General features: G+C 40.6%; 7 protein-coding genes and 3 long non-coding RNA genes across 16 annotated transcripts; 3 read left to right on the top strand and 7 right to left on the bottom strand.

Annotated features, from left to right (window-relative positions):
• Positions 1–32,505: 32,505 nt before the first annotated feature.
• On the bottom strand, positions 32,506–34,603 carry LOC136366074 (collagen alpha-6(VI) chain-like). Its single transcript, XM_066326951.1, has 3 exons — positions 33,957–34,603; positions 33,031–33,124; positions 32,506–32,823 (listed from the first exon to the last, which is right to left on the bottom strand). Exons 1-3 carry the CDS (start codon positions 34,573–34,575, stop codon positions 32,523–32,525), a joined length of 1,014 nt encoding a protein of 337 aa, XP_066183048.1. The 5' UTR covers positions 34,576–34,603; the 3' UTR covers positions 32,506–32,522.
• A 2,540-nt stretch (positions 34,604–37,143) lies between these two features.
• LOC136364890 (collagen alpha-4(VI) chain-like) lies at positions 37,144–56,128 on the bottom strand. The gene is made up of 13 exons (XM_066325452.1): positions 56,027–56,128; positions 54,878–54,931; positions 53,867–53,902; positions 49,533–49,595; positions 46,316–46,378; positions 45,825–45,875; positions 44,220–44,255; positions 44,053–44,115; positions 43,674–43,736; positions 41,310–41,370; positions 39,785–39,796; positions 39,185–39,672; positions 37,144–37,298 (listed from the first exon to the last, which is right to left on the bottom strand). Exons 1-13 carry the CDS (start codon positions 56,126–56,128, stop codon positions 37,194–37,196), a joined length of 1,197 nt encoding a protein of 398 aa, XP_066181549.1. The 3' UTR covers positions 37,144–37,193.
• Positions 56,129–57,527: 1,399 nt separating this feature from the next.
• On the bottom strand, positions 57,528–60,331 carry LOC136366029 (uncharacterized). The gene is made up of 3 exons (XR_010744459.1): positions 60,303–60,331; positions 57,814–57,858; positions 57,528–57,582 (listed from the first exon to the last, which is right to left on the bottom strand). It is a non-coding gene; the product is annotated as an uncharacterized lncRNA (long non-coding RNA).
• Positions 60,332–60,824: 493 nt separating this feature from the next.
• Positions 60,825–62,837, bottom strand: LOC136365977 (uncharacterized). The gene is made up of 3 exons (XR_010744450.1): positions 62,753–62,837; positions 61,350–61,403; positions 60,825–60,868 (listed from the first exon to the last, which is right to left on the bottom strand). It is a non-coding gene; the product is annotated as an uncharacterized lncRNA (long non-coding RNA).
• A 32,904-nt stretch (positions 62,838–95,741) lies between these two features.
• Positions 95,742–127,962, top strand: CAPN7 (calpain 7). 5 transcript variants are annotated; one of them, XM_066320629.1, is made up of 21 exons: positions 95,743–95,919; positions 99,918–100,026; positions 100,698–100,855; positions 103,065–103,132; positions 104,227–104,427; positions 104,842–104,928; positions 105,615–105,741; positions 106,067–106,152; positions 107,805–107,898; positions 109,464–109,610; positions 111,399–111,505; positions 113,013–113,133; positions 113,425–113,569; positions 115,085–115,184; positions 116,804–116,939; positions 117,374–117,449; positions 119,652–119,797; positions 120,499–120,561; positions 122,877–123,007; positions 124,136–124,228; positions 124,305–127,962. In XM_066320629.1, the coding sequence occupies exons 1-21, from the start codon at positions 95,818–95,820 to the stop codon at positions 124,447–124,449; spliced, it is 2,442 nt and encodes an 813-aa protein (XP_066176726.1). In that variant the 5' UTR covers positions 95,743–95,817; the 3' UTR covers positions 124,450–127,962. The 5 variants fall into 5 exon arrangements, with proteins under 5 accessions (XP_066176757.1, XP_066176726.1, XP_066176743.1 ...); XM_066320646.1 differs by lacking the exon at positions 95,743–95,919 and adding an exon at positions 95,934–96,300; XM_066320638.1 differs by lacking the exon at positions 95,743–95,919 and adding an exon at positions 97,801–97,936.
• Positions 127,963–129,044: 1,082 nt separating this feature from the next.
• SH3BP5 (SH3 domain binding protein 5) lies at positions 129,045–180,632 on the bottom strand. Its single transcript, XM_066320672.1, has 9 exons — positions 180,501–180,632; positions 178,251–178,313; positions 168,042–168,170; positions 148,957–149,121; positions 140,738–140,868; positions 136,743–136,785; positions 134,649–134,868; positions 131,200–131,460; positions 129,045–130,509 (listed from the first exon to the last, which is right to left on the bottom strand). Exons 1-9 carry the CDS (start codon positions 180,576–180,578, stop codon positions 130,328–130,330), a joined length of 1,272 nt encoding a protein of 423 aa, XP_066176769.1. The 5' UTR covers positions 180,579–180,632; the 3' UTR covers positions 129,045–130,327.
• A 307-nt stretch (positions 180,633–180,939) lies between these two features.
• LOC136362250 (uncharacterized) lies at positions 180,940–210,020 on the bottom strand. The gene is made up of 5 exons (XR_010743759.1): positions 209,783–210,020; positions 202,655–202,774; positions 200,485–200,685; positions 181,820–181,951; positions 180,940–180,998 (listed from the first exon to the last, which is right to left on the bottom strand). It is a non-coding gene; the product is annotated as an uncharacterized lncRNA (long non-coding RNA).
• A 436-nt stretch (positions 210,021–210,456) lies between these two features.
• Positions 210,457–218,418, bottom strand: METTL6 (methyltransferase 6, tRNA N3-cytidine). Its single transcript, XM_066320581.1, has 5 exons — positions 217,688–218,418; positions 216,867–217,001; positions 215,497–215,667; positions 213,603–213,744; positions 210,457–210,905 (listed from the first exon to the last, which is right to left on the bottom strand). The coding sequence occupies exons 1-5, from the start codon at positions 217,967–217,969 to the stop codon at positions 210,757–210,759; spliced, it is 879 nt and encodes a 292-aa protein (XP_066176678.1). The 5' UTR covers positions 217,970–218,418; the 3' UTR covers positions 210,457–210,756.
• Positions 218,419–219,608: 1,190 nt separating this feature from the next.
• On the top strand, positions 219,609–239,012 carry EAF1 (ELL associated factor 1). Its single transcript, XM_066320565.1, has 6 exons — positions 219,609–219,986; positions 222,893–222,987; positions 226,311–226,447; positions 228,969–229,135; positions 235,202–235,432; positions 237,371–239,012. Exons 1-6 carry the CDS (start codon positions 219,884–219,886, stop codon positions 237,415–237,417), a joined length of 780 nt encoding a protein of 259 aa, XP_066176662.1. The 5' UTR covers positions 219,609–219,883; the 3' UTR covers positions 237,418–239,012.
• A 12,038-nt stretch (positions 239,013–251,050) lies between these two features.
• On the top strand, positions 251,051–271,073 carry MTURN (maturin, neural progenitor differentiation regulator homolog). Of its 3 annotated transcripts, none has more exons than XM_066320601.1 (4): positions 251,051–251,254; positions 257,018–257,140; positions 263,372–263,526; positions 270,783–271,073. In XM_066320601.1, the coding sequence occupies exons 1-3, from the start codon at positions 251,093–251,095 to the stop codon at positions 263,480–263,482; spliced, it is 396 nt and encodes a 131-aa protein (XP_066176698.1). In that variant the 5' UTR covers positions 251,051–251,092; the 3' UTR covers positions 263,483–263,526; positions 270,783–271,073. The 3 variants fall into 3 exon arrangements, with proteins under 3 accessions (XP_066176698.1, XP_066176706.1, XP_066176690.1); XM_066320609.1 differs by lacking the exon at positions 270,783–271,073 and adding an exon at positions 267,651–267,922; XM_066320593.1 differs by lacking the exon at positions 270,783–271,073 and having other exon boundaries at positions 263,372–267,922.
• Positions 271,074–278,317: the final 7,244 nt, after the last annotated feature.

The following is a 278,317-nucleotide window of genomic DNA, read 5'->3' as shown; positions in this document are numbered from 1 at the left end:
TCTGATCCAGTTTTTCATATTTCCAAATCCTTTTCAGGCTTAAGCTTTACTAACATTCCGTACCTGCAGTTCCAGGTACTACTTTTCCCCCTAAAACAGGTGATTGATCCCCTCTGCATGGATGGACTCAGTCACTGACAACAAACAGCACTAATTTGACATGTGTTTTTGAGTGTAGCTGGAAAAAAAAAAATGGAAGCCTATAGAGTATGTGATAGAAGCAGGGAATGTTCTTACCTTGTGAACTGGGTTCTTTGAAGAGACAACACTTGAAATAATGGCTTGTTTAAGAAGTCTCAGAATTTAATGGAAAAACACTTCCTTCTTTTCCCTTGTGAGTGCCTTACTTGGATAATTTAGTGTAGTAGAATGAGCTTGTAAGTAACAAAATAAGAAGTGAGTTCAAGAACAGTGTGACATTTCTTTGCAGATCTTATCATTGCTGCTCCCTGTTACGCTGAATAAGTTTTTTCTTTGCTTTGTATGGAGGAGCTAGTGCTGTCTCTTTGTTGTATGAATTCAGATATAAGGAAGGTTTTCTCAGTCCGCTTGTATTGCAGAGCAGCAAGGGTGGTAAGTCAAGCTTGTTCTGCTGCTGTATCCATTTGGTGCTCAGTTTCAAACAGGTCCTTATACACCTGGTGGAGGGAATCACCTCTTTGGCTGCCATTGCTTGGTTAATGGTTCTGCCCACTGAAAAATAATTTGATGAAAGAAGCAGATCAGGTTTTATTTTCAGGTGTTATAATCCACTGACACCATATGAAACTTACAAGACATTTTAAGTAGTATGAAACACATATGACACTTGAATGGTAGGTATAGTACTAAAAATAATTTGCAATATAATTTTATCTCCAGAATGTCAAAATAATTTCTAATCATCATTAAAAAGTCATAAACCAGGGTAAGCAATGAACCATCATAACCAGTAAACTATATCTGAGTAAGGCTTTTGCCCATATATAGTAATGTTGTGGAGGAAAAAATAATAATGTCAAATTTTATGAGAAATCTCTTCAGTGGGACCACTTGTAGGGAAATGAACTTTGGCCCAGCCTTGAGTACTGCCAACATCAGTACTGCCAAGCAGCACAACAGTTACAGTTTCAGTAGTTCCTCTCTCTGTAATGTTATATTGCTTAAGAGATTGCAGTCTGTTAACAATATCTAGATAAAAATATCTAGATCTAGGTTGAAAGAGAAACAAATGTAGCAAAAGTCAGAAATACACTCACCTGGTGAGAAGCCATGAATCCCTACAGGACTCAGCTAAGCCAGCAATTCAAGCAATTCAATCCAAATTATGACCTTAGCTGAGTCCTGTAGACAGAGAACACAGGAATTGATAACCCTCTAAGAAATAGCAGGATAATGTTAAAAGCATGACTTGCAAAAAAACCTTATAAATTTCCAGTTTTCTGTACTTCAGGACTGCAGTATTTAATATTATATTTGTGGTGGGCCCTGGCTGAAATACACAGCTCTTTCTTCTGCATCATTCACTCAAAAAAGTTCCTGTTGGCATCCTCACCACATTGCCAGTATTATGTCCACTTGATCTCTGGTAGTTAAGGTTTTTATGATCTCTGGGGTGTTTATCACTGTTGCAGGACTCTGAGAAGCAGACCAGGCTGTGGAAAGCCAAGGTGTAGAAGACAACAATGACTGGCTCCTACATTGTAGTCATTGTATCTGATTTTGGTGACATTGGCTATTACAATTATAATCTCTTTCATTATTTTAAATGTTTGAGGTGTAGCTTCTGAGTGAAAGTCAAAGGCAAACACCATATCAGTGGGAAGAACATAGTATGCCTGTATACCAAACCAAAAGCAGAGAGTTACAATCCAAAATGATTAATAAAACTAGGCATTTTTCTCTCATGTTTAATACCATTTTGACCCACAGACCCACAATAAACTGCACTGAGACTGATCTCATGGAAAAGTGTTGCTGGATCACAGTCCAGGAAGAGAGTGAGGGCTTCTCTGTTGTTGGCTGTTGTCCCAAACTTTTAAAATCAGAGCTGGATTATTTAAGTTTAGGAGCATCTTTTAGATCAGGGTAAGGAAGAGACAACCATGCTGCACTGCTGCATTGTGGACATGGAAAAGGGGGAAAAGAAAACAAAATTTTCTTCAATAATACTTATCAAAACTCTTACATCTTATAGAATACTAATATTAGTAGCATGGATTTTTTGACTTGTTCCCTGTAAAAAGGAAGGCTTCTGGCTAAGTGGAAGTGCTGATTTACAATTTAGGACATCTTTATTTTTATATTTCTCAGAGTAGCAATATTGGTTCAGTCCCTGTTCTCCCTCCCAAACCTAGAGAAACTGCAGATAAGACTTAGCAATTTCATCAGTATTTGATCAAAAGAATTTTAGAACTCAGGAGCTTGGTGTTTCACCCACATTTCAAAAACACATTTCAAGCAGCTGCCTAACCAGTCTCAAAGTCTGAAGTGCAAAACTGTCTTAGGAATTTTGCACAAAGATACAGGACATTGTGTACAGAGGCAGAACTGAGATTCAGTGAGTACAAGGGAATCATTTGTAGCTCCTTCAGGAAAGATAGTCTTAAAGTAAAATTATACCACATTGCCAACAGTTACAATTAGACAAGTTTTGGTGTAATATTTAAGGGAAAGACAAGGGAGCGGAGAACAGATGTGAAAAGGCATGATATTTGCAGTGACGTTTCCTCTGGGTTCATGTCAATAGAAGCTTTGTAGTCTCAGATTGGGCCTGGAGCAGAGCTTGGCAAAAGTTTAAAGGGGGGCTGAAGCTGCAGAATCCCATCAAAAGAAGGCATGGATTTTCTTACCAGAAAGGCAATTCCATCTGTGCTAAAGGAAATTACAGAGGCTGCAAAGGTGAAGAGCACAATCATGAAAGACTCCATTTAACTGCCATAATGATGATGACATCCTACTGCTGTGTGACATTTAAGCAAAGATAATGTTTTCAGTTAACACATTCACAGTAGCATGTTGAAGACTAGTATGAGGTAAAGGAAATCTTTCAAAATTCGTGACACTAAAATGGAAAACAGAAAAATAAACTTTGAAAACCATATGGAAAATACAATATAGAAAGGCAAAATATATTCTCAGGAAAACATTCTGCAAGACATAAAAACAAATAATAAACTCTTTTCCAAATATATAGGAATGAGAACCTGACAGTTTTGTTTGGTCAATAATTGAGAAAGGTGTAAAAGAAGATTTCAAACAAAACAACCCATGGCAGATAAATAGGGTACTTTGCCTCTGTGTTCACCATGGAGGAATTCAGGGAGGTTCCTGTGCTAGAATCCTGTCCCTTTTCTGCACATGTATGTGATGTGCCACAGAATCCTTCTGCCTGAAACATCTGCCAGGTTGTTAGGAGAGGATCCAATCAGCAGTAAATTGCCATGAGCAGAAAATTCTTATCTAAAAGAAGGTATATTTCAAAGGGCATCAGGAATGAAACAGCCAAACTGCTAACTATGGTTTGGAGCCTCTTGCTTAACACTACTCTAGTATTAACAAGGTTCAAACTGGCAGAATTCACACGAGATCTTTTAGAAGAATCCTGGGGAGTTTTGAGATCAGTCTAATGCATACAGTAGGCAAACCATTATGAATTATAAAAAAAAAAGCATAGTTGGAAAAGACATCAATAAATGTGCTCTATCAAGGAGGAGTTAACATGTAAGGTGGAGTCTTTTATCATAAGCTTATCTTTACAAGAATTTCTAGCCATGTGAACAATACATGTCTGGCTGATCCTTTTGCTTCTCCAGAAGGCTTTGGACAAATGCCCCAATGAAAGCCTTCCAAAAATAATTAATGTTGTCATCTAATACAAAATATTCCCACAGATTAACACTGTTAAAAACGGCTGTTAAATTAAATATTATTTAATACTAGTTAAGACACAATATGTGATACCACGAATAGATCAGTTTTCACAGTGGAGTAAAGCTATCAGTAGAGATAAATGACCTCTGTTTGCATAATGTTTATCAATGACTGAGAAAAGAGAAAGGAACACCAATATGCCCAAAGTGGCTGAAGATAGTAAGTTACTTGGGGCAGTAGGAACAAAAAAGTGGCAGCAAAAATTTTGCATAAGGATTTCATTATGGTGGATGGCTGAACAATCCCATGTAAAATTAAATTATTTGCTGGTAAAAATGGTATACATGATAAATGCAGCCTACCTTTAACTTTGTGTTTATAATGAAGAGTTCTGAATAAGTACTGAATACATAGTTCTAATCAGGGAAAAAAATTGTTGGAATTATAACAGACGGTCCTATAAAAATATTAACTCAGTAGTTGGTATTGATCCAGAAGTTAAAACAAATGTTAGACATTACAAGGGAAAGAATTGGATAATGCACCAGTGAACGAATCCATGGTGCCCTCTTACTGTGAATAATGTGTGTAGCACTTCCCCTTAATAATAAAAACATATATAATACAACTGTGGGAGGAACAGAGAGGCCTATTGTGGGTAAAGAAGTGTTTTCACATAAAGAACCATTAACCAGACTCAGGGTCAACATCTGGAAAACAGAAGCCTGAAGAAAGAGATAACAGATCTGTAAATAAGCAATGGCAGGAAGCACTGAATAGGCAATAACTGTTTGCTCATGCATTTAATGCAAGAGCTACAGAGTATCACAAAAAAGACGAGATAAACATATACAAAAGAAGGTTCTATTTCATAAAGCATGTTATTAAGTGATGAAACTCATTGTTTTGGGCTGTTGTGAACACCAATGTTTGCCTATGTTCAAATCATACTTTAGTATATTTAGAGCAAAAAAGAATCCATTAAGGGCTACTGATAACAAAACTGTTATATACAAAAATGCCACACCGAAAATTAAAGTTGTGATTTTGCAATAACTCCGGCATTAATTTTCTGACATGAATGGGCTGTGAAAAAATAATAAAATTTTATTTGTGGGCACACAGGTTTCTGTAAAATGGGAGAGAATATTGTATTTTTATTAAAATAACTTCCTGAAGGGAATTCAGTTTCCATGAAAACAGAAATGGCTTGATGTTAGCAAGACTGTTATGAATTGCCTGATTATTCTGACATTTTAGAAATCCAGCCATCACACAAATCCCTTTCCCTTCCAACTTTAAACACTCATGGGGTAGTATATCCTGACTGCAGAAAAAGCAAAGACTTAGCTCTGCTCAGATAATTTACTTCTTGTCAAAATTAGACCAGCTGGCATAAGGCACAAAGGTTCCATGGATTCTGGGAGGCAGAAAACCATTAGCACTACCAGTAAAGTAAAGCTGGCAACAGATCTGAAAGTAGAAGGAAAAGTTCTATTTTTTACCTGTGAAGATAACAGTCCAGATTTTCTTCCCCAACCAGGAGAGGGAAAAGCAAAGTGTTAAAAATCACTGTTTTCCATCCTGCACTGTAATGAGTTTGTGCTGTGCTGGTTGGAGCCTCCAAGAGTCTCTTCTATTCCAGCTGACACCACTTTGGCAGCCATCCTCTAGAATACAGTGTAGGGATAATGACTGAAATGAAGCCCGTTTTCTCACCTTATTATTTCCATAGCTCATTGATTTCTTCAAAGTGTCAGCTTCAAAGGAGATAATTATGCATTAAATCATCATCTACATGGGTTTTGTATCATCATCTAAAAACTGGGTTTTGAACAAGTAAATCAGAGACTAGAAGAAGCTGAAATAGAATATTATTACAATATATTACATTGGTATTACATAGAAGTGTTTGGTAAGAGATACCAAGTACAGTCTCTTGGGAAGAGACTATATCACAAGAGACCTTGCTAGCATAATTAAGGAGAAAGAAGTTAATATTCTTAGATACACAGAAAAGAAAGGCACTGCTAAAGAAAGTGGTCTCTCAAGGATTTACGGAAAGCGAGGGCAAGAAGAGTATGTCTAAAAATCACAGGGAGACAAAGACCTGAGAATTATGCAAGCAAGCTGAGTAATAGAAACAACTTGCTCTCAAATCCCGAATCAAGAATGGTTGATGTTGCTGTTACAGATGTTCAGAAGGAGAATATTACATCTTTGAAGGTAACTGGGTCAGATGGGCTAATCTGCAAACGAAATTGACTTCACCCCTGCACACACTGTATGAAAAGGTGACATTGCAAGAAGAAAACACCTTTTTGTTATTTATCTCATTAGAATAATCACCACTGAATCTGAAATGAATTAATAAATACATGAATCAACAGTAAATATTCAGGAATGGTGACAGCAAGGACAAAATAATCTTCTATTGTTTTCAGAATGTCAAAACTTTCATTAAAAAATAGGGGCTTGGGCTTCCCACTAATCTCTTCAAGATGAGATTTACCTTGGCAGTTCCATGTAAATATCACATCTGCCTGTGAGATTCAGGTTCTGGCACAGTTTACATGATCCCGATGGAATCTGTGCTTGAACTGAAGAAGGCAGAATGCTTAGCAAAAGGCTGGGAATGAAAGTTGAGCCATAACCATCTGCCAGCAGCAGCCACCAGAATGCAGTTTATTCTTCTTTGCTTCATCCCCTGAGTATATTAGTAACCAGGCTAGACATTTCCATTTTTATTACTACTTGCAATTTTGGGGTGTGTAAGTAAAGGCATCTATTTCAAATAACATTTTTAAATCCTTCTTTTTGATATCTCACTTGTGCATGGTTTTAGAAGAATGACTTCTCAAATAAAAATTGCAAGAGTGCCTTAGCATCTGAAAAGGAAAAAAAAAATCAAGAAAAAAAGAGTAGCAAAAGTGAAAACAGAAATAAAGATAACATGTAAAGTCAGAAAACTCTCCTGGATGCAAAGCAAATTTTGGAAAAAATCTGTTTCTATATGCCAGCGGAGTTAACTATGCAGGGCAGAATGAAAAAGATCTTCCCAAAGGAGACCAAACACTTGACTTTTAAAATGCATAAATCCTCATCTTGCAATAAGAATGTAGCATGCATAAATGTATAGCTTTGTATTAACTAGCACAACCCAAAATTTTAATCTCAGACTGAGGCAGGAAAAGGCCATTATGTTCTAGGCCATAAAAAGGCTCAGTGAAAGAAAAAGCCCCTGGCATTCAATGACACTTTTCCATCATACACAAGCCCAGTTCACTCCTCATACAGAAAAGTAACATGTGCTTTGGAAGTCCATGCCTGTCAGTGTATCATACTACAAGACAGGCTGGAGCACCTATTGGTTTTTCTGTTTTGCTTGGAGAAATTGATCACATTATGCTGTGATTATCTTCTCAAAAGAGGGAAAAAAGAATCAAAAAGCCAGAGTGAGTAAGTCAGTACAAACCAGCCACAGGGAATGATACAGTCACAAGGAGTACTGTGGTTATCTTCACAGCAAGCACAAAGGACGCAGGAACCAGAACCACAGGTTTAATCATGTATGGCATAAATTATGAAATAAATTTTGTGACAGCTTTTATTTGACAGTTTCGTCAGAGAAGATAAGCTGGAAATTCATTCCTTGTTTCATTATCAGTTTAAAAATATGGCATCCTGTAAAATCCTTCACAATCTTATAACCTGGGATAGTTTTAAGAAGAAATTTTATAAAACCAAGTTTTTCATATGTACAATGAAAATCTGGCCATTTTGAGAAGGAAGGGTGGAGTGTACCGGTCCTGTTTTTCTACTGTTCCTTTTTACCTTTCTTTCCAGTGAAAATGAGGTTGATATTTTTACAGTGTCTGTCTTTACTGTTTATTCTTGCCACAGTAGAATTGTGAATACTGTTGGCCAATTTCAACTAAATGTGACAGAAAGGTAGACATCCTAAAGTTTTGAAGTTCCTGCAGAATTTAGAGAGACGACCACAGTACAGAGGTTAGGGACAAATCTAATGAGAGGAAAAGCAGGGTATGAGCTCAGATACAACCTGTGCTGTCTGGATGACACATCACATACATGCAGCCATGACAATGCATTCATGTCATTTTAGAGCTTCCTTATATTTTGTAGTGCAGTCATTACCAAGAAAGTTCAAGTACTTCTGTGCTAGACACGCTAAGACATGAGAAGTAAGAATCAAAGGCAAACTTCACAAAGGGGCAGAGGGATCAAACAACTTCAGCTGTGTCACAGAATTAAGATGTCTCCAAGCAGTTTGATGATTTTTTGTTTGTTTTGGGGTTTTGTGAAATGGTTAAAATAGATGTACATTTCTTTCTCTAAATTATATTTTTTAAAAAATATTTTGGCTGGAAAAGAAAAGAGGTTTCCAAGAACAAGAACTGGTAAACTGGGTATATTTCAATGTTTAACTGGGTTGTGAAAGAGCAAGGAATGAGAAGAGGAAAGGATGCTGAGAATACAATTATAAGCATAATCAGGAGAGTTGGGGTGATGGCAGAGGGGAAGATCCCCAATTTCAATCCTTTTCCTCTTTACTTGCCCAGCCTGGCCAAGGACACAACTATTCCAATAAGAGTATTACCTTTTTTCCCCCCCGTTTGAATGAACAAATAACAAACGCTTTAGAAAAGACTTCTTGAAGTGTAGAATGGACAATGTTCAGTTTCCTTATTCCCCCATACTCACCTTAGAGCTTAATAAAGGAAACAGTAGCCAGTCTTTTATGAATATCCAGATGCAATTCTTCTTTTACAGTAATTATATGAAAATGAATCTCTTCTATAAAGTTAATATTAGTCTCCTTCTGTAAAATAGGTTCAGTAGCTTATATTTAAGAGAAGTTTAGACCAGCAAGAAACCCAGTATATATGACATATCTAAATTATTTTTACTGGCAGTTCTGATAGTTATAATTTTTTTGTTTGTATTACAGTTCTTCCATGTCATATTTGGTACAGCAAAATTCCACATTAAAGCGTTTGTTATGTAAAGTGGTTGGTAATTTTTATGATATCAGAATTGACTCATCTATAAAAAGAAGCTGATATTCTCTGTCAAATGTGTTATAATCAATAGGTTCTAAAAAGTTATGTCACATGCTCATTTCTTGCTGTTAATTTATTAAAATAATTATCTGAACCTTCATAAAATGTGCAACCTTTGAGCAGTCAGCATGTGTTCCAGTTTATGATGACTTGAAATTCTATAACTCAAAGGAAACTACAGTGGTATCACCCAACACATCTCTTCTGTTTTTTCTGTCTCAGAACTCTGTTATGGCCCAGCTCTTCACAAGGTTTCTTGGAGTATAAAGAAAACTATTTTTTCCTTGCACTCTATGCTTACATTTCCTAGATTCCTATACCTGTGGGGGACAATTCCATATTGTGAGGCTGTAAATCGCAAAGGGGATACACACATGCTATCTCACAAATACGCCAAATTTAATTTTTACTTCACAATTCTCTTTCATCTGAAAGATATTGTCCTATGACGATTTTTGTGCAGAAGATTTTAATAAGGAAGGATATACATGTTATAGGAGAGCCATCAGGATAAATGGAAATTCTGCAATATAGTTTATTAACGATCACAAAACAAAAAGTAAAAAGCAAACTTCATGGCACCTTGCAAATCAATTAACACCAGTAAAGAACCCAGATGGACAAATACTGTGGTAGGATTCAGCTTCTCAATAGTCTCACCTCTGCAGTACAGAGGCTACATATTAACATCAGAGCTCAAGTATATTCTCAGGTTTCTGAAAGCAATGGAGATTTTATTTCTCTGAGGCATGAGGAACAGGTACTGTTATTTAAAAGCTGTAATATATTTAAAGTATCTTTCCAGTGACCTTGGTCTCTGTAACTCTTGGAAACATTGAAGAGAAACAGAGATCTCTCTGGAATGCAGTGTACTTTCAGAGAAAAGTCATGAATGGCTTCTGCCTGTCTTCAGGTCACTGTATGCCTTTTAAGCACGTTCCTTCTCCCTTTTCAAGACATCTGACAAAACAAACACAAACATCTGCTTATGAGGAGAGAAATTTATTTCTTTGGTTATTTCTTCCCGTCTTCTGCATCCTCTTTGCTTTCAAGATACCAAATATTTTGTTGAGGGAATCTCTTCCCAATTCATGTGCTTAAATGGGCTTGTAGATTTAAAGAGTGCTCCTGTAGTGCCTGTGATGGACACAGATGAGAACAAAATATCTCTTATCACTGTGAGCACTGTATCACCCCCTTTCTCCTCTAAATGTTGCATGAGAAAAGAAAACTTTAAAAGCTAAAGATATGAAGATATGGAAACTTGGAGAATCGATGTACTCCATTTGGAATTAATTTGATACACTCTAGCTCTCTGTCTGAAGGACCTGAAATCTTTGCCTTCTGGTCTCCTTTTCCATGGAGAGCTGCTGAAAATGACTTCTCATCTTCAAGTTTTTAAAAGAGCCACCATCAGATCCTGATTCCAGCAAGCATTGCTGATGCATTGTGAAGGGACAACAAATAGCAGAGAATTGCAAGGAAAAGACATTTCATCTCTTGATGGTGCTGGCAATTTTCTTCTTATAATATAGTATCTGTGTTTGGAATTCACACATTGGGAAAGGCATGAAAGCTAGAAAGAATTCAGAATAAAAGTTGCAAAGCATGTTTTAACATTTGATTGCAAACTCCAAACCAATTCTCAGGAAATGCAATTCAAGAAAAAGCTAAGAATGATTTGCAGGACTTTTTCTTGAAGAATATCCATTCCTTTTAGCTAAGCAGCTATTGACTATTCTGACATCTACTCTGCATTTCAGTTTTTATTCACATAAATCTTGGAAACAGCATGGAGCTGATAGAAACCAAAATACAACCTTGTACTTTAAAAGGTTAGCTCTCAGCAGGTGAGTGAAAAAGCATCAAGCTTTTCGTCCCTGTTAGAGAGGATTCACTCAGCAAATGGATGGAGGCTTATGTGAATCATTCATTCTCAAATAGAGAAGGAGAAAAGGAATGAAAAGAACAGCTTGAAGCAGGGGCAAAACCAAAGTTTACTGTTACAAGTCAATAATAGTACTATTAATAGCCATGATCCCTTGTAATGTGAACTGCTGCTGGAGAAAACTCAAAACAGGGTAACTACAAGAACTCTCAACCAGCTGTTCTAGCTATTTTTCTCCAAGAGTAGGCTTTCAAAATCTTTAGTTTTGCTCATTATTATTACAGTTTTTTCTAATGCAAGAATTCAAATTCTTCTCCACGTTCATGCTAAAGCTGCCTTAACAAGAGCTGTAAAAGACAACGTGCCTGCCTACATAAGTGAGATCCTTCTATATAGTAGTAATGGGAACAGGGAAATATTAGGAACTTTCACACACTCCTGCTTCTGGGAAATAACCCCAAAGACAATTGCTTGAAAACATCATGTTTCATAAAGCCTTCATCTTTTTTTTGCTGATCAGAATTCTGACTCTGCAGTCCTTTTGCAGCACTTTCCAGTGTGTGTCCTAGTGGGCAGTTCTCTAGTGAACCTCTGCATTGAAAGTGAGCCCTTTGCACTTGGATTCAGTTTCAGAATCAACCAATCAACCAATGCCTTTGGCAGGAGAAATCACAAAGCTGGCTGCCACTAGTGAGTGTTTTCCTCAGTTTTGGCTTCTCTTTTTTCCTTGTGTTTATGCCTTAGTGTAACAACAACAACAATAACAACAACAACAAAGTAGCATTTTAATATTAAAATGTTTCAGCACTTGGAAATTTTCAGAAGGGCACAGTCACTAGTCTCATGTGACTGTAAACGTGTATCTAAAACACAGAAATAACACAATGGGTGTCATTATTTATGCACAATAATTTTAGACTTTTCAGATATGGTATGATGTCAATATCTAATGTGTTTTTTATAGTCCAGTTCCATGCTTTTGCTTTGCAAATAATACAAAAAACTTGTTGAAAATATCCACGAAGGACAGTGCTCTGAAAGCAAATCTTATCCACTATTAACCCCTAATGTCTGAATAATTATTTAATGGACTTACACAGATCTTTTATTCTGAAAGTGGAGTCTATTGCGCTTTTTCTTGGGCTCTTCTGGTGTGTAGTTGTCCTCTCCTGTTCAGAAAAGAGTAATAAAATTCATTAGTTTTATGGGATTTAAAAGATTTTGGCAAAGTTTTGCCTTTTATCCAAGAATAGCTGCAAATTAAGTGATTGCATTGATTTTATACACTTATAACAAACACTATTTATATAAATGTTATAGTTGTCTGTTTCTGCACTTATCAATGGGAAAATTTGAATGAAAAAAATGAAGGACCTTAAATTTCAATGAATGGATTATATTTATACCTTACTTATTTATTTCCTACTAAGGTATTCTGACTTTTCATTCGGTCTTTTTATATGGTCTATATCCACAATTTAACACACTTTGTAAAGGATACAATCACTAGACTTCTCACTCTCATTTGACAGGCAGTTTATATTTTTAAGTAGTAAGAAAATTAGGTGTTAGAATGAATTCTGAACTCAATTTCATTTGTATTCTCTGTATTTAAACAACCATGATGATGGCTGAATTTCCTCTCTATCTGTGTGATGAATCCACAATATACGACGCCCAGTATCTGGCAAAACAACTTTCAGGAGTTACTCCAACAACTCTTCCGAATAAATAAAGGCAGTATTTTTGAGTTCACTATCATATATACAGGGAATGTAATGACCAGAATATCACTTGTCTGGGACAGAACTCCTTTGAGGTTTCCAGATCACTTGATGGCAGCTTTTTTGATCACTTATATTCTTGCTTATGAACTTTGTCTCCAGACAACCGTTTATCCTTATGGAAAGATCTGAAACAGCAAAACTAGTTCTGCACTGCCCTGTGTCTGTCCTCACACCACCGACTCTGTTCTAACAGATGCAGCTTGAAATTAAATTCCTCACATTTTTACAAGAAAAAGAAAGAGAATAAACTCCCTATCTGCCCAGGATGTGACACAGAGGAAGCAGCAGCAGTGATCACTGTCAACTTGTGGTGATATCGCAAGGTGAACAAATTTTAGAATTGTGCTGGATGCATGAATACACAAACTTTTCCAAATTACACAATCTTATTGTGGCATTTTAAAGCGCCTTTTTATTATTATTTTTTTTTAATTCATTGGTTTTAGAATAAAGTCACACCTTTTTCGATGAAGACAAAAAGTGCTTTAGGAAATAAGTTAAATCCAGTGAACATGAAAGAAGTGGCAAGTCAGATCCTGCTGGACTCGCTCTCATGAGGAGGCCTGAGGCATATGAACAAGAACAGAGATTTTCCAGAAGCTTCAGTCTCTCATCTCTTAACCTCTAAGCTGAACATGACACATGAGGAAAAGGAAGAGGTTTCCATTTCAAATAAATCCTCTGCAATAGAAACCACCAGGATGCGACTAAATAATTCAGTCTTAATGAGAAACACAGTTCCCCTTTGGGGTTTTTCACACAAGTTACACTGTACTTAATATAATCTTTTCACAGACTATGTGTGACATGGAAGTCTTTTTCCCAGACAACATTATTTAATTATGACAGAAAGAAAACCTAATAGCTTAAAATAATCTTGGACATTGCTCCATGAGTTTCAACTGCATGCTAGAGAAACAGCACCTAATAAATTTTTAAAAGAGAGGGTGTTTTTATAATATAGGGCAAAAAGGAAGAATGCATTCTTTGAATTCACAAAATCCTTCCTATATAGCAGTATTATTACAATTTCTGCGACATCACAGAGTATTTTTGGTGAACATTAAAATAAACTAAATCAATAACTCAATTTTCTTCATGTAAAAATCATCCATGTCCTTCTTACAATTAGTTTTTTATATATCCTTTCAGTCATTCTGAATCAGAATAATAATTTACACTTGACACCAAATTTATAGTTATTGTACATTCTATTTTACATTTTTTCATAGAAATACACCCTCATTCCACATCATGTTCTTTAATGCCAAGTACATGTTATTATATTTGGTCTTTTTAATCTAAAATGAAATTACATTATTTACCAGGACATTTATAATAGACAGATCACATTTCCCTGTAGGGCCACTTGGCAGTATTAAAGGAACCACTACAGTTATGAATTCCTTTCTAATATTTTTTTACAGCATGTGACAAGAGTATAAAGTCCTTTCAGAAACTAAGCAGCAAAATAATAAAAAATAATCCATACTTTAGTGAACCTACAGCACGCAGCAATTTATTTTAGAAGTAGAGTGTACCTATAGTAATTCTACAAAATGCCCTATTAAGAGCAACGTGACAGCTAATAATTTTAAGCTTTATTAGTTAAAATATAAGAAAAAAGCAGAAAACACCTCAAAAGAAGTTTTGTGTTTTCATTAGCTGCACTATGGGCACTATTAATTTCACCTCAAACTTCAGAAGAGAGCCAGCTGGTTGGCTTGAGGATTTTGAAGAAATCAGTGATAAAGAACATCTACCTTAACAATGTCACTAATGGACTTTTTGAACAATGGGTAGGAGAGATTTGCAACGTGGGTGACAACATCCAAATAAGTAGCCAGGCTACTCAGCCGGTCCATGCCTTCCAGGTCCAAACACTTGCTATGCTCATGCTCTCTCACAGTTTCTCTTTTGTGAGTGTATGAATTGTGCCAGTTTCACTGCCTCACAGGATGCCTTTTCCCAGTGTCCCTTCCCTGAACTCTGCTCCTAAAGTAAAATGGAAAAGCCCAGTTATCAGCCTTTCACCCATTTTCTTTAAAATAGTCGACAGAGAACAAGAAATAAGATCACAAGAGGAAAGCACATCAGGTGGCAGAATGTGACTCATTTCTGAGAACTCATTTTGTAAAGTGAATCCGCATTTGCTCATAGGTAAAAGTAGGTCAGACACATCTACACATGAGATGTCTCTGCACCAGAACAGACAAGTAGAGGCATTTTGCAGTTTTTCCCATGAAGCAGAATTTCCACACCCATTTGTTCTTTATGCAGTCCCTCAAAACAAGAAACTTCATAGTAACTACCGGAATAGTTCTTACTGCATTCATCTCCTTAACAGCTCTCCATAAGAGCTGGTTTAACAGAAGAAGCTGCTCCATGGCTGTAAATCACAGCTCTTTTTCCACTTTAGCACCTTATACATCTGAAAACATTTATGGCAACGAATCTCATCACATATCCAGTGTCCTGTTCACTGGAGGATCTCTGGTGAGAAATATTTTTTAGTGCTTTGAGTAGTGTATTCTTGTTATGAAACTCTGAGAAGTAGATGAGGTGGTCGTAACAGAGTTGCAGGAAACAAAATCACCCCCAAATTATTTTGTTCTTTTGCATTTCAGACACAGAGAGTAATACACATAAAACCTGTGTAAGACAATGATAAACTACAACCCACACTTGATAGAAGCACAAAGAAAAATGGGGAGCTAGACAAAAATCTGCCAAATGTATACAGAAGAGTACAAATTGTTTGTTTTTGTGAAAAGGATTCACAAAGATATTTGAAAAATAGTGCTAAATTCTAGCATATTTACAGAGGCATAAGCTGCAGCAGAGAAAAGAAGTTGCTTTTCCAGCACCACATAAACACAGGACAACACAGGAATAGAAATGATCTTGGGTATTGTCCAAGTTCTGGCAGGCCCACATCCACCTGCACTCTGAACCTCTGGTAATGCATACCTGCTGCAGCCTGAGCCCCCTTGCTGAATGTGCCTGCAGAGGAAGGACCTGCACTACTGACCTCAGAGTGAGCCTGCCACAGTCTGCATTAGGGTGTACAGCTGTACCAAATTTCAGGACACAATATTCCCTTTTAAAGCTCCTCTGTGGCACACTGTGGGCCTACACTAATTCAGGTACTTCTGTGTGGCTCAGATACTGCTTTGATGCTATTATTACTAAGAGAACTGTTCAGGTTTTATAATGAATGTGATATTTCTGTAGTAAAACACATTTCATCTTGTAATTACTCCAGCCATTATATTACATCTAAAAGCAGAAATTGTGCTGAAGAAAATCATCTGCTGCATCATGAAGAAAAATGCAATTTTAAAAAATCACAGGCTACAGCAGTCAGCATAACTACAGTAACAATAGGATCATTTATCTAGCACTCTTGAAGGGAAGAGATTACTGAATCACCATTCCAGCCAAATTCAGTATAGGACAGGGGTTCCATCATCATTTCCTGTGTGGAACCAGTATCAGGCATATTTGGGCGTGGAACACACCAAGTACTGAGTACAGTTAGGGGAAAAAAAAAACTGCACGAAGCAAAACAAAGGAGAGAAGTATTGAAATCAGAACAAACAAAGAGGAGAAAGTTCTAAATAATGGGTGTGATAAAATTATTTGTCAGTTCAGTGTGAAGCAGTGGTGGAACTGGTGGGAGTGAAGTTAAACCGGAAAGAAGGTCAGAGAAGGGACAAGGAAGGCAATCTGCAGTGCTGAAGCTGCAAGACAATTAGAATTATGAAAGGTCAGAGAAGGATAATGCAAGCTGTATGTCTCAGGGAAAAGTAGAAAGGAATAATAAAAAATAATAGGCACAGGAACATAGAGAATAGAGGGAAATGACAAAGGAGGAACCCAGACTCCTTCATTCTTGCCTTAGATTAGTAATAACCTCACTAATAGGGTTAAATAAAATATCACTGAAACAAAAGGATACAAGCCTCTAAGAAGACCCATGACCTTTATTGTAAATAGAAATTTGTGAAATATAAAAGATTTGAAGAAGCTACATCTAGTCTTAAATGTTGTTTTTAAGTTCATTTTCTCTCACCCAAAAATGGATGAGCCAAGCTGGATCTGCAGATCAGTAAACAGCTGACTCCATGAAGGGTCTAACCCCTGTGAAGGAAACACACAGCTCAGAATGTTTGGTTGAGTGGAGCCTACCATTACATAGGCAAAGTAATTCACAGCTTATCAGATCTCTGCTAGGTCAAATTAACAAATAAATAGTTCCATTAGTATCAGAAACATGGGAGTAAGATGTACTAACCATCCCAGAAAGTAAAAGAAACAGGAAAAAAGTTTAATAGAAAAACATTGTATCTAAAGAGTTTTTGAAACAAAAGCTGAAATCATTGTTGGAATACACACTGAATTTATTTTCCATAGTTCTACAGATTTTAAGTCTTTCAGTGACTTAAGGTCATTAATGTCTTCAACTGCTATGTATGCTTGCTGAACTCCTTTTGGTTTTATTGGAGAATGGAGTAAAAGGACAAGCAGGACTGAGGCTTCTCCACACCAAACATTTTCATTAAGAGGTTTCTCTCAGAGTTTACAGTTATAAGTGTGCTTCTTGTTGTAGAAACTCAGACTGTTTGGCACAGTCACTCTCCTAAGTAAATAGGATAGATAGACCAGGAAAAATAATCCAAACTTACCTCCTGGTAACTGGAACCACTGAATATCAAGACACTTAACATTTCTAATAAATTATGCTACAGTAACTTCAGTAAAATACAGTAAGCAAGCAAAAAAATACTTTTGCATTCTCAGCCCTAACGTAATTTTTCAAGCAACCTGCCTGCTAAAACCATAAATTTGCAGGAGTGTTGAACACAGAACCAACGTGACATTAATTATCAGGGAAGAAAGAAAGTGATTAGTCAGCTTTACAAAATCAAAACACAATTGAATGCTTATAGCCATCTTTGTAGTTGTAGGTAATGAATTCACATGGCTGTGGATAAGAACAAAAACCCATACATGAGCAGATGAGTACTTAGTGAGCTGGTGCATTTTGTGTGTGTTTGTAACACAGACTTTGAGATACGTACAGAAAATCAGGCTTGTCTGTTCCATCATTAACTCCTCTAAAAAAAAAAAAAGAAAAAGAAAAAAATTTCAAGTTGTATTCTCTTCATCTCACTAAATTGCTCAGATATTTTACTAATCATGGGGGGAAATCAACTAAAGCCAAGGGTTATTTGCATTACAGATTTTTATATGTTTTATTTAATGTCTACTATGACTTGGGGATATTGAAATTCCACAGTAGAACTGAAGGTTTTACTACCTGTTATCTGTTATTTTAATTACATATTTACATATATAAGTATTTATTCTTACACACATATATGTGTATATACATATATATGTATATATATATAATCTTTATTCCATTTAGGTTGAGAAAACATATGTTTTATTGCAAGGACTGACCTCTAGCACTTACAGGAATTTTTGAGCATGACTGTTGTAATTAACTTCACCTTTAATCCTATCTTGCAGCTGTAAGAATTTCACAGTATATTATCTGTACAGAGATGTACAGGGAAAATACCACCTAAGCAAGAGCTGCAGACTTCTTAGCAATGGTAACAATTAATGAGAGGAAAATGAACCAAATCTGTCTATTATACCGTGTTGAACTTGCAAAGCTCAAAGTCAAGGAGGAAATAAATATTTCTAAAGTGAGCCTCTTACATTTGAGACTAAAGATATATATTGTTGAATTCCCACAACGGCCCTCACTTCTAAAGAGTTTGTTAGAATCACATAATTGCAAAATTTACAGTGCTCCTGACAACCAAGAATTTCAGTAATCATTCTCTTTTGCATTAGTTAAAACGAGAGGCTCAAAGTATGAGTCAGGTATGCTTTTCAAAAATACACAAATATTGTATTTAGATGGTGATTTCTGAAAGCTCCATTTATAGGTATACAATTAGTTACTTGCATTCAGAAGTACTTGGTTTGTATTTACATACAGATGTATGTATGTATTCCTGTCTTCTTTATTGAATAAAATATTGAAGTTCATAGTCATGCAATTTACAATGTATGGGCAACATATCATTGAAGTCATCAGAACACTGCACAAGTAACTCCTCCAGACCACCACAACAGGAAGAAAATGTTCTGTTTAATTCCTTATTTCCCTTAATGAAAAAGAACAAACATAGTTTCCAGTAATGGCAAAATATTTGGAGTCTAGGTCTTGCCCTGCATCCTGGAGATCCCCTGTCCCTTCAACTGTCTTCCAGACCAGCAGGTCCGGGAATAGTTCTATGAACAGTAGCATGTTACATATGTGATATTCAAACAGTAGACAGAAGCAACATAAAATTTTTATTTTCTACTGGAAATGAACAGATTTCTTTTCTCCTTCTCTTATTTGCTACATGCTTAAGTTCCACTGAATTAATGGTAAATGAGAAATAAGAAAGAAGTACATCAGGTCTGACCATTTTCACTTATAAGAGATGAACAGCCTGGATGAATAACATCAAAGCACCAATTTTCTTCTAGTAGTTCAGCTCCCTTTTGTTAACTGAGTTATTCATCCAATATGTTCAAAGTCCATTTAAAAATACAGTCCTTAAAATAAAATTAGTACATGCTTCATCAGGGAGCAGCCAGCCTTTGTCAGTCCCTGTCATAGCAGAGAACATCTGAAGTTACTATTCAGCCGTGGAAAAGCTTGTGAAGAAAAGGGAGAAAGAAACATATAAGAAGGCAGAAAAAAAATGGGACAAAGAAGTTGCTGGGGAATAACACTGATCATCTCACTGCTCTTAAACCAGCTTATTTCTTGTACAGCAGTTTTTTACCTAAAAGGCAAAAAAGGAAGATTAATTGGAACACATACAGTAGGATATTCAGAGATGGTCATTGCTTCTGTTTAGTATACCTACACAGGGGCAGAGTAGTAACAGCTTTTGCAAATGAGAGACATAACATCTGAAAATCAATACAAGTGTAAAATCAGCACATGCAAAGGAGGAACCTATTAAAAAAATCCATTAAAGAGCATCAATGATTATGTAATTGTTGTTCTGTCTCTGTATATTTTTAGTCCATGTGCCCCTGCAAAGTCCCTTGTCCCCAGCTTTACTCTAGTTAGTTGGAAAAAATGCAATTAAAATCTGACAAGAAGTTCTTCTGATAAAAATGCAAGCTTCTCAAGGAATTATGACAGTACTTTCCCCCTGAAACACAAGGATATGGAATAAAAAATATTATTCATAGATTCGTGTAAAAAACTCATACCAAATTTGTACAATGACTAGTCAATTTTTTACTGGAGAAAAGGAAAATGAGATGCAGCAATTACTTTACTGCAGAATCATAAGATAACAAAAGACTTGAAACATCTTGTTTCACAGAGCTGAAAGTACTCCTCCTTTTAATCTGCCACAACTATCCTGTTGACTGGTGTGTTTTCTCCAAGTAATACTGTCTGTGGCAGAAGTGGGCTGCTTCCAAAGTGTGATTTATCTACTTGTTTACTGAAGCACACACTGATTTCCCCTGAGAACAGTGAAGAGCTGTCAGTTCAGTTTATTTAACAAAACTTCTAATTGCTCCCTAATTGCTGTGTAAGCACAAATATTGGAGAAAATATTACCAGGCAATTTCTGTGCACAGAACATTTAAATGTCCAGTGATATCAACAAGAACAAGCCTCTGGCAGATTTTCTGCATCTATGGGGGAATGTATATCAGTCAGCAAACTGTGGGAACATGAAGCATTTCTTACTCTTCTTTACTCTTACTCTTCTTTACTCTTTACTTAGGGTCAGAGATCTCTGCCCACAGTGTCACCAAACCACCGTGTTCAGTAGAGCGAGCCTGCTTTTTCTGTGGTGATAGCTCTGCATCTACAGAGAGTATAGATGTGAAGCAGCCTTATTGTTTGAAGCCTCAAGTGTACACAAATTTCACAGATCAGTTCTATTTATGCAATTTTCATTGTTTTGAGAATTGATTGGGGTTTCATACTTCACATTCAGCCTGAAAGAAAATTTCAGTCTTTTGGCTGGCTAAATTATTCCATCAGATTGTGAAAATCAGTTTATTTGCTCTGTTTTTTAATTAAGTACTCAACCACAATTATACAGAATATTTGAGAATGCCATGAAGGTTGTAGGAAATGTGAGCATGAGCAGGAAGAATGTAAATATACACCTACAAAACTCCAACTGCTCTTGAAAACAAATCCTTACAAAAGCCCCTGTGTCACAGCACTTGGAACAAGAGACACAAATAGAAAGGAGACCAAGGAGCAAAGGCAGAAAACCTTTCCAGGAAGGGAATTCAACAATGGAATAACTAGAATTCCTAGGAACTAAAATTATGATAATTATTAGAATAATAGCATCAATTCATACTTGATAGTTTTTGCATGACCCAATCTGTGACCTTTGTCTTGTTTTCTCTCTTAGCTGACTGAAATAAAATGGTCAAGGCCTCTGTTAGTAGCTTGTTATAGATAACTACAGCAATTTATTAGGTATAATTGCAGAATTTATCACAGCTTGAGAAAAGTACTGGTGCAGGAGAAGTATAGCCTTACACTATTCCTTTTTTCTACATTATTTCTAAGAAGTTGGCATTAATATAAATCTGATATTTTATTGGTAATAATGAATTTTTATTATTTTTTTAAATTGCTTTTGTCTCTTAACAATATGTATTTCTGGTTAAAACTGTGTACTTACAAGAATTTTGAAAAATTAATATTATGAAAAGCATTCAGACTTCAATACTCAGCTGGTTACACATCCAATACCTTCTAATTGAAGAACATAGCATGCTTTCAGTACATTTATTACTGGAAGACTCTGCCTTCCTGGTTTTTCTGTCCTTTTTGATCCTAAAAATCAAAGTGTACAAAAAAGTTCAGTTAGCACGCACAAATCATTAGTGTTGGGGCTTTTTACCCTTCTGAATATTAAAAATGTTTTGCTGAGGTCTTTTGTATCCCTGTTTTCATTGCAAGCCATTGTAACCAGGCTGTTCCAAACAGATTTTTTTCTAAATGACAACAAATCTTGGTCTTGTAAAGGCTTTTCTTGTGACCTAACAGACAGTAAAATGTAGGGATTCATTGTATCAAAATGTTTAACTTTTTCTTAATATCTTCCTCCTATGTGTAACATATTTCCTTGCATTTACAGATGTCATTGAAGATTCCAGAGGATCTGTCTATTCAGCCTAATTTCAGCATTGAACACTGCAGACACAGAAGGAACTAGCAATCCACACAGCAAAAACAATTCAAAAATAGTACTCCTGAAACGATGTAGTGGTACTGTTCTTGAAATATGTCTTGTGTATGGACACTAAATACACAATGTCTTGTGTATGGACACTAAAAAAATAATTTAATACTGTAGTCACCAGGAAAGACTTGCTGAGCACTAGGCCGGATGGTGGAAGCTGACACAAATAAATGAAAAAAGGAATTTTATATATCTAACAATACTTAAATGCAAGCTATAAATACCTAAAACTTGCCTAAAAATATTTGGAACACATATAGCTTTAGATGTGCAATATTTGGAACACGTATAGCTCTGTGTATCCTTCAGCACCTCTCTAAGGACAGAAAAGGTAAGAAAGTTTTGTCTGGATTGAGGTACCAAGTAGTTATTTTAGAGCATTGCACATGTATTAAAAAAATCACCTTCTGATAAAGACTACTACAACAATCTTGTCTTTTTTTTCCCCTATTGTATACTGGCCTCTTCTACTCAATACATACCCTATTTTCAAAACTATCCACTGGCTATTCATCAGTAATTTTCTCTTTTTCAGAAGAGCGAAAGGTATTTTATATCCTATTATATCTCTTCTGATAGAAACTCAAACAAAAAGAAGTGCAAATAACTTTTTGGTACAAAGTTGTGCCTTATGCTTGAGAGTTTATTAAAGACATTTCTCACAGGGACAGTTTTATGCAATAGCCGTACTATTGTCCGTAAATCCAAACCCTGACCAATAAAAGATGACTAAGTGCTACTGATATCCAAAGTCACCCTTTTCTCCTTTCTTTCCAAGAACCCCAAGAGATCTCTTAGAGACAAAATATGGTATATTATTTCATTTTTACCACTCAGTAACTTTGAGGTCAAGAGGGCAAAAGAAAGGAAATAATGTATCTCTTCCCCTCTAATTCCATCACTCCTATCTTCCTCATTCCTGAAATAATAAAAATGTGCATGAATTTTTCACATTAAGAACTAACCAACCAAACAGGAAAAAAAAAAAAAAAAAAAAAAAAAAGGAGAAATAACTCGAAGCACACAAATTATTGCTTGCAGTTAGATTTCCCGTGTGTTTCCTAGGCAAAACCACGAACTGGGCACTGCAGCAGATATCTGCACACAGCTTAAAAAAGGTAACATTGACTCAATACTCACTGACATCTCTGCAAAACTCTCAAAATCTTTAATTATTGCAAGAGAGAACCTGAGAGAATACTGCATTCACACATTCAGATTGTCTAGAGTAATATGTTTCCCTTTTCCCAACAAATCCTTATATCTATGAAAAGAAAAATGATGGCAAAAGTTGTAAACATGTAATAAAAACACTGAAGAATTATCCTAAATCACAATTAAACAGGATTTTCAGAATTTTTGTTTAATCTTTAGACCTCTTTTACCCATGGAATGTCACCTGAGGAGGAGGAGGTATCCCATGTTACCTTGTCTTCCTTTTGGTCCTGGTGATTCTGTCTGAGCATCCCCTCTGAGGGGGCTGAAAAGAATGGCCACAGTCAGGAAGCTGAAGAAGCTATTTTTTAACCATGCACATGTACCAGGAAGAGCCAGCTCTACCGAAGTCCAGATGCATCCTGATTTTTTTCTAATTTGAAGGAAAGTGGAAAACACTTAACTAGCCACATATTAATCAAATGGTAACTATTTTAAAAATGTGTTTTGAACAGTTATTAGCCCTTAATAAATGTGCATGTTTGTGATTTCAGGAAGTATCTTATATTGTTATACCACTATTTTCCAAAAAAGGTTTTCATCTTGTTTTTAAAGTAATATGTGATGAAAATCTTTTTACAGAATACTGAGTGGTGATTTTAGTTCCACTAATTTTAGTGGGAGCAAGTCTTTGGGCTGATATTTGATTTTTGTGATCTTAGTTTAGTTGAGAAGAATCCATTCCTATGAGTTAACTGATGACAGAATACTTGTTGCAAGAAAGCATTTATTTTGCAGGATTGTAAATATATTATTTACTAAAGATATGTGTATAAAAACACATGCATATGTATTCAAGTCATTAGGAAACAATTGTCAGTGCAAACTACTGCAATGCAATATTTCTGCACATAAAGCTGGTAGCTCTTTTAAAACCTCAGCAAGGCTACAGCCAAGCACCTAACTTCCTCATGAGCTCAGGCTCTGCTGATCTAAGGACTCTGGAAGTCTCCTGTACTCCATTACAGACACTGGGGGTAATCTAGGCACAGCTGAGACAGGGAGGCAGGACAAGAACAGGGATAAGACAATTGCAACATGGTCATCTGACACTGTTGTACATTACAACGACACAGACTCTGACTTCAGAAGGCTGAAAATGACTTTTTTATTTTTGGGATGTGTCTCCCTTTTATATATACTACTTTACACAGAGCAGTTCGATTGCTGGAACAAAGACAAACCTTTTCAATTACATTGGTAAGACCAGAGGGACATCAAGAAGAAGTTCCTCCTAGGAAAAAAAATGTAAACATAAGTACAATTACAAAAGCACTTCTTATGTTTACAAAAAATTCCCTGTTTACAAAAAAATTCCAAAAAACCAAAACATCTCAGGCACGAACCAAGACTACAGTCATCAACTACAAGAACATCTTCTTTTCTGCCAGTGCTGGTAGTTCTGACTTTCAACTTCAACGTTAGTAATTATTAGGTTGGCTCTTGATGGCCCTTCAGACATGCCCTTTCTTGAGGCTGTGGCTGCTAGCACTGCCTTGCCTAGGAAATTCTGTGGCAACTCAGAGATTTCTTGTCAAAGAAAGCATAAAGATAAGAGAATCTCAGAACTTAAAGCTGTGGATTAAATTAGATGAGAAAACTAATTAAAGAAGAGGAATTATATGGTATTTCACCCTTAGATCCTGCTAGAGAACACTGTACTTCACATCTGTGTTACAGTAAACCCTTGACCTCCCTTGCTGTAGATTGCAGTTAATTGGTATTTTTTGTGTTCTCAGCTTAGCAATAAATATCTGTAAAGGTGTAATACACAGCTTCCTTCTAAAAAGTCTTTTAATTTGGGCATCAAGCAGGCCCTGATTTTCACAATTAAGTACCATATTTCTCAGATGAAACTGATATGGTCATCCATTAGACACACTTAAGAGATAAGGTTTTTATTTTTCTTATTCATTTATTTACTTCTTAAAGCAGGAATGGGATTTGGAAGTAAAAAAAGTTTCCCTAAGATCTTAAAAACTGCTGACAGACATCCCTGGAACACGAAACATGCACTCACCCAGAAAGAAAGCAATCTGGGCAGAAAAGGGTCATATAAAATGCTTCACTACACTACTTGACTTAGGAAACGGTGGATGTACACGGCAAAAATGTCTGTTGTCCAGAAGGTGCATTCAGGTTTGATATGAGTTGGATAATGCCAGCTGCCTCTGAAGTCACTGGGATTTTTTTTTTTTTTTTTTTTTTTTTGCTTCCTGTGAGAGACACAGTGATGTGCACCTGCTCACAGGCTGTTCTATAGAATTGTTGGAGAACAGCGCTGCTATGAGGCTGCCAAAAAACTTCTCCCACGGGTTTAGAGATTGTTTGGACACTTTCTTTCTTCTTTCATCTCCTGAGAAAGGTGAGGTCCCAAGAGCATAAGACATACCATGCAGGAAAGAGCACAAAGTGCATTCTGTGAAGGTAAAACAGTCAGTGAACATTGACCTTGACAAAGCAAAGGTGATATCAATGAGCAGAAGATATCACCTAGATTAATATCACCTAGTTATCTGCAGAGAAGCCTCTTTTAACCAAGGACCCCAGAGGGGTGTTACTCTCAAGAGTAACTCACAAGAGAGTTTCTCAGCTCTTGAAAACTCTTGGATTTGTCATTGATGGACAGCATGATACAACATTAAAAACACTTTCAGGCGCTTGGACAGTTCCTTCACCTGACAGGCCTGACAGAGATCTGGACTGACTATCCAGGCATGAAATGATCAGCCTTTACAAAACTCTGTCAAAGACTGCTACCAGATTGCCACAATAACTCAAGATTTGCTCAGATATTTGTCCTAGTTGAGGGGAAGAGGCAAGACAGGCAAGAATGGCTGGTGACAACTATAACATAATCCATCTACAGAAGTGCAGTTTTATGTAGGGCTGTCAAAAGGGCACATAGAATCTATTTGGTCTAGAAATAGACCAAAAATTTGAACATCTACAAAGTGATCCCTTGGAGCAAAGAATTCATGTTGGAGCAGATTTGATGGCAGGACTGGTGACTCTGTAGGGGTCTCATGCTGGAGCAGCCTTTTCTCAAAGGACTGCACTCTGTGGGAGGGACCTCACAGCAGAGCAAGGGAAGAGTACAAAGAGCGGCTTTGTGGTCACCTGTTATCCAGACATGGTGAACCTTGTCACCTGTAGGGGTGTGTGGAGGTGGGCGGAGCCCCGGCTGCTCTGCCCTGGAGGGAGCTAAGCTGAGGAGTCAAGGAAGAATTTCGCAACTTCAGCCAGAGCACCTAAGACAAAGGCAAACCTCCTAGCTACCGTGACCTGTCTGGAGACCCACAAGCCCCCTCGGGATTTTATGTAGATCTGTTACAATTGATTGGTTCTGTACCCTTTTCCTCCCACCCTGGTGTCCCATAAAAACCCCTGAGTTTCCTCTGGCCAGCAGAGGTTCCTCGTCCCTGGATCCCTTTCGCTGGTACTCTCTCAATAAAGTACCACCTGCGGAAATTCCATACGAGACCTCTCTCTCTCTCACCACGACCGGCTAAAAGAGGGGCTAACTCACAAGGGCATGAGCTAAGAGCACTGAGCTGAAATCACTGAAAGCTGAAATCACTGAGCTGAAAAATCACTGCTCTGCCCGATGCTGAGAAGCCCCTCTGCCACCTGAGGGGCGCCCTGACCCCCCAAGGAGCTAGCGAAACATCCTTTGGGGTGGCTGTGGCTCTCTGGGTCCCAAGCGGCAGACCCCATCCACCAGCTGACATAGGGGTGGAGAATGTTCTGGTGTTTGTTGGCTGGAGTAAAGCTGATTTTCTTCACAATAGCTGGTATGGAGGTCTGTTTTGTGTTTGTGATGAAAACAGTGTTGTTAATTCAGGGATGCTTTGGTTATTGCAGAACAGTGCTTGCACAGAGTCAAGGCCTCACCCCACTGTGCCACCAAGAAACCTGGAGAGGCACAATGAGTTGGGAGGGGACACAGCTGGGACAGCCAACTCCCATGGATCCAAGGGATATTCTATACCACATGGCAAAATGCTCAGCATCTAAAGCTGGGGAAGAACAAAATGGGAAGTGTTCAGAATGATGCCATTTATCTTCCCAAGTAACCATTACACATGAGGTAGCTCTGCCTTCTGGACTACCTGCCTGTGTGAAGTTGAAGTAGTGAAAGAATTCCTTGTTTTGCTTTCTTTTCATGCATGGCTTTTGCTTTACCTAATAAACTGCCTTTGTCTCAACCCTTGAGTTTTCTCCCTTTTATATTCCCAATTCCCTGGCTGCATGGGGCTTGGTTGCTGGCTGCAGTTAAGCCATGGAAATCCTTTCTAGCTGCTGGGACTAGAGTAGAATGGGTTTGTCTTTGCCTGAGGTAGGAATAACCCTGACAGCTTTCCTCAGCACATTTTTTATTTGCACTTACAGGAATTCTATCCCTTTCTACAATACATAAATTTTTCCCTGGTCAATGCCAGTCTCATTGGCAGATTCCCTAGTGTTCACTAACCAGGTGGCCTTCACTGTGTGCTAAATGCCAGCATTTGAAGATCTCACCACCCATTGCTCTCAGTGTAGTCTTTAACAGTCCATTAAACTGTTTGCTTTTTCCAGAGGCTGGTGCATGATAGGGATTGTTATACACCCACTGAAATGCCATGTTCCTTGGCCCAAGTGTCTACAAGATTGTTTAGGAAATGAGTTGCAATGATTAATTTCTTTCTGGAATACTCTGTCCCATAAGACTTGCTTTTTAAGGCCCAGGGTGGGCAGTGGCATGGGGCACAGGGTATGTTTCCAACCATCTGGTGGTTGCTGCCACCATTTTAAGCATATGACTCTTGCTGTCACAGGTTTGCAGGAGTGTGATATAGTCAATCCGCCACACGTCCTCATACTTACATTTCAGTGATTGTCCTCTGTACCAAAGAGGCTTTAACAGCCTGGCCTGCTTTGTTGCACTGCACTTTTCACATCCATCTGTGTTTGTAATATCTATGGTTAATTCCACTCCTCAGCCATCAGCACACCTATATGCTGCATCTCTCCCTTGATGCCCCAAGGTGTCATGGACCCACTGAGATAGTAATAATTCACATTTATATTGCCAATCCACCTGAGCCACTTCAGTCTTGGCAGCTGCTGCTTATTCTTATGTACTTCAGCAGCCTGACTCTTGGGTACATGAGTGTCTACATGATGTACCTGCACAACCAGGTTCTCCACACATGCAGCAATATTTTACCACAGTGTGGCAGCCCAGGTGGGCTTAGCCTTATGGTGCCAGTTATTCTGTTTCCATTGCTGCAGCCAGGCCCACAGGCCCTGCAGTTGCTAGCATCCAGAAATCAGTGTAAAATGTTGACCACTTTTCCTAGTCAACAGCATCCAGAGCCAGTTGGATGACTTTGACCTCTGCAAATTAACTCAATTTATCTTCTCCTTTAGTAGTTTCTGTGGCTTGTAGCAGGGGACTCCATACAGTGTCTTTCCGTATCTGATGCCTTCCCGGGGGATGGCAGGATCTAGCAGTAAACCAGGCATATTCCTTCTCACATTCTTCTGATTTATTATATAGTGGGGCATTATCAGCATGTGCTACCTCCTCCTCCTCAGGTGACATTCCAAAATCTTTGCCTTCTGACCAGCCCATAATCACTTCTAAGATTCCTGAATGACTGGGGTTTCTTATTTGAACTCATTATGTGATCAGTGTGACCCACTTACTCCATGTAGCATTGGTTGCATGATGTGCAGAGGAAAGCCTCCCTTAGAACATCCAATCCAACATAGGTAAACAGGATGCTAGGAGAAGCACCTAAAAATCTGGAACTCCTGTGGTGGGCTCTTCACTCTGTTTTACAGCAAAACTGGCTTTCAAAAAGATTTGGACTACTTTCTTCTCTTTCTCAAAAACTATTTTTGCTGTATTGCCCTACAATAACAGTATCATCAATGTACTGTAGGTGTTCTGGAGCTTTACTGTGTTCCAGTGCAGTCTGGATCAGTCCATGGAAGTAGGGCTTTTTTTCCACCCCTGGGGCAGTTGATTTCAGGTGTACAATCATCCCTCCAAGTGGAAGCAACGCTGCACTCTACCACCAAAGGGACTGAGCAAAAGGCATTGACAGTGCCAATTGTGACACAGATACTTTCAGCCTTTGACTGCAGTTCATGTGGAAGTTCAGCATGCCTGGCCCAGTGGCACTGAGCACCGGAATGACTTAATTCATAAAATTCCCAGCTAATTTCTTCTACAAGTCGACAAGAACTTCTTTCCATGGATTCAGTAACCAGCCCTTCCATTCTCCTAGGAAGCGCTCACTGTTGTGCTCTGTTGTGCACTGTTGTGATTCCTCTGAATCAGAGTAAAGCCTATCTTTTCAAAGGGAAATTTTAAATTTTATTTAAGGAAAGCTGGCACATATTGTTTTATATCGAGTGGCACCCATCTTCATGTATGGAATATATGTCATTATTTTACTTTATTTCTTCAGTAAGAAACACTTTCTCCATGACTTTTACACTTTTACAGCTTTTCTTCCAGTTTAATCTTTTTTTTTTTTTTTTTTTTTTTTTTTTTTTTTTTTTTTTTTTTTTTTTTTTTTTCCCCCAAGGGAGCATTCAGAAAGATGCCTCTACATCTATTCTTCTGTCTTGTAAGTGAATCCAGAGAAGAACAAAATGCCAGGTAAGTACAGCCACCTCTGCAGAATGGCCTATGGTGACAGTTAAATGCACAGCCATAAAATGGGCAACAGCAGAATTTGGGTAAGTCATGTGAGTATGAAAGTTCAGCTAAGTCCTACCCTTCTGCAGGCCATTGAATTTATTCTATTCAATCAGATGTCCTCAGGATTTTTTCTTTCACTCAAGAGCAACCATGAAAATCTAATGTTCTAAAATAAAAGCACCTGTCTAACATCTAGTAACAAGGACAGGGGACTAATGCTTATTTATCAATGGGAAGCCACACCATGAGAATATGCTTACACCTCTTTCAAAAACTAACAGCAGAACTAAAACAATTGAGAATGATTGATTTTATTCACATGTTAGATTATTCAGAAGAAAAAAAAAAAAGAGCCAAGAATGATGCTACGGTAATAAATCTTTTAAATCCTTTAAGGGAATTAAGTTCTAGGAATTCTGTCATTTGAGATCTAAATGCTTTCTGGTATTTCTATATGCAGGATAAATGTAAGCAAGCAAAACATTTTTTTCTCAGTGTCTTACATCTGATGTTATTTCATGTAAGTATCTGAGGCACTGCTTTGTTTTGTGCAGTACATTCAGAAAGTGCACATTTTGGTATTTATGGAAGAAAGTCAAGTTTCATTACTTTCATGACTTTTAAACAATGCACCATTGGCTAACAAGAGTTTCTCAATACTCAGCATATTATGTCAATGGAGAAATAGCCTAAATTTTATTTTCACAATTACATTACCAGATAATAACTTTATAATCAAGCATTTTTTTCAACTGAAATATGGTAGTTGAGTGGGTATGTAAAGCTTCCTCTTTGAATGCCTTTTCTACATCAACCTGATAGTCTAACTGAAGAGTTAAAGCAATTTAAGTGTCTTTGCACTAGGAGGATTCTATACACAAGAATCCACATTCTTCTTGTGTTTCAAATCTATTTTTATTGCCTCCACAGCCCCCATACCAGAACTGACCACATCTTTTCTGCTCTTTGTCGTATTACCACTTCAAAATGTAATTCTGGCATTCTCCACTATCTTGAACAAGGTCACATGCATCTGGAAAAGGGAAATAAGAGACAGATTAATTGAAAGAAAAATTCACCCTTCTCAGCATTATAAATGCAAGGGAAAATAAAATTTTCATTGCAAACTGTCAGACAAAAGGAGTAGCCAGTGTTCAAGATCTTACACACTTACACAGATTCACTAAGTATTCATCTATAACCCCACAGTGCCACCGTGAAGACCCTCTTTTCATGATTGCTTTACTCAGAAAGAATGTCTGAAACAATTAGATTTTCATTGCCATAAACAGAAGGACTGCTAAATGGTGTTTAGTTTGCTAGCATAATTTATTAAAATGATTGTTAAATAACCATACCTGGTTCATGGGGACTAGGAGAATAAACTTTTTAATAACTCCCCTCTTCATTATTCCAACATCTTATACTGATATCCATCAATAAAATTCCATAAATTAGTATACATAGGTTGTTAAATCATCCATGGTAGTCTCTTAGCCAAATCCAAGTGTATTACAGATTTAAATTGCATAAATTAGCAAAGTAGGTAAGAGAAGCACACTTAGTAGCAATCTAGTATTTGGTAGGAATAGATCTAATCATCTTTCACCAATGTAAATTCAGAGTTACTCAAAAGACAGAAAGGCAGCTCTAGACTTTGGTGTCAGTACAACATTAAAGAGGAAGAACTGAGAAATAAAGAAATATAACAATACAGCTTGAAAATTTTAAATTACATAACCTTCTCCTAATCAACTGAAGAGCAAAAATCTCAAGCAAGAGATAAGCACAAAGAATATATCTCAAAAGGCAAGTTCTGGAATTGGGCAGCATGTTTTTGGAAGTAAACTGTTGGGTCACTAATTACACAGGATCGGGGAAGGCAGTTCATACATCTCTCATAAGTGACTTAGATAATTTCTCACTTAAGTGACCATGACTAATTCCTCAAGGGAAATATTTTATTTCATTTGTAAAGCATAAACAGTAACGTATCTTCCTTTACTCATACTCTCTCATCCTGAATGAGGCTACCAGACACTTCCAGAGCCATTCTTGAGTGGAGAGGGATGAAAAACAAAGGGATAACAGCAGTAGAAATGAGCTACCACACCCAAACTATGCAGACACCTTTTAATTTATTTTTTCATAAATTCTTTCTAATTGTAGTTAAAACAATAAAACCACTCAACAGTGTTACAAGAACGTTGGTGACAAATAATCTCATAATCAGCTTCCCACACCTATACCTAATGGCAAATCTGCAATGAAAAATGTATCATTAGGAAGCACAGTTAAAAACATGAAGAATATATATTTTGATACTTCTGCTGATGGATCCTGTTCTTCCTACAGGAACAGACTGTAGCAGAGATATATTTAGTTCCTCCATGTTGAGCTAAATTAGCAGCAGGAGTAACTCACAAATTACAGTGCAACTTGAGGATTTTAAAATGATCAACTGTTTTAATAAGGGGGATTAGAACTTTGTATGATATTATTACAAAAGTTATAAAGCAAAACTGAAGTTATAATGACACCTGTAGTTCAGCCTTTAACTACTATATAGATTTGGACTGAATACTAACATATGGTGACTAAAAGCTTTGGGAAAATGTAACTGGAAATTCTTCACCTTGTAAAAACATTCAATTCAGTACTTCACAGTATAGTCTTTTTATTGAATTAAAAAATATTTTCATATTCTAGAATCATACCATAATCCTTACAGGCACCTCTAGTTTCTACTGTTGTCTCTATGTTTTTCTTGTCCTTCTGAGCTTTTCCACATTCTTGAGGCTTTTCTCTTTTAGCATTTTCCTCTGTGAAATATTCATTCTCCTCATAATCATCTCTCATTTCTGGCATTGTATGTACAGGTTCTTTGGTGTTCTCTTTCATACTCTTCATGACTCTACTTTGATTTTTTTCCATGTCTTCTAAAACTTGATGGGAACCACTTTCAGCCATTGCAGGAAAAGGTATCCTTCCAAGGAGAGGGGGAAAAAATATTTAAACACTAATATGACCTTAGAAAATGCATCTGGCTCACTCCTTCTGAAAAACATGAAAAAAACCTTTTGATCCCAATCTCTTTTCTGTTATAACTACATTGAATGTAACAACTAACCCGAACGGATAAATCTTACATTCAGAAGTATGCACTCAGAAAGTTAAATATGCCATTTCCAACCTTTCAGTCGTGGATGCTTCCTGTTCTATGTCTCCTCGATCTAAGTTTTCACACTCTTCTTGAAGTTCAGGTGAAGGATAACTGTTCATTTCTTCTGTGAGAAAGCACAGGTAGCAAGGGTGAGTTTTAAAGTCCTCAAAACCCCAGTATGGTTAATAAAAACCACTACATGGCTGTTTTTGTGAACTGGAGTTTGCATCTTTCAATAAGTAACACACTGTATCCAGAGTGACTGACACTGTGCCCAGAAAAATGAAAATTATTATAGAGATCAGATAGATGAGAATGACTCCTTAAACAATCTTTCATACTTTTGTCTTGCTCTTTAATACATTATTTATCCTTCTATTGAAACTTTGACATCTCCAAACATAATATCCTGATGAGGATATTAAATAAGTGGCATTTTCCTTTTTGATATTCCCTTGTTTCCATGTCAAAGCATCTAAGACCTGCTAATCTGCATGAATGTGTCTTGAAATGTAAGTCCTCTCTCTGCTCTCTAGAGGTTAAGGTCAAATGTGCAAAATATTTATCCTGTACCTGTCCCAAAGCCTAATTAGGCATAAACAGCTCAGTAGATCTGGATTTGCCAATGGTCTGAGGAGAAATGTGGGCCTAAATCAGGAATATGATGGTGTTCTCTTAACTGAAGAATGGGCTGTCTTAGTGGAAGTGGAGTACACAAAGCTACACATTAAAAACTTAAGGGAAAAAGACTACTTAAGACTAGAATAGAATGCTGTTCTGTCATTATTGACACTTTTTATTAATGTACAGCATTTGAGGTAAACTAATAATGAAAGATTAGCAGCAAAGTTATGACCAGGAACTGAACGATAGCACATATATTCTGACTACCTTTTTCTACACAGCATTTGTCTTTCTTTCCATAACTGAAGCAAATGCCACTGTGCGATACTTACGTTGTAGAAGATTTAGGAATGCCCGGCTAAACCTCTGAGCATACACCATCTCTGGTGTGGAAACCTTGCCCAACATCAGTGAGTGCTGCTCTGTGGGGGAGCTTGAGAGCTCCATCAGCTGACTGTCACTCACATCGCTGCCAAGTGCAAGAGTGAACAAGGTGAATCCTTGGCACTTGGCTCCGAGTGAAATCTCCCTCAGCCTTTCTCTGTCCCATGTGCTTGTTTTGCTTCCGACTATTGTAAATATGACCCTGTGTTTTCTTTGTCTGGGGGCTTTAAAAAACACGTTTTCAACTGTCCACTGTAGAGCAGAAGCAATGGCTGATGGCCCTTCCAGCTGGTGAACAGACTCTTGGATGTGTTTCTTCATCAAATCTTTATTGCTGTACGTGACTAGGTCAAACTCCAAGGCCACAGGTGTCTCATTTCTGTCAGGCAGGAAGCCCCTGGGAGCCTGCTGCACCAGTGCCACTCTGATGCCTCCATATGTTTCATTTGGCTGTGAGGAAACAACAAACTGATCCAACATGTTGCTCACAAAGTCTTTGACTCTCTGAAACTCTTCACTGCTAATGCTGTGAGAGCTCTCCACGATGTAAGTTATATCCATATCCATCTGAACCAGGGGATTAAAAGGCACCTCACAGTTGGTTCTTGGATTGCATTTATCTAGACAGGAAAAGCCAATAGGCAGCGAACAATTTAACAATTACAACAACTGCAAAAATTTTTAAAAATTTCATGCAGTCCTGTAGATCTGTATTAGGTTTGTATGGCCAGGTTTTGGTAGTGAGGGGCACTACAGGGATGGAATCTGTAAAAAGCTGATGGAAGCTTCCTCCATGTCCAGCAGAGCCAATGTCAGCTAGCTACAAGAAAGATACGCCACTGGCCAAGCCAATTAGAAATTATGGACATGCCCCTGTGATAACATATTTAAGAAGAAGAAAATATTGTGCAGATTTAATTGTGGCCAGAGAAAAGCAGAGAAAAATAAGCGAGAGAAACAACTATGCAGACACTAAGGTTAGTGACAAGGAGGGGAATGCTGAAGCAGAGATTCCCCTGCAGACTGTAGTAAAGACCCTGGTGAGGTAGCTGTGCCCCTGCAGCCCATGGAGATCCAGGTAACCCCCATTACCCATCTCTATGTGCCACTGGTAGGGAGACTGTAGACCTGAGAAGGACGGAGGGGTGGGAGGAAGGTAGTTTTAAGGTCTAATTTTACTTTTTGTTATCCTGCTCTGATTTTATTAGTAATATATTCAATTAATAATTCAAGTTTGTTTTGCCTGTGGCACTATTTGATGAGTGATCTCTCTCTGTCCTTATCTCAACTCATCAACTTTTCACTGTATTTTCTATCACCTGCCCAGCTGTAGAGGGGAGTGATAGAGAGGCTTTGATGGATGTCTGCCATCCCACAGGGTCAACTCACTACAAAATCTTTTTTTTGTTCCTAAACTTTGATTTAAAAAAAACCAAACAAAACAATAAAAGCAACAACAACAACAACAGCAAACCCACCAAAAACAAACAAACAAACCCCCAAAAACCAAAACTCAAACAAACAACACCCCCCCCCCCCCGAAAACTAATCAATTTGGGAGCTGTGGCTCTGTCTACGTCCCCACCCTCCTCTCTACCACAGACAATTGGTACATAAAGAGATAACCTGGGGGATGAAAGGCCCAGAAAAGGGTTATCTCTGGCACCAAACAGGCTCAGGCCTCAGCTAAGAATCAACATCTTAGTCTGGAGACCAGATGTGGGAAGAGATAAAGGAAATATTCTTGACTGAGATACACTGTTTTACAAACTATAAAAGACACACAAGTTATCACAGAGGCAAAATCCTTCCACACACATGCCCTGAAAGTGTGAGAGACTCTCCTCAGGTTCCATGGTTACTTCCCTGGGGATTGAGGGAAATGATCTTGATGTGTGTGTGCCTCACCAACAATTGGATGGTAAGATACAATGAATCCTAAGTTGTATTATTTCTTCATTAGCTGTAACACTAATAGGTACATACTTTTAACCTCATGCTGTATATATCCACTAGTAGTTTCTCTTTCTGTCCTTATTCCTGTGAAGTATTAGTTTGTTTTAAGTCTTATGCATGTTAGTTTTATGTCTATTAAATAAATGACTAATTCTACAACAGACCAAATCAGCCATAATTAAAGAACTTGTGAAAGAGAGTGGGTTTTGGGGTGCTGGCCACCTCAATAAAGCTATTACCTGCTACCAGAGGACTGGCCAAAAGACAAGGACTTACATAAACTCCTACTTCCTCTTGTAACAGGAGCTTGAAATCTTTTTGTTCTAATAAGGAACAACAGACAAGTCTTGCTAAAAAAGGGTTTGAGATATCATGGGAAATTATTCATGCATGACAGCAGAAAAACATTCATAGGGTAAAATTTCATAGATAACAGTTCCCTGGAGAAATTTTCTTCAGTTGAAATCTAAACATTTTAAAGGATACAGAATCAAACTGTATTTTTTCATCTCAGATCACTGTTCAATGTTTTGACATATCATTTAGTAGCTTCATCCCTTCTCATACCATAGAATTTACAGCTAATGAGCCTGGTTTCCCAAAATCATATTGCTATTTTAAGTGCTTTTCTGTTAAAAAGGAAATGCTAAACACAGTAATTCATTTCACATGGCTGAGACAGAAATTACTTAAACAGCTTTTGTGATTCTGAGATTTTAATTCTTATTATCCACCGAAGAGGAAATAAAAATTGTAACTGCTCAGCAGTGGTATTCTGTAATCACAAAATGATCTGTCACAGAGGGCAAGAAGGCCCAGTTGCAGAAGGGTTCAACTAACTGGAATGTCAGAGACAGAAGAAGGAGTAAAATTTCCACTGTAGAGGAGTGAGGTTTCTCTTGGAGATGATAAGAAACAGCCACAGCACTGTCTTGTAGCCGTCCTGGAATAGGAACACTCAGACACCCCTATGGGCCACAGAACTGGGCTGAGTTTCCCCATGCAACCAACCATACAGTTCTTCTTAAAACACCTCTGCAAACTCCTTGTAGAACATTTGTGGCAGTAGGATTCTGACTGGTGCATTGTTCAATAGTATTTTTTTTTTATATTTAAGCACAGACCTGTTTAAGGTGTACCTTAAAAATTCCCCCCCACCACATTGCAATAAAAAAGTAATAGAATTTGTAATTGAAATGGCAAATAGACCAATACAACCGATGCAATTTCTAAAATGTCTTACCAAAGCAAAGTGTACAATATGTGATGCCCTCCAAATTTTCATCTTGTTGACTTTTCCAAACAAATAATTGAAATCTTCTCATGTCATCAATCTGTGTTTTAAAGCAGACACAAAAGCAACATTAAGAAGACAGGCAAAATATATGAAGACCTTCTCTATTTTTTTTTTTTCTGCCAGGGAAGGATAATCACTTTTTTCTCTTCTTGATAGGGTGCTATTTTTTCTACAGAGAAAAGGGTAGGATCTCTCAGCTTTTTCTGGGACAAAGAGTGAAGACAATTTCTTGGGAGAGACAATCCTAACATTAGAAAGTTTTATCATGAGAGTAATCTATGTGTTTCCTGAGATCATCTGAAGAAGGACAATCTTTCACAGTGGAAGATTTGACTACAGAAATGCTTGAGGAACTCTGAAGATGCTCCAACATTCTATAACTTCACTGTCCACCAGCCAACCATCCAGATGTGATCCAATGGAAAAGCATTTCCTTGAGACTAAGATAAATAACAATGTCTCTAAAATATCACAGTATTACAGGAAATGAACATATGTGAATAAGCTATAATGGTAAGCAAAGAAATAATTACTTCTTTGCATTAAACTTCAGCTTTGTGTGTTACACATCACACAATTAATTTCTGACTAACATCTGTAAAGAATGTTACAGATAGAGCTCTTCAAAGTAATTAGAATTGGCAATGACTGTGTGTGGTCCCTAAACTGAAGCTCTTAAAGTGAAGTAAAGCCATTGAGTATCTGTGGCTACAGACTTGTAGGATCATAAAGATTACACTATCTCTCAACTGCAAGGGCAAAAGTCCATCTGAAAGGAAAAGGGAAGTTGAATTTACGTGGGGGTGGTGGTGAGGTTGGTTGCCTTGCCACCACTGTAAACTTAAAGGAGTGCTGGGCAGTGAATTTTTTGCCTTTCCCCTTGCTAAGCAGCTCTTCTAAACTCTTCTACTCTGAAGACTGATTTATATGAAGTCATTAGATGCCATCACATGCATTTAGAGTTGTATTCTGCTCATGCTAAGTAAAAAAAATACTCATTCTTCTTCCTGTTTATCTTTTGGAACAACCCAGGCAATAAACCATATGTTTCCTTCTACTACGTCAGCAGAGATTTTTTCATTGTGCTAAATTATCATTTAGCCAGAAAAATACATTAATCAACTAATAAATATGAGACTGCATGAGAATATGGTATAAATCATAAAGGACTGACTTAGATGTTGCTAGATCAGAACTAAGACTCCAAATTTTGCACTTTTTATGATCTACAAGTGAACGTATTTCCTTTTATAAAGACAATTTTGAGGAAACAGCAGCTGGAAAGAATTCTATTTTGAAAAAGGTAAAACCATGCACAGATGATATTAAAACAAATTGAAAAGACAGAGAACATGCAATCTATATTATGAAACCCTAAATAAATATAGATTTGCTTTCCTTTTGTACCTTGTAAAATGGACTGTTTACTATCTTTTAGATGAAGTCATATAATAAAACAAAATGTCATCATTTTCTCCTGTACAAACAGCAATAAAGATATCAAAAGGGGCATTGATAATTTAATTTTCTTTTGAAAAAACTAGCATGCTTGAGGCCTACTACTCATTTTTCTAGAAACTAGGGCCAGAGTTTGTTAGTTAAATAGTTACTATGTCACAACTTCAGAAGTACAATGGCATAGGTAAATAAGTGAAATTAAGACAACATTATGAAAATTCTCTGATGTGCCCTGAAAGCACAAGTGATTAATAATTCATGTTCAGAAAAAGGTCAGATGGTGATCACTATGGTCAAGTGAATCACTGTTTCTTTGTTAAAACAGTAACCTTTAATGTACCCCTTTCTAATAAGGGGCTGGACAGTTCCTGTAGAACTTAGACTTGAGAACAGGATTCACTCAAATCCTAGCAGATACTCAGCAAGGGGGTGACTGACTCAGTTTTCAATAGGCTGTCTACTTACAGAGAAGGCACGTCTGACATTTGGCACTTCACTGAAGGCAATTACCACTGGAGTGATATCCAAGGCACTCAACTCAAGTACAGCTGTGCTGATGGCAACATCATCCTGTGATGGACCATTGGCAAAAAATAGAGCAACTTTTCTTGTGAGGATGCCCTGACGAACACGTTTGAAGACATTTCTTGCAACAAATCTCATGGCTGCCCCAATATTTCGTTTTCCACTGGATCTCTCTAGTGGGATTCTCTGGACTGCTTGTAGCAGCAAGTTGGTTTTTTGGAATTCAGAGAATCGGATGAGGTAGTGCATGTTGGTATTGAAAGAAACAACAGAGACTCGAGCGCCTGTTGGGCAGTTGCTTTCACTGATCTTAATGGTCTTCAGCAATAACATAACAATGTTCCTCATTCTTTCAAATGCAGCTGGTGTAACATCGTCAGACATATCCAAGGCAAAAACCACTTCGGTTGGATAAGCTGGGCATGTGTCTGTGTATTGAAGCAGAAAAGTTGTGTGAGAACTTCTCCACAACTCAAACATGGTCAGGTTTTTTCTTCAAGTCTATCAAAGAATGGATGTGAAGAGATCAGATGGGCTTACCTGATGAGCATGCTGGAAGGAAGAGAGGGAGAGCCATTAAATTATTTTGGACTCATATGCATTAAAATAGTGACATATTCACTTGCTTTCAATGAAGAGCCTGGCTCAAAATTCAGGCAACTGACAGAGTCTATCAGTGTAAGACCACATTCCTCTTTTACAATCAAATACTCGAAATCATGCAATTTTACTGGATAAGTATTTTAAAACTTGTCCTGAGTTCTGCTGAGCACACATCTGAGAATGAACACACCTAATCTGGTGGACAGCTGATATACAAATACTGTCTTTTCTCACAGAATTCCTCAGTATGTTGGCACAATGCCAAAGATTAGTTTAATCTTTAATAAGGAATAGATATTTGCTATAATATTTTGCAATAAACAGGAAAAATGAGCAAAAAGCTTGTCTGCTTCATACACCTCCTGAAACCCCCTCACAATTAACAACTACCAGTCAGAATGAACCCAGATACACGCTACCAGTTTATAGGTTTCCAATGAAGGCTGTTCCACTTAGGAAGAGTGACTAGGTAAAAGCAGAGGTAAAAGAAGGTGTTCCCTACTTACGGCAGTTTTTTCGGGTAAAATTCACAAGTTCACAAGGCTGCAGGTTCAAAATAAAAATAAAAATTAAAAAAAAAAAAAAAAAAAAAAAAAAAAAAAAAAAAAAAAAAAAAAGGAGTTAATGGCAAATCCCAGACCACCTCAGACTGGGAATCTTACTGTTGGTTTGAGCTGAAGGCTGTATCCCAGCTCCTAAAATAACTTTCATTACAGTAAATCCAGAATCACACAGTCCAGTTCCTTTTTATAACAGATAGTACAGGGACCCTCTTTCCTTGCTGCAGAAAGTAGTCACATTGTTTTAGACACACTCTGTTGACACTTAATAATGTTCTGAAGCACTAAAAATATCATTCCATTCTTTATAAATGAGTGTCATCCATTATTTATTTGGTGTAATAAATTGATCTAAAATGTCACCAGTCAATGGCACTTCCATAAACAATGGGCAATCCAACAGTGACTCACATAGGAAAGAAGAGATTTATGAAGGAGGACAGGATGCCCTTTGGACACAGAACACACCTGCAGTAGCACTGCCTGCAGGTAGTTATTCATGCAAGGACTAATGAAGTGTTTACTCAAAAGTATTGCTTTTACATGGGATTAGGATTCTGAAGAAATCCTGCACTTCTATTCCCAGTGAAAATAACTTGCTGAAGAAATGCCTTCTTTTACAAGAGGGAAAAAAGTAATCCTGACATGAGCTGATGTGTAAATTGATATGAGTGAAGAAACAGATAAATTAATATTAATTGTCCAAGAGTTTGCAGAAGTTTGTACATGGTATTAATCCAAATGCATAAATGTTTCTCATTCCTTGGTTGCTTGCAGAATAGAAGAACCCACTGCACACTCTGACAAGCACATGGAAAAGATAATATTTTACAACAGCTAATTGTACTCATTGCTGTCAGTGATTATCAACGGAAACTAAACCAGATAATTCTGTGCAGTACAGTTAGGTGTAAGGCGATTACTTACTTCCATTAAAATGGTGCCCACTGGTCCCTTGGCACCCTGAAACAAATTAAACACAGGTCCAAAAAAATCAGAAAAATCAGATCCTGATAATGTATTTCTGTGTATTACTCTGTAGCCCAAAGAAAATGCAGGCAAATAGTGTTTCCCAGCAATCACTTATGAATTTGCCAGGAGACAGCAGTTCCCAGCACAGATTTCTGTGGACCTGGTCAGAGTTGCAGGCTACTTGTCAGATTTATTTCTCAGCTCATTTTCCTTAATGGTTTTTAAATGTCCAATATCTCTTGCCCTTGAGGAACAATATAATTCAGAACTAGGTTCCTTTATAAACAGCAGTTTCTGCGCTCTGGTTCTGTAATTTGCACTTCATGTACTTTTCAACATCTGGTGTGTGACAAGCTTTCCCTCTCCTCTTCCACAGTACAATCCCCACAGTTCTACCTTGAAAGATCCTGCAGACCACACACACATCACAGCACCTTTGCTTACTCTGCAAATCTCTCCTCGGGAAATGTGGAAAAGTGACAGCACTCCAAGCATCTTTTTGTCAAAATAAAAATATTGTTCAGTCTTCATAACAGAAATGAAATACAGGGAAAATAACTAATTTTCAAGGGAGCTTGAGTATTGTGTGCATCATGTGTGCATTTCAGATGCCTAAGAAAACTACTGAGAATTTTCCCTTACTCCCAGGGAGCTGCAGTGAGATACAGCAGAAAAAATTGAACTCCACATCCTACTTCTTTTCCTCACCCTCTCTCTATGATAACACTACAGTTTACCAAAATTATATACTTTCTTACATTTCCAAATTACAGCCCTGTCTCCATATTTGTTCTTTCCCCTTCTAATTAACCTTCCATTCCTCCACCTGCCTGAGCTACCTTCCTCACCTCCTCTGCTGTCTTGCTGCTAGAACCATCAGTGCCATTCCATGCTTTTTTCTTCTTATGTTTCCCAGCAGGTCCATGTTCTTCTTTGATATTGTTCAGTAAAAGTTAATTGTGAATTGCCCAGGTCCTAAAGAATTCTACTTACAGCAGCTCAGTGGTGGTGACGGTGCTGTACAGACTTGACATATACGGATAATCAAATCACCAAGGATGGGTAAAATAAGCCTGTTTTGCCTGGCCCTGCCTACTACCTGCATTTCTACCTGCATTACCTGTACCTCTTCCTGCATTTCTATCCGTTCCAGTTCTTACAGGGCTCCCACTTTCTCATTTTACTGATGCACTGCTACAGTAATAATCTCACCGAGCCCATATATCCCAAGCTCTATTCTCATTTGAAGAGAAAATCTTGAACTTAAAATACTCCTGAAGACTTCTTGGACCACAGACTGGCAAGGCCTACAGCCATGGCTCATCAACTTACAAGATCCATCTGTAAATTTTGTGAGTGGCCAAGCAGCAGAGAGGGCAATGTACTCCAGCTGGCACTCTTAACCACTCTTGTGCCCAGCATCATAGAGTAAATTGGGACAGGTACATTCATTAACCAACACAGTGTATTGAGAAGAGAAAAAAATGTTTTCTAAGTTGCTCACATCCTGTGGTCCATTTTATACTGGTAATGTTACCAATAATGTTCCACATTTAAACTGAAAGAGTAAGCTTAAGAAAGTTTACTCTTTCTTAATATAAAAATCATTAACAGTAGGGATTGTTTCTTGTTACTATGGAGCTGATTTTCAGAATTGCCACAGGATAAAGATAGACACATAGAGGGATTTTCCTAACTACCTAAAGAGTTAGTGTAAAATCTTGTTGAAATCCACAATCCTTTCACCTGCTTAGATAGAGAATAAAACATTTTGTGGTATAAAATGCAGAACATAGACACTGGAAAAGTACATCAAGAAATCTACTTGTATCATGGATTAACAGGCTATAATCAATTAAACTTTAAAAAAGTGCCTGTAACTGCAAGTTTGATTTTAATAATAAATGCAAGTTTGATTTTTAATAATAAATAAATTTCTAAATTAATTAATTAAATATTTTAAAATGCATTGGCTTTCAGCAGATCTATTCAGTTCTATACTTCAGTATTCTCTGTTCTTTTAATTAGATATGCATGCAGCTTAAAGACAATACCAAATACTGTGGAAGAAACTCTGGCCAGCATTGTATTGTTGCGGTTCCATTTCCAGCAGCAGGTGCTTCTGTGCACACACATCCACAGGCAAGACATAACTCTGTGCAACTGTCAGGCTGATTAAGCATAGTTTACTATGTGAAACACTATTAGATATTCCATTAATCTAATAGTAATTTAAAGAGCAATCTAAGGGTGATTTTTTAAAAATAAAAATTTTATTAGAAAAAAACTATTACCAAAGGTCCTGGTGGCCCTCGGTCACCTGGATCTCCCAGGGAACCTGGTGTGCCAGAATTACCCTAAAAATAGAAATACAAGTTTTATTCTTTATAATTGCATGCACTGGTACCAAATTTCATCAGGGAAAAAAACTCTGTAATGACACTTTGAGCTGGACCCTGCATTTTCCTAAAGATAGTCTACCACTCCTAAGAATTATTAGCAACTAACACTTCTGAAAATTTAGACCTGTACTTTCTGAAGACTTCTTGTCCAGATTATGGCTATAATAGATCAGACTGGCAAACAATTTTAAAACTTTTGATAAGAAACACTTTGGGGGTAAGGGTTTTACTTTTAGAACTCTCACAGAGTTAGCAGATTTATCATTCTTACCCTTCTACCCCTAATTCCCTTGGGTCCTTCATCCCCCGGAAGGCCTTGATCTCCTTCTTCTCCCTGAAAATAAATGAAATTCAGACAGGAACAAAGGTAAGCTCTTCCAAATAAGAAGAATGTAAAACAAGACAAAAAAGAAAGCAAACATGCCCATTTAGTCATACCTCTGGACCAGGATATCCTATGAATCCAGATTCTCCCTATGAAAATAAAGGACAAAGACTTCATAAGAACTTAGAACTTCATGATCTGCTTATAGTTTGATGTCTTTAAACCAAAAACAATTTCAAAATTATTCTCAGCTTTACAACTCATCAGCACAATAGTGGCTGCTACTCTGGTCTCAAATGACACCATTTTAGATTAATACCTTGCTCATCTAAAGGAAGAGCATTTTAAGAATTTCCATCAGTTTCTAAATTTTCAAGAATATTCCATTTCTCAAATAAATGTTTTATCAAAATTTATTCATGCCCACTAATAACATGCAGAGGAATTCCTATGTAGCATGTGAATTCAGATTCATTACTCAGTGTTTGAATGTAGTTTCAAAATTTTTTACCACCCAGAGTAAACAATGATACCAAAATATTTTCTTGGCTTACTAGAAGTCAAGTCATCAACTGTTTTCTGTTACTTCCGTTTCTAGTGTGTTCTTTGTTCACCCATGAGAAATACAGAAACTCTCACCAAAAAAAATACAGGAACTCTCACAAAAACCAATCAGAAGTGAATTTTATCTTTCCTAAACATCAGAATTCACACTATTTATATGTGTCCTTGTCCTCTTGCATATAACATATGTGCAACCTCTGAAACCTGCCATCAAAGAAAATCGTTAGAGCTAAGAAGGCAAGAGAAGAGATCGGAAAATAAGAAGCATCAAGAGCTATTTTACCAAAAAGTCATTTAAGAAAAAGAAGTTTATCTATTGGAAAGACTCCTAGAAAGCCTTTCATATCTTTTCTGCAGCTTTCTGCAGCACTCTGGTTCTCCCACAGAAAGGGAAAGTGAAACAGATAGGCCTACAGTGAGATTCACTGACCTTTCCTGTTTCACAAGCAACAAGAAAGAACTGGTGTTGTATTACTGCACAAACTCTTTGAAAGGAGAACTGCAGCTCTTTCCAACATCCTGACCACTTTGGTCATGGACTGATCCACTGGTGCCATGGCTTTGACCTCATACTTTCTGTATACTTTTTATTTTAGCTGAATTCTTGTACAATTTTAGAGAACAAGACATTTCATTACTTTCCTTTTTCAGCACTGTGAAGGGAATGATAAGAATTTCTTAGCAATCCAGAGGTTAATCTTCAGATCCTACTGCTGACCATAGGAGCACAAGGAAAAATATTTCACACGAAAACAGTGAGGATCTTTGGAGAGTATCACCCCCACCTTGGTAGTTAGGGAATCCCTCCTCTGAAACAAGAAAAAATTATAACAGCCCATGGTGGCTGGTCCACCAATACTTGACAATAATGATGTTTAGTCAGGCAGCCTGAAGAGGGAAGAAAGCACTGTGTACTGCAAGCACAATCCTCCACATATATATACACAAATCAGGGAAAGAGTAAGAGTGAGTGGTCCTCAAAAGAATATCCTATACAAGAATGCTTCACATGGATTGTGGCAAGCCTGAGCCTCTCACTGAACCTTAGAAATGCACTTTGCATTCTTACATTTCTTTTTAATCAAATGTGAATGGTCATGTTTGATAACACAGTAGAATGGAGACTTAGAGACTCTCTGACTTGAAGCACATACCTTTGCTCCTTTGCTTCCTTCAGGACCATAGGCATCTCTGCCATCCATGCCCTGTGAGGGTTAAATATACTGTGAGTTAACTTTTAATAGAGGACTAGGTTTATATCCAATTTATTTTGGAACAAAAATGTCCAATTACAATGATGTGGCCAAGCTGTTAAAACTGATGAAGTAGGACAAGCTATCAAAACACAATCTAAAACCACTAGCAAACAATGGCAAAAAACTGTAGAGGGAAAACAAGGATAGAGGTCATAGTTCCTTTCCACTGTGTGCCCTATCTTTATTATACTTTCTCTCTTCTAGAGGATTTGAGGGGAAAGCTATTCCCTCTAGTCCACAAGAAATCTGGTGTCCATAAAGACACTGAGAACCAAATGTAAAATAATTTTAATTGTATCAAATGAAGAAAATAGAAGGGAATGAACATTACTGATTCAGATGGATAAGTACAAAATACAGGCATCCTGAATCAGGGCAGAAATACTCACAGGAATGCCCCTCTGTCCTGGTGGTCCAGCTAAGCCCTTCTCTCCAGGGTTACCAGGTTCACCCTGTTATAATTCAAACACAAAAGCCATTAGTTTGCCTCATTCAGAAGAATTCTTTCTGAAATGCAAACCTGTCTGTTAAACTTAAGTGTGCCTATACATTTTATAGACTACTTGATGCTGGGCAAAAGCATTCCATTACAGACCATGGAATGTTCCTGGTGGTAGAACAGGAAAGGACTTAGCAAATCAGAATATGCTGAGCATCCATACAGCTAAACCCCAAAGGTGTTTTTCAATAAAACTCCTATTATGATAAAGAATTACAAGGGGGGGGGGGGGAAGTGGAGTTTGGAAAAAATTATATTAATGGTAGAAGGACATATTCTTGAAATCCAGCAGCCTGAAGCACCTGTTGATAGCAAATGATATTTCTGAGTCAGGCAGGCTGTCTACACTGCGCTCTTAGCCCTTTTGCAGGATTTCTTTTCTTCAGTTCCATTTTTGTTTTCACTTTCTAACTGAGCATTCTTCTAACAAAGACCCTAATATTAAACAGCACAAAACCAGACTGACAAAATGGAATGTATGATGGAAATTCCCATACATCTTCCCAATTTTTGTTACTGTTTTCACACAGTTTTCATACAGTTTTTCATATATGTTTTCACACAGTGATTCTTTTCATGCCAGAATTTGACCTTCTGATACCTCTCTGTCACTAAAAGTTACCACCCTTCAAAGAGATGAAAGGGCTTATCTGGCTGGTATTATTTGTGCTTTTTAGATTCAAAGATACAACAGAACCTAAACTGAGTTATTTTTATTAAATTAAATCTCACATATCAACATACATAAATGAAAGGCAAGTAAGGATAACATTATTGGAAGTGAACTCTAATGTGAACAACCTGTTAGTATTAGCCTTTCTGTCTGACTTCATGTTTATTCAGTTCTTCTCAACATGTGCATTTGTCCAAAATAGATATCATAACAGTCAAGGATCCTTGGACAGGTTTGGAATCCTTAGAAAAACAAGGTTAAAATAAGCCACTATGCTTCTTTGAATTGAGAAGGTCAGATTGGATGTTAGGAAAAAGTTATTCACGTAAGGGGGAAGTCACTGATCCAGTGTTGGTCACTGGAACAGGCTCTGCAGAAAAGTGGTCCTGGCACAAAGCCTGTCAGACTTCAAGCAGCATCTGAATGATGCTCTTTAAGGTTTGGTTTTGTGTAGTCCTGTAAGAAGCAGGGAGTTGGACTTGATCCCAGTGGATCCCTTCCAAAATGATATTCTATAATTCACTGGTGAATATTTTCAACTGATTGGACAGACTTTGGGAATCATAAAACAATCTCAAGGGTCAGTGCTGTCTTATTTCTGCTCCATTTTGCTTCCGTTACTCCAGAAGCCAGGTCCCATTCAGAACCATCACCACAAAAGCAATTACAACAGTGGTCATGGCAACACTAAAAACTTCTCAGTATAGTTCTAATATATGCAAGATTACTCTAAACACATCACTTGACTTGTGATGCATGCTAAAAATATCTTAAAAATTAACATTCTGCACATGTTTCACTGCATGGAACTAATTCTGTTAGTCTATGCTTCTTTGGTCAGTCTTGAATGAATGACACTGTTAGATTGCTGTAATTAGATACATTGAAAATCTTTACCTTTGCTCCTCTTGCACCTAACTTTCCAACAGAGCCAGGTGAACCAGGCATCCCCAGACTACCCTGTGATAAGTAGTATCAGTTAAAAGGTGCACAATGAAAAAATCAAAGGCTCACTGCATTCAAGGATTCATTGCCACTTGAAATTACTGCAGAATCAGTATATTGGGTTGTTGAGGACTACAAGTAAGAGTTACTGGTCAAGCTATCAGTCTACTTATTTCCTGTCATCTGTACAACTGCCATAAAATTCTCAAAATGTTATCAATATGACATAAATGTTACTTTCTATCTACATAGATACCTAGTGAATACATGCATATGTGCACAAAAATATTAATGTACAGATATAATTGGTTATGTCAGCGTATGAAACATATGACCAAGGCTGACAGCAAAGGATATTTCAGTCCTGAATTACAGTGGTGTAATTCCAGAACAAGAATCCCCAAAATCAACAGCATCACAAAAGTGAGAAGTTCAGCAGACAGTTCAGCAACTCAACAGTTACAACATCATCACACCCTAGCACTTGCTATTCACTCACCTAAATTTATTTTCAAGGCTGTTATCACACAAGACTGCAAATCAGTTTTCTGAAGTATTACACCAAAAAGCCCTCTTACTACTTTTTAAAGCTTTTTTTATAAGAACATCAACACTGAGAATGAAAAGCCCCAATGGGTTCAGCTGTAATATATTATTTGAAGCTAACCAGAGGGCCTGGCATGCCTTGTGGTCCGGGAGGTCCTCTGATTCCTTGTGGTCCTCTGGGACCCTGATGTAGAGAAATCATTGAAACAAAAAGTCAGTTCAATGTTAACAGCCTTTCAATGACAATCATGTTTCTGCAATGACCAGAATCCCAGCACCAGTTTCACAAGCCTTATTTTACAGGTGAAACTTTTGGCTGTTTTGTTATAAGGATTTGCCTGTGTGAGGCACCTGAGATGGTCACTGCCTGCCAGCCTGATTTAGAGACCCACTGAGGTGTCTAAGATACCAAGGGAGCCATATGCAGCCTAGTATAAACTAGGCATGTTGTGTGCATCCTAAAATGTAAAGTTGAAAGTATCTTCAGAGTATCTAAGAGCATCTTTAAACTAGAAGCTACTGTAAGAAGTCTACCACAATATACTTTTCAAAATTATTCCACCTAGCAACTTTTTTAAACACAGTTTTTCTCGTTGGTTTTGTCAATTCAATAGATTTTATGTATTTATTGCTAGCAAATTCTAAATAATTCATTTTATGGATATCTGCTTGATAATATAATGTAAATTGGAGGCATGTTGGCTAAATTACTTATTTTTGCTACTCATGTTCCTCTTTTAATTTCACTAGAAGTTGCATCCATGTAACTTATCACATTTAATTCCTCAGAGTTACAGAAAAGATTTGCTAAGGAGGAGTCTTACTCATAATATTCATTAGCTGAAGTTAACAAAGCTTCCCAAAATACAAACAAAACATCAAGGCAGAAAATTTATTTTCTCTCTAACTAACATAAAAACAACTCAGAAGTTCTATTATTTACCTGTGGGCCTGGAAGACCAATTTCTCCTGAGTAACCTGTTTCTCCCAGATCTCCTTGCTCACCCTGCCAGAACAAAACCCAAGAAAACAACAATGAACACAGGCAAATCAGTATCTCTCATTTGTACATAAAAAAATAATAATTTTATATCTATACAGATTATCAGTTCATAGAATGCTTTTTAATGCACTCAAGTTTTTAATCAGCTTCAAATTGCTGTTGAAGAAAACTCAAATAAAAAGCAGAAGAGTAGCTTTTCTTTAGTTTTTTGGGAGGTGTGATGAACATAAAAGCTGCAGCAGAAGAGGTCAGCTTTATTTTGATGAATACATTTTTCACCATGTCTCAGCAATATTTGTGCATTACACTTGTCCACTGTGAAAACCAGAATCATAAAGCCAGGCCACAAGGGCAGATCCTCTTCCCCCTTATCTATAGGTAATAGCTCTGAAGAGGAATCATGACTCCACAATCACACTAGAATTAGATGCCTTTTAAGGCCCCATCTTTTACTCTGGTTATTCAGTGAGGCAAATCAAATCTTCCTTGATAATGGAAAAAAAATTTCCAGCTCCCATCTCCATAAAGCTGCCATCTGAAGATGAGTCAGTTTAGCTAGTGTCCATAAGAAATACCCACTGGCTTCTCGATTGAGTAAAATGGCAACAATTAGCATCAAGATACTACAGGCCTTGCAGACCCCCTTTCACTGGAGAAATCATGAACATATGTCTGAAGAATCTTGGGAGACAGATGGTTCTGGATAGAATCTTTTGAGGAAAAATGAATTTAAAAGGGTGAACTTTCATTCTGCACCATATGAATGAAACAAAAGATAACAACAGAAAAAAAAAGCCAAAGCAAAAAAGAATTAATTTATAGCCAGAGTAAGAACACTGTAAAATCAGCAAGTATATGATATTTTCAGGGGTAAAAAAATCAAATAGAAATAAATTTCCACAAAAAAAATTTTGAGTATATTAAAAATGTGTACATTTCTTAGGCACACTCTACTAAAATCTAAAACCAATATAAAGTTTTCAGCTACTTAAATTTACTTTGAATCAAAACCCAGAAAAGTGGTTGTCCTTTTTTCTCCCGTGCCTTTTCCTCTCTCTCTTGCCTTTTCTTCTCTAAGTTAATCTCCTTTCCCTCTTCACTATTTTGTTTTATTTCCAGCACACAGATTGCAATGTTGTTCCTGTCTGTGACAAACACCTCTCTGATACCACTCTGATATTCTTTCTGCCTGCAGGCTACTTCTGATTGTTAAGAATGGCTAGCTGTGCTTCTTTATGTTGTTTTAAGTATTTGAAAAAATTAGTCTCCTTTTATCACAGTAAGGCACAGACCATTGGAACTGCAAGTCCTTGGAGGAGTCCTTTTTATTATATAGTGAACAGCAGTGTTTTCATGCTGACTGCTAGGGAATTTAATGACTTTGATGATGAGGGTGTTATTTCAGTGCCTTTTATTAACAGCTAAACTAAAACAAGTCTTCATGTGTTACGTGGGTGAATTCTGGCTCACTGTCTCTAATTTGATTATTCATCTCTGAGCACATCACCACCAATAATGCCTTTTATCTACCTGAATGAGGGATTCTTCTCTATCCCATTTCAGCACAAACCCTTCCTCCTCCAGAAGGACTGGCCATATCCTATTTCCTTACAAAGCAGGACACCATGGTCCACAGAAGGGCCCTTGAAGACTCCACAAACATCCAGACTAACTAGATCTGGTTCCTGGCCCAGCTTCACACTGAAGCTCTCATAACTTCTGCTGATAGACCTGTGCCCTGTGGCAGCTTTGTAACATCTTGCCGTGCAAGAGATCTCAGTGGAAGGACACAACAACCACAGTCTCACCCAAGGATAAGTGCCACTGTCCTGTTGTAGGGTTTATTGTTCCATCTTGCTTCTCTAGTGGATGTGGAAGACAGAAGTGTGCAATTCTCTTTCTCATTCACTTTTTACATGTTTTCAGTGAAGGATATCTACATCATCTGATCACCTATCTTTCAATGCTTACTGACCCAGAGATATGTTGTTTTAATATGTTTTAGAAGTCAAAGCTGATCATCAGGTACTTGAATAAAAATAGTTTGAAAGTTCTCTGTTGCTGTGAGTTTCAGCCATTTCTCTTCCCTGCCATTTTACAAAAGGGTGGCCTCATCACTGGCAGAGGGGGCTTCCATGGAGATGAAGAGGGTTGTCTCAACTAAGGTTCAATTAGCTGCAAAGGTTCAACTAACTCTGTACTCTGTGAATTTATTAAACAAGTTGAACATTCTTATTTTCTAGCTACATAAGAGTTCCTGTGCCCATTAGTACAACTGCCGACCTATTTCCACTGACTTCAGTTATGATCCTGTAAGCATCATAGCTTATCTGGATTAGATTTTTTTGTTAGGACCTGACAGAATAATGTAAACATTCATGAGATATCAGCTGCAATCCAACAGGGAAAAGGAAAAAAAAAAAAAGGCACAAAGTTTAATAATTACCTAAGAAATGGATTTCTGAGTGATCAAGCAAGGATTGGAATAATTAAAAGGCAGACTTGATGAATATTCTTCAATATTTTAATCTAAAATGTCTTCATAAACCCTACAAAGAATTCCTGAGATAGAAATACCAAACAACTGCAAAATGCTCATATTCTTTCAACTTATGCTGATCCTGGCTATAGCCAAAGCTTTGTGCTTTCTCTCTGCTGGCAGACAGTACCAAAATCTTCCAGTATATTCCTATCTGCAATGCCTCAACGAAAATTTTGGATTCTCAAAGTGAAATCCAAACTGGGGCTTTCAGAAACCAGGTGGTAACAGGGGTTTTGGCACATGGCATATACATGTGTATTGCAAAAACCTGGAAAGTGACCAGACTATAGTTTAGGGAACTTGCAAGACTCTCACTTCTGATTGACATTGCCCAGGAAAATATTAATTTGAATCATTCTAAATGTAAAAAATCTGTGTTACCTAGCTGCCACACAGAGGAAAAAAGTAATAAAGGTATAGCAAAACCTCTCAGCAGGAGAGGGACAGGAAGCCCAGAAATCAGAGACAAATCAAACACTGTGCTGCTAAATAAATATTACTGTCATAAAAGACAGTCTTTTTCCTTCATTGAAATCTATGTTCTATATTGCATCACTATGGTTCTTTTTGGCCTACTCAAAATGCTGGTTGGCACTTTTATTTAGAACTCTACCCATTCCCCAGACTCCAACACACAGCAGGATTTCAAGATATATTCTACCCGGTTGGTACTGACAGTGTTGTACACAAAAGTATAATGCTTCCTTGGGTTTATATGCACTAAGATAAAGGGTGAAATGTTGTATCATGGCATATACATCTTCCTTATCTGTGTTAGCAACTAGGCAGAGAGACTGGGTCAAATGTGAACCATTTGTGCTGAAGCAAGGTTTTCTAGAATGATCATGCAACCTATACTTCAGAATACCCAGAATTTAATTTTTATTTGCACTAACCCACCCTTGAATATAGCTGGTGTTAGATTTACTTTGATAACTGTATTTTGTAATTCATACCCTGGGACAAACGAGTTTTCCAAGATCGTAATCTGAATCATCATTTAAGGGAATTGCAGTGATGTCTTTACTAAGTACATCTCAGGAAAGTTTTCTTTCATTGTGACTCTATGGGATATAAGTCTAGCAAAACCAGGGCTACCACTTAACAATGAGAGAAATTTTGTCATCTCTCAGTAACATGAGAGATTTTTCTACCAGAGGATCATCCTGCAATGATCAGTGAGAATGCAATAGGTTTGACTTATTCTGTACATCCTATATTCTTTTAGATATTAACTTGGGAAATTATTTCCAAAATCTTGCTTATGTTATATGTTTGACCAATTGTTGGAGCTGCAGATAACACTGTTTCTTTTGAGCAAAGCATCATGTAGAACTTGTCCTAATTTTATCTGTGTTGCACATGTGGATCACGCATATCTGTGTGCACACAGCAGAGGAATAAACTGTCAGACTTTGCAGCCTGACTACTCATTCCTGTCATCTTTAGTGACAGTCTTTTCTCTAGCTCTGTTCCCGTATTTGCCCTAATAGTAAAAGTAACCATCCTTTTATTTCGGTGAAAACTCCCTTCCAATTCTAAATCCTTCAAGTCAGGAGGGTCTCTACTACATCCACTTGAGATTCAAAGGCTGCCTTGGCTTGAAGTAGACTTCTGATTGTTAAACACTTGTGTCTTGGCTCACAATGAAATTTTTCCCTTTAGAGGAGCAAACACTCAGGCTGGACATGTAGCTGCATATAAATAGGTAGCAGCAGTGTCAGCCACTCACCTTTATACCTGGAGGGCCTCTTCGACCTGCTGCACCCTAGGAAGGAGTGGCATGAGAGATTATATTCAGAATACTGAGCAATATGTGAAACATATTGCAGTTTATCATCAAACACATTAGACATACAATAAAACCAAATACAGCTTAAAGAAAGCAGAGATTATTCCCACAGAAAGATTTAAGGTTTAAAAAAAGAGAAAAAAGTGGATTTGGGACAGAAATTCTTACACAAATTAGTCTTTAAAAAAAAAAAAAAAAAAAAAGAGAGAGAGAGATATTTTAGATCCTTCAAGAGTGCAGAGAAGATATTTCAACAAAATTCTGGAAAATATCTTCCCAGTCAGCCCTTCGGCTAAAATAAAGAGGAAAAAAAGCCCTATTCTCTGCCTCTGAGCCCAGAGGCTTGCACCACTTCCTGTTGCACACTGCTGAGTAGCTCCAGTGAATGTTACTGCTAAACCTCACGTCACTGGAGGCCCTTAGGATGTTTTTGCAGCCTGACTGAGGAATGATCATGCCAGACTTTGGCATTAGGCACCATTCTGACAGACTAGAAGAAGGGCCTTCACAATTTCCAGTCTCCAGTGAACTCCAAAAGAGCAGCTCAGCTGCCAGTGAGCTTATTTATATGCTTGAACAGACACAGAAAACTTCTAGTCATGGAGAGAAAGAAGAGATAGGTTAATCTAGGGTGGAATTGTGAAGCAGTTAAGGCTCATTGAAAAAGAAATTAAGTCTTGTGACTTCATATGAATCAGACATGAAATTAAGAGGAATGCAAATTCCTGATTTTAAAGAAAAGAAAACATATTGCAATTTATATAAACTACTAAGCCAAATTTAAGCCAAATATGTTTCACTATGACAACTTTAGAAGATTTTTGTTCTTCCTCCTTGCAGGTACTTGAAGGGTGGGATAATGTAAAGAATAAAAAAATGGGTTTTCTCAGGAGGAACCCCACTGTATCTTTTTTTCAGTTATTTCTATCCCATATGGACTGCTATTCTTACATCTAGGCCAGCATCACCCTGCTCTCCTTGGAGTCCATGTGGGCCTGGGTCTCCCTGCAAAACAAAGTGATGACCAAGCTCTTTAAACACTCTTTCTTTTTCTTTGTACATGCATATTCTTCTTTATACATTCCTTCTTTGTTTCTTCTAAGTATTTTCATTGCAATCAGTTGTGTCATACTAATGTTTATTCTTGCTTTTTACAAATTATTTATATTCAAAAATTTTAAACCCAACAGATCATGTCAGCTTTGGATTTCCAATTACTAACAGCCACTACTAATTCAAGGCTTCTGTGAAAACATTTTTGTTGACTTCAGCCTTTCAGTTGGACTACTACAGATGAGATTTGCTTCCAAAGAGTCGCCAAAACCCAATCATTCTTCAAAAAGTAACCCTCAGAGCTTTTGTAGTGCTTTCAGCACACTCTACATAGACATACATGTATGCATACAATCCTACTTTTTCAGAGAGAAACAGACTTCTAAATCAGAGGATTTTTCTCACATGTTTGCCATCCTCTTAAGCTTTCATTCACCATCATTTTTATGCTACTGTTCAACTAGTTATCAGCTTTGCTAATTCTTTCCAAACAACCTGTAATGGTAATGAAGTCATGCTTTTCTGCTATGCTTCTTTCATTGCAGTTTTGCTAAAACACCTGTTAAAAACTCAAACATCACTATGCAAGTATATATTCCAGCTCTTATATTCGATTTCCAGATCAAAATGGAGTTTACCTACCCACGACCCTGAGGCAATAGCAGTTTCATAACAAAATTAGCATAGCCTGTTGATACCCTGTGCATTTTTCCCAGCATGGTTTTTAACAGTATCCTTTCAACCCATTACTAGAAGCCTCTCAGGTTGCTGATGCAAGTCGGTGGTAGAATAATGTATTTATACTAAATCCATATTTTCCCTTAGCTCGCTATTATGAAAATATTTCCATTGTGTTTGTAACCTTTTTTTTTTTTTTTTTTTTTTTTTTTTACTGTTTCAAGCACTTCCTAAAGCTTTCTGTGCTGTAGACACAGAAACAGTAAAGGCAAAATACAAGCAAACAAAAACCTCCTTGGTCACTGGACAGCCAACGGCAATTAGCAATTACGCAAATCCTCTCTCCACAAAATAGACCAACTTGCTTACCTGTGGTGCTAGGTTTCCCTTTTCACCCTTGGGACCAGTAACATTATTGTTAGCCCCAGGATCTCCCTGAAAAAGTTCAATGGAAAGCTCAGCATTTTCCATTACCATACCTTTATTACTTTGACTAGAGTGGTGGGATACAGAAATAGAATTAATTAGATTTGTAATTGCAGACAGCAAGAAATAAAAAGGCTATTTTAAATGAAGACACTTGTAAGAACATAATATAGGAAGTTCTGCAAAGTTCACAAAGTTCTTTTCCACAGAGATTAAAAGTAACATTACTAATGGACAACAAATTAAACTGAAAATGTGAAACTGTTCTGGCTGATTTGATATAGTTAATTGAGTTAAGATCATAACTCATGAGTTTCAGATGAGGGGTTACACTAGAATGGAGTTCCATTTTGCCACTTAATGCTAGATCAGGTGAAATCTTGATCTTTCAAAGCGGCAAATTACCAAGACACCTGAGCATTTTTTTTCAATATAAGCTTTAAAGACAGGAGTCAGCACAATATATGACTGTTTGGAACAAAGTCTTTGAAATACATGTGAAAAGAAAAAGTTGTGTCTTTTCAAGACAAGAATTGTGGTGTCTATGCTGGAATTTTAGTCTTCAGGGAGTGCATTTATGTAGGTCTCTGGACCATGCAAGGAAAAAATATGAACATAAAGAAGTAACTTGCCTTTGCATCATTATAAATTGATAACCAAGAGTCAGTGCACAGGGTTTTCAAGAGATCCAGAATTCCTCTGTGGGGTGGTAACCAACAGGGAAGACTCACCTAGTCCACCCAGTCTTTTTACCAGGCCATCTGGTCTAGTGTGAGGTGTCCCTGCGCAAGGCAGGACGTGTGGAGCTAACTAGTTGATCTTTAAGGTCCCTGTCAGCCCAAGGCATTCTCTGATTCTAGGATAAGTAGCTCTAAAAGGATTTGTGTTTCCTATGGCGAAAACAAACAAACAAACCAAGAATTCATAAACAAGGAGGAGACCTGAGGCTCAAACATCTGCTTCCAAGCAACACATCAAAACACATCAGTCCATCTACATCTAAAGAGTCAAGACTCCCAGAATATGCCATTCTTCTTGCAGAGTACTGCATTTTCTAGACTGTGGAAAAATCTTCAAATCACATATATTTCAGATGTCTCCATCACAAAATCGAGGCGCAGATCACTGAAATATAATAAAAATAAAGCACTGCACTTACATGATCTCCTCTTAGACCAGATTCTCCTCGTTCGCCTGGTTCTCCTCTGGGGCCTTTTCTGCCCTAAATTCATAAAAAGAGCACAAACAATTTAGGTGCAAGTATAGATAGTATCTGTGACAGCAGAGGGCCAGATGTGTTGAAGTCAGTGGAGCTACAGGGATTTAGAGCAGGAGTGACAGCATATTAGAGAACAGGGAGCTATTAAAAACAACTCACAGGCATTACAGACACTTTGGAAAGATGCTTCCATAAAATATAAACATTACTGTAAGAGGTACTTCACCCATTTTCCTCTGCTGCCTTTCTCTCCAGAAGGTCCAGGAGATCCACGTTCTCCCTAAATGCAGAAAGGGCAGAAAAAGAAGAAAAATAATGTTCGTTCTTTCTGCTAAATCAGATTCTTGAGCTTTTTCTGGCAGAATCCAGCTTCAGTCAGACATACAATTCTAAACACCCAACAATAGAACTTCTGCTCAGCATTAGAGCCCATTCAAGACAAAACATCTGTTATCTTTGAACCCTGATGTTGGCGTCTTTAATAGCACTGCACATTTAAAGTAATGTTTACCTGCTCTCCATCAGTGCCATCAAATCCACTCTCACCATGTTCACCCTGCAGCAATAAGGGAAAAAAAAGGCAATTAGCATTAGTTCACTTATCTGTTTGAGTAAAGAAAGAAGTGTTCATCCTACATTTGGAAACTTGAATGAGACCTGTGGTTTAATGATTAGCAAGAATAATTAAGAATAATAACTATAAATTGTAATTACTAATTCATCTTTTTATTAATTAACAATGTCTAAAACGACTAAATGTTAAGGAGACTTAAGAGGAAAAGCAGCTATTTAAATTATAGATTTCTATCAGGATTTAAATTCTGCTTTTCCTTCTTTTAGCTTTCAAATCTTCTCCCAGCTGAAGCACCTTCAAAATCCAAGAATATATTCTGGAATAAACTACTACTATTTTATATATCATGCTGATAACCTTGTAATTCTGATTTCAACCATCACATGTGTTTATACTCTGCTTTCTTTTCTTTTTTATATAGTTTAATAACATGAACAGTGGATTGAAAAACCAGAAAGAATAACCATGACTAAAAAATAATTACAGAAGACTGATCTTAGATTTTAGGATTTTTTTAAGAAGCTTCATAACTCTTTCAGCAAGAGTACATAAATACCAGTGCTACATAAATACCAGTCACCTCCCCTTTTATATTCACATTGTTTTTCTCTTCCCTTTGCCTGCAAAAGTGACACACCACATTGCAAACATTTATGGAAGTTATTTTTCCACAAAATACCCATCTCAGACTTAAGGAGTTTGCAATGTCAAATTTTGTGAGGCATCTAAATAAAGTTATAACTGTGAGACTCTTATTTTACGTATGTATGCTGCACAATACTTCAGACTCAGCCAAATAACACACTCAATTTTTACAGGATATTTTGAAACTTCTCCCAACTTTCTTTACTAGGATAAAAATTAAGGAATTAACTGTGGTGGTTTAATTTGTAGTAAGAATTAACTTAGCAGAGACAACTAACCAGAAAGCTGAAATGATATTTAACAAATACTGAAAGTGGCACAAGAACAAGTTAAAGCCATCAGCAGTCTCACTCTGATGGAGACCACAGATAGAATTGCTTTGTAGGTTTTGATGTTAAATTGCCTTTGCAAAACCACCTGTTTAAAATTCCTGGGGAAGAACTTCTTTCATTTAAAACAGTTCTGTATCTGCTACAAGAAAAAACAGCTGGCTGTACATTTTGATTAGATTTATACATCACAAACAAGAATTTCTTGAATAAGCATTCCAGATAAATTTTGAGCACTAAGTAATGACTTCTACTGAAGTTTTATTTTTTTCCATCAGTCATTTCCTCAGAAAACCTGAGCCAAATTTCACACTATTAAACATTCAGTATTTCCTTTTATTCAAATAGCTATAATAAAATGCCTTGCAGACTTCAATAAACTGCTTCAACCATACTAAGTTGGCATGATTGAATCACATTTTTTATGGCTGAAAGTTTCATTTTTTTATTTAAAATAAAATTTGTGGGTATCATGACACAACATAATGAAGATATTCACATATTCACTGGATTTCAATAGGGTTTGTGCAACTGGTGAGACCTACTGCACTATTTAACTTCAACAAATAGAAATCATTAGCAAGTACTCTCCCTCCTCTATAATTAGACATTTTGGATATTTGAAGGAGGACAAATGACTTCAGAGAACAGAGCAGAAAATGGAAAATAAAAGAGAAACACATAAGAAGATTTAAAAGTTAGTACAGAGCAGTACTTTAAATAGAGCTGAGGTTTCAGAAACACTCTCTGAACTTTCTCCCAGTTGCTCAGTTATGGAGGCAGACATCTTCTGAATCTTTGAGGCTCACAAGTCATTTTTAGAAGTGGTTTTGTATCAAAGTATTCAATACAAGTTGATTTCATTTTAATCACTGTGGCTTGGAAACTATTACCATTATAGATCATTGTCTTCCAGGCTTCACTTTTTATTATCAAACTACTAACTGTATCTCCTTCATGAACAGGTATGTTTGAAAGGTTAAAGAAGTAGATTTGAAGTATTACCAGATGAGATGACAAACACAGCTTGAAGAGAAGTTTGGATGTTGAAAATGTGTCAATAATGATCCAGTGAAAGTGCTGTCCAAACCCCCAATAAATATTAGTTACAACCTTTTTTTCCCCTCTGCTCCTCTTCACAATGAGAATGAGACTTAGCTGATCAGAATTACCACCTCAAGAGATTATCAAATTAGTCAGTAAATAAAACCTTTCCCCATCAGTTAGACTAAATCAACAACGACTGCAATCACATAAAAATACAATTATGAACTGCTGATTATGATTAATGTGGTAGGTATCTTAAATCCATCCATATAGAACCATAGAAAAAGTACTTTAAATGCTTTACACTATTTTCCTTCCTTGTTGATAATTTCATTTTACAGGGTAACATGAAAGGAAGCAGAACTCTGCTCTCAAAGAAAATTGACCACATATGAAAACACATACCTGACTTCCTCTATAGCCTCTGGCCCCCTGAAATTGAAAATAAATGCAGATGAAATTTGGTAAAAGTATTTGTATTGAGCTTGAAAAGCAGGGCACAATATCTTCCTGTACAGAGATATGCTGAGCTCAGTATTGGTAGTCCCTACTGTCAAACTTTCTACTGGGATTTTCTCGTTTCCCCTGGGAAGACAGTACAGGCTTAATTTTCATTCCCACTCCATAAAGCTTTTTAGCTTTAACTAAGGCCAGCCTGGAACTGGTGCTGAAGAAGTCATCATCAAGTTGCTTAGTCAGCAAAACCCTGAGCCATTCAACCAAGCTTGGATTACATAAAACACCTCTCAAAATGAGACAGCGAACACTGTCTGCCATTCTTACAGCTGGATCTTGACATTCATCCGTGCTTCAGGAAGACAGCACAGAGATTTGTTTCAATATAGAAAACAGGTTTGTGGGAAACAAAATAAAGAAATGTTTCAAGGTTATATACTTGCCTTACGGCCTCTGGCACCTGGACATCCCCTGTCTCCTTGAGTCCCACTGAAACCAGCTGGGCCTCTCTCCCCCTAAGAAACAACTGAAAATGTTCAATCTCATCCACACAATGATGATTACTGGTTAATTCATCACATAAGACTAAAGCAAGACAGAACTGTATCACCATTCACTGCACTAAGGACACAAATGCAAGTTACCTAGAAATTTTCATACAGGCCATAAGAGAACATCAATTACTAATTTGAGTCGCACTGGGTTCTTGGCTCTCACTATCATGTCATGTTTATAGTGCATTACCAATCTCCAACTGAAATGTCTGTACTTGAAGGGGGGTTGGTTTTTTAAACTGAATAACTAACCCACTTTTGATGAGTTGCTTTTTTAACTGAGTAACAATCTATGGTGAGGTGCATAGGCACAGAGAAACAGATCTGGGTATTTACCTGTAACACATTTTGGGTTAACAATGATAGGTGCTCAGTGAAAAAGTGCAGACAGGTTCAGGCACCAACTAACAACATCATAGCAGAAAGATAAATGTTTACTTACAATCCCACCTTCCTCACCAGGATGGCCAGGAGATCCTCTGTAACCCGTACTTCCCTGAAAAACGACAATTTAAAAGACAGGTAACACTGTTATCCAAGCACACTGGGTTCATCTTTATCAGATTATTCTGCACATAGAGATAGAAAACATTTCCTGAAAATTAGATCTGGTTATGCTGAGGACAGCAGGTTCCTTGCATTTACACAGACACACTGTACAGTCCCATGTGTTTGACATAGCTGTGAAAAAAACTCCAAGCACAACCCCAAGAAAATACCAAAGGTTATTATAAAACTTCAGGTTGTGATTTCAGGAAACTCTCTGATAAAAAAACTCATTGGGATACTTGGTCAAATCAAACACCTTTCAAGTGATTTGGAAAAGGAAGCATTACACAGTAATGAAATTCTAAGGTGAAATGAAAAATATAAGGACTTGGAGACTTGTTAGGATTAAGTTATTGTAATGCCTTGCAAACACACTGGAATGTTTCAACTTTGTATTGGAAGTCATGCAAATATCACACCCTTAGGGCAAAATCTTGAGCAGAGAGAAACTGGAACAAAGGGAATTTCTAGTTGCAAAACAACCATGTTTACATTCTGAACACTGTCTAAGCACCTCGATCTAGCCTTTTAGTATAACAGAAAGGTGTAAGAAAATCAACAAGAGTAATGGAAGAAATCAATAAATTGGTTTATGAAGAAATACTAGGAGACTACACTTTTGTTAAGAGATAACCAAAAGCTTTATTTAACTGCAACCACATAGCCAAAGACTGTGAACTGCAGATATCATTTATCTCACATGCTACTGGAATAAGTAGAAATAATGGAATGAATAATAGTCAAACGGAGACTACATATGTTAAAAACCTTAATAGTTAATTCTGCAAGTATGCCGTAGAAGTAGTGATAACTGTAATATTCAAAAAGGCTTAAAACAAACAATTTAAAATCTTAAAAGAAGTAATCCTTTTGGATCAATACAGGCTTATAGAAGAGGATATTTGGAATAACCAGTTACAAAAGGATAAGGCACATACATAGTGCAAAAAGGATTATTTTCTAGTCTCAGCTTGTCAGTGGGAAATTTTTCATTTCCAATAGATAATAAGCTTCTTGATTAATCAGACTTATTTTTTTAAATCCCTCTCCATTTTCTGCTGAATTGGTGCAGGAGAGTGCTTAATGATTTTTATATGTACAAATCATTTCAATTGTAAAGATACTTTTCCATAGGAGCATGAAGCAGAGAAAGGATCACATTCAATGTTTCTCCTTCATCTGTCCTAACACTAAATATTACAGGGACATACATGCATGCTCTGAAATACTACAAAAACCAGAAACACTTTGAAAAATAAAGCAGTTTTTATTTAATGTTTATCTTAGATCTCCTACCTTCCCACCAGGATTTCCCCGGACACCACGATCACCATTTTCTCCAAGACACTTACAAATAACCTTACAGCATTTTCTTTCTGCAACAGTACCCTGAAAAATTACAAGAACCGTTTCATTTACATATATGAATCATAAAATAAAGACTGATTTTCTGCCCCTTTTTTATTTATATCATAGAAGGACTTACAAGGTTTCTCTGCAAGATGTTTGCAATATCTGAAAACCCAACACTCAGAGGTTCGTTGTATCCAAACCCTCTGCCAAACTCTATTTCCCAAAATTCGGTCAAGTTCTGTGTATTGTCCAGGCCAACTAACAGAAGTGCATCAAGACCTTCAATGTAAACACAGACTTAAATTAGTGAATTTAACCACTATTAAAGAACATACTATTTAACCAACAATATAAACTTGAATAACAGCAATTCCCAGTAAGTCGGCAAGACTTACATTTCATGGCTTCAAAACAGAATGTTAAAAGAAATCAAGCTATTGAGAAAAATATGTAAGAGAAAAATCCAGACCAGTAATTTTCTAATTGACATCTCAGTGCCCAAACACAAGTTCAAACTTGCTTTCTCCTAGAGAAGTCAGAGTTGTATCTAACCTCTGGTGCTGTACCCGTCACTGAGAGGAGTCCATTCTGAATTGCTCCAGCTGCTGGAGCTGGACTCCAGGAACTAGAACCTCTGCACCCCTAGGCATGTCTCCGGCAACATCTGCCATGTAGTGACAAGTAATCATGTACACTGCTTCACATGGAGAAGTAAATACTCTCCCAGGGACTCCTGGGCAATGCCACATGAGCATGGAAAGCCAGTGTTACATGGAAAAGTTGCAGTATGGGAGCTGTACATCAGGCCTGTGGTAGTAGGAGGCTGGAGCATCAATGTGGTACTGTAATACCTTTAAAGCGAAGTGAGTCTGCTGCTTTCTTCAGGTCTTCCAGTGAATCATCCAGCCCATCTGAAAATACTAACAGAACCTGTCAGGAAAGGGAGTAATGACAAGTCAATTGCAAAGTAACTGAAAGCTCAGTCTTTGTAAGAATTACAGTTCACATTGAGAAATGGCTATGAGATGGTCAAATTGTACTACACTTCAGTAGATCTGAAATGTGTGCTGGAAAATTGTAGTGAGGAACAATGAGAACAGAACACAAAAGCCTCTCTTCCCTGATAGCACTTCCATTTGAGGGAATTTTCTTGCTGAATATAGCACGGCTATTATATTATATCTGTTGTCTTAGTGTGCGAGGTAAGAGACAAATCTTTTTTCACTTATCCACTGAAAAACTTTCTCTGATATCTGAAGAGTTCTCTTATATGTGAATGGGGAGAAGAATTTAGAGCAAATAAATTTTTCCATTTCTCCAAGAGCTCCATTGGTTGTCAACTGAGCCACACCAGGAAGCACATCCTCCCTGGGTCTAATCCTCCCCAAGTCTAACCCTCCCCTCATGCAGATATTTATGTCTTTTTGCCCTTTCCACACCAGCAATTCACCACCCTGCTCTGTTCTCTGTCCTATGTTTTCTTCTTAAGATATCAGGCTTAGCTCACCTCAGGATGCTGATAACTTGTATTGGCTATATTTCCATCTTTTCAGGCAAAGATAGCCAAGAGCTATAGTTAAGTCTCTTCCAGGATGGAGGAAAGCACAATTTCTTACAGTTCCCCCTCAAGCTACCAGTCTATTCCCATTTTTCTCCTCCAACTCCCTCTTCAAAACAACAGAAGATCAGGTTCCACTCAGTGAGTGGATTAGTTTGCCCAGAGAGAAGCTGCACAAGTAAATTGAATCCTATCCCCAATGGTAATGATTTGAAATCCTCCTAAACTCTCTGACCAACAAGTGGACAAGCACAGCTAGAGCTTCTTCCCTCCCACCCTTCGCATTTTACATTCCCTATGCAAGGCACAGCTTTGACTAATGCAAACCCCATTATTTCTGTTAAGGTAAAATTTTCTACAAGTGACAAAAGCAAATGAAGTGACTGCCACACCAATTTAAGCTAGAGACAAGTGGTATGTTACCAAACATACAACATGGAGGCACTGGTACAAATTCTGTTTGCTCGAGCACTGTGTGATACAGTAGAGAGTTGGACCATGGATGAGTAAACCCACCACAGATTGTTGAAGACAACACTGTAGGCCTGGGTTTGGTTGTTTATTCTGTGATATTTCCATTTTAAAAACATGGGGAACAGGGAATGTCAGGTATTACTGTGGGCATTATATGTAAAGATATGCTATTATGTTTACAAAGCATTTGTTTATATCAAGCTCTTGTTGGAACACATCCGTTGTTGAAAATGATGGAATTAGGTACAAGTTTTTTGCTCTTAAGCAATCAAATTAAGAAAAGAAGAAATTCAAGCAACAGAGAATCATGGGCCCTGATGAGTTTTATGACTAATAATCTTTACAAAACAAACATGTTATTGCTCAGGATCCTAGGAAGATTATATTGTGATTTCATGTGCATTCTAAAGTCTTGTACTTTCAATTTTTACATAAACAGTGTAAGAGAATAATATTAATCCACTGGTAAAGTGCTGAGATATGCAACATATTTATTTATAATAATAATGCCTAAGGATTAGGCATTATTATAAATATAATAATATTTATATATTAATGCCTTGCTTGACGCTGATCTCCAGAACTGGCAATTAGGAGGAAAAAAGCACTGCTTTGACTTTTATGTCAAACAAGTTCTTTCTCTGAGACTCAGAACAAGCAAAATCTTTTGTGGTTATGTTCCCTGTTCAGACATTTAAAGAAATCTTTGGAAAAAAACCATAAATACACACCAAATGACAACTTAAATTGGTAAGTCACACACACCTATGTAAATGGTGTAAAAAATAGAATGCCAACTTTATCTGAAAGCAGAGATATTTGTAATATGGTTTTCTCACTGGATGTCACATTAAAATTGGTGTTTCATCAAAGTGAAAATAAAGTTGGAAGAGAAAAATCCTTATGTATTTGGCAAGAACTAACCAGTCCTCCCTTAGCATACAGACCTCACTAAATGCTAATATTCAAACAGCTACTACAGGACATGCTCAGCACTTTAAGAGTCAGTGCCTTATCAAGAATAAATTGTCAAGGCACTGACCCTGAAACACTCCAGTGAGATCTGAATTTCTTGAACCCGAGTTGAAAGAATTCCCATGCATTTCAGAAGAGATTAGATGAAGGCTTATGCTTCTCCCTTCACCTCACTTCAAAATGGATGAATTAACTGCAGCATCTAGGCAGATTTTCCTGATCTTTAGTTATCTGTAAGTAGAACTCAGCTTTGTTATTTGAAATTATTTGACAAGTTAATGTCATGAATAAACTTCCATAAACAAATTTCTCAGATAACCTTTTTCTGTGACTTCTGCTTTGACCTGTCACTATTCTGGACAAAGATACAGACCCAGGAATAAGAAAGTAGTTTCTTTTTAGGAATAAGAATTCCTGAAAGAAAACCACTTTCCACTGCCCAAAGTACAATTATTCCATGGTAGACAGGAGAAGGTTGTCTGTATGAATACTTATTGTCACATGTATAAAGCCAAATGTTCTGGATACCATCTCACTACAAGAGTGCCTAGGGAATTGGAATTTATATATCGGGTTATAACAGGTCAATGAAAAAAACAGTAGATTCTGTATAAACTTAAGAAAGCATGAGGCTGACTGAGCACAGGTATAGTATGCCTGGAGATGTTGAATAGTCTCCATTCTTGGAGATACTCAAAAGCCATCAGGACATGGCCCTGGAGAGGTCTTAGTTGATCCTTCTTAAGCACAGGGCTTGAAGAAGGTGACTTCCTTCTAATCTCTACCATTCTGTGATTCTGCATAGTAGCATCATCTGTTCCCAAACTACATTTTTGTCTTCCTGGAGTACTCAGCATTAGAGTCTGTAAATAACAAAATGCCTAATTTTCCTAAGATGTATGTTCATACCATTAAGTTACCTTAACTTTAGCAGAGGTCACATTAAAGAAGTTCTCCTCAAGTGCCTGTAAAAATTCTGCATTCATGTAGGTGTCCACAGTGGTCTGTGCATCAAAGAAGTTCTGGATGATCTCTTCATTATAGTCTTCAAAACCAGAGTCAAAGATTAATTGTTTGTTCTGTGCCAATACTTGGAACTTGAACCCAATGTTCACTGGAGCATTACAGCTGGTATTTGGCAGTGATTTCATCTGGAGTAGAAGTCTGGGGAGGAATGCTTGCAGTCTCTGTTTCAGAAGCATTGTGGATGCTGGCTGCAAGCTCCTTGAAATATCAATTGCTATGGAAAGATCTATGTTGCATTCTGAAAAAAAAAATATAGGAAACAAGGAACTATAAACATACATTCTTTGTGACCTTGTTTTCTGTCAGAATTGTGGAACAAAATGCAACCTGGTAGATTTAAAGCCAGAAATAAGAATCAGTGAGACCGGTTTTCCATAAACATAAAACACCATCAGCCCGTAAGTTTCAGTGTGGCCATGTGAACTTGCAAATACTAAGAAGTAAATTACTCAACACCTGCACATAACTCAAACTGCAAAACATATCTGTCCCCCAGCTGCCCAGTTTCCTCAAAGGGCCTAATCTTGAAAATGTCTCCATGAGCTTTGCAACCAACTGAGAATATACAACACAAATTCCAATTGTGAAGGGAACCTTGATGACTGAGTATGCTTTGTCACTTCGTCACAAGACCAGGTGATACATGCAAATGTAGAACATCAGGCCAAAGAAACAAACATTAGAGAGAGAGAGGCAGCATTGCCTACATGAAATGTCATAACCATTGTGAAAAACAGCTGCTGTAAGGTGTTGGCTACCTCAGTTATGGAATTGCTCACATTACTCCTTATAATAACAGCAATGCTTATAATAAGTGTGACATGGTTAATTTTTCCCCCTGCCCCAATCATATTGCCTTCACTGAAACCTCAGCTAAACCACAGTTTTTTTTCTTCTCTACCTTGATTATTCATTTCTCATGTTGAATTTTATTCTGTGATCTTAGATGCATTATTATTCATTGTTGTACCTCTGCAAGGAAGTCAGAGGCATGCAATTTTTGCTGTAAAGCAGTACTCTACCTAATTTTATTCTCTTTTCACTCATTGACTATGAAACACAGCAAATCACAAGATTGCTTTCTGTGTTTGCTAGTTGGGGCTTGTTCCTATTATTCCATATTAGTTTTCTGAGTTTTCCTCTCTCATGAAAGAGAGAAATGTGTTCAGTTCTTTAACCAAATACTTCTAGAAATAATTTCATCTCAAAGGAACTATCATTATGTTTCAATATTATCACTTGTGGTACAAACTGCCCCCTAGAGGGTATGATCTGCCAGAAAGCAGTCTGAAAATCTTTGAATGTAAAAGGTCACATTGAACGAGATTTTAGGGCTAAAAAAATCTGACATTCAGACCTCAGAGCAACATCAAAAATCTATGCTTCTTATCTTTTTAGCTCACAACAAAACAGTTAAATATATCTATACGTGCAAGTATGTCTACACACACATGTGAATACAAAATCTAATGGTTATTTCTTCCAGTATGTGTTCTTGTACAGCACAAAGAGCGTCTGTTCACAATGAGGTTGTTTTAAGACCTGGATCTTTATAGTCACATAGTTTGGGGGCAGTGTGAAGGCTAAGCATGAAGTCAGCAATTTTGCCCTGACGATTGGTCATCCACACTACCCAGCCCTTAAAACGTCCTCTGTCAAATCCTCAGCGTACAAACATGGATAACAAAATAGCAGTAAATGGTTCACCTTTTTTGTGCTACTATGTTGTGCATGAGAATGTGTCAAAAAAATCTACTGGTAGGTATTCTATACCTTGTTGATAATCTCTATTTATTTGCAGGAGTAAACACCTCTGTGTTGCCAAACTCTCCTTCTCACCACCTGTTCTCCTACAAACATCCATATGGTTAAACTACCCTGCCTTACTGCTGCAAAGGTATCTTTTTTTCTCCTGTCAACATGCTGTTCCTGAAATGTAATTCTTTAAATTGAAAAAATCTGTCAGTTTAAGAGAAGGTGACTGGAGAAAAGGGAATTAATAGATTTATTACAGGGAAGAAGGTCAGTGAATATATTAAAATAGATGACAGGACAAGATAAAACACGCTTCACAGAAAGTTGATCTTCATTTTATGAGACAAATTTATGCAGATCTTAGCAATAAATATATGCATCACTGAGATTAAACCCAATATGCTTTCCTTAGCTTCTGTCTCTCTAAACAAGTGTGCCTGTACATATACAAAGTTTGCTGCTGTATCTCCCATTAAATCTCCCTGTTCCCTGCCATGAAACACCAGGAGGTGCTACTGCGTCAGCCACGGTCACGCTGTTCCATGACAGCGCATTCCACTTCCACAGCAGCCTTCTCTCTCTGCTTGCAGGAGCCAGGGAATGCTTTTTCATCTGGGATTCTGCTCAGCTCTTGATGGGAAAAAGACTAGGAGGGAGTGCAGAGCTCATACTGAATCAGGCCCAGCTGTTCTCTCTGCAAACCACCTAAGCAGATATAATTCACACGGAGTTGTTTCTGCCTTTAGGAAGAAAGGTTCAGCTCTTCATTTTGGCCTCCAGCACCCTGGCAAACAGCAGCCAGTTTTGAGGTGTTCAAGATCCCACTAGCCTAGGATGCATGAGAGACTCTGCTGTTGTTACAAAACGCCTTAGACAAGTAGTGTGTTCATTGTTCATCCCACTTTCTCAGTAAGTTTCTGATCACAAAAGGAATGAAACCTGGAGAACTGGAGATCAACTTTATGGCGTAACAAGGAGAACAAAGAGCATACATCCAACACATGTAAAATATCACCTGTTTTTGAGCACAACACATAGGAAGACAATAAGGAGCTTTAAACAACAGTCCCTATAAGGATGAGCAAAGAGAAAACTGTCTCTTTTTGCCATACCAAATCAATGCCAGGCACTTACACCACAGTCAGAAGAGATCAGTTTTTTATTTGTCATGCTCTCCGTTTTTGCAATTTAACAACACATCTACAGCATTATCAAACTACTTATATTAACACATGTAATGTTGAAGAGCAACTGTGTATGTTCTGTACTTCAGTCTTCCATGTGATAAGGTGACTAGTTATGCAGCACCAAGTCACAATAAACTCAGACTCAAAACCAGCATGTGACATTTGATAAAAATTGCTTGATAAAGTTGATAAATATTAACTAAAGGCATTACTGAACCTTTATTTTCTTTGGGGTTGGCAGCCTCTCAGGCTGTGTGGCATCCAAGCCACTGTTGCCATCAAAAAGATGTAGTAAGAGATACCACTTCGTCTTTCTTATCTAGGAAAAGCTTTTAGGTAGCACCTCAAAATTACCATGGATTTGCTGTTCACATCTTGCCAATACCTCCCACATATCCAAGGACGGATTTTCTCACACCCCCCTCTGCACAGTGCTTCTGTGAGATTTCAGTGTTGTTGACAGACAGTGGCTGCTGACAGTCCTGCTGAAGCAGTATGCTCAGCTGGAGATGGCAAAGCTACTTTTCTAGGAGGTTCTTTTTAAAGTATCACAGAATTTTCTGTTTCCCTCTTTTTACCTGCTGGGGGCATCTGCTCTGGCTCCTTTCTGAGAAACTATGAATATGAGGGCTCAATGTGAAGCACTGTCTTACTTCGGAAGCTATTTACCATAGCAAAGAGTCTAGTGGCTCTTGACTGAAGCAAAGTACAAGATGTGAGTTGCAGACACGGGCAGTATTCTTTGGTAAAACAATTGCACGGCCATGCAGCTAGCTCAGGTACATTTATCACTGCAGAAAGCCATGTGGATACTTGTCATTATACACTCAACACAGGGTTTATTCCTTACCCTGACCAGGAAGATGCTTGATCTGATTAACAGACCTGATTGACATTTTTTTGATGATTTTCAGTGTGTCAAGATTTCCCACTGTGAAATCTCCCTGCATCATCAGCTATTAAAAACCACTCTCAAGGGGGATTTTATCATCCTTATGTCAGCTTCAAAGACATAGATCCCATTGCTCCTCAAAGACATTTCTGTGTCATTTACCCTGTCAGCAGAGTACTCACTGAAAAAGGCTGTGGACAAGCCTCTTTTTGCCTACTTGCTCTTGCTATGAAGTGATTCTTTAGCACTGGAGGCTCTGCCCTGTTTTGGTGCCTCCTTCTTTGTAATGTAATTTTTGTATCTTCTATAAGGAATCATTCTTGTTATAAAAAGTGTTCAACGAGAATTCAGTGTATGTCACATCACTGTGCTGACTCACATCCATATCAGGAAAATTATGTCTGCCATGGAAGCTTTCTTGCAGACTGAAGAAATATGTTGTAACATCCCCTAAGGGTTGTGTAATTTAATAGAAAAGTAATTTTGAATCCCAATTGCTTTTCAGAATCCAAGGCCTGTTTGCCTTTTGCAGAAAAGCACTCCATCTATCCTGCTAAATTGCCGTCACCCACTAGTTCCTTCTTTTCCACTGTTTATCACACAGAGGGTCAGAAGATACATTCTTCTGCACCATCATTCATAGAAAAAGAAGAGATACTGAAATCCACAATACTATTTTTATTCAGTCTGCTCAGAATGTATCTGTAGTAAATGCTTATTAAACACTTCTGTATGTGAAACACAACCATTGCAATGTGTTGGCCTGCTCTCAAGAGAGCAAAGGAAGAGTTAGTCATGCACTTTGAGCTCCATTTTGCATGCATACATTAGTAATTAATATTTATTTTCTGATGGGAAAAAAATTGGTTCACACCAACTTAAAGAGTACTAAGCACATTTCCTTGTAGTAGGTATTGAACTCATGTGTTTCCACAAGTTCCAGAAGCATATAACACCAGCAGACCATAGTGGATGGAACAGTTATTATTTCCTCAAATCAACAGTCATGCAGAAAATATCCTGCAAGTGGGCAGAACACTTCTCAAGCAGATCTTCCAGAAGACCTGACTACCAAAATGGAACTGCTAAATACTGTGACTTATCTTGCTTTTGGCAGTCTTGTAACTGTAAGAGCTTTACATTGCTTTTGCAAATATGAAACCTCAGCATACACAAAAAACCTCAAAATTTATTGAGCTGTTGCATTAAATTTTGCTTTCTTTTTGAAAACTCTCTTACTGTAATGATAAGTTTCATAAAAAGATACCACAAAATCCCTAATTAGAATTCATAGTTAGAAAAAATTTTTCATCAATTCTTCATCTCACTCTGACATTGGGTATAAATGTAAAAAAGCTATTTTGCTATCAACTTGAATAGTCATTTCTTAAGTGTATTACCAGTCTCCTCTGACTCTGTAGAGAAGGTGAAAATGTAGAGAAGAATAAGTGGTTTCCAGGTATCCATTCTGAAAACCTTCCTATGGAAAAAAAAAATCAAAATCAGAGATATAACAAATACAGAGCATAATTCCCTAAAAGAGAGGCTTTTAATTATGGAGGAACTGGATTTTATTGATATCATGCAGGCTTTCTACCTGTATGCAATTTAAAGTAGCACTTAAAATTATTTTTTTCCCCTCAGTTTTTAGCATACAGGCTTTGAATGCAGAGCTGTAAGAGTTTGATGCTGATGTACAGCATATAACCAGCAGGAACTGTTCAATGCTTAGCTCTCACAATCATGATTTGTTCCGATTCACACAGCCATATTTACCATGATCTAAATTTCAACTAAAAGCAAGCTATTCACAGGGTAAGATTAATGGGAGTTATGCCTTTAAGATTTCCTTCTAGCCTTGAAATTTCCCACCCCCACATGAATTAAGGCAAAGCTTGGTGGTGTTATCTATATATGGTACACATAGATAAGAACAAGCATTCATTTACAAATGAAATTCACCAGTGAACCAGTAATAAAGACACTTGTCATAGAAAAATAGAAATACAGTATAAAAATTTCCCAAAAGCCAGAACTCAGTGCTGTGGATAATGGGAATGAAAATCTCTCAGAAAGTACAAAATTAAGGCATGTTGAGTTTAAGCACACTAAAAAAATGAGAACAAAACAGTTTTGAATAACTTTCTATTCTAGGACACAAGCACACTTGATTCTGCCTTTAACAACCCATTATAATGTTTATTCTGTATCTTGGATCTGCAAAGACAACTTTGCAGAAAGATTACAGCTGGTCTAACATTAGAGCACAGGGTTCAGTCCAGGTTCTTAGGGTAACAGCACGTAATATTATCTAGGTATTGTAAATAACAAAAGGCAATGAATAGAAATTATCTGATTGAATCTATATTCTAACCTCAGGCAAGAGCAAAACTTCATTTCCAAGTCACCCCAAGCTGCACTGAAGCTCTTGAAGAGTTCTTTGGAACCTTTGGGGGAAAAAGCACCACATTTCCTGTATTTCAAGACATTTATCAGATACAGCCACTTTTCACTTTTATTACAATGGCAGTAACACAGAAATTCCAGCTGCAATTGAGGTCCCTACGCAACCAAAGAGGTTCCAGGTATTGTGTAGTCCTCAACAAGAACAGAAAGCAATGGTGGGGTTGGTGCATTGAGGAAACCTCCTTCATGCCTCTGCACATCACAATTTTCTTTAATAAGCATTACTAACACAAAAAAAAACTGTTGGCAACCATTATGCATGCCATCTTCACAATTAAATTTTGTCTTGGATTTAATTAATTTTTCTGCATATGTTCCTAAGAGTAAATGAATCTCTTAAAAGTTCCCCTTGATCACTGTGACAGACATTTAATCCTGTTATCTATTTTCACTACTGCACCTAATTATATGAGCCTATTTTTTTAGATGTTAATAAGGTAAAACTTTATACTGACAGAAAATTAAATATTTTTATGGCAGCCCCAAAATATAATGATGATTAATAATTTTCCTTAATGTGTTACACAGTTCCTGCTTTGATAGCACAATTATTATGCCAGAGCAGCATTAGTAACTTCAACTCTCTTGTTTGAATAAATTGCACACAGATCTATAGACCCAGCTAGACATGTACATATACCAGAGCAGATAAGTAAAATGCTGCCAGTATTTCCAAAGCCTCCAATTAGTGTTTTGCTCTAGAAATTTCTATGACTATGAGTATGTGAAAAACTCAAGAGTGCCAAATGGCAGCAAGCTTCCAAGGTATATGTGGCTGCTCACACTCAGATGAGTAAAATACAGTTGGTATTTTAGCAAGCAGACAAATTTCATCAATTATATAAATATTCAGATTTCATACCAAAATCTAGTTCTTACTGTTATAATATAAAAAATAATCTTGACTGTTTAGCTATGCAACTATTTCCATGCCTTCTAACATCTGTGGTCTCTGTTTGCCTCCTTTAGGTTCTTTCAGCCCCGTGATCCAAGAATATTCCCTAAGAATGTTTCCTGTTCTTCAGGTCAGATACCCAAGACCTGAAAAATCTCTCCCTCTCTTCCTAAATAATGAGTGCAGATAGGAACCTATTTTCCACTTGCTTTGGTTTTCCCTTAATTAGTCCCTACTGACATCAGACAGCTTCTTTAAATACACAGAAACACTGCAATTTAGAAACATGTGCAGACTAATTTTCCTACTTGCACTATTTATTTTGCCTTATCTTCACATACAAAATTCCAACCACGCACCACAAGCTGCATAGATAGAGGTGCTTTAGGCCTTCTGTGTGTACTCTTCATTATTTACTTATACAAAATGAGAAGTAATTTAACGGAAAGTTCACATCAGAAAACTCATAGATACTATGTATCAAAGGCTAAATAAACTCTCTCAGAAACGTGCAGTGCTACAGAGCATTACACTAGCAATATCTTAATTCTAAAATTTATTTGAATGTAGGATAGTATACACAAGGTCTTAACATAGGGCACTTTTATATGCATATCTGTAGTTGTTTATATAAACATATATATATAGAAGCATAATCATGCAAGATGCTAAGGCTGCAATTCTCCAAAATCTAAGACATCTTTCCATTTTAATTCTATTTTAGGAGACAAGAGTTGAAAATTATTGAAAGTCCTTAGAAAACAGTATAAAGTAATACATATGTTAAAGCTCATTTTACTGCCAGTATTTTTACTTATTTGTTCCTAGAGATACACCAATATGTATATAAATCTCAAAGGAAGAAGAAGATTAACGGTATTCTGGAATCCTTTAAAGGCTTCGCAAAGATTACTTGCCAATATATTTTGGGTTGTTTTTGGTTTTTTAACCAACTAATGTCCCAATCTTATCTTCAGCTTCTTCAATGTTTTAGGCAGGTAGATTTTTGCTGCCAGAGCAAAACACACTCTCAAATAAATGAAAATATGCTTCTTAAGCACACTGTCAAAAGCATGGAGATCTTGAAGCAACATCTCTTTTTCACCTACGATTTATAAGCATCTTGCATACAGGAACTCCCTGCACACCTGACTGGGGACATTTTTCCTCTTGAGTTGGTATATACTAACAGAAGGAACACAATCTTTCTTGTCCCAACTTAAAATCTCATCTCTACCAGTGCAAATACATGTGATCATGAAGTTTTCTCCTACCTACTGAAGTACTCCAGTTAGCTTACTTCAACTTCTACATGCTGATTTCATTCCTTCTGAAGTCTTTGAAATAAGATCAAGTCCTGGAATACAACAGACAGAAAGCTTCAACTTACATGCCCCACTTAATTATTCCTTTCCTCCACCATCCTCTTTTCTCTCACTAAAGCAAATTTAAAGCCTGGTTTTCAACTGTGCAATTTCCTGGTTTCACCAAACAGTAAAACTGGAAACGTCCATCCCACCCTCCCACCTTACCACTCTCCTCATATATGCGTGTATTGAACTTTAAACACTGAGAAATCACAGTCCCAGAAGAAATATAAATGTTGCTGTAAAAAGAATGCAAAATACTTTCTAGGTGTCAGCTCTTTATGTAAAGGAAGAATTTTTTTTTTCCAGTTATCTCCTCTCTACAGGCACATATTTTTTCCTACAAGTACATTATCTTCTTGTTAGCACTGAAATGTCTCGAGAAGAAACACATGGCAGATTTCCAGGAGAAAAAGGAGTTTCCTAATGATTCCAGGTATAATCACAGGGCCAGGCACTGATTCAAGCAAGGAGACTCTGGGTGACTTACCTGACTTAAGAAGTCAGTGTGAACAACATGAGGTTCAGTTTGTTTCAAGGGGTGGTTTTGTTGAAAAGGGCATGCAGATACAGCTGGAAAGGACGTGGCCACCAGGACAGGAACACTCCCACAGACAGACGTAAGTACAGACAAGCACACAGCCAGCCCATGAGGAGTCTGCACTCAGTCTTACAAGGAAAAACTGACAATAAAAATCAGTTTCATTTACTGTTAAAATCAGTGTCTGCCTGTCTGTGAGCAAATGGGATGGATGCTTACTTGCTGACTTCATTTTAAAGAATGAAGAGACATACTAATTTTCCATTTCAGTATTTGGTGCACCTTTTGTAAGTCTATTGCCCATTTTTCCATTTCTGAGTAAAGTTTAGTAATTAGCACATTATGATCCTGTAAGCAAACATTCCTTATCATTTATACTTCTATCTTCCTGATGGTTTAAACAGAACAAATTGTAATAAGTACACATTAACAAAATTTTATTAATCAACCCCAGTATCCTGGGAGCCTCAAGCAGTTCTTAACCTACCATGAAATTAAAAATAAAATTACAGTTTCTTTCTTCAGTCCAGAAGATCCCTCAAAAACAAATCTTCTATCAGGAGCCAAACTATTTGTAACAACTCAACATCTGAAATAACCATACACTTTTAGTGTCCCTTGAAGACAAATGTGTTGAATGTATAAAGTATATATGTATATTCCCCTAGGATCAGGACAATTCCCTCCAAAGTCCTGAGCATCCTCTAAAAAGAGTTTCTCTTTTACACACCTTCCCTTAGCATGAGCAAACTGCAACCCCCATAATGCATGACAGCCAGACAAGCAGAGCTGTCCTTGCTGCCTGCCAGGTGTCAGAAGTAAAAATTCTGTAAGACTCAGATAACAAATTTTCTGACACTGCTGTGTTGCCTGCCTCAAGTCCCAATACTTTGCTTTAGGGAAATCTTCACTGAATAGTCTGGGTTTTTTCCTCATAAAGCTATTTTTTAACACAGAATAAAATAAAACAAATGGCTGAAAACCTCATTAGTTGAAAACTAAATCTAACCAGAATACTTACAACACCTACCTAAGACCACAGTTAGCTATTCCAAGAGCCTGATAAGATTTCATTTCTTCACTTTGCACACTCTGTAATTAGCTGTTTACTAATTACACCCTAATTTAAACTTCTATATTCAGTTGAAATTAAAGCTTGTCTCTAAGTGTATGAACTTAACTAGACTATCCCAAGTTGTCATTAAAATATGAACATAACTATGCACATTACTACAGCTTTAGACTTTACTCTTGTTTTATTTTCCTCAAGAAGAAGTCCAGCTGAAGGTTACATTTCACCTTTCATCCCAGATGGGGGAAAGAATTTTAAAACCAAACCAAATAAATGGAGCTGTGGAACCTAAGAGTCTCTAAACCTTGTTAAATGAGTTCTTACCTAGCAATGACTCATTTTGACCTAGGACTAGCTCACTTTCAAACTCCTAAACACTCTGCTCTTTGGCCTCAATAAAAGAAGAGCAGAAGGGGACTTCATACAACAGTTTGGGACTGTGACCAATAACTTGTATGTATGTATTTCACAGCAAGGTGAATGTATCTCCTACTAAGGGATTTATTAGAAGGGGCAAAGGAGGCCAAAAGAGCTCCTTTATATGGAGGAGCAGTTTTCCTACATCAGAAAATTCTTATGGAATTAGAGGTGCATTTGTTATTGTTCCTCTTGGTCTTTCCTATCTGTTCTGGTCTTAGACTTTGTTGTAGTATCATGTCAGTATCAAAGAAATACCATGGCAGTGCCACAGATCAAATTTGTTTACATACAGAAAAGAGTATAAAAGCAATCAATAAAAAGCATTTAAGCAGGAAACCAAAACCATCTTACAGACCTTGTAAAATGGGCCAGCTAAACCTGGAGGATGATACCAGTAATTTTTCATATCCTTACCAGTCCCTTCGACTGGAAAGTAGACAAATATCAACAGCACAAAGGCTAAACCTTACCCACATGTGCTTCACTGACTCATTTAGTAAAGGATATTAAGTGAACTAAACACAAACATTTCATTCATGAAAGCAGCTTCTCAAAGCCAAAAGTTCTTAAGAAAACCAGCAGATGTGACTCTCCTGCTTCCAGGAATATTGAGTGAGAAAGCATCCTATCCACAGGAGCAAGTACTCAAACTCATCTGGAACAAATTATTTTCATAAAAAGTCTTGCTTTAGAATAAAAATAGTGTAAGTCACCTCATGCTGAACAACCACAAAGCAGGGAAATTAAAATTGAGGACAGCAATTTGCATGCAGCATTACACAATTTTTAAACCATCAATTATTCACTAGCATATGCTAGATGTACCTTTGAGATAGGATTCTAAAAATATGAGCTTACTGGTTGTGGCAAGATGCAGATTTTTCTTATAAAAACTTAATGTTAAAAAGAAATCTTACCTTGCAATACTCAATAGAAATAAAACTTCTGCCAACATACTTTTTTTTTAAAAACCCACCTCATTATCCTCTCATTTCTAGTGCTGAAAATGATGTATTTTTACCAGAATCTATCACTTTTGATGGCAGGAAAAGATGAAGCTAGGAAGAATCAAGACTTTTGTTTGTGAATATCTTCACAAGACTACAATATCACCCATAATTAGTTCAAGACTCATGTTGTCTTGTCAAATGAAACATCTTTGTAAAATGAACAAAGCAAAGGGACGCATGCATTTCTGAAGCATCCTGGTATTATTACTAGGTGCATATTTTACTTTGAATCATTTGGAATAAATTTTGTTTATCCAAAGGCTTTTTTCTTATTCATTGACATGAAGGAGATTTGTTTGACTGAATGATATCGTATTTGGATTTGAATGTGTGGAAGAATTACGTAAATGATTGCATGCACACCAATTAGAGCTGAGCAACATTGTGGCAATCATCTTTACAACTGCAGCTGTTGTGAAACCAATGAAAATTAAACAGCATGTTTTATATATTGCCACAATGTAAGAAGAATCCATAATAAATTATGGAAAGTAAATGTGGAAATCTGACACTTTCTCAAAGGTCTGTGTGCCTATGCAGGTAACTTAGAAAATGTGTTTTGTGACACTCACCATGCACTAAAGCCACAATGCACCCGATAAAATGTAAGTTCATCCATACCCAAACATTCATTAATAATCCTCAGAAATGGTATCTCACTATAGCAGATCTTGAAAAGCAGTTTTGTGACGAGCTAAGAAACTTTAAAATGTAGCTTCTTGCAGAACCAAAATAAGCCAAAAATTCCAATTTTTCCCTGAAGGTAAATTAACTTGAATACAATTTGGCACCTCTCTAGTTCCATTTTCTCAAAAATCAGTGTTCTCTGATTTTTTTAAATGCTATAATACTAAGCTTTTAAATTCTGAAATTACCTACATCACACTTGCAAAATGAGGGTTTGTCATACATAATTACTCAGTACTACATAGGACTATCTTGGCAGATGAAAGAATATCACTTGAATCTGCAGACTGCTGAAGGTGTTGGGTTCTCTTCCTTCAAAGCCTTGTCCCTGATGTTCCAACCCAGGAAGAATTGTGCACATAAGTTCTTTCACTTCATTTTTATATAAACAACACCCACTGAAATTCACTTCATGCACACTGAATAACCTATGCAGAAAATGTAATTTGAGACAATATACAATTAATAATAGTCATTGAACCTGGCCTCTACAGCATCATCTACAAAAAGAACCCTCTGTTTCCCTAGGACCACACAAAAGAAAACAAGTATAGCATCAATGTTTTTCCCCTGAGCGCTATTAATGTTTCCTGGACAATGTTTCAATTCAAGACTACCATATGCCTCTAATTATTTACTGATTAGAATTCTTGCATGAGCCATTATGTTTCTACATTCTAATTTTGCTTTGGAAGGTTGTAGGTTCAGTTCAGATGTAAAAAGGCTTCTAAATAAATGCTTTTACTTTGTCTTGTGTCAGGAAGGCTAAAAAGAAATGGAATCTTGCACATTGTCCTGCACAACATAGTGACATACAGATAATTTAACTGCAGTTCAGTCCCTTTTTCAAAACATGTTAATTACTTCCAAACACTGCAACTAGAGCTCCTGGGATCCTCTGAAAATTGAGAACTGGGTCAAAATACCTCCCAGAGACACTTGCCTCAACAGACAGTAAAGTTCCCTTCAATGAAAGGGAGACAGCAACCACTATGTTAGTGAATTTATCTGGAGTCGTAGGTGAGAAAAAATGCTTCTTCATGCTACAGAAATGCTTGAGATGTCTCAAACTTAAATGGGGAAGGAAATCCTGAAAGCTCAATTGCCCACATCAGAGACATTGTGTTTTCTGTTCCCTTCAGAAGAGAGTCTCACCCATCTTTTTTTCTTTATGAAAGCAGTTTTGATGCAGGGAGTAGAGCAACTTTACACTCCCGCACAAGATGAATCATCACCTTTGTAATTGTCCACTTCCACTTGTAGAGCCTCACACCTATTGTGCAAGGGCATTTGGAAAGGGGGGGACAGAAGGCAAGGACACCTGGAAAAGATGGGATTTGTCCACACTGAGGTTCTTTAGCTGGTCTTAAGCCTGATCTTCTCTTAAGGGGCATTTAAGTGGGCATTTTCCCAGTCCCTACCTTTGGACTCTGAAATTGGGTGACACGACTGGAGCACTTGCTGATGAAGACCAAAGCAAAAGAACATTGTTGAGTATCTCATGTTGTACATGGCAGTCATAGACAGGGCCCATGTTTCCCAGTGATCAGGCATGGTGCAGTTTCTTTCTCTTCATTTTTTGTCCTAAGCACCTGAAGTAAACCTGTTTGTTTTTTTTCATTTCCCTAGCCAGGTTCAGTTCCAGATGTGTCTTGGCTTGCCTGATTTCCTCTGTGCACCCTGACTTTTTCTCTTCAGTATTTCATTTTATTTTCAAATTGCTTTAACCTACAGCTGAGTCATTCATTTTTTCTGTTGTTTCCCTAGGAAACATCTTCTATGTATCATACAGTCTCAAAACCCACATAATTTTTGTTCTGTTTTATAGCAATCAGGTGTCTCAGGAAAGACAGGCAGCAACTTCGCTTTTTTTTTCCAATTTGTTTCCTATTCAACATATCCCTTGGGATACAAATCAGCAAAGAACCATGGACTTCAATAGAACAGCTTACAGTAGATAAGGATCTGGTGTACAGATGGGACTTGCATTCCAACCTCTCCAATAATGTCTTTCCTTAGAAGAAAAAGGAAAAGCTCTTTCACTTAGACTGCCCAGCACAGGCAATGGTCAGCTATTGTAAGAGTGACTCTACAGGTCACACTGCTTCAAGGTATGAGAGACATTTTTTGCTTTATTTCCATCGAACGATTTAGTAGGAAAGTCCATCCCTTCTGAACACAGCAACTGAGAAAGGTGTAAAAGCTAAAAGAAGGATGAGCTAACAATGCCACAGTAAGCAAGGCTAATGCTGGAACAGGGATCACATGAGTAACGATTCCTGCAAATTTAACCCTCCTCCAATTACAAGGAGCTCTACACAGTATGGACGACATCATCCCAGCTAATGGGGCAATTGCACCATTGGGGGTGTTTTTAGGGATGTAGTGGCTTTAATTCTATTTTGTTGAACTTTTTACTGAAAAACTGATTTCAGCCATTAAATACTGTAATGTTTTGCTAATCTCTCCTGCATTTGGGGGTAGGGAGCCCACTGGTCAGAATATGAGACAGACACTGTTGAATGTTTGCCTGATCCAGTATTCAAACTAAAACTATTTGCAGAATACCTGAAAAAGTTTCTGGGTCATTCTGATTCTGTAGCACATTCACATGATGACAGTACACAGGCAGTGTACTTAATCCTGTACAGATAGGATTAATCCCTAGGAAAGTGAGAACACATTTTAAAATCTGACTTTTTAAACATCTTACAAATATCTCAGGCTCAGTTTATAACCCTGCAGTGACATCTCATGGCTCCACAATAGTTCCAGTGAATAGCAGTGAACACATGCTGTAAAAGAACACTGACAAAACTGAGGAAAACAAATAACCACATGTAGAAAACTGGGTAGCTGGCATTTCCATGGGCTGATCTAACCCCATTAGTTGGCAACACCAGACTCATTTATCCTCCCAAATAAAGCTAATACAAAATGCTGCCTGTTGCACAGTACTTATGTTTGTTTGTACACAGGCTTGCATCCCATGTCAAGGATGCCAGTTCTAAATAAAAGGATGGAATGAATGTGGAGATTAAAATTACAAGGAACTAGGCAAGGGTTAGTGAAGTTAAGGAGTGGGATCAGAGGAGCAGCAATAGCTGCTGCAAAAATTGATTCCTACCCTTCCTAATACAGACAAGCTACCATGCCAGGAGGTCGATGCCTTAGGTTTAAAGGAAAAAAAAAAATCCAGTCTCTTAGTTTAAGAAGCCTGGAGTCATCACATGAATATCATCACAGGAAGAATCATTTCATCATTGCAGAAGCCAGCAAGAGGTGAATGAATTCCATGTATTACTGAAGTTGAAATTTTCTTACAAAGAAAAGCTATTAAAATCCTCAGTCAAAACTGAGGAATAAACCCACTCCAGTCTAACCAATCACTGCATCTGTATACATTTTCAAAATTTAGTGCAAGATCAGTCTTTATTCCTTAATAAACTCCAAGCAGAAGATAATTTTCCAGGTCAAAAGAAAACTACAATATCATTTATTCTCTTATGATGAATAGCATAAAATTTAAAGCTTTTAACTAGGTCTCCTGGGAACCTGTTTTGGGTTTTTTTTTGCACTCCTGGGAACATTAAGGTACTTCATAAACGGAAGCAAACTGGGGAGATGGCGGGAAAGCAATAGGCAGGCTTCGCTCGTTGTAGCTGAGGGTAGTTTTTGAGCACAATACAGTTTTTGTGTGATTATTTTTAAAGGGATCAAACTCAGGCTTATGGTGAAACTACACTGTCACAGCATGCCACCCTTGCATCAATAATTTTTTTTACTCCAGTGGCTTAAATCTTCATCATGTCTTCAGGGTCTTGATCTGAATGTGTGTGCACTGTCTAGAAGAACACACAGTGAGCTCTAAACAGGCTCTACTTCCATTTGATTAATTCTGTCCCTCTACAGATATCGAAAAGTCTGAGTATTTCAAAACAGGAAATGCAAAAAGTAAAACCTCTAAAGCTTTAACACTCAAAAGAAAAAATATACATTTTAAGTCTACAGATTCTGCACGATCTCTACACTCATGGCTTTTGACAAGGGTCATTACTGAAGTAAAAACTTATTGTGGAAATTTTGGTATTAGTGAAAATTACTTGGATTTCAACTAGAGGACACATAAAGAAAATCCTTAAAGGCACACCCACCTTCTATGGAAATATGTTTTCCTCCTCTGGCAATCACCAGTTTTCATACAAAAGAAAGGAAATTAGAACATCTGGCAAAGTGAACTCTGCTATGTTCCTAAGAATGGATGGTTCATTGAGCTCTATTATAAACTGGAATACTTCCCACTTGGCTGGTACATAAAGATGAGATCAGGTGAATAAAATGCTCACAATTGCACACCTTTACTACTTCTCTTGATTTCCCTTTATTACTTCATAACACGAATCACTCTCACCTAAACATTTGTTTTGTTTGGCTTTTATGTCTGTTCTTGTGACATGCTGTTTGGTTTTGAAGATTCTGATCTATTGAAGAGCCTAACTTCATGGCAGAGTATCATATGATACACAGAAAGAAGCAGCAATGTTTGCATTTGACTGGACAACACAGACCCTTCAAGCCCACGTGCTCATTTTCTTACTTTTTTTTCCTCTCAGATGATCAAATACCCCTGTCTCCATTGAAGGAAAGTAACAGTGATTTCAGAGATCAGCAATAACTGCAGATTCATCCAAGCACAAAGCAGAGTTAAAGGATAAATGAAAAGTATGGAAAGACATCCAAGCATAAAGTGACTATTCAGACTACTGGAAAAAAATAGACGACCAAGTGAAGATACAGTGGGTGTTTATAAAGCCATGAGCAACTTGGAAACAGTGGCTTTTCAACAAAAGGATGGGATATCAACTGAAGATAGGTGCTGGTAGATTCACAGCAAGCAAAATGGAGGCGCAAGTATTGGGTGCTTAAGCTGTGAAATGCTTTGCAGCAGGGTGTTGTGATTGCTAAAATGTCAGATAACCACAAAGAGTCAATGAATTGAGAGGAAATAAAGCAGAGGGCATTAAAAATCCACCTTTTAGCTCTAGAAGTCTCTGATCCTAGAGCATTGCTACATTTCTGCTGGGTTCTTTTACTTTTCTCTCACACAGACTTTCAGGGAGGGTGGAAAAAATTATTTGAAAATTTTTTTATGAAACGAAGATTGGTTCAGATCCGATGAAAAAATTATCTATCATACAGAACACAAGGATTCCTCTTCAGACTCAAGTCAATTATCATGGACGAGAGCCTGAAATTAAGCTCTAACAACAGGATCCACTTTAAAAAAAGTGGATGCACACATCACTTGTAAAACACAGCAGAAAGACAATTTCCTGCAAGATACACGGGGGATTTTTGCCCAAAACAGTTATAACTTCCAGGCTGCTCTAATTCCAGTTCTAAACTGCTTCTTTGTTCCTAGGCAGCAAAACAGTCAAAGAAATGTTCATTCACCAGTACTGTTCGAGGTCCCAGTTCTGTTTTCCAGACCATGTTCACTGCCAACTTCCTTGCCTGCAGTACTTTAAAAATAAACAAAGCACAGGAATTGTCTTAGTTCTGAGGGACATTTTTGTATCATCGTGCTGTTCACTTGTCTGAAGCAGACACAATTTTATTGAAAACCAAATACCTTATTGCCTTTTAACTTTAACACCTTCAATGTATGAGTAAAAACATAATAAAAATGAGACAGTCACATGTAAAGCCACCACCATGTGGAAAGGTTATGGGATATGATGGCCAGATCAGAAGTGACATTTCCAGATCATGGTTTTCTGTCCTTAATTCCTTCTGATTGTACTCGGCCATTTTATTTTGATAGCTCAGAGGAGACATGCTGAAACAATGCAGATTATAAAACCCACTGCATACTAGACTTCATTCAGTGTTGTTTTATTACACAGGTAAATGCTGCATAATGGTCCCACAGGACTGAAGGGAGACTCTGGTTACTTGCAGAAGGAAAAAATAATAGTCGGGTTTTCGCGTGAAAAACAAACTAGTTTTTTTGGCATGCTATTTTTTTATTAATAGCTGGAGGCTTATGTTTGGGTTAAGGGATTCAGATGTAGTGTACCTATAATTTCTCTTGTTCCAGCTGTACAAACACTTATGCCCATGAACAATTTAATCCTAGTGAAATTTTCAAGGGTAAAGTAAAAGTTTAGGACATGCAATAACTGAATGAGGTCCACCATCACATGCATATTGGTGTCCTCAGGACTTCAATGTCATTTTTTTTTTCTGCTGCATTCCTATGCATTATAAATGGCATTATTTTAGCAGTCATCATGGAATCTGCCTGCTGCCTGCCTACTAAATAATTACAGCAATATGTCTGACCTCCTTCAAAAATACAAACTCAAACAAATCATGTAATTTGATGATTGACAAAACCATGTCATTTGACTTAAAAATGGAAAAAATTTGTAGTAAAAATCAGCTTGTCTGAGCACAAGTGTATTTATGCACACAGGGAAAGACTGGGGAGAGCTGAAGATGTGCACTTGGTGTCTATTCCAAATGCTATCAGATTGGTTCTCTGCATCAATTCATGGGGAAAAACCTTCTCAGAAAAGTGGCAATTACCAAGATGGGTCAAAACTATCTTGGAGCAATTGCATTCCATCCTCCCATTACAATTATTCTGAGCAGTTTTTCCCCATTCCTTCATATACATTTCCCCATTATTTCATACACATTTGCCCTTTTCACCTAGATTTTATAGCTTAAGGATATGAAAATGTTTTTACCACAAACCAGTCTCCAAAATTCAGTCAGATGTCATTAGTACAGTAATGAAGTTCATTTATGAAGGAAAAGGTTCTTCAAGCATCCAATATCTTGCTCACCCTGGAAGACAGTTATAAAGAGTATGCTACTTGATGAAATCCTGCAAGAATATACTTTTAATGGAGAAGCGTTATTTTAATTAAAGCAAAATTTTAGTTTTTAATTAAAGTAAGAGCATCAAGCAAAATAATCAGAATGTTTACAGACCAACTTAATTGCAGTATTGGCAGGAGGATAAATCACCCAGTCCTGTATCAAACCATCTCACTTACAGTCCACAGAAATGATTACTGTGGTCCCAAGGATTTTCAAAAAACAAAAATTGGCCTCCCCACAGTCCACTGAGCTGACCTTTTTAATCAAGTCCAACTGATGTGAATGTTCTTCAAACTTTCCCCATTGTTGGGCACTTCGATACTTAGAGGAAAGTTGAAATTTAATCCATTTTGATATAGCTATATTTATTAGAACTGTTAAACTTGCTAACAAATCAGAGAGAGCAATCAGAGTCTGAGTACAATGTGAGATTTGGGGGGGGTGGGGGAGGCATGAAGAACCTAGTCAAGATACACCAATCATGCACCTCAAAGACACAGTCTCAATTAAGAGTATGATATGCAAACAAAATTACTGTTTGGAAAGGTCAAGTGCAAACTCAATGAACAGTTGCCACATGTACCTCACCTTCTAAAAGACAACATGCACAAAGCAGTTTTACCTTCTCACTGACCTCACTATTTAGTATTGCTTTCAGACAGTACTTGGCACAGCACAGGTGATAACACATCAAGTTCAGAAACTTAATTTTGCTGGCAAAATGACAAAAATACCTTCTTACATGAATCTCCTTCCAACAGGAGGAGAGACAACACTCTTAATACCCAAACATTCACGAGAGCAGCAGCCACAGGAACATACAACTGGTACATGAAGGACAAGTCACAGGAGCCATCAGTGGTTTCTGACCTATGTCCCCCTGATCACCAGCAAGGATCTTTAACAAGGGTCTGTCCTGCCAGATTCAGCAATATCAGCTGAGGCAGCAAGGACTGTTTCCTTTTGCAGGTGTGAATTTAGTTTAGCTCATCAACTGCACTCCAGGGTACACCTCTGCAAATAAAAGAGCGTAACCCCACAAAGGGAACTTGAAATCCATGTATCCTCTATATGAGTCTTGTTACCCTCCAACAGCTTTTCAGTTGTGCCTTACATAGGTGATTTCAAGCAGTAACTAATCCAGTCCAACTGACTGCCTTAGTTTTACCGAGTTGCCTGTTAACAAACCTGAGGAAAAATCCTTATTTGTAATAACCTCTTATTTCTCTCCTAGGCTGGCCCCTTCATAAGCACACTGGGGTACAAAGAACTGGGTTTTGGTAGTGCTGGTGGGGTTGCAGAAGAGGCCTCAGTGAATAGAGATATGGGGCTGCCCTGAGTCAAACTTAGCTGACCCAGCCAAAGTTTGTCACACCTCTCCGAAAAATACTTTAAGGAAGGGCAGAAAAAGCCAAGACTGAGAGGACCAATGTATGGTACCAACAGAGCAACAGGGTGACAGTAGGAGGCACTCCATACGGGGAGCATGTACAACCCCAAAGGGACTGCAGCCCAGGCTGAGCAATACACTCCCCATAGGACTTCAGTCAATGGAGGGACCCTCACCAGAGCACAGCAAACGAGTAAACACAGAGAGCAGCAGCAGAACAGAGAAGCAAGGGGCAGCAAAGAGAAACTGCTACATACTGACATCTAACACCCGCATTATACTTCACCCTCTCTTAAACTTGCACCAGTAACAAGAGGGGAAGGGGAGGTATCTGGAGTAAAGTTAAGCCAGGAAAAGGGCGAGAAAAAGTGTTTTCACAAAGTGTTTAAATGTTTGTTATCTTTGTTTCCCAATGCCCAAATCACTAACTAAATGTTTATGTTAATGGCCAATAAATTACTTTAATCCCCAGCTGGAGTCTGTTTTGTCAACAGTAACTGGTGAATAGTTTCCTTGTCTTTAGACTCATGAGTTTTCTCACTCCCGTTCTTCTGTTTTCTCTGTTCCTCCCCCAGCCCTGTCCTGTTGAGGAGGTAGAAGTGAGAGAGCTTGGCTGCCAGCTGAAGCCAACCCATCACAATGAGCAATGTGTCTAGAGTTTTAAATTTTTAATTACCTGGGAGTACAAATTTGACAGCATAACAAGCTGTTTCAGTAAAGGACTTACTTGATTAAATTCAAGTTTCTTGCAAATAACATTATTCATGCTAATTAAAATGCCTTCATCGGAAATGAGAAAATAAATAGCAGCAAAGGAACACTTTTTTAAAAAGGCCCATCTCGCCCAATGTATAGAGTCTGAATTTTAATTTTTCTTCAAAAAGGAAATAAAGTATCAGCCAATACTAACCCATTAGGAGTTGCTTCTTGTAAAAATTTGATATCCTAAAAAGAATAGGGATTTTTACAGAAATGTTTTTCAACAGATGACAGAGACACATTTGAGCATCTATTTTATAACTTTTCTGTCCTTCAAATTGAGAAAATTAACTAGGGCTATGTTAAATATTTTGATATATTGTTATCAAGATATATTTCTCTCTTTTCTTTCCTCTTTCTATAGTAAGGATCACAGTCCCTGTCATCATGACTGTTCCAAAACAGATGCCACAAATTACAGCCCACAAAGCTGAGAACCGGTGTTTTAAAAGGGTAAAGAGGAACATTTTGCTTGTAGAAGGTTGTATTAATTTTTGCAATAAACGAAGAAATTTTGGAGGACAGCAATAATCTCTGCCAAAACTGTGTTACTTACTTAAAAAAAAAAAAAAAAAAAAAAAAAAAAAAAAAAGAATAATCTACACAATCTATAATAACGTGATTTTATATTTCATACTGTTATTTCTCTAGTGTTTAGGGGACAGGGAGATGCAAAATTTCTGATCAGTCTGAAAACTGGATGATTGACTGTAGAAACCAAATCTAATTCTCTAAGAGTGAGTCAAGAAAACTTCAAAATCAAAATTAACTCAAGCAACTTTAACCACACTCATAGGTAAATCAGAGCCAAACTAAACATGTATTTTTTCAATTTCTGTTCCTTTAACCCTGCAAAAAATTCTAGCTTCAATCTAATCATAGATGGACACCTAGTGGTTATAATATAATTGATTCCTTTATTCAAACAGATCCATAAATCCAAAGCCCTATGAATAGAAAGGATTTCTAGCATATTAAAAATCAAAATATCATATACAAACTTAAAGGCTTTATTTTCACCTATGTTTTTCCTGCCTTCTTACTTTCTTAAAAGTACCATTTGCAACAATCAGAGGTCTGGGTTCATATTCAGAAGCCTTCAATCAAGGAAAATCTAATTTTGTAGCAAAAAGACTTCAATATAATCAATAGATAGGAGTTCAGTCCTGAAAATACAATACTTAAATAGCCTATGTAACAATAAATTTGTGGTACTTTGCACGAAAATAAGCCAAGATCAGTTAGTCTGTTTAAGAAAACATTTTATGCACTGGAGAATATAAACAGATTTGCTCTGGAGCACCAAAGCAAACCAGGCCCATAAATATAGATATAAGGTGTTGCTCCTACATAGCTGAAAAATATGGGCAACATTTCCCTAAATTATTGCAGAATCTGTTTAACTCTTGTGTATACACATTCAACAAGTTATTGGTGAAACAGGTATTGATATTCCAAGATGTTCTGAACAAACAGCAGCCATTCTTTAGTGAGCTATTTCACCTTCCTTAGCTTCTTGTCATTTTGCCCTCATGACTCTAGGTCCTAGATCTCCCCAAGTTTTTAAAGTATTAACCATCACACATCTAAAATAAACTAACCTGACATTTACTGCATTGAATCAAACTGGGAAACACAAATCTACAATCTCTTAATGTAGGATGAAGAGATTATTCAACATACTCCAATGCCTAAAATAACACAAATTACATGAAGGGAGAGGGGGCCAATAGAGTGATTAGTTGTATTTATTTTACAGTAGTGACAATTACCATATTCTTGCTGTACTTGGAACTAAAAAAGGAAGAGATTACCTGTAGTCTGACTAGACATGAAACAGCACAGTCCACGGAAGTAATGAGAGAACACTGTCCTAGCTAAAGGAACAGTTTCAAAATATGAACAGCATCTCAGGTAGAAGGTTTGGAAAGCAACTTGTAAAAGGAGAGCACTTGGGAAATGATGTCTCTTATGTCACTCATAAGAGAGTAGAAATCCTGAAGGCAGTTCCATACAGAGACACTTAATGTGTCCCACACAGTGCTCTTCTTTAACAAGTAGAGGAAAAACTAACCATTGGTAAAACACATGAGACACTGACTCTTAAAACAGTGAAGGGGGAGGCCCCTATGGAACCTGAACACAGCATATCCAACTTCTGTTGCTGAACAAGGTGGTCACCTATTGCAAAAATTCACAAGTTACCTAAAAATGGCAAGAAATTATAAAGAGAACAGCCAGTGCTGCATTACAGTATGCAATCTGGGAGAAAATAAACCCCCTTGCATTTCAGGTAGTCCTCAGAGATCAGAGGGGCTGGGTGCAGCTAGGCTGAATTTCTGATTATAACCAATTTGACCCCGTAAGTCCAGTCACGTTCAATAAGAACTTTCACAATCACAAATTCATGACTGGTGCAGTTTACTGGAGCAAGAGAAATAGATTTGGAATAGCCATTGATAAATGCATTTATTGCATTAAATATTTCGAAGTTAGCTGGCAATTAATTAAGCTAAATTAACAGTTCAAGATAAAGCAACAAATTCAGCTTTTCACTAAGCTTAACTTCACTGTTAATTAGCTTGGTTTCACCCAAGTATGCCCTGACAGTCAAAATCACAAATCTTACCAAAAAAAAAGGCCTACCTGTTTTGGGGAGGAGAGAGGAGCAAGCCCAACAACTTGTCTGTGAACTGGGTCATCTTTTTATCCTCTGCATGGAGGATTCCAAATGTCAGTGTTATATTTTTGGGTAAATGGGCATGGGACTGTAGTCAAATACAACTGGTCAAATGTTGCTGCTGTCATAGGTGGGGGGGCAGCCCCTTTCCCATTTTCATATTGATGGGTGTATTTTTTCACATGCAAAGGCATGATAATGAGGGGCTTTTTGACCTTTGGTCAAACTGAGCTATAGGACTTACAGATGAATCAAGGGCAGAACAGAGAACCTTGACACTTCAGCATTGCTTCCTCTCCAAAAAAGTCCAAGTAGCAGTAAAGGCTGTCTGATCTCTGCCCAGTAGTGTGCTTCCATGAGCATGTTAAAACCATACACCATTGTCTCCTCAAAGGACCAGACTCACACTTCTAACAAGGCCTGTTACACCTGGGTGAGGGGGATTCACATCTCAGGGTCAACACCCCTGTACAGAGTGTCAGTGCTTCACTGAGCCAACACCGGCCTGAGAGGCCTCTGCTGTACCCCACACATTGAGTTGTTAAGCCTTGCTCTAGCGAGACAAGCACCTCAACTCACGTTGCTCGACCAGCCTCGACAATTCTCTGCAGCAAGACTGGCAACTTCCCACAACCAGTGATACAAATCGTCTGGTTTGTGAAAGCCTGCTAAGAAAGTTGTGCAAACTGTGTAAAGGATCTCTCCTGTGTATGTAGTAAACAGCCTGTGAAATTAAATGCTGCTAAATCACAAGGGGAAAAAACACCACATTAGGTACACAATGACAGATGCTAAATCCTTAATCCTTTCTCAGAAAAGGTGGGTCATTCTGGAGAGTGCTCAGAACTTCGGGCAATGCTAAGCAGTGGTTAAAAGTGCAAACAGAGTGTTGGGCATCATCATGAAACAGAAGAAATCAATGCACAAGGATACAAAATTAATAAGACAACTATAATACTGCACACCATTCTGGTCACTCCAGGTCAAAGGAAATACTGCGAGATTGAAAAGAGATATAATGTGGGACAAAAAAAAATGGCAGAAAGAGAGAGTAAAGAACAGAAATTTATGGGCAAAATAAAAGATGTGAGTGATAAGATCATAATTTTTTATAAGCAGGGGAGAAAGGGTGAAAAAATGCACTGAGAAACAGCATGGAAGTTGGCTTATTGTTTTAGGTTTTATTTGGGTTTTAAATGGAATGTTATACAACAAATCTAAACATTCCCACAAAGTATTTTGAATGCCAAAATCAATATGTGCTAAAGCAGTAATTAGACTAATTAATTGAAAATAAGCCCAGCAAGTAGTATCAGAGGCAATAACGTGAGTTCAACCCACAGCCTACGGGAAGCTGAGACAAAACACTACTTTGACTTTATCCTGTTCCTGTACTCTGTCAACAGGCATCAACTAGACTCCAGTCAGAGGAATAAAGGACCAGAGTACCTCCTGTTCTGACTCTGTATTGCCTCAACAGAGTGAAAGTGACTGTGGAGGAATTCACACATCAGACCATATAGAAGGTTTGTATCTTTGGGGTTTTCAATGCTGGGGGGGTGGGGTGGGGGGAAGCACTAAAAGCATTACATAGCATTAAAAAGCTTTGGCTGCAGTCAAATTAAAATAATTATGGCAATAAACAAAATTTAGGTAAGAAGCATCACCAACACACCAAACGTCTGTCTCTACAACACGTTTGAAAAAACGAGCAGAAGAAGAGGTAGAGAAGCAAGAAGCAAAATCAGGAGGCAGGAAGAGGAGCTGGGAGACAGCAAATTACAGCACTATGTGAGACAAAAGGAAAAGAGGGATGAAAGTATCTTTAGAGGAAGGACAAATGAGAATGAACTGATTCTGTCATGTTAGCAATGAAAAACTATGACACAGAAACAGAGACCTGAATTTTTTCATCAGATACTGCCTCTGCAAAAAGGCATGGGCCGGAGGGAATAATATTAAGATAACATACAGAGCTATGATCTTCCCAGAGAATATTGACTGCAAAAGGCAGGCAGGAAGGAAAGAAAGCAAGCATTAGATGAGATTAGGAAGGAAGGCACATCAGGTAAGTAAAAGGTGGGAGGTAAGGGATACACAGAACAAATATCACCAAAGGGAAGAAAAACTGAGGCAGGAGAGAACCTGGATGTAGAATTAGAATTTGTGGCAGTGAAAAAAGGGATTTAACCATCTTAGTTAGAGGAAGTGGTTTTCTTGGGAGGCAAGAGCTAACTGTACAAAAATTTAAATGCCCAGGATATATCAACATCAATTGAAAGAAATTATTCTTCTTCATCTAGAAAGAAAACAAGTCCATTTTAATATCTAGCTCAAAAAGTAAATATCTTGCTCCACCACTACAAGCAAAAGGCAAAAAATTGATATGTGTGAAGTCTTAGCTGCAGTCATGACCTTAATAACTTACTGTATTTTTTGTACTTTTAAAAGCCTTTTGTAGAATTTTACAGAGGATTAGCAAGAAACACAAACACACAAGCCATTTATTTTCTGAAAAGGGCCAATCACAGTGACCATCAAACAGTGAAAAAATAATTCTTCAAAGTGACATTTTTGAATCACGATTAGCTGGAAGAGGTCTTAGCTTATGTTACAGAATAAGTGGTTTTGGTATGTAGATTTAAGTAAGAAATGGCATTATCTTTGGTTCTACCCAGTTCAGCTTCCTTTTCACCATGCATGTCACTCTGAATACTTCAGAGTTGCATTTGATCCATAAATAGTTTAATCTGAAGCCATGATACACAAATTAATTTTAGGCTATGCAAGTCACACCACTATGTCTCAACATCAAACTGAAGCAGACCTTGACTGAAACTCCTTCATTTTCATGGTATCATTAGGGATATATGGAACAAATGGAGCTTTATTCAGAAAAACCTTTTAGTATCGTGTGAATCTTTCCTGTGCTCAGACAAAACCCACAAAACATACTTCGAAAGAAAACTCAAAACAACTAACTTTATAAGGAGCTCAGCCAAAAAGGAAAGCTATGAAGAATACAAGAACTTCCCCCTACATAGCAGATCACAAAACCAAAGATCCTTTTTGCACTAAACATTGCTGTATTTACATAAATGCAGTCAGTAAAGCACAAAAGGGATAAGGAAGGGAAGAAGATGGAATGGGAACACTTTACTGTGTACTTAAGAAAATTATAGGGAAAATAGTAGATTTCAGTATTTCAGTACCCAGTACTCCTGCATTTAGCTGCACCTCCAACTAAATCTATAATGAGAAAACAGGCTGAAAAGACACACATAAAAGAGAGCTGCAAAATAACTTGCCAGCCAGTATTTTTATATCTCATGAAAACAATACCTTGCAATAAGCTATATTTTCAGGCAGAAATAAAAGCCTGTAGTACCACAGAATTGTCCAGGTGAGAAGGAACCTCATCCAACCTTCTGTGGGAAGAGGAGTAAGATGAGACTAGTACTTTGTCTATATCCTCTTGAAAACCTCCAGCAATGCCCCCAGGGAGGCTGTTCCAATGAACAGTCAATGTTCTATAAAAATTTTCTTTCTTATGTCAAGACGAAATCTCTCCCAGTGCAACCTGTTCCCATCACCTCTTGCCACGTGGCTCCTTGTGGAGGGACCCTCAAGAATCCCACCCCTCGGATTTCCCCTAACTGCCTTTTATGGTAGAAAAAAGAGAAAATCCTGAACATCACAGCTAAGCAACCTAGATTACAAAGCTGCTAGCCTGATTTTTTGTTTGTTTGTTTTAGCAAGGATCAGTACAATAAACCCGGGTTTTTTGTTTGCTTTCCACTTTACACCTATATGACAAACAGGTGCACACTGAAAATGCTCTCCTTTAAAGGCCAGAAAACCCAGCCTCAAGGGGATTGACCATGTTCACCTCTATTAAAAACTGAGAAATGCAAAGAAAAGAACAACTACACTCTGCAACCCCTGGGCTGCACCTGCTTCCTTCACCCGTGCCTGACAGCCATGGGAGAGAAGGGATGGAACAGAATCCAGGGAAGTTATTCTTCACCCGTACTGCGCACTGGTGAGGCCACACCTCGAGTGCTGTGTCCAGTTCTGGGCCCCTCAGTTCAGGAAGGACATTGAGGTGCTGGAGTAAGTCCAGGCAGACAACGGAAAGATGGAGCTGATGAAGAGTGTGGAACACAAGTTCTGTGAGGAGCCGCTGAGGGAGCTGCGGGTGCTCAGCCTGGAGGGAAGGAGGGGACCCTCTCCTCTCTCCGGGGAGACCTTTCAGCTCTGTGGAGACCTTTCTCCGCAACTCCCCGAAAGGAGGCTATATCTAGGAGGGCTCTGTCAATGACAGGACAAGAGAACCCGTGCCAGGAGAGGTTCAGTTTGCACATTAGGAGGAATTTCTCCACCGCAGGAATGATTACGCATTGGAATGGGCTGCCAAGAGAGGTGGTGGAGCCACCGTCCCTGGAGGTGTTTAAGGCTGGAGGCGGGACTTAGTGTCACAGTCTGGTTGACGCGGTGGTGTTTTGGTCATGGGTTGGATTAAACGATCTCAGAGGTCTTTTCCAACTCAATTCAACTAATTCTGTAAATCTGTAATTCTGTAACCAGCGCCCTGCGCGCGCTCGCGCCTCAAGCGCCTCAGGCAGGCGCGCGCTGTTCCCGCCCACCGCCTCACGGCCCCCGCGCGCCCCCGCGCGCCCGAGCACGCGCAGTGCGGGCCCGGGCGGGGCGGCCTCTGCCGGGGCGCGCGGGCGTGGGCGTGCGGTGGGCGTGGCCAAACGAGGCGGAGCGGCCGCTCTCGGGGCCGGTGGGCGCGGCCAAACGCGCGGCGGGGCGGGCGCGGGGGCGGGCCCAGACATGGGGGCGCGGCCGACGGGCGCGGCGGGGTCAGGGAGGCGGGGGAAGCGGCCGGGCGGGCGCGGGGACAGGGTGGGCTTCGACGGGAGCTGTCACCGCTGCCGCGGGCACCGGGAGGGCGCCGGCCATGGACGCCACCACGCTGGAGTTGGACGCGGTAAAGTTCGCGCAGCTGGCGGTGCAGCGGGACCAGAGCGGGCGCTACCAGGAAGCGGTCTTCTACTACAAGGTACGGCGGCGACGCGCCGGTTCCCTCGGGGCGCCGGTGTCTCCTTCCCCTCGCCGCGGGCCGCGTGATGCTCCCGAGCTGTCCGAATGTTGGTGCTCCCCCTTTGGCACCCTGAGGGCCGGAGAGGAGTGTTCGGCACCCCCGCGGCCCGCCACGGCCCTGCAGGCGGAGAGAGACGCGCTGGGTCAGCGCGGCCGCCCCCGCCCTCCCCCGGCGGGTGTGCCTCGGCGACGAGCTGCTCGGCCCGGGGAAGACGAGGCGGTGCCCGCCGAGACGAGAGCGGAAGGCCGTGCGTGAGCGTCGAAAGTTTGTCAGTCTCCCGAGGGGCCGCGTCTTTCAGGGCGGGTTGCGAAACGCCTTTTCCCTGCGTCCTGTTTTTAGGTGGGAACGAGCGCTGCCCGTGCGCTGATGTGTACCGACAGGCTTAGGGATAGCACTGCAGGTTCTCTGCTGAAAAAACGGGAACGGGCGCTTCCTCCAGCTGCTGGAGACACAGCCCCTTTAGTGCTTCTGGGAGGATTCATCGTAACCTAAAAACGTCTCTGCCCCGCTGGTTCTACACTTTCATTCCCGGCCTCCCCCCAAGCCCTGCCAGGCCAGAAAGACTGATCAGTTTTATGCTAGCGGTGTAAGCGCGGGACATTTTGGACAACCACAGGTGGGCATACTGCCGCTCCTGGGTGTGGTGCAGCTGGGAGCACTCTATTGTAGTCATCAAGTAAATAGAGAGGTCTGTGGTGAAATACAAGGTGCTTAGGAGTAAGACAGCTTAAGATCATAAGGCATCAGTGACAGGCTCTTAACCTCTTGTGAATATTCTTTCCATTAGGGACCACATTTTATTGTTTCAGTAGTTTCAGGTTAGCGTGGCTAAGGATTCATTCAGTGTCTTGCTTGATATCTGTAGGCTTACTACTAGTATTTAGTAGTTTTTGTGCTACCATTAGGCATTTTTCACCTATGTAAATCATCTCATTTTATGCGGCATAAAGTTACATTAATGTTCTGTGTCCTCTTGACTTCTCACCTATGAGAAGGTTTGTCTTTGAAGGCTCTGTTTATCCTTATCACAGTAATCATTCCACGAATTCCATTATCCTGACAATAACCTGTTAAGAGATATGTAATTGGCCCTTTATTTCATGAGTACAAGGTGTCTGTGAAATGTTTAAAAAGCATAGTGTTTATATCATGGCAGCCTATGCATGTAATGTGAAGGAATAGGAAGAGGAGTCTTTTTTTCTTTTTTTTTTTTTTTTTTTTTTTTTTTTTTTTTTTTTTTTTTTTTTTTTTAAACCCACTTGTTAATTTTGTTGGGGCTAAATTTATGTATGGAAACATTGTATGTGCAAAAGTTATAGTTGCCCATGATAATACCAACCAGCTCTGTGTTGATCAGCAGCAGTGTGTGTGCCTGGTCTGATAACCATGTGCAGTACTGCTTTAGTACTGTGTATTTCTCCTTTTATCTGGAAGAAATTACTCAGTGCTATTCAGAATGAAAACATCTTTTTGTACAAATAGTCATGCTTGTGTGCTTTTGAGTATACATGTGTGTGGAAAGTCTTTTTCACATGCTGTATACAGGTAATGTTCTTGCTAAGTGGAAAAAATGTACCCCTGACAGTCTTGGTACACTTGAAGCTTCCTGAGACAAGAGCATTACCTAGATATGTTTGGCTCTTCAGACATTGCCTGAAGAATCACTGCCATGTTACATTATACAAAATAGTTACAAAATGTCATTTGTTACTTCAGCGATCATTTACTTACTTGTTTGTTTGTTTATTCCAGCACAGTGGAAGTATGCTCTGGTCTGTCACCAGCTTTCTTGTCAACTGCTCTAAGAAGTTCAGAGCCCACTGGTGCAATTACTAAGCATGTGGGAAAGCTTGAGTACTAAACTGGCTTCTGCAGGAACTTGACCTTAAGGATGAAATATGGAAAATGCTACAGTTGTTGCCATAGATAACAACTATGGCAACCAAAACAGACCTGTGTGGATGGAGTTCCTATGGTTAGCAAGTGTGCTTGGCTTCCTGCTACCATGTAACTTTGACAGATGCCTAGAGGAGTGCTGCATGTGGACTAGCTTTGGGCAGCTTGCTAATTAATGGGGCTCTGCAGAAATATCAGGATCATATTTGGACACTAATGACTTCAGCCAAAACTGCTGAAGGCTGTTGCTGTGTCTGGCTGTTGACCAGCTGTTAGCAGCTTGCAGACTGATGATCAGTAGTTAGCTTAGCGTGACTGTGGCACTCTGCTTGTGACAAACAGTAGTGACATTGGAGAGGTTGTAAATGCTAAGTCGGAATTGCACATCCATCTGGTCACTGGAAACAGCTGGCATGCTGGCTCCACAGGCACTCTCTCAACTGCTTCAGTCCTTTGCAGGTTTGGTTTAGAAAATACTTGTTTCCATTATGTTCGCTTAAAATCAGGCAAAAACAATCGTGCTTGAAATCACAGAAGCAGCATCGATAACACAGCAGTTTTGTAATACTGGTTTGGAAATCCACATTTGTTTTTTGCATCATATGTGGACCACATACCTTTGTGATACAGCACCTGTTTTGTCAGTCTGTACTTGCAGGATGACACACTGACAAATATACCCGTCCCTTGAGCACGTAGCTGTAGTGCACTTTTTTCCCCTACAAAAAATAATTGTGTGGTAGACCTTAATGGTAGTTAACTGCTACATACAAATGGTACTTCTGCTTACCCCTTCAGTTGCTGTGGATGTCTTATGTGATGTAATATGGAGATGGATGCTGGGAGTGAGCGTGCACTACTTGGTTCTGTGATGTTTCTCAGTGAATATTTATCCTGATAACAAATACAGGCTGTATCAGGATCAGTTTTAAGTTTGGGCAAACTAAACAGATGGATATGGGACCAAACTGCTAAGTTTGACCAAAATAATGGCCATAAAACACACAGGGGAGCCCTGGCCATGGATCTGTGCTTGCCCTATGCAGGGCAGCCTCTCTGAGCACCATCTCTGTGAAGCAGCTCTCCACTCTTCTGCTTTCTGCCTTCCAGCCTGCCTGCTACACGACCAGCTCCTCTCCTCTGCTGCTGGTGGGAAGGCGGGCACTGCCACAGAAGTGGGGGGTTTCCCATGTCAATAATGAGAACAAAACAAGGTTTCAGTCCTCATTTTTGTGAGGTGACAAATGTTGATTCTCCATATGGTTCAGAGACTCTGTCAGCTCTGGCTATTTATTGCAACCCTGCCAAAGCTTACGTGTTTTTCATAAATTCAGTGAAGGGATAGACAGCTTATGCAACTGAGGGCATTTTTTCTTAATAGATTTGTACAGTATGGAAAAAGCCTTAATGTGGGTAATGTACTCTGCTTCTGAGCGAGAGACCTATGCTCCTTCCTGACAGGAGACTTCCATCTGCTACTTTGTGTACATATAAACATTAAAGAAACCAAGTTTGAAAAGCTAGGAAGCCTCCCATCTCTAGGCTTTCCAGATTGGATAGCTTTATCTGAGTAATAAGAATTTAAGAAAATACTTTCTAAACAAAAATTCTTGGTGTTTGATTTTAAAAAGCTTTCATATTTGTTTACTTTCATTATTACCAGATTAAATACAAATAACTGGAATAGCTACTTTTTTTCCCTAACCTTAAATCCTCAGCTTTAAAATCAAACTGATTTCAGTGCATGCTTGAAGAGTTTTACTTAAAATCTCCTAATTTCATACATTACTATATAAACAGGCCTGATATCTGGTCTTACAGAACTTCTGAATATTTTTTATACTCTCATATGTTGTCCCAGATGTGAGAAATTAAACATGATCTGTCTTATAATTTGAAACTTTTTCTTTTGAGCAGAATTTCCCTGCAGCCACCGAGTCTTTTTGTGGATGTTAGTGCTTGCTTTTATGCAACTTGTGGCTGCTGCAGGCCCTCTGTTTATGGTAAGTGATTTTCTAGGTGGCAAACATTAACTTTGTCTCCAATTCTTCTCCCTGCAGGAAGCTGCACAAGCCTTGATTTATGCTGGGATGGCTGGGTCCAACTTGGAAAATATTCAAGAAAAAATAAATGAGTACTTGGAGAGAGTTCAAGCTCTCCATTCAGCAGGTGGGTAAGGAGCTTTCTAATTAAATCTCTGCTTAAATTAATTGAGTGGAAAGTTGTTTGCTGCTGTGAAATACATACCAATGGTGTTTGCTCTGTTTTTATTATTCTGATTTTCTTGTCCTTTGTGAAGAACCACAAATACAATGTGCACATCAGTGCTTTGAATTGTGATACATCGTAAATTAAGCAGAGACTGACTTTCTAAGGGCTTAGGTGTGGGTATTCCTTGCTTTTAAATATTCTGAGGAACCATATCTGCAGAGCAAATGTGAGAGAGGTCATTAATAAAGGTATTAAGTGACATGGACACCTAAGGAACTTGTATATTGTCATAGATTATGTATTTTCACAAATGATGCAATATTTTATGTAATTAAACATTCTTGTTCTCAGTGTAGTATGAAAGATTTTATTAACATTATTTCACATATGAAATATCCTGAGAGCTAACCTCTGCTTCAGGGAAGTGTTATGATGTTTCCTTGTCCTTGCATAGGTGTTTTTAGCAAAGTTTAGTAAGATTTTGTTTCCAGGCAAGAAACATTAGAAATTAAAAAAAAAAAAATAGGCATTACCCATCTGTTTAGAGCTGCTAGTGTTTTGGTGACATGTTCAGGATGTTTTTACATGTCTTCTGCTGTAGAAAGCTAAATACTTTTTTTTTCATTTAGTTCAGTCACAGAAGACAGACCCTCTGAAGTCAAAACAACAGTTGGACTTGGAGCGTGCTCACTTCCTCGTTACACAGGCTTTTGATGAAGATGATAAAGGCAATGCAGAAGAAGCCATAGAGTTGTACACAGAAGCAGTGGAACTCTGTTTGAAAACAGTATGTTAAGCTACAGGTTAGCTTGGTGGAATTATGTGATGGTAAGAAATTCTTCCACTCTCACAAATGACTGACCCTTAAAGGCTGGCTTGAAAATGGAGTACCTGTATTTGTAAAAACTACCTTTTATTTTTTTTGGTGTTTGTTTCACTGTTTTTTTTTTTTTTCTTAGTGTTTCTTCCAATCTTTGTTATGTTGCTATACAACACTGTAAATTTATGGGGACTTATCATTTATGGTTTTTTTCTAAACTGGATTATACTAAAAGCTAGAAATATTCTGGAATGTTTTTCATGTTGATTTTGCCCTGGAGCAAATACCACAAAAACGGAAAATAAAAAGTGTTAAAAATGAAGATGACTTGCTAATGTGTCAGCTGTATTAATTTCTGACTACATTAAAGGAAGTCATTTAAGGGAAATTTCTGTGTGTAACATTTTCTGAAGACGTAACAGTCTACTGATGCCAAAACTATTAAAAATACTACTTGATTACTCAAGTGTTCAACACTAAAGCTGTTGTGAGCGAATTCAATTCACTCTGAAATTAATATGGTTGAATTGGTCATTACATAAACAATGAATAATATAATTACAGGTACTGCTTTTCTCTGTTAAGTCCAGTTGCCTTAACTAACTCATTACAAGAAGAGCTCACCATCATAATGTAACTCCACCAAGTCTGTTTTTCTTTTTCTCTTCTTTTCAATGTTACAATGTAAAAATATTTGTGGGTTGCTGAGGGTGTTATATTACTGTTGCTACATGCTTGAGTAAATCCTTTTCTCTTAATTATGTTAACAGGTTTTACCTAGGCTAAAACCCCTGGTGATATAGTGTAACCAAGAGTTACTAGAGCTGCTCTAGTTTTTCCACTTGAGCTGCTGGAGCAGAACATTTTCAGTGTATTACGTAACATTTACTGCAGCAGCATCCTCCTTTTTCTCTGCTGTGTTCCTCCTTCTGTCATGTCAGTGCATGCAAATATTACTGAAATTAGTCTGAAAATATTTCATATTGACAACTGCATTTATTGGGTATTTCATTAGGTACAAGAGACTCCTGAAATTTCTTTAATGTTGACTAGCATATTCTTTTGTTGACACGATGATAAGGTTTGTTCCTTGGGATGACTCAAAAGTACCACGTTCTTCCCAGGATGAAAGGAGATTTAAGGAACTCTACTATCTTGAAACTTTACTCCTGTCTTTCTCCTCAGTATATTCAGGGGGAGAGATTTGTTTCTTCCTTACCCTTGAAGTACTCAGGGAGCAGCCATTACTCCTCTTCTGTGGCTGATTCCTAGATGAGTGTGCTGGTGTTCCATCTCCATTACTTACCTTCATAAATCTTTAAAAGTCTTTTCCAACCAGGAACCCCAGAGTGTTATTTATTTGCAAATGAAATTAGTTACTCACAGAGGGTGTTTCTTGGGGTGAAAGTAGCTTGCTTTTTGATCCTCAGTTGACTCCCTGACCTGGAATAATTGGTCAAGGCACAAAGCTAGAACCTGAAACTTGCTTGTGAGTGCCACAGGAGGAGCCATGCCTCATGTTGTGCCTCCTGCAGATTGTTTGGCTGCAGAAGCTGTGCTTCACTGTAAGGAAGACAAAAGTACAAACTGTAGTGGATGACCTCCCAAATGGGAGCAGAAGTTAACACTCTCCACATCTGTCACACTGTCCTAGGTTATTTTATGCTTTTGACTGCAAGTTAAAAATGTTGTTATTGCATCTCTATCTTGTTTGTTTGGAAATAAACTTATTTTATGTAAGAAAACATTTTTTTCCTAAGTTACCATGATCATTTTAGCACATGTGGGGAAAAGAGTCGGAACACATTCAAGCTCAGCAGTATATGCAACATTTTGTTTTGTCTTCTTTCTGCCAATAGTGTTTTAATACAATTAATTCTTCTGGCAATTCTTTTTTGTGTATGCACTGTTTTCCATGCTGAAGAATTTTAGACATAACTTCCATTCTATAAAAATTTCACTAGAACAGCAAAATGATATTGGCTTGCATAGTAATTTTTATGCTGAGTTTAAAAAGAGAAACAACAAACAAAGCCAAATATTTGCTCATTTCAAAAAGAGAATTGGAAGAAATAGCTAGTTACTCTTTGCTGTAATCTAGAAGTATGACAACTGAGCTTAAAAACATGTTGGTGGTTTTTGGATATGTAGATTTTTCTTTTATTTTACACTTTAGGCTACTGAAACCTCAGAAGCAGGTCTCCAGGCCAAACTGAAACAGCTGGCTCGACAAGCACTGGATAGGTGAGTACTGCTAATGTTAGTAAACATAGTTGCTGTCAGGTCTAAGTGCACCCTCTGAGTTGGATCCTCAGTCTTAACATTTCTATGTGGATTCTGTGCAGACTAAGCTCCTGCAAAGTTCACCTTGGAGCTAGTTGCCAGCTGCCTCACTGCTGAATGTAGCAGCTGTTGTGCCAACCCTTTGGGAGTCTTGGGACACGCAGAATTAGGAAAGGACTGTGTGCTTGTTAGAACAAATGCAGTACTTCAGAAAAATAATCCAGAGTACTATAATTAATGGCCTCTATAAAAGATGCTGAATTCAGGCTAGCATTAGGTCAAGGAATCAGGGTCCTTCCATGAGGAAGACAGCTTGGAAACGGGGAAACATTTTTTTTTACAATAGCAATCTAATTACATTGTATATGTACAGTGAAATCTCTGTCTGAAACAATTTACACAAGTATAAATTCAATGTGCCTCTTAAATTCAGTCAGCTCTGTGATGGTGAATCCCAGGCTGTGTTTGGCTACGTTTCAGTATAAGCTGGGTTTTAGCACTTCCCAGTATATATTCAGAAAAAAATCCCAATATTTTGCATGTGTGTGAGTATCCAGCAGCTTAATGCAGCAGTAACAAAATATGGCTCCTGCATACACAGTGTTCAAGCAGTTGAAAATCTGGGTTGTGAGAATGCCCATAGGTTTTACTACTATTGTACCTGCTAGACAAAATAAATCTGGAAGGTATGAGAGGATGCAGATCAGTTTTCTCTCTGTGTTCCAGTGATCTTGTTCTGAGAGTCAACATAATGAACACTTACACAGATTCTCCTATTAGCATAATTTAGAGGCAATAAAAATCTAATGAGTTCTGTCAAAACTAGCTTGTATGAGTTGGAAATGCTATATTTTAATTGATTCAAGAACAGAAGAATAAGGTAGTACCAGCATCAGAAATTGATTTGGTTTTTTAGAAAAAGTAGTGTTGGTCAACTTGGGCATTTGCTCATTCCATTTAACATATGTGGGAACATGAACCAAAAAAATCAGTAATAGAACTGTAATTATATTTTATCACTGTTGTAAAGAAGATGCATTCTTTATTTGCTTTAGAGCAGAAGCACTGAAGGTATCTATGTCGAAGTCATCTCAGAAAGAAAAGTCAACTGCAGCCAAACCAAATCAGCCAGTCAGAACGTTTTTTCCATTGGGACCTGATTTTTCTTTAAATGATAAACCACAGACAATCAGAGCAGTACAAGCAAGTGAATCTCAAGGTCAGAGATACACTGCAGAGGAGATTGAAGTACTGAGGTACGTCTAAGGTTTTCCAAAATGAGTTCATGAAAAGTCTGTCTCTGAGAAGCCGAAGCGCAAAATTGTTTTTATAGATGATACAGCTGCTAATATTATGCAACTTCTCTGGAAATTGAAGGAATGTAGTATTTTATATGACTCTGCCTTCTATTACATCCAGTTCCATTTACTTTGATTTTTTATTATAGGCGAAATAAGCTACAAATAATCCATAAAGCCATTACCTAGATTGTGACTTTTGAAAACTATTAAATATATAATGTTCAAGAGGTAACTGTCTTGTTTGCAGAAGCACTGTGTATTACTAGTTTTTAAAAATTATTTTATTGTTACCTTCTAGAAGTTAATCTTCAGAAGATGATTGATAGGTTTGTAACTCTTATTTTTTGTTGTTTTTCTTCTGACTTGCAGGAAGACTTCAAAGATTAATGGCATTGAATATGTACCTTTCATGAGTGTTGATCTGAGGGAACGTTTTGCCTTCCCTATGCCTTTTTCGTAAGTATGCTTCAGTTACTGAACTTCATTTTTGTTTTTCTTTTCTAAGTTTTCCATATTTGGTATTTCTGTCTTTCCTTTTTCAGGTTTTAAAATTGTTTATGTAGGCTTTTAAGCATAATTCAGGCAGAGATATTTAAATACTACCACTTCCTTCTTCCACTCTGAACTTAAAACTTTATTGTAAGCTGCTCTGTAGTACTTTTGCACTTGTGTCTTCAAGCCTGTAAGGATAATTTTATATTTGGATTTTTGGATTATTGGGCTGGGCTGGCAGCTTGAGTCTGTTTTCTGATGCTGCTCCACACAATGAGTTTAGCTCTGTTGCTTGTGAGGTGCCAGGTAATAGCTGCTTCCTCTGTAGAGGACTATTCCAAGGAATAGTGATATATAACAGCTAGACTTTCATTCATAAGCCAGAATAATAAGATTACACGGCCATAACAGACAAAGACATTTGGGATTGTTTAATTTTTTTAACATTTTTGCCTTTTCCCCCCTTAAAAATCACAAACTTAGATGCAGTGTTGAAATTGTTTTGAAATTGGTTTACTGCTTTGTAATTGTTCTGTGCATATTTTGCACCATCTATCAGATATATTTAAGACTGTACATACCATAAAAAGCTCCTCTAAACTGCTATTCATTTATTTCTTCTTTTTTTTTTTTTTTTCTCTTCAATGTAGTGATAAGTGTGGGAAGTTACCATTATCCCCCAAACAGAAAGCAATGTTTGCCAAGTGGGTGCGACCAGATGACATAACAAATAACCCTACGATGATCTATACTGTATCAAGTTTCAGCATAAAGCAGGTAAATTGTTCCCGAGGAAAAATGTGTTGCTAGTTGGTTTATCATGGGGGAACTTGGTTGTACAAAAAGAAATCCTCAAATATGAGAGTGCTTTCCTTGACTCTTATGAGGTTAAATAAATAGAAATAATTTTCCTCTGTAGCCTCATGTTGAGCAAGCATACATTTTCTGCCTCTTTAATAGTGGCTTGGCTTCTTGTGGTTTAAAGCCTTCCCTTTTGAAGGGAATTATTAACTGACTGTTTTCCTTCCCTCCACACACTGCATTCATCTCTCAGTATCTGAGTTATCAGAAAATGTCCTCACTGGTTTTCTTTTCCTTATAGACAATAGTGTCAGATTGTTCTTTCGTGGCATCACTAGCTATCAGTGCAGCATATGAGAGAAGATATAACAAAAAATTGATCACAAGGTAAGTAGCTGTTGCTTTGTAAGATCTTTTCAGACTTAATACTGCCAAGCTTTTGCAATGTGTTCTGTGACTGTTGTACACAGTAAAAAATAGCATTTGTTTCACCTTCATCTCCCTTGAACTCATGTGGTTTCAGCACTACTAAGCTGGAAGCCAACTTTATATTGAAACAAAGAGTTTTAAGTTTAACAGCAAAAAGCTGTTAGACAAACATTCCTAATGAAAATATTGAGTCAAAATTTAGAACAGATTGTGAATTTATTCACCATAGACATGTTCAAGGAAACAATTTTCAGACATTTATATACGTTCTAATACCCAAAATTTTTATAGACTCTCCCAAAAGCCTGGCCAATTTATTACATGATGGTATAGGTTCTGTTTCTTTTATTACTACCAGAAAATCTCATCTATCTTTGTTTAATGGATAACCCAAATTTTATCCAGCCAAGCAACACTTTATTATTAAATTTATTGTCCTGGCTAGACAACTACCATTGATTAAGTTTTCTGGGGTGTAACAAGCCTATGAAGTGGCTCCCTTACTGTACCTGTAGTGTATTAATCAGGTTTTCTGGGGTGTGTAGACCTTTGACTCCTTAATTTACTCAAGATAGCTTTCTTTTTCTGTGACATCTTATACATCTCTAGTTATATAGTAACCGTTAAATAATTCTTTGTTGAATTTTGTTCTTCAGCTGCTGATTTAAGTTCTCTAAGGGGTATGGGTTCATGGAGTTCCTTTCTGCAGGTGCTGTGAGATAATTTCTCAGGGTTTTCTACTGACACTCAGCCAACACAGATCTAAATCAAAGCCCCTAAAATCACAGTCAAACATTCCTCAACTAATTAAACGTAGTTTATTACAAATTTTTTTAAAAATCACAAAACTCCTGGCTAACTAGGATATTATTTGCTGTCAATGTATGTATGTACACAGACGCTGGAGTCTACTTCAGATGTGCTTTGAGGAGTAAGAAATTGTTGGGATTTTTAAAATGCTAACTTTATTTATAATGCTCTCTAGTTTCATTTTTCTACTTTGTTAGCTGCTGTTAGTGCAACAGGTGGTCCACTTTTGAAATCATTGTAGAATTAATGTTAACAACACTATCACAGCTCCACTCAATTGGCATCCTATGATAAATTTTTCATGGGTTTTCTGGATTTTGCTGCAAGGCTTTTGCCAACCCAGTGTGTGAATGGTTTTGGATTGTTTTGTTTTAACCTATTGTTTTTATAACTGAATTTGTATTCTTTTCAAGAGCAGCAAGTTTTGCACTGCCTTCTCCTTTAAAAGTTTGACTTGTCATTCAGCAAATACTGAGTTTATATTACAGATTTGTAAATACTGCTTGTTTAATCATAAGATAAATTTGTTTGCCTTGCTTCTGTTTGAGAAACAATAAGGTTACTTATGTTCTTTTTGCTACTATATTAAATAGAAAGCTACAGCAAGAGCAGGGCCTGAAAAAATAAAACCTATTTAAACAGGATTATTTATACTGAATTTGAGTTGCTCTTCATTAAACATTCCATATTTCTGTTCAGAGTAAATTCCATAAACAGACTGTGTTAATCCCACTTTTATCGTTTTAAGTGTAGGTACAGTGATTTATGTCATAATTTCCTCCTTTTTTTTCTGTTAACAGTATCATTTACCCTCAGAATAAGAAAGGAGAGCCAGAATATAATCCATGTGGTAAATACATGGTGAAGCTTCATATCAATGGTGTTCCTAGAAAGGTAAATCTTTTGGGGAAGTTTAGTACTTTTACTGCATAAGTCATGTGTTTTAAAAACCTGGATCAGCTTCACTAGGAAGTGCTTGCATAGCAAAAACTTAAGGCAGGTGTTTTAGGAAAGTTTTTAATTGTTAAACTTTTTGAGATTCATTTTTGGTTTGGAAGTATGAAACCACATATTGCTTGTGTCTGTACTTCTGTAGGTGTTCATAAAAATAGCCTTACATTAAATTAATGTAAAAATGCCTTATATTACTTAACAGAATTGTGAAAAACAAACAGGAACAAAGCTATGTATCCCCTGTTTATGAATTAGCTGTGCACTCCTCCACTCCATCTTAGACAGAATTAAAAAATGTAGAGGGGGATACCAGGAAGAGTATAGATATGAAATGACCATAGAGGAATAACTCGACTGATAACTCAAGCAAGGCCTTGCTCGACTACAGATTTTTACTAAGACGAGGAAATACATGAAGATAAAACTTTTAAAACTCACAAACAACTTCATTTTCTTTCCAGTGCAATCAATTAGAACATAAAATAATGTATTTCTCCATATAATATTTAACTAGCACAGATCATAGTGACTGATGAATGTTTATGAGAGTTCAGAAGTTGAGTGGTTGGTCATATTCATGGGGTGGGGAAGTAGGGGGAAACTTTCCAAAGGCTCTTAATTGTTAAGATATGACCTCTGGGTCAGGAAGTCCTTGAGCTTCAAAATTACAGAATCTGAATATTTCAGGAAAATATCACTTTTGTGTCTGCCTTGCTCTTAATATTCTTTCCAGAGTATCTCCTAATGGCTGCCTTTTGTCAGGAAGAATGACCATTTGTTCTCCTATGAAAAGGTCTATTCATTTCTGCACAGATAGGTTTTGATCAGAGAATGTGCTGTGTTGGTAGCCTGTATTTGTAATGGACCAGTGCCAGCAGGAAACTGAAACATCTATTCATGGAAACTGTTTCAGATGACTACAAATATGCAGTAAGAATCTGTAATGATGAATATACAGTACCTAATTTAAAGAAGTAATGTTGATACTGTCAGAGCTGCTGCTTTCAGGTGTTCTTCCTTTTCAGAGAGAAGAAATTAAATCTGGAACTAGAGGCTATGAAAGTGATATGGCACAATTTGCTTCCTTAAAGATAAATAAATACTTACTCCTCTGCTGGCTACCATCCATGCTCTAATTCCAAATTAGATGAGGAATATTGCTAGGCTTTTCTTTATGTTTTATGCTTGTAATTGCACAGAACCTTTCTGCAAGTGCCTTTTACAGTAACTGTTGCACACTTTATAAGAGTGTACTGTCACCATCAGTCAAGGCAGCCACTCACATATCACCCAGTTAGACCAGTGCAATCAAGAGCTGGCAGTAGAATTTCTTGTTCACTTGGACAAACCACTGCAGAATTGATAGAGGTGTCCATATGTGAGAACAATGGTCAGGTCTAGCTGTGTCTGAGAAGCTTTGTATTGATGAGGATTTTGTTTTATTTTCTGATTACTTTTGAAATACTTTATTAAATTCATGATGATCTTTCATTCATTTCACACAGGTAATCATAGATGACCAGTTACCTGTTGATCATAGTGGGGAACTTCTCTGCTCTTATTCCAATAATAAGAATGAATTATGGGTGTCGCTAATAGAAAAGGCTTACATGAAGGTCATGGGAGGATATGATTTTCCTGGATCAAATTCTGTAAGTATGAGGTTATTTCTAAGAGGAAAAAATTCCACTTAAATAATAATGGGTAAAATAATTTCCTTCTAATGAAATCAAAATGAACAACTTGGGGAGACAAGTATTTGGTTTGGCATTTTCTTAATTTTTTTTGTTTGTTTGTTTCTTTCACAAATATTTTTAGCTGTACTTAATGAAATTATTCCATCAAAATAGAATGAGCAAGACATCTCAATGGTTAATGTTAGTTCTCAGACTTGAGTATTATTGACGCTTGTGGGTAGGAAGTGTTTTATATAGAGTCTAAATGGAGGTGTTGGGTGAAGTCATAAATTCTCTTTGCCCATATAATACTGCTGATTTTGGTCCTTAACTCTTTCAATAAATAGGACAATTCATCGGGTAATGGAGTCAGCTAGAAAAGGAACAGTCTTGTCATTGAGAAGGTCTATATAGAGGGAGCAAGTACTTTGATCTGTGCAAGTTTGTTTATCAGATTGTTCATTCGTCTCCATAAATATGCACTGGGTTTCTATAATGTGGTTTCTAAAGAAACAGTCAGCATACATCATACAAGTGACATGCAAGTTATTCTTTAAAGAGAGATGGTTTGCTGAAACGAGTAGCCCACATAATTTGTTACTTAGGAAGCCTTTCTAAATTTATACTAATAAAATTTTAAAGATTTTTTTTATTATTTCATGATGCTAATTGGTGTCTTGACAATCACATTCTTGGTGGGTATACTTGGTATATCATCACCTCTTGAAAAATTGTTACGGAGACAAATGTAACTTCGTGTAAGGAGTAAATGTAGCACATATTTTTATGTGTCAGGCTGCTTTGTTTTGAAGGACAAAAGCTGGTGAGAATAACTGTGTTTTATTCCCATTGTCACCCTTAACTTGCTATCTAGAGAAACAGCTTAACTGGTGATATTTAATCTCCACCCTTCCTGCCCCCTCCACTTTCCACTGTATTCCAGCTTCCTTCTGTAATCAAGGTTACTTACAATCTGGCTGTCATGTACTTCTAATTCCTCAAGTTCCCACCCCCCAATAATCAGTGCTGGTTATTGACACTTCAAGCATTTACAGTCTCTGCTTTTGCTTTGAGGAGTACAAAGCAAAAGAATAGGAATTTAGCAATATTTCAAGGAGTTGGGAGATTAAAGCATTTTTTTATGAAAATACATGTCAGTGTCAGCTTTACCAGAAAGAATAAAAAAGCCAAATCCTGAGCTTTAGAAATAAAACATAAATTATTTAAAATGCATATATAATAACAAGGTACCGAGTAGTGCTTCTAAGATATGCTTTAAAAATCTGTAAATCAATTAAATAAATAGAAAACATCAAACAGTTGAGCATGACTGATGATTCTGATATGCATCCATTGCTTTTATTTCATCAGTTCACTTTCTAGCTTGGTTGTTTTTGGTTTTGTTTTGTTTGGGGGTTTTTTTGGGTTTGGTTTGTTTTGTGGGTTTTGGGGGGGTTTTTTTTGTTTGTTTGTTTGTTTTGGGGTTTTGTTTGTTTGTTTGTTTTTGGGTTTTTGTTTGTTTTTTTGTGTTTGTTTTTTTTTTTGTTTTTGTTTTTGTTTTTTGCTACTTGGAAATCTTGTCCTTGTCTAATCAAAGAAAATTTTTTGTTAGTCTTAATTTTGACCCTTTTATGCATAGAGCTGTATTGTAACTTTTGTGTACTTGATTTCTTTCAAGGCTTTTTTTTTTTATGTTGTGTACAGACATCATATGTTTATATCTGGATTATCTCTTCTGATTTCTTTTGAATACTTGCATTTCAGAATATTGATCTCCATGCACTGACAGGTTGGATACCTGAAAGAATTGCTATGCACTCTGACAATCAAGCCTTCAATAAGGATAGCACTTTCAGAATGCTTTATCAGAGGTAGACATTTGTTCTTTCCTAAGTAATTAAAATGCTTGCTGTGTATTAGCTGTGTTACCACTGTAAAAACAATACAGTCACCACAGATACTTCAACAGCATTTTGGTACTGCTACAATTGTGCTTTATAAAGCCTTCATGTGCTATTTGGAAGAAGAAAAATTGAGGTATTGGAGGCTTTGATAGAACAAAAGATTAAAGTACTGGGGAATTTTGTGTAATGGGATTCTTTGTCTTTTCCTTGATAAAGAAAAAAGAATATAGAGTCAGCGAAGAGTAGTTTGGAACCACAATGCAAGTTACATTATAACTGGTACCAGTTACAATATATACCGTTAAGTGTTTAAAAAGAAGAGTATGTGCTCTGTGTTTCCACACAATTGCCCAGAACTATATTATATGTGCTGTCCTTAGCAAGCAGTATTTCTAATTGTGTCACAAGATTATGCCCCCTCAGTAAATCTCCTGGAGGAGCAGCAAAAGTCTATCAAAACTGCAATACTGGTTTTCACACCTACCATAACAGTTGGATTTGATGGTCTTAAAGATCCAGAGTAAATGATTCTATTATTTTGCTTATGGTGAAAGACACAGCTGAAAATTATAATTGCCAGGTATACCAAGTACTTTGATTTCTTTCAAAATGGTTTTGGTGCAGCTGGTGTCTTATGTATTTCAATGCAATAGAAGGGGGTTATTTGTTGACTGAAACATCTGCATCCATGATAAAAGAATCTTTCTACAGTGTTTTTTTCAGTTACTTAGGAGCTTTCAGAGCTGTCAACAATTTTTCAGATGTTCTGTTGTTATAATTTGAAGGCATGACTGGAGTTAATATAGGATCTAGCTATTGGAATGTTGCTGTTGTTCACCTATGCTAGAGTGAAAATGTGTTGATCTATATAATACATATACATGTATAGTGGTCTTGTAATCTGTCTAGGGACACTGAGTGTGTACTTGGGTTTTTAGCATAGGCTGGAAACATGTCAGTGTGTTTTCACAATAGTAATTGTTCCAGAATTAACCATCGCTATTCAGAACACTAAACTTGAGTATAAACACCTGCAAAAGTATGGAAGTGTGAACTACTCATTCATTCTGTATGGGGTGTGACAGACTTGATAATTTGCTCTATGCAGTCATTGACTAAGTGATGATGAAACCACATTTCATCTGCTCTGCTGTGGATCTGTGAAGAGTATCTTAAAAGTGACACAGGCTGAGCTTCAGGTTGATAAATGCTGAATTTTGTTTATGAAAATACAAAATCATATTAAAATAATATTTTAAATTTTAAACTTTATACTCCATTCTGAAAGAAAAATGGATGCACTTTCTCAAATAGTTTTTTTTCAGGAGTGATTTCTGCTGACAAAACCCCCTGTATCTCAGTTTTTATAAAGCAGGGTCATGCTAATGGACAGTGTAGAAACATGCTATTGCAGTGTCTGGAAAATGTTAGATTGCAACTTAATTAAGCTATTTTTCCAACTCTTTTTGAACAGATTCCACAAGGGAGATGTCCTTATCACAACGGCAACAGGGGTGATGTCTGAAGAGGAAGGAGAAAAGTGGGGTTTAGTTCCAACCCATGCATATGCAGTCTTGGATATAAGAGAATATAAGGTATCAAGTGAAACTGAAGGTGTTTTCAGACTCCTGTTGGAAACCTACATGTGTTTCTAGGTTTACCCTAGATGGGTAGCTACTGATTTTTTTTTTGTTTTTGTTTTTTTGTTTTTTTGGTTTTTTGTTCTAATGGCTAATATATTTTATTTTGTCTTGGACTCTACTGTGGAATTTCAGAAAATTTAATGATTCTGTGTTTTTGTGATCCATATAAAAATGACTTTCAATATGTCAAAACCACCCATGACAAGATGAATTGACAATTTTACTTTGTGGGGTTTTTTTTAGGGACTTCGATTTCTTCAGCTAAAAAATCCCTGGAGCCACTTACGTTGGAAGGGACGATACAGTGAAAATGACACGAGAAACTGGACCCCAGATTTACAAAAATACTTGAACTTTGATCCCAGAACAGCTCAGAAAATAGATAATGGTAATAAGGTTTTAAAAGTCATTATCTGTTCAAATAGTATAGATTTTTGTGGTGTATCCCTGCGGGAAGGTGGAAAGGAATGCTTATGCACAACAGGAGTAAAACAAATACTAGAAAGTAAATAGTCCAAAAGTTTAGGAAGTATTTGTGTATTGAAATTTGTCATTTCAGGTTTGTCTGGGGTTTAAGTAATCTAGACTGTTAAATATATATCTCAAATTCAGTGACAAGAAAGTACCTCCTTCGGCAAGTGTGCTGACTCGGTATGTGGGAGTTCAGTGCAAAGAGAACATTCTGACAATAAGCTGTGTAATGCTGCTTTTTAATACATGAATGGACTATTTGTGGGTCTTTTTCCTCTCCAATGTTTTCAAATATGTATCAACATGCTTACTGTAATCAGTATTTAAATCAATCTTTCTGCTGCAGCAGCTGCATTTTACTTTCAGGAAGTTGTTTCTGCCTTTTACTGTGTCCTCATTGCTGTCCCAAATCTCTGAGGGAGCCCTTTTGTTCAGCGCCGTTGTTTTAACAACACTATGCCTCCAAATCCATTAGATTATAGCATTTATTGATAAGCCTCATGCAAATGCTTGATGAAAACTTTGGATTCAAACATAAAAATACGAGCCCTGGATTTGTGACAGTTATGAGATAATAGCTTGTTATTTATTTGCCAATTCATTTAGTAAGTAATTTGTAGCATCTAGTTGTTAAAATTTTATATGAAAATACATTGGTAATTCTAATGGAGTTATTCCTTCTAATTGGATTTACACTTCAATCTTCTTGACTTTGTGGAGTTCTTATGACTGGGTTTTACTGCTGCAAGATCTGCAATTGCCTGTTGTCAGAGACATGATTTATAAGGCTGCTAACATCTTAGAAGTTCATTCCACTAGGAATTTGTTGGTTTGCAGGCACTATTGTTAGCTAGAATTGCAATTAAGGGAGCTAATGGAGAATTAGAATAAATGTACGAGAATATTGCAAAAATAAAGCAAATTTGGGTTGCAAAATCAAGTTACATAGGTGTTGGATGAAGTATCTTAGAAATACAGTTTAACATACATGTTGATTTAATACTTGATTGTGCTGGATGACTGCTGAAGTAGGTTGTTGAATTGCAGGAACCTGTTTGACTGTGTATTTTATTTCTTTGTTTTTAGAAACCTAGAAAAAGGGAAATGAGGTCAGAATCACCTAATGATGTCTCTTTCAAGAAATAGCAAATTTTCTCATACCTTTCACTTAGTCCTTGAGAATGGAAAAGCATTCTGACAGCTTCAGAAAGTCCCTGATAACAAGAAGAGAATAACTTTGTTTTTTCTTGCTTTTACTTGGTTTGGGAGGCAAGTTTAAATATAGCAATCTAGGCAGTGCAAACATTACTACTACATTTTGCAGAAATGTTGGCTTATATAAGCTGTATCATTTGCTTAGAGAGAGACTTTTGAGAAACAAGTTAAAATCAAGGTATCTGGTAAGAAAATAATAACAGCATTTCCTTTTCAGGCATTTTCTGGATTTCCTGGGAGGACCTGTGCCAGTATTATGATGTTATTTATTTGAGTTGGAACCCAAGTCTTTTTAAAGAATCTACATGTATTCACAGGTTGGTCCAAAAGATAAAATTTTTGTTTCAAAATCTCAGTAAGTGTTCTGATGTATTGTTTCCTTTCTTCCAGGTTGTTACAGCTAGGGGCTTGAATTCCAGCCCTGTTCTTTTGAGCCTGACTTTACACTTTGTCAGCCCAGGCTTTGTTTTTGACTACTTCTGTAACATCAGTGGAGCTCAGTGACCCTTGTGATGCTGCTGTGGAGCTATGGTTGTGTAACCAGATTCTGACCTCAGTGCCACATCTCCCTACCAGAATAAAAATCTTGTACACTCCATCTCTAAGCAGTGCCCAGACAGTCCTTAAGTGACCTAGTTATTATTTGGAATTCATTTTTCTGGCCACTTGCAAGTGAGCTGTGTGGCGTGTTGCCTTTGTAGGGTGTGTTCACTGACATCAGGGAAGTTTAACCAGTTCTGGGTTTTAGCAGCTGTTGTTATCATAATCAATCTTCCTTGCCTGCTGATTTGTTTTCTGAATGTGATACCTGTCTCTTACCAAATATCCATTACATTCAGGAGTTTTGTCTCCCAGTTGAGGATAAGTGTGTGTATCTGTGTCTTGGTTTTGGAAAGCAAGGGTTTCTATACTTCTCCACTCCACTAGACTGCACTTTGCCACTGCTTCCATGCTGTCCCTGCATGTGTTAGCTCTGCACAAGCTTCTCCATCCACAGTGTGACTTCTGAGCTTATCTGTAAAGGCTCCTTCCATCTTTGGGCTACACTTATTTCTAAAATACACTGTGGTGATGTAGCAAGACAAGATAATGTGTGTGCTAGTGTCAGATCTCACCTACTGGTCTGTCTGTCCTTATGTGATCAGTAATTGTCTTCCCTCTGTGTAGGGAAAAGCCTTAGCACAGTGGCAGTTGCCATAAAATGCAGAGTAATGACGGTGATAATTTGAAGCTTGTTAATGAAACCTTCCACACATGCTGTTCAATTTTACCAGTGTGAGAGGGACAAGGAGACTTGGGAATAGTTGTATATGCTTCTGTTTCCAGTGTGCCACACTTTGTGTTCAGTCATCAGCGCTTTTTTTTTGTCTCACTGTATTTTTCTTGTCTAGACACTTCACAAGACATCAGGCAGATTCTGCAGTAGGGCACCTCGAAGATCTTTAACACTTCTTGCAGGGTACCCTTCTAAGCATGAAACTGGGAAATTTTTAAAATAAAAATTGCTTCAGAAAAAAAAAAAAAGGAGGAAAAAATTTGGCAGGCTTTTGAAGCCAACCATTGCAGATAGATAGATTTCTACAGTTACAAAAGTGTAGGTGTTTTTCATTTAATATTGGTATGTATAATCAGTGCATAAATGGTTCAGCTTTTTCTGTGCTTTGTGTGGTTGCAGTCACTAGCCAGGCTGTTTGTATTCAGCATTTTTTATTACCATACATGTATTGTGATGAACTTATTTATAAAACAGTTTCTGAGATAATGCTTCCGATGGGACTGTGTTATGTAACCACTGCCATAGATGCCAGTAGAAAACTAGACTTTGGTAACTTGTTACTGATAATATCACACTCTGCTTATGTGTAGGATTTGGGGTTGCTTTCAAAGCACAGATTAGTTTCTTACTGGTCTAATAACGTGTCTGTATCACTTTCAGTACGTGGGATGCAAAGCAGGGCCCGGTGAAGGATGCCTACAGCCTGGCCAACAACCCTCAGTACAAGCTGGAGGTGCAGTGTCCACAGGGTGGTGCTGCCGTCTGGGTCCTGCTCAGCAGGCACATCACTGACAAGGTGCTGGCTCTGCACTGCGAGCTCTGCCTCAGCTCCTGTAAATCTTTCTGTATGGCTCTCTCTTACTAGTTTATTACTGCCCATATTCAGGGGTGTATGCCTGGGTACATGTAGAATTTTTTGATTCAGCAGATACATGTACCTCCAATTGAAACGGAGTAAAATTTGAGCAAAGTGATTCTATTTCACTGTAAAGGTTCTGAGGTAACTTTGAATCTTGGGGCCTGAATAAGTTAAATTAGGGGATGTTTGTTTACTTCAAGCATTTGAAAAAGAATTCCATTTGGTATCCCAATAAATACAAATATCAGATCATATTGTGTGGTGATCAAAAGGGATGGTAGAAGGTGTACTTGATTTGATTAAGTATTAATGATGTTTCACAGAATTGCATAATTCTGATTTGTGGTTTTCTCTGGGTTTTGTTTTTATAGGATGACTTTGCACACAATCGGGAATTCATTACCATGGTTGTGTACAAGACTGATGGCAAAAAGGTTTACTATCCAGGTTAGTGTACCTTAATTGTCAAGATGCTGATGTTGTAACTAAATGAGGAAGCACAGAGAATTTTGTGGAGAGGAAAGGCACTTCTTGCTTTAAAATTAGATTCCTCATTAAGAGGTCAGTCTTCTGAAATCATTGTTTTGCTCTGTTGGATCCTACTTGAGGTCTACACTGAAGGAAAAGGCCATTCTACACATGCTATAAGAACTCTTAAGAGGTTTACATAATCCTGCTGACACTTACTTTGATGCAACATTCTCTTTATTTTTTTCTGTTTATTTTTCCTTACCAGTAGTTAATGCTTAGAGGGAACAGATGTTGTGCATTAGTTTCTCTGATAGCATAATTATTTCCTACATTTGTGAAATTATTTAAAGGTCTACAGCTTCCACAAAATGAAAATAATCAGAGTTAATTGTCCCATTAAGTTGGCTTACCTAAGCAAGCTTATGAAATATAGGTGAACACTTCAGCATATTTCCAAGTATCAGGTATGGAATGTTTAAAATGTTTAAATTTTATCAAAATCTCACTCTTGGTCATTATATGTCAGATTCTTGTCACCTTGAGGAGAAGAGGTGTGAAGTAGCCACGTGTGCTTTATTTCAAGAGAGAGAGCAGCTCTGAAACACAGGCTGACACACAGGGTGTAAAGGTTATGCCCAGGTTGAATGTTTAGACTGAAACTTTAAGGCACAGCTAATAAGATAATTGTTCTTTTATTCTTTCCCTTAAGTTAGAGATTGTAAAAATATTCCTTGGAATTCTTCAGTGAAGGTGTATCCTAAAACAAGTGGGTTTTGACCAGTTGCTTTTACAGATAGGAATCTCTTTAGAACCAGGTTTACATTCAGGTAGCTGCTCATGCAACAGCTCCCTTAGTAGATTTTAAAGCTTTTTTCACCGAAGAGTGGAATTTGTGGAACTTTTTCTATTTGAATGGCTAATAAGAATTACATTGTTCACATCTGATCTTGTTCACTCTGCTGACCAATTCCTCCAGAATCCAAGCTTCCCCTACAACCCAAGTCTTTATGTGGAAAGGTTGTTGACACCTGACCAAATCATCATCTGTTTTTGCAAGAGCTTCTCTGTGAGGAGAAGCAAATGCCCAGGTTGTTTCTGATGTTCCTGGCAGTTGTAGCAGTGCTTATTTTACATGTGTGTCTCACTGAAAACATTGTTAAATGAGCAACCCAAACACAGTTGTATAGTAAAGGGAATGGTTCTATTGTGCTTGAAAGAGACCAGTAGCAAAACCTGAATCATTCATATGTTTTGTCTTGCTACACAAACTCTTCTAAAAACTTCAGATCTCACGAGCTCAAACTTGTTTAAAAGCTTTTTCCATGGAAATAGATTGGTCAAGCTGCAGTATTATTTTTAACCATCTGTTAAAATGAGATGAGAACAAAGCAGCTTAATCTTTTGGCAGCAAGGCCGAGATTCCCATTCCTAAGCTTCTTATTGTTTTATATTAATCCTTTCCCCTCTCCCATGTTGCTTTGTGGAAGAAAATAAAAGGACCTGATCCTGGGCCTATTGAAGTAATTGGCTAGATTTGGTCCTGCTTCACTGAAATTAAAAGAAGTCTGGAAAGAACCAATTAGAGGCCAAATAACAAATTACACTGTCTAATTGTAAAAGCAAACATTTGGGATCTTTCTAAATACCACATGTGCATTGGTACTGGGATGCAACTACATCTGTATAGTGATCACAGGGATTTGAAGAGAGAGGGAGAGAAAGCTTGTGTGATTTAGTTAAAGGAATTAACATGTTTTGAAGTATTGTTTACATGGTGGCCAAAGATTTTGGCAGCTGGCATACTGGAACTGTCCAGCCAATAGAGAAAGAGCAGAAACTTCAGAGATTTTCAAAGAATGCTTAAACATTCGTTATCTGTCTCTTGAAACTTCAACATAATTACAGCAGGCTTCTTTGAGTAGTGATATTGGTGGGAGATGGATAAGCAGTCCTTGCAAGTCTTGGGATTTAAGCTGTACTTTCAAGCACAGAATTTGTGTCTTGTCATGTGTGATGTACCTCTCCTGAAAACCATAGTTGATGTTAAGGCTGTCCTTTTTATGGATAAATCTTGAGGCTCTCATCTGTTGAGTTGGATCTGTTCAGTCTAATCCTAGAAGTTTACCAAGCTGGGGGATTTTTTGGTCAGGAAAAAATGTTCATCCTTTTCTTTTTCAGCTGATCCTCCTCCTTATATTGATGGCATTCGGATCAACAGTCCTCATTACCTGACCAAGATAAAGCTGACCTCTCCAGGTTCCCATACATTTACCTTAGTGGTGTCCCAGTATGAGAAACAAAACACCATCCATTATACCATCAGGGTAGGTGCTGTTGCTTCATAATGAATGTAAGCAATTAAGCTGTAAAGTGTTCTTTGTTTTTAAATTTGATATAAGGGTGTTTCTGAATCAATATTGCTGTTTTGGGGAGGGAAGCTATGAATGACAGAGCAGAACCACTGGATAAAGTGTTTGATAATCTTCTCCATTCCTAGTTAAGATATTAGTGCAGTTTTAGTAACAAAATCAGCTGAAAAATACTCTTATTTCCTAGAATAAAAAACTATGTACAGGCAGATCATTTGCTCTCTATGTATCCAAACTAAACCTGGTTACAATTTAAAGATTTTTGACTTCTGTAGTCTTGACTTAGGATTTGGGGTTTTTTCTTAGCTGCTGAGTCACATAATGATCAATGGTAGATTTTTTTTTCCCACTGAAAACAGAGTAAAATGCAAACATTTTGCTTTTTTGTTGGTTGGGTTTTTTTGTTGGGTTTTGGTTGAGGGGTTTTTTTGGGGGGGTGGAGTTGTTTAGAAAAGTTAAGTAGAACTAAGTCTTAGTCCCAGCACCATTCTGAATTTTGAGTTTTACACAGGGGTCATCTGATGGGTAATACAGGCATGTAGTGAGCAAATATCTAAAAATGTTGTGTAGGCAATTCTGCTTTCTTTTAATTTGTCATGATTTCATTTGAAAAGTGCAAGATGTATTTGTGACCTGCTGCTTCTTTTACAACACAGGTGTATTCCCTGTGCAAGTTCACCTTTTCCAAGATTCCTACACCTTACACCATTTCCAAACGGGTAAAGAAACATTTTCTTTTATGGGTCACTGGTTTGGCTTTTCCATTATTTGAGATGTACAAGGTTTTTAAAAATTTTCTGATACTTCTGCCCCGCCTCCACCACAGAGTGTCTTGTCGCAGCTGTGCCATTGCAGACGTGCTGCAAAGCCTTTGTGGAACAGACTGGCCTTTGGAACAACAACCCATACCCTAATAAGTCATCACTCTGCAAAAATCAGGTTGTGCTAGTAACAGTGCAGACTGAAAGCCCTCCAGAAGTGTTGCTCATTTCCCCTTGAGAGAATTGCATGATTTTCTTGGAAAAACTCCTGGAACGATGGGACAAAATCAGCAATGCCAAACCAAAGGCATCAGTAGCAAGACCATAAGAAACAAATTGAGGATGGCAATATCACAACACATTACTGTTCCTGAATTTTACAAAGATAGAAATGCTCCCTGAGAGTATAGGAACAGGGGGGGAGAGTGAAAAACTTGACTGAAATTAAGTCAGAAGCTCGGGCAGTTTTGGGACCAGCTGCTGTTCATATTTCAGCTGTCAACATGAGCTGCAGTTACACCTTCAGCTGAAGTATAAATATAGCCAAGAGCTCGCAGGATAAAGTAACCTGCATGTATTTTTGTGTTTTAGCAGTTTTATCCTCAGGGAAGAATAAACCAGCAGCTGTTAACTTCAGCTCTGCACCTACCATGCCTATCCTGGGGGAATCCTATTATAGTCAGAAGTCTTCTGTCCAAACAGTAACTTGTTCAGGAAGAGAGAAACAAGGGAGTTTGAACCACAGTGGAACAGTCCATTTTCCAGGACACTCGTGCCTGAAGCCCAGGATTGCATTAGTTCATATGGTCAGGGGGATATGCTGGCTTGCAGCTTGGCTATCGAGCTCAGACAATGTTCCACACCAGCTGTTATTTCTGGAACAGTCCATTGAAGCCTGTTCTAGAGAATGGTGAGTGAACAGAGAGATTGCTGGGAACAGCAAGATGATTTGTTTTGTTCTTCCAGAAACCAGTGTCCTATATAGCTATCAAACCCTGGGCTTGCTTAGAGGAAGTGCTTTAAGAGGTGGAAAAACACATTCAAGGTGAAAAGCCTCTTTGAGGAGGAACATCCATTTTATGTTACAATATGTTTGAAAAGAGAATCAAGTGTGTAGAAAACTCCTGTTGGTTATTTGAACATGTCTGTCTAGTATTAAAAAAAAAAAAAAAGGTATGTTTTATCTATCCAAGACCAGTTCTGTCTTTAGGATTGAATACAAAAAGTTGGTTGCCTGTATTTACTACCTGTTTGGTGATTGTTTTGCAGTCATCACACTCAAAAGCAAGCAGAGAACTAATTCACAGTTTGGCAGTAAAACCAGGTTCTGTTAGATGTCCTATACTGGAGTCAAGTGGTCACCTCTGGAGCTCACCAAGCCCTGATGTGATTCCTGGAATTAAGTGTAACAGAAGTGAAAAAGGGCTAGAAAAGCTCCACAGTACATAGCAGTTCTAGGTTCCTAGGTAGCAGCATGGTAAGGGGAGAAATTCCCCTTCCTTCCAGACTTTCCATGTTTGAGGGGTGTGGGCATTGAGTGAAATTAAATCACAAGGGAAAATTCTGCCCCTTGCTGATTTGACAGACAGGAGAGAAGTAACAGGAGAGATGGATCTCAGCTATAAATCTGTGGGAATGCCTGGCATGTCTTATGAGTCTAACCTTTCAGTTTAATGACTAGCAAGAGGAACTTGGCAACAGATGGCCTGCTTCTCAAAGTCTGAGCAGCATTTCTCCTCGTGTGTGTCCTTATCCTTGCAGAATCTGTCCTTATGGTTCTCTTGTCACTGCAGTGCTGGCTCTCAGAGTGCATCGAGGTGATGGACAGGGCTGGAGGCAGAGATCTTTAAAAGCAAAGGTTACAACACTATTGGTGTTGTACTGCCTTGTATCGCTGCTCTTTCTTATCTAACCCAATGGAGCAGTGTCTGAGGACAAAAAAATAACCTATGTAGTCTAGTAATGGGATAGGTGGAAATGTGGCTATTAGGCTGCAGTTTGTCAGTCAGAAATAGTCACACAGTGCTTATTCAATATAAGCTGGAAAAATACAGTACGTGTCTCAGGGATGTAAGGCTTTGATCAAGGGGGATGGGGAACTTCACGAGACACTGTGAATACTTAACACCGTCTTTCACTTCACTTCAAAAATTAGGAGAGGTCACTAAAGTCAGTAACCTCTTAAGTGAGAGGACCCTCTAGTCTTGTTTGTGTGTATATATAAGCAATACAAATCCTCAGGATTTGTTGTCTGTACTTTTGACTTCTTTCAGGTTAATGGACAGTGGAAAGGTCACAGTGCTGGAGGATGTGGAAACTTCAGAGACACCTACAAAAATAACCCCATTTATCAATTCCAGCTAGACAAGAATGGACCATTGCTAATTGAACTACGGGGGCCGAGGTTTGTAGAAAATAATACAGTGCAATGCAGTGAAGACGCTATGCCAGAAAAAGCTTTGTCAGGATCCCCTTGGGGAGGCTGGGAAGCTCATGGAAAATCCAGAAGACAAGGTGTGGGAGTTGACTCAGATTTAGTACTATTTTTCTATCTTTACCATCAATAGTGTTTTAAATCTACACATTCACTACTGAGGGAAATCCTTGACCTGCAAGGAAAGCAGCACCCTTCCTTTCTCTTTAGTTCTAGCATCTGAGAAGAGCTAGGGGAGAAGGTATAAAGGATTTCTTAAAACTAATTATGCTCATTAGTACTTATGCTTTTTTTTTTGTAGTAGAGATAATGTGCAAGATACTAAACCCTTACAGCTCTCAAACACCTCTGAAAGTGCATATACTCTGGACTAACAGGCCAGGAGAAGTGCTGGATGTCAATGTCCTATAAAGATGACGTAGGCAGGCCAAATTCCTTTAGCACAATTAATGATTACCTCAAAATACCAGTATTGAACACTTCTGAACAGCAACATCTCCTGACCTGCAATCAAATGTTTATCCTTTGCAAAGCTGTACAGTGGGCCCCACAAATCTCCTCCCTTCTTTGACAAAACTCCTTTTCTCATGAAATGAAGATGAAGGAAGAGGTGTGACTGCACAGTTCCATGAATTGAGCGGTTCTTTTTATGCTTTTTTTTCCTGCACTTGCACATCGTATTTGGGTAGTTTGAAAGACAGGGGCAGTGGTGCCTGTCACATGCATTAACAGGAGCAGACAAAGTGTCCCAAGTTGAGATCACTGAGTCCTCTGATAGCAATTCAATCCCACCCCAGGATTTCTGCCATGTGGCACAGGAATGTGTCACAAGCTTAACGACTTGAATTCTGCTGGAGTGCACAGACAGCTTCTAGCAGGCATATTACCTACAGTCTAAACCTGAGACAGTACTGAGGTCTGTCTTCCTCCAGGTTCTATATTCCTATCATGGTAGATTTGACTTAATGTTTTTGTCACTAACGTGACAAGACTTTTAGATGTCTTTCAGTTATGATGTATGGCTTTTAATAAGTAGCCCTCTTCATGGTAATCCTGATGACCCAAATATCTAAAGCAAATCTGTCATGTCACTTGCAGGCAATACAGCGTTGGTTTTGAACTTGTCACTGTCTCAACAGTGGGAGATCCTGGTTCCTATGGCTTTCAGAAAAAAAGCAGTGGTGACTACAGGTAACAATTAAGTCTGTATAGAGGTTTTAAACATACTTTAGATCCCATTTCTAACAGGTAGTTTTCTTTATCATAGGTGTGGATTTTGCTACTTGGAGGTGGAGAACACATTTGCTGGAGTTTACAACATTATCCCCACCACATTCCTGCCTCAACAAGAGGGCCCTTTTTTCTTAGATTTTAACAGTACTACTCCTCTTAAGGTGTCACAGCTGCAGTGATGAGACAGAACTGTGCAATGCTGTTTAAGGACGTGGTTTTGATCTGTCCAACAGCCTGAGAACAGGTGAAGAACTCTTTACTACACACGCACAGAAGAAAATTACATCCTGAGTTATAGCCAAAAGCATGGAATTGCGGATTGCCAGTTAATTGTGGCAGGAAGTTAGCTGTGGGTTTGCTGCTATGGGCCAGGAGTGAGCACTGTTCAACAGGCTTGGGAGTAGGCTAAAATGCATATATTCAAATGAACCAGCAGAACTCAATTTACTGCAGTTTCTCCACACTTTGAATCAAAGTCTAGTGAGTCATGAGAAAAACTAACACTGAAATTCTCTCCTCCCAACATACAGGGTATATGGGCTAAAGATTCTATTCTTAAAAGTAAACATGTAAGAAAAAAAATTCTCGTGTATTCTGCTTATTCAGTCTCAGGACCAAATAGCTTTTATTACATGTTTGTGCTGCTGTCTCTAATGTTTTCAGCACTGAACTGATTCTCGCGTCTAAATGTAAATGTACTACTGCTGAGCCAATAGTATTCCATGTGTCATCTTATCTGGAATATGTATATACGAGTAAAGGAAAAGGAAGGTTCCAGCTTTAGCTATTTCTAAAAGCAGAGCAATTGCTTTGCTCATGTTATGTGTCCTTTGAGAGCTGTTACTTCCCATCTGTGTGACTTTAGTACATAAGGGAGCATGAGGTTCTATGGCTTCCTTCCTGCCATCTGCCAGACCTAGGCTGACCCCAATGAGTAGGAAGGACAGGAGGTTATCCAGCAGTAGAGTCCAGGCAGTGCAGCACAGCCTTCTTGAGCAGCTATGAAAGGTTTTCATCTGAAGATCCCCTGTAAGATTCACTGTATCTACTGAGGGTAGTCTTAGTTGCTGGTACAGGGAGATGGGGAACTGCCCACCATCAGCAACTCAGCAAATAAATGTTTTGTTTTCATCTCTTTTTTAAGTATGCGGCATGTAGGGAAGGATCATTCAAACCTCTCCCCCAATACACCACGGCTGCAAAGAATGCAATTCTGGATTCCATTATGTAAGGCATTTTTGAAAAGATACTTTTTTTCCTTGTAAGTTAAAGCCAGTGAAGTGTCATCAATAGAAGCAGGGTCCGAGTTCTTAATCAAATAGTGGAGGTGGGATTAATGCAGAACAAGTTGTTTTTTTTGGATGCCTCCCTCGCCTGTGTGCTCTTCCTCTAGATCTGTATGCATTGTATCTGAAGAGGACTCAAGATGAGAAGTTTTTATTTAATACCAACTGCCTCACAGATCCTGAAATGGATTAAATTTTGTCATTTTTACAAAATTTACAATATTGCACAGTTGGAGGGGGGGAATTTTGCTGCCGTTCACATTGGTTTGGCAGTTTTCCAAGCAATAAGGTAGCATTTAAATATTGCTTTGGATTACAGGTGTCACTTGGCCATTGGGAAACCTAACACACATTCTACAGTAGCACCAGAAATATCTGTGGGCTAAAATTATTCCCACAGAAATCTGCTATTAGTCCTCTCCAGAAAATAGAACCTTTTGTTTCATTTCCTTCATCAGACAGCTGCATAACAAGTGTCTGGCGCTGAAAGGGCAGCGATAGCTCCTGCCTTGGAAAACACATGCCTTGCTGACTGCAGTGCTGTGAGAGACCATCTGGGCTAGGGAATTCGTGACAAGTTTGTCAGTGTGACTTACCTTCTTTTGCAGGGAAGTTTCTGATGATTACTGCAATAAATCACCAGAGGGAACAGCAAGGGTGCAAGCTGAGAAAAAATAGATTAAGTTCCTTGCGGTTATGCTTGGCTTTTGGAGCATGTGCCAAGGACTGCTTCATCCCTAAAATATGAAAATTTCATTCAACTCCCATTTTCCCTACAGGTTTCTGTTAGGTTTGTCTTAGCTGAGGCTAAACCAGAGTAGCAGTGAAGTCCTCCAAGTACCTTATCACCTCTAAAGTCGGAGGTAGTGAGGAAGTCTCAGCTGAGTATCTTTTTGGCTGTACAAAAGGCAGAAGCCAGAAGTGCCAGCTTTCAGTACCAAGTTCTTGCACATTCTCTGCAGTTTGAGATCAAGCTGGTAGACTTGCCTACAGGAAAATCTGTTGTTCTTCAGTAGCTTGTTTCTACCCGGCAGGAAGGAATTTTTCTTTTCTCTTTCCCCCTGAGCACAAGTTAGTGCCAAAGCTTATGCTGCATGAAACAAGCATAAGGCTTAGCTTCTGTGCTGAACTTAAACTGAACTGAAGTAAAAACTCAGAAATGTACTCACTTTCCTAATGCCAGGCAAAGGCATTAAGGCCATAGGATCCTGTCCCCACCAGGATACGCTGATATTTCTTACACATTCAGAACAGTCAGTGGATTGGGCTCAACCCCATTAATACATAGGACAAGTTCATCTATATAAATCTTATCTATATAGATAGATTGACATATATCTATATATCTTTATATAGATATATTGACATATATCTATATATAGGTCAATCTTATCTATATAAAGCAAATTCTCTTCAAATACTGCACCTGCATAGGCTACTAGAATGCCATCACTGTGCATTTCCCTTCAGATATAGGACAGAACACTCAGGTGAAGTATTTAAGAGGTACTACAAAATATCCATATGAATTGTTGCCTAGGGATTCTGGTTATGGCAAATTAATCTTACAACAAAATTTTCTTGGCTTTTTTCTTAAGAAAAAACATTGATGTAAGTATTTGGGATTTGCTTTAGTATTTTCTGTCAAATACATACTTTCATATTTTCTCCACAAGTAAGTCTGGAAAAATCATTGCAAAGTGGACTGTTTCTTAGAGCTTAACATGACATCAGGCTACTAAGTTAAGCTTTTCTTTCCCCTGTACTGTTCAACATTTTTTGAGGCATATGACAGAGAACATAGTTTGTTCTGTTTTGTTAGGAAGACACCAGTTAACCCTTGACTGATCTGATCCCTCAGTTCTCAAAGATTCAGTGAGACGTAGTACCATGGATAAATGGAATCCACAGCTTCTATCCCCATTGCCCCTACACTGTGAGTCTTCAGTTCAGTTCTAGTCTCCAGCTGCAAGCTTCATGTAACTATCTTGTACAGTAATTATGCACTTACCCAGGCAATCTCTGCAGCCTTTGAACAGCCACCTATTTAGAACTAAGTTTATGTACATACAGTACAAGTTTTCATTGCTTCATCTAAATGGACACTGGAATTATTTCATAATACCAAAGAGAAGTAGACATTTGCTTTATACATTCTCACATCAGGGCAGCTGAAGCAATCATCTATACTTTGATACACCAGAGGCTTATTTTTATAACCATGAAGGCAGCTACCATCATGTTACACTTCAGAATCCATGAAGAGCTTAAGTAAAAAGTAACTGGGGACAGCTTGTTCATTTGCTTGTACTCCACAGCAATGTATGTTCATTTAAGTCTGTCATACTTATAATTATGGCTTTTATGAAGTTTAAAATAAAATGAGTTTTCCATTAATTTATTAGACACACGGTTCTGCCTGTTTGCTTGCACAGTTGATGGGTGATTTACCTGCCAAGTCCAGGGCTCACCAAAGGAGGAAGGCTGCACCATGATCCTTCAGCAGGGTGGTAGAAATGGAAGGGCAGAGTGGGTTCCACACCCTTTCAAACTTCAAGATCAATGATTTTACCCAGCTGGGAGCTGAACAGGACAAACGCAAGGCAGCGCACAAACAAAATTAATTCACTGCGCCCAAGTGTGGGAAGTTTGGGTTTCCAGTCAGAACTGGAAAGTTGAGAAGAAATTTGATAGCAAGAGAGGTAGGAAAAAAAAAAAAAAAAAAAGAAAAAGGAAAAAAAATCATGGCCAAAACAACCAGGAAAATGTAACAGGTGGTGACTGTGAGGTCTGCAAAAGTGAGATTCAACCACAAAGACTTCTGCTACTTTTTTTGACTGAATGCAGCACAGGCAGTAGTTCAATTATGAAAGTTTAGGTAAAAACACTTAATACAATGTGGCACTCCTGTACTGCTTTTCATATTTAACATTTTCTATCCCAGCTTTTTCCCAAGTAATGGTCACATCAGAAGCTGGAACCACAGATTTCTTTCCTAAGCATTTTCTGGGCTGGGAACTGCTGGCAGTGAAAGGTTTTAGCCTTAAGGTCTTCAGAAGATGTAAACATATAAAAGTCTAACACAGTTACAGTTTAACAGCTATAATGTGATGAATCTATTTTTTTATGAACACAGGATTCTTTACCTCCCATTCTGCCCAGCTTTACAGCAAATTTCAGCAGCATTAGTACAGAGGTATTATGTAACAGAATACCTCCCTCCTCCTGCACACTAAGGGGGTTTCGGAGAACCTGACTAAAGCTCTGGTCTTGTGGTACAGTTCAGAATAAAAAGTGAGCCCCGTATGCAGGGATTTGGGAAGCTGTAAAGAGGCACCAGTTGCCCACATACCACAATGAACTCTAATACCAGTGTGATCTCAGCCTGCAGTCTTCAGCTGGAAGTGGATATCTGGGGGCTAAACTTGCTGTGGGAGAAGATTTGGTTCCTAGCACTTGAGAGAAACTTCACTTGCACACACTCAAAATGTGGAAAACAAAAATGTTTACTGTAGTGTGAAGAATTTCACATTAACTTTGAAAATAGATACACAAGCTGTGGCAGGGATGAAATACAACAGGACTGCAAAAACATAGAATAGAAAATACTTTGGGCAATACTAAGATTCCCATCAAATTAACAATATAAACTGACATTTTAGATAAAATGGTGCTTTCAGAAATGCTTAGTCACCAAAACTGAAGAGTCCTAGGATTTTTTACTACCACTTGTTAACATAATTATCAGACACTACTACTGCCTAACAGCTGCTGGCAAAACATGCCCCGTGCCCTTTCTAGTTTTATTGAACATTTTGTCTAGGGCATACTAAAATCCCAAGTCCCTTTAACAGTTATAAATCCCCACACAGTACAATCTACAGAGATGCTTAAGAACACATTGTCAATCTACACTGGAAATTCCTTTTCTTCATGCATATTTCAAGGGCAAACCCCTTATCATAATCATCCTGAAAACATCTATGACTCCCATTTTGAGGGAAAAAACCAAAACAAAACAAAATACACTTAAAGTGCTGAAAATAATACTTCACTTCTCAGGGAAGCAGAAGGGCAAGGGGCCAATCAACTCTTTTTGGTCACTGGAATCACCTGCAGAGTCCAAGTCAGACTCAGGAAGGTGTCTAGAAAGGGCCTCCCACTGCTGGGCACTACCATTCCCATCCTGTCATCTGTCTGTTTGATAGGCTTTTAGAGGCATGACTGATTTTATCCTTTCTGTGAGCACCAAGGGAAGAGTGAAGGCTTTCAGACCCCACACATGCAACAGCTTTCCTGTATACAAAATATTTCTACAGTTTCAGCATAATACAGACCAATACAGATGTTTAAAGATTATGCCACTTGTACTCAAGAGATTGGTTGTATCTAAAGAGCATTTCAGTCTACAAAACCAAAGCCAAACTGCTCTCTGCAAAAGTCTGGCTTGAATTTCAGACCCCCGACTGGCATGAATTTACACGGGAACATTACTAGTTATTGCTTCAGCCAGGCTGCTACAAAACAATTTACAAAGTCTGTGAAATATGAGCACAGCTTAAACATTAGATAACTCGTCCAGCCTACAAAGGATTTACTGAATAAAAACTTCAGCCCTCCACATCAATTAAACTTCTTAGTGCATTTTTAAATTCTCAGAGTAAACGCTTAAGATTTGGCATATATTATTGGCACAACGTTCTTCAAACACTTAGAAGTTCATGTATAAATATTTAGACTCCCATTATTCAGGACGGGGCACGAGAAGGCCTCAGCCAATCTGGGCAGCTTTCCTGCCCGCACATATTCCCTCTTTGATTTTCATGCACTGAAGGGAGAGCTGCTTCATTCGGTTATCCAGAGCCAGCCCTTCAGTGGAGCTGCTCCTGGTGCTGCTCCTATTCTTGTTCACTCTGTCGCTCGTCTTGTTCTCAGCCCCTTCTGCCCTATCCCCTGCAAAGAAAGGATTAAACTGGATGTTAAACCCGGATTTCATTCTGCAAGTTAAGCTTCAAGCAGGTGCTGCTGCAGCTTCCTTTGCCAAAGCACACAGAAATTACAGGACTAGGAGCAAGATGCTTTAACAAAACCAAGTTGGCCTTCCAAGCCGTGCTCATCTTGTGCACTGCATCAGCAAATTAGTGAGAACAGCCTTAGGATGGAGCAGACAAGGGCAGTGGTAATCCTCTAGTCTGAATTAGTCAGCCAGGGCTGGCAGAGCCTGCAAGAAGCTCCTTCTGGCATGTTTTTTTTTTTTGGTGGGGATTTTGCTGGGGCTTTTTCCCCTGAAACACAAGATTTTCAAAAAGCAGGACAGTAATCTAAATAAACTAACTCAGATTTTCCTCCGAATAAATGTACCATGAGAATCTCACTGCTCACTTATTTAGTGAGAAATCTCAAACCCCTGCTCTACGACAGAACTGGGGAACTTTCCCAGCCAGCAGAACAGTAATTAATACATTACAGATATCGTTGTTAACTTTGAGACACAGGGCTTTCCTTCCACAATTGCCTTCCCCCAAAGAAGCAGCTAGCAGCTCAGAGCATTCCCTGGCATATGCCTTTGGGAACTGAGAAGGCTTTCCTGCTCCCTTTATGAAGCTAAAAACACGGGCCCAGGGCGTATCCAGCTGTGCATACCTCTTTCAGCTTCACACTCTGGGGAGGAGGCCCCACTGCATTCACTCCGGGGGCCCAGGACAGGGAAGATCATCCCAAACTCAGAAAGGGAGACAGGGCTGGGCAGATCCAGGCTTCCAGGTCGTGTCGCAGGAGGAAACTGAGTGGGCACCTCACAGGGACTCGTAGGACCAGAGCTGAAGCTGGACACTGACTGAGTTTCTGAATCTTCTTCAGACACAAAGCTGCTGCCATTATCATCCTCAAACACTTCTGAAGCCACTGCAACGTTCAAAGAATATTCCAGTTAGTAAGTCAGCCTCCCCTCCTGCACCTGCCCAGGGAAAGGCAGTTTTTCAGGTGTGCATCTTCCATAAATGGACACAGTGCTTACCCATGGGCTGCCCCCTCTGGTTTTCTGACCCCTGTGAAAAGCCTTAGCCTGGTTCTGCCCTGAGCAGCAGCACACCTGCCAGCCAGGCCATGCAAGGCCAGCTCTGCAATAGCTACTGCTCCTCATGCCAAGCTCTTGGATTTTTACTGGCCCTGTTGGCCTTGTACACTTTGTGCTCTTCAGTAGACAACTTAGGTTAGAGCCTAATTCCCTGCGTCTGCCTCCCCCAGCACTATCTTGATCCCAGCATAGCCTCCTGGTTATTTAAGGCACTAATTAGAAAGACACAGGTCCCAAGATTTCTTTTTGAATGAGGATCACCAAACAACACCAAATTAAAAAAACTCAAAACAGATATTCTTTTCCCTGCTTGCGTTTGCTCAGATCCGAATTCTAATTAAGCAAACCCACTCCAAACTGTCAGTCTAGATTAAACTGCAGGGTCCTTATGAACAACCAGAGGAGAAATCCAATAAAGGCAGCTCTGTTTTGTGCAACGCAAGGATGTAGATTTTGCTGAAATTCAACACATTTCAGAGGCTCATTGCAGGATGTGGGGACCAAAGACTACTGCACACAAGCAGTCCCACTGGGATCAGAAGGTTCTCTACACAAAACAAGTGTGTGCTGGAAGCTCACTGGCCTTACGAAGACCCAGACACAGCAAGACATCCACAGTGACCTGAGGTTATCTCCAATTCCTCCTCCTCGAGATTCCTGCCATTGTTAGCAAGGCTCAGAATCACCTTAGAAGAGCAGCAGGAGCAAAGCAGCAGTGTTAATAGAAATGGCTCAAAGGAGAAGCTTCAAAGAAGTTCCTCTGTCACCTTGGCAGCCTGGGGCTCGCAGGCACCACTTGGACACAAAGGTGCCAGCAGAAGCTCCTGCTGCTGTGGCTAAGGCAGAGATGTTCAACTTCTTTCTGCTGGACTTGCAGGTTGCAGAACTGCACGTACACATTGCAAAATTGACCCAAAAGGCTTCAAACATAAAATGGGTAACAACATTATCCACCTTCCTGAGTCCTCTCCAGGGCACTTCATACTTAAGAGACAGCTATTCTTGTGGTTTGGGTTTTGTTGTTTTGTTTTTAATGAAGTCAAATCTAAGGCTGCAGAGGAGCCTTTCTTCTCACTTGCTGTGTTTCATCTATATATGGTGAGCAGTACAGTAACTTTGTGGGAGGGCAAAAGCAATAAAAGGCTTGGCAAAATAGATGTTTCCAATTAGAGTCTTCTGCTTGGCAAGAAGCACTGACATCAGGCAGTCTACAAGCAGCATAACTTAAACTGTAGCTTCCTTTTTACCATCTAAATTCACCCTAACACACAGTAGCATCTGCAAGGGCCAAGAAACTCTTGCTGATGACAGGTGTTTTATCCAGCTCCAGCAGACAGAAATCAAGATACAAAAGGACCTTGGTGGAAAGCTCTCCCCACATTGCAATGAGAACTTAATCCAGGCTATTTTATTATTTAAATTATTATTTTTAAATTATTTTTATTTAAATTATTTTTTTTTATTATTTAATAAAGGCTGCTAGTCCTGCCCTGTCATAACCCAGTTCTGTGTTGGCACCAGACACAAGCTGAAGTCCTTCTACTCATGTCAGACTGTGCAATTCAAAGAGAGGGATGAGCCCACACTGCTGGTCCTTGTCTGCAGCCTCAGCAGCAGCCAGGGGAGCTGGCAACTAATATTAATTAACTTTCCTGGCTCTTCCTGCCCCTATATCCCAGGTCCCTGAACTCCTTCAGCACAAAATACCCTAAAACTCAGTTATACTTAAGGCTTTCAGAAGGCCTTCCGCATGAGGAGGGGAACTTGTGGGTATCCAAAGGAGGCAATTCTTGCCTCTGTGTTGGAAAAGGTCCACCTCAGGAATTAAGGGTAGCAAAAGATAAGCAGCCATACTGAAACATGGCTGTATCAGCTGTCCAGACGCAGCACGCATTGCTGCTGCAACTCAGGTCCCAGCTGCACAGTACTGAGTGAGAGAGCTCCAACACATCATGCAGAGACTCTTGCCATTGCAGAGGGTGGAGGCCAGCCCAGGGCCTCCCGGCTCCCACAGCTCACACAAGGCCCCAGTGCCAGGACACACTGGTGTCTATGGGGAAATTGCATCTTCTGTCTTTGGGCACCAGGACTGCGCAATCATGAACTCATGCAATCCTGACCTAGAGTTTTACCTGCTGAAACAAAGCTGAAATAGAATTAAACTGGAATTTGTGGGACTGGGCAGCAAGAAGAAGACTTTCTGCATAAAGAAGGGGAAGAAGTGTCCAGGAAGGAGGCAAAAGCAGGCCACATGTACCATCCATCTATCCACTTTTACCCAGAGCCAGGACAAATGCAAACTCACCACATAACAGACTTTGCAACACAAGGTCCCCATGTGCCACCAGAAAGCAGAGGTTACCTTGCTTGTTTGGAGCTTGCTTGGAGGTTGCTGCTGTCACCCATTTCTCCTACAGAGCCCCTCAGCACACTGCAGCAGCATATTGCTGCTTCTTCACTTCCCTTGTTCACAGCACACATGCTCTGCTGAAATCACACCTTGGCAAAAGACTCTGCAGCGCAAAGGAGCTTATCCTTACACACCACCACGTGAGCATCACGCCTCTCTGTACTACTGTAGCCACAACTTCAGCTCCCTCTGCCACAGGCCCAGCACTGGAAGACAAGCACTTCATCCAAAAAACTGGCTGGCTGATCTGTGACAGCCTTGCCACCACCCCAGGCGAGTCACTGCCAGCAGCACCACTGGGGTAAAATTAGACACACGCTTTGAAGTGCGTTGATTTTGCTCCTTTCATACAGCACTGTACAAAAAAAACCTACAGGCATGTTAAGGGAACGGCTGATGCACTTTAACTCATTACCCTTTCCCTTGAAAACTGGCTATTAAAGAATGTAATCAACTCCTGCAATAACAAGAAGCATCACAACATAGCCACAGTCCCACAGCAGCCAGCAAATTTCAAAACTGCAGAATCCAAAGAGCAACCCTGATGTCAGCATTTCTTACGATGCCCATGGGATATTCCCAAGCCCAGCAGTGCTCTGTACTCACTGGAGACGGTGTCTGACTCCAGTTTACTTGCTGACAGGTCTTCCACAGAGGTGTTGCTCCCCTCGGCACCCACGCCACATCCTCGGGGCCCCATGGCAGTGGACCTTCTCCTCTCATGAATCTCATCTGAGATCATCTCCAGATTTTTCAAGGCAGTCTTATACTCTCCCTTTGCCAGAGCCAGTTTGGCCTGCAGGTCATCCACTGTTTTCTTCAGTTGCTAACAAGGGAGACAAGTATTAGATGGACTTTCATGACAAACAAGGCACAGCACACAGTTCCCTGTTATGTGTCCAGGTGCCTTGGCTCTGCACAGGCAAGCACAGACCAGGGCTGGTATCTGTGGGATGGGAGAGTTCAGAATTCAGAAGCACTCTGGCACAAGCACTGGCACTTGAGAAAGAGACATGAGCAAGGCCAGCCACGGGAGCCAGGGGTTGGGACTGCCTCTGGAGTGCACATAGCAGAGGCCCTGTTAAGATGTGAACCTGCAGGATCTTTCCTTAACAGGAGTTCAGCTCTCAGCTACGTCACTGCTTATCCCAGAACCACCCCAAAGGTTTGCTGGCAGCCCCTGTCTGCAGGGTATAGCAGGGCTGGGGGTCTCCCCTGAGGGGGCTGAGCCTCACTCTCTGCTGAGCACCAAACCTGTCACTTCTGCTCACTAAACCTTCAGAGCAGAAAGCACCAACCCTCAAACCCTGACAGCTGTAACACAGCAGTTCCTGTGTCCCCAGGCACCACCCTACAGCAAAGGCGTAAGTGTTGTCCCAAAGGGGAAACACTGCTTGGGTGTCTGTAGCTCTCTCAGTGCTGGCTTTTATTGTGCATTCACGGCAATCTGTGCTGTCTTCTTTCATACAGTTTACACAATCACCTTGTTTCGGGAGGGCACTGAGCAGCTGCCATGGAGAAGCAACAGGCCCACAAACAGTGCGCCTTTGCCCATGGAAAAAAGGGAATTTCTCAAAAGATGCTTCCAGGCAAAAGGGATTATTGGCCTGGCACCCAGCCCAGGGCAGGCAAGGGTTCAGCTTGATGCAGCAGTAGCTGCAGGCAGGCAAGGCAGAGCAGGAGAGGGCACTCGAGCCTGGAAGAAAGGTGCACACCAGAGTCTCTGAGGCTCACAGAATGCTGTTCAATCTCAGGCAGCTCAGGGAAGGGCTCACAAAACCATTGTGGGATACGCCTTGCACCCCAGACAAGGAATGGGAATAGTTTTCTAGCTAGGGTCCTACTGACCCAGCACCCCACTGCTGCCTTCCTGCACCCAGGGCCAGCAGCCCAAGGCAACGTGCTCCACTTAAACCCTGTGCCCATCCCACACAACAGCAGCCCCGGCCACTACCCTCCAACTGTGAGGAGCCAGGCTCCCAGTTTTGGGAGCCACATGCAGCAAAAGTCATTCAAGTAGAAAGAGAGTGATTCTTGCATTTGAATTTGTAGGGCTACTCTGCCCTCTCATCCCTGGCAGCTCCAAGACTGGCTGTAATAGCAGGGACGACCATCCCACACAGAACTGCCAGCCTGCCCCAGGGCCACTGTGCCCTGCAAGGCATGTGCTATGCACAAGCACTGGCCAGTCATTGTTGCACCACACAATGCAGTGCAGAGATGCCAAAAAGCCCTGGAAGCCTATCCAGCCAAATCCCAAATCCCTCTGATGCCAAACCCCAAGTTCACATCTGCATGATATTTGAGCACTGCAAGCATGTTACTTATTCTGTTAATTAATCCAACCAGTGAACATAAAAGAGCACCCCAAGTACAGTTAAACAGTCTGAAGCATAAAACAGGGGGAAAAAATGAAACCCACAACAACAAATAAATCCCAGACACATTATACTACAAGAAGCAAAGACAGTCAAACTGTACTCTTTTGGTTCTGACAGAGTTCAAACACTCTTGTTTTACAAAAGGAAACAAAGACTCTCTTAGTCTTTTATCTTTAAAATGTGCTTAGCAAATTGCTCAAGAGGTTTTGAATTGATTTTGTATAGAAACACAACATAGTTGTCAGAGCACTTTAGATGTAATTTCAGTATTTACTGTAAGCAATAAAGAGTTTCAGATGGATCTGAATTACATACATACCTCTAGTTGGACATAGTACTTCGCCTTGAGTTCAAAATAAGGTCTGTGGAAAAACAAAGAAGAGTTGTTTACAATCACTGGGACTGAATGCAGTGTACTGGTGTGGGAGTTGCTCTCTTTGTAGCACTAACACAGCTATTTTGTGTAGCAGTGCAATCCCAAGAGAACACTATTCAGATGATGGAACACCTACACATGCTCTCCATGTCTCTCTCTTACTCCCCAATGCATCTATTTCTCATGGGTCTTTTGACCTAAATACAAATTGCAAAATTCCAGTTTTTGGAGTTGACAGCATAATTCCTCCAGGTCTAGATATTTTATATAGATATTTCTGCATGTTATTTAAACGTAACATCCAGCTTCAGGCACAGGCATTCTCTCTCTACCCAGCTAATTTCTGAGCTCACAGCACACAAATTCCTACAGAAGGTGAATCTGCTCCATGTGCAGTTGTGGGGGGTGGAGGGGCAGTTCTTGGGTTTTTCAGTGAAGGAGAGGGTGTGAAGAGAGGTCAGAGCACCACATATGAGGGCACACCACTTCCCAGCAGTGACCCACCAGGCACTTCCCTAAACTTGCTAACAAGGTTGCAAGGGGACAGGAGTATAAAAGGTGGAGTACAAAGCCTAGAAACCACTTCCCACCCTCCAAGTTTTGAAGCCCACAAGCCAATATTATTTGATACATATCATTTGATACAACACTGAGCAGGAAAGAAAGAAAGATGGAAAAAAAATAAAAAAGAAGCCCTATTATTTCAGCAGAGCTCACTACCCTCCTCCCCTCTCAGAAGCTCTCCTGGAAAGTAGAGGAGAGATAAACAATCAGACATGGCTTAACATGAAATAGAATGTGAAGTACCCTTGTTGTGTTTCTACCCTGACAGCAAGGCTCTTCTGAGCTGCAAGCCCAACACAGCAGCATTTTGGACTGTGCACTAGAATTCAGGAGTGTGAAGCTGTGGCTTTCTGATCCTATATTCTTCGAAGGGTTGAATTCACTACACAGTCATGCACAAAAATAACTGAGTTGTGTTTCCATCAGAGTAAGTTATTTCCAGCTCTGATATTTCTAAGCACCCTCCCAACACCACCAGGGGCACACAGCCAAGTCTTGATGCTCCCAGTGACACCAAAGCAGCCAAAACACACCTCTGCCTTCCCTTAGTGGGACATCACCCTGCCAAAGGCTACACAGATGCACCTGCCAGGCCAAATAAAACACTGCAGTGGAGAATTTGGATCCAACAGATAAAGGACTCCTACAGCCGTACCCCAAAGCACACAGACACTGACAGAATGGTCACAGGGAAAGCAGTGAAACCCACTCACCTCAAAGGACCTGATTCTCAACCTTCCTTACCCTTGTGCCAGCTGGGAGGGAACAACCAGGCCTGAACAACCAGCTAACCTCCCACTAGTTTTCACAAGCCTTGGGAAAAGTCCCCTCTGCATCAGTGAGAAGCACATGTGTGTTTGCACAGTGTGAAAAAACAGTACATACATGCATGTGTGTGTACACACAAACACATACACATGCATATACAAACAGGAATGATTACTTGCAACAGGTAGGAAAAGCACTACCTCAGCCACTGAAAGGAGACCAAGAATCCGACATGCAGGAGAGGAGCTCACACACAAACACTCCTGCTTGCTCATGGCTCACACACAGCCAGGCACCTGATGCCAGCAGGAACCAGGGCACTGGCAGGGGAGGCACTGCCATGTCCCAGGGTCACTTCACTCTCTGACATCCATGGCCCTGTGACCACTGAGGGCTGCTCTGTAACTCAGCAGGGCAGGAGAACCTCTCAGGGATGCAAGCACTGTCCTACATCACCGGCTGGCTGAGCCCAGGGCACTGCACAGACAAAGTGCTTCCCAAGTAGATGACAGGAAGAGTGAAAGACACTTTGCCCAAGTCATCACGGCAGAAAGTGACTTCCAAAAACCAGCAAATACGGGCAAGTTCATTACCCTACAGCTCAGAGGCACTGAGCCAGAAGATCTGGTAACTGTTAAGAACATGCAGCCCTATGCACATTCACAGATCACAAGCATGTAAGCACCCAAAAACTAAATTAAAAGCAAAACCAAACCAAAACTATCCAATAATCCTCTGCTCATCAACTTCACACGGCAAATCATCTAAATGACTTTCCTCCAGGATGCCCCAGTCTTGCTTTCAAAATAGTAATGCTTTAAGCATCTTAATCCCAACTGAAGCAAGGAACAAATTCAAAACATTGTCTGCCCGAAAGAGAGCAACTCATTCAGCGTGTTTATCCACAAGTTTAAAGAGAAGATGAACAAAAGACCAGAAAGGCCTAAGTGTTACAGCCAGTGCTCCCACACCACCCAGGGAGTGCAGGATGCTGGTGTTAAATCCTTCCTGAAAAGCAGCTAGAGGCCAGCTACACCCTACAATACAAACAGCTGCAAATTCAGCAGTCTCATTTCCCAGTTTCTACAGCCACTTGACAGCACTGATGTTTTCAGCTCAGTTACAATTTTCCTTTATGTGAAAATTGCGATGCTGGGACATGACTGACCTTTCCAACATCCCTATGTAGCATACCTTCAAAGACATCCACAACTATTTGTGCCACCAGGCATCTTTCACATGGTACTAGGTTAGAAGTGGCATTTCTGTACACCCTTTATTAAAGGATCTCCAAACCACCTTACCTAGATGGTTTGTGCTGCAGTTAGCCTCACTGTGAGACAAAATAATACACTGGGATCCTTTCCACAGAAGTGGAAACCAGCTTAGCCCAAGGAGAATGACACAAGACACCCCTCTGAGGGTAGTTCCAGCAAAGAAATGAAAACTCAGAGGCACATCACACAAGAGGCAGCTGGGACACCAGGCTCCACACCAGCACAAAAACATATGTAGGACTCCATTGACAACTTAATCATGGTCTTTATTTTAAATCTTATTGCAAGAAAGGAACTCCTGGCAGCCAAAACTGTTTTCAGATATTGCCCTTAACCAGAGGAATCTGTCATTTAGTGATCCGATGATGGTTTTCACAGCCCCTGTGCAGTGCTAGACAAACAGCACGCAGCTCATTCTAGGAAGTCACACCACTACACTGTTTCAGCAAACATGCTTGAATCTTGCTTGAGAAGTGCTAATCCTTTCTTGAATTGAGCAAACACCATCAAAATAGATTTTTAGTTGACCGATTTCACCAAAAAGTAATTTTTAGATGGAGAGGATTAAAAGCGAAATACAGCAAGCAGATTGTTTAGACAAGCCACAGTCTGGTAATATTAAAAAAAAAAAAAAAAAAAAAAAAAAGACTGTGAAATATAAAGAGGATTAAGAATTGGTTGTAAACAGGACCAAAATTTTAAACAGGTTCTGAGCAAAAAGCTGTTTCACTTCTCCACAACAGAGCCAAACGGCACAGCAAATGCAGGCACAATTATTAATGACATGAGCTGCTTAGCTAAGCCTTCTCAAGGGTGTTTCCTTCCCCCAGAACAGCTCTCACACAGCTTTGCCATGGCAGCAGCAGGAAGGAAACAAGCCTCGTATACAGCACCTTACACCCCTGCAGTCTCACACCTTTCAGCTTTCTGTCATTTGCTTTGTTGCTCTCTGAACTAAAAATAAAGACCTGTGAACAATCCTAGGCTGTTCCTACATCCACACAGAGCTCTGCAAACAGCACCTGGATCCCATGCACCTGTTCCTCAAATCACACCCCACCAAGGAGTTCAGTGCACTAGAACAAGACCAAGATGCTGCTAGGAAAAGGTTTCTTATCCCATGTAGTTCAACAGTCCATCAAGTAAGGTGTTTCAAAAGACACTTAAAAGGACAAGGACAAATACCAGTACTAGTTGTGCTGTGAGGCTGATACACACAGAGAGAAACCCAAAGAGCAATACACTTTCACAAGTTCAGAAACCCCACAGACTAGGTATTTCCCCCAAACAGTTTTCACCACTAAACTCCTCTCCAAACATAAAACATACTTTGATTTATTGATGGCTCTTTTCAGCTTCTTCTCCAGTTGTTTCATCCTTCCCATGGCAGCATTGTATTTGGCTGCAGTCTCCTTGTGAACCAACTCACTTCTCGTTTTGGTCTGTTCCGCCTCCATGACCTTCAAGAGGGGGAGAAAAACAGGTTGAGCAGCAAGATACAATGATCCACTTCTTATCTTTTCAATTAACAGCAACGTTATAATCTCTCCAATCAGCTCATGTCAGGAAAGTGAGGGTATAGAAAAAAATTACTTCAGTGAACCTACTTAAAAGTCTTTCCCGAAAAGAGCAGCAAGTCTCCAAACACTGTGTAAATTATGACAAAGGTGTTACAGCTTTTCATATAACCTCTCTTACAGGAAGTTCAGAAGATCCTCAGCTTTTGGGATCATCCCTTTTTTAACCCAGTTAGATATTCACAAGTGGAGCAACACTAACAGAAGTCACCCAGTTACATTCAATAGCAATGTTTCTGTTTCTTCCTGCTTCTCTCCCAGGAACTGGACTTTCCCAGCAGAGAGCTGCTAGTTGCTCAGCTCCCAGCTGCAGCTCCATCACTCTGGAAAAGGCTAAACACCAACAATAGCAGAGGGAAGACTCAAATACATTTTCACCTGAATAACCAATCACCAGAAAACTGTGTGTCCAAGATGGCTCTCCTCTTCAGACAGCTGACATGCCTGAAATCACAGTTTCAACACTGAAAATGCAAAGGTTCAAGCCCTGCGCTGCCATCCCCACGATGCAGACAAGGAACGTTCCATGAATGACCAGCCCCTCTCCTCATTTATCGAGATATCTAGAACACAAGTCTGATAAGGAGCAGCTGAGGGAGCTGGGGGTGTTCAGCCTGGAGAAAAGGAGGCTCAGGGGAGACCTTGGTGCTCTCTACAACCCCCTGAAAGGAGGGGGGTGTAGCCAAGTGGGAATTGGCCTCTTCCCCCCAGTAACAAGCTACAGGAAAGAGGAAAGGGCTTCCAGTTGCTCCAGGGGTGGTTTAGATTGGATATTAGGAAAAAATTTTCACAGAAAGTGTTGTCAAGCATTTGGAGAAGGAAAGTAGATGTCTCGCCATTAGCTGAACTTTTAGTATCACATAGCCACACGTAATTTTATCCAGGGTACTTTCATTGTCCAAATTTGAGATGTCAGAGGTGTAAGCCAACAAATTTGTGATGTCAGAGGTCTAAGTTAGCAAATGTGTTTTACTTAGAGCATTGGCAGTCATGATTCAGATTTTTTTAAAGTCAGAAAAGTGGTGACACCTCTCTGTTGGTCTGACAATGAGGGCAAAGCAGGTGATTTTTTAAGCTTCCTGTTTTGCAACTATGAAGGTATTCATACAAAAAATGGCAGGACTTGATTTTCTCCAATACTGGATTTTGGAATGCCTCAGCTGTGATACCAACTACTCTGCAACTTTACACGAATATGTTCCACCTGGCTCCTACCAGACTGTGCATCTGAGCTCTCACATGCAGAGAGAATATTCAAAATAGCTTGATTTTAAATAATCTCATCCACAAAGCTCTAATTTTTTGGAGAAGTGTGCTAGTCCCCCCAGCCCTCAGGCTGAACTGAACAAGGAAAAGTGATGGTCAACTCTGACTCACTTGGCTGGCTGCTCCTCTCAGGAAAACTGACATATTGTCCTTTCTGATGCCTAAATGAAAGGGTGAAACTGCCAAAGCCACCACCATCAACTCGGGGCTCTTGCTGCATCAACTGGAGGCTACTTTTTGCTCATCTCCACTCACCACTCATTATTAAAGAAAGGAATTGCTACAGACCTGCAAACTCCGAGAAAAAAAAAAAAGTTTTCAAAGGATCTTTTGATCAGATATAAAATAATATATTCAACTCCAACATCCTTCACATACATACATACATACATATATATATATATATATATATGGCATCCATTTTCAATGAAAGGGAAAAAAAAAATCTATCAGGCTCATAACATATTTTCTCCTGCACCCTGAAAAATAAACTGCAGCCTCTTACCTCAAGCAACTGTTTTAAAGCCAGCTGGTGTGACGACTTGCCTTAGTGAAACATGTCAGACAAGGCTGGTTTTAACATGGAAGTCTCTTAAATTAAACTGCAGTCTCCAAAGACTGCACAGAAGGTGGTTCATCATCTTTCTAGTGTGGCAAGGAAACTGCAATTTAAAAACGCCGTAAGCTACAAAATAATGGAGCAACTGGAATTTGCCCAATGCTCAGCTACATGTCAGTCCCTCACATACATTCTTAGGGCAAAATTAGCATAAACTTTGATATCTGGGATAAATCACATGATAAGTACAACCAACACCAGGGTTGTAAAGCGGGTCAGGTGTCCAGTATTGTGCTGATTTTTCAAATTTTTCATATCAAACACTACAGGAATGCTGAACCCTGCAGAACTGGCATTTGAGGATGACAGACTGCAAACACCTCCAAATATCTGACAAAACATGGAATTTCCTGCCAGCCATATATACTCGTGCACATTACCCTTCCCAGAAAGAAAGGGGAAAAGAGGCTATATACTTCATCCTTCTGAAAAATCAGTGATGTAAGAAAATCTCTCTCTCCCCCTACACCCTTGTTTTCCTGTGGGAATTCTGTCCTCATGCTCACATTATCCACACAAGTCTGCAGATACCACCTGTGCCCTTTCCAGGGATGGCAGCTCAAGGTGCATGCCTGAGGCTGAGGATAATACCTGGGGGATTATAAGATACCTCTGCAGAGATCCATCACCTGCCAAGATGCATCTAAGCACTTCATTCAAACAAGAAGAAACAAGAGAGATCTTCCACCCCTCCACAAAAGCCAAACAGTCTTTAAATGGAGAAGCTGTCCAACAGGGCTGGCAGAGAGAAACAAACTGCAAATGATGCTGCCACCTCTGCAGCTGGGAAGTTCCATGTAAGACCAGTTGGCAAACTCCTCATCTCCTTAAGTAGGCTTAGAAAAAGACAGGCCTGTGTAGGAAAGAAGAACTTTTTATTAGAGCTAATAATACATTTGGTAAAAAAATGGACTTGTCATATGGACTTGTAAACAAGCTCTCGGCCACAGCTCCAAAATAAGGCTGGTTTGTCTAGCCCAAGTGCTTCTACCACCCACCTTGTCTTGTAGATGCTCCTAAGCCATCACAGATGCAACAGCATCACTTAAAAAAGGCAGAAAAAAGTGAGGATGACACCTCTTCAAACAACGGCTGCTCAAGACACATCTCACCTCCCGACATTGTACCTGCCTTGAAGCTCACCCTTGGGGTGAGCAGGGGACATACTCTTGGACAAAACCACCTGGAGTGGATCAACTTCCAGGATACCCACACAACCACCAGACATTTCTGTAGCCCTTGACTGTCCCTAACTACTGGATCACCTAGTCCAGGCAGAGCTCATTGTCCCAGGTAGCACAGGCCATAAGATGCAAGTAATGGGAAACTAAGCAGGCAAAACCCCCTAACACAGGGACTGATCAATTCCTCTTCTCTCCTCCCCTACCCTTTATTTCCTACCCAGCTGTCTGGAAAAGGAAGGTCAGTGTAGAGTATATATTTACCAAAAGTAAGTCTGTACAGGTAGCTTTGTTCCACCCAAAATGTTTTCATCATCAGAAGTAAAAATGGACTCCGGGCAATATCTCAGTAATAATAACAACATATGCAGAAGAAGAGTTTTATCAGTGGAGTTGAGCAATGCTGACCATCTAGGCCAGAGAATTACTCTGGAGGACTGTTTCTTTCACAAAACATTAAACTGATTGTTCTTCTAGGGGAAGAATTAAAAATAAAAAAGGAAAGAAACAATGCAGTATCAGTAAACCAGGAGAAGAGAATCAACAATACAAGGGATTGCAAAAAATCACTGTGTTTCCAGGATAAAGTGACGGAAGGATCAGGACAAGGAAAGATGTGGCTTTTTTGTTGTTTCTTTCATACACTTGTCTTCTCTCCCTTTTTCCTCTAAGTATTTCTAGTTTTTCTAGCTGCAGGAAGTATCTCTTCTCTCTACATCACGAAAGCACCCACACATTTCATGCTGACAGATGGTACTTCACAGTGTAATATCAAAGGGAGCTTCACAAGCCAAATTAATCCAAGAGGGAGCATGCCTCCTCCCTCTTTACTCTCCCCTCATCCTCTACTTTTTAAAATGTCTCATGATCAAGAGCCAAAACATTTCTTCTCCCTGCCAGAATTTATGAACTCAACATATCTCAGGAAAGACTGTAAAAGCAGAACCTTTTTAAGATTGCAGATTCCATCAGCAATTAGAAATTAGAGATTTCTCTTGAAATTCATGAAGAGCCTTCCTTTCTACTCCAGCTTGTGTCAAACTAGAGGTAACACACCTGTCAGTACTTTCCTTTTGTACATCTTTATGAATTATTTTCAGTAAGAGAATAAATGTGCCATCCCTCCAAAATTCAATATCCTTTGGTCCTTTCACAGGACTCTCTGTCACAGCCCTGCTCTCTGCACCCCAAACTGCAGCATTACAATTCAAAGTACAAACAGGCTTGCAGGAACATCATCTTCAAATTGTAAAGAGACACTTGTACAGCCACCAAAATCCTGGTAAGCCAGTGGCTACGAATGAACAGTATTCTTCCTCCCCAGGCAGCTTAAGAGCTCATCAAGCCTGTCTCCATTTACATTATAATCAAGTCTTAAAATGAACTTGCCCCTCTGGCTACATGAATTGCTCTCCAGACACCACTTATTGATCAGCCAGCCTTTCATCATAATGGAACTTTTGGCAAGTAATTGTGATACACAGTCAAGACAAGACACTGATGAGCTGAATTCCAATCTAAGTGTCATTACACTTCTCAGATCTGTGGAAAAATGGAAATTTAGAATAAAAAACGCAGGACTTTACCCTGAAATACGCATCAAGGTAAGAAAAGGAGTGGGCAAAGCAGTTGCCTGACTTTCAGGATTGTACCATAGTCCAGTGCTTCTCTGTTGGGAACACTTAGCTCAAACACAGACATTTGCAGGGATTAGTGGCATCTTCACAGGCAGGTAGGCAGGAATCCAGCTCCTATTTATGCTCCCAGCCTCCTTTGGAAACACACTTCAAACTGCAAGGTGGTAAAAAATTTCTGAGTGACAGCCTATTATACTCCATGTACATGTTCATGCTGGTTTGGTCTGTTCCACGAATAGAAATACTTTCTGCATGTTGTGCTTCCAGCTCACCCAGGAAGAACAAAATTCCGGTAACTCTCCCGTTTCACACCAGTTGAATTGTATGATTTTCTAGATCAGTGACTACAAAAGCCTTGTTTACAGAGGCCCAATAGGTTGTGACATTAAAAACAGTGCTAATAGCTTTTCAGACTATCAAGACATAAAAAAGCAATTACAACATGCAACCCTTATCTCTCTTTCCTCCCAGTGAGGGTCTGGAAACAGCATTTCCTGTTTGATACCCTGGAACCCAAGTCTTTATCTATATCCATTAGGTCAAGTGTAAAAGTAACCTGGCAGCATTTCCACACATAGTTGTATAAGAAATCAGTTTCTCATTTGCTCTCTTGCCTACCCTTTTTCTTCATGCCTTCTGTTTACGGCGTTTGTCAGCCACCAAGCTGCTACAGGGCTCAGGTTTGGGTCCAAGTTTCAGATTAATTCAGTAAAGCCTGGTCCCTCTGCCTAAGAACAGCAAATAAAACCAGGCCATTTACTCTGGCCTGACATTTCTATCAGAAGAGAAACAAATGAATTAGTAGTCCACTTCTAACATTTAGCTCAGAGGTACTTTTCTGCCCTTGGGTCCTTGCTGTAAAAGAGCTGGTGCAAGATTATTCTCTGCACAGTAAAACTGCAATCCATAAATGCATGCAAAAAAAAAAAAAAAAAAAAAAAAAAAGCTCGAAAATTCAAATAACCAGAGTGCAAAAGCTTTCTCCAAGAGCAATTTTATATGTACAAGTAGATGATGTCTATTTCTTAATCCTCAGCCTTCACGCCAAGAAACAGTTTTTTTTCCATTAGTGATTTCTGATGCAATAAACAGTAATGATCTGAGTTGTCACCAACACTGCAGCAGTCAACGAGAAGTTTTGTTCTAAAAGATCTCATCCTCTAACCTCTTTCCATCCATAGCTTGGTAGGGAATGTCAGTGTTTTCTGCTCCCTGAGATACCAGTTTAGCCTCACTGAACACTAAGCACTTCATTAACTGCATGCACTGAAGCCAAGTGAAGTTTTCACTCCACTTCTAGAGAAGATATAAAACTCAGTCAAGCACTCCAAACCAACTAATGCTGGGTGTGTTCAGCTATGACTTCCAACAGCACTTTGACTCTCCTTGGCTCTGGCCTTACCCTTAAGACCTCCACCATGGCCAATGAAAATCACAGGACAAGCTTCCATGGAACACTCCCAAAACCTGCTGCTCCATGGAAAGGTGCAGATGGGTGCTGAGTTTACCCAGAATACTTTAAGCACTGGGAATTGTGGGACAAGGAGTTTTCCATTCATGGAGCCCTCAGCTGCCCTATACAGTCCAGTCAGTGTCTAGGAGATTTTACAGTCAGTATACCTGAGCTCCCCATTTACTGTTTAGCTGTAACAAATCAGAGACATTGTGCCTTGAATCAGCCCCACAACAAGCAGGTATCCTGCAATCAGTGATGGTATCTATCAACACCACCAGCAGGACTCCACCAAAGGCTGCCAGCAGCCATCTGCTGCTCTGAATCACTGAGTTTGCTCATCTCAGGTGCACACCTCTCACAGACAGTCAGGGAATGATCAAGGGTTGTAGAAGGACACAAGGATGCCTTTGAAACAGCCAAAGAAAAGAAGAATTCATTTGTACTCTCAAGTTGCCGTTGTTTCTTTTGTCACCTATGCCAACAGAAGTTATTGTTATGTCAGCTAGAAAGAGGTAGGTGGCAGATGTGACTGCTGTCACTGTCCACCAAAACTCAGCAGTTTAGGAGCCAGCAGCTCTTAAGCAACTCCTTAAATGCTTCTGGTTTTCTCATCTATCAACTCTGAAAATCAAAAACTATCTATTTCTAGACTTTGTGCATATTGAGCAGGGATTACAGCTAGGGAAAATGACAGCTGGCATACACACACTGCAAAGGTGGGGTTCCCCTTGTAAACACAAAGGTCACCAGATCTGCAAATCATAACCAAATTATAACAGGGCCAATAACACAAACAGTGTCCTGGAGCTCATTTTCTCATTAACATATACCAGGTTTTCTATCTCTCCCCATGACACAGCCAACATCCTTTCTGTTCCCTGTTTCTTCATCAGGCAGCTGGATTTTAAAATTCACTCTGAAATAGAGGCTTTCTTATAACTGAGAAGCTTCTGCAACAGAACAGAGCTCTTGCACTGAGGACTGCAAGACAATATGAGCATTGTATGGCATGATAGCATGTTTGGAATAGCAAGTTCAGCTTCACTGGCTTATTAAGGAAATGACAGAACAATGGTTTTTAACTTTGATTTTTTTGGTTCTTTTATGCTAAAATAAACCTTTCTGCCTTTTTTTTTTTTTTAGAGAGAGAAGATAAATGACAGGAAAATTCTTCCTGACATCTGCTAGAAAGAATACTGCCTATCTTTTTTAGTGCATCTCTTCTGTAGGTTTAACAAGACTTTACAAAACACATAGGACCTTGTCTAAATTCCAAAGATAATTCAGGGTAAAGCAGCATGCAAGGTTAAAATGCAACACATAATTTTGAGTAGTTCTGCATTCAAATACACGTTTCTGAAGCAAAGTGACTGGTTCAGTTTAGCCCATACTAAGAACAGGTTATACTAAAACTGGAACATTTCTCTATTTTTGCAGGGTAACCACTCCCATAACACATGTATTCAGGAATAGGCATCCCCATGCAATTATTCTGGCACAATTCCAAATGCAGATATGCCTTAAGACATTGTTCATCCCTGTAAAATAGTGGCAATAACTTTTATTTTCTGTAGAGAACTACTCCACTACTATGGCACCACCAGAAAGAGAACTGGGACAGAGTTGTCCCAGAAGCAGCCAAGGCCCTGATCATTTAACCTTAGGCTGCAATAATTTTCACAGCTTCATTCTCTTCATGTCATGTATCTGGACCAAAAGTAAAATTCGGTCTTTCATAAACTGGGCCTCATACACCACAGGAGAACACAAAGAATGGGAAAGGCAGATGCTGGGGCAAGTTTGTATTATTACCCTCTGAGTGGCGTGGTTGAGCATCTCCTGCCAGGCAGAGTCAAACTGACGCTTGTCATCTTCCAGCAGCCGCTGCTCAGCGAGCGAAATGGTCTCTTTGGCAGCACGCAGCACCTCCGTGGCCCTCTGAAAGTCCTGAGTCGCCCTCTGAGCCTCCAGCTGTGCCTAAGGGGGAAAAAAAATGGCTGGGATCAGAGACAAAGGAACCCTCACTGTCACATTGAGAAGATGTATGACACTAATCCCAAGACTTTTTAAAAGAGCCACATCAGCGTCGCTGTTTTGAAAACTTTTACTTGAAATGACACATTTTTCACTGGAGCAAGTTCGGCTAACACAGCTGTTCCCACCCAAAGAGGTCATCTGCCAAGAAGTGTCTCATGGTGTTTGTGATCAAAAAACTCACAGCTGATGGCCTACAAATAAGCACCTGGCTGAGAGATAATACCTAATGATGTAGGCTTAATCACTGATAACCACACCAAAAGAAAGTGAAATAGCAAACTAGTGGCATGTCAAGAATACACCGAGAATGACACTCCCTGAGTTTAGTCAGGGTGGATTTTTATCTGATACACCATTAATCATGCTGAGAAAATATTTTGGAATTATTACCTTGCTATAAAGAATAAACAAGTTCTCTGATGACTGCTTCATTCTTTGGGCATTTTTTATTTTGCTATTGCTGGAACAGAACTGGTGCAGCAAGTCCCCAGCACACAGACACAAGAACAATCAAGGGAATTTTTAATAAAACCTCTACCTGAATTTTTCTACATTACATATTTTGTAATTTTTTATTTAAAGGAGTATTTTTGGGCTGTTTTTCTCAGAAATACAACCCTTCAAATGTAAGCCTCGCATTCAATTAATTGAACATCCAGCACTGTGAAGACAGTTTTCAGTTACACTTCAAGGATTTTTCAAAAATAAACTGGAATTAGCCAGCCCATACCTATGAAAAATGTCTTTGACCAGACATGACTGACAGGACAAAATAATGAATAAAACTTTACATATCATGATGCACACAGAAGGAATCTGAGAATCAAACATGAGAAAGGACTCTGACATACAGAATACCACACTGAGGAAGATGAAAGTCTTATGGATATAGGAAGAGGTGAAGAAATGGTGGCCATTTGGGAAGTAGTTAAAAAATCCCTGATACAAAATAAGTGGAACAACGGTGAATTTCTTCAGCAAACAGCTGGCTGATCCCACAAAACACACACTCTCAACACCAGCTGCAAACATCTCCACACTTGAGACACCACAGTTATTTGTAAAGGTAATGGAAAAAATCCTCCCTCCCTGCCCCATGACAGGGGAGATGGACTCATAATTTAAACACAAGTCTCAAAAGGAAATAAAGCGCACCAAGTTTCCCTCACGATGTCCTGAAATAGCAGCAAGCTCTTTTTACTTCCTTTCCTCTCTCACATGGAGGTACCTCACCCCAAGGTAACCATGCAAAAATAGGAATTATATGTCAGAGGTCCTTTGGTTACTAGCTAGAAAGGGAAATCAAAGTCATCACAATCAGAGCAGGAATTTCCTTCCAGCCAAGGTCCCTGATGCATTTCCTTCTGAAATGGCTGGTGGTGTTTTCCACAGAGAAGTTCATCTAACCGTGCCCTTCACTGTTTTCAGGCAGGTTATACATTATCACCCTGCCTGGAGCCTTTGTGAAGAGGCAGGGCACTAAAGTGTTGATTTCCATGCAGAGCTGCACATTCCAGGGCAGCACAGATCTTTGGGCCCAGGTTAGTGGATGCACAGCATCCTGGTACAAGTTCAACGCCAACATGATCTCTTCTCCTCTGAAAAAAAACCCCAAATGTTACATCTCCTCATCACCCCAGTCACCAGTTGCCTATTTCAAATGTATTAATATATTTTATAAATTCAGAATAAACCTGACTATGGAATATTTTTTATTTAGCCACTAACTAACCTAAACCATGAAATGCAGCAAGCACAAGAAAGCCATCTGGGGAATTTTAAACAAGGCTCAACCTAGGCTTCCAACAAAGAATGCAGCAAAAAGCCTGAATTTTAGACCCTCTATCTACTAAATATCTACTAGATTTTTCCCTTCAGTAAGTTTGACCTATGCTAGCAAAGGAATCACATACAAATAAAGGCCAAAAGTATCCCATAAAAGTAGTTTGAGACAAGATTTTTTAAGACAGGAAATAAAATGCAAGACTCCAGCAAGAGCCTGCACCAAGTACTGTAGAACAATACTAAGGATGTTTGGAGAAAGATCAAGACCAAGTTTCATGGAAGACTCTACGAGAGGGAGCCAGGTCCCAGTAGCTTCCAGCAACAAGGCTGTGAAGGCAGCTTCAGCTCCTTGGCTGCCCTGCTGCATGAGCAGGCCTGCCCATGCAAGAAATGACCTACAAACACACAAAACCAGACTGGAGACCCATTCCTAGCACAGCCAGAACCTCCTCAGCAAGTAACTGCTTTCGAAACTCAGTACAAGTAGATCCCAGGGGCAGTGCAAGCACAGAAGTACGGTTTTCTCACCGTAACTGCATCAGCACTTGAAAGTTTCTGTTGGCACAGATACCTGGGTCAGGGAGCAAGACATCTAAGCCAGCAAAAAGCCTGCAGAGCATTAGGAGCTGAGATACTTAATCCCCATGGAAAACAACATTTAGTGGTAGCTTACAGTACTAGTAGCTCTTCCAGTGAAGGCCTTGATGGACAATTGACTCTAAAACAGGAAAACAGTCTTTATGACAAAAAAACAGAAGTAAAATTTACAGTTCGGTTGTATTTCCGCCTGCACCTGGACCTGTAGGACATTGACAGCTGGAGCTGTTAACAGGCAAGCCCACAATTCTAGGCCCATAACTCATTCAGCTTCATGCCCTTTAACTGCGTGGGTTAATGGAAAACTGAAAAAAACCTATACTTAAACACTCCCTTCCAGCTGTATTTGTTTAATATTGCTCTGCAGTGGCAATTTGGAAACACTGTTTTGTTTTTGAGCAACATAGTTAGTCCAAATAGCAATTTAGCTTCAACAGTTATCTGAAGTCAGCCTACAGTCTTTACTTTAAGCAGCTTACTGAAAATCTGAGAAAGAAAAAAAACAAATGCTACGGTAAAGAATGATACAATTGTCATTAGAAAAACATCAACAGGATGGTTTTGCCAATGTGAAAAAGAGTACTCAAACACTTTCTTTTGTGTCCTAGTACAGTACAATAATTAGCCTTCATTTAAAACTCCCTCCAGCATGCACAAGTTGCTCTGCACCATCACCAACAAGCTGCTCTCAGTCCTAAGCCTGCAGGTCACTCCATGTGATGTAAAAGAGAGTAGCCATGCTACTTTTAAAATCACAGAGAAACCAGCAGGAGCTCACATCTCCATCCAGCCTCCTTATACTGCACATAAACTTTACCACTTTAGACAGCGGCTGTTTCTCTCAAGATGAAAGTCCAAAATTCAAATGAATGGCTGAAAACTAGGTTGTCTTTCATCACAAACTTGTGTTTGAGTTGAGAGAGGTTTAGCCTTGGGGTAGAATGAGAGAAAATGTACTAGGGATGAGGACAAAAATTGCTGAGGGAGGTTGGAGGCAAGTAGGATGTCAACTTCCTGCCTGTGATCCATATTGCTGGTGCTTGATGGAGCCTACTCAATACAGAAGTGAGGATCTCTTTCATTATAGTCAGAAGAGCCAGTCCAGTGAAACCTCTTTTTGAAAATGAGCAAGTCCTGACACCTTGGGAACTGGGGGACCTGTGCCCCAGCTCCCACTGCCACAGTGACACTGCTCACTGTGTTTCCTGATCAGGGCTCTCTGCCAGGAAACTCAATTAAATGCCTTCACCACTGCAGACCCTTCTTATATCAGTGTAAAATATAAAGTGGGAGTCCTTAAGAAACACGATTAGGCAGCCACAGAGATTGAAGCTAAGGAGAATCCCACTGTCACAGCACATCTGTCACATGCCATTCCACATAGAGCAGCAACTATTCTGCCACTGTTTGTCCCTCCTCTGCAACTCAGTCTTCTACAAGCAGCCTCCAGACACATCTCCCATAACAGTAAATCCCTTCCCTACTACCAGCATCTCATGCGGAAGTCCTGCTCTGCCCACTGAGCCCCCCTCCTCATGGCCAAGAGCTCTCTTGACACTGCTGTCCACCCTGTGCTGCTCTGCACGTGTGACCTCCTCTCACCAGCTCATCTGCCTCCCTGACTTCCCTGGCTCTGACAGGCACAGCCCTGAACTTCCCAGGCAGCTCCCAAAGACTCAGAAGTGACATGCAGTAGCAGCACTCACAGAAGCAAATCGTGCACTGTCAAAAGCATGTCAGCTTAGAAAGCAAATTATGTAAAATTAAAGGGGCACTGACAGGGTTCATAACTGCAAGTTATTAATGTATTCTTGGAAGGAGCTCAGTCCTGACAAATCCCTTTTGGGGGATAAAAGCTGCACCCTCATGGGTAGTCCTCTGCTTAGCCTACACAGGGTCTTGCACAGAAGGGAACCATGCATAACAGCCAGATTATGCTGTCAGCTAGAAATTAAAAAAGCGCTAGGCCACGGCAAGCTAACAGAAAAAAACAAAACCAGGCACTTCTTAAATGTAGTCCTCCTCAAATAGGCAGCAGCATACAGACATCTGCTTGTCCACTTTCAGAGCAGAAAACTGTGCACTCTTTTATTACTAAATATGACTTTCTGGTTAGTTCACATAGCTTCTGTTGACCCAGGCCCTCTTTGTAATCAGAGCCCTCACCAAGCTGCTAAGAGAGGATTTTCCCCCACCTTCCCATATATATCTTGAACCTATGACATATCTCCATTTCATCTCATCTCTGATTTTTGTTTTTTGTTTCTGCACGGTGTCACTGAAACATGGTACAGCACAGCTACAACATTCCTCTGAGGTTAGCCAACATCTAATGTACCCTGGTAGGCACTGCTCAGCCTCTGGCACGTGAACACACCTGCACACAGCTAACAGCCCAGCCAGGCTGCCCTGAATAGATGCAGAGAGTTTATTTTGTGGAGACAAGCCTGTGCAGAATTTCTCCCCTTGGCAGCCTCACCACAGGACCAGACCTCAAGTATTGATATTTCATGAAAAGGGCACCACAACAAAACTAGAAATTTTCCCATTAGAAAAATCAGTCAGCAAAGATCAGATATTTTCAAAATTGGCTTCTCACTTACCCAGGTGAATCTATCTCATCCTGCACTGCCAAGGCCTTAACATCCACTTTATTTCAGCATCTCTGAGTTATTGCCAATGGAAGACATGAACAATCTCTGTTTATGAAATCACCATAAGCTGGAATGTGAAGGAAACACACAGCTGCTGCTCAGAACAAGGCACCAGCACACCACGTGCTGGCCCAAGGCCCTTGCTCTAGAAAGCATTTGTTTGTTACTGTGAAACCAATGTTTCTCCCACTCATTAATCTTTAAAACAATTGTTTAATTGCTACCAGCAAACGTGTACTGGCTTACTAGCAAGTAGATATTGATAACCTGTGCTCCAGTTCCACTCTTCAGAAGAAATCAAGTTTCAGATGTTTTCCTTCTGGGCCCCTTTCCTTCGTTTATCAACAGCCCACAATAATTTGCTGTGCAAAGTACAACAGGGAGCATGTTTTGAAACAGGAACTTTACTCCAGCAATCAACCACCAGAGCTGCCGCAGCACTGCCTGTCTTCAGGGATCCCTTCGATGGCAGGGACTGCACCAGGGCATTCTGAACAAGCTTCTGGCAGGGATGAGGACAGCAGGATCACCACTCACTGACCACAGCACCCCCGTCTTACCCACCACTGCAGCACATTCGGTGATTCAGAAGCCTACAGGCTAAAGGCGTTTGAGTGCTCGCAGCACCACTCACGGCAAGCAGCCACTGAGTGCTGCTATTTCAGCTTCAGTTTTCCTCAACCTGTTTTAATTTAGCTGGCAAGCAGGAACACGAGCAGCAGCCCAAATGTCAGCACAAGGGCTCATAGTGCTCAACATCCAAACAAATAACAACCTTGACACTGGCACAGCTCCATCCATGGCAAATCTGCGAATGGCACTAAGACAGAGGAGGTGTTGAAAAGTCAGAACCTCTGCCTACATGGACCTTGTGAAACTTGACAAGGCCAAGAGACACCTTACAACAAGGAGACCTGTGGAGTCCTGCTCTTGGGGTGGAATAATCCCACAGTCAGCCCTGCCAAAAAGGACCTGCACATTACAACAGGTGTCAGGCTGAGAAAGCTGAGAAGGTGCAGTCTCATAGAGAGTAATGCAAACCATGTCCTAGGCTAAACTAAGAGGGCCAGGGCTGGCCAATCCTGCAGACAGGTTATACAGAGGGGTTTCAAATCCCCACCTCTGGCAGCAAAGCCATGGCTGACGCAATCCAGCAATGTGACAGTTCTGCTTTGAGCAGAAAGTTGAGATCTGATGACCTTCAAAGGTCCTGTGCAACCAGTATTTCTCTCAAATACCATCATATTTTTCTTAGTTTCTCAAAACCTGAAGAACATTTTTGCAAAAACTTTGCAGTGATGCTGAATGTTCTCTTGGGTACTCACACGCATTTATTTTCCTGAATAAACAGACTACTGGTGCAACTAGGGGGGAAGGGGTTTGTTTGCTTTTCTTAAGGACCTTCCTTCTTATGACCTTCCTTTTCCTTCTCCCTACAGCATAAAAACTCTGATCCAAACCAGAACAGAAAAGTAGTAAACCACCCCAGAATCCCCTTCTAGCTATACTCTTATAAACAACTTCTAAAATCCAAGGCCTTGGGAGCAACCTCATTTTGACAGATCTATGAGGTCTGAGCTATGTAATCTACGATGACTGTTTGCATCAAAAAATACAGTCCCTCAAGAGTCTGAAATCTTGTGTCCTTTAAGCAGTTTATTATAAAGCAATACAGTTGAACACAGGTTAGAATTTGTTTTTTCAAAAGCAGATTGAAAGATTTTTAACTAGATGGAAAAAGCAAAGGGAAGGAAAAGGTGAAAACAAGACTTGCTAGAGTTTTGTAGAACACAATCCATTTCCTCCCAGTATAATAAATAATGAAAGGTCTATGGAACACTATAACCACATGGTGCTTTAGTCTCTGTTTTTGATTAGGTGCATTATTCTTGTGCTGAGCTCTCTGGCCCCTTACATGCATCCACCCTTTCTGTTCTAACAGCCAAACTGACCTGACTCCTGGTTCTGTGTTACATTCCTGTAGTCTATAAAAAGGTGCAGGAAATAAGAGCAGACCTACAAAGCATGTTTCAAGAGACATCTAGCTCTGTGCTAAAGTTAGGTGGTATGTGTAACTCCTTTAAGACAGGATCACGAGTGTGTTTGAGGACCCAGGAGGCTCACGGCACAACCAAGAGCTCATTCATTAGCTGCTTCTTTTACCAGTATGCAGACAGCTGGACGCCTCAAAGGCAGAATCCCACCTCCCTTCTTTTGGGAGCTGTGGAAGGAAATGAGAAAGAAAATATCTCAACACACAGTTTCTGAACAGGGTTTAAGTTCCTTTAAACACTGTTAAGACCAGTTCTGGACTGAATTGCATAATCAGTGGCCAGCCCTTTGCTGTTCTCTGGCAGCTCCCATCTAGGTTGTAACCAGGATCTTGTGAAATGAGAGCAAGGATATCCCCTCTGAGCTGATCACTGCAACTGTGCAGCCAGTCATCTGAAACTTGCTGCTCTCCTCACTGGTTTTAACTGATGTAGCCCCTTGCCTTACAGGCATAGGGAGGGGATGCTCACTTGTGTGCAGAGATTGCATGGGAGACATTACCCCAAGCCTTTTGCCTCTCCTTTGTTTTTCATGTGGTTGTTGAGAGATGCTGGTGCTCTTGGAGTTACTCACACTAATTAACCAGTCCAAGGCACCAGAACATGACAAATGGTTCAATCTAATACCATCCAGGCACAGCCTTCTTGGGCACTCACTGCCATCTGCTTGTTAGTTGTGCAATTGTTTGTGGCCAAAATTATTAGGCTGTCGCTTCCTGGAAGAGGGGATGATAGAATATATCCAGGCTTTGAACTCCTAAGTAAAAGATCTTAGTAAGAGAGAAAAGCACCAAGATAATCCTCCCTGCTCTGTGCACCTGCATTCTGAGAGCTTAGGCAGTGAGTCAGCGAGTCTAGAGCTTACAGCTGGTTTCTAGGTTTATAGAGGCTGTACATGCTCATCTGCACCTGGCAGCAGCCTGCTTTGCTGGAATTAAATATAGAAGCAAGGAACAACTCCCACAAATACACCCTGCAAGAGTACACAACCTGCTTTAGTGGCTTTTGCCAATTATCCAAGATAATCAACATTCAGCACATACAGATGCAACGGGTATGTTCAGAAGAAACACTGGATCATTGTCTCATGCAATTGCGACCAAAGCAGCAAATGTTTTTAAGTAGAAGTTTCCAGAGTAAACCGGCAAGAGATTGGCAGCCTGGTTCTGAAAGCACACCTTGTGCATGTATTTTGGCATAAGCAAAGACGAGGCATGCGGGTAGGAGTTTCACCTGGCTGATGGGCTGTTCTGAACATGTTCTCCCAGTTCCCAGAAAGCCTCACACCCACCAGCAACTGCCTGTCCTCAATACCAGGAATATGCCCTGGAAGAATGTTCTAGGCTGACCTCGTCCACCTTTGCACGCTCACAGATACTCTTGAGACAGTCCTTCTCCTAAGGGACATGTTGAAGACAACTACTGACCCTTCACCATTTTTCCTAGTTGAATTACACTACTCCATAGCACAGGTGAATAACAGGCTTGCTTCACTTAAACAAAAAAGTTGCAGGTGATGTCCTGGATAATGAAGGGCTAAGTCCGTTCCTGGAAGGAAAAAGTCTAGGTAGCAGCAGGACTAGGGAATATGTCAATTGCACTTCACAGCAATAAAATCCTCCTTTGAGAACAAGCCATTAGCACATTTCACCAAAGCAGAAGAAGACAAGACAAGACAAACCAAACAACAAAACAATAAACAATCACTGGAAGCAGCCACAGGTAAAAGATGTGGACACTTCTTCCACGTCCTGGCAGCAAAATTTCTTGTTTTATAGAACAACTTTTTATTTGCTGCAGCTGAGATGTACTTCTAACAGAAACTAAGTCAGTGCAGAACCATTCCCACATGCTAATTTCCTAATACAGAAATTAGACTCTTCAGATCATCTTTTTCAGCAAGAACAGACAAAAGCTCCAAAATTCATACTGTTTTACTAGAAGTCATAACAAAACACACCCAGAAGGCAGTAAGTGACATCCACACCACATCTGTTTTGGCAGCAGACCTAAGCATGGGCATTTATCACTCCAAAATAAACTCCCACCTATTGAGACCACTGTACACAATAAAGACTTGGTTGGCTGAAAAAGTTCCCTGAAATTGCAAGACTTGTGCTGCCTTCAGCAGTCATCCCTGAGCAAGTATCGCACAAAAAAAGGTATATAGGATATCACCCTGACCTCAAGCCACCCAGGCACAAATGTCAACTACTATTTTTAACAGATTATCCTGTGTGTGGTTTACAATCTCTTGAAATAGCCTTTTCTAGAGGCCAGGGGAAAAAAAATCAGGAGAGGAAATGGTGAGAGACAACAAAGCAAAGCAACCTTTTCTTTAAATTGTTTTTTCCTGTAGATTGGTCTTTTGGCAATAGCTGTGCAAGTGCTAGAGTCACACAAAGGAATGTACAACCTAATCTCTCAGGCTTTTCCAAACTGAAGAGGATGTAAAATGATGTTACTCAAATCTTCATAAAACAGCAGAGGAAAAAAAGATCCTGTTCCGTTTTCACATGCCAGCACCCTTTGAGAGCTGCTTACACCTTTCTGCCAGTCCCAGCATCTATTATTGTATTTGTGGCTAAGCATAATAGCCAGACCACCTGTATCACTTCTTCCTGCCTAAATCAGTTGAAATCTACAAAAAAAAAACCCTTTTTTTTCTGCACCAGCCATATCCTTGTTACTCCAAAGAACTGAGGGTATTTCCACACCAACTCAACCCAGTATTCCATTACTTCAGACCTACTTGCACAATACTTTAAGTATTTCACAACAGAAAAAAAAATTCTTGAAGGTAGAAAAAATAATTAGGTCATTTGATTCCCAACAATTAATGGAGAAGAGGTTGAACTGGCTTTGAACTACTGCCATCCATTATGGCTGAGAACTGATGGAGGCTTTGTGGGGTTGGAGAAAGTGGGAGAAAGATTCACCAAAAGAGAGAATAATTCTTTTATCTCTCCTAGATAAATCCTTCAAAACAGCTTAGAGTATTTTCTTCTACTTCTGCGAAGAAAAGCAGGAGAGGGAAGAACCTCTAATTTGCAGTGCATAGTCAAGATATTTACATGACGGAGCCCTCCAAGGCACATCAGCACATAACCATAAGAAACCCAATTACAGTTTTTGTATCAATAGCTTATACAGCCATCCGTCAACAAAACAGTGCTCACGCAAAATGAAAATTTAGGGTGTATGAATAGCAATCCAGAATAACTAGACCCATTCACTGAGGCACAGAGACTCAGAGATACAGGTGATCCAACTTTTAGAGGGGGACACGCATGCACACAGAACTTGCTGACCCAGGTATTTCAACAAGCAAGTGGTTAAAATTAGCTCCCACTACACAAACGTGCAAGGAACATTGTACTTGCAGATGATATTGTTACAGATGCCACCTCCTCTGCAGAAAATATAAGCAACAAGAGTACTAAGTCTCAATCACGTAAGGATTTTTTCTCCATTCATCTGAGAAGTAGCAGTTGTCAGTGTTCCCAAACACGGGACAGATTAAGAGGGTAAAAGCCTGCCAGCCACACTGACCTACTGTCCTGCATTAGCATGGCTGATGGGAAGACAAACACATTAAGGAGCTTTCCTTCACAGATCAGATCTTTGGCACAACTTTCCCAAACTGACCAGACAATCTGTGTCATCTTCTTTGGCATTTTAAGGATACCCAGTTAGATACACTCCAATATCACACTGCTCAACCAGGTGACAAAGCCAGAACACAAAAGTCACATTGAGTAAGGCTTTAAGTAAATAGATAATGTTAATAAATCAGCCAGGCAAAACCTAGCTTGTTGACCCAGGTAAGTGACCCTGAGTTCCCTGCTTCCTAGGCTTTGTTGCACTTTGGCCTGAAGGAAAATGCAACAGAACCATGATTCAAGACGTAAAATACAGTTTTCGAGTTCTAAGCATTCAGGTGGAAGAAACAGAGCACAGCAAGCACAAGCTCTGTGCAGCAGCAGTGGGACACTGAGCTCTGATGGCAGGGCAGTGACTCCCACATGCTGCTCACAGGGTTACAGATGCAACGGTGCAAACGTGACAGGAGAGCATGAGAGGCACTCCATCAAACTTTCAGCATGGCAAAACATTTGCTTGACTGAATCCAAAGTGCATTCTGCTTTAGAAAAAGCTTACAAAATTCAGTGGATTCCCTGGTGAAAGTCCTGGAAGTGACCCCTCACCCACAATAATAATGTTACAGATTCCCTTGCTTGGCCATTGCCCTCTTCAGCCATGCATCATGTGGGAAGGCAGATTAATATACTGAGAATGGCCTTTGGGATCACAGCAGCGGGAACTCCACATTTCACCAGAGGACTGACGTCACATCAACATGTTTTCCCCAAGATTTAATGATGTGTTTTGTAATAAAAAACCTAAAAACATTGGTGGGAAGAAGGGGTTCAGACCTAGAGCAGGTCCACAGGGAGCAAAAAGGAAAAAACGGCACACAGAACTTCGTAGGCAAGCAGGTACAACACAGTTTCAATGCTCCATCCTTTCAGGCACTTCTTGCACAGCTCACCTACGTTTCATTCCCTTACCATTTCTTCACAGCACTGAGCTTTCTAATTGTTCACACAGTCAACCTCCATGTCTCCTTTTCCGTTCAGAGCACACTAGTCATCTCTTCCCAGGCACGGCTTGTGCTGCTTGCCTGCCTCCCTCCCATGCCTGGCCTGCAGCAGTGCTAACCAAGACCATCACATCAGCCTCCATCCCACAGACAGGTTTCTCAACCACCAAGGAAAGTCCCAGCTCAGGGAGGGCGCTTCTCCTCTGCCTCACCAACCCATCAATCCAAGTAATCTAAAAATCACAGCCATTTCCATATGGTTGATTTACAGACCTGGAAAGTGAGTCACTTCTCACACCATTCACCCCACCTTCCTAATCCAGACATCATTCCCTGCCATCTCCCACTGCCAAGAGGCTCCCCAAGACCCACCAGGGCAGCTGCAAGACAGCACCCTCAGTTAAAAGGACAAACAGCACAGGCAGGGCACAAACAATACAAACCTACACTACCAGTCTAGACTGGTTATGGCAAAAGGCCAGAGCAGCAACACCCATCCAAAATACAAATAATACAAAATGCAAAAAGAACCCCACAAAAGTCCTAGTGATCAGACAAGGGGAAGTTTTAAACTAAAAGGGGAGAGATTTAGATTATATGTTAGGAAGAAATTATTTACTCAGAGAGTACTGAGGCACTGTAACAAGTTGCCCAGAGCAGCTGTGGATGCCCCATCCCTGGAAATGTTCAAGGACAGGATGCCTTTGGCATTGAACAACTTGGTGTAGTGGGTGGCACTTATGCCCATGGCAGGTGTGCTGGAACTTGGTGATATTTAAGGTCCCTTCTAACCCAAACCATTTCATGATTGTATGATTATTTAACAACAATAACACAGCCACAGAAAGCAGTCAAGTGCTCTGGGTGTTTGGTTTTTTCCCTAAACAGTTGGGAGAATTTGCAAAAGGTTTGTCAAAGTGTATTTTCAAGTTTCTGTATTCCTTCCTTTCAAAATTCGAATCCACATGATAGTTATTTGGTTTATGAACAGTTAACCAGAAACACTTCTTCAGCCAGGAAAGGTCAGCTGGTTGTTCCTCTGTAACTGTGCCAATAATTTTGCTTTTTACTAGCTCCATGGCACGTCTCCAAACAGGAATGCAAGTCTGTCACAGTTCTGCTGACATTTAATTTTTGCTTCTCAAGTTCCTTCTCCCTCCACCAAATTTATTTTTTTTTTCTGCCAAGATAAGCTTACCAGATTAGACAAATCAGTCCCTTGTTGTCCTAAACATGAGCATCAGGACTTCAGCTCATAAAAGTAGGATGGAGAAGGAGATTCCTTATGACATGGGAAGTCAATATACCAATGTATAACACATTTAGTGTCCAGGAACCAGAGGGAAAGACCTGGATATCTACCACTGTTGGAACTGCACCCAGGAGCTGCCATCCACACTCAATGCTGCCCTCCTTTTTCCAGCAGAGCCAGCTGGTGCTGTGATCCCATTGGCTCTCACTCACTGAGTGAATTTGGACAGAAAACTTGGGTGCTGCAGGAATCGACACTGGTGAGGCCACAGCTTCCTAATTAATCTTTAGGGATGTTCGGCAGTTTTCAACCTTCAAGTTACATGAATTTAAAAAAGCTTTTGTTTCCTGAGCTAAGGAAGTTGCCATCTGTAGCTTTCCATAGTTGCCATACTACTTTCAAACATCTCAAGCTGTACACTTAGAAGTTGAGATGCAATGGCCACTTCAGAAAGTTTTGTTCATTTACTGGCTTGATCTCTGCACAGAAGGGTATCAGTCTCATCTGCTGAGGAAGACTCTTCTAGTTAGGTGTGCTCTTATCTGCTTACAACACTCCCACCCTCACCACCAAGTGACTTGGTTCCTCCTCCATTCCTGTTCTGCAAGATTACAGCAGCTACTTTTCATCCTGATTCACTTTGAATAAAAAATTCATTGAATCACATCAAATCTCACATTTGAGAAGGGAAATAATTTCCCAGTGGTAAGCGGGCTCCCCTAAGTTTTGTGAACGCAAGCAGAATGAAGGGGCAGGATGTGAATATCTGAAAGCTCATCTCTAATAATTCTTTATTCTCTCAGCCGATTTCTTCACACAGATGTGGCAATCCAGTTATAAAATATTACATGAGTAAAAGATTATTAGTGAGGTGAGAGAAAGGAGCTCTACAACATAAAAAATTGCAGTGAACAGGATAGGACAGCTGTCCCTACTTGTCTATCCTCTGGGGTACACCTGGACATAGGTGGAGAAGAACCAGAGCAAATACTCGTTCCCGTGAGCTTTTCTAAACCTCTTCAGATTAAAAAGTGCTGCTTAGGTATGCCAACAACATGAAAAAAAAAAGAATTAGTTGTAAAAACCTAGGAAGACTGACCCAATAGGAAGCAGAACACACATATACTCCAACATACTGCTGTATGAACATATGGTACAGGTGAGTCCTTTAGGGAGAGGTACAGACAGGCATGACCTAGCATAGATCTTCCACCTATTGCCTGATGCAAGTTTTCTGATGCTTTTTTGTAAAAGCTAAATGAGGCAGGGGGGCAGAGGAGTGAAGGGAATATCACAAAGCAAAACCATGTCTCTACTGAACAGGCTCAGTACTAAAACTAAGCAAAGCATCCTCACCTACTCCCGGTATGAGCCAATAAAATGTAATCCCACATCCAAAACATGGTTTTGCCACAAAACCAAACCAAACCAGCCCACCACTAAACAAAAACCAAGCAACAAAAAAGAACCAAAACAAACTAAAAAAAAAAAGCTGAAACTCAATTAAAAGCAATACTCCTAGGGCTTAGGGTCACTAAAAATGCATGGATTGCTTTATTTGTGGGTGTGGAAACACACTTTTATCAGATTATTCTTCCAGCAGAAGCAAAGCAGAAAGGCACATCTCCTGTTCAATTTGTCTATGGGTTCACAAGTGATGATGTATGGATAGCAGGGTTTTAATGCCACCTTTCACCCAGTGACCCCAAAGTGCTTTTACTTCCCTTAATGAACTCAGCTTCACAGCAGCTTGACAGCTTCATTTTACATGGGAACTGAAAAAGATGAAATCACTCATCTGTGCCATGCAGCAGCACAAAATCAGCTCCTGCCAGCCCAGTGATTTATGCATTAGACCACACTTGCTCTTGCACAGCATCCTGTCCCAGAGCATGTGTCACCAGGGAGGTATAACACACTTCCCAGCTCTGTCACTCGCTCAGACACCACTGTGAACACAATTGCACAGGCACTTTCCAGCCCCAGTCCTGCAAAATGTTAACAGTGGCTTAAGACACTCCTTACCTCAGAGGCTCAGGACTTCTGCTTACATTATTAATGCTTCCTGGCAACCTCACCCTTCTTCCCCATTAGCTTTGGGCAAGAAAATTCTAATTCTTTGACTAGTCAACTAGGGAAGCAGCTACTAATGGGGGGGAAAAAACAAACAAACAAACAAACAAAAAACCCCGACCACCCAAACCAAACAGACACGAGAAGTTTGATTTTCTGAACATTTAGAACCTGGGCCACCTTCTGGATTACAGGAATTTAATACTGCTGCAGTGTGGGCATTGCTTGTGTCAATGCACACTCCTCTATGTGCCAAGGTTCTTCCACTGAACAAGGGCATTACTGCATAAGATAAAGAGCAACATGAAAAGACAATATGCCAAACAAAACGTGTTCTTGCAGCACAAGTACCTCAAAATTGGATTAAACAACAAATTGGAAACAAAATGCTCCAAAACAGTAAGGTGTGTCTGCAATCAACACAAAAAGCCCACTGCTGTATCAAATGAGAAATCACAACAGCTCTGTCTTGGCACAAGTTACATGAAATCTCCTTGAGCAGTAATATTAGATAGATCTCACTTGAATCTCAGCAAAAGCCAAATATTACTGCTTTGGTAGCAACAGACAGCACATCCTGACTCCCTGTGCAACCATTTCAGAGGGCAAAGTACTCAGACTGTAAGGGGCCAGTGCTCTGGTAAAGCAAAGTTTCACCCTGAGATAGGCCAAGCCGCTTTGCTCTCTTGGCAAACACTCCACAAACAAGATCCTACAGGACTTTTGCATAGAAAAGTTAATTTGTTTTTTGAGTTCCCTATCTTCTGCCAACACCAGATTGCACAAGACGGGGATAAGGGTGAGTAGACAGAAGGGCTCAAGGTCCTAAAGTTTCTCCAGTGTCTCACACTTCAGTTGGTGACCTGTCTTCTGATGACCCCACATCACTGCCCTCATACCTTTTTAATGGATTTTACCTTAATAGATGAAACACGTCTTTCCAAAAGAGACTGGTGCTGGTGCCAAGTGAAAGCAAGCTCTTCAGTGTGACTTAACACAGCTTGCATCACGTAACTTACCCTGCAGCTGAAATCTTAAATGCAAGCAACTCTGGACAACTCCTGCATTTCTGCCAAACTAAGAGTCATTAATTATGCAACTCTGTATTTCCAAAAGGCTTAAATTTTATAGGTCATATTTTTACTTCCCTTTAGTGAGAACAACAAACAGGAATTTACACTTCCCTTTTTCTTACCAGTAGAGTCACTCATTTTTCCCCTATTGTTTAATTAAAGCTGCTTCAGCCCCCAAGAACCTTGTGCCTATATTTTTGAAGGCAGCCTAATGGCTCTAAAATAACTGTAAAGACAAGAGGAGGAAGACAATTCTTCATAGGCCAGATGCTATTATTAATTTAAATGAAAGAAAATAACAAGCTCTTCCCACGATTCCTCTACAGCTTTGCAAATCCAAGTAAAAAGACAGATGCAAACTGGCACCTAACCATGTTAATACTCTGATACATTCCTCCAGTTTCATATTTCCCTACCCATTCACCCCTTCTCCATGCCTTATGATAGTGGATTTGCTCCCAGTTAAGTTGAACTGATCTAGATTAAATGAAAACTAGAAAAAATCTTTAGGCACATGCTTTACTGACAACTGGCACCAATCTTTCCAATCTCCCAGCTTCCAGATAAATTCACCATTGTTCAGTGCTTGCACTCCTCTTGGCCCTCACATTTTCCATTTTAAGATGCTATTAGACAAAGGGCAAAAGGGAAGCCAGAGATCAACTTTCATCTCTGTCTGCTGAGCAGATACAAAGCAGGAACTGTGTTCCATGACCAGATTCATCACACAAAACGAAAAAAAAAAATCAAAATTAATGGTTAGAAGGGCAACCCCTGCTTTAAAATAAAATGCTACCAAGGAATTAAAAGACATTCAAATGTGTAGCAAATAAGCAGATCTGGGATAAACAGCATTTAAACCTAGCTAGTGACAGAATGGATTGGGAGAAAAATATGGTTCCCACTAACACACCTACTGCTGGAGCAGCGATTCTACCAATTTAAGGACCTTCAGGAGCTTGGGTTTCTAAGTGGTCCTGCAAAGTACCTTTGATTCAGAATGACTGAAAGGATTTCAGGGGTAGCAAAGATGTAACAATACAAAATTCCATTTTCAGAACATAATCTGCTGCCAGCTGGAGGACAGAGAGCAAAGTTCACTGCCCTGAGCTTGTGATGTTACAAACCTCAAAGTCAATTGATCTTTTGATGGGGTTTTTTTTGGTACTGCAAAGTGTGGCTTCTACCATTAACTCTTCCAAGCGTAACTCTTAAAGTCTTATGCATGCTGTGCCTTACCCAGCTATTTATAGTAATAGAAGTATAAGATTATGCTCAAGGCAGGGTTGGAGGGATTGTTTTTCCAAATTGCACATACTAGCTTACACAATTACTAACTTCTGTAGCTCACCTCTGGTTTATACCTAGCACATACCACAGTCCCCTTGAGCAGGATTTCAGAGCAGTTACAGATGAGAGGTAGATACTTCAAAACACAGCAAGCAGGGTAGACTTTACCTATTTGCCACACTGCTTCTAGTCTGTGGGATTAAGCCTAACAGCCCCTACACCTCATCCCCATCACCTGAGACAATGCCTCCAAAACAATGCTATGCAATTTAAAGCATCAACATAGTCACATATTATCCTGTATGTCACATCCCATAATCCAGTTCCTGCTTAATCAACTTTCAAGGGAATTAAGCTTGTCCATTCCTCCCTTTCCCGTGTGCTGTTCTGAGGACGCATTCTCTTCCTCCCCTCCTCTGACCCCGAGAGTTTACCTTCTGCCTCCTGGCACACACCTACTCTACTTTTCTCATCCCTCTCCCTACTTTTATGAACAAAATCCTTCTGCAGTTTTCATGTATATCATACATGCCACCCCATCTCTCACTCTTCCCTTGAACACAGCCACATCCCAGCTGCAGATGCCACCCCACACATCCTTCCAGCCAAGCTCAGAAGTAGCAGCTCTAGGCAGTTCTTCCTGACTCTTCCTGCCTCAAGAGAAAACAGAAATAGCAGCCAGGAACATACTCCCCTTGAGGAAGAAGCAAAAAGCATCACACACCAGCAAGCCCCACTACAAACCCAGAAGCACTACCTAATCTACCACATGCCCAACCCTCAGCAGCTTTTTCTCTAAAATGAGATACTGCCTGACATGTCACAAGCTTTCTGGCTTTCTCTTCATCCAGCAGGTCACACTCTTCCTTCCACACCTCATCCCTCCCTCAGCTACACAGGGCTATCAACAATCAAGTAGTAATTTAGGCATGGGAAGTAAGGCCCTGATGACAGAGAGAGCTGAGCTCAGTTTGACCCCAAACCAAAACACTTCAGAGTGTGTTTAGCATTTAGCACATTTTTACCTCATCACAACCCAATCAGCACCAAACCCTGTGGGTTTCCCCAAGCCTGCCCCACTCCAGTCTTTCTCCCTGCAGCTTCCAGCTGCAGCCATTTAGCTGCTGAGTATTTTGCTTTAAGAAGAAAAAACAGATACACAAAGTCTACACTGTTTTTTAAAATAAGGACAACTACTGATAGGAAAGAGCATGGCTCTGAAAGGCCATTTATAATGAGAGAATAGAAGTAGCCTTTTTTATTGTGTCTGCTGTAGCTGCTCTGGGTTTGAAGAGCACGTGCAGCTGTGGCTATCAAGAAATCCATTTTGCCATCAATTCCCATGGCTGACATGCAACTGAAGACACAGACCAGTGTCAGCCAAGTGCATATGCTCAGGGTGGTATTAATAGCAGGAAAGCAACACCATCGGTGTGTACCCTCCAACTTCCACCACAAGCTTATAAGGCAGAAAGTTCTTACCTGCCTGGCCACCCTCCGAGCTTCCCAGTAAGGTTTAGAGTCTTCTACAGCTTTTCCAATCTTCTTTACCAGTTCATCCAGTTTTACCGTCGCCTCGACCAGCACAGAGCGGAACTTCTGGCGTGCATCCTTCAGAAAGTTGCAGGAAGGGAAGAAAGGACAAAGGCAGGTTAGAGCTTTAAAAATTATTTCTACCTGTTTGCTCTACCTTCAGGTTCCTCTTTAGATTCACACAAGAGCTGACACATTCAAAAGAGTTACTGGCATTTGAACTAAGACAGAATTTTTTTAGCAGAGGACCCCTGGAACCCAGAGTCAAATCCTAAAGTCGGCATCCTGGACACCAAATCTTTATCTTCCAGTGACAGCTTTTATATAAAGCCTTTTATATAAAGCTTTTATATAAAGGCTGTTCTAGGTGCTACCTCTGGCAGGGTTCCTCAGAGAGGAATTGTTAGTAAATTACTCACTCGGTGAGGAAGCAAACAGCAGTGTAACAAGTTGTGAGAGAGACTTCAATGGCAGACATCCCATACAGATAATGCTAGAATGGTGCTAGCAGGCAGGCCAAACCCCCACAGCAGACTGGCAAATCAGATGGAATTGGCACAGAAAACCCATCTTTTCAGCTATGGTTTCTGTTAATGGATAAGGGCACCTACATTCCACTTCACTGTTAGTGTTTTCTATATTTAAAAAAATCCAGCTACTTCCAAATGGGATGAGTTGCACTCCTTACATGATTAGCCAAAGCAATTAAAATATTTTCTCTCTTTCACTAAAATTTCCACACATGTAAGCAAAGTGATTCTGATTTCAATCTCAGAATCCACCACTGACACTAAATATATGAAATTACTGCAGATTGATGCAAATTCAGGCTGGGACCTGGCCCAGGATTTAAGGAGATGAAGAGGAAGGGCCATGTGAGCTCTCAACAAGGCTTGTAACTCTAATTAGAGTGCAGCATTTATGCAGACTGCTGGAGTGACATGTTGATAATCAGGAAGCAGCTGGCTTGAAGAAGTGCCCTAATTCAGGAGGGTTTTGTCATTATTGTTGAGGATTTCTAGAATGCAAAACTGCTTATTCACTGGAAGATTTAAAATACATTGCAAGCTGCCACCATGCTCTCAGAAGTGGAAAAAAAAATGCAACAATACATCAGTTTTTAAGGAAAAAGCAACATACTCCTGTAAGAACTTCTTGGCTTCCTTTTTAGTGTTATGTAGAACCTGAACCAGCATCAGGATTATTTTAGTCCAGGGCAAATAGCTTTGGATTCTTAAGGTACTCCAATTTATTCTAGGGAATTATTCAAATGGGTAACAAGGTCAAAAATGGAGAATTAAATGGACATTAACTTATTATTTCATTAACTCAAATCCAGTCAATAATCTCATTTCTCAGTGAAAGCCTGAAATGTATCATTTAAACAATATTTATTGAGTCAATGATTTTCTTGACTATTTGAATAGTCAAGAATTTGAATATTTCCAATTAAATTACCAGACCATACATGGTTCACTGCTCAAAATGAGTTTCATAAGTAACTGAAAAAACGCTCGAAGCACGAGGACTACATTGCAAGAAAAATAGTAAGTACTGAAGTATATCTAACAAAGAGAAAAATTCTTTGCAGGTGTAGGAACAGAATTAAAAGCTCATTTCTAAATGAATGAGCTGGAAGATTTCTTTTCAATCTCTTTGTGAAAGCTGTGTATATAGTTATGCAAAGCAAATAGTTTAAGTAAAAAAAGCCCTACGCAGTGATTCATCAAAAAGTTCAGTTTCCACATTTGTAAGATAAGTACTTGAAAAAATAAACCAGCACTACAAATCTGTGCTTGTAGACCTGCCCCAAATTTATTAATGCAACAATTATACACAGTCTTATCCAATAGGAAAAAGATTACTAGTCCCTACCTGGAGTTTAAAAAAACAAAATAAAACAAAACAAAAAACAAAAGACACTAAGAACAAAGCAGTCAAATTAAGAGCAACTTCTGTACCAACTCATCTCCCTTTAACTCTTGGAGCAGATACAAACTACTGAACTCCAAGTGCTCCTCTAACTGGTGCCTGAAGCACCGGTCTTACAAATAGTGAAATACACGTTTGCCCATGAACACAACTCCACAGAATAGAAAGCTTCAGCTGCAAAACACATTGGTGTGAAATTCCAGTCTATCATTTTCCTCCAAAGATGACTGGTTCTTCTTTTAAGGCTTAATTTAGGTCTGATCACACTCATTCTTGCAGTGAAGAACAATAATGAAAACCAAAACACCCTGGAACTTTATATCTGTATCATCCATCACAACTTATTTTAAGTGACACTTGTTCTCAGGCTCCTGACTGTCAGGAACACAAGCCTGCAGGCTCCAACACCTTCTGCATGACAGAACAAGCAGATGCTCAGCTCTCTGCTGGGATCAGAACCTACCGAAGGTTTCCAGCCATCCATCCCCTTCAGCCCCAGCAGCAGGGTGCCCAGGTCTCTGAAGTGAGATGCCAAACCCATGCCCTCTGCAGCCCCACACACCCCACTTCTACTCTCCACCAGCCCCAACTACATTGCAAAAGCAAAGGATCCCACACTGTGTATCTACAGTGTGTTTGCTCCTGTGGCAACGCAGTGCCTTCACACCCAAACTGGCCTCCTCAGCCCAAACTGACCCAGCTCTCCTGACCATGCCTCTGATCTGGGAGCTCTGGCAACACTTCCTGAGAGCAGCGTCCCAGCTCCCTCCTGCCAACACCCAGCCACGCTCCTCGGTTCAGTGTGTGGGACCTGCCACGTGCTGGCAGAGCATCTGCAAAGACATCCCCCTTGGGACAGCGCAAAACTCCCCGGCAGGTAATCCTGGGGGCAGCTGAGTAACAACTACAGGTGCAGCAGCTATTTTTACACATGTGAAAATGGGGTCAGAAGCACCAAGTAGGACTGAGCTCGGTGCACTTACTCCTTATATGACATGAGAAGTACATCTCTTGTTCATGGAAATAAATGGGCCTATGGTGAAGGCACTAACTGGGGAATTGATTTAATTCACTGCTTTATGTCTGACTTCCCATGTTACTGTCAGTGAGACACTTTGACCCACATGTGAAGAGGTTCAAATGGTGTTTTCTGTAAGGACCTACACAGCAAAAGTTTAGCGGCTCCGAACAGCACATCACTGCCGCTCATCCATGGTCCCCAGTACAGGGTAAGTTCCACATCCATGTTAGAAAGACAATCACAAAACTTTCAAGTTACTTATGGAATCCTCTGGTGTGACTTCCCCCTCCACAAAAATCTTACTATTTAACTGCCAAACTCTTGCTTCATTTAGACCTTTATCTAGTACACATGGATAACAGAGAAAGGAAAATATGTCAATTCCCACAACTTCTTGTTGTGAGCAAAACCCAGACAGTGCAGCATATGCCAGAGAAATCTTCTAGCTCAGTCCTCAATCTCTGGTTTCTGCATTTCAGTTTCTTGAAAGATAATTCATTCCAGCAGAAATGCTATTCATTGATAACAGCAGCCTTAGCTAATATGTGAGTCACACTCACCATTTCTGGGTGGGTTTTTATGTTTTGGGGTTTTTGGTTTTTTAAAGATACATTTTGTTTTTCTCATCACTGCACTGAATACATACACAGACTCTAACAGAAGCAATGCAACTGACACACGACATCCCAAACACCCTGACATTTTTAAAGCATGTTTTTTAAAGAACACTTTGATACTGATTTTAGAAACGGAAAGGTGACATTGAAGATGTTAGCCAGTCAGTCAGCTTTCAATGTTTTTTCCCTCCTATTTGCTCAAATGAGATGATGATAAACCTTTTCCAAGCTGGACAAAAGCCGATTAAGGTACTTTATCCTCAATGCGTGTAGTGGCAAGGTTAAAAAAACAAACAAACAAAAAAAGAAGTAGCAGGAGAAGCTTTTCACCTAAATTACAGCCCTAATAAGTAGAATCTCACTAGCTAGGTGTTTGTCATACACACACTCCAGCAGGCAGAGCACTTAAGTGTAGCACGTGGACAGCTGCAGTTTACATTTCAACATCTCGTTCTATGGCTGCAAGAGCTCCACACTCATCAACTTTCTTCCTGGAAATCCTTAGCACTTTTCTTTCAAAAGAGATTTCACTGTCTTAGGGAGCATGCCAGACCTCTACCCCATATATGGTTTTGCTGCAATAATTCATTATTAAAAGCAGACTGTTTGCAATGACTTGCTGCTGGGCAGCTTTTTGATACTGCACCAGAAAGAAGGACCACACTTAAGGACAGGTCATCCCTACAGCTGCATTTTGAAAATCCACTTTCAAACGTGGGGGAAAATCTAAAAAAACTCAAATACAATTTTCAACCTATACTGCACTTGTCAGAGAAAAATACATGCCTGTTTTGCTCACTCAGGAGTGATTGCGATGAACTGGTGTTAAATGCCAGATGACAAGCAAATAACTATTTCTGCCCATCAAATGAATCATGTATTTTCAAACAATTTTATTTTTAAAATGAGCTTTACATATCAACCACGTCTGAATCATCTTAGTACCAAGCACATCTAAATTTCATTTACAAAGGTTGTCCCATGACCGTTCTGCCAGGCTGGTGGGCAGAACCTCTGTCAAGCATGGGAAATAGAATTGCTGACTGAGAGACAGGCTTCATCTATTTCCAAGAGGCCGACAGTATCCATACCCACCTTCTCTGCTACAAAGACTTACCAGCTGCAAAAGCTCATGTCCAAGTTAAGCCAAGTTAAGCATCAGTATCATACATCCACATCAAACAGATGCACAAGGTGTGCTCAGAAATCTACCTTCAAACATCAAACCAGTTAAAGACACTTCTAACACCTTTTTGGAACCTGAGCAGTCCAAGTAAGCCAGACTGTCAATCAAACTTTAACAACGAAGTGCAAGGAAGGGAATAAGTAATATCTCAATTTTTAAGGGATAAGAAAAGTCTTTGGTTTATTTTTTTTTTAGGCAGCTACTAATTTTCCATCTAAGAACAATTTAAAAATCAGTACCTGAAAGTTGTTCTAACCTCCTGCTTGCAGACAGTTACAAATTGAGACTACCAATACTTTTTTACTACAAATGTTTTTAATTCTCTTACAAGAAGAGAGACGAAAGCAGGCACGGGAGGGTACTAGGTGCTCCTTATAAAGCAAAATTTCTCCACCTAACCTTTCCTCTCTCAGGCTGAAAACCCATCTCTACGTCAATAACATGAATCAAGTAAAGCCCTTTGACTCACTTGGTTGACAAAATCTTTCCAGAGCCAAAGCAGAGGAAGAAGCCTTCCCTTCCTTACTCATCCTTGGATGAAAGCAGAAGGCAAAACAACAAGCAATTCACATGCAGAAGGCATTTCCTATGGAAGCAAGTAGATCACAAAGAAATGTGGAAAGATATGTCCTGACAGTGCTGGACAAATCCATCACACATGTACATCCTCCTCCAAAAGCCAGCAGGAACACCAGCCAGTGAGCTGCTGTGCCCTTATCTCTGCATTCTTTGTGGACATTCTCTGGAAAATGCTGCACAGGGATACTGATAAGGTGGCAGATGTTTCCACAGATAGATGTTTCCTCAATCCAAGCAGGCATGCTCAGAATGAGATCCCAAACACAAAGTTCATTTTTATAAAACCTGAAAGATGGAGGTTTTTTTTTTAAAAAATCTACTTACATTTTTTATGCGTGACAGGGTCAACAGCTCAAGTTTTTTTTTCCTAAACCCAAGTATTTTAGTGAAGAAGTAAGAAGCAATTCTAAATAACTGGTGAATATCTGCCTGCCAGCGGGAAGCAGTGAATTAATTCCTTGTTTTGCTTTGCTTGTGAGTGCAGCTTTTGCTTTACTTAACTGTCTTTATCTCAACCCACGGGTTTTCTCACTTCTACTCTTCTGGTTCTCCCTCCCGTCCCACCGGCGGGGAAGGAGCAAGGAGCTGTGTCATGCTTAGCAGCAAGATGAGGTTACATCATGACAAAAAGTCCTTCCCCTTCTGAGAAGGGTTCAAATGCTCACAAGGCTCATAAGCGAAGGAGCACCACAGCTAATAAAGCCCTTTCCTCATATCCAACAACAACCCAGGGTGACCTTTATGATAAACCCAGGACTAGAAGTAACACAAAGTCTTGTAGATCAGGACCAGAGGATCTAGGCAAGCACACAAGAAGGATCCCAACCAGCCCCTCTAATGACGAGTATGGCTGAAAGCAGCACTGTTCAGCTCCAGTTTCCCTGTGCAGTAAAAAAAACATTGGCAAGCTCGTAGCTCCAGCAACACAAAAAAACTCTAACAAAAACCACATTTGGGATAGTTGGGATTCCAGTGGTAACTTTAATGGTATGTGCTGCATTTCCCCTCCCCGCAATGCTGCCAGAGGGTCCCCGGGTTAATTTGTTACATCTGAGTTGTACTTTCAGAGCCAGGCGTATGGGCTGGCTGGACAGGCAAATCCTGCACATTTGTTAAGCACATTCGCAGCTCCTGATGCGAGTTCAGATGGAGATGTATTTCCAATAAACAGGAAAAAACCTCTTGCATTTGGCCAAAACACACTTGTATCTCCCCTGCAAGACATTTCCCCCAGCTCTCCACAGACACTTCAAACATAAACAGGGACATTAGCGAAGCCAAGTGTTAAATCCCTCAGAGAATCCTTATCATCCTTCTGCTGTGTCAGTAATGTTCAGTGTTGCACTTAGGATGAGCAGCAGTATGGATTTTAAATCAAGTCTAATCAAAGATTCATTAACAGGCAATACATTAACGCAACATATAACTACCAGCCACTCAGTGCCCTTCAGCAGCTCTGCAACTCCTGAACAGGCTGCAAGCGTCAGCAGGTCAGAATATTTCTTCAGGGTTTAATAGGACAGGTCAAAAGAGCAAAAAATGAGTAATTCTTCCAAGTAAAAGAATAGATGTAGCCAACTTCAACGCATCCATTCAAGTCACGCCATGCATGTATATCCAGTGCTCTCACAGGCGGTATGGGTGCAGACCTTAACTTTAGAAGATTAAAAAACCCAGGCTGTTCAAAAACTCAAAAACAGTGCATATGGCAGATTCAGTGCAGAACTTAAAGAAATGGCAGTTGGTGATTAAAACAGAATTCCCCATTTTATTTATCACCTCTGTAAGTAGACACTTGTATTTTCTCCATTGCTCCAACACGGACATTCCTGTGGCTACACCAAGACAGTGTAGCCCCAAAATCCTAGAACTCTCTACTGAATTTAGCCCCATAACATTTTCCACTGTGTAATGCAGCATTATTACTTCCCCTCTGCTGATGCAGACCTTAGGCACAGCAGAACAGATGCATGGGTTTAGAAGGATTTAACAGCTTTGTTTTCCAGTTAATGGGAGCTGGAGACAGCCAGCAGTCCCACTTAGAGCAACTCACACAAAGAGATATACAGGAAGTCCAGAACAGTCTTGCAGAACTCAGATGCCACAAGGTTACCCTTCCTGCTTATCAGAGAGTACATCAAGTCACAAAAACATGGGTGTCTTTTTCTGAACTTCCTCCAAAGAAATATACCTTCTACTCAAACACTCCTATTGCTTTTCCAGATTATTCTGGGAAAAAACCAACAGTGGGAATGTATGGACCACAAAGCAATTCTACAGGAAGCTGGCAGTCAGCAACTTGTGCTCTAAATAATGCAATGATACATCGCTGTTCCCATTAAAGATACTGAAAAGATGATGAAAATGATACTAGCAAAACAGGATAAATATAACTCCATTGTCTGGTTAAAAAACACCCACACACATCTTTCTTCAAATGAAATATGGCAGGAATACTGCAGCCTAGGAAGGGGTAGCAAGAGGGACCCAAAGCAGCTAGTAAGAGCCAAAAGTGCAAATCTTCAAAGGGAAACTCAGCATGGCTCTCCCAGAAGCCCACATTTTTGACAGCATTCATGAATTTTGGAAGCCTTTGAAGCAGAATGATCTCAATTCCAAACTCCTCCTTCCAAACTCTGGATTTATCCTATAAGGCTGCTTGGCAAATCCTTCTTTTCTTGTCCAGAGTATGAACACAGAGATTTCCTGCTAACCATATGCAGGTTAGCAGGTTGGATGTAGTGGAAGTCTTCTTTCTTCCTTTCCTAGAAATGTGTTTTAAGTCTATTTAAAATGCATTTATCAACCTGTATATAAATTAAGCCTTGCTTACATCATCCAACTGCATTTTTCCTCAATATTTAAGCAGATCAAACGTAATGAAAATCTTTACAGATTAAAAATTATGCAGTTGCATGATATCACAAACTGGCATCATCCAGTAAGATTTCTGGATGAAAAGTAAAGAGGAAACATTCAAGAAAGCATACTCTTGGTGGCATTCCACCTTAACTCCATCAAACACTGCTTACAGTAAGTGCTACAGACAGATCTGCAGTAAACACTTAATGGCAAAGGGCAGAGAATGATTGTATCATTTCTACCTATCTAACACCTGGTATTTACTAGGCTGAGTAAGCAACACTGCAAGACCAAGCTAATGTGGAAATTCTGCTCTTTTAATTTACAGTTATATTTCCAGGAGCCTTTCAGCCTCTACAGCTCAGCACGTGTCACACACACAGTAGCTACAAATCTGCAGGCTCGACAAATACTTGATCACATGAATAATTTTAATCAAGCAGCAAAATCTTAAAGTCACTGGGATTTATTTCACGAGAATGCCTTTGCATTATTATTACTATTCCATCTGCTTCATAATATGTCCTCGGTGCAAGGTTATGACAAAATTAATGAAATCCAGGCAACTATCCATAACACCATCTTTCAATTTCAGTACCTCAGCATGAAATAAGGAGACTGAAAAGATGCATATAATGATCTTTTTTTCAATATATCTATATAAAGATTCCTGAAGTCCATTTAATTGCTACTGTTGCAGACTAGAATACTGATTTTTAAAGTTCACTCATAAAATTTCAATCATGCTAGTGACACTGAACAGTTTTCACAGCAAAAATACCGTATAGCAAATAGTTCCGCAATTAACTAAGTTTATTTACCAATAAATTTGTGATCTACATGCCACAAATGACAGAAAATGCAAACAAGTGGGGTGAAGAAAAAAGGCAAGGCTCTTTGTTTCCTAAGATCATAAGCCCATTTTCTTTACAGTGCTCTCAGTGGACGCTCCAGTATTTTAAAATTCTACCAAGAACCATCCCATGCTTGAGGTATACATCTCATGAAAAGACACACACAAGGAAAAAAATAAAAACTAATAAATTTTTAAAAGTTTAAAAACAAACGAACAAACCAGACTGAGATCTTAAAGGTACAGACTGAAATCTACAGATTTACTTTACCAGTAAAGTACACATTCCTCACAGCAATCTCAGCATGTTTTGATACAGTATTCAAAACTGTGTAATGATATCAAAATTATTTGGGATGTAAAGTCATACTTTATGCCAGTTTTTCTTCAGCACCATATTAATATTTTAATTCCACTGAGTTTATCTTCTTTGTTTTGCAAACAAAAGAAAATTTAGACACACAGATAGGACAGTTTGTTTTGCTTCACTATTAGATCAATAATGTTGAGCCTTCAAGAATAACTACCAATTAGATGAAGCTCAAATTTGGGGATTTAGAAACAATTTCTTCAGGACTTGCTATCAGAATTTCCAGCATCTATGAAAACCTCTCTGTATAACCAGGAAGTCTTTTATTCCAACTTTCCTTCATCACCTTCCTTGCCCAGGAAGTGATGACAAAAACCGGCGAAGATAACAAGCTAAAAAAACCCCAAACAGCCACCAAAGAGAAGATCCTGGCAGACAGCTGTATGGCAAAAAACCCTTAACCAAATAAACTTTCCCTGTCTATAATCAACAAACACAAAACAGTGACTTTTAAAAACAGAACTTGTCTAAGCTTAGTGTCAAAACCTAAAAATAAGTTCTGGCAGTGATTGTTGTGGGAGGTTCTCCACACAGGTTTTTTACACTATCAGCATACCTCTACCTTTTCCCTTTCTTTTCATGTGTTAGGTCAATTCATACCTTTAAAAAAAATCATCACCAGACTCAGCTGCAAAATTACCATTCAGGATGCACAAATTCAGCCTACTCAAAAACACTGTCCCCTTTGTTCACAAAATCCAAATGCACAAAAGGAAAATGCAAGGATAAATTCTATACCTCCAGCTCCGTCTCTCTGCGATTGATATCATCTGTAGATTGATTCAGTTTTTCTAGCTCCCCCTAGAAGGAAAGAAAGTCAGATGCATAGTAAGAAATCAGGGAAAACAACATGTCTGAGAAGGCTCATTCAGCATCCCCACTGAAAGCTCACAAGGGCTTTGGCTAATGAATTTAGTGAAAAGAGGAAACCTTGAGATGTTAAACTTAACTTTGCCACTGGTCTTTTACTTTGCTACTCAAAGAAAAAAAAAATCTGAGCAGCTCTATTGTTTTACGTTAAGGCAACACACTTCCAATTCTGGCTACTTCTTCTTCACTATTACAAATAAACACAAGGTCCACAGTAAGCTCTGTCTCATTAGCCAATATAGTCAATTTTAGCGAGGTACTGGGCACACAGACACACCCACCCTATTAGCATAAAGTTTGTGCTTTCACAGGAGAAACGCACTGAAAGGACACAACTGATAAGAAACACATCTTGCCGCAAGAGAGGCATTTTATTTTGGATTTTAGCAAACCATTTCATAACACAACCAGTCAATGGGACATAGAGTTATGTTTACACAATGTGCCTTCCTGCCAACATTTTGATCCCTTAACAGCAGAAACAAAGGTGTTAAATCCCTTGAATAAATATGTAGTAGAGGTGGTGCTGGCATGAATGGAGCTACTGTAAAAATAAAGCTCATTCTTACTGACTTTCTTACCAGAAAAAGCAAGCCTCAGGAGGAGATCTGATAGCTTTCTTTATCTGAGCAACATGTTCCTTCAAGTGAGATTGTAAGATTTTTGACAGGAGTGTTCTCCAATTTAAGCGTTAGTTAATTGTCAACCAGTGTAACACAATACACCTTGAAAATGTTTTGCTGTACAAACCGAACGTTGTAAATTGATTGTCACTTGAGCAGTTTCCCACTAGACTACAAGAATGACTCTGGTTACAACCAGAAAGGAATTAATTACAACAGTTTAGCTCTCTTATCCTCAGCGGTCAGATTTCATTTCCTACTCCTAGGATTTGGAAAATACCTTTTTCCTTATCCATGCTGTCTGAAACGAACACTCATCCAAAAATTACCTAATTGTCTCTTACTGTAAGGCTCAAAACCTGATGGCTCTCACGGAAGCAGACACAGTAGCCTGTTTTCCAAACCAAACAGAAAACTTAACAAAAACAATTGTTCTGCTAACAATTCACAAATCGTATACGTGGAAACGTGTTGCAAGCTGAAGAATCTAAAGCCAAAATTACATCAATAGACACCAACCAGGCTCAGCCTCTTAAAATCAGGGCAGTACCAGATTCTGGCTGAGGGCCTCACTCTGTGTAACCATGTTTTGAGAATTTTGCAATTGCTCTGCGCAGCCCTGGAAAACGAAATGCTCACGATGGGGAAAAGAATGACAATTACAGCGAGCAGGGACCTACGCCAAGGATCCTCTCAGCAATGTACACACATGTTATATTCATTCATGACAAACAGTCCCAGCAATGCTGGAGGCAAAAGCCATAAATCTGCAGAGACCTAAAAATACATCTCATTTCAGGGACCACAGCGTGCCCGAAGTTTGTACCAGGCTATTGGTCGAGACATGATTTTTGGGGAGAAAAGCTTTGTTTAGACACCATGCAAGAAAAAAAAGCGTTGCAGAAGGCATTCACAGAGAGGAAGCACCATATTCCGCTCAAGCTCCTTTTTAAAAGAAATAAAAAACAACGATAAAAATAACTAAATCCTTTTTTTTTTTTTAACCTACGTTTTCCCGCATTTATGAATTTCTGAGCAGCAGCCCCCGCTCCACGAGCAAGGTCACGCTGTCATGGTCAAAACTAAAAAGAGGAGGGGGGGATTTCAGCAGGAGGAGGAGAAGGAGGGATGCCGAACAGAGCCCGGCGCGGAGCGATGCCCGGGGTAACAAAGGGCTGGGGCGCCCCGGGGGCGCCGAGACACCCGGGGCTGCTCCGGGGAAGAAAAAAAAAAAAAGAAAAAAAAAAAAAAAAAAAAAAAAAAAAGGGGGGGGGGATAATATATATATATATATTTATTTAAAAATTTTTATATGTGTATATATGTACACACATATATATATGCGCGTGTGTGTATGTATGCGTCTGTGCACGTATATATATATATGTATGTATGCACATACGCAGCAAAAGCAATGAAATAAACGGCAACCATTCTCACATACAGCCATAACGCACCCATTAAAAGGAATTTAAAGAAGGCCGCCGCCCCTCACCTGGATGCGGGGGTCCACCTCCTCGTCCTCGGGGCGCGGCGGCTCCTCGGCGCGGCCCCGGCGGCCGGCCGGCTCCATGGCGGCTCCCGCTGCTGCTGCCGCCGGCGCCTCCCGCTCCGCCGCTCCCGGCCCCGCTCCCGGCCCCGCTCCGCCCGGCCCCGCCTCCGGGGAACCCTCCCTCCGCGCAGCGCCCCCGTCTCTTTGTGCCTTCGCGGCGAACGGAGGAAAACAGCGCGAAATTGCGGGGTTTCCTTTCTTTCCCCCCGCTTTTTTAATTTTTTTTTTAATTTTTTTTTTTTACCCTCCCTCACGCCCCGTTTTTTCTGGCGTGCTGATTCCTGGTCCCCGCCCCAACAGCACTGCGTGAGCACACAGGATGAGCACATCCAGGTGCAAGGAAACGCTGAGGACACCTTGCTGGCTTTTTTTAAATTTATTCCCCCCCACCCCTTCTTTTTTTCTTTCCTCTTTTTCAGGCTCTGCTGGAGCCTGACATTCCTATGGAGAAGAAAGAAACATAAAAGGGTAGGGAGAAAGGGAGAAGAGAAAAATACTAAAGGCACTTTCAACAACCTTGAAAATTCGAATGAAACCCAGATTTCTGGTGTGTGGCAGCTAAGTGGGCAGCTATTGTACCTACTGCATGCAGCAGAAAAAGACATACTGAAGACATCCTTTTGTTGTCAGTAAAAAAGAGCTTCGTACAAGAAGTATGTATGTGCACGGCCCATGTCTAGCCGAGCACTTCAGATTAGTGTCTCCCTCATCACAGGGGTGGATAACAAGTCATTTTGAACAGATGAGGAATATATTTCCACTTTTAAAGTAGCACTATTATTTTAACCCCATTTATTGTTAGAAAATTCCTCAAAAGGTAATAAAAATGGAAAGTTTAGATGTGGTGGAGAAGGAAGCTTCCTTTGTGGGACTGCAGGTGAAAAAAAAAATCTTATATCTCTTTATAAGATAAATATAAGAGGGAGAGAAAGTAAGAAGATAAAAATTAACATTGCTAAGGTAACTAAGGTAAAAAGGGAGGCAAAAGAAAGCATTCAAGCTCTTCCAAATGCTATAAAGCGACGGAGGGAAAAAACCCAAAATATGGAAAGAGAGTGACATAAACATTTCAAAATAGTATAAACAGGCAAAGTGACACCAACAAACTAAATTTATCGAGGAACAGAGGAGGTGTTGCAAAAACGCAGATGGGTTGTTTGCAACATCTTCAATGCTCACAGGAGAAGAAATCATGTAAAGGGGGGGAAAAAATAAAAACAAACCAAAACCCAAATCAGCCAAAGCCAAATGTTTACTCTTACTGCTGTCCATTAAGGGAATCCAATGTGTACACACAGCCAGAGGTTCCCAGGGCCTTGGCGTTTCTCTCTTCCCCAGTGTGCTGTGGCTCATGCCAAGACTGTAGTGGTCAAATATTCAACATTCCCATCATCCTAAAACAGCACAGAAAACACAAAGCTGCACATGGAAGACTTAATGTGGCCAGTCCTGATGTTATCACTCTGATTTCTAAAAAACAAGAGTATGTAAAAGATTTACTGCAGCTATGCCATGTTCCTCCAAAACCTACACAGGCTGACCCATGGCAATGTCACAAAAAGCACTGCCCACTGCTCAGGGTACAGAAGTGCTCCTGTGCACACATGCTCTCCCAGAGGGATTTGTCGTGTTTGCACAAAGGACCCTGTTCTTCCATTATTACTCTCACAATCCCTCTGTGATTGTTGCAGCTTGAAAACCTCCAGCCAAACTCCCCAATCTGCTGCCATCAAGGCAGAGCAAGCTGTCTCTCTCCTCAGTTGTACAGTGGATTTAGAAAGTTGGGAGAGCTGCCCACAGAGCTTAGTACTGTGCAAGAGATGGCGTGGATACACCTTTTCCCATTAATCTGAAATCTCTCATAGAGTCCTGAGGCCTGTGAGATCATTTTATATCAAATCGATATGTTGGGAAGATCTACATGTAATAAAATCAGTGAAGAACACACATCTGTCATTACTGCAGACATCACTAGAGCATTAACAGAAAAGTGGCCTGAAGGAAATGATTTGACAGAACAGGGAAAGGGAGACTATTCAGTACACATAAAGATCGATAAAAGACTCAAGGCTATTATTTACATGTTCATTTTCTTCTCTTCTCCATGGAATGGTTTTTGCTGAAACTGCTGTCCCATGCAAAGGGCAGTAGGACCCGAGAAATACCCGAGGAACAAACCTGCATTTCACATAGGCCTCACACATGAGCACACTCTCCACAGGTCTGTTGGTGACATGGAGCTGTGTGGTGTGATTGACAGGGTGGAGGAAAGGGACAGCACCTACAGGGACCTTGACAGGTGTGAGAGGTGAGTCTGGGCCAACGTCTTGAAGTTCAACAACGCCAAGTGCAAGCTGCCAAACCTGGGTTGGGGCATCCCAAGCACAAATGCAGGATGGGTGGAGAACATACTGAGAGCAGCCCTGAAGAGAAGGACTTGAGAGTGCTGGTTGACAGGAAGCTCAACATGGCTCAGGAATGTGTGTGCCTGCAGCCTGGAAAGCCAACCACATCCTGGGCTGCATTGAGAGAAGCACAAGCAGCAGGGCGAGGGAGGTGATTCTCCCGCTCTGATCCCCTCTGGTGAGACCCCACCTGGGATGGCATATCAGATGAAGTCCTTTACTGTGAGGGTGATGAGGCACTGGCACAGGTTGCTGAGAGAAGTTACGGATGCCCCATCCCTGGCAGTGTTCAAGGGCAAGTTGGATGGGGCTTTGTGCACCCTGGTCTAATGAAGACATTGTTGCCCATGGCAGGGGGATGGAGCTAGATGATCTTTCAGGTCCCTTCCAGCCCAAACCATTCTATGATTCTATGGATGGCATTTGGGTATTACTTTTGCCAAATCATGAGTGATCTCATCCCGGCAAATCCCTCCTACACAATCTGTGAGAGGCCAGGCTGCTGCCCAGCCCCACCCCACGCCCAGAAGGCCAGTCATGCTGACCTTCTCGCTTCCCCCACAGGCCCTGCGTGCGCCAGAGTGTCTGAGCAGAGCTTGCACCAGGCCTGACTGAGACAGTCTGTACTTTCTCCTGTATCAATATTTCAAAACCCCAGTCCCAAGTATTCAACATTTGAACAAAGCACTCTGAAGTCAAGGCAGGAAGAAACCGCTTGCTCTTTCACTAATGGGATTCCAGAGTGGCCACAGCAGAGAATTAGTCCAGACCTGTCAGGCTGGGCTGCAACTTAATATGAGCTATGCTGAAGAGGGTACAGCTCAACTAAAAAGCACAAGGAGAGGTTCTGGTGCAGGAAAAGCCACAATCCAAGTTGCTTCAGCAATCAATTGAAGTGTACCAGGCAACACCTCTGTCTTGTGGCATGACAGGCATTTAGGGTACAAGCCTCATCATTAACATCCTGCCCTGGAGCACAGAAATCCCTAGACAAGGGTGATGTTCTGGCTGAGAGGACTGCTACAGCTCTATTTTTTGGGGAAGCTGCTACATAACCGCATCATCTGGTCCCACAGAAATCATCAGTGTACAGGCAAGGGAAAGATTTGGCAAGGGAAAGATTGAAATGTCTGTACTTTGAGGAAGGAATGCAGAGAAGAATTCTCTTCCTCATTCTGGAAGATGATGGTCTGTAGATTCGGTATTACATTGCTGAATAGCCATTGGGGAACTAGGAGTTGCATTTTAAATAAAATAAGCTGGGAAGAAGTATGCATCAGTGAAGAATCGCCTGAGGAAAGATCCTAATGACTATAGTTAATTTAAGGATAAAATTCAAAGGCAATGGATAGCGTAATTTTGCATATATTTGATAATGGTAGATTCTGAATGGATTTTAAAGAAGAGTTGGGTTTCTTCCAAATCTCATCTTACATTCAAATTTCTGCTCATGCTTGCTTCTGCCCCAGCACTAGAGGCAAGAGCCTAAAATACAAATCAAAAGTTGCATTTCCTTTCTCATAAACGTGCATCTTCTCTTTTTGAACATTGATAGCAAACTAAGCAGAGTTCAGGACTAATGAATGCACATTTGATTACTGAAGACACATTTCAGCTCATGGAAATGTTCAAGAAGAAAACAGCCTAAGAGACAGATCCTTACTTACAGAATACTGCTTCTCTCCTCCAGGGGAATGGAGAAACAGTTCTGCTCTGAAAAATTCTTCTGCTTCCATTGATGATGGTGCTGGAGGCTAGCTTCCAATTGGCTTCAAATGTTGAAGTGCTGTTGCAATTTGGTTTTAAGTAATTTACCAACAAACGAACACAGAAGTATAAACAATCCAATTCTAAGGAGTAAGAAACACAGTCCCCAAAATACATTAATGAGCATGAAATCTACCAGGTAGCTTCTTAGCTGAATTAACCCTGAAGACCAGTTTACTACACTGACTTTTGCAATGTTACACCAAAAATTAGTTTAACTCAGGGAATGTCTCATTTAAACACAGAGCCACCATCTCTATCTTCCAAGCTGCAGTGAAGACATTGCTCTGTCAGTGTTCAAATCCTGGATACCTTCCTGGTTTTCAGAAACTGACTGCACATGTTGGAAACTTTTTTAAACATTAAGTGGGATCTCACCCACCATCATAGTACATTTGAAGATATGGGCCTCTATCACTTAATCTTTTATAGGAGGCTAAGCACAAAATTTCTATGGAAGATATGCAGAGAATTTACTGAAGATTTTAAATTTCTTGGAGGCATATGCAGGGTATTAAACACAAAGTGGTTGGAATCAAAACTTCCTCTGGCTTATTTCTCAAGAAAATTTTCACGCTTCCACACTCACAATGGCTGTGGCATGTTTGTGCTCTGCATTTTAGAAAGCACTAAAAATCAATTCTCTCTCCTACACCAGTTTGTAAGATGGTATCGCCTTATGAACTTGCACACAAAGACATATTAATGGAGCTTGAGCATCTGTGGTACAAAAAAACTTGTAGATTTCCCCACCTACAAGGAATGTATTTAAAGAAAAGGCTACATTCCAAAATACCCTTTGATTTCACTTCCCTTTAACAAGCACTATTTAAAATTCAAAATAACCTCCAGGCTTCACAGGGCTACAAAGAAAGGAGGCTCATTTTAAAGAGGTACAATCTATTTTCAAGCCACACTAATCTTAGTATCTTCCATAAAAAACTAAATACAAATATTATTAGCAAAATTATCTGTTGGGCCATTTTCCATTGCATATACATTTATCTCCCATCATATCATGAGCTAGTTTTCTTAGTATCTGAAATTGATGATGCCTCATATAGAGAGTGTGAGTGCAATATAGTTTCTTTTAGTTTTTATACACAGACATAAACACACTCACATGCACTATGCTATATATAAGTGTAAAAAATGCATGACTAACAGCTCGATGGATTTCCCTGCTCGTTGTTATTTCATTGGGAAAGAACCACCATCATCACAGGAAATTTTATCCTCCTCCCAGCTGTCTTTTGGCAAGGCTATTGGTAGTGGAATTTCCCACTGGAAAATCCATCCATGCAATGACACTACACTTGCAGCAGTCCTACTACTCCTCTGGCCAAAATGCAGAGTGTGCTGCTTTTGCAGATCTAAAAAATAACAGAGTAACATGAGCCTCTTCCTCAGATCAGCTGATGAATGATAAGGAAGATCCCTTTTACAGTGCTTCATACTTGAACAGGGAAAAAACCCCATCCTGCACCCTTTTAAGTTGAACATATCCACCTAGGTTCCCAGTCCTGCTATCTGCTTTCCCTGATAAGCAGCCTCACATCAGCTTCAATGGCAGCAGGATCAAATGCAAAGGTGTTTGACTGTACTCAAAATGAGGCCTTAGACAAGAGGTATTGGCTCGTGAGAGCCAAAATGAGATGCAAGTGCCATTCTCCTCTACCCAGCCTGACAATTCACTAAGGCTTTGCAGCAGTATGGATACATCATTGCTATTCAGTTCAAAAATACCCACCCTCATCTTTTATTCTTTATACTTAGACATCTATTCAAACCACATTTAAAGCATTTATTTAAAGAACCACCTCTGATTCTCAAATAACATCAGCCACGTGCAAGAACACATCTCATTTTTTCAGTAGTGTGCTTAATGTTCAGACCGGTTCCATATTTATGGCTATTTAACTGTATCAGTAGATTTCTCACTGGTAAATTAACATTAGCAAGTTTCTTGCCATCAGCCCATGCTGATCATGATACCAAAAGTGACAGGTGAAGGCAGAAGTCCCTATGAAAATGTAAGGACAAACAAGGAACTCCAGGTAGTGAAGTTCCTGTGGGTCTGGTTCAGAGTATTCATGTGTCTGGTGCACTTTTTGCGAGAGAGCCATGAAGGGTTCCTTAAGGCTGGCAATTTCCACAACCCTTCCCTTACTAGCATGGCTACTCCACGCACTTGGCACATTCCAGCTCAGCAGGAAAGGGTCTCCATGTGCCTCCTGGTCCCAGGCAACGCTCCTGACAGATGCTTTGTGACACCCACTCCCTGCAGTGAGTCATCTCCTATGGTGCAAAGGTACCTGGTGTGTGCGGGCTGGAGCACAGCTCTGTGCAAAGGCAACCAGGTGACTGATGAAGGTTCTCCGACCACAGACTTTGCTTCTTACTAATCTTGTTATCAGGCAGGAAATTCACTCATACCCTATTTGAAGCTGCTGAACACACAACATTAAAACCTTAAGCTTCTGTAGGAGATCTCAGAGCATTCCTTCAAGCATCAGCTACCCAGAGAACCTTTCCCTTTGGTTTCCAGCACAAATCCCGTTTCTTTTAAGTGCCAATTGATTGAATAATAGAGTCAAACAGCATGGACATTTCAAGTAAAAGCATGGCCCAGAGGATGAGGGAAACAAACACTTGTTCAAAATGAGCTTCCAAACAGCGCTGAGTAGACCAGGTAACTACAGGAAGATTTGGGATTTCATCATCATCATGAACAGCTCAAGTGCAAAGAGAAAAGGCAGAATCATGGTCTATATAGAGAGAAAGACAGGGATAGGCAACCAAAGGGGAACTCCTGCCTCTGAGTTGTGAAGGCAGACTGGCAGCCAAGAGGGAGACAGCTGGAAAGCCCAGAGATGGGGACAGGCCCTTCCACAGCCAAGTCTCATTAGCAAGATATTAAGAAAGGCCTTTGCACTGTCTATTTGCTTCCTCACCGCATTTGACTGCCTATAAGCAATGACAGGAGAAATAGGAAATGTTTTTTATACCCTCCTCTTTAGTTTCCTTTCCAGGCTGGTTATAGCCTATTTTAACTTGTGCCAGAAAACATGAGCTTATGAAGTATCTAGATACAGAAAAAATTGTCAGTTTAACAAATCTGAATTTGATGTCTGCAAGATCCTAAGTGTCCACACTTCAAGTGCGCTCTTCCACGTATATAGGAAATTCAAACCTTTAAAATATGTGAATTAAAAAATCCATCTTAGATTTTTACAAGTGAAATGCTTCCTGTGTACAAAGCCCCTTTTTTCCCTCTCTTCCAGCATTAATAGCTAGATTTTCTGCCCTGGCAGCATCATACTTTTCAGTGCTTCCTGTTACATTAAAAATGGAATGATTGAGCACATTGTGTGTAGGAGTGAAGCAGAGTCTGTTTTAGCACCCAACTTTATATGTCAGGAGAAGAAGTAGTGATTAACTGTGATCCCTCTCCTGCCTTCTCCCATGCCATAACCTGCAGGAGCACACTGCATTTCCATCTTGGTGCCCAAGAGCAGCCTGCAGCAGCAGCACCAAGGCTGTGAAACCAAAGTCAGTCACACAGGGCATGTTTTGAAGCCTCCCTGGCACAACCATGCTACAGGAGTACCTGACCTCACATCTCCTATAACTTAATAAACACTTTGGATTGCAGTGCAGATCTCACCTCTACTCCCCACTCCTCAAGTCTGTCATCTCTACTTCTGCCTCACCATCCAGCTCAGCCTTGTTTATTCCCCAGTCTCAATACCTTCTCCTTCTTTCTATCACTGCAAGTATCATTTAACCCATTGTTTCCTTCCTTAATTTGTCTTTATCCTTCATTTCTCTTTTCCCCTTCCTTCATGTATAAACTGTTACGTAGCAGTTGCCATTAGTTATGGTTCAATACCCCTATTTGTCAAAATTATGCAGCTTCATCATTTCACCTCCCACTTTGGTGTTGGGTTTGCTCATCTGTTGCAGAGACTGAAAAAACTTTTGTAGTACCATTTGGAATATGTTCATCTTCCCCACAGCAGAGCAGTCTTTTCTGCCACAGGAAACATATTCAACCCTAGCTGCAAATTCCTTTCCACTGAAGTCTCCAATATGAAGGCAGTTTTGCAATCCCAGTGAGTAGGAGGTCATAGGGACAGAAATGAAACATTTTACTTTGAAAGTCCCTGCAACTCCTCCAGCAGTCAGAAATTATATATTTTTTAGATGCCCTCTAGACCTTCAGAGTGGGATTCACTTTGTGCAGGTAGCTGGATTAAAAAACTACTCCCTTTTTTCTAAAAGGGCATTCATTCTTTTGTTTTCCTTGTTCTGTTGACACAAGAAGGTAAGATGACAATTCCTTTATTCAGTTCCAGTGACTGTATTAGAACAGCACTTTTCCAGCTCAAATTGCACGTGTATTTCCTAGATGTAACAGCCACTACATATCTCAGGAGCAAGTTCCACAACAGCAGGAAAAGATAAGGGAACACACTTCAGACCTTTGGAAAATCCTGTCCAATAGGATCATGTTGAGCCTGACAGATTGTCCTTTATTAAGATGCAGATGAACACAAATCACTCCACACTGGGGACTGTGTTCCTCTGATCTAAAATGTGACCCCTGAGCCTTCTTTTCAGCTCCTTAGCCTTTCCTCCAATTTCCTCCCACCCTTTTATTTCCTACCCTCCCACAGGGTAACTCCTTTCAAGTGAGCTGTTCACACTAGAAGCCACACATACACCCCTGCACCCCCCACACTTCTGTCGAGCCACCAAAACACAAACAAATCTTCTGTGATGCAAAATATCTGAATTCCCTGGAAGTGGTAGGTATGCTGAATACCTGGGGGAGATTCTCGGTAGGACAGTGGGATTTTTATATGTCCAAAATATGGTTTAATATGTCCGAAAAAAGGGTACCTTCATTTCTCTAAGTTTTTCACACTATTTTTTGTGAAAAAGGTGTTCAGGTCTCGAAAAGGAAAAGCTGCCTAGGTGATTTGCTTTCAGGACCATTTCAGGAAATGGACTTTGGAAATCAATGTGGACAAAAGCAGTTGAAAGGATTTGTGTTTGACGGGGGTGTGAGGATCATCCAGCCCTTGTCTGGAGAAGGATACACACATTGCAAAATAAGCTGAGAAGATGTCTGGCGTATCAATCTCTCAATAGCCAACCTACCAGAAAGGAGCGAGTTCTGCCTCCTTGGTCACAAGAGGGTTTGGTGTGCTCAACACCCTGCAGACCCAGGAGGTGTCTGTCGGATTTCCCAAGCAGATTGGGAAACCTGTCAATAATGCAAACGAAATGCTGACTCACAAGGACAAAAGCTGCTTGAATGCAGTCTGGTATCCACACTGCTCCCCAGTCCCAGCAAACAGGAGTGGGAGGGCACCCCAGTATAACAGCAGGGGCAGACTCAGTATTGCCACTGCTGTTGCACAGTGCCGGGATGAGCAGTGGGATACCAGCACAGGAACACCCTCTCCAAACAGCAGGAGATGAAACTGATTTTCAGGTGCAGGCATTCTGCAGACAGAGCAAAAGGAACAAAGCAGATGTCAGGCAGTCTGCAGTACAGCTCTCCTCTTGCAGGCACCCCTTTGGAGCAGTAACTCTTTCATGGGGGAAAGGGGAGAAAAAACAGCCACCCAGCAGTGTGTTATTTTTCACAGATGGAGCAGCTTTAATGCTGTCTAATCCTCCAGAGGGAGGAAACAGCATTTCCTTTGTGCCAAGGATATCAAAACGGTTGAAAATGGCAATCTCCACTGACATTAACTTTATTAAAGGAGGGGTATTTCCAAGAGCTCTGAGAAGGCTTGGTCAAGAGCCAGCTGGAGATGCACTGCATGTAAACATCTACTCGTAACAACAGAAAATAGCAGGCAGCCAGGAACTCCTGGAAGAATATACAGGCACCAAACATGCACACAAACAGGAGATTGCATATCACAGCCACACACATCAATTATACAGCTATCAAACAATTGCATAGCAGCAACAATGTGAGCAGGTAGTTACTGCTTTTTGCTCTTTCTTAATTTGGCTCCTGTATTATTTTGCTGCAGCTATATAATCAACTTGTACTCGTTGAAGAGGGAAGTGGTGCCCCTGGGTTGTCCTAACAAGAACACCAAACATTCTTGAGCTGCTTCCTTGGCAGTGAATTATTTTTACGTGTAGATTGGATGCGAAAGTGAAAAAAAGGATAAGTGTTCTCAGTAAATTTTGAGTATTAGGAGCCAGCACTTAATTAAACTTTACTTTAAATAACAGTAGTATTTACATTCCACTAATAGATGCTTTCTTGCATCTAAATATCAAACAACTGTAACTTCACAATGGCATGGCATATAAAGTCAGTTCTTAAGCAGTTTAGGTAAGGCACATTTCAAACATCATCTTGAATGTCAGTACATCTCACCCAGTCTGCTTGGGAAAAATGGAAAATTAAAGCTCTGAAGCGAGGATCTGAAATATAAAGCTCTACTATTGTAACGGAAGCAGAAAACACCCCCGCATTCATCTCCCCTTCCTGGAGGACAGTTCAATTATCATCATGTCTCCAAGCAGATTTGCACTGAATCACTGTGACATCTGCTAGGGAAATGAACACAAATCTATATCTGCATGCAGCAAATACATTGGCAAGGTTGCAAAGAGGGGAAGGGAAATAAGTGTCACTTTTCACACAAACTAGAAAATGACAGCTTGTTACATCCATGAGTAAATACTAGCAGAAGTGAGAGGAGACAAGATCCTTCTTCACCTTTTCCCCCCTCCATAGCATTACAAAGACACAGATTAAGGACAAAACTATGGCTTCTTCTTCCCTGCCTACAATAACAGCATCTGGACACATTTCACCATCTGGGAACACTAACAATAATGGATTATATCTGCAATTTGCACAGGTTAGTAAAGCTCTCCTGAGTTCAAGGGAGCTGTACCTCTTTCCTAACTGAAGAACCAGTCCAACATGCCAGAGCTGGGGAAACAGAAGCTGAAGGAGACCCAGAGAGTGAGGGTGCAGAGCAACCTGCTTCAGGTCACTTATGGCAAAGAAGACTTGCCCATTGCCTTGTCAGCAGCAAGGGACAATTTTATGATACAGAAGCAAGGGGTTTAGTCATGACTTGCATACATGCAATAATCATGATGTAATGAAGTACAACTCTCTTTGTACAGACAAAAAAAACCCCAACAAACCCAAAACAACAAAACCCCTGTTTGTGAAAAAGGATAAAGTTAGCTTGAATACCCCTGTTTTTCCCCAAGGACAGGAGTATGCCCACGGACGACTGCTTCCAAGCCACCCACACATTAAGGCTGGTCTGTCTGAGCCCATGGACACCTCTCTCATCTGTGCTGAAGCACACAGGGCTTCACCAGTTGCATCACATGGCAAGGCACAAAGTTGACTCCTAAGTGCAAGATGGAGGAAAGGCCATGGTATGAAGTTACTGACAGACAAACCACCTTCTAGCAAGAGATCCCTTGGCTCCAAAACCTAACACAGCTGCACCGTAACACTATGACCTCCACTGCAGTCACACACAAGGCTGGAGATGAAGGCAGCACAGCAGAGCACACCTGAGACTCAAATATCTAAGTCTCATGCAGAATGGGCAAGATGGATCTGACTTTTATACTCATAGAGGAAGCAGCAGCATCATTCTAAGTTCCTTTTAAGCTAATGATACCTTTTACACAGGGTTACAGTAGCTGTAGCTGTTTTAGAAGGAAACAGGCTCTCTACCAAAAATACATTAATGGGTACAAAACCTCTGCATATCACACCTTCACCTGTAACAAATGCATTGCATTAACATTTAACAGTATCTCAGTATTCGAGCACAGCACAGCACCCTTTCATCAATTATGGCTTGTTTTCTGGTGCACCTTTCCCACACCCAAAAGCCTGTGTTCTGACATCTCCCTTCAGATATTCTCTGATTCAAATGGCAAATTTAACATGACTGTAAAAAAGGGTATCATTACAGTTTCTTTTTAAAGAGATGTACAACCTTCCACCCACCCTTTCTTGTGCTTTTGCAGTGAGAATTTCTTCCTAATTGGTATCCAAGTGTGCAGTCAGATCAATTTCTCTTCAAAAAAGAGTGTTGCTTTTTATCTAGATGAAAACAGATACTACAGACTTCACTTACAGGCTCTGATTTTAAAAATTACTGTAATCAGACTTTGATAGAACCACTCTGATAACAGATGTGTGACTAATGTGTTTCCTAATGTTATGATAATTCAACTACTAAATAAATAAATAAATGGTTCAAAATAAGAAAAAATTTAGTAATTTGGACAGTGGCAATGAATGCTAAATTCAGAGTTCAAAAGTCTCCTCTGAAATGTTGTTACTTCATATCCTCCTACTTCTCCACAATCCTGATCTTTAAAACTTAGGATAATGAAAACTCTGAAATTTGGACTCTTGATCTGAATTCACTTATTCATGTAAGAAATAAACTTTAACCTTTCAGGAGTCACATATTTAAAGTCTGGTCTCACAATAAAGAACATTGATTCTTCTAGTCAGTAGAAAAATATAAACAGTTACTCTTGAAAGCTGCATTACATAGTTTACAACTAGGAACTGCCTGGGGAAAAAAAAAAAAAAAGGAGAAAAGAAAGACTAGAGGGTTTTGTTAAGCTATGTAAAGAAAGGTTATTATTAGAACTGCCAGAATTCTTTACATTGGCATAATGCAGTAAAACCACTGAAATACTTCTCTACTAAATTATCATTTTCAGCCAGGCACTTTAAATTGCTATTTTTACAAATCCACATGGTCCGACTGAAGGGATGCTGGCTAGAGCCATGCCACTGCCTGTTTCAAAGCAGAGGTGGAGAACAAATGGTGCCTGGTATCTGCCAGGTACCTGTTGTGTGCTTGCCACAGCCTGACCCACAGCCAGGCTGCTGCTGCCACCACCCCAAGCACTGCCATGGAAGATTGCAATATGAGCAGGTACAGAGACAGCAAAGGAACACCTGTATGCCTTGGAGGGGAAAAATAAATGCAAGCAAGAAAACTTCAGGTTTAAAACTGACCTTCCTTCCAAAAGATGCATTAAAATGGTCTCACAGCTATCTTTCACACAGATGTACAAGCAATAAAAAAATATTTGAGAAGTTCAAAAGACAGTTGCTTTTATCTTTTTTGCTTTTGAGTCTGTAGTTCTGTGGGGTTTCTCAAATGAGCAGACCTCTCTCCTAACACACCTATTGACTTAGATTCCTATCCTACAAATCCTAACAGCCATTACATGCATGCATTCTTGTCTGCAGTATCCCAAATGTATTTTCTATCTATTTTATCTACTATATATTATATCTAGGACATCTTTAAAAATTACAAGCACATTAAACACAACAGAGTTTTTTAAAGTATTTCTGTCATAATACAAAAAGTCCAGCAGTTTTTAAATCAAGAAATCCTAGATAGGTTTCCCACATGAACTCCAGGTAATCTGGTACAATTCCCACCTCTTCATCTACAAGAACTGTAAGTGGGGGAAGAGAAGAAAGAGAATTTTGCAGTTTCTGCATAATATAACCAAATATCCTCCTCCTGTCAAACCCTTCTCCTCCTCCCAAAATGGCTTAAAATAGATTCACAGCAGACTCTCCATTCGAGGGTCTTGCTATCATGCCATTGTTTGAAGCTCTGCAGCTCAGAGGATTGGGAACTGAGGTTGTATTTCTGGTAATGAGAACTGAGTCTGTAATACAACAGCCTGAACCAGGGCTCTAAGAAGAAAAACAAAACAATGAACGTGGACTGCATATTGGGAAGACAACATAGAGAGTTGACATTGCACACAAAGCCTTATTTCCACACGCCTTGCTTACTTTCTCTTCTACTGGTGTTCAAATTGTGGTTTTGTCTTTCTTCTACTGCATGTGTTCCCTACTTTAATGCCAGCTGAGCAACTTTTTTTGTAGGGATTTGAGGAACTCAAAGCAAGAAAATGAAAGTTTTCTGAGAGCTAAAGCCAAGTCCTGCCAAGTGAGCAATCCTTACTATTTATAGTGAATAGGAGCTTGAGCCTCACACTACTGTATGGTATGTTATATCAAGAGCCTCGAGTCAGATAGAGATGCATGGGAAAAACAAGGAGAAGGGAGTCATCTCTGAATGCCTGAAGCTCTCAGCCAAATCTTGCACCCAGGCTACCCACTACCTGAGAGCAAACAGAACAGAGCTGAAAGCAAGCAAACACAGCCAAGAAACTCCAGCCTCAAGGAAAACCAGAGCCTACCTCCCTCTGGTTCTCTTTTCATATCCTAAACAGACTGCAAGAGTGGCCAAAATACATCCAGAGCTGCTTAACTCAGCATTTTCTTCCTTGTCTATGTCCTTCCAGCCATTTAGCCCTATCTAGTCTCAGTATCTAAACTCAGCGATACAAATCCACTAGTGAGCCTGTCCATCACTCCCTACTACTTAATCCTTCTCTGCCTCAAGAAACTGAGGATGGGACCTGCCGTTTATGTTTCTCCAAACAGATGGTGTTTAAGACACTACCATGCATTTCCTAGCCAGCTTTATGAAAATCCTGTACTGTCCAGGTAATTCTAAGGAACAAAGCAAACTGTTCGGAGAACAGATAGCAAGAGCACTTACATTGTCCTGCATCACTGTTGACCTTTGTGTTCATTTCATAATAAGGACTGTCAACCAAATCAGCCCTCTAGACAATTATTTACTCTACCTGTGCTTCCCTGCTGGTTAAAGATTCCAAAGTAGAATGGAACCAAAGTAGAAGCCCACCAGCCTCTGTGTTTTTTTCTTATACATGTCATAGACTAATTCAAACATAATTATTCTCTCCTTAAATCTCTCACTTCTTCTCCTCAGCTGGGCAGTTCTTCCTCTCACAACTACTTTCTAAAGGGAGCATGACCCAAAATTGGGAAATAAGCACTGGGACTGGATCTACAGAGCACAGGTGCTTTCTTTGCACAAATGTCTGTAAGCACCACTTGGCTAAAAGAAATTAGAACATTAGTTTACAGTGAATGAGGTTTCCTCTCTTTCTGTGCAGCCTCACAAACCAGGCAGCATTATATGTCAGGTCTTATCATTAAGACCAATTAATGCAACTTAGGATCTTTTTTAGACTAAGAACTTGCTGAGATGGGAGCAAATGGCTGAAGGGAAGAGGCTGGATGACATAGCTGAACTGTATGTGAAGAGTGATGTGAAACTGTTTGAAATCACTAGTCAGTAGAATATGACAGAGAAAGCTCTTACAGCTCAAATAAGAAAAAAATAATGTGAATTTTCTACATTTTTGTGAGAAATTAAAAGAAAAAATAAAATAGAGATGTTGAATAAGGATATAATAAAGTGCAATTTATTCCATGTTGTGTGCAGAGCAATTTCCTCCAACACATCCTCAACTCAAATGAGGCACAGCAGGAACCAAGGCCAGTGGAGGAAGCAGTGCTTTTTACAGAGCATTTACCAGCAGAACTTATCTTTTATAAATGATAAATAAGAATGAGAGTGACTAAATCCTAATAGTTTCAGCCCAAATTTGGATTCTGCCATTCTAAGTACCATGTAAACATACAGGAAATCAAACCTGCTCTCAAATATTTGCAGTCCAAAGACAATAAGCTAGAGAAGGAAGGAAATGTTTATCTCATACAGATAAAAAGTGTTAGTGGTAGCTTGCATCACTGAAGGGAGAAAGCAAGGCAAGTCAATTTACTTAAGGGTAGGAGGATAATAAAGAAGGACCTTATGGAAAAAGGAGAAAAGGGCTGGATAGGAGATGACTTGTTTGGCTTGATTTCCTGGTTCAGAAATCACCCTGAGCCAAGCAGGCACAGAGGTATGCCTTGTGCAGCCTGCTGGCTGCAACCATGTACCCCTGTGCAACGTGGGACTCTGCAGAGGAACCTCCCAAAAACTGCAGCACTGCTCCCTTCCCAACCATGCACAGCCAGTGCTCCTCAGCACCTGCATACTGCACAGGCCTGACCACCCAGAGCTTGCATCACTTAGTAGAATATCTTTCTCACCACTGTCTCTGAGAGAAGAAGACACAGGCAGTGAGCAGGCTGACAAAGCACTGCTCTGCAGAAACATTTGCTCCCCATACTGTTCTTTGCATTGTCCAGTGAAATTTCTCAGGAGCCAAGAAATCCCAAGTGGCATCTTAAGCCTATCAGGATGAGTTTACCCCATAATACAAGGGAGTACCCATGGAGACCCTTCTGGCTTTTTCCCTATCTGCACAGCTATTGTCTTTTTTAATGAAAACAAGGACTTCAAGAGAGAGAAGGGCAAATGGTGCACAAACAAGCCTATCCCAACATTCAGTCATTTGGGGGCCACGCTGCAGGTCCGAGTCCCACAGTTTATCTGAGCAAACAGTGTCCAAGCAATGCACAAGGTTTAAATGCATGTATGCACTCTCTTTAGGCTTTCAGAACTTTGCTGGTGCTCCAAGCTTAAAAAAAAAAAATTTTGAAATCTTCAAGCATTTTTCTTCCAGGTCACAGAGAAATGCTTCCTTTCTAAATGCTTATTAAATTTCTTTGAATTCATATATGAAGTGGATAATTCTGGATTTCTGCCTTCTCTCAGAACAATAAGCAAATGGGTATCTATGCTGTTAACTCCCTTATTGATTTTGTGATTCACAGTGTAATCAATTTGCCTGTCTCTCCCCAGACTTCTGCCTCAGGGCAAGGAGAGCTACACTAATGGTATGGGACAGCAGGGCTGTCTCTGTTTGGTGCTGTTACAAATACTGCTGACACACTCTTCTTATTTTATTTTATTTTTTTTTGCCTCCTTCCTCTCTAATGGCACATTCACATGGAGAGGTCAGCAAGTAGGTAAGTCCCAGCTTCCCATAACAATTAATATCCAACCCATGTCTGCATCCAGCAAACTAACAGAGCCCACACACAACTTCCATCTCTTACCACCATCACGTAGATTTTATCTGTTTCTCTTCAGTCATATCAGCACTGTGTCTATGTTGATGTTCCTATCAACCTTTGCAGTTCGTATCAGCTTGTGACTCACTGGCTAACTTTGCTAACACAATTATGTGGTTTAGGAGGGATTTGCTTTGGCTGAAGCAGTATCCACCTTTTCTTTCTTCCTGAAGCTCACTATCCTCCAGTCCAATCAATACTCTTTGCATTCCACTAGCAAATAATACAACCTGTGGGTGTTTTTATGTCCTTCTTTCAAACGCTGCATTGTCTTGCCTAACAATGTTTGCCAAAGTCTCTACATCAGCACATTTTGAGTGCTGGCATGCCTTTCTGCATTACTTGTAGTTTTTAGATTTCATTTTCTAGTACCTCCTCTAGTACTGCACAGTTGTTCAACATTCTTAAATTTCCTAAACCAGCATGGGGGTTTCCCTTTGCCTTGAAAATTTTAATTGATCCATATAACTGGTCAGTTTTGTGTTGTCTAGTAATAATGCTCTCTGATGGCTCTGTCTCAGACCCTACTGAGTGCACGGCAATTCATCAGGGACCATGTTAACTCCCTCAATGGAAAAAGCTGGTGTCTCAGTTTGCATTTTCAATTTGTATTCACGTATTAAAAACAGAACAAGAAAATGCACTCTTCACTTCTTATCTTTACTTGGTCACAATTCAAAAGTCTGAGACATATTGACTGATTCAGAATGGGAGGAAAGAAAAAGTCTTATGACTGTCTTCATCTTTTGCTGGTACCCACTGCCTGCATAAAAGGCTTTTTCAGTTGGCCTCTGCTTTTCCAGAGCAATGTCAGCTGTGGTGCCATTTTTAGCAGTGACATTTTCCCCACTCAGAATATTTTCTTAGTCCATTATACCCCGCGTACCATCTGCCATGCAATAGTCACCCAGTGCCAAGAAGCCTGGTCACACTTTGCTTTATTCAGTGGACGAGCCCTAATTGCTTAGCCTGGCACAATGTGAGCCTGCACATAGCACAGCATCCCATTCCAACTGCTCGTGCCACGGTTTCTCCAGGGTACAACAATCCAGCAGAGCCTCAGAGGCAGCTGTGACCAGCGATTAGTTCCGACACGGAGCAGTCGCGCTTCCCTTCACCTGCTGTGAGGACAGGAGGGAGCAGCAACGCTGCAGGCCTCCACATGCCCTTTGTTTCCAGTTTCACGCTGAGAACGTGGCAGAAAGGAAGAGGCTGTGGGACTGGGAGCCTAGGAAAGGACTGCACATCCTGGATGCAAATTGTCCCAGTGATTCTTCTACTGCCCTGCCTGCTGCCAAAGAGCACTGGAGGGGTGGGGAGCAGGAAGGCTGGGGTTTTAGTGTTGTCGCTAGCTTTGTATTGGATGCAGCCTCAGTAATGTGAGCCAGGATCATCTAACCTGTTGAACAAAGTGCAGATACCAGTTTTGGTATCTCCCTTGCAGGCTGTACAGTTGTTGGCTCTGAACACCTTGGTGCCAGCACTGTAGGATGCAAACATCCAGTATCATCCTCCTCCCGTGAGCTGGCCATGCCTCGTCAAGTCCACAGGCAGTGACACAGACCAACCTGCCAAGAGAAACACCACAGGTTACCTGCAACACCCCTGCTCCACTTCTGTTTCAGTGTCTAGTGGAAAAAGATGTCAAGGCTGAACAGAATCCTGGCATAACTAGGGAAACCTCACAGTCCCACAGCTGTGACACCCCATCAACCTGTGTTAACCAGGGAAGGAATACTTCTTGTCCGGCCCAAATACACCAGTACGCTCTGAGCTGCTGCTCTCTCTGGGCCTGCTGCTCTCTCAGCCTGTACAGACAAATGAATGTTTGACATGACAATGACACATTTTCTTTTTGGTCACTGGGTATTTAGAGAGGAAGCGGTAGGCCAGATTCATGGTGGAAGTCAGGACAAGTTTGGTGGAAAGGGAAGGGAGAATAACATAATTTGCCAGGAGTCCAATACTGTGGAGACCCTTGTGCCATAAAAGGAATTTCCAACTGCCCTTCCCTGGAAAAGTGAAGATTAAAGATACCTCAGATGTAAAAAAAGGCTTCACCTCCATGGATCCTTGCAGACATTGTGCAATCTTCTCCCCGGGTTTCACAAGTCCATCACCCACCTCATGGCATCCCCTTTCCCTGTCTCCCCATTGGCTATGGGGTTTGGTGTCCTGTTCCTCTCTTCCCTATGGTCACTTGCCCCCCGCCCTGCCCCTTGTACCACCCACGAACCTGAGACCCTATATAACTAAGAAAAACTACATGTTCACTCTTTTTGCCTCTGGATTCACCTTCAGCACACTGCAATAAACGCTTGCTGGAAATTGATCTGGGGCTGGGAGCCTTCTGCCTCTCTGCCAAGCCAGCCTGGTAACGTGTGTGGTTATGTGAGCTTGATTGCTGCCTGAATACTTTTTAACCAGTTTCTCTACTGCGAGGCTGTACACAATACCACAGTATTAATACTCACTTGTTAACTCCTACTGTCATTCCCAATCAAAGTAATATTTCCTTGAAATGTCTCAAGGCCCAAATCTGTGGTATGGTGTGGCCCCTCCATGAAGGTCAGTAGAAACTGATGGCACAACTCAGCATTTTGTTAGATCAGGCCCTTGATAACAAGTAAGATGGCTCTGAGCACAAAAGCCCACCAAATGCATTTGTAGATGGGCATAGTGCTTGGAGAGGGGCCAGGAAAGAACTGTGCCTGAAGAGGCTGCCTGTGGGAAGCCAGTCCCTTGTGACACTTCTCCTGAGCTAAACGTACCGGCTAGTGCCACTCACCACTGTCTTGGGAAGAGGAAAAAGCAGCTCAGTCTGTTCTGTTTCTGTCTATCATCCAGTTGCTGGGAAAGAGCCATTTGGATACAGCCTCTGCACTTTGCTTGGTGATAAATTTCTTTCATAGAAGCCTCTCCATGAAGTCACTTATTTTGGGGTTGGCAGATCCCACTCACTCGTGCAAAAGGCAAGAAGAAGCCAGCTCTAAATAAAGAGAAGGGAAGGTGTAAGAAAGGCAAAGAGAGGAGCTATGTTCTTACAAATCAGTTTCTGCACTGGCAGCTAATTAGCATTTACACTAATTCAAATATTTAATATCCAAAAGAATTACTGTTGCATAAAACGCAGTTGAGGCAATTTTGCATGTAGCTTATTAGCAGTAATGGATTATACTGAGCATACCATGCCTAAAGTGAGATATAAAGCCAGCAATATGTAAATGTAATTTTTTTCTATTCTTCCTTTCTCCCTTGAAATGAGGGCTTGCCAGAGACAAAATGGGGATTACTCAAGTAGGAGAAACTGTAAAATGGCAAACTAAACTGCAGCTGACTTCACACAGTAATTAATGAGAGAGATACTGCCTCTCTGGTCATGTGCATCCTATGCATTTCTGCTTGAATGGCTGCTCAACTGGAAAGCAGCTTGTCTATAAAACAAAAGAAGTGGGAAAAAGATGGGAGCAGTTAATATAAACAGAGATTTGTCTAATGTTTTTGTGGAATTAAAAAAATATTGTATTAAGGCACTGCATTTGGAAATTTGCATAAAGCACTGCAGTTTCTAAGGTATCAATATAGTGGGACATCGATGAAACAGAAACAAACAGCAAGTTGTCAATGCAACTAATTATTGCATCATGGGTAGAAACAATTAGAATCCCAGCTGCCATTAACAGTAATGGTATTTCACCTTACTCTCCCTCACATTGTGCTAAGAACCCTCCCCTACATAACAGGTATCTCTGAATGCAGTTGCCTGTGTTTACTCAAAAAAAGAAAAAAAAGAAAAAAAAAGAAAAAAAAATTTCTTTCTTTGATATCCAAGTGCTATTTAAGTAGACAAAAAGAGGACTTGACAGGATGTAAGAAAACAGTCTTAGTTGTCTGGTCTATAGTTAATCATTACCAGTTCTTCCTACCACCCTGTAAAAGATTTAGACAATTGGTGCTGGGACTAAAAGGAAGGTGGCACTAGTTAGTGGCTAGTGCCACCTTGTGAACAAAGTCCCAAACACCCTTCCTTCATCCTTTCTACCGAACTACTACTTATGCAGCAGAGTTAAAAGAACCCCAGATTTTGCACTAGTAACTTCATGATAAGATCCCTATATTTAGGGATAAAACACGAGACTAAGCCTCCAATCAGGCCAGACAAGAGCTTGACAAAACTGAATCTAGACAGAAGATAAATATATTTACATTACGGGTGATGGTAAAAGAAGCTATTCCTTTTTCACTGCATTTCAAACAACACGAACACAGGGATAATCAACCCTCTAACTTCCTGATGGGCCCCACAAGAGTGGGATTTGTAGTGTTCTGACCAGGAACAGATAGGAAAGACAGGAGAGATCAGGCGAAAAGCAGCACTGACACTTCTCATAACATACTAACAATTTTTATTACAAAGTCTGCATCTGGTACCATGCAATTGTAACTGAGACTGTGCCACTAAAACTAAAAATATTTTTATTACTTAAGACACTTCGATACACTTTTCTCCTCCTTGCCCACCTCTCCTACACTCCCACTACATCCCATGGATTTTGAGTATCTACTTCATCAGATTTTTTGATCAAGTTTGCCTGTATCAGTGGTTCCTCTTTTGCCAACATCAAGGGTCAGCAAGGAGAGGGGTGCATTAGATCTCCCATCCTAAAGTGCAAGCCCCTTTGCCATCCTAAATGTGCAAGCAGCTCTCAAGGAAGTCAGATGAATATTCCCCTCAACTTCGACAGAAGGAACCTTTTACTATGCCCAAATTTCTAATTTGGGAAAGTACTTCCAGTTTTGTCCTTGTACCCAGCCCTCTCCTTTTCAAGGTTGTGGTTAACTCTTCATCTCCTACCCTTTTAAGACTTGATGTTTATAGCAGTAGGAAAATAAGAACTCATATCAAATGTAGCTCTTGATTTCTTATGAATCATTTCTTGCGGGGGACTTCAACTTACCAGATGTCTGCTGGAAAGACAACACAGCAGACAGGAAGCAGTGTAGGAGGTTCATGGAGTGTGTGGAAGGTAACTTCCTGACACAGCTGGTGAGGGAGCCAACTAAGGAAGGCACTGGACCTGTTGTTTGTGAACAGAGAAAGAGGGATGGGTGATAACGATGGTTGGAGTCCATTTTAGGTACAGTGATCACCAAAAAAAAAGATAGTTTTCTATTCTCAGAGAGGGATGGGGATCAGCAGAATGACTAACTTGGATTTCCAGAGGGTAGACTTTAGCCTGTTTAGGAGACTGTTGATAGAGTCCCTTGGGAAGCAGTCCTGAAGGGCAAAGAAATCCAGGGAGGTTGGACATGCTTCAAGAAGGAAATCATAAAGGTGCAGGCTGTCCCCACATGCCTAAAGAAAAGCTGGAGTGGAAGAGAAGCCTGGCTGGACAGCTTTGGCTGAATCTCAAGGGAGAAAAAAAAGGAGCTTTGGAAGAAGGGGCAAGCCTCTCAGGCAGACAACAAGGCTATCTTGAAGTTATACAGGGAGAAAACCAGAAGGGTCAAAGCCCAAGGAGAACTTTTTCCGCACACTACTGAAAAAGACAATCAAAATGTTCCTATAAATACATTAGCAACAAAAGAAGAACTAAAGAGAATCTCCATACTTTAATGGATGCAGGAGGAAACACAGTGACAAAGGAATAAAGAAAGGGCTGACATACTTAATGCTGCCTTTGCTTCAATGTTTAACATTAAGTTGGTCTCCATGTACCCACTGAAGTGGAAGACAGGGACAGGGAGCAGAATGAAGATCCCATAATCCATGGGCAAATTGTCAGTGCCCCACTACGCCTGTGGAGCCAGTAGGACTAGGCAAGTGATCATTCCCCTGTACTCAGCACTGGTGAGGCCACACCTTAAAACCTGTCTCTGGTTTTGGGCCTCTGAGAAAGACACTGAGGCGCTGGAGTTTGTCCAAAGAGGGACAACAAACCTGGTGAAGGGTCTGGAGCATAAGTTTTATGAGCAGCAGCTGGGAGAGCTGGGAGTATTTAGCCTGGAGAAAAGGTGGTTCAGGAGACACCTTATCACTCTCTACCACTGCCTGAAAGGAGGGTGTAGCCAGGTGGAGATCAGACCCTTCTCCCAAGTAAAAAGTGATAGTACAAGAGGAATTGGCCTCAAGTTGAACCAGGGTAGGAGGAATAAATGTCTTCACCAAAAGGGTTGTCAAGCACTAGAGCAGGCTCCTCAGGAAAGTAGTGGATTCACCATACCTAGCAGTATTTTGGAGACTTGTAGATATGGCACTTAAGGAAGTGGTTTAGTGGTGGACTTGGCACTGCTGGGTTAACATTTGGACTGAATGATCTTAAGAGGTTTTTGCGACCTAAACAATGTTATGATTCTTCAGTTTTTCACTCCAGGATCCTTCCCTTTTCCCTACAAGGCAGAAAGTGAGATTAAAGGCTTGAAGTCACCCAGGAAACCAACAGCAGGGCTGAGAATGGTACTCATCACCCAAATTGCAGTGACAAGTCATTCAGGAACCAGGTTTTCCATCATCAGAGCCAGTATCTCTCATTAATAAAGGATCTGCTCTGCATCAAAATATCTTGTTAGTTAGGTACTGAACCAAGATATAGGAGATAATTTCTTCAGTCCCATTGTCACAGTAACTTAAATTTGAAGTAGGGAAAATATCAATCTCTGTGTCTTACCACAAGGGGGATGTCCTTTCTTCCTCTTCTTACCCATCTTGCATAACTGAATGGTTATGATTTTTAGGACAGGGATTGTCTCTTACTTTTTGAGTCCACAGCACCTAGAAAAATGTTGTCCCATTCAAGGGTTGCCAGACATCACTACAACAAGCATGTAGTGAACGTTTGTAAAGGGATTTGTTCAATAGAATCCTGGTTGGATGATGGCACGTGTTAAACTTGGCATTTGGGCTCCATTCACCCCATTTTCTGAGACTCTCGTGTCTTAGTGTACAATCTACAATTTATATTTCTTTCTGTGTCCTGTAATATTTAAGACATGCACCATAAAATAAATAGCAATATAAAATTAGCTGAAGTAAAGATGCGTGATATAAAAGGCTCCAGGAACTGTCAAATCAAGGCACAAAATAAAATTTCTCATACTTTGCTTATATTTATGCCTCATACTTTGCTCGTATTTATGAATGCAATCAGCAGTAACATATTCACAACTCTCTACAAGGCTACATGAAACAAAAACCTTATCATCACATTAACAGAAAGTTACACTACTGCTACCTATGCTGCAAAACCATTTGAGTGTTACTGGAGCAAAGTTTGGCATTGCATATCTTTGGCTATGTTTGGTATTGAAATATGAATAATGCTACTGTTGCAGCTACAGTTTTAGTTGCCAGGCACATTCAAGCTCCTCTCTTGAAATTTTTGAAAGATGGTCTTCTTTTTTTTCTTTTTTTTTTTTTTTTTTTTTTTTTTTTTTTTTTTTTTAAGACAAGGGTAGCAATTTTTTGAATTTTTTTTGCCATACTACAAAATACTGCCTGACACTGAATTTCCTGCCAAACAATAGGCTGGCATGGCACATGAACAAACTATGTTGCTGCTAACAAAACAGTCTTGCTCCTTCATCAGTCATTTACAGGTAACCTTTTTTTCTTACAGAAGTACTAATATATCTCAAGATCTGTTTTAACTGCAAAATCATTTTATTTTACTGATCTACTATTGGCGATTGAATCCGACAAAGATCTCCCTTAAAAAAGTCTGTGAAAATGAAGTACAAACTATGCATTATGGAATTGAGGTTAAAGCCCTCAGTTGCTAGGCTTACCCCCTCTTCAGTGGGCTTTTGAGAACACCACTGTCCTACTTTAGGAGATGCATGTGGTTAATGCTGTAAGGTCTGTTTGTGGTATTTTCTTTTCCTGAAAGGTTTATGGGTTCTGGAACTTGGAAAGTAGCTTGGAAAGGAACTCTTAAGCCTAAGGGCAGGTTAGTATTTTGTATAGAGGAAAATCTGTAAGAGGAAGATTTTTCACTATTTCTAAAATACATTCTGGCTCTGTATTAGCTTGAATATTTCAGTTTACTTTGAGGCGGGTTCTTGTCTCTTCTGAGTTTTATTTCTAACAGGCTTTTCCTAAATATTTCACATCATATATTTTTCAAGCATGCAAGTTAAGCCTGTCTTTGGCAAAAACCTTCAAAAGCAACCAAATTTTCCAAGGGTGAGACCTAAAATTTGCTGGGAAAGAGGGCAAATGGTCACAAACAGAATAATTTAAGTAGAAATACACAAAATCACTGCTCATTTGGAAGAATCATGTAGTCTTTTCCTTGTGCCCTTGTCTTCCCCAATTTCACGGCACCCTGCTGCAAACATAGTGAATGGTGCCCATCAGCCGAGGAAGTGGGAATGGAAAAGGTTCTCTAATGGAACATCTTACCTGGCTAATAGCTTCTATCTTTGCAAGCAATGCCTCTGTGTGCCTCCCCACAGTGCAGGCACACCATCTGCCTTTGCTCTAATAAATGAACTCACATTGCAAACACAGAGCACAAACATACTCATATCCTGAGCCTACTGCACCCAAGGGTCAGATGTTTTTGCAGTATGCATAACTAGCAAATGTTTGCTCCCAAATGTTTGAAATGGCTTGCAGTCTTTCCTAATAATAATCATAACCAGGGAAAAATTCATCACAGCTCTATTATGGTAAGGTAAAACTCTTTAAAAATATTATCTATTTTTACTAGTTGTACCTCAGTAATATCTTTCCAATATAAAATTCTGCTTCCCACAGAGTCTTGCATGTATTACTAATATCACACACAATCAGATGCCACCTTCCTGCCTCCCTGAAACACCAGTCTAATTTTGGAATCTGCAGGCTTTCATTTCCAAAATTTCACTTTTTAGATGAACAGCTTATTTAATTATATGTAATTCCCAGCCTGTGAAATTCAGGATTTTTTTTCCCCAGAAACTTAATCATAATCTTACCATTTTTCCTTCACACACTGATGCTCAACACTGATATCCTCTCAAAAAATCTCTATATATATGTCTATATCTTTCAACTAACTCTCCCAGAAAGCACTTCCTAATTTGTAATTTGCATCTCTCAATATATTCAGATGTATGAACTGTTCAACAGATCAAGCAAAAAAATTATAACAGATGAGCATATAAATGACCTTTTTCGATTCCATATACCAGTTTTCTCCTAGGAGATCAAGGCTGTGTGTTCTACAGTTGACTGCTGATGCTTACAGCTGCTGAAGTTTCACTTTTATAGCACTTGGCTTCATAGAACTGATGCACAATCAACCATTGCTCTAGTATTATAATTATTACTTAAAAATTCTGCCTTTGGAACCCAAGGAGCTTTCAGGTACTTGAAAGATGCACCTGAAATAGCTTTCTAGCTATCAAATGAACCACATAAAACCTGCTGTGATACCATCACCTTAAAGTTCAAATGCTTTTTTTCTCAGTAGTGTGTATTTCTAAGGAAAGAAAGCTCACCCATCCATATAGTACAGACACAATACCTGTGTGGATTTCTGTCTAGTCAATGCTTGTTGTCAGACATCAGACAACATCAACCAACCTTTGACAGAAAGGACACACAATGTCAGATAACGCAAAGACTTCATATTTCTGCAAATTTCATGAAAATAGATGACAGTCAGACCTTATCCATGTCCTCACTGAAGCACTGCTCATTAACATCATTCCTTAATACATGCTGTCCAATTCCAGGAGGAGACATCAGAGAATCCCACACTGAACAGGGCCATTTAGGATTCCCTGACTTCAGGAAAAGCCTTAATCCAAGTTCATACTTTATTAAGCATCAGAGAATGTAAGCACAGGGCACCAAATCATTAAAAAAAATAAAAATGGCCTTTCTCAGTCCCATTACTTCAACAATCATTTGCTTCTATCCTAAATATTGCTCAGAGCAGGGCGTTGGCCTAAAAGAACCTAATACTTAAGCTTGCCAAATAGAGCAGCTAGTTCATCTTAAGGGGAGCAAAAAGAAGGTCTTCTACAGACAACTGAGTCATTGATTGCAGACAACTTGAATCAAAGAACAATCAGGACATCTATTACAATCATGGCATAGTACCTTGTTGTACAAGGTGAGCACAATTCAGTGCATATATGCTTTTTTCAAGTCATTTTAACACCATTATCTCTGATATCTCCCCAAGGAGAGTTCTACACGGAACAGTTTGGGTTGGAAAGGACCTTAAACATCATCTAATTCCAATCCCTCTGCCATGGTTGCTCAGAGCCCCATCCAGCCTAGCCTTGAACAGTGCCAGGGATGGAGCATCCCCAGCTTCTCTGGGCAACCTGTTCTGGTGCTTTTCCACCCTCACAGTAAAGAATTTCTTCCATGTATCTAACCTAAATTGCCCCTCTTTCAGTCTGAACCAGGAACTCCTTGTCCTATCACTGCAGTCCGTTCAAGTAAGGATACAAGGTCCAGGTGTCCTTGGCATGTGCTGCTGGTGAGCTTACTTGAGTTCGGGAAGGCAGAAGAGTTGGGGAGAGTGAATCCACTTTACTCAAGCACTACAGCAACCACATGCACCCCATCAGTTACTGTGTCTCACAGTATGATGAGGCAAGGATTTCTTAAAGCTGACTCAACTTCCTCAAACTTTACCACAGTTAGAAAAAAATTGCCATGATTTAAAGTCCACAGAAGCAGAGTCATAGAAACCAAATTAACCTTTCTGGCCATTCATCTCAAAATAACATCTGCTTTATGTCAACTAAAGATCTTTCTGGCAGGGGCATTAGTGCATGCTACTTTATTTTGCAGGTCTGACTGGAAATGAGACTGAATGAGATATAATAAAAAAGTTAGAAATAGCGCTCTCCATTTAACATGCTGCTACACAAAAAAACTGTGAATGGAAATACTGAAGAAATACACTCAAAAACATGTATTATTGTTCTGGCAATAGTTCAGTGTAAAAAGAAACTTAGTGGCTGTCTCCAGCTAAGTCTATTGGGCTGACTCAGGTCTTCTGATTAATATTTTTGATTCTTGCCTACATCTCATTTCCTTTTGGGGACAAACACTTCATTGCACTTGCCTTTGCATCTGATGACAAGCACACAGCACCATGATGAGGCATTCCTTCAGTCTCATTTATGTGCTGTATACTCCAAAAGGACCAAGCCTCCAGTCCTGAAAGGCACTTGGAGTTACAGGCTGCAAACACCACTAAATATCAATAGAGCACAGACTACATGTCATTGCAAAACTGCTGTGCTAGAGATGAACATGTGCTGACAAAAGCCACCAAATAATGATAGCTCAGATTAGAACAGTGCTGTCATTGTTATATCCCTTTTTAGCATAGCTTTTCATTTACTGTAAGTGTTACTAGATATTTATTACTAGCATGGCAGAAAGAGCTAATGGGTTGCACAGCAGGGGCCAGCAATGCGTAAATCTCTGGGATAATACTCTCCATAAAAAAAGGAGACGACATGTAATAACCCTCCTCAAAGAGTCATTAGGAGAATTGTGAGTGATTTAAGCATTTTTTCCTCTGAGGCCAAAGATTTGCGATCTGTTGCAAATTCATTTCTAACCATATCAACTCAGTAAGACCTTTGGCCGCTCAAATTTGTTAAAAAAATTTGACTGTTAACTTTGTAACACTAAGCTTTAGGCTGAAAAATTATTACTTCTTTTGTTTCATGCACATACACCCAAGTGTTATGGCCTGGGGGAAAAAAAATCATTACCATATCTTATGTCATGAACAGAAGGAAAAAGTCACCTCTGGTCCACATCAGATGTGTATTGACTGGGTCATCTAACAACACACAAATCCAGTGGAATGACAGCTTGAGTCAAGCAATCACATACTCATATATACAGCCAGAGATGAAATCCCTACTCAGAACAGGGCCACTCTCAAAGACACAAGACGCTCAGTGTGGCCAGTCTTATTCCAAGTGTTCCCAAGAATGAAGGCTCCACGACTTCTCTGGGCCCTGCCCCAGTATTTGATCTCCTCTTAGTATTTCACTGGAACTTCCCCTGTTGCAAACTGTGTACATTACACAGGATCAGCACAGGCCATTGCACAACTCACCGGATACTTCTGGGCCTCCTCTGCTGCAGTCCAGCTGTTCAAAATGCAGGTTAAAGACCCAGGCATGAGTTTGAAACTACATCATCCAAGAACACAGAAAAGGTCCTGCAGTGCAAAGTACCACACTGCAAAGAGTAGTAAGGAAAGGATGAAGTTCCTTCAAGCAGTTACGTCTGCAGCAGCAAAGTACTGTGGCTTTTAGTGGCAAGAACAGCAAAGAGCAACACAACTTTCCTGAGAGTGATGGAAAGGAATTAAGACCTCTGCCCAGGAAAGAAGCAGCTGACTACACTTCATATCAAAGAAAGTACTCCCAACTTCCTGATTTCAGTTTCAAACAGGAAACTGACTTGCAAAACTTCAGCTATTTCTGCACATTAAATGAAGAACATCTTAAATTAATTAGGGATAAATACAACTTGATCCACTAAAATGTTTCTTCAAGCATGAAATCAGATAAATTAGGATCTTACTTAAATGTTTGTTTACACATCTAAATGCCAAGCATATTAAAAAGATACCATTATTAAAATATTAAGGCAGTATACTTACACCATACTGCTCACTGTATCTGAGAAAGTACACTCAGAAGTCCTCAGAACAAGTACTGAAAGTAAATGAAATATTTTAACTTTAACAAGCCTCAAAAATCACAAGTGACAGGAAACACGGGGTACTTATTTTAAAAAGTTTTTAATAAAAATGGAAGTTTATTTACATGCTTTACCTGATCCTCCAACAATGTTGCACAGGTTTTATTTTAGAAGCAGGAATACAGATGCTCAACAGGTTGCCTGCATTACTAAACAGTCTTAAAACTGAATTAGAAATAGCATTCATATTTTGTATCCTAGGATGGAAACCAACCAGAGATACTGGATGCCGTTACTTTTGGTTCACCAGAAAGATGGGCACACAGCTCATGTGCTAGCTTCCATTTCAATCAGGCAATGCTGTTGCTAATCAGCAAGAACTTACGTCTCACTGAAAGGCTTTTGAAATTTGCTTTGAAGGAAAACCCTTGGAACACGCAAGTCTTCTTTCCTATTCACAGTTTCTCGCTGCACATATTCATTGACCACTTCCTCATATCCCTCAGCCTTGAAAAGCTGAGATAAGAATTCTGGAAGAGAATTAAAAAAAATAATAATAAAAAACCAAAAAAAACCCAAAAAAACACCCATGAAATATTATGTTTAAGCTATTTTTAAAACACCAGACAGCATTTATATAAGCATATGTTCTTATGTGTTACAGCGTGAAAATCACACAGGCCTTCAGATTTCAAGCTGTTCTATGTGGGCAGACTGCTGAATAAAAATCAATAAAGCTCTCCTTTAGAAACATCAACCTAAGCAAAACAGCTTGTAAAACTGGGGCTTAAGCTAGTTACTCAGTTGAATTTCCAAAAATTGCCACATCTCTTATTTTTATTAAGCCTTGTCATTCTCATTGTGACTGACACCAGTGCATTTTCCTTTGTGCAGCTGACCTTCACTAGCTGAATACATCACTTACCATAAATATTTCAAAGGCAATCCAGCTGTGCAGATGTACCTCTGCTCAGGGAAGAAGAATAACACCCTATGTTACATGCTATTGCTCAACAGAAAACCTGACAAAATGGCAAAGAGAATATGGTGATACCAAGACTCCACTAAGTTGAAATGAAAGTATTTTCCATAAACAAAAAATTTTACTCAAGGCATATCTCCCTTAAGGAAAACAAAAGCACCTCACAAACAGGTGTGCAGCAGGAAGGTCTGCTCATGCTATTGACTTGTCATGTTAATTAAAAATCATCATTTTTCCTTTCCTGCACCTCAATTCACTTAGGCAGGAATTTCACAGTAAATTTAAGCTGCTCTAAACTTGTGTTACTTGACGGAAAACAAAGACATTTCATTTTTCACTGCTCAGGGGGATTAGCTTGATGAAACAGGGATCCTGTGGGTACAGGAAGCACCACAAGAGATGGTGTGTTGAGGAAGATGAGACCACCCACTTTGGTGGCACTGCAGGATTGTATCAACCCCAGCCCACCATGGCTGTAAACATCCTGTCTTGATGTAAAATGGGGGACCCACACCAGTGAAACATAAATAAACAGCACTCCATTGTGGACCTATTGAAATGTTATTGTAAGGAAGTTGCACACGTTTCACAATACAAAACTAAAACCATCCATTCCTCTACACATTTAATATTATTTCAAACAGTAGAAGAATGGATTTTTTTTTTTCCCATGGCAGAAGACCCATGTTATCTTGAGGCCAGACATATTATACGTAAGTATCATTCAAATCACCCCATGCAGCTATTACTTGGTGTACTTGTACCAATGTAGTGCTAAAGAAATGAAAAATAGCAAGGGTTGCAACTTCTGTGGAAATGATGGGAGTCATGTCTCCAGTAACAAAAGAATTCTCAAGCATTAAGCAATGTTTATATGAAAATCTGTGAAATGAATGAGATAATAATGATTAAAAACGGGAGTAGAAGTGATCTGTGAGACAGTCATAGACCAGCCCAAGGAAAAACAATTGCTGACATTTGCAATAAAAAATAAATTCTCTCTTTTCTCCTTTCCTCTTCCTTGTCCCTACCTCAGTTCTTTTCCCAAGGGAACCATGCATACTAGCAAGGAACTTCTCATTCAGAAACTATTCTAAAACACAATAGAAATGAGACTTAAAATTCCACAGCTAGGTCAGTCTCTTATTTGTTCCCTTTAGCATCCATTCTCTTTGTAACAGCTAATTGTTTAAACAGAACTAAAAATCACTCAATAAATAACAGTTCTAGAAATGCTTCTATGAAACTGTAGCACAGCCTGCATTATCTTAGATTTCATCATTGTCCTATGAAGAATAGGGGGAGCTCAGACAAGATTAATGGTTTTTATATATCAGAGGCAATTAGGCAATATGTTATGGCATAAAATATGAATAACATTTACTTGGCTCCAAATCGGTCTCTTCAGCGGCTGTATTTTGCTTTAGACTAAGAACAAAGAGCCCCACAGAAATAAATTCACAGCTCTTACTACACAATGCCCTACAAGTGATAGGGGGGAGTAATGAGTTTAGCATGAGGAACTGGGAGTTAGAAGCTATAGCCAAGCTATAATCCCAATTCATTGTGAGAGTCTAAGCAAATTCCTCCATGTCTCTGGGCTTCAAATTCTCCAACAGTAAGCTGCAATAACTGCCCTTCCTCCTAAACCATTATGACCAGTGAACAAAATCTAAATACTGCATCACATGGAAATGGTTTTTTGCACTGTCTTCACTAAAAAACAAACTCTAGAAGACAAAGTGACCACAGCTTGTCAGTGCTATCTCAGCAGGATTTGTGCACGAGCCTGTCAGCGCTGCAGTCACAACTCTGCTTTTAGAAGTCAAAAACCTCATCCTGCTCACCAGAAATAGCCCTGCACAAAGAATGATGCCAAAAGAACTGCTTACTTCCTTCATGAAGATGATCAGTTCTCCTACTGAACATAGGTCTTTTCCCCTTCAGTAATAAAATCAGGAAATTCAGTCTTTTCTCCTTAGGTAACAAATTTGGCAAATTCAGAAACTGCTGCTCTTGGATAATTACAGCACATACAACAAGCTTGTAAATAAGAAAGTGCTCTACAAAGTTCTGCCAGTCTAAATAACTGCTTCTTACCAAAAGGGATGGTAAAAAAAAATAAACTACAATTTAACAGTTCATCCACACAAAATAGAACTTCCATGGGCATTTTAGCAGTTCCCTGGAGAAAGCTGAAACAGAAGATTCACGGAAAAGAAAACACTCCACAGTATTATCTTACCTTCAGTAAAAAAATACGATCTTGTCCCATCTTGTCTGACATAGAAGTTTTCCCCAAGTTTGTTGCTGGATTTAAACCTGAGCATGGCATGATCATACAGGCCATAGTCTCGGAACAGGACACACTTGCCTGGCTTTAATACCTGTCACATAATACACACATGCATTAATAAGCTAAACAGATTTAGTCATGTATAGGTATATTTATTTGCGTACACATACAGACACAGGTAACTAAGACAAGGTAGACTAACATAGTCAATACAACAGTGAGATAAATATCTACATGTACCTCTATAAATAGATATACTAATCTATAGATGAAGATGTAGATATAGGTACAATTCATTCCCTGTGCAACAAAAAAGTTGTGTAAAAACTGGAGTGACTCTTAAAAATGTTTCCCTATGAACAAAAGGCTACAAATAGTTTTAGAATACCTGTTTGGGTGCTAAATTGGATCAGCTAAATTAGCAACACTCTTCAAACACAGAGGAAAGAGGAAAACATACAGTTTAACAAAAATTCCCATCAGGTCATTTCTTCTGTTGGCTAGTATCCTGTTTAGCACCTGATTTTGTTTAATGGTTAACAATAAAATTTACAATATCATGACATTTCTTTTTTCACAGGAGAAAGAAAAATGTTGCAATATGTTGAGAAATAAATAAGAAACCATTTTAGGAAAATGCATTATGAATTTTTAAATTGATTCTTGATAAAGAAACAAGCTATAAAGAGTTTAAAATTTGTACATAGATGGTCATTGTCTGTGCTGATTTTAGATATCTAAATATTTATATGAGCTAAGAACCAATCCTGATTTTGGAAAACAGCTGAAGATATTAAAAAAACCCAACCCTAACATTCCTTTTTCAAACTACTGATAATAAGCCAAACAGAATCAGAAAATACAAGACCCTTAATACACATGTATGCAAAAGTTAAAAAAGAAATATATTGCCTGTTTTCCTCTTCAGTCAATACATGACATCTCAGGAAAATTCAGAAGAATCACAACTCAGGTTGTTTAAGCCAACCCTTGGATGGGCCTACCCTAGTCTATCAACTCACAAAGACAGCTTAGGGGGGTGAGTCTCGCTAGACTAATGTTGGCTTCTGAACACACCACTCCACTTTTAAATCACCACAGGTCAAATATGTTTAATAATAACAGCAATGTCCTAACTGCAGGTCACTGGATCTCTGGAAGTTAATTTGGGCTCACCATCATTCACACCTTGTGAACACAGACATCTCTGCAATATATCAACATTATTCATAGTATACAACCCAAGTCACATCTTTAAAATCATAGAGTCACAGATGGCCTGGGATAGAAGGGGCCTGAAAGGTCAGCTGGTTCCAACCCCTTGCCATGGACAGGGACAACTTCCACCAGATCAGGTTGCTCAAAGCCCCATCGATATATCCTGGCCTTGACACTTCCAGGAGTAGACATCCATAACTTCTCTGGGCAACCAGTGCCAGCACCTCCCTAAAGAATTCCTACTATCTAAACTAAACCCACTGTCAGTTAGAATCCATTCCCCCTTTCCTTGTCACTACATGTCCTTTCTTGTAAAAATCCCTCTCCATCTTTCCTGTAGGCCTCTTTCAGGTACATGAAGCCCATATTTTATATATCTGTTTGTTACACTGATGGCATGAATTAAGCCTCAATCCAAACAATCTCACAACACCAGGAGAAAAAAAAAAGGACACTGTGAAACACTATTTTAGTCCTGCATACTCAGTGAACTAATGAAATACATCCACGGAATATAATGTGAAAAATCACCATTGCAAGAGAGCAATTTTCTCAGAAAAAAAATGGACATTTGAGCTAAAAAGAAGGAAAGTGCTTTAAAGACTGTAAAATCAGCTGGTTTTACCTTGTAAATGTTCCTCAGGACAAGATGCATTTTGTCAGGATGAATGGCAGAAAGCACAAATATAAGTGTGACGACATCCACGGAATCTGCTGGTATATTGTCTAGAAGATCATCTTTGGTAAGATCACACTGGAACACGTTACATCTTTCAGTACTATATAAGGCATTTTTCTAGGGAAATTAAAAGAGCAACCTTTCACTGAAAATTAACAGCATTTATTGCTACAATAAAGTAAAGACCTTGTGAAATTAATCAGTAGAGAGAGACACAAAACACAGTGGCAAGAGAGTATTAACTTCCAACAGGCAGCTACTGCAATCAGAAATTCTTTGCTGCTAACTACAATAGTGAAACTACAACTAGTAGCATAGTCTGTCCCCATGAATTTGAGAAGGAATGTGCATTAAGACAATTCAGAAAACATACTATTTCTGTTTTACCCCTGCTTCTACTCTTTAATGAATACATAAATACTACTGAAAGAAATTATGTATTACAGGGTGATGAAAGTAAAGTTCTGGAGCTACAGGTAGACTGCAAACAGTTGGGGTTTCTTTGTAGATTGTCACATAACCTGCAGCTGGGCTGCTCTAGCCCCCAGTTTTGATGAAAAACAACAACAACAAAACCCCACCTGGTCTTGGCAGAAAATAAATTCAGCAAGGGCTGTGGATGCCATTATGTCATCCAAAACCCAGGGTACACCCTCAGCCCAACCTCATGCTGGGGTGCAGCCACAGCATCCCAGGGAGCTGCTGTCCTCTTCTGTTTGCCACAGGTATTTCTTCCCATCTTTCCCATGACAAATGCTGTCTGGTCACAATGCTTTCAATTAACAGATTTATAGAAATTGACCTGTGATTACAAACTTAATAAAGACTTTTAAAGGCCAAAGCCCCCACCAGCCCTGCTGCAAGGCTTGGCTTTGGATTGCAGTACCCATGACTAAGTGTAAACCTACTCCTAATCAGATTACAAATTTCTTTCACAATAATCTTCCCAGCCTTGTTTTCAAGGTTCTCCTTGGCACTCCTTCTATTAAGGGCAAGCTTCCATGACAAAGAAATTTTGCTTGTACTGCACAGTCAGCAGAGACATAGTAGTGCTCCCAAAAAACACTATCTTCATAAAATCATTCAAGTAGTATACCATAATGCTCTAATTTGACACTGAAAAGCCAAATCTTGAGCAATGATTTGGCTTCTTACATAGGATCTCCACTGAAATGCATCAGTCTCAATTCTTTTGGCAAAGCATATTCTACCCTTCGTACAAACACGAAGCCAAGAGAAGTCTGTTGTTATAGTCATTTGGAATTTTAGAAGCTTCTAAAAAACACTCTGGAAGAAGTTTCAAATATCACACCAACCTTCACATACTCAACAGCTCTAGGAGAGAAATCACAGGCATATGCAAAAATATTCAGATCTTCTTCTAAGAGTGGAAACAAGCAGTTCCCAACCCCGCAGCCTGCTTCCAGAATGGTCAGTTTTTGATCTGCAAACTGGGGAGGAAGCAACACAAGACAAAACATATAATTTTTGTTTTCTCATCATATGAGCAGAGGCCCTGTTCAAACAGCATTTTAAAAGCTATAATCAATTTTAATTACGATTCTTCAAATAAACCAAAGTAGACAGCCACTGCATAATCTGACACTCAAACCCAGACATCCTGCTTTCTGCAAAATTATAAACCATTTTAGAACATATTAATGTTTCTTCAGTCATCTACCCCTTAAGCAATCAACAGACTTGTGCCATTTCTGTCTTGTTTTTCATTCAGCTATAAGGAACAACAGATACATCTGGCTATTCCCCTTAACTGTGTTCAGCAATTAGCCTGCAATTCTGGATGCTTTTCTTTAAGGCAGTGTACTGAAGTGCACCAGCTTGCACACAGAGAGGGCAAGCTGTCTACTTTGGGACTCAAAAACCAGAACATTCCAGACTTCATTCTCAGCATCCAGGATGCTGCGAACAGCATCCTCATCCTGTAGGGGCCAATTATAAACTGAAACTGAACTGATCCATCTGATTGTGAGAAATTATCTTTGATATTAAAAGAAAATACACAGGGCACTGCAAAAATATGTCAGCTCTTATCCAAAAGGCATTATTAACTCCCCCAGAAACAACTGACTGGAAACAATCAATCCCATCTTTTACAGCAGAATTGCACAGATCTCACCTCACGACATGCCTTCAGCTCTTCAAACTCCCTGGTTGTCCAATGTCTGTCTTTGAAGAAGTTGGTGCTGTTTCTTTTGTAAAACAGATCCCAATTCTTCTGTGCCTCTTTCTCCAGTTTTAGTTGTTTGAACTCAGACACCAAAACCTGATCTTTTGCCAGTTTTTCCGCTTCTTCTGGGCTAAGGACTCGAGCACTGTGGCCTTTTTTTTGGAAAGCACCATCTACAGTAGATGTTGCTACTGTATTTAAGCAATTGGCTGATGCTTTTTCTTGGAACATCTTAGATTCTTTCACACAAACATGAACACCAAAGACCCAAGGATGATTTCTTTCCTTTAATGTATGGTTCCATCACTTAACTTAAGTAAAATATATGTGGACCTAGGAGCAGAATTAAAAATGAGAAATAATTACAGTATGCACTTACTACAACATTAGTGATCTGTCCTACCTGATGGACTTACTTGTCACCAGATTTCTCTTAAGTTCAGAAAACCTTCATCTAAACTAAGAACTGTATACAACAATCACACTGATGTCAAAGTTAAAGAAGATACTTCAGAATCTCCTGGTCTTCCCTCTGCATCCTAGAAAGCTACCCAACAAGAAAAAGATGGTGCAGCTCTAACTTTACCTTCACTAAAAGAGACCTGAGAGGGAAAGCAAGGGCTTTGTTTCTCATTAACCTCACTTAGAACACTTCAGAAAAAAAGGTAACTGAAGAACAGATTAAAATTAATGAAACAAAGTGTATTCATGTTAGCATTTCTCCCTCCTGCTCTCAGCTCTGTGAGAAAACACTGCTGAAAACAACAGCATTTATGACACCCTGTCACCTAAAGAAGAGAACCAAACCAGTACTGGGGCTGAAATGCCTAGAGCTGGCCTGTGTCAGCATTCCTCCCACTGCCTCCTCCTGAGGATTCACATGGGTTTTAACAATCACAGGTGGTTTTATTTTCAGAAGTTAAAAGAGCTTCGCATAGGCTGGGAAGGGACCCAAGTATTTTTGCTGATGTTAAACTAGTTCTGACATCTGCCTTGTCATAAACGTGCAGATCCTGGATGATGGAACATGCGAATTAAATCCTGCATGGTTCAGTAACTCCCAGGGAAGCCCAGCGAGCAAACACACAGCACTCGTGTACATTGGTGTCAATTTACCAGAAAGGATATGAGAAAAACACAATACACACCCTAAAACAAAAGCAAGAAAAAGTAGTACTTCACTTTTATCATAAGATAAAAAATACATCCTATGATACGTATCACAGACGTATCATAGAATGCATACACAGATCTATATATGCTACACATATACATATATGTACAGCATATGTATATATATACATACATAGATGCTATATATGATGCTATCATGATATTACATGTCACGATACAAACACAAACAAAAAACACAAAAGCGTGCAAATGAAAAAAACAAACAAACAAAAAAAAACCCAAAAAAAAAAACTGTCCGAATTTCATCCAATGTCCCTGGCACACCACTCCCTTTTCCTCCAAAAACAGATGTTATGGAGAAGAGACTCGTTTGAAAGGATGACTCTTCAGGAAGAGCATATCCTCAGAACAAACAAACAAAAAGTTAATCAGCAACATTTCTGCCATATTTCTCCGCACGCCGATGTGCTAGGCACGCTCCATTATTTCATCACAGAACGCGCGAGGGAAACAAACAGAGGAGCCAGGGCTGTCAGTGACGCGTCTGCTGCGGTGGGAAGGCAGCGCGATGATAAACTCGCCTGCAACAGCCCGTGCTTAGGCTATAGAGCCTTTTAAATGTGTTTCCTCCAGAGCTAAGACCACAAACATGTAACACCTCCGTGTGATCTCCCGCTCTCCCCACACGGAACCGGCGTCCCTGTCTGTAGCAGCTCCAGCCCCAGCGCAGCCGGGGCTCGGAAACCCCGGCAGGGCAGGCAAGGAAAGAAAAGCCCCTCCTGCCCTGCCCTGCCCTGCCCTGCCGAGGGCGGGGAGCGCCGGGCTCCCACCTCCCCGGGACCCTCCCCGGGGCAGCAGCCCCAGCCCGGCGCCGGGCCCCCGCCTCGCCCCGCCGTACCCGCCGCCGGCCCGAGAGGGCTCCCGGAAGGGAAAGCCAAGAATTTCCGGGAGGACGCCGGGCGGCAGCGCACGGAGGAGAGGGAAGGGACCGGCCGGGCCGGGAGCGGGGCCATGAACGGCTCGGCGAACTCGTTGCTGGACAAGGAGGAGCACCCGCTGCAGCTGGGCGAGAGCTTCGAGCGGCGGCCCAAGGCCTCCTTCCACACCATCCGCTGTGAGCGCCTCCCCCGCGGCCGCCCCTTCCTCCCCGCTCGCCTCCCGTCCCCCGGCTGCTGCTGCTGCCGCGCCCACCCCGCTGCCCTGCTCGCCTCCTTCGCTCGGCCAGCGCGGGCCTTCGTGCCCGCTCAGCGCCTTGCTTACCCCTTACCCCCTCCCCTCCTGGCCCCTCATCGCCCGTCTCCCCAATCCATTCCTATCCCCTTCAGCGCCCTTCTGCCCCCCATTTCCCCGCTGCCCCTCCAGCAGCCGTCTCCCCGCTTTCCCGCTCCCTCTTCCCTCGTCTTTCCTCTCCACGAGCGTTTTCCCCACAGAGGGGTCCAGCCCGGGAAGCAGGGAAAGGTGGATGCTTGCAGGGAGGAGGCTTGAGCGAGGCAGGCCAGGGCGAAGGAACAGCTTTAGAAAGTTTGTCATGAGTCGCTTGGCAGCATAAAGAGTTCCCCTCATAAGGGGGTGGCTTTCCCGTTGTGTTTTGTCCCCTTTGTGGCAGTTAATTCCCGGAGTGGAGAGGCAGCGGGAGCACCCGGAGTTTGGTGTTTAGCTGGGTGCTTTCCTGATGAAGCAATGTGTAGCCCAGCAGACCAGTCCCTGGCTGTCCCGACTCCAGGCAGCTGTCTAATTCGGTGTCCCAGGAAAGCGAGCAGAAAGGACTCAGACACGCACAGTAATGCCTAATAAATGCAAGATAAATGCTGAGGTAGATTGTTTTGAAGAGGAGCTCACTTTATTCCCGTACTTGAATTCTGTGGGCAAGAAATCTGAGCAAAACAAGTCCAGGTTTATTTTACTGAAATGACTGGTAAACCATCAAGGGTAAATGTAAAGAATACTAAACTTATAATTCAGTAGTTTTCTATGAAAGCGGGGAATTTATATGCAAAGCAGTAGGGTATTTTGTTCTATGATGCACAAGTATAGGGCTGGTCTCATTGCCCATATTCATACACCACAAATAGTAGTTTCAGTGCTACTGGTCACCTGAGTGCCTAATCCTGCGTGAATTAAACCCAAGCCATATCCAGGTGGAAATATACTGGATTTCTAGAATGGAAAGTGCTTCAATAACCAATTTCCCAAGGGATTGCAAAGTCAGAGCTCTTCAGACTACAACTGGAAGAATGCAGTTTTATTTCAGAAGATCTTTCTGAATGCTGTTTTCCATCTGTGACTTTCAAATGAGATTTCTTCATTGTCTTGTTATATTTTTTTCCCCTAACTGTTGTTCTGGAATGATTTATCTGAGTTCCAAACATTATATTATCTCCATAATCCTCTTCATACAAACTACAATGAGAGGATTTTGTAGGCTACATTTGTTTAGGCCTTCTTAAAATACTTCATTCCTTTATGTAATAGTTTCGAAATACTGACAAACTGGATTATCCTTGGAAAACACATCTTAAAAACATTTGATTTTTAAGAAAAGAGCTGTGGGTATATTGGAAGGGACTGTGTGCTCTTGACCTACATGAGGATTAACCAAGCGTGTGCAAACAAAATGAAAACAATTAGTTGTGTGTTTGTTTAGAGTAACTCTATATTGCTATAGCTAAGAAAGAAATCTGATATTCCTTTTAAGTTAGTTACTGTGCTGTTGAAACTCTTGATCCCATTTTGGCAAAGACACTAGCTCTTGTACAGCCGGTTTGTTTTATTTAGCAAGCTTGCACATAAAGTAGGTGGGAAACAATAGCTAGAAACAGATTGCTCAGATGAAATTGGAGGCTATGATTTGATCTGGCAGTTAAGGCATGAGGATTAAGTCAAGTGTGTCTGATTCTGCTTGTTGTGCTGTCAAAGTTAAACTCAATTAAACATTAACATCCTCTTAATGAGAATTTATTACAAGCCAGAGTTTGGAGGTTTTTTCCTGCAAATGTGTTTTTCATAGTGAAATTATATTTTAAATTTGTTCTGAGGTATTAATTTCATAACTAATGCAGTAATTAAAAGCCTTGATTGTGAATATAATTGCACCTCTTCAGATGCAGGGATGCTAGAATTGAATGCAGGCATCTTTTAAAAACAAACACAAAACAAACTAGCCTATATCTGTGTTATTTTATTTCACTTTGTCTAAATCCTCTCTCAAGGTATTAGAGGTTCTGATAGGGTTTTTTTCTGGTTTTTTTATGGCTCACCAGCACAACAGAATACTGAGGGGAAAATACTTCTAATTTAAAATTATCTCAGTTCAAATGAATATATTAAACAGAAGTGCCTTGGATGGGAGACAAAGTATTCTGTACAACAGAGCAAAAATACCTAAAACAAGTCTTGGTTTTAAGCTGTACAGTGTCTCCCCTTACTGATGCTTTCTGGTCCACAGTGGCTTTGGAGCAGCATGGAGACTGATCCACACCTCTTTCTTTCCTCATCAGTGAGAGCTGAGATCTCCACCCATGTGAAGCTTTTAGCACTGTTGTGGAGGCGAGATGGCTGTTAAAGAGCCTGAAATATCAGTAAGACTCAATGAGTGGGTGTCATTAAATTAGTGTTTGCCACAGAGAGAGTACTCTGGTTTGGAACTTGTGAGAGCTAAGCAGAGTCCTGGGTTTTGGAAGTTGTTACTCTCTTGAGTTTGATTGGTAGTTTTACACTTGCCTGTAAAACAAGTGCCACTAAAAGCCTGGGGTTTGGAGAAGTCTGCTTTTGGTGTTCAAACACAAGATCTAGAACCTTATTTCCATTTTCAAAAGGAAGTTCAGAATACTGTTCCACCATATGACTGTGTTGCTACGTATAGACACAGTACACTGACGTGTTATTCCATGCCTGCTGTAAACACTAGTGTGTGTTTTAGCATTCCCTGTAATCACAGTAAATGTATGGTGGCTCTTTGCAGGGCATGCTGATGCTTCTGGGCACTCTAACAAATGTAATCACAATTGTTTTCCTCTTTAGATGATTTTAAGCCAGCATCGATTGATACGTCCTGTGAGGGGGACCTCCAAGTGGGTAAAGGAGATGATGTTACCATCACTTTGCCACATATTCCAGTAAGTCTGTTATATATGTGCTCCTGTTTACTCTCCAACAAATTTGCAGTGTTGTTACAGTCTAATGTAAATGCTGTTTTCGCTTTCTTCATTAACACTGTGGGTTCAATATTGAAGCAGTGGGACTTGTAATTTCTTACCTTAGGAAAGGACTGTACAGTTGGATCTTGGTAAAGGGTTATAGTTGTAAGGTTGCCAAATTGTTCTATAGTTTTGATTCCTTCCTTCCTACTCTTCCTTGAAAGACAGGGAGACTTTTACTATTGGCTGAAGCTGTACGCCTAGTTCCCATCCATTTCTAGTGCTATGGCTTGCTGAAGAAAGACAGTGTAACTCGGGATTCAGTCAAGGTTGGATGTTCAGAACCCACAGGCAGACCTGTAAGCACGTTCCTGCCTTTATTCAAACATGTACAGATAGGGCATAGAGGGTTCCCTGCCTTTAGCTTGATCAATGGAAGCAAGGGGACAGTCCTGGTGAGTGGCCATGAGGTAGTTTCCCATCCACTTCCTTCCCTAATGATGCCATAAAGATCTGCTGTGTGAGGATGATGGTCAAGCAGCAATAAAACAAGTGATTAATCTGTTTATAGGGGTAGCTGGTTTGTAACTGAAGATTCAGTGGTTTCCTTACCAAAACAAAAGAAAGTGCTCGTGTGCTGGAACTGGATTTTTTTATTAGCTTAAGTTAATACTGTGTGTCAAGCCAATAAAGCAGAATTCACAGACATCAAGGGGTCTGGTAGCTGCAGGGGGTCACCAGTCAGTTTGGAAGCCGTGTGTCAAATCCTTTTGGTATTGTTCATCCCAGCAGGCCTGTGGTTTTAATTGGTAGGTGATGGTAGTGTGATAATTCTCACTGAATGAAGCTGTAGCCTGCTTCACCCTGCTCCTGTTTTTTGTATGGCTTTGGTCACCTTCAGTGCTGCAGGAGGTCACATACTGGTTTTTGTCTATAGAGATGAGGAGCGTGGTTGTGCTACTGGAGAGCAGGTAACGCAACTAACAGCAGCATTCATCTTGGATTAGTTGGAAACAGTGTTGCTCATTCACTTTTTTGTGTTAAGCAGCATCACTTGTAATGTTCCTTTTCAAATCTCTGTACTTAGGAGCTTAATTTGATTATCTTCCCCTCAGTATGAACAGCCTTGAGCTGATGGTGTGCTCCAAAGGCTGAGGCAGCCAAGCCACTCTCTGTATGTTGTTTCAGGGCAGTGCTGCCTGTGTTCTGGACAGAGACCTGGAAAACGCTCGGCAAATTGGAAAAGAATGAGAGGTTTTGAGATTGTTTCATCCAAATTTCACTAAATTTCTTGGATGCTTTGCTTCCCAGTTGTCCAACAATTGGATAGGATTCAATTTCTGAGTTGAGGTTTTCTTTTTGAAATTGCCTAATCCCGGAGAATATAACTTGATAATTTGTTTGCTGGAAATATTTTGGTGGCTCTTGCAGCTTGGATAAATTGAAGTACTATTTCTACCTGTGGATTTAGTGACTTTAATACTTCAAAACCAGCCTGGATTGGGAAAGGGAAAATTTCTGTTTGTTAGAGTACTACAGAAGAAGATCATAAACTATCATGACTTGGAAGGCTCCCCAAAAGGATCATCAAAGTCCAGCTCCTAACCCTGCACAGAACAATCCCAAGAATAACACCATGTGCCTGAGAGCAATTGTGCAAGCACTTTTTGAACTGTCAGGCAAAAAACCCTCATAGGTGAAAACACTTCAGTCCTATAATCAGCAAAATCTGTAAGCCACTCTTACTTAGGCACTAACATAAACCCTAAACATTTAGTTTTAAGTAGAAGAGTGAGACTTAATTTGCTTAAACACTTATATTTCTACTTATTGTTTAGCCAAAATCACAGTCTTTGCTGTGTTAGGAGGCTTCTGGGTAGCAGAATGGTTGATCGATTTTCTTTACATTTGTGCATTATACATTTCCTGGTTTAGTTGTCAACAGCAAGCAGGATTTTACTTTCAGCTTTCTTTTTACTCTCTTAAATGTTGCTTTCCTCTCTTAAATGTAGGAATGATAAAAATGTAACATGCCTTTGAAGACTAGACTTTCTTGAGACATCCTTTCTGAATCGTATTTCTGAATTTTTCTTACCGTGTCTTTGTTAGGAACGCAGATTTTTCACACTGTTCAGAACCTATTTTAAGTTCAAATATATTCTCTCTGTTAGCAACATGGAGAATAGGAATTGCTTTCAGAGTAGTTAAAATGTGTTTGTTCACTTTTACAACTCAGAATAAAATACAGGAGAGTGAAGGGTTTTTCATTTGCTCCCTGATTTTGGTTGCTTTCTTACAGTGTGTGCAAAGGCAAATAAACACTTATTTTTAAAAACAGATTTTTTTATACAGTATCTATACATTACAGAGAAGCCTGAGAATGTTTCATAGCTGAGAACATTACCCCTTGAGTAACAACTTTTTGACACGTCCAGATGTGTATCCATGCTATAACCTGCCAATAGACCATGGATTCGGCTGGCTGGAACCTCAAAACCAGGTATATGAACCAGCCTGTGCATGGATACAGTACAGCTGAGCATAATCTCAGCATTACCAGTTAGCCAGTGTGCACCACCACATGAGTTTGTTGCCTTTTTGCTTCTCAGTCTAAGTCTTTAGACTTTTAAGTCTCTATGCAGCATTGTGTGGACTTGGGCACTCTCTGGAAGGCATCAAAATGCCCCATTTGCCTTTGAGAAGACATTTCAATATAATTGCATGGGCATATGAATGCTAATCTGGTTTTGAAGAAGGCAGCTGTTCTTACATAGTCTGTAAGTGACAGTTGCTGGTAATCCACTGTGAAAATACTGCCATATATATTTAATGTAAAATATACAATGCAGTTTAAATTATTTTTCAATTGACCCCATATTTCCTTGGGCAATAGTTCTGCTACACAAATAATTAGAACTTTATTTCTTATCCCAACCCATGATTTCCAGGGTAGAAACACCAAGAAGATTTCTGATACTTGTCAGGGACAGCTATGCAAATTTAGTTACGCTGCCATTTTGGGAATGAGAACTGTAAATAAAGGCAGCCATGGAGAAGATGTTTTGTCACTGCAGAGACACTTAAAATGATGAAAGGCATAATATTGCTATGAGGAAATGTCTGATCTATTTCACATTTTCTCTGTATTTTTCTCTTCATGAATGAATATTTTCTGTAGGAACTAAATATTAAGTGCTTAGCTTCTTTTTCAGAACAATACAGATATTCTTTTCTCTTAGTATACATCAATTTTTGGACAGGGTAATATAACCAAACAAATATGTGCTTTTTCTTTGTACCAGGGTTCAACTCCACCAATGACTGTCTTTAAAGGAAATAAAAGGCCGTATCAGAAGGACTGTGTGCTTATTATCAATCATGACACTGGGGAATATGTGCTGGAAAAACTTAGTAGCAGCATTCAAGTCAAGAAAACAAGGTAAAGCTGGGGACAGGGTTCTTGATAGGATTAATTATTGCTGAAGTTTCTTATTAAGACTGGGTTTTGAAACAGAACTCTCTTATTTTGTAGTGATGTTTAATTACTAAGCTGTAGCTTTACATGGCCAATTATCATGCCTAAAAATGCAAATAGGACTATGAATCCAAGAGTAAAGAATTTGTAAGTTCTGTGCTGCTGAAATGACATAATTATAGTTTGCAGTGAAACACCTGTGATGATTTGAGGCTTTAGAAGCTGGCTGAAGGATGGGATGTGTTCCAGGAATCTCTAGTTAGCCAAAAAAACACATGAAAATATTAGACTGTCAAAAGGATTATTGGACCTTCTAAGTTTGTTCCCTGCAGCTTCCTGTGAGAGTCATGATGTTCCAATAACATAATCTTAGGGAGCAAGAAACACTCATTCCCATAGTGGATAAACAATATATTAAGTGGTACAAAGCCACCAGCTGGTGAAGGTGGGCAGAGCTGTAGAAATAATGGTTATGATGTTTTACCTAGCAGAACTGGTGCAGCTAGAAATCCTTTCTGACCCACTGCTCTTTCTTTGCTGCACAAATGCTACAAAGTATGCAGCTGGAACATTTTTATTTGTCCTGCTGCTCTGCAAGTACCTGAAATGTCTGGATCTTTCGGTATCCCTGAACCACAGGTTGAGATCTAAAGAGAAAGCAGTCATTCAAATGTCCTGTGAAGAAGAAACTCTTAAATAAGTTTAGAAGTTTTACAGTAAAAAAACTTTTATTGCAGTATAGAACCATTAACTGCTAAAACTACTAGAAATGTGGGTTGCAGCTCATCAGTAGTTGGCTAGATGTTTGCCAAGAACACCTCAAGTTCAAGGTAAATGGACTGTAACACTCCTCTGAGTCAGTGATGTGAAAACTCATCCATGTAGCATTCATCTTGTCCAGTGGATATGAGCACATCAGAGATGAGATTTGAATTCCCAATTTCAGTTCTGCTGGACTTTGTCCGAGGAGCTCAAGTCAGAGGGGAGCAAGGGCGGGAGGGCCTGAGCTCAGTGAGATGTTTGATTAGTGAGTTCTGTGTCTCGTGGGGAAAAATACTCCAATTGTTCTTAGACAGAGGGAGGGCAGTAAGAAATTTGGGGATCCCTGTTTTGATTAAGAGTGCTTTGCAAAGTCACTGATTTTAGATCAGAAGTGCCTTTTATTTTCCATGGCTACTCTGATCTTTAATGACCTGTTGACACTGTGGGAACAGGGCTTTTAGTGTTAACACCTTGATGACATTCACAGGAGAGTAAATTAACTTACTCCACATAAAACCATCTGTAGTTCCAAGAGCATAATTAATACCAGAAATCTTTGGCTTTTACCTTCCATTTGATACAGTGACTATCTTCCCAACTCTTGCCTTCTGCTGTAGCTAGACTGTAAGCTGCATTAATGTGGTATCCAACAGCTGCATGTCACTGATTAATGAAGAGGAGTTCTGTGTGAGGCTGAATCTAGAGTTCACTGAGGCATAGAGATACCCCAGTAAATGCTCCATGTACCAGCTCTGGTACCACAGGTGGTGTAGGTGAATTCCCAAGAAGTTTGACATGGGTTAGTTTAACTTATCTTGAAGTGGGATTAGTTTTCAGACACAAAGTGTAACACTGCTGAGGTGGGACCCTCCTAGAACAGAAACTGAGCTCTAATATCCATAAGCTGCTTCTGTGCTGCACTGCATAAAGCCATAACCCCAAAGGCTTTGGTGTTATGCAATAAATAATGCCACACCCTTTAACCTTATGGTGTACCATAAAGGAACCTATTTTGGGTTTGTGGTTGGTTTTTTGTGTTTCTTTTTCTGCCAAGGATATTGATTGTTCTGGAATCTCAATCACATCAGAAGTTCAGTAAAAGGCAGAAATACCTGGTTTGAATTGAACAGGTTGGCATAGTGTTACTCTGGAGACTATTTTCCATTAAGGAAACAGCTTAAACTGTTTTGAAGGGCTAACAGCAGATGGATAAAAACCACGAATTAAATGCTTGTATGCTGTATTTAGCCTTAAGAATGATTACTGTAGTCAAGTTGACCTCTAAGAGAGTTCAGTCTGAGATGATTTAATTGCAAATGAGAAAATAGTTTCTTTGGCTGTGATTGTTTTAAGCAGGATTTTGTTGTAAATGGATTTGTAGTTACTTTAAATTACTATGATTGATTATTCTATTAAAAAAAATACAAATACTAATTGCTAAATTAAAGCCTTCATTGTTGTTCAAGTAGAGAATTTGGCATCACTGAACCACATCTGGATTTGAAAATACATTTTGTAAGGGTGTTGCAGTGTGGTTGTATGTGTTTCTTTGTTATTAAAAGTAAGTGTTGCATACAGAAAGCTGTAATTCACTTTTCATCTTTGTAAAACAAAGTAGAGATCTGGACAAAAGGAAGTCACAGATCATGCATTAGCACAAGGATCTTGAAAAATCTGGACATGGTTGCACAGTACCGCTGAATGTGTCTGGTTGTTTCTTCAGAGCAGAGGGCAGCAGTAAGATCCAAGCCCGAATAGAGCAACAGTCTGCCCGAGCATCTCAGCCTCCTGCACAGTTCAGAGCCCCAACCAAGCCAGCAGTTGGACCTAAAACTTCTCCTTTGAAGGATAATCCTTCACCAGAGCCTCAGCTGGACGATATTAAGAGAGGTAAAGAAGGGTTTGTAGTTTCTTAAGTTTTGGTTGATTTTGTCTTTCTTCTTTATGATAAAAACTATAGCTGTGCAATTTCTAAAAACATTCAGGGATTAAAAGATGGTACTTGGCAGCTGCGTTGTCTTCTTTATATCTTGTTTCTTTATCCATTTTAGTCAAGTGATTATTTATTCTCTTCTACTAGAATAGATATATTTATGTCGTCTTCTCTGGCATAAGAAAACTTCTTTCTGGATAAGTTTCTCTCTTCCAAACTATTTCTCTATTCTGAAAAGAAGAAAAAAAAATGAATGTGAATTCAGAAACCTGTAGCTCAGTGCTGGACCAGTTGCACGGGTGTCTTAGGCCACCACAACAGCAATAATAAAGCCCAATGGTCCAAGGTCTCATTATGCAAGTCAAGTCACTTGGAGAAAGTTACCCTCCACTGGGAAAGGTTGGTGGGATGGAAGGGCTAGGCAGCTGTGTTCCCAGCACCAGACAAGCTTGCACCATGCCAAGCAGTGCTAGTAGGGGGGTGAAGGAGAGAGTGAACAAACCTGCAGTTTACCCTCTTCCACAACCTCTCCTTTGCGGCTTTGATACATCTGCCATATGGCTGCTAAACCTCTATGAAAAAAGTACTTTTAAGGAATGATTGGCTCAACTCACTCTTCTGCTCAAGCAGCACTTGGTCTTAGTGTTCTGCTGTGGGTAGCATACACTTTCTTTGCCCATGCCCTTCTTTTCCTACCGATGTGATACCTGTTTTTGCTGTGGATATTACAGTCAGGATAAGGAAGACTTTAAATCTTTGTTTGGTTCTTCTCTGGCACTGGCACCAGACACAGTTATTTTATTTTAAGCTTGTTCTTTCTGTCTGCATTTTTTTTTCTGGGTTTCTTTCTTTTTTTTTTCTCTGTCCCATATAGCTATTTTTGTCTGTAGACTTAGCCTATGTTAATTGCCCAGATGAAGTTAATTACTCAGCAGGGTATTTTTTCAGTTCATGGTAATCACTAGGTGACATTTTTGCTGCTAAGCTGTGTGTTTGCATAGGTGCTGACTGGTCTCACTTTTCTGCAGCAGTAGTGTTTTCAATACTTGGATGCTGGTCAGCAGCCAGAATCAACATCTGAGTGATTCTGTTAGCTACAGTTCCCTTAGCTGCATTATTTTTATTATTTATTTTTATTTTCTGTGTAATAGGTGCAGAAAAAGATAATAGGTGATATATCAATTTTTTTAATTGAATCCGTTGTGGATTTTAAATGTCTTTTCCTGTAGGGTGTAATAAGTTACTTAACCTTACTTAACTCTTTTGTATGCCTACAGCAATTTGTAAAGGTTGTATTACAGTAAAATAATTACATTTGTCTGGGGTGACACCTATTCTAAAAGATCATTTTCTAGATGTCTAAAGTGTGTCACATTGTTCAGAGCTGTCCTAATATTTTTTTTGTCACCTGATAATATTTTATATAAAAGTACCTCCAAATACATAACCTGTGGGGTTTTGTTTCCAAAATCAAGGATTAGAGCACCTGACTTGTACTAAAAATAGGACTTTAATTTGGTACTTTATAGGGAGAGTTGTGCAAGGCCCCAGAAGACTCAAAAGCCTGGGCAGGGGTGGTTTTTGCTTACACTTTTTATAAATTTTTCCAGCATTGATGATCTAGAGTGTCAGCATTGCTAAACCATTTATATCATAAGAACCTACTTAAAACAGGTAGAATTAAAATGGTACCATATCACAATGAAATGTAGACAATGACCTGTAAAAGCTGTAAGGTAGTCTGCAATCCTGTTACCTTCTCTAAATGTGTGTTTTTATGACACAGACCTGTAAGTTCTGAAGAGCCTCTGTTGTTTCCATTCAAGTAGTAGCTTTTGTTTTGCTTGAAATAGTTCCTCTATATGAAAGAAAGATAAACAGCTGAAATTATGTGGATTTTCTTAATGAACACAGCACAGAACTTAAAATTCCCAAAGAAGGTGCTTGAAAGGATCTCTGGCATCTTGACACTCTTGCTTCCAGTATGCCCTACTTAGGGGTGTAGTAAGACACATTTGCACACATATACCACAATACAGCCATTTATTTGCACAAAATAATTTCCATTTATCAGACATATTTGACCATAGCAGAAATGTTTTCAACAATGTTGACATAATTACAGCATGCAACATACATCAATATGTCAATAATATTGACATAATTACAACATTTGAGGCAAAACCCCACATAAATATAATTCAGGTTTCAAGACTAAGTGCTGAAAAATCTGAACAGATTTTACTTACCTGGAATGTAGCTGAGGTGTGTGAAGATGATGCCATAGCACTGTGTTTGTCTCTCAAGAATACCTCAACCAAAATTTCTGTACATCAGTATAAAATACTGCCTCTTCTAGCTGCCATCTCCACATGCTCAGGGGGCCAGTATCAAGTTGATTTCTCCACCTTGCATTCTATTATTAACAGTAAGAATTCTGCTATAGGCATTCAAACTTAACCCTCCCTAAAGCTGAATGACTTTTTTCTGGAAGTCCTTTGTATTCTTGCAGTCTGAGGTTAAGGCTTTAGTTAAAAAAAAAACTGTGTAACCTATTAGAATTGAGAGAAAAAGTAGGAACAGTTAAACACTGTTATGGCATTTGATACCAAATATATACAGAAGACAGCCATGTTGAGAAAGCTTGTTCTGTTTGGATGATAATTGATAATTTCTGACCATGAAATTTTTTTTTTTTTTTTTTTTTTTTTACTTTGAAATCTTCACTGCCTGTCAGGGTAAAACAGTCATTTTGTCTTCTTGGAAGAAAATTTAAAGAAGAAATTTTAACATCTCTGAAATACAGAGATGTTAAGGTTCCCAAACCAGTGACAGCCTTTTCAGATGACATAGACTCAATTAAGGAAGTGTTGGAAAGTGTACTGTATGGAAAGCTTTTTTAAAAGCAACTGCTGGACATCCTGGCTCTTGTCACCTATTAAACTGCAAAGGCACGTCGATGTGAGGTGTTTGATCTTACGGTGCAGAAAGATCTAGTAAAGGTCAAATTCTTTCATTGTTCTGCTTAGAATGTATGTGCACATATACACACAGCTGTTTTTATTGGAAGCAGCATAAGGAAATGTTTAACCCACATCTTCAGTACCTATAACTGTACTAAGCATAGCAGTCAAATGGGAAAATGCAAAATCGAACCATCCTAAAGCAGCCATGTTTTTCCTATAAGGCTTTCCTATTGGCTTAGTCACTGACAGTGTGAGACAGAGTGGTTTGAACAGAATTCCTTAGCGGTCCTGCTGAATTTCTCTTGACAGACTTGTAGTGGTGCAGCAGCCACCAGAACATTAGTGAAAACAATTGCTTTTCTCTCATCTGCTCAGATAAGATGTTTAGAATTCTAAGCTCAAGGAAAAAGAGACAACAGAGATCTAAGGGGAAGCTGTCAGCCTGTGAGACAAAAGCCTGTGACTAGAAGATGGGCTCTGACCAAGCTTCTACCCATGACCACTGTCACTGATAGCAGCTTTAACTTCCAGTCCTTGAAGCTTGTGATAGTGGTTCTGTTTTGCTTTTTTCTTGCGTCTGTTCAGCATAGTGGGCTTTAGCACTACTTCAGGGCATTCTCTCGTTCCCTTCTCATAACCAAACCTCTTCTATGGGCTCTTAGTTTTCTGCTTCCCCAGCAGAAACCTCCCATTCTTCATTCTCATACTGATCTCCAATTCTGTTTAAAATTGGCCAGGCTAATCTTCCTTTCCCATGGTCAGACAGCATCACTTCCTTCAGTTATCTCCTCACCTTCTGTATCGAGTCCTCATTTCTTGCTTTAGAGGGTTTTTTTCCTAGTTCTCTGCAGTGTTTTTGTTTTAACTTTTTCCTCTCATCACCAATGCCTGAGATCACTTCACCTTCTTCACTCTGTTTTATATGTGGGCTCTGTGTTCTCAGTCCCTGTGCCAACATTCCTCCATTTCAGCTGCAGACTCCAGCTCTGTAGGCAAACGTGTAATTCCCAGGCACTTGTCCTGTATTAGACTTGTCTGTTGTATCTTTTTGCAGTATGGACTGTGAAAGGTGATTGTGCTTGCTGCAATCCAGGATATTCTAACAATGTATTATCATCACTATAATTTGCAACTAACAACTCCATCACTTAGAAGAATGTAGAAGTTTTACATCATTAAGCTGGGGTAAAAAAAGTTTAAAGCTGAGCATTTTAGACAGAAAGTACCCTTATTCCTGATTACATTTTCTTTAGCTTTCCCCTATTAATTTCTTAGCCTTAAACACAAGGAACATTTATAATTTGAAATCCTTTATATGGGTAGGCTGAGAACAGTGACTCACAGGTGCTCATTTGTTTGTTTATCAGACTCCAGCCTGAAATGTATTTTTAAAGCCTGCAAGACTGTGTTGAGAGGCAATAAAGGAGAAAGATATTGCAGTACTAAGTAGTATCTTCTGTTGGCCTGTTGGATCAATATATGATTCTGTTGAATCATATTTTCTTTCTCTTCCAGTGGTCTCTTGTGCTGAGTCTTCAAGCTGAAAGAGTAGGTTTTACCCAGCATACTGGTAAACCACAGAGAGCACAGATAGTTTAGGCAGGAATCTAGATTTAGGGAAAAAATTGGAGAAACAACACCACTATCCTTAAGTACCCATCTGGGGTGTAACTATACCACTTGAAATTGAGCTCTAAACCTTCAAAGTGAAAAATAGTGATTTTAAATCTGGCAAAAGAAAACACAGTCTCAAACTAATACATGCTGAGCTAAAGGAATTCTCTCCAGCCAACATTGTGGAGGCTGAAAACTTAGCTGTTACTTTTATTTTAGACAGCCCAAGGAAAATGGGTCTTATTAAAAAAGGGACTCTTGACACACATCTGACCTAACATGAATTACTCCCAGCAACAGTTCTCCATTTGTTAGGTAGGGGTGATGATACCTCATCTCTCCCTTCTTTCATTATTGTCCCTTGAGTCTGTGCGTTTCCAGGGCAAGCACTGAGTTCTAATTCTGTGGGTATAGAACTGGTAGCTCAACAGAAGCCTAAATTTTGAGGGTTTCATATCCCATGCTTAATATATGTGTGGATGTTGTTCTCTCCAGGAAAACCTGCCAAGATGAACTGAGTCATTAGCTACTCAGCCTTGTGGGTGGATACAAAAGAGTTGTCCTCTACTAGTGTTTAGGCCACTTATAATTTACTGTAAATGTAACAATATTGTATAATTTGGGGTGACATACCTTAATAGCTCTTTAGTAACCAGTCATTCAGCCAACACTAGCTGTTGCTGATGAGGCTGTTGTGGTGCTGTCATGGTGTTCCAGTGTTTCTTTGCACTGGAAACCCTAAAGTGGGCAGTATCTTGAGTTGTATAACTTCCTAGTTTCAGAGTAGTTTCATTATTTCCTGGCTACTTGCAAGCTCTACAGCAGGTTATGGTATTTTTGCCACTCCCCAGTATGTGAAAATTCTCAGCTATTCTCATCTGTCCTACTGCAAAGTTATTTGATGTCGTCCATCTGCTTCTGAAGTTTGTTTACAATGGGCTATGTGACTGTGCTGAAGCAGTTCCATACATTATCTGAAGTCAAGGCAGTTTCTATAGTGATCATTTGCCCATGTCCATGTACTCAACCTGCCACACACCATTTCTTGTGTTTTCCAAAAGTCTAAATGTCACTAGCATCTAACAATTCAGATTTAGACTTCCTTAATCAGCTAATGTGCTTACTTTGTATGCAGACGATATAGCCTGTCAAAAATAATGACGCTGAAAGTGCTTTCAGGAGTGTGAAGTATATGAAGAATAATTGTGAAAGTGAAGGTTTTATGATACTAACCTATGCTTTTGCTTCTTTAAATTTAGCTACAGCAGTAAGTAAAAAAGTTTTCAGAATTTTTTACTTTCCCTTCCTGTCTTGTTCTTTCATGTGAGATATTTTGGTGTGATAAACTATACTTGACAAAACTATTCCATTTGCACATTCTTTTCCAAAATTCCATGGGGCCCTGTTTATGGTACCAACCAGATGAATTCCTTTTTATTTCAGAGCTGAGAGCAGAGGTTGAAATTATTGAGCAGATGAGCAGCAGCAGTGGAAGCAGCTCATCAGATTCAGAAAGCTCATCTGGGAGTGAAGATGAAAGCTCCAGCAGCGAGGGGGAAGAGGCAGCACATGTTTCCCCTTCCCAGCCACCACACCAGCAGTATAACAACAGGAATGCTGTTGCTAATGGCACCAGCAGGCCACAAGGAAGCAATCAGCTCATGAACACGCTCCGTAAGTAAATGCTTGTGTCTTACCACTGGTGAAAGCTGATTATGACCACTCCTTTACTTGGCACATTAGGAGAACTTTGTGAAATGCCTTTTGCCAAACAGTAGTCCCAGGGAGTTGCACCGGCTGAAATACATGGGCAGATTTCATAAAAAGGGGGCTGAGACTTGTGTGAAGGAGTGGAGAGCCTGTGGGCGCCAGCCAGTGGACCCCATTGGCTCTGTTGGGTCTTGATTCAGGCCTCCAAGTAGCCACTGGTGTGGGAGATCTGGTGCACTGGAGGATGGGAATTATTTTCATGTGAATACACAGATTAAATAGTAGTAATGGGGTTGACACGTGTCAGTTAAAGGTCTGTAAAGAACTATGAACAGCACAAGAGTGTTGTGGGTACCAAGTGCAGTCTCTGTGATCTTCAGTATTACTTTGTCAGCATATTTTTTGTGTTGGTCTCAGCTGTATTTTCACAAATACCACATTTTGAAGGGAAATTCAAATTAAAATTATGTTAAAATATTACAGCTATGGTATTGCAAGCACTGAATCAGTACACACTTACTTCACCCTTTAAAAAGTGTCAAAAACATTTTTAAAGCATAGTTCTGTCCCATGAGACTCTCTCTGGGAACATGGTGTGCATCTGTGTTGCTCTTCCCTTACACTACATCAGGTATATTCTGACTTGGTGGAGTTAAAATACTGCATTTGCAATTACCATAAATTGGTCTTAATTCCTCCTGAGGAATATTTGCACACATCTCTTGGCACCCATTTGTAGGGGACTGCTGGAGTCTGAATACAGATACGTGTAGGGCTTCCAGCTTTGAGAAGATAAGGATATTGTACAGACCACACCAAAAAGCCCTGCTGGAAAACTTCGAGGCCTGTCAGGCTTCCTGCCAGTAGTGAAGGACTAAGTTAAATCCAAAGTTCAGCAAAGTCATTAGGACTGTGTCCGTTTCCCTGTTTCTGGTTGTGAGCAGCCTCCTCCCTGCTTCTCTACGACAACAATACTGTATGGGTTTAATGATGTGAAGCCTCTGACTGCAGGAGAATCTGGGAACTACTAGCGTAGCTCCTCCCTTCATGCAGTGCTTTTTGCCTTTGGGTTTAAAATACTTTATCTGTGAGGAGAATCACCCCTAATGCAAGTTCTTGTCTCGTAAAAGGGAAGAGGAGATGAAGAAATCCAGGGCATAGCTGTTGAATAAATGCCCTGCAGCTGTTTTGAGAGAAGGGTCATGGGAGATTGCTGGAAGAGTTAGGTTCACTTATCAGAACACAAGCATGATTCTTGCCCCCTTTTATCCCTTCCACCTTGCCAAATCACAAGTACTCAGCAAAACAGGATCAGAGCCAGTAGGTTTGATTCATATCCTGGCCTTTCATCCATCCCATCTCTGCACTCTGGAGGGGAGCCTTCACCATCCACAGCACATGTCAGCTTAGTTCAGCCTTGAGTTTTAATGGCTTTAAGAGTCCTTTTGGTTTATTGACATGTGGAGGCCTTGCCTTGGCTACCCAAATGGCCTTACGCCAAATAGAAATCTGTTTTTAAAGGGGTAAAGAAAGCCAAAGAATTCCCCAATGCCTTGTCCCAGAGCCATATATGGGAGCCATATATGGCTGGCTGGAGGCTCTGGAATGCTTTCTGCAGCTGCTGGCATGGAGAGGGCTGTTGTCCCACCAGGGAGCACCTTTGGTGGCTCTGGAGACAAGGATGCTTGGTTTGGCCTGGATCCAGCTCTGTATTGGGCCCATGCAGCTCTTTATGTTCTTGGGCAGTTTCATTAAATCACAGATGATGTTTGCATTCATTTAATGTGTTATTCTTATTTAAATCTTGCAGTGTAAATGTGTCTGTTCTTTGCCTTGATTGCCATGAAATGTGAATTAACACCTACTCACTTATTGTGTTTTGTTGGTTTTTGTTTTCCATAGGAAATGACTTGCAGTTGAGTGAGTCTGGGAGTGACAGTGATGACTAGAAGCTGAGCTTTTGCTGTTTCTGTTACATATACATGAAGAACTAATTTACCTTGAAGTGATCCTATTGCTTATGAAGAGGAGCTGGCACAGAGATAGTTCCATGTGTGGAATTTTAATAGAAGAAATGCATAGCCCTACAAAATAGCAGATGTTGAGGACTGTTTTACTGTGTGAATTACGTGTATATAATGTGTATATTCTCATTCTGTTAAAGCTTTGAATAGATATGTACAGTGGGTGAGCCAATGTATGTTCCTGTCCACTGTCTGTAACTTTAACATGTAACTGTATGAGGTCATCTAAAATTTTCTTGTTTGTAGGAGATGTTCAGCGCATCATGACTCTGTCAGGGGACTTTTGTATATAGGGTGAGCATGTGCCTACAATGAGTTTAAAAAAACATGCAGGAGCTACTGTGTGCACTGAAGCGGGACTGCCATAAATTAAGTTTCAATGCTAAATTGATTTTTTTTGGTTTGGGACTTTTCTAATGCCTTTTTATTGCTATTTATGGTTGAGTTGATAGACTGACTTTTTAACAGTTGGAAAATAGGAATGATTAAACCATGTTCATCACAAACCTTGCTGCACCAGTGCCTTATAAGCAGGTTTTTTAAATCGTATTTCAATTCCTGCCACCTTCCCTGTAGGGAGCAATACTGAAACCTCCTCAGACTGCTTCTGCAAACAAGAGCTGTGTGTCACATACAGCCTGCTGTGCTCTGAGGGCAGTGACTCTAGCAAGATAAAGGATACACATCAATCACCTAAACTCATCCAAGTAGGAATCAGATCAGCATTCTTTTTAGAAACCGAAGGGTCTCATTTAACTCAGATATTCAGGCCTAGTCTTCAGAGAAAATACTTACAAGCCCAACTATATTGCAATGCCACAAATGCAAAATTCTAAGACTGGAGCCCTCTTTGCAGTTTCCTAGAGGATGCAGAAAGAAGAGATGATTAAACAAGTAGCCGTGAAACAGCAGAAGTCTCTCTCCCACCACAGTTGTCAAGGTGGAATTTAGTCTATATTATTCATTGGAGGAGACCTCTTTGTGCTTGGCAGGAGTACACAGAACATGAAATATTTGCCTAGGGTGAAATTTACCCCTGTTTAAAGGGGGTTTAAAGGGTGCTTAGCTGGATTATCATTAACTTTTTTTGCTCACATGGAAAATGAGTGCCATAGGCAGCCTCTTAGAGCTTGAACACCAGGGTGACTTTTTAAAATCAAAATTCTGCTGACATAGGACAAGTTGCACCGTATTTGTGGTGTAATCCTGGGGAATGGAAAGCTGAATCAGATGCCTCTCCATTCTCAGGAGTCTGCTTTGCACTGCTCTCATCTGTTAGTTTGTGTTTTAACTCCTGTTTGTTTACTGAGCTCTCCTTTTTTTTAACATGTTGAAGAGCAAGGGGACATTTGAAGGGAAATTTTATTAAATGGTTTATTTTTTTGCATTAGATACATATTTAGGCATATTTTTGCATTATTGTACATACATTCGAAAATACTTGGTTTTTTAAAGTGTTTTGTGATGTAGGTATGTATTTTAATGGACAATTATGAAATATATTTGATGAAAAGCCACAATTGTTTTTTTTTTTTTTATTTTTTTCTCATTCTTTTTAACCTGTTCCTCCTCTAACAGTAAATGGTCTGTTTTAACAGGCTTGTAGCAATTTGGGATTTCACACTTTGGTACAGGAGATCTGCATGGTATGGTTTGCAGTCTAATAAACGTTAATGCTGCTCCTGACCCTCCCCCAGCTAAAGATCCGAATAAGCAGGGAGACATTTTTCTGATGCCATTTCCCCATTACTGGAGTGAATGCCTGAGTTCTGTTGATATTATTTGCACTCAAATGGAACAGCAGCAGAGTGCAGTATTTTCATTGCTTACCATCCACTGCCTCCTCATGTACTCTAAAAACCAGCACATGTCATAGGAAGTTTATTAATTATGTGTAAACAAAAGATATGAAACTTCAGAGGGTAAGATAGCACCGGGCTACATTGATTTGATTCACTGCTTTAATTGATGATTAGAGCAGCAGTTGGGAAAGCTTCATTCACATAATCGATTTCTGCCTTGTTTTTGTACGCTAGGCCATGTTTTCCTGCTCATCCCTCCCTGACAGATTTCCTCCCCCCCCCGTTTGTTGGTAACAAAATTAACATATTTTCACACAACTCCATTTGGCTGTGCTTTGCATTCCCCTCAGATACATCATATCAAGGGTGCCTGTTGTTAGTGAGCTGTTTGTGTTGGCCTTTTCCACACCTAGGTGAGTAACCACAGCCTGCTCGAGTGTGTGACCAGCCCCTCCCTGCCTGCGATTGTCCCGAGTGGCCCCTGGCATCTCCTGCCTGAGGAGCTCTCTGGCATCTCCACCCTTCCCACATTTCTCAGGTACTAGGAATGTACTTTGTGAAGGTGAACCATGCAGCAGGCAACTGATAATATCAGAAGAGGTGGCTGCCACCGCCAGCAACAATGGTTTTTTCTGAACACGTACGTGTTTTAAAGCCATTGCCAGCCTGACATTTTGATTGAAATTTTATGGTTTGTGTATTAAGAGCCACTAAACATCGTCTATCTGTTCCTATTAGATGGCCTGTTCATTGGCTCATAATTTGCAGAAAGTTTCATTTGGATGGAAAATGGAATCCAAGCAATTATTTAGAATTTTCTTAATTAGTTAGAAATATATTTAACATGCTGGAGAAATATGTTGACTAAAATCTTTTGATTAAGCCTGTTAATGAAATAAAGTATTCTTGATTATTTGTGGTAGGTTCTAATCCTGCAGGATTTTAGCACTAGCATATCTTATCACCACACACAGTAATTTTTCCACATAAAGTAGGAATGTCTTTTAAATGCCAGTTAAAATGTGGATTAGCAGTGTATGTGGAGTACAATTATGAGAATGAACTGAAACTAAGGATTTCTTTGCATTCATGGAGAGCTGCCCTCCTGGCCACGGAAGGGTGAGCAATTCAAGGCAGCTTTGGTTTCTGACGGTTTTCTTCTGATCAGTGACTTCATCCATTTCAGTGGTTTGGCTTTCCTTAAACTTCAGCAGCAAACTTGGCCTGCTTATGGCTTCCCAGAACTAGAATTGCTGTAGGAGTAATAAATAATGATTTAAGTAAATTTTCCCAATTTCAAATATTGTTACTTTTTTTTGTTTTGTTTTGTTATTTTCCTAAAAACACTTAGTTTCCAAAGGGACAAATTCAGTCATCTGCTTGTTCTGGGTGGGATGTCTTAAAATACAATTGCAGCAATGCCTGAGATCATGTTTCAGATTTTAGTCACGTGCAGAAAAACTTCCACCCATCTCTGCCCTTGTTCCAGCCCCGAGGGCTGACCAGCCCTGCCAGCAGGCACGGCTTGAGTCACTCCAGCTAAACCACAGGAACAGCCACCTCCAGGCAAAAGGTGTCCCAGTCACCTGGTGAGAGTCACTTGTGTAAGAGTGGGTGGCACTGCCCTTTCTTGTTCCACCAAAGCATCCACCTCCTCTCACAAGTCTTGGTTGAACTGATTTTGTGGAGAAGGCAGACTGGTGGAAAAAGGTTTTTCTTCAGCATGTCTCGGAATAGCACATTTGACTGTGGGTAGTACATCTATTTTGAAGATGCTCTGCCTTAGTTGATTTGCAGTTTCCTGTATTATAGACTAGATATAGGCTTGTTTATAGTTAAGTATAGAAAGAGTTTGATGTGCCAGGCTTTACAGTCTTTTTTTCTCTTTCAAAGTCCATTTACTTGAGTTGTCAAAAAAACCCAAAAAGTTCAACAATCTATGCACATCTACTTTTTTTTTTTTTTTTTTTTTTTTTTCATTTGAAAACTAAGAGAAACATAGCCTGGAAATGCATGTGTTGGAGAGCACTTATTTTCAGTAATTGCCTATGCTTCATTATTCAGCGTGCTAGCTGCTGAGTCAGAGATCCTATGGAAAACACAGCTGCCCAGGAATGGGCATCTTCATGGGGTGAAGGCTTCTGATGATGACTGTGGATTCACCTGCTGACGATGAATGACAACATCTTGGGTCTGTCTGGTTATTTACAGTTTGTTATACCCACACAAATATGCGTGCTAACAAAAGGAAAAGAGTTTGTGAGGCTGATGCTTGCCTCACAAACAAAAGCTGCCATGTTGGGGGCAGACATGTGAACTGAAAGCTGTTGATCCTACACCCAAACCCTGTTCTCAGAGGATAAGATGATTAACAAAACTAATAGTCAGTTAGGCAACAGCTGCCTCTGGTTTATGTGAGAAGGGTGTGTATATAAATGGAAAAGTCTCTGTTTAGCAATTGCTTCCTATTCCCACTGCTTACACTCCCTTCCTTTCTTTCTCTTGTAATTCCATTACTTCTAGCATAGTTATGCGTCCTGCTGCCAAAAAATCCTGCAGGAATTTACAGGAAAAGGGGTAGGTGTTGAAACATTACAAATGCACTGGCTGTGTTCACCCTTGCTCTAAACTTACTGTAAATGACAAAGACCTTATGAATGGACCCATCTTCCTCTCCCTCCTTGTCTTTGCCTTTATTAGGACTAAACAGTATTCCTTTGGACAAGAGAAAGAAAGGGCAAGATGACAGAGGGTGAAAGACCTCAAGCTGATGCTGCATATGTTGAGGATGCTGTCATGGAGCCATGGCTCAAACTAGCCTGACTTGATCTCACAGCATTGTTGTAAACTCAACACAAAATTCATTGCTACCATTGCCCTGTGGCTGGGAGGAGTAGAGGTTGGAGAAAAATTCGGTTGAAAACACCTTGCTGAAGGGATTTGTTCAAGAGTTTTGAGGGGATGATTTGCCTTGTTTTGTTTAGCTCTGCTGGTGAGTTTTTGTGTGCCCTGTGTAGTGGGAGTACCCACATGTGCTTAAATTTTTAGGCAGATGCTGGTGGAAGGAGGGACTGGAGTGAGGCTGACATGTTTTGTTCTTCTGTGTGCTGCATTTTTTTAAACGGCATTGACAACTAAATGAGACAACTGATGGGATATCTCATAAGGAATTACATGAATCTGACTTGAAATCCCATAGAACCTCTAGGTTCTGGTACCTCTGACTGAGATTTTAATTCTCATAATCTTTTGTAAAAATAGGGTTTTGTGAAGGGCAGAGTGTAAAAATGAACTAAATACCACGTCAAAGGTTTTGCATGAAAATTTTGACCTGTGTTTCTTCCCAGACCAGCTAGCTTTGTTGTAAGATGTTCCATGAAAATCTTTGAGGCACACTTGTACAGGGTCAGCTCTGAAGGAAAGCATGCCCTGTGTGCTGTCAGTAAGATGCAATTGTCTGCTCCTTTGCCACCTCTGTCAGCCCATAAATTCTGCCATCACCCCTCCACAACTTGGGAATTGGCTTTTTCCTCCATAACTCTGACACCTCCTTAACATTTTCCTACTGCCAGACATTGACAACACTAACAAAACTGAACAAGCACCTGCTCAGGAAATCAACTACCAAATACTTCAGTGAGCATCAAGGGTTTTACTCCAGTACTTCAAATAAGATTGTGATATTCTGCCAGGAACACAGACCCTGTGATATGAGCCCTGTATGCTTATCACACATAACAAAGATGACAAAAAATTGTGTAAGTGTATGGGACATGTACCAAAATGGTCAACAACACCACAGCCACAGGCTGTGCCTTGTGTGGATTGGGAAGCTGAATGGGAGGAGATGTTTGGGAGTGGTTTGCACAGATGACAGCAGGGCCATTGATGGGACTGAGGTGGAGAGGACACAAAGGTGAGAGACCATCCAGTGATGGCAGCCACAGTGTTCTGTCAGCTGAGTCAGACCACAGCCTCATAGCAGCCCAGTACAACCAAAGTGAGAGGTCACCTATATGGTGGAGAAACTTTGAATGCCCTGAGAGTTACTGGTTACTCTCCTTCACAATGTAGGAAGTGTTATATTTAGGTATGCAGTTGCTGTAGTTAGGGAAGAGAGAGAGTTTCTGGGGTATGGGATCACTGGAGAGCAATGGCAGAAGGGAAGGGTAGGGATGGGGTCACTCAGCAGCTGCAGGCTGTGGTGGTTTCCTGCTCTTTTCAAAGTGGAGCAGTGAGTCTTAAGACAAGGGACATCACAAGTTCCCACTGGGAGTAAAGATTCTGATTGAGCCAGACCCCAAGAAGTGACTTCCAAAGCCAGCTCTGTTATAACCCTGTCTTACTCCAAATTAATTTTTCAGGTTTATGCAAGACACTAAGATGCTTTACCTCAGGAACAGAGCCAGAGTTTTCTTCTATGCTACTGAGGGTGGACTCAACATCATAAACAGGATGGTGTAAACTAGAAAATAAAGCCCCTGATTAACCATTAGCCAGTAAAAATACCAGGCTTGGTGATTAATTAATCCAGCCAGTGAACTCACCTCCTAAATGTCATCAAGAGATTTTAAGGTGCAATAAATATACTGCAGCTGTGTCTGTGCTAGCAAGCAGTACAGCCTGGGAGCAAATCCATAATGCAGGAGAGTGCTGAGATTGAAATGTGCACGCTGTCTGCCTTTCATCTGAGAGGAAGGCACCTCTTTTGCCCTCTTCATGATGCAAACCACAGCAGGGTAAGTAGGGATGATTGGGGCATTCACTTTGTAAGTGCTCTCCTGACTTAGGCTAACTACTAATGCGTAGGCATATTGCATGAACTGGCCCCATTCCAGCTTCTCTGCAAAAATACTGGGATAAGAAACACATTAAGAAATACTGCTTAATCCCAGAAGCATAATATCAGGCCTTATGGAGACATTCTTGGTGTTGCATTAATATATGAATCATACTGAATAATAATAACACAGGATCAAATACCTAAGATAACCATTTTTTACAAAAAAATCTTTTTCCACATGAGAAACTCATATTTTCTCAAGCTCTAAGGAATGAACAGTATTCCTAATTAATACACACAAATCTCCATCTTATAAGGTGCTAAGTGACTATGCCAAATCAAAAGCACAGCTAGGACCAGGCTCCAGACTTTCCCGTCTAATCCTATCAGCAGCCTCATGCTCATGACATCAGCACAGGGCTTGCCCGTGCAGGAAGGCATCCCAAGAGACTGAGGCTGTTTGCTTTTAGAAGCTTAGGCCAACCTTGGAAACGAGGGCACTTTCTTCTCCATGGGGTGTTGACCTGGCCAATGTCATTGCTGTCACTGCCTGTGCTTGGTTTTTCACTACCCTCGTCCTAAAGCAAGTGACTGTGTCAGAAATAAGGGATGCTTCCAACATCAGTGTAGACTTACAGAGCAATAGCAGCAGAAGTTAGGGCAAGGTCTGGGCCACTGCTGTGCTTGGGAAAAGACCCTCAGGGTATGATGTGCCAGATACTGCCCTATCTGTGTCAGTTCACACCAGTGCTTGTACCAGTATCTTTTTTTTTTTTTTTCCCTCGTAGACAATACAGTCAATTTTCCTCTGCTTCTCCCCTCCTTCAGAAGGAAAGTAAATCGCTGCAGTTAAAATTGTAAGTCCTCGTAAAAACCTGCTTGTGCCCAGAAAACTAAGTATGAGAGCTTGCCTAAAGCTTAAGAAGAAGTGGCATCTTTTTCAATAAATTTACATCTCTAAATAGATGATAAGTGTTGAATCAATTTCCATATGTTAAAATAGCAGAGCATTAAGGATTCTGGCACTTCAAGCAATCAACTAATTTGCGACTATTATGAGAATATCTTTTACATTAGTGGAGCAATTCATCTGAAAATCAGGGACAGTCTGCAGCTCTGTGTCCTCTCAATATCATAAAGGATCAGAAATTGACAAAAAAATCCTGTTTGTTTGCCTGAAGAGATTATGGTGCCTTATGACATTCAGGTCTTTGCAAAGTCACCTTTCAGCTCTTAATAAGCCAATTCATAATGTCTCCCCCACCTGGCTTTCCTGGCTACACGGTCTGCTCATGTATACATAGATCCAGCAATAAACAAAAGTGTTGGCAGATACTTCCTGGTGAAAAAGGCAGGAACTGTGATGTACCAACTTCTGCATCCAAAAAAGATGCAAGGGCAGAAGCTATCCAGTGCTCTGCTCCCAATTTCTCCCACCCCTGTATCCAGTCTGCCTTACTAAGCCTCCTGTCTGGCCATGTTGGCTAGCTGTCTGCTGAGCCTCAGCTGACAAGCCCTAAACAAAGTTCACAACTCGTCATTTCTACCATTGTGTCTGTGTCTGAAACATACCATTTCCAAAAGGATGCAGAATATTAAATGTGTGTGCAGCCTGAGCTTCAGAAAGCTTCAAGGAAAATCAACTTATTTCAAGATCAGCCGGTGTTGGTTTTACCAGCATGTGACAGGATGAGGGCTTTGTACCAGGCTTTGAGGGTCAGAATAAAGGGAAGATGGATGAAAAGCTTCAGATGAAGGGATCCACAGTTAATCCAGCCTTGCATCACCCTCAGCTTGCAGAGTCATCAAATATTTCCATCATATTTCACTGCACTGTTCACAAATGTAACGTGCCATTGCTAATAAGTGCGTGGAACTATCAAACCAGTGGAGGGACACTGTGCTGTTCCTGCACAGCACTCAGCAATGTGGTGTGATACTGCTGGCCTGGATGTCGACAGCAATACAGACTTCAAAAGTGGCTGCCTAAAGACCAGGAAGATGACAGTGCATCAGCATGTTGTCCCTCACATTTAACACACTATCTTCCTATTGCTAAAAAGCAGGGAATAGGACGAGGACTGATGCAGAGGTTGTTGGATGCCTTTTTAAATTTTAGGTTCATATTTTGGAGCTGGCAATGTCACCAGGGAAAGCTGCTAATTAAGCAGGTGGATTTTTCATAGCCCAGATCTTCATCACTATTTATGTGTTTCATTTCTTACTGCCAAACCAATAGGATGTTCAACCACTGACTTCAAAAGGAGGATTTGTGGGAGCAGCAGGATCTTTATTCTATATAGATTTTTAACTAACATTTTAATTTAATTGAGAAACTGTACATTTCTAACTCACTTTCCCTTTACAACACGTTCTTGGCTTGGATTATTCTTCAAAGTTTTCTTGCTCTTTCCCCAACTCCATTTACCATTGGTTTAAAATAAAAAAAAAAAAAAAAAGAAGGAACCCAAAGCAAAGAGGACAGACACAGCTGTGCTCCTCATTATAGATAAGATAAACACAGGCTGTCTGGAAAGCTGAGTATCCTCAGGAGCAGGGAAGTAAGGTAGGGGAACAATTTGCAAGATACCAACATGTTGGTTCCTGGACTCCAGCCTAGAACTGATCTGTTGGCCAACAGTCACTCAGCTTGAGTCCCTGGAACAACACCCTGCTGCTCTGCTGCAGCAGGATATGTAATGGTGTTAAAGGCTCAGTGGAAATGCCGTGAGGGTGCAAACACCACTGGAAGCCCTGCATAGACCAGGCTTTTGCAGGAATAGCCCTTCCAGCACCTTTCTCAAGCAAGTGCAAATGTCAAGGACATTCTGGATATGTGAAAAACATGTTGTGAATGAACTAGTACTGATAACAATCAGAAATATTTTCTTTGTAAAGGTCTGTAGTATAAAGGTCTATGAGGGGTTGTCCATGAAGGGATCAACCCCTCTCATCTATTTTTTTTCCCCTGGGATTTCTTGATGTTTTTATTTTCTAGAAGAAGGGAACCAGTCTTTCCTTGGGAGACCAAACTGTGGATACAGTGGAGAGCTGCAAGAGAACAAGCTGACACAGCACAGCAGCTAAGGGTGTATCTCTTATAATTTACTGGAGCTCACCCTCCTGACCTTTCTGTGTTCGGATCAGCAGGGAGGGTGCGTAATGAGGGCTGCAGGAGGGCAATCGGGTTCTTACAGCTGGTCAGGCGAATTAATGCGAATTGCTTGGCACTTCACCAAAAGCAGACCAATGAGGACACTCCATCAGAAAAAAAAAAAAAAGGGAGCAAAAAATAAATCTTGAAGGTGGCCAGTCCATGAGCGGAATTTGTCAGTCTTTTAACCTGCTGTAAGAGGAGAACAGTGGCTCAGTGTTTCAGAGAGACACCGCAGCTGTGGGCAAAATGTGTTTCTCTGACACATTTCAGAAACACGTCTGCTTTTCCATCTTCCACAGCTTCTCGCTTTGCCTTCCCCACATGTCTTTTCCCAGTGTCATGGTGTCCAAGGGGAGCAGAGAAATAGTAAACACCTAGCAAGGTACTCTGCCCTTCCTTAGCCTTGTAGACCACACACATTACCAGGCATTGCAGAGGCAAGGCCTTTTGTAAAGGTAACTCCTGGGAGCCAGGTACTTTGAAAACCTTCCCCTCCACACCTCCTCCAGTCCATGCAAATGGCAGAAAATTGGTTTATCCACTCAGCCCTCATGTTGACACTCCCCTCACACCTGACTCTTTAATTTCTGTGGAGATGTAGAACCTGCAAAAACCAGAAGTCACATGGAAAATGCTGATATTTATATTTTTGTTCCAACTAGCATGGCTATGGCAGTGCACGTGCTCTCCCTTCCTAATGCTCTCCATATGGTCTTCAAAGTGAAATGTCTTTTCCAGCTGGTCATAGTTAGTGGCTACCGGCATCCCTCTGAAACGATCCAGCAATGTTTCCCTGCCCTCTCTATGGCCTGGATCAGGGCAATGCATGAGAGCTGCTATGTTCCTGAAGCAGATGGAGAGGGAAGTGCCATCTCCTCAGGATAGGGGCAACTACTTTCCCTCTGGTTTCTCTTCTGTAAAACATCTTTGCCACAGCAGAGACTTCCTTGACCCCCCTGTTATCTCCCAAGAAGGTACTTGCTCCCCTCACGTGGCCATGCTTTGGGACATGGATGCTCATGGGTATTTGAAACAAGTAGAGAAAACCATGTGTGTGATTTCAGCAGACACTATGCGAGAAAAGCTCAGGCATTGTACAGCACTGCTGACTATCTCCTCATCTCGTCAAAGAAGCAGCGAATGCTTCTGATTGTGACTTGCAGAGAGGCATAAGGCTGTCATGAGCGTTGCCCTGCCTTGCATCCACATGTCCATCCCTCAGCCCCTGGCATCAGCACAAGAGTCAGGGCCACTGAGCCTGGCTTGCTCTGCAAGCAGCACTTCTGCATTGCCAAAATCACTACCCTTTACCAGACTGTTTTTATAATCTGCTTTGGGGTACAGGTGTTAGAGCAAAGAGACTCATCACATGTAAATAAACAAATAATCACATCTGTCTGATTTGAATGGCTGAACCCTCAAATGTGACAAAGGATTTTGCAGTGCATGCTGCAATAAGATATTTAAAATCTCATTTGAAACCTGTCAGCCTCCCTACTCCACAGAAGGGAGATAATAAACATGACATACTTCAAAGTGATGTTTTAAGGGCTAAAAAGATGTTCATGTGAGGCTTTGAAAATGCACATAAATCATAGGTGTTAACAGTGACACCCCATTTATTTGAAACTGTGCCTGTTTGCAATGCTGCCTTGACCTCCCCTTGCTGCTCTGGTCCAGGACAGGAGGACACAGCTGCCTGGCTGCCCACCTTGGGAGGCCCCAAAGCCAATGGCTCCAACAGCGACAGGAAAGGCCAAGGTTTCACTGCCACCACCACGTCTTCACTCAATGCCAGCATGGTCTTTGGGGAGAATAGAAAACAAAGCCAGATCTCTGGGAAGCACGAAGAGATCGTGGGATTGACCTTGGTGGCTAAGCCCTGTGGCAGGGGAGATCTCTGCCCAAGTGGTGGCTCCCTGCTCACTGGTTGCAGGCAAGCTGTAAATGTCACATATTAGGAGAAAATATTTCCCATGTCTTATTTTTATGCTAATTACTCAAATGTATTTGGAAAGGAAAACACCAAATACTCAATGATGAGAGAATATTAAAGTTGAACAGTCCTGCACCTGCACAGGAGTCACAGCTCTGCCAACACCTGGAACCCCAACAGCCTGCGGTAGCATTTGGTTTTCTGCAGGACCCCTGGCTCCTTCAGGAAGTGGCAAGAGGCTTAGGTCTTCCTTTCCAGCTAGTCAGGACTCACTGCTCCATCCCCAGGCTGCCTGTAGAGCCACAGGTCTTCCACGGGTACCCAACACAGTGAGTGTTTTTCAGGTATTACTGCACTCACTTGACTTACGCAGTAGGTAGGGACTGATGGTGTCTCATTTTGCCCTGGAGAAGAGACATGTGCCAGGACTAGGATAAGTACCTACAAGAGCACCTCCACATTCTGAGATTTGAGGCACCTAGACCAGGAATTTTTGAACATTTGTAATTTTTACCACGTTTTGCACCTTCAGAGCACAGCTTCAAGTGTAGTGATGAGTGCTCAGCACTTGCCACTCTAAGAGCACCCCAGGAATGAGGGCATTATCCAAAATATCTGTGCAGAGTAAATGAAAAAACAGCCAGCACTCACATCCCACCATGCACAAAGGAGCTGAGTTACAGTTGTACAAGCACTCGTTGTTGGCGCTTCCTGATACCTCCGTGCTCGGCTGCAACGCCAGTGGAGGATTTTTATCTACGTTATCATTAGCACCGAGTTCTGCTGCATCCACGCCCACATCTGTAACAAGGCAGCAGCAGGAGACAGTGACCGTGGGGCTGAGCACAGCAGCGTGTGTGCCCGGAGCGTGCCCCAGGTCAGCCGCAGGCAGCGGGAATGTGTCCCTGCCGCAGCTCTGCTGCTGCTGCCGTGCTCAGTCACGTTCTCTCGGCAGCTTAGAATCACAGAATCGTTATCGCCACCGTGCTGTAGCCGAGCCAACCTCAGGGTCATTAAGGCTAGAAAAGACCTCTGGTGACCTCACCACTACTTTGGAGTGGTCGAATGATTTATGCGCCATCTAATACGTAGGATAGGAGTGTTCGATGTGTGACACTGACCCAGTCAGCTGGGCTTTTGGTACCTGCCATGGGAATGCAGTGGAACACCACTCAGGAGACCAGAAACAGCCACTGGGCTGTTTCAGAGGCCAGTGTTCTCTTTGTCCGTGCAAACTTTTCTGCCCACTGCCATGTATGGGCTCTGTGCTTCCTGTTAACCTCTATGAATTCCTGGGCTTCCCACTGAAAACCCACCCAGGCCTGGGAGGATGTTTTCCTTTGCAGCACAGTGCACACCAGTGCAAATCTAAGGCCCTTTATAAATGCACATCAGCTCTCGTATCTCCTATGCCTTGCCTGGACATGTAGATAATCCCTCGGGATAAGCTTGCAAGAGTAAAGTGAACCTCATTGCAAAACCACAGATCTAACGGGACAGTGGGCCGGGGAAAGCTCCATAAAGCCTTCCAATGCCACGGGGTGATTCTGTCTGTATTGTGGCTCCCACCGAACCCAGCGCAGGGGGTACCCGTGTGCTCAGCACAATGGGTGCTGCCGACATCCCGGCCCCGTTCTGGGAAGAGGGATGGGAAGCGGCGATGCGAGGCGCGGTCTGGCCGACAGCGCGTTCACGCGTGGGGCTTTCCTTTTTGTCCTTTCCCCTCCCCGAAGTTGCCAGAAGGCGTCGAGTCAATTGTCTGCGGCGAATTCCGGCGGGGCCGGTGCCGGGAGCCGCGCGCGGGTCGCGAGGCGCGGCGCGGGGGGCGGGAGGGGCGGTGCGCGGGGCGGGCGCGGGGCGGCGCGAGGCGCGGGCGGCGCGGGGGACGCGGGCGGGAGGCGGCGGCGGCGGCGGGGACGGCGATGGCTTTCGAGGCGCTGGCGGAGGCGGCGGAGCGGTGGTGCGCCCGCACGCCCTTCCAGCTCATCGCCGCCGAGGAGACGGAGCGGCGCATGGACTTCTACGCCGAGCCCGGCGTCTCCTTCTACGTGCTCTGCCCGGAGGCCGCCTGCGGCGACAATTTCGTGAGTGCCCCGTGAGGGGATCGGGGGTCACGGGCGTGAGGGCAGCCCCCGCGCGTGTGCGCGGTGAGCCCGCGCGCCGCTCCGGGACGCTCCGTCCGTGCGGATCCCCGGAGCCCGGGGAGAGCACCCCAGGGGCAGCGCCGGGGGGGGCGGAGGACGGCGCCGTGCCCGGGAGGGAGGGATGCGGTGATGGAGGGCGGCGGGGCCGGGGGCCGGGGGGATCCTCCCACAATCTGCAAAATGGAGTCCGCTGCCGGTGGGGGGCGGCCCCGCGGGCAGGGCTGCGGGCAGGGACACCCCCGCCCCCCCTTTCCCCATCACCGGCCCGGGGTGGCTGCGGGCTCCGGGCGGGCGGCGAGGAGCGGGGCCAGCCCCCCGCCTGCCCCGCGCCCCCGGGGGCTGCAGCTGCCGCTCCCCCCGCGGCCCCTCCGTCCTCCCGGGGTGCCGCGGCTGGGGCACGGCGCGGGGACGGCAGGACTGGCAGGGCTGTCACGGCAAATGGAGAATGGGCAGGAATAAAATGGAGTCAGGATGACAGGAGGGCCGCCCCCCCCCCCGCCGCTCCCCCGGGCCCGCCGGGGGATCCGTGCAGGTGCCGGCCGGGCGCCCCCGCCCCGCCGCCCCTCGCGGAGTTCAGCGCCGAGTTTGTGCGGGAAAAGCTCCGGCACCGCAACCCCTGTCTTTGGGAAGGGTCGAGGGGTGCTTTTCCCCTCGGCCAGACCCTCCCGGTGGTGAGCAGAAGTGCAGGAAGAGTCACGGAAAAGCGGCGCCTCGCCACGGGGTTTGTAAGCTGCCAAGTGCCAGTTAACTTCAGTGAAATGATTTTGGTCTGTTGATTTTAACAAAACAGCTCCTAGCACCATTATTGTAGGAATGTTGTAGGTTCTTCCTTTCACAGAGGAAGTTTAATCCCTCCACTTGCTTGACAAGTATTTGCTAATTCGCTTTCCAACAGGTAAGTGCGGAGTGAGCCCATCTGACAGATGGGTCCGTGGAAACAAAGAGCCGTGGAGTGGCTTCTCCAGGACCACAGATCCCAAGCGAGGAGGACATTTATATTTATTTATTTAATTATTTATTGTGTCGAGTAGATGGTGTTGCTGAATTACTAGAGAAGTTGTCTGGAGTTTAGTTATGCATCTGTCCAGGGGTTCGTGAGACCTTCAGATGTAGCAGTGGGGTATCTCAGGCTGTGGATTAGCTCAGTCCTCTGTGGGAATAGCTCTCTACATCTGTCTTCCCAGCGCCTCTGAGCCTGCCAGACCCTAGTGCTCATTCCTGTCTGGAGATGCCTGTGCTCAGAAAGTGCCATGCCTGCTGCACTCCTAAACAGGAATATGTATGGATCCAGTGCAGCACTAGGCTAAAACTGTGGTTGGACACTAATGATATTGGAAATTTCAGACCAAGTCCATTTATTTTTCTTAGACATGTATTGTTTCTTTATACACGGGTCAAATAATTGAGTGAACTCTTTCATAAAAGTCCAGTCAACTTCAAAAAAAATCTAAAGCAGCTTCAGACCTTATTCCAGTGCTGGTCTTTTTTTTTTTTTTTTTTTTTTTTTTTTTTTTTCCCCTCAGTTAAAAACACATTTTCGCTTTTATTTTGAAAATATTTTCATTCCAGGGTTGATGTGGGGACAACTCCCTGCCCAGAGTCACCACTAGTAAAATGGAGCAAAGGGCCAACTCCTGTCAAATCTGGAACATAAACCAGAGAACTAATGGAAAACTAGAAGTGGTGTTTTCTTCTGTCTTTTCTAGCCTTATTAGTTGAGGCACTTTTTGTAATGATAATACTTTTAAGACAGGCAGATATGTGTCATTCTTAATTCTTTAAAGAGATTGTCTTTCTTTTAATATGATTAAGACCCACTGATGATTAGATTCTCTAGCATCCTGTTTCCTTCTCCTAGTGCACTGTGGGACTTAATTTCAGCTCACAGCTTGATTATCTTGGTTTTTTGCAGTCACTTTCCTTTTTTTTCCAATGTTCCAGATTATAACTTTGCTTTCTGTGTGCAATTACAGGCTAAAGTTTATTTTAAGGAGACTTAATACAAGCCAAGGGACTGATTATCATTTGCGCTTTAAGCCTTGTTGCACGACAGCGTGGAGTGTGAAAAAAAGTAAATATAAACAGAATTCACAGTGACACACTTTACAGCCTTCTTGCATCCTGTGCCTCTTATAAGGGAGCCACACATTTAGTAAGCATCTGATGCTGGTATTCTTGTTCTTTCTTTACGTCGTCATTTCATAATGATGGGACTTAAAAAGCTATGTAGGAGGTGCCAGAGAATTCCATGATAACCCACTTGTAAGGAGGAAATGATGAGCATGATGAACTTAAAAGGAAAGAGAAGAGGAGAAAAAATGTGGAAAGGTTGCCAAGATGCAGTCTGGGGGAGAAAAACACTGAATTTTGTCTAACATCAGAGATCCCAGTTCACAAGAATCTGATACTTTTCGTTTCCTGAAAATATATCTTTAGGCTAGGCTTTTAACATGCTAGGGATGGAGGAGACCCATGCAGACGCTTATTGGCATTTTCAGTACCACCTGGACACAGAAATTCCAAATCAGCATTTTAGATAGCTGAACAATGTATAATTCAGCTCCTGATGCTCCTGAGGTTCTCAAGAAATTAATTGGACTTGTGTAGCCGTAATCAAGGAGAGTGAGGGCTGTGATGCTGTTCCTTACAGTCTATTTGTTTTGTCACCATGTTATTACGTATTCAAGGTAACGGATAAAAAAAAAATAATGACATCTTGCTGCAAGATTTCCTGAAAATATTTCAGAACAGAGTCAGCAGGTCCGAATATTTTATGCAAGTCAAATTATCCCTATAAATATAAAGTTTTGCTGTCATGCACAACAAGTGGGCTGCTTAGACAAAGGTGGGCCAGCAAGTGATTCTGTCATCCAGCGACACTGAGTCACGTAAAGGTGTGAGGGAAAGCAAACCCCTCCAGATGCAGCCCTATTGATTTCCTCAGCTATGTGCTGTGTGTAGATGCTAAACTGAATGATCTTAGGTTAGTTGAGGTGGAAATTAGTGGCTGTGTGCTTTTGCAGTGACACAAAGCAACTGTGAGCAAAACTGGGCAAGCTTGAAAAACACATACTCTGATGATGAAGTTAATGTTTTTTTAATTGCACAGCCACAGCCAAGCACTGTGGTCCACCAGTTTGCCAGCAGCCGCCTTCTCCTACTGCAGAGAGGTCCTCAGGCACTGGGTTTTCCAAGAGAAGCATCTCCGTATATGCAGCCTTCCTGAACTTTCTAAGCAGGAGCTGAATCCTGAAACTATGTTTGTTTTTATTTTGAAAGGCCGAAATTCCTTGTGCAGGTTCCTCTGGAGATGGGTGAGTCAGTGCTGAGACAGTTCCTGCGCTGCCTGGCTGCAGCACTGAACCACCACAGAGAGCTGGAGGTGCAGCTGAACCTACAGGCGTTACAGCGCTGGTCTTTATTACGGTTGAGGTTTTTGAGGGAAAAGATTAAATCAGCCCGTTTCCGAATGAGATGTGTGCACTTATGGCACATGGAGCTGTTTGTAGTGCATTTGTTGCTACAGTCAACATTTAAAATCCTCTGCAGATAGGGAGATTTTTGCAATTGTTTCTTGCTAATTGTCCTATGATGCTATGCAAAAAAATCTTCTCAAAAACTCAGTGATCAGGTAATTCTCTTAGGCTTTCCCTTGTTGGCTAGATCGTCTTATTCTGCTGATGAATTCACCTTGGTGTCTGAAATGTGGTGCAGCCTGAAAAGAGATTGTGAAAACATGATAGGACAACATGGGGTTAACTTTCCTTGGGGAACAAACCAGCTATGATTTATTAAAGGGCAGGGCCTGATTTTCATTTATGTGGAAGCTCCTGTGTATAGCTCTGGTAGTCAAAAGAAGCCACAATGTAAACAAGAATGAGGATCTCAGCATAATAATTGTTTTATATATATAAACGATTGCAACAGGTTTAGCACGAGCCAGGAATTGCCAAGCTGCAACACTGAGCCCTGAAGTTGAGGAGTAACTAAACAGTTATTGCTAACTCCAAGTATGAAGAAATCGTGGGCCAGACCTCCAAAACCGTCTCCAAAGGCTGTTTTTAAAATGTGATTTGGAAGTGTTCATTTGATATTTTGAAGAGGGCTCATTTGGGTTCACTTCATGTACGTTCTGCCTTTTTAGGCCATAGAAATCACAAAGTGCAGAATTTTTTTTTTTTTTTTGTAAACAGAAGCTGAGATTTAGTTGTATATTTATAGGATTACAAGGCCCATGACTCTTAAGATGGCATGAAGTATCATGAGACTTGTGGTATGTGCGTTTGAGAGTTGGCAACACTGTAAAGAACTTATTTTTATTGCCAGAATGGTTAAGACATGACTCTGGTTATATGGAAAGAGCAGAACCTACACAGTAATGCAGAGCTCTTTTCATAACAGAACATTTCACTATGTTTATGCTTGTAAAGTGCAACAAGCAGCAAGGAGAATGTAGGTCAATGAGGTTCATAGCAAAGCAGTTGCAGGTTTTATCATAAAGGTGCAGTTCAGGGGATGTTAAGTACTGTTTTCTTTTGTTAAATGCAAAACTGCATTCCTGGCAGGTACTCACCACTGAAGAGGAAGGCAACATGCAAGCCTTATGCTCGGGATAGAAACATCTGTCATTTTGAGTCTTTCCCTGAATGTTAGTTAAGCTTTGGAGAGATCCTTCTCTTTCCTTGTTTAAGCATAACCTGCTGTTTATAGCAAGTAAAAAGGCACTTTGGGGAAAAGAGCTGCTGTGCAAAGAGAGAGGTACGAGAGTCTCAAACCAATTTGGCAGTATTGCACTTCTCTGTGTGGCAAGCTGCCTAAGACAGTCCCATACACCAAGTCTTCAAACAGAAAGTGTTTAGGATGATGCATTAGCTTGTGCCCTTGGGCACAGGAAGCATTGTTGCCTGAGTGCTCCCTCCATCGCTTGCCAGCTCTGTTTTATACAACCTCCTAGCAGCAGAATAAACATCAGTTTTGAGAGAGGATTCACAGTGTAAGGCTGGGGAACCAGCATCTCCAGAGCAGGAGTAAGACAGGAGGATCTCAAATGGGTTTAAATCTGCCTGCCTGGGAGGAGAAGATTGGGTTCCAGGGGGAGTAAATCTCAAAACAAGGTAGGAGGCTCAAAGTGTCAGAATGCTGTGAGTGCCCAAACATTTCTCCTTGGCTCTGTGTCTAGCCTGCAGGCAGATTTTGCATCTTTTCTTCTGCATCGTCGAGAGAATTACACATCGAGTTCCACCTCCAGGGTCGCATCATATTTGCACTAATGCCAGGAAGACAAAGAAATGCTTTAGCTCTTCCTGAGGGCTTCACTGCAGCAGATGATGCAGAAAAAGAGAAAACCCAACATGACTTCCAGGTCTGAGCAGGGCTCATGTCAAACAAAAGCACCTTTATAGGTAAAATGTGCATGTGCCAAGTGTGTGTATCCTTCATGGCTGGTGCAGCCATGAGGCATTTCCGCTTCTGGATCGATTTCCCTGTTTTCTGATGCATCATGTTAATAAAATCCAGGTTCCTCCTCAGAAATGTGGCTTCTGAGAGAGCCTGCAATGCCTGTCCCCAGGCAGGTCTGAACTGCAGGAGGCTCGGTGTACTTTGGCAGATGTTTACAGCATGTCACCTTATAAAATCACATGGAAAGGTTGGCGTGAATTCCTGTTAATGCCTTTCCTTTCTTGTGTTGCTGTTGGCTTTCAGCATGTGTGGAGTGAAAGTGAGGACTGCCTACCTTTCCTGCAGCTCGCACAGGACTACATCTCCTCCTGTGGGAAAAAGACACTCCATGAAATATTGGAAAAAGTCTTCAAATCCTTCAGACCCGTAAGTGGGTTTTTTTTTCCTTCTAAACATTGACACTTACTTGTGAATTTTAATAGGACAGCACTAGATAGAGCAAGGGGTTTTTTTTCTTCTCCAGAGATTTACATCTCCAGTTAGCACATGAGCTACCGTTGGGCTGTTGGAAATTGTTTCCTGGAAGTCAGCTGCCTTTTTATTTCCATCTTTGTGTTTGAGAGGATGAGATTACTGTGTGGGGTGGGAGGCCAACTGGTGTGTCAGCCAGTGGCAGCAGGCAGGGGCTCGTGTCCTGCTGATGCAGTGCTGACTCTTAGGAACAGGATTCAAGTCAGCACCGCGGGACTTTGTGGCAGAGTTGTTTCCTGGCACTGGAACTGGGGAGTTTTGCAAGGATATGAACAGCAAGAGTAAACCTCTGGAAAATGGGAAGTGTAGTCTCTCCTTAGGGTGGTTTATTTTATTTTATGGTTGGGTTTTTTTTCCCACAAGTGATGCAGATTTTGCTATTAGGATAGTTGCCACTTGATATTTGCACACACTTGTTTGGTCACTGCTTAAGATAAAGTTGGAAGAGAAGCTGTGTTTTGTGGGGAAGGGGCCTGCATTTTTCTGTTTTGCTGCTGCTCAGCTTTCTCTGTCCCTGTTTAACACTAAGATTTGTGCCAGAGCCTGGATTTTATCAGGGTGAGATATCTTAGGGTGGCTATTGTCCTTCATTTTTGCCAAGTGCTCCTTTTACACAGCCTCTCCTTCTGAATGTTTGGGGCTGGTTAAGGGCTTGGCACAAAGTAGGGCAAAGTTTGTAGCCAGAGCCATTCTCCTATGATGTCCATGAGAAAGTTCACCAATGGACGTTTTTGTACTCAGCTAAAAATGTAGACCTTTTCCCTCCTTTCTTTTTCTGGCTGACTAATTGAGAAGACTGGAAATGTATCCCAAGTATTTAGTGCGAAAGGGAGGGCCTGGAGCCCTGATATGAAAACACTGGCCTCCCCTGTATTACACCCTTGCAATGGTTTGCACAGATCGCCACAGCTGGTTGACATAAAAGAGCATCATTTTAAAGAATCCTTTGAGAGGCTAGAAATAAATAGAACAGATGCACACTTTTCTTAGAAAGGACTGGAAATCTGAGCTGTCACTACAGCTGCTTGTAATTGTGAAAACATGCAAAAAATATAAGCATGTTTCCCGGAACAATATTGGGCTCTAGGATCATCATAGCTGTCTTCCCCTGCTCAGGGAAGCCATGCCTCTGATGAGAAACTTACATTGGTTTAACTAAGGAGAACTTCAAAAAGACTTAATTAAATTGGTGCAGATTATGTATTTCATTTAAACTACATTTATTACAGCATAACTCAAGTTACTGAGAAATTGACTTCAGTCAAACCAAGTTGAGCTACTCTTCAGAATAAAAAGGTTCAAAGCAAGGGGAACCATTAATCACGTAGCCTGGGCCCTTCATTAATACATCACATTTCATCTCATGATTCCCACAGCTGACCATATAAATTGAGGTTGAGCTAGAATGTGTCTTTTCCAAAGACATCCACTCTTGATGTTGTCTTCAGGTGACTTAAAGGATACAACGCTGCTGGGCACTTTCTCTTCTCATGGCTAGTTATGGTGCTCTAAATAACGCTTTTGTTTACAATCTGCATTTTTCTAGTTTGGCTTCCTAGCTGTTGAATTTCATTTTGCTTTTGTTTGCTCAAAAATTGTGTCCTCAATTGCCAGAGACCTCTTGCAGACTGTAATCAAGTACCTCTTTATTTTCTCGTGGTTATACCACAGATACTAAGTTTCTCAGATTCTCCTTTGACCCAGTATTGAGAGATAAGCATCAGCATAACAAAACTGGGTTTATCATTTAAGGTATGGCTGTGTGTAAGCAAGTCTAATTAAGGCATGTATTGACGTTTTTCCCTCATAGTAACTATTAAAAATAGCACATACATGGGAGGAAAGATTTTAAAAATTGAATGATGTTACAATAAATGTATAGAAAAAGTTATTTTGCACCCTCAAGCCTTTGCCAGAACAAAACCACTTTTCTTCTGTATTGGGAAATTATTTCCTTGGCACTGTATGAAGTATCACTTCGTACTATCTCCTGTCCTTCCTCTGCTGGACCTGTTTTACTAGTGAGGCCACCTTGCTGTCAGCTTCAAGGCAGCAGTGCATTTGTAGGGCATTTCTTCTCCCCTGTCCCAGCAAATGAGCTGACAGAGACTAGTCTGGCAAACTCTAGTTTGAAAAATGGCAGTTGAGGAAAAAACTGCAACTGAAGGTCAGACTGGGCATTTCTGAAGTATCTGGTGGTCCTGGGGACCAGGTTTTTACCAGGTGCTTGCTAAGCACCTTCTGAAAGTCTTCTCCATTTTGGCATTCTCAGTAGACATCCATGATTATTAGACAGTTCTGAAATTCTTTGTTGGGGTCCTTTGAAGGGAGATATTTAGAAGAGAACAGTGGCAGTGCATCTGCAGCTTTCCACGCCCTTGTGCACAGCATGAACATCTGCCTTTGCATAACAGAGGGCTCCAAAAACAACTTTTTCTGGTAACGCAGCTAGCCCTGCTCTGCATGTTCATGATAACAGCCCTGCCATGTCTCCATGAACTTGCCCTGGGCCTGTGGAGTGGGAAGGGACTGTTTTCTCATGCTGCTGGGCCCTGTGTTTTGGAGACAGTGAGGACAGGAATGCCCAGCAGTTGGTGTCCCTCTCAGTGAGAGACAGAGAGTTCCCTCTGCTCACCAGTCTTCCCTGGGCACAGAAGGCAATGAGGGTGGTCTGGGTCTGCTCACTGTCCCTCACTGCTCTCAGGCATCTGTCCCTAATGTTTTATGGGCCTAAACACAGTGTCAAGCAGGATATTTAATTAGATGAGGCTTTTAAAAAGTGCTGGTTTGCCTGCAACAACTAAACCACACCTCTAAGTCCTGCTGTAGACAAGGTAAGGTGTTTCTGTACTGAAGGTGGTGAGGGGCATGTTGTCTCTACCCATTACTGCCTTCCTGAGTCAGTTTCCACAAAACTCCGTTATTTGCCTTATTATCCACTTCTTCAGGGAGCATCCATAAGTGCCAGACACCACAAAGGTGCATGATACCAACCAGTAGCACTGGGCTCCAATACTGTTACTTGCCTCAGAGCATCGCATCTCCTCCTGTGCCTTAGTCTCTCTGGTGTCAGAGGTGCCATGCTCTGGTGCTAGGAGGTGCCCATGCTGGTGCTTTTAAGCATATCTGCCTGGAGACATAGTCCCAGGACTACGGAGACATAATCCCATTGTTCCCAAAAGGATTCAACAGAACTGTGTTGTCTCTAGTGTAGCATCACATGAACTGCTAAAGCTCAGTCTTGTACTTGTTTTATTTTTCAGTGTGCTTGTGTGCCAGCTTTTAGTAGGAGAGGGTGTCACTCTGCTTCCATGAGTTGGTAACTGTGAAGTAATTTATAAAATCAGGGTGCTTTGAAAGGGTTAATAAAGACAAATATATAAGATGCCTGAGGGACATCACACCAATTGACAAAGTTTGCAAAAAACCAAGGCATGAGTCATACAATTCAGCAGCAAATTCCAGGGGTCCTACACTGAGCTCATCTTCAGCCTGGAAAGCCTACATCTGAAGTGGGAGTGGAGTCTGCAGTGTAAAAGTCACTTATTCCATATTCACTGTATTCATGCATGTCCCAGTGACCTCTCCTTTACCTTCAGATGGGTAGTTTGGCCAGCAGAAATAAATAGCTGTAGTTCAGGCACTGCTGGTTGTTGTTATCTTCCCTCCTTCCCTCCTCACCATGCCCCTGACCTCCTCCCAGTCATGGATCCCCTGCCTGGCAGTTTGTATCCCTTTGCTTTTCTGCTGATGGATCAGCTCTCTTTTTCTACAGTGGTTTTCTGGTTTATGTCTTTTCTCCTTGTTTTCCTCTCCAGTTAAGTCCTTTCCAGTCTGCTGCATAGCTGATACTTTAATGCATGAAGCAGCTATGGGCTAGAAGCAGAAACTGGTGTGTGGGAAAGAAGACAAGGTGGGAGTCAATCTAGGATCAGCCCAGGCCATCTTTATCATCTTACTTTGTCCTTACCTTTTGTACACCCTCGTTCTGTTCTGTCACAGTGTTTGTAGAGCTCCCTGGGCTTTGGACCCTGATCCTCCCTCCTTGTGTTCAGGGTGTGGGCTGATTTGTCACTACAATCCAGACAGCAGTAAGGGGTTAACAGCAGTGAGGGACCACCATAATCCTGTGGGAAGCAACAGGATGTGACACCTAAAAGCAAGACCTGCATGGTTGAGGTCCTTGGTGCCTTGGAGGGTCATAAAGTGTCTGTGAGAGAATAAAACTGCATCTCCCTTGGAGGAGCCTCCCATTCCATCCCATCCCACCCCCATTCTTCCTCTGTTAAACCACTGAAGTCTACAGCATCACTCTGATTTATGCTGCTGCCTCTGATTTACACTGCTCCAGGGATAGCTGGAGCTGGATTTCCTGATGGCGAGGAGAGAGGGGATGTGTGAAAAGCAGGATGTACCCCCCATCCTTTGGGACTGTGTGTCTTTGCAGTTCTTGTGGAGCATGTTGTGTTTTCCATGCTAATTTTGCAGTACAGTGTCCCATAAAATGAAGATTCATGTGACTCATTTCCTTGCAAATCAAAGAGGAATTGTGACCAGAAGTGGGAGAAAAAAATGCAGTCTTTCTCCCAGGTGATACAAACAGGAGTACAACACTCACATTTAATTTGAATATACCAGATTAGTTTAGCAAAAATAATACTGGTATATAAGAAAGTCTAGAAGGAGTTCATGATTTTGCCTTTTGAAAACTGAGTATTTTAATTTTAGTTTCCACACAAAGTAAAACCGCCACATCCTGAAAATGAACTGAGCAGTTCATGTTCAGTTAAACATTTGATTTGAAAAAGATGTATGCATAGGAACAATTACTTTGTTCTGCTCAGAAAACAAGAATGTTTTCCATTTGGGGTCTCTCCGTAAGTATTTTTAAAAATGCAAAAGAGGGGATTTAGTCAGCAAATTCTCCTTCCATTTCCCTGCCAAAGAAACCTTGTAACTAAAAATCCCAGTGACAGTGAGGAGTACAAGCTTCATTGCACCCAGAAGCTAATTCTATGCCTTGTATTTATATCCACTGAATAATTTTGAATGTCCATCACAGACTGAATTAGTTTAGGTCCCTGAAAATCTGCCTCATTGCAGCCCTCTCATTTCCATGCTCTCACCTAAAGATTGTCACCCTCCTCAAGATTTTTCTGGGCTTTGCCTCTTTCAAGAGCTAACAGCTGCATCACTCTCCAAAGAGGGTGTTGCATGCATCTGTGCCGCCCTTCCAGCGAGCTAAATACATGGTATTCTTAGAAATGCCTGGCCTATGATTTTGCTTTGTGGCTATTAATAGCTGTTAGTGTAGGATTCTAATAGAAGATTTCCACAACAGATGCATTATTTTGACTGTTACATGGTATATCTGTCTTCCTGACTTCTGTTGGCTTGGCAACCTTTTGGGGAAGAGAAGTTCAAACATGGCTGTTGGCTCCTTTTCCTGTAGTGAAGAGGTGACGCTGCAGTGGTCAGAGCCATCAGTTGGAGACATCCGAACATTGTCCAGAGAGGAGGGGTGGCAGTTCCTTGCAAGCCCAAATCTAATTTGGAAAAGTTTAAAGGGACAATATTTTAGTGGAATACACAGTAATTCGTACTGCAAGGGCTTCACACAGCATGCAAGACTTTGGTGTTCAAGAGAAGCATTTGACATGGCAGATTCTTTGGGTTTTTAGGGACTCCTTGCCCGAGGGACTCCACACTAGCCAGTTCTTCATGAGGGTGTTTTCTTCTTTGGCTTTTATAGGACTGACAGAAAACAAACTTAAACCAAGACAACTACTGCTACAGTATTAACACAGTTCTTTCTGAAGTTAAACCACTGCCAAGTCTAAACACTCAACAATTCATAATGTGACCTCAGGGAAGAACATGAAGCCTTTTGCAAGTGCTTTGTTTTGGTTTTATTTATCTTCCGGTCTCTTAATTTGGTGTGAGGATGCATTTTCAAATCTTTCTTTATCCCAGGAGGGAGAGAAAGAGAGTCAAGATCATTATGCAGTACTGTTATTCCTGGGTTTGAGGTTTTTAAGAAGTGCACGTAGGATTTGTGTGAAGATTTGCAGCAAAGCTGCACAAGTTGATAATTTGCTGTTACACAGTATTTTCTCTTCTTTGTAGTTACTTGGGCTTCCAGATGTTGATGATGATGCATTTGAAGAATATAACGCAGATGTGGAAGAAGAGGAACCAGAAGCCGATCACCAACAGATGGGTGTCAGTCAGCAGTGATTTTCTGAGAAGCTATAAAAGAATTCGGAAGCCTTTGGTACCAGGTGGGGTCAGGTGGTCCCACGTTAGCCTGTTTGAATTAGGACATCACAAGGGGATATCTGGCTGCCAAGATAAAAGTTTTACAAAAAATGGTTAAAAAAAAAATAATAATAATAATCCATGATGAGCTTTGCTAAGAAGTGACCTGAATTTTGCTCCTGCTTCAGTGGGTTTTCTATGGAGTTGTCTTGGTAGCATTCTGCCGTTATCAGTCTAGAAGTAGTTTCGTCGCTGACTTGTCTCTTCGATTTGTGTTCGAGAGTAGCGTTTGCTGACATGAATGTAGAGTACTGAGAATGTAGGAGGTGTGTGGGAAGAGTGCCCAGTCCTCACCAGTGACCTTTCCAAGGAAACCAGTGCAGAGAGCAAACACATCCTGTGCTTCTCTTTTTAGTTCAACAGCTATAGGATTTTGACAAAGTACCAAACGTGGAGAGAATTCTCCTGAGAAACAGTAGTTTAGTACTGGTTGGTGTTGCAGAAGTGTGTATGAAGGCTTAACAAAAATAATGGGAAGTAGGAGATCCAGAGAGTGTCAGACATATTGATGTCCTTTCACTGATACCTGAATTTCCAAGTGCTGAATTAATAACTGGGAGTAACTGGCACCAGCAGCACGCATTAAACCAACCCTCGTACTCTGACATGTGATCCAAAGGCAAGTTTCTTGCAAATCAAGTGAAAAATAGCCATTGCCTATCCCACTTCTGCATAAGAACTAACTTCAAGCTTTGCTGGTTTTGATACAAATTACTCCAAATTATTACTCAAACCTTGTGGCATTGTGCATTAGAACCACAGAATCGTAGAATATGCTGAGTTGGAAGACACCCATCAGGATCCTTGAGTCCAGCTCCTGGCCCGGCACAGGACACCCCAAGACTCACACTGTGTGCCTGAGAGCATTGTCCAAATGTGTCTTGAACTCTGTCAGGCTTATGCTGTGACCACTGCCCTGGGGAGCCTGTTCCAGTGCCCAGCCACCCTCTGGGTGAGGAACCTTTTCCTGATATCCAGTCTAAACCTCTCCTGACTCAGCTTCATGCCATTTCCTTGAGTTCCATCACTGGTCATGAGAGTGAAGAGATCTGTAGCTGCCCCTCCTTTTCTCTTCAGGAGGATGGTGAAGACCACAATGAGGTCTCCCCTCAGTCTCCTCCAGGCTGAACAAACCAAGTAACCTCAGCCACTCCTCACCAGGCTTCCCTTCCAGACTCTTCACCATCCTTGTTGCCCTCCTCTGGACACTCTCTAATAGTTTAATGTCTTCTTTATATTGTGACTCTCAAAACTGCCCCCAGCACTTGAGGCTGAGGCCACCCCAGCTCAGAGGAGAGTGGGACAATCCCCTCCCTTGCCCGGCTGGCCATGCTGTCCCTGATGTACCCAGGACATGCCTGGACCTCCTGGCTGCCAGGGCACTGCTGGCTCACATTCAACTTGCCATCAACCAGAACCCCCAGGTCTCTTTCCACAGTGCTACTCTCCAGCCTCTCCTTCCCTGGTCTTTATACACAACCAGGGTTCCCCTGTCCCAGTTGCAGAATTCAGCACTTCTACCCCTGTTAAACTTCATACAGTTGTTGATTGCCCATCTCTAGTTTGTCGAGGTCTCTCTGCAGGGCCTCTCCACCCTTGAGAGAGTTGACAGCTCCTCCCAATTTAGTGTCATCAGCAAAATTACTTAGTATTCTTTCAAGTCCTGTGTCCTGGTTAATGAGATGTCAAAGAGCTCAGGGCCAAGGATGGAGCCCCACTGGTGACAAATCGCCAGTCTGATGTCACCCTATTCACTGTAAGCCTTTGTGCTCAGCCTGTGAACCAGTTGCTCACCAATCCCAGGACATGGTTATCCAGCTGTGTGCTGGACATTTTAATCAGAAGGATACTTTTGCTACAGTATCAAAAAGGTTTACTGAACTCCAAATGTATTACATCAACTTGCTTCCCTTGAGCAGCTAGGTGGAATACCTTGTCGTAAAAGGAAATCAGGTTCGACAAGCAGGACTTTCTCTACATGAAGCCATGCTGGCTGTGACCAGTGACTGCATTGTACTCCAGGTGTTTTTATATACCTTTCAGAATAATATTTTCCATGATCTTACTGGGCACTGAAGTGAGACTGACAGGCCTGTAGTTTCCAGGATCTTCCTTGAGTGCAACTTGAATGCAACTTAACACTGAAGCCATAAGGGTATCAACCAGCACCTGGCTCTTAAAATTATGCTGGACCTCTTCCTGGGCCTTTGAGCTAGTCTGGGCATTTACACCTTATTGGAGGGGAGCTGAAATACTGTGTCAGCTGATGCAAAGTCTAGTGAGGTTTTACTTATCTGGGGACTTGCTCCCCAAGGGGTTTGACAAGGGTCTTAGTATGAAGGAGAAGATGACCCCTCGTATTTTTTACCTGTTTTATGTAGTTCCAAGTAACTTGGATGAGTGCCAGACTGTGAAGATGCAGGGTCTCTTTCTTTACTTGCCTTTTGTACCAAAAATATAAAGAGCAAAGGTAATTCTGTTGTAATACAGCTGTTTTCCACAATCAAGAAAGATGTTTCTAAATTTCCTCCTTTTTCCAATTTTTAAAAAATTGTGAAACGAAGGTCACACGCTTCAAAAGCCCTTTTATACAGAATTAGCTTTATAAAAACAAAGAGTGAGTGAAGAGAAAATGCTTGGACAACTCCTATAAGCAACTCGCATTATTTTGAAAACCCTGTTGTTAATGATGTCCTCTTTTTAATAGATTTTTTAGAGACTTTTTCCAGGGTTACTAAAGAGAGCAAGTTTTCTTGGTGGTTTACATTTATGATGGTGATTTGAGAGATGCACGTGATTTTTTCTATCGGAGGCAAAGATCTTCCATAACTGGGACAATGTGTGTTACCTGAGTCTGCACAGAAGTGTCTGCAACACTGTAAAAGAGTTTAAGAATATAAAAAAAAAAGAGTGGAAGAAAAACAGAGCTTAATGCAACTTTGTACATTCTTTCAGCATGCAGGCATAGACATGGTAGTTGCAGCACCTTTTTTCTATGGACTAGTGACGTGAGAACTGTGGCAGTTCACTGTATAACACTGTACAGCAGCAATAGGCTTTTTGCTTACTGAAATAAAGTGTAAGACCAGTGGTTTCCATCCCTGCTTTAAGCCCCTAAATTTTTCTTTCCTCTCCAGTTAGGACAGATGCTATAACCTTAAACAGAGCCTTCCTTCCGGAGAACCTTTCTCTTCATAGCATCCAACCCTTGTGTTGTGGCTCACAGTAGATCTTATGGGGCTGTCTTTTCTCTGGTCTTGTGTAATGCAAGCAAGCAATTTACAGTAGTGCAAACTGGAGGCAGAGTCCTGCTGTTCAGGTTTGCTGGGCACTTGCACCCATTTGTTTGAGGGGCAGGTGCTGGCAGCCCACACACACCTGCATGGCGAGCTGGGCTGCGGGCCCAGCCTGACTGGGACACAACCCTCTGCCTTTTACAGACAGGCAGGCTTCCAGCTGGATCCATCCCACCACCTGGCTCAGCATGTGGCTGCATAGACGAGTGTTGGCATACAGAGGGGAGGGTGCAGGGTGGACATGGGTAGTAGCTGCAGACCTGCTGCTAAATGCACCCTGCACGGTGTCAGGGGCCTGTGGCAGAGGTGTGGACCAGCCTAAATGCTGTGAGGGATCGACTCCACAAGGCTCAGTGGGAACTGGGCACTGGTGGCAGCGGAATAGTCAGGAATTCATGAAATGAAAAAGACTTATGATCCCATGCCTGTAGTTGCATGCAGGAGGTTGTAATGTGTACTGTGCTCTGCTACCTTTCCCTGCGTATTGATTGAATTGTTAATGAGTGGTTGAACGTTATTACAGTTGCAAGCAAACAACAATGTAAATTATGTAGATAAATAATTATTATTTTCTGTGTTCACTAACTCACTTTTTCTTTGGAATGTCATATGTCATTTGCGTGACCTCCACACAGACTTCCAAGTGCTGCCCTTCTGCAGCGCTCTCCCCTGCAAAACTCTCACTGAAGCCAGTGAGATTTTGTTCAGACAGGACCTGCAGGACCAGGGGATGTCCTGCAGACTCGGTCCTGCAGAAAGCTGAGCACCCTCATTTCCTCCCACTTTGCTAGGAACCGAATGTGTTGAGCCCTGCTGCTGAACTGAAGCATGACCAGACAGCACTGAGAATAAACTGGAATTTTATACATAGAAAATTTAATTTACATGTAATAAATGTGATGAATGAGCATTAATATAGAATGTATTTTATGAAAAAAAAAAATTGATTCCTTACTTTGACCAAATAGATTTCTGTATTACTGTGTTACTTTTCTATACTTGCCAAATGATTCAAGAGGTGTGGAACTGCTTTGGTTGTACTAAGAAATGTTTTTGTATTTCATTTGTGTTTTATTTTCCCTCCCTCCTACCACATGTTGCAGTTAGTAGCCATTCAATAATTAATCAGGGCAAGCATGACCCAGTGATGAGGCTGCCAGACTGAGACACAAGATTTGCCAACACATGCATAAATGCTTGCAAACCTGGGTACTTGGTGAGATGTGGGTTGTAGCTCTGCTATTGCCTTGCCCTGCGCTTTAGGTGAGTCTCAGTCTCTGAGAATTCAGTTCAGGCCTCCAGTTACGCTTGCAGGCCTCTGGAAAATCTAGCAGGAGCTGAGTAACTCCTTTGAAAGTCCCACCTTAAGCCTTTTGCAAAAGGGCGTGTTAGTATTATTTGTCCAGGAGTGTATATAGTGCTTTAGGTCTGGGGGTGAGCTGAGATACACACTTGTCCTCAGGGCAAACCAGTGATGAAAAGACACAGAAGGGTCTCCCTTTTCCCTTGGCCTTTCTCATAGGTCTTTCATGCTCTAACTAAATGTAAATATGGCAGAGCAGAGCCTCTTGCAGAACAGGTGCTTCTGAATATGAGTTGCATGAATGCAGTCAGCAGAGTGCTGCTTGGGCAATGAGAAATAAATAGGATGCCAGATGAAAAAGCAGATTTCAGAACTGTGACGAGTGCAGGGGCAAGAGTGAGCAAAGCCCCTTCAGAGAGAAAGATGCTGAGATTTCTGAGACAGCCAAAGCCATCTTGCCAAGTATCTGCATATTGAACCCATGCAGTTTATAAAAAAGCCCCTCTGGACACTACTGAGGCCTTGAGCTCAATTGTGTTTTCATGTTAGTGACTTGCCTGATCAATGCATTGAGATGGTTGAGGGAGGAAGGGATAGAGAAAGTAAACTGAAAAGCCTATTCCTGTTCTCCAGCATTATGATACTGTGTGAGTTGGTAGGAGGAGCAGTCAGGGTGCAGGAAGCTCCTTTTTTTAGGTCCATAGTAACATCTCTTAAAAGGACTTGCTCATGACAGAAAAAATAGTCAGGCTGTTATCTCATAGAAATGGGGGGAATAGCTCCCCCCTGAGCATGATGACCTGAACCATTACTAGACTTCAGCTCCAGCTCCTGCCCTGCTCCTGGCTCTTTTCCAGGCAGTTTCCCTCCATGCTGTGTCTTTGAAAGTCCTGTGCTTGTAAGAATGCCATGTTTTCTGGGAATAGCCATAGTTTGTTTTCCTGCATCAGTGGCATGCATGTCAGCTGCTGCATCTTGGAAGGTGTGCTCTGTGAGATGGTGGCTGAGGGCAGCAGGGAGGCGTTTCTGCTACAACATTGCTGAGAGGTCCCTGCCCCTTACCCCTCCTCAAGGTGGGACATGAGATTGTGACAGTAAAAATGATTGCAATAACCTTGTTGACATTGTTTTGGAAAACTGCCATTCAGGATGTATTCCCAGCCTCTTGCAGCATCTTCCCTGATCTTTGTCTGGGATTCAGGGCTGATGTCTATGGCTGCTTTACTCAGTGTTAGCTTTAGCAGTGGCAGGAGGCGAGGTTGCATCCTTACCCTGTGTCCGTTCTTCCCTCCTGTCCATCCTTACCATTCTGTTCTTAAAAGTTCTCACTCCCAGAAGAAGGGAAGCATGGGAAGGAGGAGAGAAACACCTCTTACCTCCCACAGCTTGCAGCCAGGTGCATCCGTGGAGCTGCAGTTCAGCACAGTGTGTCACACTGTCCTTTCTGTACAGGGGGATGAGGTGGCATGAGACATGTGTTATCCCTTGAGGACCCGTGAGTGGTCCGTGCCAGACAGGGGTTGTGCAGGAGACAGCAGTCTTTTTAGGTGCCAAACCCAGTATCTTTTCACAGGCAATTATGTCTAGCCAGATAATCCAGTCTCTGAAAATCATAATCCATTGAGGCTCTCCAGGTTGGGCATCCAGAAAATGAGACTTGTCTGGTTGCCTTGGTCACTGGGAGGTCTCTTTCTCCGTGCTGGCTGTTTTCAGTCTGGCCAGAGGACATGGGAAATTGGGAATGATCCCTTCAGGGGCATTAGCTGGATGTCCCTTTCTGTAAATTGCTGAGCAGAGGCAAATGCTTTGTTTTATGTGTTTAATTCTGGCAGGACCTCCCCTCCTACCCAGCAGTCTGTCTCTGCAGACTGCTGCAACTGGGAAGGCTTTGTGTGAGAGCCAGGCAGGAGTGACTCAGGGCAGCAGCTCCTAGGCCCTGTAACAGAGGTCATCCTTGCAGGGTAGCCACAGAGCTGAAGGCTCTGGGGACATCACTTCCAATGCAGATATTTAAATAGAGTCATTAAATTTAGTCCTTAGAGGGCAGGCCCTGTCACTTTGGGTTTTCATTGGATTTATGAGATTTAGTTGCACTGCTGGTGTCTGATGTCTGTGGCAGGTGGGCAGAGGAAACCTCTTCACTTAGCCACATTTACTTGTTCAGTGAGCCAAATTGTCTTTTACATGATCTGTGTTTGACTTTTTTCTCATTGCTGATTTTTTTTAAAGAAAGACACAGCCTAAAGGCACATCTGCATTATTGCAAACCCCAGTTCATACAGAGCTGTGTAGCACTGCACTGTCAGTATAAGCTTGGACATAAAAAAAAAAAATAATACAGATTAATATAAAGGGCCTTCATTTGTCTACAAGGAAAGAACCCAAATTTCTTTGAACTAGTTATTGCTGACTATAATGAAGGTTACTGGTTTCATGTAAAATACATTGAACTTTGAAATTCCCTTTCTGTACCAACATGCTGTTGCTCATGTAGGCAAAGATCTGTGGTAACACTGCGTGTAGAGGAAGCTTTCATCTTCAGGGGTGGTGGTGGTAGAAATATCAGCTCTGGATTTCAGTCAATGCAATTCTTTCGTCAAGTTTTCCTTTACTAATACAGGGACTAGTCAGCCCGCAACACATCAAGCAGAAATCATGTTGTGCCACACCGTGCCAAGGCTGTCTTTGGTGTGGTTTCCACCATTTTTCTGGCTGGAAGACCTCTCTGTCTGGGAATATAAAGCTGTGAAAGGAGTCAGCAAAAGTTGCCCTTTTGTTCAGCACTTTTCAAAGGTGTAAGCCTTCAGTGGAGCACTACCTGCCTTCTGATCCTCCTTCCTCATCCACCACCAAGATGTCAAATCCAGAGGTGTCATTACACCATGAGCTTCCCATTAAAGAGCTTACCAAACTGATGATTGATGGTGTCTTTTCTCTGTGAGCAAAATCAACTGAGTTGTGGATCTGAGGGGCTAAAACACAGCTACAATGCATGTGGCACAGGCTTGACTTTCATGGGCACTGCTGGTGCATGGTGGGATAATACTGTGTTTACAGGTGTGAGGAGGAGAAAATGATGTCATCTGATCTTTGGGCACTGCAAAGACCCAGAATCATCAAGTGGTTTGGTTTGGCACAGTGTGAGGCAGTGGATTTGCTGTCAGAAGCCAGGAATTGGTGGTAGTATTTGTGTATGAGCCAGTATTTCAGACCTCACAGGTCCTTCTCTGTTTTGCACAGAATAGGGAGACATCTGTTCTAATTAAGAGACGTGTAACAATGCTGAAATGAAAATGGTGATTCTGTTAGAATAATTTGTCTCTTTTCTTTAAACACTTGGCTCTTAATTGCTGCTTTGACATCTTCTCATTATGATTTTGTTGAAAGAGTCAAGTCAGTCGTTACCTGTTGTCATAAGCCCCTGTGGGTTGACATCTTCTAGCCCATGGAAGAGGAAATGCTTTAACTTAGCACTTGCCTTGTATTTGTGGCACTTCCCAGGGCATGAGCACTGAGTAGGAGCACACCAAGTACATGCCCACTGGTGTGCCCAGAACCCCAAGTGCTGCCTATAAAGCCATTTCTGTGGCTGGTGGAGTGCCTGCCAGGACTGTCACCCTTGTGCTGGAGCGTGATCCTGACAGCATGGGCCCACAGCCTCTTGACAGACCTTTGCATATGGTGGAAACCACTGGGATAGTTAGGCTCTGGCTACAGATACAGCTGCCCTTGCCAGAAGCACTGCTGTTCCCAAGCATCTCTTCAGCTGCTTGGAGCCTGCTGCCCTCTCAGGTCTGCTGGATAGGCTTTTTCCTGTGTCAGAAGGTCAAGTGAATTGACATGGTTTTGACACCAGCTGTCTGCTAACATGGACCTCAGCTCAGGGACACTATCTGCCCTGCTGTGGTGGGGAGCTGCCCTAGAAGGTGGTGGCTGCACCTGGGGGCACTGCCATGTGCAGGTTTTTTTTCCCAGCTTAAGTCTGTCCACAGTCCAGCTCTCCAAAGTTACGTTACACCTTCTACAGATCAAGAAAATAGGATACTCTAGGGCTATGATAGGCTTTGGCTTTGTATCATGAACAGGTCCATTAGAGGCCCACAGTGTGTGCTGCCTCTGTTCACTCCTGCCCAATGCTCTGTTCCCCACCTCTGTCCTCAATCAGCCAGTTGGGAAATGCCGTTACTGCCTTTGGCAGCACCATGTGCTGTTTTAAGGAGCACATCAGATTTTTATATTTTCTTTGTGTTCCTTCTACTCCGTGACAAGGTTCTTGCTTCTGCCACTTGTTTGCTGAGTGATGAAATGCCATAAAAAAGCACATTTAACTTTATTTCCAATGCCTAGGTATATGCATCCGTGCTTTTCACTGAGTAGTGATGTACTTGCAACACCAAAGCAAGGCTTTTATACCTTTTATTAGACAAACTGATACTGAAAGCCACAAACTCCCAGCGTCCTCCTCCATGCTGAAAAGCAGCAATTACATGAGGCCGTCTGATAGCAGGTAATATCTCTCCAGCAACCTAACCTTGCTTGTACACATTTCTTGAAGTATTGCTGCCATAAAGGTGAGATGGAAGAGGCAGTGTTGGTGCCAGGGTTTTATTTACAGCTCCTAGTAGTGCTAAAAGAGACTGGGAGTGGGTTGTGTCAGCCGTGTTGTCCCAACCGCGGGGCTCCTGAGGAGCCTGTGAAGAAGGGCTGTAACATGCCATGAGATTTCAAACCTTTAAGGGTTTGGGTTTGTAGCAGTCCCCTAGAGGTCAGCAGAGCCTACATTTTGAAACGCATAAATGATCTGGCTGATGGTAGCTTTGCAGGAATGATAAAACAAGTTTGCTGCTGGCCTGTGAGACCCTGCTTTTTCTCTCTGGCAATTTTGGCTGTTGTTGGAGAAGGGATCAGGCTGGGGAAGAGAAGAATCAGCTCATGGGGCAAGAAGTCCAGTGTGGAGACAGGCTTTTCCTTTGCAGACAGGTTGAGAACCTGAAGCAAGGGGGAGAAGCAGCTGGAAGATGGGTGCCAGCATTGTCAAGGCTGCACGGGACAGTGGCAGCTGGTGCCTACACCTCTTGGCTCCAATGGTACCCATTCCTTCTGGGATCATGGCTGGACTGTACAGCATCAGAAAGCATGTCCCAGCAGAGCAAGCTCTGCCCCAGCCATGTTTTATGTGTGTGCATCAGCACTCCAGTGCTGCAGTGGTGTGGCTGCTGGTCACAATGCTCTGCTCTCAGTGTTCACTTGTGTGCACCGTGCCATGCTGGCCTCAGCCACGCTGCAGCTGCTGATCAGATGCTACCTCTTCTTGCCCAGATCCTTGCAATCCCAGCCTTCTTCATGCAGGCACTCATTTTACCTGCCACCCTGGCTTAGGACTGGATGTGGAGCTGAGTTTTCCCTGGACTTTTTAGGCTTTTGGTGTTGGAACAGCAGTGTAAGGGAGCCAGTCTCTGCCACATTGAAATGATTTGAGGCTGACAAGTAGATCACAGTCATTCCATGTCCAGTCACCATGGACATTGTCCATGCATTCCATGTCTTTACCTTGCAGCAAGCAGCCCTGTCAGGGGGGAGACCTGCAATCAGTGCCTGCAGGACACTGCCAACATGTGCATCACATTTCTCAGCAATGAGAAAATGAGTTACCTTGAGTGGACATGAGCTTGCATTCGCCCCACACGCTGCTCACCCTCTCCCCAGCTACAGCTGCAGGCTAAATAACTGGGAGTGCAATTGGCAAAATACACCTCTTTCTCCCCAGCTTTTCTCCTGGTCAGCATACTCACATCTATGGCTGCCCCTTTCCCTATTGATTAGCTGGTAACCGTGCAAGCACAGCTCTCCATTTTCCTCTGCATCCTTAAGGATCATATGCTCAGCCCTAGCAAAGAGCAGACACTTGCAGTCTTGGTTCAGGAGGACACATAGTGCTAGCAATGCAGCGATTCACACAGACAAACAGTGCCAGTTTTTGCTTTTATGCCTTCACACTGTCTGGTTTGGTTAATAAAAGTTTGGATTTTTTTATTTTGGCTCTTCTTGAAGGTTTTTCTATTATCCTATTACTCCCTGTTTACTGTATTTCTTTTTGTTTCTGCAAATGCCTTATCAGGGAAGGTTGAGCTGCCTGTGAGTCATGTAGCAGCGATGGGGAGTGGCAGCTCTGGGATCTAAGCATGTGAGTTTGTGCCCAGCTCACATCATCTCATGAAAAAGGCTGCTGATGTGTCACCCAGCTGTCAGTGGCCCTCTTGGCTGCCGTGCCTAGGGTGGTCAGCCAGGTGCTGGTCGCATATCTTCTCCTCCATGTGCGTCTGGCTATGGAAAGTGAATGCCTTAACCTTGATTAATTCAGCTCTGCTTTTTGAGCCTTCTGAAGTCAGTGTAGAAGGCTGCAATAAAATTATCTATGCAAAACCTAAATTACAAAGCACAGACCATGGACCCTTCCTTGCCATCGCAAAATATCTGAACCTGAGGGCATGACAGTTTTACGGATGCAGCAATTCATGAGCTGCAGATATAAAGTGGGATAGTGAAATATTTGCTGAGACCTCCCCAACTGTGCATCAGGACCAGTGCATGAGTGTATGTTTTTCCAGCTCTGCAGGATAGCAGGAGGCACTTTTCTGGGAATCACCAGAGCAAGGTTCTCACTAAATTCCTTAAGTTTTGTCAATGGACAGTTTTTCTCTTGTGTCATCCAAAAAAAGGGGGTCTGTTGTGTGCAGAACCAGTAATGTGATCACTTACCAGGGTTGATCATCACTCCCTGAACTCTCCTGGGCAGAGATGAGCAATCAAATATGTAACTGGCTCCGTGCAGCATCCCTGCTAAAAGATAGATTGCATTGCAGCAGCACATCAGCAAAGGCCCCAGGAACATGCTTTCATCCATCAGTACATAAAAGAGCTCAAGAGGGAAACTGGAGATAGACTTGCCATCTCTGGGTTAGAATAGTTGAGGTTCAAAAAGGCCTCTAATTAATGGCTGAGTCCAGACTTTTACCTAACACTGCCAGATCCACCATTAAACAGTCTTCAGAAACATGTAAGGAGTGTTGGAGATAACATCTCATAAACGGGAGGGTTTCTGGAGGATAGAAAAGTTGTCAGTGTGAAACCCGAGTAATGAATGGCAGCCATTGCCCCTTTGGCCCCTTCCCCTGTCACTCAGCTTCTTCAACCTTTGCAAAAAGAGCACTGTCAGGACCCCAGATCCTTATGGCTATGCTCTATCCTGCTGCCTCAGTGCCCCACACCCAGCCACCACACTGAACAGACAGAGCTATTTGCTGCTCCGTGAGAGAGGCACTGCTGCAGCTCTGAGGCTAAAGTCCTTCGCACCCTTGGCACAGCTTGTCAGCACGTCTGTTTGCATGAACATGTACATGTTATCACACATTAGAGCTTTCACCCCCCAACTGTTCTTTCAGAACAATAAAAATCGTGTTTTCCTTCCTAATGACTTCCTTGACTTCCTGAAAGTCTCCTTCCTCCCACTTGCCCTGCAACAGGGCTCTTTGTACACTGTATGGCAAGCCTTACCCATGGAGAAGGGACCTGCCCAGGCCTGCAGGTTGCATAATGGGATGATGATGCTGAGAGTTCCTACAATCAAAGCAAAGTGACCAAGTTTAGCCATTCAGTCATCTGCAGTGGCCTGTCAGTTGCTGCTGTGTATCGGACATTTATCGGACACGCAAGTAAATTGGACAGAAGATGTGAAGAGCATGCTTCTGACTACTGCCACTGAAGCCAGCACATCTGATGGGCAGCTCATGTGGTCTTGCAGGTCCCTGAGCCCCTGCTCTTTTTGCCTTTGCAGCTGCTGCTTGGCAGAGTAAGCCTTCCAGTCAGTGCCTGTTACCTACCTGTCATTTCTCGGAATGCATGAACTCCTTTCTGGCAGTGATACTTAAATAGTCTCAATCTGCATTCCCAACATCCCATAAAAATGATTCATTAGCTGTGCTAGCAGAGGAGTAGAGCTTCAAAAAAGAAGACTGATGAAATAGCCAATGTCCCTATTAACTGTCCTGGCAATGGAGATTGTGGGCATGTGCTACTGAATGGATAACAATGCTCAGAGTTACATCTCTACTGACATCTCCACTGTAACCCCCAAAACAGGCCATAGTTCCCAGCCTCTCCGATGAACAGCACAGCTCCTCCTAACTAAGGTGGGCATTTCTTTCAAGTAGCCTTTGAAAGGTCCTCTGTCTTCTTCCCTGTTCCTGTCTGCTTTTGCTGATACTACTACAGCAAATGATATCCAATGCTGGGAGTGTGGGAGCAGGGACATATACAGGGCTCACCAAACCACAGCCAGGCAGAAGAGCAGGTCAAATGCATGGGGAGAAGCCACTGCCAGCAGCCAGTGAGCAGCAGCCTTGCATGTTGAGCTGTCTTGACTACAACACAGCAGAACTTTGGCAAGTCCCCATCAGTCTTGGAGGGCAAGAGAGGGTGGGGTAGCAAACAGGGCTTGCAGAGGCTGACCTGCCAGATCTGGAGTGTGGACCCTCCTGGCTATTTTCTCTTTCATATCCTATTGGTACCATATGAGAGACTCCATGCGAATTCAGACTGGCTCATCCATGGAAGAAAACCCTATGTGGGGAGGAAACAACTTGATCTGATTACCTACTCTATGTTTGAAGCAGCAAAAGTCTGGTTTCGTTCCCCTCTTCTGTTGTCATTGACTGCATTCCATCAACTCCATGTGGTATAATCTTGCATTAATGCCATGAGGGCTGCCTCAGAAACCACAGAATCATAGAATTAAGAATCACTGAAGTTGGAAAAGACTTCTAAGATTCTCAACTCCTAAGGCAAGAATCTTCTTTATTTCTTAAAAAAATACATGTTTTTTTGGACAAAGTGCAGGGAATGAAAGTATCTCAGGTTTGCAGGTAGGCTGTTACTGGGAACACCCACTGGATTTTCATCCTATGGAAAATAGACTGGGCAGGACCAACTTAGTTCCTCTGCAGTGGCTCTGACCTCTGGGCAAGTCAGCACTCAAGATACTAAGTAATGCTTCTGGGTTTGTTTATTGATAAACTTGTTAAATTGTGACATCTGTGTGAAAATACACCCTTAAAGCGGATTTACTGATGTAGCTCAGGGGTTACAAGAGCCTCCTAAAAGAGTAAAATCCCAGTTTCCTCTTCAGCTTAATCAGTGAATCTTGGAGCTGGTTTTCATCCAGCTCCTGCTCTTTTTGTCCATCTAAACAATTACTTTATGGCTGCATAGAGAACTCCAAAGGATATTTTGCTGTTGCCCTTTCCATTAATCTTCAGGATTTTCTGGGTCATGGAGTCCCCTGTCATGCTGCCCTGGCATGTGTCCATGACTTCTAGAGGTGCCTCAGAGGACAGACAGCAGGGATGGACCTTGAGTAACCAGGCTGTGATCTGGGAGAACTGGACAGGCCACCTCAAAGCCTGGGCAAAGGCAGAGGTAGAAGCCATGTGCTGACCAAACCCTGCTGGAGTCATCAGCTGGGTGAGCCACAGCTCTGTGAGCCAGCGTTCCTGTGCAGAGGTGGCACAGCCATGCTCTGTGTGCCAAGGCAGGCACTCTGGCATAACTCCACATCCTTTGGCTCGCCTGCTCCCTCCTACAGCAGCATACCAAGTTTTCTCCCTAGCCCCTCCCTAATTGCTTGTTCCTGGACTCTGGCCACTGTTTGCTGCTCCCAGTGCCTCTGGTACAACTATCTGCAGAACTGTGAAATGAGCTGGGTTAAAGACGAACAAGGGCAACTGGGTTTCTAGTTTCTTCTGAAGGGGTGATTTAAATATCTGTCCTGTTAGCATCTCATTTTTACAGTTGCTTCAACTCAGGGAGCAGGGGATGACAGCACAAGGGGACGAGGTACGACAGGATGGATGGGAACATCTTCAGTTGTCTTTGCTGCCAAAGCTGGCAAAGCAACATCCCTACATTTCAGCTCTGCTAGAAGCTCTCTCTACCCTTCACAGGCTCCCATCACTTTGCTGGCAGATCCTACATTGCTTGAAGGATTTACTCCATTTTCCTTTAGGGATTAAATGGTTCACATAGTTTGACATTTATTCTGTCATGGCATATGTGGGGCTATCATTAACATTCAAAGGAATGACACATCCATCCAGCAGA

Source organism: Sylvia atricapilla, chromosome 1 (genome assembly GCF_009819655.1).
Source record: "Sylvia atricapilla isolate bSylAtr1 chromosome 1, bSylAtr1.pri, whole genome shotgun sequence".
Classification (NCBI taxonomy): Eukaryota; Metazoa; Chordata; class Aves; order Passeriformes; family Sylviidae; genus Sylvia; species Sylvia atricapilla.
The sequence above is the reverse complement of the archived record's forward strand: the minus strand, read 5'-3'. Positions and strand labels throughout refer to the sequence as shown.

What these genes read in the sequence shown, in the direction of transcription:
- LOC136366074 (XM_066326951.1), bottom strand. Translation starts at nt 34,575, where the DNA reads ATGGATATGGATATAACTTACATCGTGGAGAGCTCTCACAGCATTAGC. An exon ending in ATTCCTAAATCTTCTACAAC is followed by an intron (nt 33,125 to 33,956) that starts GTAAGTATCGCA and finishes GCTTTCTCACAG; the next exon opens with AAGAAATGAACAGTTATCCT. An exon ending in GAAGCATCCACGACTGAAAG is followed by an intron (nt 32,824 to 33,030) that starts GTTGGAAATGGC and finishes TCTCCTTGGAAG; the next exon opens with GATACCTTTTCCTGCAATGG.
- LOC136364890 (XM_066325452.1), bottom strand. Translation starts at nt 56,128, where the DNA reads ATGGAAAATGCTGAGCTTTCCATTGAACTTTTTCAGGGAGATCCTGGG. An exon ending in CAGGACAGAGGGGCATTCCT is followed by an intron (nt 45,876 to 46,315) that starts GTGAGTATTTCT and finishes TAACCCTCACAG; the next exon opens with GGCATGGATGGCAGAGATGC. An exon ending in AGGGAATTAGGGGTAGAAGG is followed by an intron (nt 43,737 to 44,052) that starts GTAAGAATGATA and finishes TTCTATTTTTAG; the next exon opens with GGTAATTCTGGCACACCAGG.
- CAPN7 (XM_066320629.1), top strand. Translation starts at nt 95,818, where the DNA reads ATGGACGCCACCACGCTGGAGTTGGACGCGGTAAAGTTCGCGCAGCTG. An exon ending in ATTTTCCTGGATCAAATTCT is followed by an intron (nt 109,611 to 111,398) that starts GTAAGTATGAGG and finishes CTTGCATTTCAG; the next exon opens with AATATTGATCTCCATGCACT. An exon ending in GAATCTACATGTATTCACAG is followed by an intron (nt 115,185 to 116,803) that starts GTTGGTCCAAAA and finishes TATCACTTTCAG; the next exon opens with TACGTGGGATGCAAAGCAGG.
- SH3BP5 (XM_066320672.1), bottom strand. Translation starts at nt 180,578, where the DNA reads ATGGAGCCGGCCGGCCGCCGGGGCCGCGCCGAGGAGCCGCCGCGCCCC. An exon ending in AGGTGGACCCCCGCATCCAG is followed by an intron (nt 178,314 to 180,500) that starts GTGAGGGGCGGC and finishes CTTTCCTTCTAG; the next exon opens with GGGGAGCTAGAAAAACTGAA. An exon ending in GCAGAGAGACGGAGCTGGAG is followed by an intron (nt 168,171 to 178,250) that starts GTATAGAATTTA and finishes AACTTTCTGAAG; the next exon opens with GATGCACGCCAGAAGTTCCG.
- METTL6 (XM_066320581.1), bottom strand. Translation starts at nt 217,969, where the DNA reads ATGTTCCAAGAAAAAGCATCAGCCAATTGCTTAAATACAGTAGCAACA. An exon ending in GAGCTGTTGAGTATGTGAAG is followed by an intron (nt 215,668 to 216,866) that starts GTTGGTGTGATA and finishes TAATTTCCCTAG; the next exon opens with AAAAATGCCTTATATAGTAC. An exon ending in ATCGTATTTTTTTACTGAAG is followed by an intron (nt 210,906 to 213,602) that starts GTAAGATAATAC and finishes ATTCTCTTCCAG; the next exon opens with AATTCTTATCTCAGCTTTTC.
- EAF1 (XM_066320565.1), top strand. Translation starts at nt 219,884, where the DNA reads ATGAACGGCTCGGCGAACTCGTTGCTGGACAAGGAGGAGCACCCGCTG. An exon ending in TCACTTTGCCACATATTCCA is followed by an intron (nt 222,988 to 226,310) that starts GTAAGTCTGTTA and finishes TCTTTGTACCAG; the next exon opens with GGTTCAACTCCACCAATGAC. An exon ending in GCTGGACGATATTAAGAGAG is followed by an intron (nt 229,136 to 235,201) that starts GTAAAGAAGGGT and finishes TTTTTATTTCAG; the next exon opens with AGCTGAGAGCAGAGGTTGAA.
- MTURN (XM_066320601.1), top strand. Translation starts at nt 251,093, where the DNA reads ATGGCTTTCGAGGCGCTGGCGGAGGCGGCGGAGCGGTGGTGCGCCCGC. An exon ending in CCGCCTGCGGCGACAATTTC is followed by an intron (nt 251,255 to 257,017) that starts GTGAGTGCCCCG and finishes GTTGGCTTTCAG; the next exon opens with CATGTGTGGAGTGAAAGTGA. An exon ending in TCTTCAAATCCTTCAGACCC is followed by an intron (nt 257,141 to 263,371) that starts GTAAGTGGGTTT and finishes TCTTCTTTGTAG; the next exon opens with TTACTTGGGCTTCCAGATGT.